At 38.2% G+C, this 279,640-nt stretch overlaps 32 protein-coding genes, 1 long non-coding RNA gene, 6 other non-coding genes and 5 pseudogenes across 65 annotated transcripts; 21 read left to right on the top strand and 23 right to left on the bottom strand.

The window, feature by feature from the left end:
- Positions 1 to 10,352: 10,352 nt before the first annotated feature.
- Positions 10,353 to 10,461, bottom strand: LOC147933270 (small nucleolar RNA R71). The gene has a single exon (XR_015576888.1). It is a non-coding gene; the product is annotated as a small nucleolar RNA R71 (small nucleolar RNA).
- A 32,361-nt stretch (positions 10,462 to 42,822) lies between these two features.
- On the top strand, positions 42,823 to 42,929 carry LOC147933269 (small nucleolar RNA R71). Its single transcript, XR_015576912.1, has one exon. It is a non-coding gene; the product is annotated as a small nucleolar RNA R71 (small nucleolar RNA).
- Positions 42,930 to 50,435: 7,506 nt separating this feature from the next.
- LOC147933268 (small nucleolar RNA R71) lies at positions 50,436 to 50,542 on the bottom strand. The gene has a single exon (XR_015576840.1). It is a non-coding gene; the product is annotated as a small nucleolar RNA R71 (small nucleolar RNA).
- Positions 50,543 to 58,502: 7,960 nt separating this feature from the next.
- On the top strand, positions 58,503 to 58,609 carry LOC147933267 (small nucleolar RNA R71). Its single transcript, XR_015576789.1, has one exon. It is a non-coding gene; the product is annotated as a small nucleolar RNA R71 (small nucleolar RNA).
- An 8,964-nt stretch (positions 58,610 to 67,573) lies between these two features.
- LOC104729965 (kinesin-like protein KIN-14K) lies at positions 67,574 to 82,480 on the bottom strand. Of its 7 annotated transcripts, XR_015575616.1 has the most exons (22): positions 82,246 to 82,478; positions 81,587 to 81,712; positions 81,314 to 81,465; positions 81,104 to 81,202; positions 80,666 to 80,884; positions 80,470 to 80,547; positions 80,303 to 80,380; positions 80,122 to 80,214; positions 79,717 to 80,019; positions 79,549 to 79,630; positions 79,298 to 79,393; positions 78,625 to 78,804; positions 78,439 to 78,545; positions 77,895 to 78,073; positions 77,502 to 77,666; positions 77,163 to 77,416; positions 76,897 to 77,060; positions 76,343 to 76,595; positions 76,138 to 76,228; positions 75,890 to 75,993; positions 75,599 to 75,738; positions 67,574 to 67,847 (listed from the first exon to the last, which is right to left on the bottom strand). XR_015575616.1 is itself a non-coding variant. In XM_087479921.1 (21 exons), exons 2-21 carry the CDS (start codon positions 81,708 to 81,710, stop codon positions 75,680 to 75,682), a joined length of 2,880 nt encoding a protein of 959 aa, XP_087336047.1. In that variant the 5' UTR covers positions 81,711 to 81,712; positions 82,246 to 82,480; the 3' UTR covers positions 75,400 to 75,679. The 7 variants fall into 7 exon arrangements, 4 of the variants coding, with proteins under 4 accessions (XP_087336047.1, XP_087336048.1, XP_087336045.1 ...); XR_015575615.1 differs by having other exon boundaries at positions 76,138 to 76,595; positions 82,217 to 82,463; XR_015575614.1 differs by having other exon boundaries at positions 76,138 to 76,595; positions 82,246 to 82,437.
- A 3,130-nt stretch (positions 82,481 to 85,610) lies between these two features.
- Positions 85,611 to 88,429, top strand: LOC147933266 (uncharacterized). The gene is made up of 4 exons (XM_087477368.1): positions 85,611 to 86,463; positions 86,577 to 86,711; positions 86,795 to 87,377; positions 87,547 to 88,429. Exons 1-4 carry the CDS (start codon positions 85,611 to 85,613, stop codon positions 88,427 to 88,429), a joined length of 2,454 nt encoding a protein of 817 aa, XP_087333494.1.
- Positions 88,430 to 89,359: 930 nt separating this feature from the next.
- On the top strand, positions 89,360 to 89,970 carry LOC147933265 (uncharacterized). The gene is made up of 2 exons (XM_087477367.1): positions 89,360 to 89,680; positions 89,770 to 89,970. Exons 1-2 carry the CDS (start codon positions 89,360 to 89,362, stop codon positions 89,968 to 89,970), a joined length of 522 nt encoding a protein of 173 aa, XP_087333493.1.
- A 1,977-nt stretch (positions 89,971 to 91,947) lies between these two features.
- Positions 91,948 to 96,774, bottom strand: LOC147933264 (uncharacterized). Its single transcript, XM_087477366.1, has 2 exons — positions 94,450 to 96,774; positions 91,948 to 94,089 (listed from the first exon to the last, which is right to left on the bottom strand). Exons 1-2 carry the CDS (start codon positions 96,772 to 96,774, stop codon positions 91,948 to 91,950), a joined length of 4,467 nt encoding a protein of 1,488 aa, XP_087333492.1.
- An 8,257-nt stretch (positions 96,775 to 105,031) lies between these two features.
- LOC104729975 (transcription factor GLABRA 3) lies at positions 105,032 to 109,484 on the top strand. 2 transcript variants are annotated; one of them, XM_087479764.1, is made up of 8 exons: positions 105,032 to 105,551; positions 105,689 to 105,823; positions 106,122 to 106,403; positions 106,950 to 107,046; positions 107,148 to 107,219; positions 107,664 to 108,500; positions 108,596 to 109,030; positions 109,113 to 109,484. In XM_087479764.1, coding segments are annotated over exons 1-8 (1,932 nt in total). In that variant the 5' UTR covers positions 105,032 to 105,549; the 3' UTR covers positions 109,185 to 109,484. The 2 variants fall into 2 exon arrangements, with proteins under 2 accessions (XP_087335890.1, XP_087335891.1); XM_087479765.1 differs by having other exon boundaries at positions 105,303 to 105,551; positions 107,148 to 107,358.
- Positions 109,485 to 109,876: 392 nt separating this feature from the next.
- Positions 109,877 to 112,245, top strand: LOC104729991 (uncharacterized). The gene has a single exon (XM_019236193.2). It carries the CDS (start codon positions 110,431 to 110,433, stop codon positions 112,042 to 112,044), a length of 1,614 nt encoding a protein of 537 aa, XP_019091738.2. The 5' UTR covers positions 109,877 to 110,430; the 3' UTR covers positions 112,045 to 112,245.
- LOC104729983 (BTB/POZ domain with WD40/YVTN repeat-like protein) lies at positions 111,400 to 114,131 on the bottom strand. Its single transcript, XM_010449034.2, has 2 exons — positions 112,179 to 114,131; positions 111,400 to 112,048 (listed from the first exon to the last, which is right to left on the bottom strand). Exon 1 carries the CDS (start codon positions 113,737 to 113,739, stop codon positions 112,345 to 112,347), a length of 1,395 nt encoding a protein of 464 aa, XP_010447336.1. The 5' UTR covers positions 113,740 to 114,131; the 3' UTR covers positions 111,400 to 112,048; positions 112,179 to 112,344.
- A 1,300-nt stretch (positions 114,132 to 115,431) lies between these two features.
- LOC104730001 (ubiquitin-conjugating enzyme E2 4) lies at positions 115,432 to 117,838 on the bottom strand. The gene is made up of 6 exons (XM_010449057.3): positions 117,434 to 117,838; positions 117,247 to 117,326; positions 116,663 to 116,777; positions 116,521 to 116,573; positions 116,286 to 116,414; positions 115,432 to 115,799 (listed from the first exon to the last, which is right to left on the bottom strand). Exons 1-6 carry the CDS (start codon positions 117,475 to 117,477, stop codon positions 115,651 to 115,653), a joined length of 570 nt encoding a protein of 189 aa, XP_010447359.2. The 5' UTR covers positions 117,478 to 117,838; the 3' UTR covers positions 115,432 to 115,650.
- A 558-nt stretch (positions 117,839 to 118,396) lies between these two features.
- On the bottom strand, positions 118,397 to 120,807 carry LOC104730011 (putative E3 ubiquitin-protein ligase RHB1A). Of its 4 annotated transcripts, none has more exons than XM_087478331.1 (5): positions 120,641 to 120,807; positions 119,688 to 119,831; positions 119,078 to 119,507; positions 118,869 to 118,978; positions 118,397 to 118,732 (listed from the first exon to the last, which is right to left on the bottom strand). In XM_087478331.1, the coding sequence occupies exons 2-5, from the start codon at positions 119,754 to 119,756 to the stop codon at positions 118,703 to 118,705; spliced, it is 639 nt and encodes a 212-aa protein (XP_087334457.1). In that variant the 5' UTR covers positions 119,757 to 119,831; positions 120,641 to 120,807; the 3' UTR covers positions 118,397 to 118,702. The 4 variants fall into 4 exon arrangements, with proteins under 4 accessions (XP_087334457.1, XP_087334455.1, XP_087334458.1 ...); XM_087478329.1 differs by having other exon boundaries at positions 119,682 to 119,831; positions 120,641 to 120,765; XM_087478332.1 differs by having other exon boundaries at positions 120,521 to 120,699.
- A 1,642-nt stretch (positions 120,808 to 122,449) lies between these two features.
- LOC104730045 (general transcription and DNA repair factor IIH helicase/translocase subunit XPB1-like) lies at positions 122,450 to 127,179 on the top strand. 2 transcript variants are annotated; one of them, XM_019236210.2, is made up of 18 exons: positions 122,450 to 122,677; positions 122,767 to 122,810; positions 122,940 to 123,015; positions 123,098 to 123,266; positions 123,358 to 123,580; positions 123,687 to 123,743; positions 123,962 to 124,105; positions 124,191 to 124,271; positions 124,359 to 124,446; positions 124,646 to 124,983; positions 125,172 to 125,247; positions 125,350 to 125,543; positions 125,786 to 125,949; positions 126,037 to 126,109; positions 126,200 to 126,313; positions 126,409 to 126,489; positions 126,587 to 126,966; positions 127,106 to 127,179. In XM_019236210.2, the coding sequence occupies exons 1-17, from the start codon at positions 122,668 to 122,670 to the stop codon at positions 126,959 to 126,961; spliced, it is 2,307 nt and encodes a 768-aa protein (XP_019091755.2). In that variant the 5' UTR covers positions 122,450 to 122,667; the 3' UTR covers positions 126,962 to 126,966; positions 127,106 to 127,179. The 2 variants fall into 2 exon arrangements, with proteins under 2 accessions (XP_019091755.2, XP_087334519.1); XM_087478393.1 differs by having other exon boundaries at positions 126,587 to 127,008.
- LOC104730021 (general transcription and DNA repair factor IIH helicase/translocase subunit XPB1-like) lies at positions 127,105 to 132,157 on the top strand. 5 transcript variants are annotated; one of them, XM_087478390.1, is made up of 18 exons: positions 127,105 to 127,238; positions 127,419 to 127,648; positions 127,737 to 127,780; positions 127,892 to 127,964; positions 128,056 to 128,230; positions 128,320 to 128,542; positions 128,616 to 128,672; positions 128,947 to 129,090; positions 129,187 to 129,267; positions 129,364 to 129,451; positions 129,651 to 129,988; positions 130,174 to 130,249; positions 130,336 to 130,529; positions 130,780 to 130,943; positions 131,031 to 131,103; positions 131,191 to 131,304; positions 131,400 to 131,480; positions 131,578 to 132,157. In XM_087478390.1, exons 2-18 carry the CDS (start codon positions 127,639 to 127,641, stop codon positions 131,947 to 131,949), a joined length of 2,307 nt encoding a protein of 768 aa, XP_087334516.1. In that variant the 5' UTR covers positions 127,105 to 127,238; positions 127,419 to 127,638; the 3' UTR covers positions 131,950 to 132,157. The 5 variants fall into 5 exon arrangements, with proteins under 5 accessions (XP_087334516.1, XP_010447387.1, XP_010447402.1 ...); XM_010449085.3 differs by lacking the exon at positions 127,105 to 127,238 and having other exon boundaries at positions 127,350 to 127,648; XM_010449100.3 differs by lacking the exon at positions 127,105 to 127,238 and having other exon boundaries at positions 127,369 to 127,648; positions 128,062 to 128,230.
- A 6,040-nt stretch (positions 132,158 to 138,197) lies between these two features.
- On the bottom strand, positions 138,198 to 139,915 carry LOC104730065 (uncharacterized). Its single transcript, XM_087479741.1, has 4 exons — positions 139,187 to 139,915; positions 138,929 to 139,084; positions 138,710 to 138,823; positions 138,198 to 138,524 (listed from the first exon to the last, which is right to left on the bottom strand). Exons 1-4 carry the CDS (start codon positions 139,727 to 139,729, stop codon positions 138,414 to 138,416), a joined length of 924 nt encoding a protein of 307 aa, XP_087335867.1. The 5' UTR covers positions 139,730 to 139,915; the 3' UTR covers positions 138,198 to 138,413.
- A 1,318-nt stretch (positions 139,916 to 141,233) lies between these two features.
- Positions 141,234 to 143,628, top strand: LOC104730075 (PLAC8 family protein). Its single transcript, XM_010449156.3, has 8 exons — positions 141,234 to 141,504; positions 141,608 to 141,629; positions 142,055 to 142,111; positions 142,211 to 142,292; positions 142,489 to 142,584; positions 142,681 to 142,805; positions 142,932 to 142,950; positions 143,026 to 143,628. Exons 1-8 carry the CDS (start codon positions 141,402 to 141,404, stop codon positions 143,374 to 143,376), a joined length of 855 nt encoding a protein of 284 aa, XP_010447458.1. The 5' UTR covers positions 141,234 to 141,401; the 3' UTR covers positions 143,377 to 143,628.
- Positions 143,629 to 145,542: 1,914 nt separating this feature from the next.
- Positions 145,543 to 146,374, bottom strand: LOC104730087 (RING/U-box superfamily protein). The gene has a single exon (XM_010449176.3). The coding sequence runs from the start codon at positions 146,298 to 146,300 to the stop codon at positions 145,767 to 145,769; it is 534 nt and encodes a 177-aa protein (XP_010447478.1). The 5' UTR covers positions 146,301 to 146,374; the 3' UTR covers positions 145,543 to 145,766.
- A 1,765-nt stretch (positions 146,375 to 148,139) lies between these two features.
- LOC147933263 (uncharacterized) lies at positions 148,140 to 149,798 on the bottom strand. Its single transcript, XM_087477365.1, is given in 2 exon segments — positions 148,140 to 148,222; positions 148,722 to 149,798. Coding segments are annotated over 2 exon segments (228 nt in total). The 5' UTR covers positions 148,867 to 149,798.
- Positions 149,799 to 157,749: 7,951 nt separating this feature from the next.
- Positions 157,750 to 162,085, top strand: LOC104730093 (homeobox protein BEL1 homolog). Its single transcript, XM_010449189.2, has 4 exons — positions 157,750 to 159,239; positions 159,883 to 160,274; positions 161,195 to 161,255; positions 161,333 to 162,085. Exons 1-4 carry the CDS (start codon positions 158,391 to 158,393, stop codon positions 161,882 to 161,884), a joined length of 1,854 nt encoding a protein of 617 aa, XP_010447491.1. The 5' UTR covers positions 157,750 to 158,390; the 3' UTR covers positions 161,885 to 162,085.
- Positions 162,086 to 162,089: 4 nt separating this feature from the next.
- On the top strand, positions 162,090 to 165,072 carry LOC104730099 (uncharacterized). The gene is made up of 2 exons (XM_010449202.3): positions 162,090 to 164,464; positions 164,675 to 165,072. Exons 1-2 carry the CDS (start codon positions 162,208 to 162,210, stop codon positions 164,713 to 164,715), a joined length of 2,298 nt encoding a protein of 765 aa, XP_010447504.1. The 5' UTR covers positions 162,090 to 162,207; the 3' UTR covers positions 164,716 to 165,072.
- A 10,702-nt stretch (positions 165,073 to 175,774) lies between these two features.
- LOC147933262 (uncharacterized) lies at positions 175,775 to 176,191 on the top strand. The gene has a single exon (XM_087477364.1). It carries the CDS (start codon positions 175,775 to 175,777, stop codon positions 176,189 to 176,191), a length of 417 nt encoding a protein of 138 aa, XP_087333490.1.
- A 4,944-nt stretch (positions 176,192 to 181,135) lies between these two features.
- Positions 181,136 to 183,409, bottom strand: LOC147933261 (uncharacterized). Its single transcript, XM_087477363.1, has one exon. The coding sequence runs from the start codon at positions 183,407 to 183,409 to the stop codon at positions 181,136 to 181,138; it is 2,274 nt and encodes a 757-aa protein (XP_087333489.1).
- Positions 183,410 to 185,606: 2,197 nt separating this feature from the next.
- LOC104730108 (UPF0725 protein At3g57210-like) lies at positions 185,607 to 187,491 on the top strand. Of its 2 annotated transcripts, XM_087477925.1 has the most exons (6): positions 185,607 to 185,796; positions 185,896 to 186,122; positions 186,235 to 186,366; positions 186,472 to 186,661; positions 186,759 to 186,868; positions 186,952 to 187,491. In XM_087477925.1, exons 2-6 carry the CDS (start codon positions 186,045 to 186,047, stop codon positions 187,303 to 187,305), a joined length of 864 nt encoding a protein of 287 aa, XP_087334051.1. In that variant the 5' UTR covers positions 185,607 to 185,796; positions 185,896 to 186,044; the 3' UTR covers positions 187,306 to 187,491. The 2 variants fall into 2 exon arrangements, with proteins under 2 accessions (XP_087334051.1, XP_019087705.1); XM_019232160.2 differs by having other exon boundaries at positions 185,724 to 186,122.
- A 1,188-nt stretch (positions 187,492 to 188,679) lies between these two features.
- LOC104730116 (transferring glycosyl group transferase (DUF604)) lies at positions 188,680 to 192,066 on the bottom strand. Of its 2 annotated transcripts, XM_087479763.1 has the most exons (5): positions 191,966 to 192,066; positions 190,357 to 191,520; positions 189,322 to 189,620; positions 188,996 to 189,239; positions 188,680 to 188,886 (listed from the first exon to the last, which is right to left on the bottom strand). In XM_087479763.1, exons 2-5 carry the CDS (start codon positions 191,290 to 191,292, stop codon positions 188,785 to 188,787), a joined length of 1,581 nt encoding a protein of 526 aa, XP_087335889.1. In that variant the 5' UTR covers positions 191,293 to 191,520; positions 191,966 to 192,066; the 3' UTR covers positions 188,680 to 188,784. The 2 variants fall into 2 exon arrangements, with proteins under 2 accessions (XP_087335889.1, XP_087335888.1); XM_087479762.1 differs by lacking the exon at positions 191,966 to 192,066 and having other exon boundaries at positions 190,357 to 191,536.
- Positions 192,067 to 193,384: 1,318 nt separating this feature from the next.
- Positions 193,385 to 195,313, top strand: LOC104730133 (Nuclear transport factor 2 (NTF2) family protein). Its single transcript, XM_010449240.2, has 6 exons — positions 193,385 to 194,047; positions 194,154 to 194,268; positions 194,396 to 194,477; positions 194,637 to 194,688; positions 194,805 to 194,859; positions 194,966 to 195,313. The coding sequence occupies exons 1-6, from the start codon at positions 193,697 to 193,699 to the stop codon at positions 195,142 to 195,144; spliced, it is 834 nt and encodes a 277-aa protein (XP_010447542.1). The 5' UTR covers positions 193,385 to 193,696; the 3' UTR covers positions 195,145 to 195,313.
- Positions 195,314 to 196,291: 978 nt separating this feature from the next.
- On the top strand, positions 196,292 to 199,041 carry GLA1 (Folylpolyglutamate synthetase family protein). Of its 3 annotated transcripts, none has more exons than XM_010449252.2 (9): positions 196,292 to 196,666; positions 197,005 to 197,102; positions 197,195 to 197,339; positions 197,424 to 197,486; positions 197,590 to 197,751; positions 197,846 to 198,040; positions 198,137 to 198,236; positions 198,334 to 198,468; positions 198,539 to 199,041. In XM_010449252.2, the coding sequence occupies exons 1-9, from the start codon at positions 196,382 to 196,384 to the stop codon at positions 198,946 to 198,948; spliced, it is 1,593 nt and encodes a 530-aa protein (XP_010447554.1). In that variant the 5' UTR covers positions 196,292 to 196,381; the 3' UTR covers positions 198,949 to 199,041. The 3 variants fall into 3 exon arrangements, with proteins under 3 accessions (XP_010447554.1, XP_087335886.1, XP_087335887.1); XM_087479760.1 differs by having other exon boundaries at positions 196,318 to 196,666; positions 196,996 to 197,102; XM_087479761.1 differs by lacking the exon at positions 196,292 to 196,666 and adding an exon at positions 196,796 to 196,905.
- Positions 199,042 to 199,250: 209 nt separating this feature from the next.
- On the top strand, positions 199,251 to 199,356 carry LOC147933260 (small nucleolar RNA Z279/snoR105/snoR108). Its single transcript, XR_015576957.1, has one exon. It is a non-coding gene; the product is annotated as a small nucleolar RNA Z279/snoR105/snoR108 (small nucleolar RNA).
- A 707-nt stretch (positions 199,357 to 200,063) lies between these two features.
- Positions 200,064 to 200,136, bottom strand: TRNAV-UAC (transfer RNA valine (anticodon UAC)). Its single transcript has one exon. It is a non-coding gene; the product is annotated as a tRNA-Val (tRNA).
- Positions 200,137 to 202,616: 2,480 nt separating this feature from the next.
- On the bottom strand, positions 202,617 to 204,116 carry LOC104730151 (small ribosomal subunit protein eS10y). Its single transcript, XM_010449263.3, has 5 exons — positions 203,970 to 204,116; positions 203,820 to 203,868; positions 203,405 to 203,687; positions 203,144 to 203,267; positions 202,617 to 202,886 (listed from the first exon to the last, which is right to left on the bottom strand). Exons 1-5 carry the CDS (start codon positions 203,970 to 203,972, stop codon positions 202,794 to 202,796), a joined length of 552 nt encoding a protein of 183 aa, XP_010447565.1. The 5' UTR covers positions 203,973 to 204,116; the 3' UTR covers positions 202,617 to 202,793.
- Positions 204,117 to 204,296: 180 nt separating this feature from the next.
- LOC104730158 (disease resistance protein RML1A-like) lies at positions 204,297 to 209,857 on the bottom strand. Of its 7 annotated transcripts, none has more exons than XM_087479753.1 (8): positions 209,770 to 209,857; positions 209,329 to 209,675; positions 208,893 to 209,276; positions 208,578 to 208,636; positions 207,490 to 207,983; positions 206,304 to 207,405; positions 205,917 to 206,204; positions 204,297 to 205,833 (listed from the first exon to the last, which is right to left on the bottom strand). In XM_087479753.1, the coding sequence occupies exons 5-8, from the start codon at positions 207,957 to 207,959 to the stop codon at positions 204,439 to 204,441; spliced, it is 3,255 nt and encodes a 1,084-aa protein (XP_087335879.1). In that variant the 5' UTR covers positions 207,960 to 207,983; positions 208,578 to 208,636; positions 208,893 to 209,276; positions 209,329 to 209,675; positions 209,770 to 209,857; the 3' UTR covers positions 204,297 to 204,438. The 7 variants fall into 7 exon arrangements, with proteins under 7 accessions (XP_087335879.1, XP_087335880.1, XP_087335882.1 ...); XM_087479754.1 differs by having other exon boundaries at positions 207,490 to 207,932; XM_087479756.1 differs by having other exon boundaries at positions 207,490 to 207,927.
- A 1,381-nt stretch (positions 209,858 to 211,238) lies between these two features.
- Positions 211,239 to 212,800, bottom strand: LOC104754365 (putative FBD-associated F-box protein At1g05080 pseudogene; annotated as a pseudogene).
- Positions 212,801 to 217,412: 4,612 nt separating this feature from the next.
- LOC104754375 (putative CCR4-associated factor 1 homolog 8 pseudogene) lies at positions 217,413 to 218,363 on the bottom strand (annotated as a pseudogene).
- A 702-nt stretch (positions 218,364 to 219,065) lies between these two features.
- LOC104730174 (disease resistance protein RML1A-like) lies at positions 219,066 to 223,693 on the bottom strand (annotated as a pseudogene). The gene is made up of 5 exons (XR_015575408.1): positions 223,085 to 223,693; positions 220,375 to 222,959; positions 220,032 to 220,217; positions 219,799 to 219,863; positions 219,066 to 219,328 (listed from the first exon to the last, which is right to left on the bottom strand). The product of XR_015575408.1 is annotated as a disease resistance protein RML1A-like (transcript).
- Positions 223,694 to 224,287: 594 nt separating this feature from the next.
- On the bottom strand, positions 224,288 to 225,092 carry LOC147933259 (uncharacterized). The gene is made up of 2 exons (XM_087477362.1): positions 224,870 to 225,092; positions 224,288 to 224,757 (listed from the first exon to the last, which is right to left on the bottom strand). The coding sequence occupies exons 1-2, from the start codon at positions 225,057 to 225,059 to the stop codon at positions 224,288 to 224,290; spliced, it is 660 nt and encodes a 219-aa protein (XP_087333488.1). The 5' UTR covers positions 225,060 to 225,092.
- Positions 225,093 to 225,421: 329 nt separating this feature from the next.
- Positions 225,422 to 225,850, top strand: LOC147933258 (uncharacterized protein At2g29880 pseudogene; annotated as a pseudogene).
- Positions 225,851 to 226,668: 818 nt separating this feature from the next.
- LOC104730185 (disease resistance protein RML1A-like) lies at positions 226,669 to 230,426 on the bottom strand. The gene is made up of 4 exons (XM_010449320.2): positions 229,914 to 230,426; positions 228,697 to 229,813; positions 228,225 to 228,521; positions 226,669 to 228,100 (listed from the first exon to the last, which is right to left on the bottom strand). The coding sequence occupies exons 1-4, from the start codon at positions 230,384 to 230,386 to the stop codon at positions 226,757 to 226,759; spliced, it is 3,231 nt and encodes a 1,076-aa protein (XP_010447622.1). The 5' UTR covers positions 230,387 to 230,426; the 3' UTR covers positions 226,669 to 226,756.
- Positions 230,427 to 232,963: 2,537 nt separating this feature from the next.
- LOC147933257 (uncharacterized) lies at positions 232,964 to 235,141 on the top strand. The gene is made up of 2 exons (XM_087479930.1): positions 232,964 to 234,534; positions 234,748 to 235,141. The coding sequence occupies exons 1-2, from the start codon at positions 233,003 to 233,005 to the stop codon at positions 234,989 to 234,991; spliced, it is 1,776 nt and encodes a 591-aa protein (XP_087336056.1). The 5' UTR covers positions 232,964 to 233,002; the 3' UTR covers positions 234,992 to 235,141.
- An 822-nt stretch (positions 235,142 to 235,963) lies between these two features.
- LOC104754407 (uncharacterized) lies at positions 235,964 to 236,621 on the top strand (annotated as a pseudogene).
- A 5,509-nt stretch (positions 236,622 to 242,130) lies between these two features.
- LOC104754427 (uncharacterized) lies at positions 242,131 to 242,857 on the bottom strand. The gene is made up of 3 exons (XR_015573840.1): positions 242,820 to 242,857; positions 242,630 to 242,711; positions 242,131 to 242,356 (listed from the first exon to the last, which is right to left on the bottom strand). It is a non-coding gene; the product is annotated as an uncharacterized LOC104754427 (long non-coding RNA).
- Positions 242,858 to 249,819: 6,962 nt separating this feature from the next.
- LOC104730193 (DET1- and DDB1-associated protein 1) lies at positions 249,820 to 251,421 on the bottom strand. Its single transcript, XM_010449330.2, has 4 exons — positions 251,215 to 251,421; positions 250,661 to 250,721; positions 250,329 to 250,390; positions 249,820 to 250,095 (listed from the first exon to the last, which is right to left on the bottom strand). The coding sequence occupies exons 1-4, from the start codon at positions 251,401 to 251,403 to the stop codon at positions 249,994 to 249,996; spliced, it is 414 nt and encodes a 137-aa protein (XP_010447632.2). The 5' UTR covers positions 251,404 to 251,421; the 3' UTR covers positions 249,820 to 249,993.
- Positions 251,422 to 253,478: 2,057 nt separating this feature from the next.
- On the top strand, positions 253,479 to 254,745 carry LOC104730202 (putative WRKY transcription factor 24). The gene is made up of 2 exons (XM_010449340.3): positions 253,479 to 253,868; positions 254,382 to 254,745. The coding sequence occupies exons 1-2, from the start codon at positions 253,516 to 253,518 to the stop codon at positions 254,566 to 254,568; spliced, it is 540 nt and encodes a 179-aa protein (XP_010447642.2). The 5' UTR covers positions 253,479 to 253,515; the 3' UTR covers positions 254,569 to 254,745.
- Positions 254,746 to 255,189: 444 nt separating this feature from the next.
- LOC104730217 (E4 SUMO-protein ligase PIAL2-like) lies at positions 255,190 to 259,951 on the bottom strand. The gene is given in 18 exon segments (XM_087479752.1): positions 255,190 to 255,441; positions 255,444 to 255,912; positions 255,987 to 256,658; positions 256,749 to 256,865; positions 256,998 to 257,049; positions 257,129 to 257,180; positions 257,328 to 257,429; positions 257,517 to 257,601; positions 257,698 to 257,746; positions 257,833 to 257,900; positions 258,132 to 258,203; positions 258,295 to 258,346; positions 258,529 to 258,611; positions 258,698 to 258,763; positions 258,951 to 259,016; positions 259,103 to 259,175; positions 259,290 to 259,511; positions 259,628 to 259,951. Coding segments are annotated over 17 exon segments (2,313 nt in total). The 5' UTR covers positions 259,478 to 259,511; positions 259,628 to 259,951; the 3' UTR covers positions 255,190 to 255,394.
- A 15,507-nt stretch (positions 259,952 to 275,458) lies between these two features.
- Positions 275,459 to 276,007, top strand: LOC147933256 (uncharacterized). The gene has a single exon (XM_087477361.1). The coding sequence runs from the start codon at positions 275,459 to 275,461 to the stop codon at positions 276,005 to 276,007; it is 549 nt and encodes a 182-aa protein (XP_087333487.1).
- Positions 276,008 to 279,640: the final 3,633 nt, after the last annotated feature.

Genomic DNA, 279,640 nt, shown 5'->3' with positions numbered 1-279,640 from the left:
TCTGTGTTATGTTGATCCTATCGGACAGATAACCCACACGTTTACAATTCATCTTGTAGGATTCGTCCGAACCAAACACGCATCACTGATTGGCCACGAGAGCACCCGCCACCGACCAACATTACCGTACGCCGGAAGAACTTGTGACAACCGAGGCACATCTCTCCGACCGTCATTGGTACCATTTCTCCAATCAGCCCATATGGAGGCCGCCGTCCGACCAGTATCTAGACGCCGTCCGTATAAACACCACCGTCCGTACAAACTTCACCGTCCGTACGACCGCCGTCCGTACCATGGCCGATCAACAACAAACAGGAGAACCCCTTCCTCCACCTGAAATCAGGAGCCGTATTAGCTGAGATACGCACGTAAATGGCCCAACTTGGGGACCGGCTTCAAAGGATCGAGACGGGACAGCGCCAACAAGCAGTTCATGCACCACAAGTTCCAAACCGGCAAAACGCCATGACCCCGATCCAGGAGGAACGTCCGACGAGGACGACCAACGGTACAGAAGAAGGCGTCGCTACTACGAGTATGATCAAGTCGACGATCGACCTTACCAACTGGTGGAGCTGGGGAATAAGATCACCACTCCGACGTTCGCTGGCAAGGTGGATCCGGAAGCATACCTGGATTGGGAAGGGAGGGTGGACCACATCTTCGCCTGTTACAACTATCCGGAGGCTAAGAAGGTCGCCTTCGCCGCAGCTCCATTCACGGACCATGCTCTTACATGGTGGGACCAGAGTGAAGCTGACCAAAGCAGAAACGGAGAACGAGCCTTACCACACTGGAAGGCCATGAAGAATGATATGAGGCGTCGCTATGTGCCACCATTGTAGCACCGAGACCTTCAGCGAAGGTTCCGCAAGCTCTCGCAAGGAACCAAAAGCGGTGAGGAATACTATGAGGAGTTCGAACAACTCCGCAACCGGTTGGAGATCGACGACACCAATGAAGGCATGATGGCACAGTTATTTTGACGCCCTTCAAGATCGAATAGCAAGGAAATTGGAGTGTATGATGTATAATTTGTTCGATGAGCTCCTACATCTCGCTATGCAAGTCGAGCAACAAATCAAGAAGAAGATCAACAGCACCAACCGTGCTTGCACACAAGGAACGCCAAGTTGGTCGCCTAACTCGTCGCCAACGGCCGGTAGAAAACGCGCAGGATAAGTCCAAGGCCATTGCTGTTGATTCGCGGTTGAAGTCAAGGGAGCTGGCCAGGGACGCAATCCATGAATCAAGGCCGCAACAAACCGAAGGGAGAAGCCGAGATATCGTGTGTTACAAGTGTGAAGGTCGAGGTCACTATACCCGCGTACCATAACCATTACCACGTCCAGAGAAATTGAGTCCGTGAATGGTGATGAACAAGATGTGCCGGACGACGCCTTGGAGATCAAAGAAGCCATGGCTGAGCCAGACGAGGGATAACTGCTCATGATCCGACGCGTTCTCAACACTAGTCAAGCACTGGACGAAACGTATCAGAGAGACAACATATTTCATACGAGTTGCACTGTAAGTGAGAAGGTTTGTGGATTGATCATCGATGGTGGATGTTGCACTAATGTTGCAAGTTCTTACATGGTTAAGAAATTGTCTCTTAGCATCACAAGCCACCCAAAACCTTATAAGCTCAAATGGTTGAATGACAAAACCGTGATTCAAGTTAATGAACAAGTCACGGTTCCGTTTAGTGTGGGTCCTTATAAAGACCAAGTCTTGTGTGACGTGGTGCCAATGCAAGCTAGCCATCTCCTTTTGGGGCGTCCATGGTAGTTTGACGAAAGGACCTCTTACTGCGGCCACACCAACCAATATTCTTTTGTGCATGATAATAAGCGTATTTGTTTGAAACCTTTGAGTGATGCGCAAGTTAGTGAAATGCAAACGAAATTGTGTAAGGATCCGATCGCTAAAATGAACTTTTTGATCAACGCTAGTGTTGTTCGGAGATCACTTAGTGACTCCACTTGTCAAGTGTTATTGATGGTGTTTAAAGATGTTGTGAGTGCAGAACGCGAACAAAACGCCGTACCGGCCGTGATCAAGTCACTCCTACGGTGCTATCAGGATGTCTTTCCGGAAGAACTTCCGCACGGCCTCTACCACCATTGCGAGGCATTGAGCACCAGATCGATCTCTTACCCGGCACACAACTACCTAACCGACCCGCATACCGCGTGAATTCCAAAGAGGCTAAGGAGCTCGAGCGTCAAGTTGCCGATCTAATGAAGCAAGGTTACGTGCGAGAGAGCCTCAGTCCGTGTGTGGTGCCGGTCCTGTTGGTCCCAAAGAAGGATGGGACGTGGCGCATGTGCGTAGATTGCCGAGCAGTGAACAACATCACCATCAAGTACCGCCATCCGATCCCACGCCTAGACGACATGCTTGATGAACTTAGCGGTTCCACCATCTTCTCCAAGATAGACCTTAAAAGTGGCTATCATCAAGTGAGGATGAAAGAAGAAGATGAGTGGAAAACCGCGTTCAAAACCAAGCAAGGTTTGTACGAATGGTTGGTAATGCCATTCGGTTTGTCTAATGCTCCCTCCACCTTTATGAGATTGATTAATCATGTTCGTAAGGCTTACATTAATAAATTTTTGGTGGTGTACTTTGATGATATTCTTGTTTATAGAAAAAGTCTTGAAGAGCATTTAGATCATTTGTCCTTAGTCTTGAACACTCTTAGGGATAACAAGCTTTTTGCTAATTTGAAGAAGTGTGTGCTCGGAGCTACTGAACTTGTGTTTCTAGGCTTTGTTGTGAGTGCGCAGGGGCTTAAAGTGGATAATGACAAGATCAAGGCCATCGAAGAGTGGCCAACCCCGACCAACATCAGTCAAGTTCGAAGCTTCCACGGCCTGGCCAGTTTCTATAGGCGGTTCGTACGAGACTTTAGTTCGGTAGCAGCGCCGCTCACCGTTACCATCAAAAAGAATGTCAAGTTCAAGTGGGGACCCGCACAAGAGGCAGCGTTTCGCGATCTTAAGAAGCAGCTGACACAAGCACCACTACTGGCCCTTCCCGATTTCAACAAAATGTTCGAATTGGAGTACGATGCGTTCGGAGTAGGCATCGGTGCAGTTCTGACGCAAGGAGGCAAGCCTATTGCATATTTCAGTGAGAAGCTCAGCGGACCGACGCTCAATTATCCGACCTATAACAATGAGTTAGACGCCTTAGTTCGTGCCATGGAAACTTGGCAACAGTATCTCCTGGCCAAGGAGTGCGTCATTCACACCGATCAAGAGACATTGAAGCACTTGCAAGGGAAAACCAACCTAAAGAAGAGGCATGCCAAGTGGTTGGAGTTTATTGAAAGTTTCCCTTATGTTATCAAGTATAAGAAGGGAAAAGAAAACGTGGTCGCCGACACCCTTTCCCGACGCCACACGCTGATCACCACCATGGACGCGTGGATTCTCGGGTTTGAAATCATCAAGGACATCTACGCCACCGATCCTGAATATGCGGAGTGTTATCGAGAGTACGGCAAGGGCAATTACACCAAGTTCTATGTGCATGACGGGTTTCTGTTCAAAGGAAGGCGGCTATGCATCCCAAGTGGATCTATGAGGGAGTTACTAATGAGAGAGGCACACGGAGGAGGGCTTACAGGACACGTTTGCGTGGCCAAGACAATAACTATTCTAAAGGATCATTTATATGGCCTAAGATGAAGCGTATGGTGGAATCGTTTTGTGGCCGTTGCATCCCGTGCAGGGCGGCCAAATAAACTACACGTCCTTATGGCCTCTACACGCCACTACCGATCGCTTCAAGTCCATGGGTTGACCAATCAATGGATTTTGTCCTTGGTCTTCCTCCATGCGGCAAGAAGGACGCTATTTTTGTCATAGTGGACCAATTCTCCAAGATGGTCACTTCATACCGTGCAACAAGACCAACGATGCCACCAATATCGCCGATATGTTCTTCCGCGAAGTAGTAAGGCTGCACAGCCTGCCCCGCATGATCGTGTCCGACCGAGAGCCCAAGTTCCTCGAACATTTCTGGAGAACCTTGTGGAGGAAGCTAGGCACCCGCAGACAGACGGCCAAAAAGAGGTCGTCAACCACACCCTTGGAGCATTACTACGGACCACTATAAGCGGTAACAGGAAACACTGGGTTGAGTGCCTGCCCGTGGTGGAGTTCGCGTACAATCTGGCTGTTCACCGCACTACTAAGAAGTCGCCGTCCAAAGTTGCATAAGGTTTCAAACCTCTTACCCCCATGGACGTGCTACCTTTACCACTTGGCGACGTAGTGAACCAAGACGGAGAAAGCAAAGCCGAGCTCGTGAAGAAGATTCATGCGGACGTCAAAGCCAGCATCAAGAAGCAAACCGAACATTATGTGCGGATTGTAACGCCCCCGAACCGCTCTATGACCACGGAGGCCATCGGACGGTGCCGAGACGCTACTTGTTGTGGGAATCGCACCCTGGTGGTCTGGTCGAGGGACGGAAGCTGAAGCTTCCCAACCAGTCCTCCTGGACGCGACTTCGCCCACGACCGAGGTTCGCTTAGGCTTTGCAACCCTTGCGTCCCACAGCACGTGTTGTGTTGGCCCGGACAAGGCCGAGTATCATTTGCAACTTGCCATGTTTCCTGAAAACCGAATATATTACTTTAACAAAATATTACATTGTAAATAAATCATTAAAGCAATATATAAAGATAGTCGGAAAGTTTTATATAACCGTTTATGAAAATATAGGGTTTTACAAGAACACGAGAAAAACCCTATCCGGTACCCTAACAATCGCTCCAGCTCTAGACTCACTTAGGCTTCCCTGCAAGATCAAAATATTATCATGAGTAATCTAAGATTACTCAGTGAGTCTGGGCACCCCTTTATCCTAAACAGGAATCTACTTTCCCCATCCCGACTACCCCGGTGAGAAAGAAAACAACTTAGCAAGTTATCAAAGCAACGCAAGAAAAGCTATAGCGGAAGCAAACGAACAATAAACACACAAGAGAGGTTAGATCACTACGACCTAATTCGAACGATCTAAACTTACTACTCTCTGAGAAAGACGACCTTAGACTCTTACCTCCTGCACGATTTACTAAGACGTCGAGAATAAGACAAGGGATACTTGATTACTCAAGACTCTTAGACAACACACAACATGCAAAGACGACTAGACATAAACAAAGGACACTTGAATACTCTAGACTCTTTACACCTAGGGCCCTTCGATAATCTGTTCCGTTCCAAACCATCCCCTATGCCGAGACCACAAAGGTCACCAGCAATGAGCCCGCAACTTAGCTACATCGTCATGTAGCGGTCAAGCTAGTAGCTAGCTAGCCGTGACAGTGTCCCCGCGTGAGTGGTCGTCGGGAACTCACGCGTGACCTACACTTTCGGAAACAGAAATATCGACACACTAACCTAGCCAAGACTCGAGAAACAAATTCAAGAGGCTAAGCTACAACCAAACACACCACCACAAAAATCAAGCGATGATAAATCAAGCTCGTTAGCATGAAATCACGCAAGAAAATTAACATGGAATAATCAACAAGAAGCAAGAAAATAAATCAAGCAACTTAAGATTATTCTACATGCATGCAAACAATATAAGCAACTTAAGCAAGTTAATGCAACAAGTTCGACTATGCATGCAACCGTTTATGATTTAACCATTTAAATCTCTAACTCCCACTTTACATGCAACCTATTCGATTTAATCATTTAAATTCTTAAGGTTCATTTAAGCATGTCTTAACCTTGATTAAAAATGTGCAATATATTGCAAAATACTTAATCATTTGATCATGCATGAAACCGGTTTTTCAACAAGAATAAATTCAAGTAAAACTAGGTTCGATCATGCATGCGACTAAACCCAAATTTTATGCAAGTCCAAAATTGCTTAAGATGCAACCAAATTCACTCGCGATCTTGCATGGTGATTCCTAGCTCAAATTCGATGTAATCTTTAACATGAATCTAGCGTGAATCCTATCAAATTTATGCATGCAACAATTTAACTGATTCTACCAAGAATCTAGTCTACATGCAATACACAATTACCGCAGAACTCACTTTGACGTGATCGGTGATGTTTGGACTTCACGGCACCGCGGATCAGACAATTCCTTCGCGCTTGACAGCTTCTCGATCAGTTTCACCGCAAATCCTCGACTCCCTCGACAATCTCTGTCGACACGAACAGCACCTCGCTTTGATCTTCTTCTCGACGATCTCCCTCAACTCTCTCGACAACCTTTGTCGACAAACTCTCTCTCTCTCGACACTCTCTCTCTAGATTTAGAGAGAGAAGCAAGCTTTTTCGTTTGAGTGGAATGAGAGAAATGAGAGAAATTTCCCAAATGAAGCCACTAAGCCCATATTTATAGGCTCGACTTCTCTCCTTCTTCCCTTAGTGGAATTTGACAAATGGCGAAAATTTGGCTGCATGTGGCGCATGCATTACACTGCCCAATCTCCTTGCGCCATTCTTCTTAAACCACCAAATACCTTGCATGTAAGCTGATTGGTCAATTCCTTGGGAAAACATGTTTTCCGCGTTTTCTCGACCAGCTCCGTCCTCCTCGTCCGACGCTTTCGACAATCCTCGGATTTCTCGATATCGCTCGGACGCGACTATCGGCACTCTCGACAGTTCTCGACCATCGTCGATAATCCTTCGACCAGTTCTGAACAATTCTCTCAATGTTTCGGATGCTATCGGCTCTTTCGACCAATATCCGGACAATGTTCTCGATGCCTCGGACATCGTCGGTTCTCTCGGCGTTTCTCGGACATTGTCGATTCCTTCGACTCTCTCGATGGATTTCCTCGACCAATTTTCTCGACACTCGACAGATTGTCTCGACCATTTTTCTCGACTATCTCGACAGATTTTCTCGGGCACTCCTTGGATGTCTCAGTATTTTTTCCCGGTACTTACCCGACTTTCCGCGGATGCTATTTCCGCATAGACTGATAATTTTCGGCCAGCCTTAAGGTCTCGATCGCACCTCCAGTCACTTCAGTATTGGCTCGGCCATTCTCCGACTCATGAATTTTTCCTCGGACTTATTGTGGTCGTTCTTCTTTGTTTTACTTCCGCTTCTTCCTTAAGTCTTTTCCGGGCCATTTCCTCGAATTTTTATTTTGGGATTTCTACCCTTAGTGAGGGTCACTACACGGATGGCCAACAAAGGACGCAAGACCATGGTTACAAGGAGGGCGACTTGGTGTGGCTACATTTGCGTCCAGAATGGTTCCCATTGAAGAGAAAAGACAAGCTAAGCTTGCGTGGAGATGGCCCATTCCGAGTGCTCGAGAGGATCAACGACAATGCCTACCGCCTCGAGCTACCAGGTGAGTATTTGACATTGACATCGTTCAACGTTTCTGACTTGGCCCCGTTTGATGCAGGTACCGAGGAAGATGTTTTGAAGGCAAAAACTTTTCAAGAGGGAGGGAATGATGGAACTTGGGACAATAGCCCGGACTAAGACGCGTACCAAGACAGAACCAGACAGGAAGACGCGGACGCGGCCACGACCGAATCAAGATGGCCATCGACCCTTGCACCAAATCTAATGCCCGGAGCGACCACAAGGAGCCGAACAGCAGCCAGGGCCGCCAAAAAGAAGTGTCTCCTGTTTGTCCAAGCATTTGTCTGAGAACAAGAAGAGTTCGAGCATGGAGCCATTCAAGCTGCCGGACGGCCGACCGAGGTTCTTTTCTTGGTCTTCACCATTACGCAAGGGTGAAGACCTCCAAGTCATTAAGGGGAATAGTACTCTTTTTCCTAACTTGGGTTTACCAAGAAGGTTTTAACGAGGCTACAAACCTTAGTGCATGGTCACGGCCGTGGACCACTCCTGATCACATGGCCATCCTATCTTTGTTTTCTATTCTTATGACCGTTGTTTTTAAAACTTGTTTGGGACGCTGCGTTTTTATTTTGGCCACGTGTTTAGGGTTTAGGGATCTCCCTTGTAATGGCTAGCCTATTTAAAGGACCTAGACCCAAAAATGTAAAGGCAGACTATCAATAATAATCAAAGTTGTTCTTTTTATCTCTCTCATTTTCAGCGATTGAAAGAAAATCCTAGAAGCTTCTCAAACTGGGTTCGAAACCTTATAGCTTGGCCGTATCACAAGGAGATCCATCCCTTGCGTGTCGCTACATCGATCCACCTTTGACCTTCATCTATCAAGAGTCTAATGAGTCGAGCATCTCCTCGTGAACCTCTTCCGCCTCTATCCTCATCGTACCAGGAGCCTAGCGAGTCGAGTATCTCTTCGCAAACCTCTCTCCACCGTTCCGTTCGTTTGTTGGAGCCGTTCAAGCCCGATTCCTTCAGTTTGCGTCCCGTCCGTACGTTCGTGGGTCACAGCCGTTGTACCGGGTCACATCAAGGTAGGTTAAAGGGGTTTCCATATGTAAACCCCCTTTCTTCTTCTCGCCCTAGCACGCCGCATACACTCACAACCAGAGCGAGAGCTTCTGAGAGAGAGAGAGAGAGAGAGAGAGAGAGAGAGAGAGAGAGAGAGAGAGAGAGAGAGAGAGAGAGAGAGAGAGAGAGAGAGAGAGAGAGAGAGAGAGAGAGAGAGAGAGAGAGAGAGAGAGCGATTCAAACATTTTTTATACTTTGTTAGGATTTGATTTTTACTTCTTTTTGCTACTCTTCCTGTTTCGATTATGTATTCTATACCTTTCATCTTATTTTCAATTTAATACAACTTTCATTTGTTTGTGTTTTTATGCTTGTTACCATGAGATCTGACTAGTGAATCAAAGTTTCTAAGGGTGGGATAGACAAACATATGTTCTTGATCGGTTAGGATGTCTTAGCTTGAATGTTTATTTTATAAAAATTCCTTTCAAGATTGGTGTCCTTAATGCTATTTTCAGACCGAGAGGTTGAGATTAGATCTAGTGTGTTTTGCCATCGAGAGATGTTGTTGAAATAGTTGAATCAATCAATGCTGGAGATTTACTCACTTAGCCTAAGAGATTAGATGTGTAAAGAGTTTATTGACAATAATGAATCGGATTTTAATGTCTGTTTAGTCATGTTTCTCCAACGAGAGTTGGGTAGGGGAGTGATTAAGGTTGATTGTTTCTATCACGAGAGTGTTTTAGCAAGGTTTAGAGATTCATTGACTAGGGAATATTTGCTTGAGGCATGTAAGACATCCCAATTTGATCAGGAGCACTTATGAGCCGATTACCCCATCCTTAGGAGCTTTCACATCTTGATTGTTTAACTTTTTACCTATAACTCGACCCCTTACCCGAACTGGTACTCGATCACCAGCCTCGTGTCTAACTTCGAGCTGTTCATCCTTGTGTTCTTGATTTCTTCTGTCATTCGATTAGCCACTCGATCCTGTACCCGAATGCTTGCATCGAGTGCTTAGGTCGTGTGGTTCTTGTTCTTTTATTTACTTTTGCTTACTTTAGGTTGTTAGAAAAACCCCCACTATTGCTTGGCTTGACTTGCATTGTTCTGATCATATCTTATCTGCTAGCATAACAACCATTTGGATTGATAACCCTTTGTACTACAACTGCATAGGGAATTGATACCGTGGGTTAAAATCCTATTATCAATTTGCCGCCGTTGCCATTTGGTTGAATTTTGTTTGTTACATTTAAGATTTCAGCACTTGTTAGATCAAGTTCTTTTTATATCCATCGGTTCGGAACTGACTTTTTTACTTTGGTTGTTTTGCATTTAAGGTACAACCCGAGTACCCACCCGACCCATCACTCGATCACCTGGATCGAGTTGGCCTTTGTGTACGCACTCGGTTAACTGATTGTGCATCCAAACACGATCCAAGGGTAGCCAGCACCTGAGTCCATTCATCAACAACATTGATAGACCAAGGTTACTCCGACAGCAACAAGTACAGCAACCTCAACCAACAACAATTGAGGGGGTCATGAATAATCAGAATGGTCCACCAGCTCCTCAAGAGAGGACCAACATAGGAGCTGGAGATGCTTCATCTACTCATACTCAAAGACATGGCATTATGCCACCTGCTGTTCAAAATAACAATTTTGAGATCAAGAGTAGTCTCATCTAGATTATTCAGAGTAACAAGTTTCATGGACTGCCAATGGAGGACCCATTGGATCATCTAGATGAGTTTTATTGGCTCTGTAGCCTCACCAAAATAAATGGAGTTAATGAAGATGAATTCAAACTCCGGTGTTTCCCATTTTCTTTGGGTGATAAAGCACACGTTTGGGAGAAATCTCTTCACAAGGAGTCTATCACCTCATGGGAAGCATGCAAAAAAGCGTTCCTCGCCAAATTCTTCTCCAACTCCAGAACTACAAGGCTGCGGAACGACATCTCCAGCTTTGTTTAGAAAAGCAATGAGACGTTCAGTGAAGCCTAGGAATGATTCAAGGGATACACCAGCCGATATGGATTCAGCAATGCTTCTTTGCTAAGCACACTTTACCGCGGTGTACTCCCTAACATAAGGATGTTGCTGGATACCACTAGTAATGGAAATTTTCTCAACAAGGATGTTGATGAAGATTGGGACCTGGTGGAGAATTTGGCCCAATCTGATGGGCACTACAATGAGGAGTATGATCGCACAATACAATCTTCTGGAGAGGACGATGCCAAGTACAAGCGAGACATGAAAGCCCTCAATGACAAATTGGACAAACTCCTCAATCAGCAATAACATGTCCATTCAATCTCTGAAGAAGACCAGTTTCAGCAACAAGATTAGGAGAATGCCCAACTAGAGGATGTGAACTACATCAACAATCAAGGGGGTTACAATAAAGGATACAACAACTACAAACCAAACCCAAATCTCTCCTACCGTAACCCTAATGTTGCTAATCCTCAAGATCAAATCTACCCATCCGTAGTCCAAGGAAACCAGGGCCCGCAAAAGCCTTTTGTCCAATACAATCAAGGCTATACTCCTAAGCAGTAGTACCCCAACAATTACCACCAACCAATTGCACCACATGGCTTCCCACCATAGAAAGGATCAAATAACCAATCTCAAGAGGCTAACCTACGTGGCTTAATTCAGCAGATGATATAGAGTCAGACATCGACACGATGGCCAACGCTAAACGATTCGCAGAGATGAGCAACAAGATCGACTCTGGGTACAATGACCTCAATGCTAAGTATAATTCTCTCAATACTAAGTTGAGATACCTAGACGGCCAAAACATAGCCCAAACAACTCAGAAGCTAGGTCAGCTTCCCGGTAAAGCTGTTCAGAACCCAAAGGACTATGCTACTGCCCAGGCAATCTTTCTTGAAAATGTTGATGATTACCTCACTGAGGACAGTGATGTTTAAGATAGAGAGGATATGGATCACAGTGGGATGTATGAGCACCAATATTACTTATCCGAGTATGAACCTGATCCTTCACTCAAGGAGACCGATGACGTACCCGACGATGGTGATCGGATGATCCATCGGGTAGACGTTCAGATGATAGATCAATCTCAACTTCTTGCAGCTGAGGAAGGGGAATTAGAGGAAAGATTCATAGCAGCTCTTGATATCCAATTAGAGGCGCTTGCAGAGCGTATGTCAAACCGAAAAGCCCCCCTCCTAAGCTCTTGCCACCACACGCTCTTCGAGATGAAATCATCAAAGAGACAGCTCAACTGGAGATGGAAATAAAGGAAGCTGTTAAAGAAATTAGGAATGTGATCCTGAGGAGTGGAGTGTGTTTAGATCCTGAACTGAGGATCAATGAGAAACTGGAGGATTCCGGCTCTTTCACTCTGCCATATTCAGTAGGCCTTCGGATCTTCACCAATTGTTTATGCGATTTGGGAGCTTCAGTCAATATCATGTCACTTTCAGTTGCCAACAAGATGGATTTCAGCAGTTTTAAACCAAGCAGCCTGTATTTGGTCTTAGCTGATAGGACAATTAGGCATCCCCATGGTATACTAGAAAACTTGCCTTTTAGGATCAGAAGAGTGGAGATTCCTACCGATTTCATGATCCTCGACATGGATAAGGAACCAGAAGATCCACTAATCCTAGGAAGACCATTGTTGGCAACAGTAGGTGCAGTGATTGATGTGAAAAGAGGACATAACATCATTGAGCATGGAGAGCACGTCAAAATGAAATTTGACATCAAGAATGGAATAAAGAGGCCAACCATCGATGTTTAGGTTTTCTCCACCCAAACGATGCCTAGGGAAATCAGGCATCGCCAAGAAGTTCATACTGCCTTTGATGTGGAACCAGGACAAGAACCGAAAAATCCCTTGAATCAGTCTACTACAGTGGAGAGGATACCAAAACCTCTCCCTCCCAAAAACAATGCTTGAAGAGAATGAAAAGTCAAGCTTAGTGACTTAAAACAAGCTCACTTGGGAGGAAGTCCTAAAGGTATCTTTCAATCTCTTTTCATTTAATTTTGTTTTATTTATTTCGTTTTGTTTAATTTGGATTTTACAATTTATGTTTCTATAAGTTTTCATTTATAAAAAAAAAAAGGGAAAAAGAAGAAATCAGAAATATTGGGGAACCCGAGACCGTAACCGAATACACACCCGACGCGCCTGATCGTGTTTCTACTCGGGTGGCGAGTGAAGTCCGAATTCTCCAAAACCCTAACCCACTCTCGACGAAACCCTAGTGGCAGCCTCTTCTATTTAAGGGGGCAAAACCTTTTTTCTCTCAACACCACAAACCGATAAGTAATCCCTAAACCCTAAGAACTCTTTAGCTTCCATCTTTCTATTTTCTCTCAAAAAGCTAAGTGTTCTTAGATTTTCGGGAAGTAACCCTATTAATCTCGACTTAGTCTCTGTTTTTCCTTTCAAGGATTTACCTATGGCTCCGAAAATCAAAACATATCAAAAGAAGGACACCAGATCAACCTCCGCCGCTGCCAGAACCGGCGGAGACGACATTAATTGATGTGACCGATGGTTGTGCTTGCGGAACGGTCAAGAGGAGGGCTCTCGGACAGATGTAGACAATGCTTTCCTCGGACAAGGCTTGTGGCTTCGGATCTAGGGACAAATCAAACGAGGGAAACAGAGTTTGAAGGTAAACAAACGAGCCGATTGAGAGATCGGTCGTTTGGCCACGATCAGGTCGAACGGATGCGGTACGGATGGAACAGATGTGGAACGACTAAGAGTGGTTGCGTTAAGATGCGATGGTGATTGCGAGTTGAAATGAAACGATGAAAGAGAAGGTGGTACGAGTGAAAACAAGAGAGGTTTGGCTCTCCTTTCGATACGGCCAAGCTAACGATGTCAAACCCGGTTTGGTGTCGTTAGGGTTCTTCCTTAGAACAATCCCGGATTAAACTAGAGAAAGGGTTGAGACAAGATCAAAGAATCTCTCTTTGAGAAAAGTTTTATTTTCATTCAAGTCTAAGGAACTACAAAGAGCTAAGAGAGGTTTAAATAGCTAGGTTAAGGAAGGGGCTTAAGGACACACGGACTCATCTTGGTCCGCACATCATCCTTTGACGTGTTCTCTTTGCAAATAGAACACGTCGCCTCCTTAAACCAACAAACTTAGCCACAAACACTCTAACATTCACAAAGGAATATTCCAAAGTTCAAATCAAAATGCAACGCGTATGAAAGAAAAGAACCGCCTTTGGCCTAGACGCGGGAAACGACTTAGCCTGGAGCGTTTTGCACTAAGCTCCTTGCCTCGTTAAAACCTCCTCCGGTAAACCCAGTGGGACAAACCCAGAGTGAGGAAAAAGAATACAATTCCTCGCTATAGTGACTTTTTTTGCCTTCACTCTTGGGTAAGAGTGAAGGCCATGCGAACTGAACCTTCAAGCTCTTCGTTGGCCGGGTGTTGTTAAACGAACGATTGAACGAAGAGGTTGATCCGTTGATTGGCCGCCTTGGTGGAGCTCCTTGACCTCGTCGTGGCTCCTGGGAGAACTACTGGTGCCTTGGCCGCGTTCGAAGTAGACGTCTTGGCCACGTCTGGTGCGTCTTGGTCAGGCGTCTCGGTCGCGTCCGATGCATCTCGGTCATCTCGATTGGACTCCGGTCCTATGATCACATCATCTCCTCCTCCTTGAAAAGGTTTGGTCCCTAAAACATCTTCGTCCTCACCTACATCAAACGGAACAAGGTCAGCAACATTGAAAGACGTTGATATGGTATACTCACCTGGAAGCTCAAGTCGGTAGGCATTGTCGTTGATCTTTTCAACGACCCGGAATGGTCCATATCCTTGGGGGCTGAGCTTGTCACACCCAGTCGCTAGGCTTGAACAACATTTGTTTACGTCCTCGGTTTAAGAAGCGCGCGTACTGCTCGTTCCTTCTCTCGATGTTGGCTCGAACCTCCTCGTGCAGCTTCTTGACTAGCTCTGCTCTCGCGGCTCCGTCTTTGTTCTCGATCTCTTCCAGCGGTAGAGGAAGAAGATCCAAAGGTGTAAGCGGCTTGAACCCATATGCAACTTCAAATGGAGACTTCTTCGTCGAGGAGTGGATGGTCTGGTTATAGGCAAACTCAATGATGGGGATGCATTCGAGCCAGGAACTTTTATTACTCGCGATCGCCGTTCTAAGCATAGCTCCTATTGAACGGTTTACGACCTCCGTTTGGCCATCAGTTTGCGGGTGAGCGGCGGTGGAGTAGAGAAGCTTGGTGCCGAGTTTCCCCAAGATGGTTCGCCAGAAGTCACCGAGGAATTTTGGGTCTCGGTCAGATATAATAGTGCGCGGCACGCCATGAAGCTTGATCACTTGACTGAAGAAGAGATTGGCTAGTTGCACGGCGTCATTGTTCTTGTTGCAAGGCACAAAGTGCGCCATCTTCGAGAACCTGTCCACCACAACCATAATGCTATCCTTATATGCTAAGAAGAGAGGTAGGCCTAGGATGAAATCCATAGACAAGTTGATCCAAGGCACTGTAGACACTGATAGAGGCATGTAGAGGCCATGAAGATGCGTTGTCGACTTTGAGGCTCGACAAACTATTCAACGGCCGCAGTGCTTCTCGACCATGCTATGCATCTTAGGCCAGTAGAAATGCTCTTGGAGCACGGCTAGCGTCTTGGTGATATCGAAATGACCAGACAAGCCTCCACTGTGTGCTTCTCGGACTAACAACTCGCGTATGGATCCGATGGGGATGCAAAGACGCCGGCCTCGGAACAAGAAACCTTCGTGTAAGTAGAACTCGGTGTAAATTCCTTTCCCATGGTTCTTGAAACAATCACCAAACTCCAAATCATCAGCGTACGCATCCTTGATGCTTTCAAACTCCAACACTCGAGCGTCCATTGTAGTGATCAGAGCGTGCCTCCTTGACAAAGCTTCGGCTACAACATTCTCCATGCCCTTCTTGTACTTGATGACGTATGGAAATGATTCGATGAACTCCAACCACTTCGCGTGTCTTCTCTTGAGATTGGTTTGGCCGCGAAGGTGCTTCAACGTTTCGTGATCAGTGTGAATCACGAACTCTCGCGCCAACAAGTAGTGCTGCCAAACCTCCATTGCGCGGACGAGGGCGTATAGTTCTTTATCATACATCGGGTAGTTGATCGCAACACCACTAAGTTTCTCACTTAAGTATACCACGGGCTTTCCTCCCTGAGTAAGAACTGCACTGATCCCTACTCCCAAAGCATCGCATTCGACCTCAAACGTCTTGTTGAAGTCGGGTAAGGTGAGCAAAGGGGCTTGCGTGAGGCGTCGCTTGAGCTCGGTGAACGCTCAATCTTGATCCTCTCCCCACTTAAACTCTTGATTCTTCTTGATAACGGCGGTGAGGGGCGCGGCGATCGTACTGAAGTCCTTCACGAACCTCCGGTAGAAGCTTGCGAGGCCATGGAATGATCGGACGTGAGAGATGTTTGTAGGCGTAGGCCACTCCTCTATGGCGCATATCTTCTCTCCATCAACCTTAAGGCCCTGTGAACTAACAACAAAACCTAGAAACACTAATTCATCAGCAGCAAAGACGCACTTTTTCAAGTTGGCGTACAATTGCTCTTCGCGGAGAGTAAACAAGACAGATTCTAGATGCCTACCATGATCAGACAAACTAGAACTATACACGAGGATGTCATCAAAGTAAACCACCACAAACTTATTAATGAAAGCCCTTAAAACATGATTCATGAGACGCATAAATGTGGAAGGGGCGTTAGAATGACCGAATGGCATTACCAACCATTCGTACAAATCCTGTTTTGTTTTGAAGGCTTTCTTCCATTCATCGCCCTCCTTCATGTTAACTTGGTGATAACCACTCTTCAAGTCGATCTTTGAGAAGACACTTGAGCCACTTAGTTCGTCAAGCATATCATCAAGCCTCGGGATGGGATGTCGGTACTTGATGGTGATGTTGTTGACAGCTCGACAGTCAACACACATGCGCCACAAACCGTCCTTCTTGGGCACGAGCAAGACAGGGACAGCGCACGGGCTCAAACTCTCTCGAACATATTCTTGAGCCATAAGATCGGACACTTGGTGCTCGAGCTCCTTCACTTCTTTGGGGTTGACTCGATATGCTGGCCGGTTTGGAAGTTGGGCTCCGGGAACAAGATCGATTTGGTGTTCAATGCCTCTGATTGGTGGTAGACCTTCGGGAAGCTCTTTGGGAAACACGTCCTTGAAACGCCTAAGAACTTCGCGTATCACCTCCGGTAAGGCGTCTATCGATCCTTCGAGGCCTGAAAGCAATAAATCTCGAAAAACCATCAATAACACTTGGTTAGAGTCCTTAAGGAACTTCCTAACATCACCATATTGAACTAAAAAGTTCTTTTTATCGTCCGAGTCTTTTGACAACTTAGTTTGCATTTCGTGCACTTTATTGGGGTTCAATGGTTTCAAACAAATGCGTTTGTTGTCATGGACGAAATAGTATTGGTTTGTATGGCCGAAATGCGTGGTTCGCTTATCAAACTGCCATGGTCGCCCCAATAAGAGGTGGCTAGCTTGCATATGCACCACGTCGCATAGGACTTGGTCCTTATACGGACCGACACTAAACGAGACTGTGACCTGTTCCTTTACATGGATCACAGTCTTGTCATTCAACCATTTTAAATGATAAGGACAAGGATGGTTTGTGGTAGGGAGGGAAAATTTCTTGACTAGACTGGAGCTTGCCACGTTAGTGCAATATCCGCCGGCTATTATCAACCCACAAACCTTTCCACTTACAGTGCATCGGGTGTGGAAGATATTGTCGCGCTGGCTTGCGTCGTCGGCGGTCGCCACACTTGTGTTGAGGATGCGGCAAATCATCAGAAGCTCCCCGACGTCGGGCTCAGCTACAGCTTTTTCAAGTTCACCCTCGACTTGATCTTTCACTTCGGCCTCTTCTCCGTCGGACTCGAGCTCTCTTGACTCAGTGATGATCATCATGCGTGCATTCGGACACTCTCGAGCGTAGTGGCCTCTCCCTTGACATTTGAAACACACAATGTCGCGGCTCCGAACGTCGGTGGTGTTGCGTCTCAGATCTTGTCGCTCATTGGTGGCCGGCTACCTTGGTTTGAACCTTGTATCGACGCCGGTCGCCTTAGGCTTCTCTTGGGGCCGATTCGATGTTGACGCGTTAGGAGACCAACTTGGAACCCCTTGGGCTCTAGTGCGACTCGTAGAGGCGTTCTTCTTCTTGATCTGACTTTCAATTTGAACCGACAGATGCAACAACTCCTCGAAGCCTTGATAAGGCCGGCGTTCGACCTTGCGCGCGATCCTGTCTTGTAATCCATCCAAGAACTGAGCCATGAGTGACTCTTCCAAGTCTTCGACTTGAAGTCGATTACGCAAATGCTCGAACTCCTCGAAATATTCTTCCACGGTTCGCGCGCCTTGCGTGAGCCTCCGGAACTTCTTCTGGAGCTTGCGGTGGTAGTACAGAGGCACGTAACGCCTTCGCATCTCCACCTTCAAGACCTCCCAAACGGTGATGGGTCGGTCACGGTTGCGACGCTGCTCGGCTTCAAGACGATCCCACCAGGTGAGAGCGTAGTCGGTGAATTGAGCCACGGCGTACTGGACTTTGCGCAACTACGGATAGGCGTGACACGAGTATAAGTGCTCCATGCGGCTCTCCCATTCAAGGTAGGCTTCCGGGTCGGATTTACCTGCGAACGTCGGCGCTATCATCTTATGAACTGGTTCGTGGTGCCTTAGGGCTTCGTCGTACGGATCATCGTGTTGATGTTGTTGTCTAGGCCTCGGTTCATAGTCTTCATCGGACTGGTTGCTCGCCGGTTCTCATCGTGGTCGCCTTGTGGGCAAAGGATCTTCACTGGGAGGGTTTAACAGTTTGATACATGTTTAACGCTCTGCGAGCTGTTCTATGCCGGTGCGTAACGCTGCGAGGGTGACTCCTATTTCAGGTGGTGCTGGAGGTGGTTCGTTGGCCATCGTACGGATCGTCTATTGTGACGTGGAGCTTATCTATGCGGCTTGCTTGAATTTGAACCTCGACAAAACGAAAACGAATATTCATGAGTATCGCAAGTTCAAAGGACCACAAGAAAGATCTTTATTTTGTCACCAAATGATTGAAGACAGCTCACACAATTTAAACCTATGACTAACAAAAGCAAAAGTAAAAATGCTACATGAAAAGACTTGCTTTATGACCAAAAACAAAAACACGAAAGCTAAGCAAATTTCTAGCTTTATCGATCTAAAAGTATCTATGCAAGAACAAGGATGTACACTATGACGAACAAGATGAACAAAATGAACGCTAAACACCCTAGACAAATGCTTAACAACACAACACATGCACAAAATTTAACCAAATGACTAATCGGAACATGCGAAATGAAAATAAGCATACTAGACTACCAAGCAGGCAAAAGATTGAAACTTTAAGCAAAAGGAAAGAGTTTTGGAGAGATACAACCTCGTAGGAGCTTTTGAAGCTCTGATACCAAACTGATATGACCGATAGTCGCGCTTGCGGAACGGTCAAGAGGAGGGCTCTCGGACAGATCGATGTAGACGATGCTTTCCTCGGACAAGGCTTGTGGCTTCGGATCTAGGGACGAATCAAACAAGGGAAACAGAGTTTGAAAGTAAACAAACGAGCCGATTGAGAGATCAGTCGTTTGGCCACGATCAGGTCGAACGGATGCGGTACGGATGGAACGGATGCGGAACGGCTAAGAGTTGTTGCGGTAAGATGCGATGGTAATTGCGAGTTGAAATGAAACGATGAAAGAGGAGGTGGAACGAGTGACGACACGAGAGGTTTGGCTCTCCTCTCGATACGGCCAAGCTAACGACGTCAAAGCCGGTTTGGTGTCGTTAGGGTTCTTCCTTAGAAAAATCCCAGATTGAACTAGAGAAAGGGTTGAGACAAGATCAAAGAATCTCTCTTTGAGAAAAGTTTTATTTTCATTCAAGTCTAAGGAACTACAAAGAGCTAAGAGAGATTTAAATAGCTAGATTAAGGAAGGGGCTTAAGGACACGCGGACTCATCTTGGTCTGCACATCGTCCTTTGACGTGTTCTCTTTGCAAATAGAACACGTCACCTCCTTTATCCAACAAACTTAGCCACAAACGCTCTAACGTTCACAAAGGAATATTCCAAAATTCAAATCAAAACGCAATAAGAAAGAAAAGAACCGCCTTTGGCCTTGACGCGGGAAACGACTTAGCCTTGACCGTTTTGCACTAAGCTCCTTACCTCGTTAAAACCTCCTCCGGTAAACCCAGTGGGACAAACCTCGAGTGAGGAAAAAGAGTACAATTCCTCGCTATAGTAACTTTGGTTGCCTTCACTCTTGGGTAAGAGTGAAGGCCATGCGAACTGAACCTGCAAGCTCTTCGTTGGCCGGGTGTTGTTAAATGAACGATTGAACGAAGAGGTTGATCCGTTGTTTGGCCGCCTTGGTGGAGCTCCTTGACCTCGTCGTGGCTCCTGGGAGAACTACTGGTGCCTTGGCCGCATTCGAAGTATACGTCTTGGCCGCATCCGATACGTCTTGGTCAGGCGTCTCGGTCGCGTCCGATGCGTCTCGGTCGTCTCGATCGGACTCCGGTCCTATGATAACATCATCAATGCTTGCAATTCCCACGGAGGAGGAGACGTTTCACATTCCCAACCGCTGAGTGGACGTTTCCAAACCCCTACCCGAATCTCAACCCAATCCATCACCCGAGGAGGTACTCGAGCACCCGATCATGTAGACACCCGTGTTCTCTCACCATGCCCGGTGGCAAGTGTTGTACGCAGATCTCCACGACGTAGGGACTTATCTACGTCCAAAAGAACCATTACTAATCCGATGGAAGTCGATTCATATGCCGATGGAGGACCGGAGGAGAACCAAACCTCCTACTCGAGAAGCAGAGCTGCGGTTGTGAGGGGGAAGAGACCAGCTTCCGAAAAGGCTGAGAAAGTGGCCGAGAGAGCGGTGGAAGAAGAAGACCAAGATACCGATCGTGAGAGCCCTGAAAATGAAGAGGAGCAGAGAGAACGCACCCGGATGGCGTCTAGGAGGCTGAAGCAAAGAGAAGTGGAAACTCCGGCCAAACTCTTCAAGGTCTTCCGCAAGATGAGCTTTGTTGGGACCCGCTACCCCCACTGTGAGACGATGAAACAGTTGGGGATCGCGAGAGATGTCGAGTTCCTCTTTGACATGTGCCACCTGGGCCAGATGATGCGGGCCAACCTAGAAGTATACAAAGCGGAGACGGTCCACTTCCTTGCCACGCTGCGGTTACACTATTTTGAAGACCACCCGACGCTTCTACACGATGGAGGGATCGGGTTCATCACCTTCTCTGTGCGCAACAAGGAGTACCGGCTTACTTTCAAGGAGATGGAGGAGTTGTATGGTTTCAAGGTTGGCCATGGAGAAAACATGTAGGTAAACAAGGAAGAGATGAAGTCCCTATGGCTGAAAATAGGAGATAAGCTTTCCTGCAAATCCACAAGCTCCAAATCTGCTCAAATTAGGAGCCCTGTCCTGAGGTATTTTCAAAAGTCCCTAGCTTGCACTTTATTCATTAGGAAGGAAACATGGAATGTGAATGATCATGAGCTCCAGCTGTTTGACATAGCCTTGTGTGGAATCCTGGATAATGCTAGGGATGGTAGACCACTAGTAGGGGCTATAGCGGACACCAACATGGTCTTTGTTTTGCTTGATCAGTTCTTGTATTTGAAATTCTGTGTGACACACCGGTTTCAGGGACATAAGGAGAGGTTTAAAATAATTTATTTGGCCACCTATGTCACCAAAGTGCACTTATCTTTTCGGTCAAGGGTCCTGAGAGAACACTAGAGTTAAACGTGCTTGAGTTGGAGTAGTCTTAGGATGGGTGACCTTCTGGGAAGTGACTATCGGAACTGTGTGAGTGAGGATAAAACATAGGGAAAGATCATGTGGTGATTTGTAGGGACCGTAACAAGTCTTTAAAGCCTCCCAGACGTAGCAAACCGGCAGTCGGATATAGATGGGCTCATGGGCCTAGTGAGAGGACGTAAGGCCCATTAAGGAAGGTGGGCCCATGGACTGGGATTAGACATGAGGCCCACTAAAAGGTGGCAGTCGGGGCATTACAAGTAGTATCAGAGCCGAACCCAGACGAGTGTGGAGTCGAGTGGGCTCACACCATCGGGGTGACGGTCTTGGTGCGCAACGAGGACGTTCCGATCTGTTAGTGGGGGTGAATTGTGACACCCCGGCTTCAGGGACATGCGGAGAGGTTTAAAAAATTGATTTGGCCACCTATGTCACCAAAGTGCACTTATCTTTTCGGTCAAGGGTCCTGAGAGAACTGTAGAGTTAAGCGTGCTTGAACTGGAGTATTCTCAAGATGGGTGACCTTCCGGGAAGTGAGGACAAAACACAGGGAAAGATCATGTGGTGATTTGTAGGGACGGTAACAAGTCTTTAAAGCCTCCCAGACGTAGCAAACCGGCCGTCAGATATAGATGGGCTCACGGGCCTAGTGAGAGGATGTGAGGTCCATTAAGGAAGGTGGGCCCATGGACTGGGATTGGACATGGGGCCCAATAAGAGGTGGCCTTTGGGGCGTTACATCTTGGGCCATGAAAACCGAGAGGTGTGAAGGATCTGGTGAAATCTCCATAGGAGGTTTAGTCACGCCAATTTTGGTAGCTTGCGACGTGCCCCTGAAGGGAGTGGTACATGAGCCGATATGACTAGATATTGACTACCTCACATTGGCGAGACTTTTAGCTTATGAGAAGCCAAATGAAAGGTTTCTCTTCAAATTCGTTCATCCAGCAGTCGGAGCTACTCAGATGATTCTGCCCAACGTCGTGTTCACAAAAATCTGGCTAGGGGCAAACATAGATTTCATGCCTCCATTAGAGGAGCTGTAAAACCCTGAGGGGGAATCTGAAGCTGAAGTGAGAGAACCAAGCAGGCAAGGACAGGGAGATGATTCAGAGGAATATGTTTGCTCCCAGAAGCAGCCAGTAGGAGTGAGAGAAGCACACAAGAGGATCGGGTGGTGGAAGAGGATGAACAAGTTCCTAGCAAGGAAAGTAATGGGAGGTCAGATCAGGGAGCTACAAGACAAGGCAAGCTGTACCTCAGCTCCCACTTCAGCATATGCACCCACATGGGTGGGGAGGAGCGGACCATTAGGAGGGATCCGAGGTTTGGCACCTGCAGAGCTTCATACGGCATCATCATACGAGCCACAAGCAGAGGAGGGTGCAACCAGGCCTGATAGATCACGGAGGAGTCACTCAGATGCCTATCCGACACCTTACCCGACGGCATACACGATGCCCTATCCGATGCCTCCATCAAGCAGCCATTTGAGTGACCACTCAGGTCCTTTCCCTTAGCCCTACCAGATGCCATATCAGATGCCAGACCCAATGCATCCTACGAGCAGCTACACGGGTGAACATTCTGGACCTTTCCCACCATACCCATCGTACTACCCGATGCCCTACCCGGTGAGCTATGCAATGCCTTACCCGATCAACCCCTCGGATGCTGGTCCGAGCAGGTCGTCCGTGCACATAACCGAGCTTTCTGATGAGCAAACCCCGGCACATGCTGAAGCCGGAGACGATCCTGGGTACACTTTGGCGAGCATGGAGGCTGCCATAACCTCCTTCTTCACCAACCCATGAGGTACCACCTTCATCCACACCATTGTTTATACTTTATACCATTGCATTGTGTTTTATTTTCTTTGTGTGATTGTCATATTTCTTTTTCAGACTTTCATTTACACAAGGGACTGTGCAATTTAAGTTTAGGGGAGGGTTTGAGAATGTATTTAACATTGTGCTTTATTTTCTTATTTCAAATTTTTGCATACTAGTTTTATTCATTTGAGTCTGCATCTATTTGCATAAAAACTCCAAAAAAATTTGAAAATTAAAAAAAAAAAAAAAGGGTGTTCATATAGTTGCATTTACATATTAGGATTGAGTCTAGATTGCTTCATATAGGATTGTTGCATATGCATTTTAGGGGACAATAATTAAAACCACCTTGTTTAAAGTCTAACCTTAGGATTGAAGTTATAGCCCTTAATCACAGTTCATTGTTGCTAGATCAATCTTTGGAAAAAAAAAACGAAAAATCTTTGTTTGAAACCATGTGTCTTTTGAAAGCTTCTTCCACTTGTTTGAAACTTGCTTGAACATTGTATCATCTCTATATTATTGGACTTAACCTGAACTTAAATTATCTAGCTTATGGAACTTGAATGCTTGCTCATGGTAACTCTAAATCTCAGGTTAACACTCTATTTTTTGCCAATCTTTTCGCTTAACCCGAAATTGTTTTCCCTACCCTTGAACCCAAACTTTTTCTTTCAAACCTTGTTGTGAATTGTTGAGTGAGGCCTTTTCATGTTTTGTGGTGCTATAGGTTGTGAAACTTTGAGAGTATTGAGAACGAAAAAGAACTGGCTCTTGTTTTAGCTAAGTTAAGAATCATTTGGACTAGCTAATAGAATCGGTTTTGAAAGATAGGTGGTTAGCATGTTTATTTGGGGTTGGGTTGATGAATAAAATAGAAACTAAAGCTTTAACACTCTAAGTAAAAAAAAGAGAGAAATATCTTGTTATAGTCTCCTAGAAAAAAAAAAAAAAAAGAGAAAATAAAACAATTAGGAGTATAGCAAAGAAAGAAAAAATTTTGTAAAAGAGAGCTAGATGTTTAAAGTTAAAACCTTAGGGATTGTAAAAAAGGGAGTTAAAATCAAGGTTGTGGGCAGTTTTACTCTAGTGTGTTTGATAAAAAAAAAGTGAATGAGAAAAAGGTAGATCATCAAAAGTTAAGCTTTGTATATCTCAATTGTTCTCAATCTTAGATAGTTTTCACAACTTTCTAGCATTCCTTCTTTTGAGAGTAAGCCACCCAAAAATATTGTTTGAAACCCACCTACCAAAAAGCCTTACCCTTGAAACCAATTGAGCTTGATTCACTTTCTATTTGCAAAAATTCGCCAAACACTTAAATGAATTTAAAAGAGATGTTCTTTGGAATCACAAGTCTTTACTGATAGTTGGAGGATGAACTAGATCGATGCATGGCGATGAGCATAGAAAGATATATGTAAGTATGTTGATTGATCGTAGCACCGTTAAACTATCTATAAGGACAATAGCTTGAATCCTTCGCTTGGTACTATGAGGTTATGAGTCCCCATTTTCAAACCTCATCATCTTACTTCCTTGCTAGAGGACTAGCAAGAGATAAGTTTGGGGGTGTGATAACTCTCCAATTTACATGTTTTAAATAGCTTTTTTGTCCATATTTTGCATTATATATACCTTAACCTTAGCATTTTTAGGTCCTTAACCGTATGAATTTGCATTTAGGCCATTTAGGGTGCTGCATTGTTGCCTTTCTACATTTTGGATGAAAACAGGTGCTTTGGAGCCTAAAATGGGAAAGAATGAGGTAAAACCCAAACATGTACCCGAAGGAGTGGTCTTGCGAGAAGAACTGTCTGAACCTCAACCCGATCGAAGAGGATCTGAGCGCATGAAGAACAACCTGAAGCCCTACCCGAGGAACTGCCCGATTTGAACCTCGTGCACCGTCTCGAGCAGACCTTCGGGCAGAACTGAGCAGCTAGGTTAAAGGGGTTTCCATATATAAACCCCCTTTCTTCTTCTTGCCCTAGCACGCCGCATACACTCACAACCAGATAGCGAGAGCTTCTGAGAGAGAGAGAGAGAGAGAGAGCGATTCAAACATTTTTTCTAATATGTTAGGATTCAATTTTTACTTCTTTTTGCTACTCTTCCAGTTTCGATTCTGTATTCTATACCTTTCATCTTATTTTCAATTCAATGCAACTTTCATTTGTTTGTGTTTTTATGCTTGTTACCATGAGATCTGAGTAGTGAATCAAAGTTTCTAAAGATGGGATAGGCAAACATGTGTTCTTGATCGGTTAGGATGTCTTGGCTTGAATGTTTATTTTATAAAAATTTATTTCTAGATTGGTGTTCTTAATGTTATTTTCAGACCAAGAGGTTGAGATTAGATCTAGGGTGTGTTACCATCGAGAGATGTTGTTGAAATCCTTGAATCAATCAATGCTAGAGATTTACTCACTTAGACTAAGAGATTAGATGTGTAAGGAGTTTATTGACAATAATGAATCGGATTTTAATGCCTGCTTAGTCATGTTTCTCCAACGAGAGTTGGGTAGGGGGTGATTAAGGTTGATTGTTTCTATCACGAGAGTGTTTTAGCAAGGTTTAGAGATTCATTGTCTATGGAATATTTGCTTGAGGCATGCAAGACATCCCAATTTAATCAGGAGCACTTATGAGTCAATTACCCCATCCTTAGGAGCTTTCGCATCTTGATTGTTTAACTTTTTACCTATAACTCGACCCCTTACCTGAACTGGTACTCGATCACCAGCCTTGTGTATACCTTCGAGCTGTTCATCCTTGTGTTCTTGATTTCTTCTGTCATCCGATTACCCACTCGATCTTGTACCGGAATGCTTGCATAGGGGCTTAGGTCGTGTGGTTCTTGTTCTTTTATTTACTTTTGCTTACTTTAGGTTGTTAGAAAAACCCCCACTATTTCTTGGCTTGACTTTCATTGTTCTGATCATATCTTATCTGCTAGCATAACAACCATTTGGATTGATAACCCTTTGTACTACAACTACATAGGGAATTGATAAGCTGGGTAAAAATCCTGTTATCAAGGTTCTAAGACCCCATCTTCACACCTCTCTTCCATACTTTTTTCTTGGTTGTTTGTTCGAGGGTAAGCAAAATAAGTTTGGGGGAGTTGATATGTATATATTTTGTCTCTCCTTAGCATGCATTTATCATGCATTTAGCTAGGATAATTCATTGTTTTGCATCATTATCTAGTCTCTTTTATACACTTCGCATGTTTTGGTAGTTCTTGCATCATCTTTGCATACATCTTTCATATTAGAGTATTTAAGGTGTTTAGGAGATGTCCAGACTGTTGGAACCGAATGGAGCCTGAGACATGCACCCGACTCAAGCGGTCAACAAAGGAATCAAACCGTTGGACTCAAGCTACGCAACCTCAGGATTCACGTCATGCGACTCGACCGACGCTCCCGGGAGAGACGTCATGCGACTTCAGGGCTCGCGTCATGCGACTCCAGACATGCGACTCCAGGATTCATGTCATGCGACTCCAGACATGCGAATCCAGGATTCACGTCATGAGACTCCAGACATGCGACTTGACCGATGCTTCCGGGAGCGATGACATTCCCACTCGACCCATCACACCTGGAATGGATGTCATCCCACTCGATCCACCACGCTTGGAATGGATGTCATCTCTGTTAGTTTAAGCGAAAGTAAAGATATGAAAGTGAAAAGATATGAAAGAGGAGAGTTTAGTCGACAAAGAGAATAGAGAGAAACTTAGATTCCATTAGTGTGTGTATTACAATGTCAGCTAGAGCATTTAAATAGTGAAAGAAAACTAGGGCTACACCCTTAACACAATACAGAGAATTGATCCCAATGTAGATAGCGCCATATCCTTGGTTTCCTTAAGTGAAACCAACACGTGATCTTGTTTGATTTCTCTTCTAACGACTATGAAGAGATTCTCCATCCTTCTCATGGGCCATATGTGGTCAGGCCTCATCTCTACTTCATGCAACAAAAGTAGAACTCGGCCTTATTCCACATGTGTACGGACGACCGTACGGACACCACCTTGTTCATGATCGATCATGGTCAATACTCCCCCTCAAGCTTAGCCGAATGAAATGGCTAAGCTTGGAACCCGTGAAGCATCACCTCATTAAAAACCTTCACATAAAAAACCTCATGGGACAAAACTATGTTAAGGGAAAAAGAGTGTGATACCCACGAATTAGGTGAGCCTATCTTGGACGCGTGGGATCCGCGAGCCCAAGTTTGCCATAGATGTATTCACAGACTTGAGGACTCGCAGCCTTGGTGAAGATGTCTGCCAACTGATCTTTACTCGGAGTGTGACACGGTAAGATTACCCCTTCTTCAATCTTCTCTCGAACCTTATGGCAATCTACTTCAATTTGTTTGATCCGTTTGTGGAAAACTGAGTTTGTGGCAATGTTTATTGCTGCGTTGTTGTCACAGTGCATGGTGATCGGTTGATCAGACTCAAACCCAAGGTCTTTAAGGAGTGCTTTGAGCCACGTAAGTTCATTGGGTAGCTTCTTCATGGCCCTTTACTCGGACTCGGCGCCTGAGCATGAGACAACTTTCTGCTTCTTTGACTTCCAAGTCACTAGATTACCACCAACAAATGTACAATACCCAGTCGGTGACCTCATATCCATTGTATCACCAGCACAGTCCGCGTCACAGTACCCTACCATTTCAGTGTTGTTGTTCTTTCCCATCCAAATTCCTTGGCCAGGACTCCCCTTGAGGTAACAAAGGATCAGTTCCACTGTGTTCCAGTCAAACTTGGTTGGAGCTTTCATATGTTGACTGACTTGATTGACCGCGTAGCACAGATCAGGCCTTGTGATTGTGAGATAGATTAATTTACCAAAAGTCTACGATATCTCCCCACATCCTCATACGGCTCAGCCAGCTTGTTAACCGGAGCATTAGGCATTTTCTTCATCTCCCCCTTTCGCTTGACCTGGTAGCCTTCTTTGAGTGGAGTGGACACCGGTTTAGCTCCAAGTTTACCTGTCTCATTTAAAATATCAAGTGTATCCTTTCGTTGGGAGAGAAACAAACCCTCCGGAGATTTCAATCCCAAGAAAGCTACCCTGACTGCTTGAACCTTCTTGCGAAAGATTGGCCTTGAACTTGGCTGGTTTGAGATGGGGATGAAGAATCCAACATTTGTCCTTGATATGGCCCCTCTTCTTGCAATGGTCGCATATCACCACTTTCTTGTCCTCATGCTTGTAGACACCCTTGTTGGCTGTGGCTAAGTCTTCCTTGCCACTAAAAAGGCCAAGTGAACCTTGTTTCTTTTGAACTTGTGAACACACATCCTCAAGTGTAGGTAACTTGTTGCTTCGAAGAATGTGTTTTCATTAAACGCCGGATTCATAGTGAGAAGGAGACCAAAGACCTTGTCTTGTTCTTTTCTCTCATTAAGGATGGCTGGATCGATTGTACTCGGTCAGAGCATCTCAAGTTCGGCCCATAGAGACCTAAACTTCCCAAAATGCTTCGTGAACTCCAAGTCTTCTTGGTGGAGACCGTTAATTGCCTTATTGACTTCAAACACTGGGTCAAGGTTGTCATGTTCCCATAGACATTCGCAAGCGTCTCCCATAACTCCTTGGCCATCTTGCAGTATGAGTAGGCTTCAAGGATTGGTGCGTCCAGCGAGTTTTGGAGAATGGCATGCACGGTCTGATCTTCTTGGAACCACTTAACTTCCTTCTCGAGATCAGCCTCCTTGTCTTCTTTCTTTTCTTCTTTACCGTCCTCTTTGATAGCTTTCTTGGGGAGTTGGTCCGTCTCAACGTGGATCCATAGTCCCCGGCCACTAAGTGCAGTCTTTGTGGTTCTTTTCCACAACAAGTAATTTGCTCCTTTGAGCACCACTGGAGTAACAATCGGTTTGCCGTTGTCCATGGTTTAAAGATTTGAAAATAAGAGAGTATAGTAGCGAGTAGATAATGAGTAGAATAACAAGAATAAAGCAAAAGTAGAAGTAAGAGTAGGTTTAGAGAATTATAGATCGAAAAACATGCTCTGTGATAACAGGATTTTCACCCAGGGTATCAATTCCCTATGCAGTTGTAGTACAAAGGGTTATCAATCCAAATGGTTGTTATGCTAGCAGATAAGATATGATCATAACAATGCAAGTCAAGCCAAACAATAATAAGGGTTTTATCTAACAACCTAGAAGAAATAAAAAGACAATAAAACAAGAACCACTCAACCTAAGTACTCGATGCAAGCATTCGAGTACATGATCAGGTGGGATGATCGGATCAAGTGGACAAGTATGAACAACTCGAAGGTGTACACAAAGCTGGTGATTGAGTACCAGTTTGGGTAAGGGGTCGAGTTATAGATAAAAGTTAAACAATCAAGATAAGAAAGCTCCTAAGGATGGGGTAATTGACTCATAAGTGTTCCTGACCAATTTGGAATGTCCTACATGCCTCAAGCAAATATTCCCTAGACAATGAATCTCTAAAATCATGTTAAAACACTCTCGTGGTAGAAACAATCAACCTTGGTCACTCCCCTACCCAACTCTCGTTGGAGAAACATGACCAAGCAGGCATTACAAACCGATTCATTATTGTCAATAAACTCCTTACACATCTAATATCTTAGGCTAAGTGAGTAAATCTCTAGCATTGATTGATTCAAGCATTTCAACAACATCTCTCGATGGCAAAACACCCTAGATCTAATCTCAACCTCTTGGTCTGAAAATAGCATTAAGAACACCAATCTAGAAAGGAATTTATATAAAATAAACAATCAGACTAAGATATCCTAACCGATCAAGAACACATATTTGTCTATCCCATCCCTAGAAACTTTATTTCACTACTCAGATCTCATTGTAGAAAGCATAAAAACGTAAATGAAAGAAAATTGCATTGTATTGAAAATGGGATAAGAGTAGTAGAGTACAGAATTGAAAACTAAAAAGAATAGCCAAAAGAAATAAAAACGACTCCTAACAAAGTGGAAAAAGTGTTTTAATCGCTCAGTCTCTCTCTCAGAAGCTCTCGCTCTCTGTTATGAGTGTTTGCGGCGTGCTTGGGCGAGAGGAAGAAGAGGGGGGTTTATATATGGAAACCCTTTTAACCTAGCAGCCTAGTCCTGCCCAAGGGTCTGCTCGAGGATATGGTCAGGTAGTTCCTCAGGTAGGTCTTCGGGTTGTTCTTCCTGCTCTTAGATCCTCCTTGATCGGGTTGAGGTTCGGACTGTTCTTCTTGCTTAATAGCTCCTTCGGGTACATGATCGGATTTGACCTTGTTTTCCTCCAATTTAGGCTCTAAAGCACCTGTTTTCATCCAAAATTCACAAATGCAAGAATGCAGCACCCTAAATGGCCTAAATGCAAATTTCTACAGTTAATGACCTAAAAATGCTAAGGTTAGGGTATATATATTGCAAAATATGGACAAAAAAAGGTGTCTAAAACATGTAAATTAGAGAGTTATCACACTCCCAAACTTAAATCTTGCTAGTCCTCAAGCAAGGAAGTAGGAGGATGAGGTATAAAATTGGGGACTCATAACCTTTTTGTGCCAAGCGAAGGATTCAAACTATAGTCCTTAAAGATAGTTTAACGGTGCTAAGATCAATCAACATACTTACAAATATTTTTCTATGCTTATCACCATGCATCAATCTAGTTCATCCTCAAACTATCAGTAAAGACTTTCAATTCCAAAGAACATCTCTTTAACATTCATTAAAGTGTTTGGCGAGTTCTTGCAAATGGAAAGTGAATCAAGCTCAATCGGTTTCAATAGTAAGGATTTTTTGGTAGGTGGGTTTCAAACAATATCTTTGGGTGGCTTACTCTCAAAAGAAGGAATGCTAGATAGTTGTGAAAACTATCTAAGATTGAGAACAATTAGGGCATAGAAAGCTTAACTCTTAATAATCTACCCTTTTCTCATTCACTTTTTTTATGTCCAACACCTTAGAATAAAACTGTCTACAACCTTGATTTTAACTTCTTTTTTTTTTACAATCCCTAAGATTCTAATTTTGAATAGCTAGCTCTCTTTTACAACAAAAAAAAAATTATTTCTTTGCTACACTCCCATTTTTTTGTTTTCTTTTTTTTTTTCTTTTCTAGGAGGCTATAGCAAGACTATTTTTTTTTTACTTAGAGCTAAATAAACTGAATCTTAGGGACTTTCTTCTTTGGTTTCTATTTTATTCCTCAATCCAACCCCAAATAATCATGCCAACCACCTATCTTTTAAAACCGATTCTATTAGCTAGTCCAAATGATTCTAAACTTAGCTAAAACAAGAGCCAGTTCTTTGTCGTTCTCAATACTCTCAAGGTTTCACAACCTATAGCACAATGAAAAGGTTTTACTCAACAATTCACAACAAGGCTTGAAAGAAAGGTTTGGGTTCAAGGGTAAGGAAAAAAATTCGGGTTAAACGAAAAGATTGGAAAAATTGGAGTGTTAACCCAAGTTTAGAGTTACCATGAGCAAGCATTCAAATTCCATAAGCAAGATAGTTAAAGTTCAGGTTAAGTCCAATAATATAGAGATGATGCAATGTTCAAGCAAGTTTCACACAAGTGGAGGAAGCTTTCAAAAGACACAAGGTTTTAAACAAAGATTTTTCATTTTTTTCCAAAGATTGATCTAGCAACAATGAACTGTGATTAAGGGTTATAGCTTCAATCCTAAGGTTTGACTTTAAACAATAATCATTGTCCCCTAAAATGCATATGCAACAATCCTATATGAAGCAATCCAGACTCAATCCTAATATGTAAATGCAACTACATGAACACTCTTTTATTTTATTTTATTTTTAAAACAAAAATTTCAAAATTTTTTTTTTTTTTAATGCAAATAGATGCAGATTCCAATGAACAAAACTAGTATGCAAAAATTTGAAATAAGAAAATAAAAATGTTAAATACATTTTCAAATCCTCCCCCAAACTTAAATTACAGTCCTCTTTGTAAAGAAAAGTCTGAAAAAAAAGTCTGAGAATCACACAAAATGAAACAAAATAATATGCAATGGTATAATATAAACAATGGTTTGGATGAAAAATGGTACCTCATGGGTTGGTGAAGAAGGAGGTTGTGGTACCCTCCATGCTCGCCAACGTGGACCCAGGATCGTCACCGGCTTCAGCAGTCGCCGGGATTCGCTCATCAGAGAGCTCGGTTATGTGCACGGACGACTTGCTTGGACCAGCATCCGAGGGGTTGATTGGGTAAGGCATCGCATAGCTCATCGGGTAGGGCATGTCCGGAATGGTCACCTGTGTAGCTGCTTGCAGGGTGCATCGAGTAGGGCATCAGATATGGCATCTGATAGGTCTGAGAGAGAGGACCCGAGTGGTCTCCCGGATGTGTGCTCGATGGAGGCATCGGGTATGACATCGTGTACCCCGTCGTGTGAGGCGTCGGATAGGCATTTGAGTGGCTTCTCCGCGATCGATCGGGTATGGTGACACCCTCCTCAGCTTGGGGCTCGTAGGATGACGCCCTGTGAGGCTCTAGAGGTACCAATCCTTGGATTCCTCTTAGTGGTCCGCTCCTCCCCATCCATGTGGATGCATAAGCTGAAGTTGGAGCGCACAGCTTGCCTTGTCTTGCAACTCCCTGATCTGTCCTCCCATCACCTTCACTGTGCCGGTAAGGTCCTTCATTTTCCTAGCTAGGAACTTGTTCATCCTCTTCAACCATCTGATCCTCTTGTGAGCTTCTCTCACCCCAATTGGTTGCTTTTGAGAGCAAACATACTCCTCAAAATCATAGACCTCCGAGTTGTCTCCCTGTCCTTGCCCTGTTGGCTCTCTCTCTTCAGCTTCGGATTCTCCTCCAGGGTTGTACAGCTCCTCCAATGGTGGCATGAAGTCTATGTTCTCCCCTAGTCAGATCTTTGTGCACACGACGTTGGGCAGGATCATTTGATTAGCCCCGACTGCTGGATGAACAAACTTGAAAAGCAACCTATCATTTGGCTTCTCATAAGCCAAGAATCTCGCCAATGTGAGGTAGTCGATGTCTAACCATCTCGGCTCATGTACTACTCCTTTCAGGGGCACATCGTAAGCTACCAAAATCGGTGTGACTAAACCTCCTATGGCGATCTCTCCATCTCCTTCCTGCCTCTCGGATTTCATTGCCCAATATTTCAAATACAAGAACTGATCAAGCAGCACAAAAACCAAGCTAGTGTCCGCAACATCCCCTACTAGCGGTCTACCATCCCTAGCATTATCCAAGATTCCACACAAGGTTATGTCTAGCAGTTGGAGCTCATGATCATTCACATGCCCAGTTTCCTTCATAGCAAATATAGTGCAAGCTAGGGATTTGAGAAAATACCTCAAAACAGGGTTCCTTATTTGAGCAGATTTGGAGCTTATGGACTTGTAGGGAAACTTATCTCCTATTGTCTGCCATAGGGATTTCATCTCCTCCTTGCTCACTTCCATGTTTTCTCCACTACTAGCCTTGAAACCATACAACTCCTCCATCTCCTTGAAGGTGAGTCGGTATTCCTTGTTTCGCACAGAGAAGGTGATGAACCCGATCCCCCCATCGGGTAGCAGGGTTGGGTGATCTTCAAAATAGTGTAACCGCAGCGTGGAAAGGAAGTGAACAGTTTCCTCCTTGTAGGCTTCGAGGCTGGCTCGCATCATCTGGCCCAGGTGGCACATGTCAAAGAGAAACTTGACATCTCTAGAGATTCCCAACTGCTTCATTGTCTCGCGGTGGGGGTAGCAGGTCCCAACGAAGCTCATCTTGCGGAGGACCTTGAAGAGCTTGGCCGGAGTCTCCACCTCTCTTTGCTTCAGCCGCCTCGATGCCATCTGGGTGCGTTCTCTCTGCTCCTCTTCGTGGTCATGACTCTCACTCTCCGTGTCTCAATCTTCTTCTTCCGCTGCCCTCTCAGCTACTTCCTCAGCCTTTTCAGAAGCTGGTCTCTTCCCTCTTGCAACTGCGGCTCTACTCCTCAACCGTGAAGTTTGGTTCTCCTCCGGTTTTCCTCCATTGGGTCAGTGACGGTTCGCTCGGACGTAGACAGGTCCCTACGTCAAGAAGATCTACGGACAGCATTCGCCATCAGGATTGGTGAGCGAACTTGAGGGTCTACACGATCTGATGCTCGAGCACCTCCTCGGGTGACGAATCGGGTTGAGCATCGGGTTGGGGATTGGAAACGTCCACTCAGCAGTTGGGAATGTGAAGCGTCTCCTCCTCCCTTGGAATTGCGAGCATCCACGCCGTCACCTCCGGTTCTAGCAGCGGTGGAGGTTGATCTAGTCTCCTTATTTTGGTAAGTCTTCATCTTGGGAGCCATTGGTAAGTCCTTGAAAAGAAAGAAAAGCTAAACTCGAGATCAATAGGGTTAGTTCCTGAAAATCTTAGAGCACTCGAGTTTGAGAGAAAGGAAAAATAAGAAGATGGAAGTTAAAGAGTTTTGACGACTTATCGATTTTGTCTTGGGGAAAAGGGTTTGGTCCTCTTAAATAGAAGGGGCTGCCGCTAGGGTTTCACCGAGAGTGGGCTAGGGTTCTGTGGTATTCGGACTCCACTCACCACCCGAGTGGGAACACAATCAGGCGTGTCGGGTACAGATACGTGTATAGCCTCGGGTTTCCCCAAGATTTCCTTTTTTTTCCCTTTTTTTTTGAAAATTAAAACTTATAGAAACATAAAAAATTATTGTAAAAAAAATCCAAATTAAACAAGACAAAATAAATAAAATGAAATGAAAAGAAAATAAGAGATACTTTTGGGACTTCCTCCCAAGTGAGCTTGTTTTAAGTCACTGACCTTGACTCTTCATGCTTTTCAAGCATGGTTTTTGGGAGGGAGAAGTTTTGGGATCCTCTCCACTGAAACAGACTGATTCAACCGATTTTTCTGGTCTTATTCTAGTTCCACAGCAAATGTAATATTAGCTTGATGCTTGATCTGGGTGGAGAAAACTTGAACATCAATGGTTGGCTTTTTAATTCCTTTCTTGATGCCAAATTTCATTTTGAAGTGCTCTCCATACTCAATGCTGATCTGTCCCTTTTTTACATCAATCACTACTCCTACTGTTGCCAAGAATGGTCTTCCTAGGATCAGTGGATCTTCTGGTTCTTATCCATATCAAGAATCATGAAATTTGTAGGAACTTCCACTCTTCCAATCCTGAGAGGCAAGTTTTCCAGGATACTAATGGGGTGTTTGATTGTTCTATCAGCTAGAACCAAATACAGACTACTTGGTTTAAAACTGCTGAAACCCATCTTGTTGGCAACTAAAAGTGGCAAGATGCTGACCGAAACTCCCAAATCGCACAAGCAGTTGTTGAAAATCCAAAGGCCTATTGAACATGGCAATGTAAAAGAGCCGGGATCCTCCAATTTCTCATCAATTCGCAGTTCAGGATCTAAACACACTCCACTCCTCAGAATTGCTTTCCCAATCTCTTTGACAGCTTCCTTTACCTCAATTTCCAGCTGAGCTGTCTCCTTGATAATTTCCTCTTAAAGTGCGTGTGGTGGCAAGAGCTTAGGAGGTGGGGCTTTTCGTTTGGTCATACACTCTGCAAGCGCCTCTAATTGGATGTCAAGAGCTGCTCTAAATCTTTCCTCTAATTCCCCTTCCTCAGCTGCAGGCAGTTGAGGTTGTTCTGTCATCTGAACATCTACCTGATGGATCATCCAATCACCATCATCGGGTAAGTCATCGGGTTCAGCCTCGAGTGGTGCGTTGGATTGCGATTCTCAAACCGGTGCTTGGTCATCAGCTCGATCACACTCCTCGGGTGAAGGATCGGGTTCATACTCGGATATGTAGTACTAGTGCTCATACATCCCATAGTGATCCATATTCTCCCCATCTTAAACATTGTTGTCCTCAGTGAGGTAGTCATCAACATCTTCTAGAAAGATGGCCTGGGCAGTAGCATAATCTTTTGGGTTCTGAACAGCTTTACCTGGAAGCTGGTTGAGTTTTGGAGGTCGTTGGATGTTGTGTTGGCCTTCTAGGTATCTCCACTTAGTTAATCAAAGGTCAATTAAAACCCAAAGTACACTCAACCACGATCTAGTGGTGTCGTCGTAGCACTTTAGGGTCAAATCCACAGAGACCAAGCAATTGCACTATGAAATTATCAAGATCAAATATAGCTAAGACAAAATAGGAAATTTGAGTAACAAGTAACTATCAAAACGGAAAGTAAATATATGTTTTAAATCAAAAGAGAAAACATTGGGTGCAGGGAATCATTAGGGATTATGATCACGAATTTAGATGGTTAGATAGGGATGCATTAAACACAATTCTTGAACTCAAATCACGTTTGTAAAGCTATCCTACTTTCGCAACGATAACTATCTAAGCAATGAATTTACTAAATCCTAAACTTTCGTTTGAATCCAGAAAATCAAGCAAGCATTAATAGCTTCTGGTTTGATTTGTTCACAGGTTGCCTCAACTTCAACTTTCGCTGGCTAAGGTCCACCTTGCTCACCTATGTTCTTTTCAAGCAACTCAACAACACTTTTGGTGCCCCGATGAATTAAACCTAAGATCTTAATCTAGGTGATCAATCTAGCTTAAGCATTAAGAACAACAATAGATGAAGAACAATAAGATCAATCCCTAATCTAACAAACCTAGCATCAATTAATCACAGAAACCCTTCTGAAACCATAAACCCAATTGAGAAACTACTCAGACATGGAGAAGCAGAAACAGCAAATCAATAATGAAGAAAACATAATTGAATTGCAAAAGAATAGAAAATAGGATTTAGAAATCTTCTCCAAAGTGTCAAGAAGGATTAGAGATCTTCTCCCAAAGCTCTCAATACAAAATAGTCTCAGAAAATAAAGCTTATGTCTCTGGAGGCCGTGCCTCTAACTTAAATATCAAAATAAAACCCTAAAAGTCGGTTTAAAACGAAAAAGGAAAAAATTGCTTCGGTTACGGGACTGGTTGATCCCGAATGTGGATCAGCCGATCTTGGATGCTTTTCTGCGTTTGCTCCATCTACTTGCTAGTCCGATCAGTCTTCACAAAATTGACTTCAGATGCTTGTTTTCATCCCCAAAACACTCAGTTTCCTTCCAAAGTAGCCTAGAACCTGTACAAACTCACAAAAGACTAAAAGGACTCTAAAAGCACACTTGGACCTAATATAATACTCAAAACAAGTGTAAAAACTATAGTTAAAACCCTATAAAATGTAGACACATCAATTCCCCTGGACTTGAATCTTTGCTTGTCCTCAAGCAAGAATAGACAAAAACTAAGGATCAGAGAAAAGGTTAGAAAGTGCAAATTCACAAATGCTTGGGAACCTCTTCTTTACACTCTTCATCACATCAAATTAAGAACTACTTTTTGTACTCTGCCCATGATTAGGATCAACACTCCCTACTCTGAACTCCACAACTTTAAAGAACCTTCAGCATCCCCATTGTTGTCTCTCTAAATCAGATTAGTGAAAATGTATGGTCTCGCCGAGGGAATATCAATCACTGAACTTATTGACTCCTTCAACCTTTTAATGCCCAAGATTTCCTTCATATGCTTCATTTCCTCTCTCTTTTCTCACTTCCAAAGGATTGATTTCTCCCTAATTTTCTACGGTATCATTTTTTTTTATCAGTCCTTTGCTCTTTTCCTTTTGGGACAGGTTACCATGAATTCCAAAGGATGCACGGGTTTACGCACAACCCTCGGTTCACTTCTTTATTACCTATATCCTCTTCTTCTTCTTTCTTTCTTCTTTACTTTTTTTTTATTTAGTAATGAAGGGAAGAGAGAGGGGAAGCATACTTTGCAAGGAGATGCATGTCTTGTAAGGCTTAAGGGAGGAGTCTTGTCTGATGTATACCAAGTCCCAAGGCAAGAAGTTAAATCCGGTTAATTCCTTTCAAAGCTAGAGACAACGTCAGATCAGCTTAATGTTCTTGATATGCTCAAATTAACCCTAGAGCTACTCTCTCAAATTAAGAGATCAATGCAGTACTTAGGGGTCAAATTCTACAAGGACTCAAGACTACACAATAAATTATAGAGTTTTATAATTAAGCTAAACAGATTAATTTGAATTGAAATAACAATGCAAAATATTAAATAAAAGCTGTTGTAAATTCAGAAGATCAAAAAGCTAGGTCTAGGGAATTTCTTAGGAAATTATGAATATTAAAATCAATCAATAAATTAGGATTCAAGCAATTAAGAACAGATCTCGAACTCTAAACACTTTTGTAAATTAAATCAGTTCTCACTGCAAATAATACCTAAATTTAAAACCAGAAAATCCAAATCTCTTTGTAAAATTCTAGGTTAGAAATCAGCAATAAAATCGGGTTTAGATTGTTCACAAAATTATTAAATCAAATCTCTTTGCAAGAAATAATTTTGCTCATCAAAAGGTTTAATCAGGAAAACAATTATATTCTCATATCAATTTATTTTACTAAAATATTAATTCTAGGTGATCAATCAAGAATTAATATGAAGAACAACCTATGATGAAGATCTAGAAAGATAAAGAATCCTAAATAAACAGATCTAATAATTCATAAAATCCCTGTGAAAAACCCTAAACCTAACAATCAAACTACTCAGACATATTCAATGAAACACAAATCATCATTCTGAATAATAAGCAATAGATATTAAAAGAGTAAGAAGGGAGTTTAGAAATTCTTCTCTCAAAGAGTTCCGATCTCTCTCCAATAGCTCTCAAAAATCTCTCAGGGTTGCAGGAAAAATAAAACTTGATAGAATACAACGTAAGGGTTTTCAAAACCTAAAAATACTATTTATATGTCCTAAAACACGCTAGGGACTTGTATTGCAAATATGGAAAACTTTGGGCAACTTTGTAAAACTTCCAAAACTTGGCTCTCTCGTCGGTTTAGACTTGGTGTCGACCGATGCTAAACAGTGTTGATCGATGCTCCCTTTCTGTTCTGACTCCAAATTCGTTTCTTCTGAAGTGATGCTCCAAAATGATCCAAATTGCTCCATTTTGCTCCATTTTGCTCCTTTCATGCCAAAATCCTAGAAACCCTGTAAAGACTCAAAAACATCCTAGAATACACATCAAAAAACTCTAAAAGACTCCTTATATCATCGTTAAAAACCACAAAAACCATGATATATCAACTCCCCCAGACTTAGCCTTTGCTTGCCCTCAAGCAAAACATAAACTTAGACCTATGAAAGAGGTTTGAAAACTGGGAACTCACTCAACTGCATGATGATTCTTATTCGCACTCTTCATTTACCTGACTCAAGAACTTACTACTTATACTTAACCATGATAAGCATCAACATTCCTTACTGAAATCCCACAATCCTCCGAAATCTCTGAAATCTCCATTGTCATCTCATTACTCAATATTAAAGCACAAATAAGGTGAATTCTTACCTTGGGTGTATTGATCAGTGGCATATGGACTCTCTTCAGGCCAAGACATTCTTCTTAAATCTCCTTTCCTCTCCCTTTTCTCACTTCCAAAGGGCTGATTACTCCCAAATTGTTTTTTTTTTTATAATCAAAGGTGTAAGCGAATACCGGGATCATTGGTAATTTACCTATCCCTCGCTTCCAAGCTTTGTGTGATCATTTGACTCAAGAGTAGAATAATGAGGTCATAGGTAATTTACCTACCTCTCTAAACTGATCAAAATCATCTCATCTTTTATTCTCTCTTTTTTTTTTTTGAATAAAGCACTAAAGGGAAGAGAGAGGGGAGACATACTTTGAAAAATTGCACTGTCCGGTATGGCCCGAAGAAGAAGTCTAGTCCACTGATTTCCAACCCCAAAGTAAGAGATTAAGTCCGATTAAAATCCTAATAAAAGTTGAGACAACGTTAGATCAATCAGATATCCATTTAATAAGGGCTTTCAGGATTGTTGATAAGGCTCATAGTCTTTCTAAGCTTCAGTTCTGAGATCAAGCATAAACAAATAATCATTAGAGATTAGCCAAATAAGAGAAATCATTAATCAAGATCATAATTCCCAAAGACAAAAAGAAAAAAATTTGAAAAATTTGACTCAAACTTTATGGTTTTGACTAACACAACTGAAACTCAAAAACAAAAACATAGTTAGTAGATAACCTCCCCCAGACTTAAACAACACTGTGCCCAGTGTTATCAAGCCTAATATTGGGAAAAGAAAAATAAAATAAAAATGAATGAGTATTGAAAGTATGAACAAAAATTGGATTTACTCATCTGTGATGGTGGTGTCGACCGACACCAGTAGTGGCATCGATCGACACTCTTTGCGTCTGCAGAGAGTCTGCCCAGAAATCCATAGTTAGTTGCTGTTAAATTTGTGTCCCTCTCAAACCTTGGATGTTAGCACTGCTAATAATCACTCAAACACAAGATTAAACGCAACATGATAGATAGAAGTTCATAATTCAGCACTAATTCAAACTGACTCAAAGCAAGAATAAAAATGACTCAAGATGGAAAAGAAAAACCTATGAGTGGGTTGCCTCCCACTAAGCGCTTGTTTTCAGTCATTAGCTTGACTGTAATGAAGCTCAGGCAACTGGTGGATCAGAACGTGGCAGTGAATGCCTCTGAGAGGAATGTCTCATCATCCAAGGTGGTGTGTAAGCAGTAGATGAATGAGGTCTGCCAAGGATGTGAGGAACAGGACCAGGGCGGGAAAGTGGGATGGGTTTGCTTCTTTTATGTCCTGCAAAATCATCAACAGAAGAAACAAGTGCTCTACGATAATCTCGTGGCTTGGTTAACTGTAAAACAGTCTTTGTACCTTTGAAGTTCTTGTTAGTGATTTGAGGAGGATTAGGTGCAGAAAAGGTGTACCTTTGTCTTACCTGAGGACTCTGGAGTGTGGAGTGGAAGATTTTCTGTTTAGGAACATGTTTCTGACTTGGAGCATCAGTCTTGGAGCTGTTCTGTCTCGGTCGTGGAGGGGTGTCGACCGATGCTAATGGTGTGTCGATCGACACTGAGCCTGTCGCTCGTGATGCAGCAACTTCCTCAGCAGAAAAAGTTTGTCCATCAATGGTAGGAGCTCTCCTCAGCTTATCCATCTCAAAATTCATACTCAAACCATCCACATTCAGTGCTATGTGTCCCTTCTTCACATCAATGATGGCACCCGCTGTAGCCAAGAAAGATCTTCCTAAGATGAGAGGATCTTTAGGCTCTATATCATACTTCAGCACCACAAAGTCAGTGGGAATCATGAAGTTGCCAACCTTAATTGGAATATCCTCTAAAACACTTTCAGGAATTCTTCGGGATCGATCAGCTAGGATTAGAGAAATCTGAGTTGGCTTGAATTCTGCCATCCCAAGTCTCACAGCAACAGAATGTGGCATCAAGTTGATACTAGAGCCAAGATCACAAAGTGAGTGAGCAAATCTTCCTGTAGAGATGGGGCAATCAAGTACAAAGCTTCCAAGATCTGGTAACTTCTTAGCAGTCTTACATTGAATGATTGCACACTTCCTTAGAGACAACCACCTCCTGCTTCTTTTCCTTCTTCCTCTATGGAGGCTGGTTTAACAGAATCGCACTGACATCCTTAGTAAGCAGTGCTCCTTCCTCAAGGCTCAAACCATTTGATACCATTCTCTTGACATAGCGCCTAAGGGGTGGTTACTGCATCAATCAAAGGCATCTCAATCATCACCTTGTCCATCATTGTCTTGCATCTAGCTTCCTCCATCTCCTGCTTGGACTTTTTTGGCTTGGGAAAAGGAACCTTAGGTTTGTAAACCCTCTCAACTGTTGGAACCTGAGCTTTTGCAGTTTCGGGTTCTGTCTGGGATGAGTGTCGACCGACACCCAGGTGGTGTCAATCGACACCATCATCTGAAACCGAGAGATTTGTTGATTTCTCTTCTTTTTCTGCATAAGCAATTTCACCATCATCTTCATCTCTCACTGATATGGCATTGCAAGCATGCTTGGGGTTTGACTCAGTTCTCGCAGGAAGATACCCCTCTTGTCGTTTAACAGACCCAGCAGTCTGAATAACTTGATTCTCTAGTTTCTTGACATGAATTTTCAATGCTTCTATCTTCCTATTCAGCTCAGTGTAGACATTGTCAATCTTTCCATTGAATGTCACTGTCAATTGCTCCTGTCCTTACAAAATCTGCTCAAGCATGGCTTCCATTCTACGCTCTGAAGAATTCTTAGGAGGTGGAGACGGATAAGATGAATTCCCATAGGTTCTTGTATAGCCATTGTTCTGTTGCTACTTCTGGTCACCATTGTAAGGTATGTTGCCTTGCTGATTACCGAATCTCTGTCCCTGATACCTAGCTCCATACACATAGTTGACATTCTCCTCTGTATTCTCTGGCTCTGGCTCAAATGTCTCAACTTCAGCAGCAAATTGGACTGACTTCTTACCCATAAGAAGATTGTGTACTGAATCCAGCTTAGCATTAATAGAAGCAAGCTGGTTTGTATCAAACTCTCCATGCAGTCTCTTTCTTTCAGCATCAGCTCTTTTAGTGCTATTGCTAGAAGCCAAATTCTCAATCAAAACTTCAGCATCTTCTGGAAATCTTGTCTTGAAGTTCCCATGACTTGCAGCATCCAAAGCTAACTGATACTTCTAGTCACACCCTCTAAAGAAGATACTCAACAGCTGTACCCTTGAAAAACCATGGTGTGGACAGTCCCTCTGATAAGCTTTGAATCTCACCTAAGCTGCCTTGAAAGCTTCATCATGTCCTTGCTTGAATGAAGAGATCTTGACTCTCAGCTCATCTGACATTGCATCATCATAGAAATGGTTGAGGAAAGCCACCTTGATATCATGCCAATTTGTCAAAGATCCAGCTGGCAACTGCTTCAACCACTGAGATGCCTCTCCTGCAGGTGAGTATGGGAAGAGCTTGCAGAATATGAAATCCTCAGTCACTCCATTAGCCTTGATACTAGTCACAAGATCTTCAAAGTGCTCAATGTGGTCCAAAGGCTTCTCATGGGGTAGGTTTGAGAAAGGTCTCTGTCCAACCAGTTGAAAGTACGCAGGTTTCAACTCAAAATCATTCCTCCGAAATGGGGGAGGAACAATAGCAGACCGGTTCTCATACACAAGATCAGCCTGGTTGTAGTCAGCAATGGTCCTGATCAAGTCCCGGTTTTGATCCTGTCTTCGAACTGGGTTCTGGACGTGGTTGGCAGCTCCACATACGTCTGCTGCAGGTGGGTGTCGATTGACATCCTCTGGTTGGTGTCGATCGACAGCAAGATTTGGCTCATCAACGACAGCAGCTTGCTGGTTCACAACAGCCTGCTCTTTGACAACAGGTTCAGCAATCACGTTGCCTTCTGCATCAAGCTTTTGGCCATGCTCATTGCGCAAGTGGCCCTCTTGATCCCTCAAAACACCATCCTCATCTCGCATCAAAATGACTGGGTTAACCATCTTTAAGGATTTGGTTGCTCTTCTGTTCTCACGCTCAAGTTTTCCCAACTCTTGGTTTGAAAGATTCACAGTAGGATCAGACTTGTTGCTCCTTGTGTGAGGTCTAGGAGGCATGCACCTGAAACACCAAAGAGAAGAAAAACCAAAACGTGTAAGTAGAAAATAAAAAGAAAAATTTAGACGAAATTAAAAACTCAAACCTAATGGTAGATCAAAGAGTCCCCGACAACGGCGCCAAAATTTGATATGCTCAAATTAACCCTAGAGCTACTCTCTCAAATTAAGAGATCAATGTAGTACTTAGGGGTCGAATTCCACAAAGACTCAAGACTACACAATAAATTATAAAGTTTTATAAAGCTAAACAAATTAATTTGAATTGAAATAACAATGCAAATTATTAAATAAAAGCTGTTGTAAGTTCAGAAGATCAAAAAGCTTGGTCTAGGGAATTCTTAGGAAATTATGAATATTAAATCAATCAATAAATTAGGATTCAAGCATTTAAGAACAGATCTTGAACTCTAAACACTTTTGTAAATTAAATCATTTCTCACTGCAAATAATACCTAAATTTAAAACCAGAAAATCCAAATCTCTTTGTAAAATTCTAGGTTAGAAATCAGCAATAAAATAATGTTTAGATTGTTCACAAAATTATTAAATCAAATCTCTTTGCAAGAAATAATTTTGCTCATCAAAAGGTTTAATCAGGAAAATAATTGTATTCTCATATCAATTTATTTTCCTAAAGTATTAATTCTAGGTGATCAATCAAGAATTAATATGAAGAACAGCCTATGATGAAGATCTAGAAAGAGAAAGAATCCTAAATAAACAGATCTAATAATTCATAAAATCCCTGTGAAAAACCCTAAACCTAACAATCAAACTACTCAGACATATATATTCAATGAAACACAAATCATCATTCTGAATAATAAGCAATAGATATTAAAAGAGTAAGAAGGGAGTTTAGAAATTCTTCTCTCAAAGAGTTCAGATCTCTCTCCAATAGCTCTCAAAAATCTTTCAGGGTTGCAGGAAAAATAAAACTTGATAGAATACAACTTAAGGGTTTTCAAAACCTAAAAATACTATTTATATGTCCTAAAACACGTCGGGGACTTGTATTGCAAATATGGAAAACTTCGGGCAACTTTGTAAAACTTCCAAAAGTTGGCTCTCTCTTCGGTTTAGACTTGGTGTCGACCGATGCTAAACAGTGTCGATCGATGCTCCCTTTCTGTTCTGACTCCAAGTTCGTTCCTTCTGAATTGATGCTCCAAAATGATCTAAATTGCTCCATTTTGCTCCTTTCATGCCAAAATCCTAGAAAACCTGTAAAGACTCAAAAACATCCTAGAATACACATCTAAAGACTCTAAAAGACTCCTTATATCATGGTTAAAAACCACAAAAACCATGATATATCAGTTCTCTTTGGTGAGGGTCTTTTGGGGCTTGTTGAGTCTGCTCATGTTCGTTCTGAGCTTCATTCTAACATCAAAAGTACTAAAGCAATCATAAGAGTGTTAGTTCAAGGCAAAAGATTCCTAGACTTACTTCACACCGTCCCGGTGTGAAAGAAAATCCAAGAAAAGAACGAATCCCACAAAGAAAATAAGAAAAAAAAAATGAAAAAGAAAAAGTAAGGACAAGAAACAAAAACCTGTGATCTCGCATCTGGTGTTGGAGTGGTGTTGGCAAGGGTGTGGACCGATCGGTCTCAGGGTGGTATCGACCGATCTGCAATATTATTGAACTTAGAGACACCCGCAGAAAACCACCAGGATTGGTCGATCTTTAAGGAGGATCAATCAATCCGAAGCTCCTGAAACAAAAAATTTCGCATCTTCTGCGTTTGGAACCTGTTCCTGAAAACACTTAACATCGGACATGATTTCACCGTAATAAATCCTAAAAACAAAATCAAAATCCTAAGACAAATAGAAATAAAAGGGTAAGCCAGCACAAACCCCATGGGTTACCTCCCATAAGCGCTTGTTTAAGGTCTATAGCTTGACCGCTCAACACAAAATGTTAATCATGAGTGTCAAATGGCTGAGCCAATGGACCTTTAGTCCTTCTCTTGTTAATGCAATAAATAATATGTGTCAAGTAACACATAATTATCCACGGCAAAACGATAAAATACACGTCAAGGAAGTTTACTACAAATGTAGCATATACTTTGAAAGATTCCTTGATGGTTGGATGCTCATGAGAATCAAATGCATTTTATGGAAAAATAAAGTCAATTTCAGGTTCAAATGAGGTTTTCACAAAATAATTAACTTCATCACCATTAATTTCATAAAACACAATATCCTCATTCATATAATCAACCTCAGGGTCCTTTGTTTCATGCAAAATTGTATCAATATCAAGAACACACCCTAGGTAAGATTCTTCAAGAAGAGAGCTCGATACATCAGGCATTGAAAACTCAAACTCGAGATCATGAACATTCAAAGCACAATGATATTCAATATCAAAAACATATTTCATGATAATCCCTAGCAAGTTTTCTGCTCTTAACATGTCTAGACGTTGAGACTCACATATCAAATCATAGCATTCATCAATGAGCAATGGAGTATCCACACTAGAAGTATCTTCAATGCATGGCATGTGAATATCCTCAAAATCATGAATTTCAAGGGTGGAAACGCATGTACCTTCTATTTGGCTTGGTGCAACCCAATATATTACCTTTTCGCAAGCAGGAGCTTCCCTAATTTCTGTGAAAGTGGGCTCCCTCCCTTCAAGTACTGCTCGATGTGAGATGAGATTCAACCGGATCATTGCTGCTAAGTTCCTCCTTGTCGTTGTTGGATGCTCCATGTAAAACTTATCCAACTTACCTTTTTGATCCGGTGTAAGAACACTCTCATCAAACGGTGGCTCCACATAAGGCTCATCTAGAATGTCTTCATCAAATGTGATCTCCTCTTCCTGTAGCCAATCATTGTAATCCATGGCCCCAAAAATATTTTTCATTTTTTTTTAATCTACAAAAAGAGGAAATAATAATAATTAGTAAAAACAAAAAGAAATCTTAGACTATACTCAATTTTAAAATCTCAAAGGCAATGTTTTGTCCCCGGCAACGGTCCCAAATTGATCAACAGGTCAATTAAAACCCAAAGTACACTCAACCACGATCTAGTAGTGTCGTCGTAGCACTTTAGGGTCGAATCCACAGAGACCAAGCAATTGCACTATGAAATTATCAATATCAAATATAGCTAAGACAAAAGAGGAAATTTGAGTAACAAGTAACTATCACAACGGAAAGTAAATATGTGTTTTAAATCAAAAGTTAAAACATTGGGTGCAGGGAATCATTAGGGATTATGATCACGAATTTAGATGGTTAGATAGGGATGCATTAAACACAATTCTTGAACCCAAATCACGTTTGTAAAGCTATCCTACTTTCGCAGCGATAACTATCTAAGCAATGAATTTACTAAATCCTAAACTTTCATTTGAATCCAGCAAATCAAGCAAGCATTAATAGGTTCTGGTTTGATCTGTTCACAGGATGCCTCAACTTCAACTTTCGTTGGCTAAGGTCCACCTGGCTCACCTATGTACTTTTCAAGCAATTCAACAACACTTTTGGTGCCCCGATGAATTAAACCTAAGATCTTAATCTAGGTGATCAATCTAGCTTCAGCATAAGAACAATAATAGATGAAGAACAATAAGATCAATCCCTAATCTAACAAACCTAGCATCAATTAATCACAGAAACCCTTCTGAAACCCTAAACCCAATTGAGAAACTACTCAGACATGGAGACGCAGAAACAGCAAATCAATAATGAAGAAAACATAATTGAGTTGCAAAAGAATAGAAATTGGGATTTAGAAATCTTCTCCAAAGTGTCAAGAAGGATTAGAGATCTTCTCCCAAAGCTCTCAATACAAAATAGTCTCAGAAAATAAAGCTTATGTCTCTGGAGGCCGTGCCTCAAACTTAAATATCAAAATAAAACCCTAAAAGTTGGTTTAAAACAAAAAAGGAAAAACTTGCTTCAGGTACGGGACTGGTCGATCCCGAATGTGGATCAGCCGATCTCGGATGCTTTTCTGCGTTTGCTCCATCTATTTGCTAGTCCGATCAGTTTTCAAAAAATTGACTTCAGATGCTTGTTTTCATCCCCAAAACACTCAGTTTCCTTCCAAAATAGCCTAGAACCTGTACAAACTCACAAAAGACTAAAAAGACTCTAAAAGCACACTTGGACCTAATAAAATACTCAAAACATGTGTAAAAACTATAGTTAAAACCCTATAAAATGCAGACGCATCATTAGTGTTGGGAGAATCATACATGGCAGTCAGGTCATTGTACCCAGAATCGATCTTGTTGCTCATCTCCGCAAATCGTTTTGCATTGTCCATTGCAGCCGATGCTTGACTTTGTATCATCTGCTTAATTAGGCCGCGTAGGTCAGCTTCGTGAGATTGGTTCTATGGTCCTTGTTGTGGTGGGAATCCAGGTGGTGCAACTGGTTGGTGGTAATTGCCAGGATACTGCTGCTCAGGAGCATAGCCTTGATTGTATTGCACAAAAGGTTTTTGCTTGCCTTGGTTGCCTTGGACCGCGGACGGGTAGATTTGGTCTTGAGGATTTGTAACATTCGGGTTACGGTATCACAGATTCGGGTTCGGTTTGTAGTTGTTGTAATGATAACACTCTAATTTACATGTTTTTAGCATCCTTTTTTGTCCATATTTTGCATTGTTCATACCTCTAACTTAGCATTTTTAGACCATTTACTGTAGGAATCAAGTTTTAGAGCATTTAGGGTGTTGCATTTCTGCATTTGCATATATTGGATGAAAACAGGTGCTAAAGAGCCAAAAATGGGGAAAAACAAGGACAACTCGAGCATTTACCCGAAGGAGCCATCGAGCTACAAGAACAAGTCCGAACCCCAACACGATCGAAGAGGATCCAAGAGCGCGAAGAGCAACCCGAAGATCCACCCGAGGAGTTACCCGACTCAAGCCTCGTGTTCCCCATCGAGTAGACCATCAGGCAAGTCTGGGAAGCTATGTCAAATGGGTTTCCATATATAAACCCCCTCTTTCCTTAGCTCGCAAACGAGCACGCCGCAGACCCTCAAACCAGAGAGCGAGAGCTTCTGTGAGAGAACTGAGCGACTCAACATATTTTTCTTGTTTTTGTACTTTTATTTTGTAGTTTTTCATAGGTCTTTCATCCCTACTCTTTTCTACTCTACTCTATCTTTTTAATAATGTCATTTTTTTTTATTTCTATGGCTTTATCATTCGTTTCTATGTCCGAGTAGTGTAGCAAAGTTTCTAGGGACGGGATAGATGATTAGGTGTTCTTGATCGGTTAGGATGCCTTAGTTGATTGTTATGATAGATAAATTTCCTTCTAGGTTGATGTTCTTAATGCGATTAACAGACCGACAGGTTGAGACTAGATCTAGGGCGTTTACAATGCTACAGGCTGAAAGGAGTAGATAAAATGCATGATTAGGTCAATGCTAGAGGTATACTTAACTTTGAGTGACAAAATCAGATAAGTCTAATGCCTGCTTGTTCATATTGCTAGTGCGACAGTATGGTAGTATGTTCAGGGTTGATTGTTACTAGTGCGACAGTGTGGTGACAAGGTTTTAGAGGTTCATTGTCTAGGAAATAATTGCTTGAGGCATGTAAGGCATCCGCATCGGTCTAGAACACTTAGGAAATTTCGTATTTCATTCCTTGCAGTTTCCTTACTTACTCGACCACTTACCCGATCAGGTACACGATAACCTGCATCGAGTAATACCTCGAGCTGTTCATAGTTCATTTTCATACTCGATCACCCCACTCGATCCTGTACTCGATTGCTTGCATCGAGTGCTTAGGTCGTGTGGTTTACTTGTTTATAATCTTTTACTCTGTTTATATTAGGACTGTTAGAACCAAACCCCCCTATTGCTTGGCTTGACTTGCTTGATTCTGATTGCATCCTATCTGCTAGCATAACAACCATTTGGATTGATAACCCTTTGTACTACAATGCATAGGGAATTGATACCCTTGGTGAAAACTAGTCTATCAATTTGGCGCCGTTGCCATTTGGTTGTTTTATTTTGCTATGTTTAGGATTTCAGGATTTGCTAGATCAAGTTCGTTTATTTATATTTGTTTCGGATACTGACTTGTTTGCTTTCGCCTTTGTTTGTTTTGACTTTCAGGTACAACCCGAGCACCCACCCGACCAGTCACTCGATCACCTGGATCGAGTTGATCCTCGAGTACACACTCGGATACTTGCTTGTGCATGCAAACACGATCCAGAGGTAGCCAGAACCTGTGTCCTTTCATCGACAACATCAACAGACCTTGGCTACTCAGACAACAACAAGTTCAACCGGAACTAGCAACCATTGAGGAGACGATGAATAATCAGAACGGTCCACCAGCTCCTCAAGCAAGGACCAACATAAGAGCAGGAGATACTCCGACTACTCACACTCAGAGGAATGGCATTGTGCCACCAGCTGTGCAGAACAACAATTTTGAGATCAAGAGTAGTCTCATCCAGATGATACAGAGCAACAAGTTTCATGGACTACCAATGGAGGACCCATTGGATCATCTGGATGAATTTGATAGGCTCCGTAGCCTAACAAAGATAAATAGAGTCAGTGAAGATGGATTCAAGCTCAGGCTTTTCCCATTCTCTTTGGGAGATAAAGCACACATCTGGGAGAAATTGCTCCCTAAGGAATCCATCACCACTTGGGAAGCGTGTAAGAAGGCATTCCTGGCCAAATTCTTCTCAAACTCCAGAACTGCAAGGCTGCGGAATGAAATTTTCAGCTTTGTACAGAAGAACAACGAAACGTTCAATGAAGCTTGGGAACGTTTCAAGGGGTACACAACTCGATGTCCACATCACGGTTTCAGTAATGCTTCATTTCTGAGCACACTATACCGAGGCGTGGTACCCAAGATACGGATGTTGCTGGACACCGTAAGCAATGGTAACTTCCTCAACAAGGATGTTGATGAAGGTTGGGACCTAGTTGAGAACTTGGCAATCTGATGGCAACTACAATGAGGAATATGATCGCTCTGTGCGATCTTTTAAAGAGGAAGATGCCAAGTACAAGAGGGACATGAAAGCCCTCAATGACAAGCTCGACCAACTCCTCAACCAGCAGAAGCATGTCCATGCTATATCAGAGGAAGAGCAGTTTCAACAACAAATGGGGAGACTATGCAGCTAGAGGATGTTAACTACATCAACAACCAAGGAGGTTACAACAGAGGGTACAACAACTTCAAGCCCAATCCGAATATGTCTTATCGGAACCCGAATGTTGCGAATCCTCAAGATCAAACCTACCCATCTGCAGTTCAAGGGAACCAGACCCAACAGAAGCCTTTTGTCCAGTACAACCAAGGCTATGCGCCTAAACAACAATTCCAAGGGACCTACAACCAACCACCAGGGTTCCAACAACACCAAGGTCCACCGAACCAGTCGCAAGAAGCTGAGTTACGTGGTCTTATTCAGCAACAGGCTACTGCTTCTATGGACATCACGAAACGATTCGTAGAAATGAGCAACAAGATCGACTCAGGATACAGTGACCTCAATGCCAAGTATGAATCACTCAACACAAAGGTTCGATACCTGGAAGGCCACCACAACAACCAACCCGCACCAAAGATCAATCAACTTCTGGGTAAAGCTGTTCAAAATCCCAAGGATTATGCGACTGCTCAAGCCATTTTCCTGGATGATGATTATGAGGACTACCTCATTGGGGACAGTGATGGTCAAGATGGGGAGGATGTGGACGACTCAATGAAGAATGAGGGCAAATACTATATATCCGAGTATGAACCCGAGCCTTCACCCGAAGAGACCGATCGAGTTGATGATTGAGCACTGGTTCGAGAATCACAAACTGACGAACAACCCAAAGTAGAACCCGATGACGTACACGATGGTGTTGATCGGATGATGCATCGAGTAGATGTTGAGAAAGGAGATCAGCCTCAACCACCTGCACTGATAGGAGGGGAGTTGGAGGAAAAGTTCAATGTTGCACTTGACATCCAGTTGGAGGCGCTTGCAGAGCGAATGGCTAAGCGAAAAGTTCCACCACTTAAGCTTTTGCCCCCACATGAGCTTCAGCAGGAAGCTGCAAAGGAAGCAGCTAGATTGGAGGATGAGCTTAAGGAGGCTATTAAGGAGATCGGATTTGAAATTCTGAGAAGTGGAATTTGTTTAGATCCTGAGGTATGAATTGAGGAAAAACTTGAAGATCCTGGCTCTTTCACATTGCCGTGTTCAATAGGATTTCGGATTTTCAAGAGCTGTTTGTGTGATCTTGGAGCTTCAGTCAGTATCATGCCGCTTTCAGTTGCTAACAAGCTGGGATTCACCGACTTCAAACAAAGTAAGCAGTATCTGGTTCTAGCTGATAGAACGGTAAGGCATCCGATTGGCATTTTGGAAAATCTGCCTCTAAGGATTGGGAGACTGGAAGTGCCTACCGACTTCATGATCCTGGATATGGATAAGGAACCGGATGATCCACTGATTCTAGGAAAGCCATTCTTGACAACAGTTGGTGCAGTAATCGAAGTGAAACGAGGCAAGATCAGGATAGAACATGGTGAGCACTTCAAGATGGAGTTTGATGTGAAGAAAGGGGTTAAGAGACCAACTATAGATGGTCAAGCTTTCTCCACCAGGACCAAACAAAGAAAGATGCTACATCTTGAAGAAGTCAACACCACATTTGCAATGAAACCTGGACAAAACCTGGTAAATCTTCTGGACCAGCCTACTGTAGTGGAGAGGAACCCAGAACCTCTTCCACATGGATCCCATGCTTAAGGAGCATGAAGAGTCAAGCTTAGTGACTTTAAACAAGCTCACTTGGGAGGAAGTCCCAAAGGTATCTTTTAATTTTAGTCTATTTGCTTTATTTACTTTTATTTAATTTTTCTATTTTTGCAAGTTTATTTCCAAAAAAAAAAAAAAAAAAAAAATTGGAAAATTAGGAAGAGGGAATTGGTAAACCCGAGGGTCAACCCGACACCGTACTCGACGCGCCTGGTCGTATCTCTGCTCGGGTAGCGAGTGGAGTCCGAATTCCGCAAGGAAGCCCACTCTCGGTGAAGCCCACCAACCAAAACCCTAGCCTATTTAAGGAGGTCGAACCCTTCTCCCTCTTCATCACCGATAAGTCTCCCTCATTCTCTTAAGCTTTTCAATTTCCATAAGTTTCTATTCTTCCCTCTCGATTCTAAGCTCATTCGATTTTCTTTGGAGACTAACCCTATTAATCCTAAGAACTAGCTTTACTTTTTCTTCTCAAGAAATCGACATGGAGCCAACTGCTAGAACCTACCAAAGGAAGGGAAGAAGATCCACCTCCGCCACTGCTACAACCGGAGGAGACGCCGCCGAAGTTCAACAACCCCAAGGAAGAGGAAATGTTCCACATTCCCGACCGTTAGGTGGACTTTTAGCCTCCCCAACCCGATGCACAACTCGATCCACCACCCGACCAGATGCTCGAGTAACCGATCAAGTAAGCCCCCGAGTTCGCACACCGAGTCCAATGGCGAGTGCTGTCCGCCGTTCTCCTCGACGTAGGGACCTGTCTACGTCCGAAAAGACTCTTACCGACCCTATGGAGGTCGATTCTGATGCTGGAAGAGAAGAACAAGGTGAGATCCAAACCTCTCGATCAAGGAGTAGAGCCACAATAGCAAGGGAGAAGAGACCGGCTTCGGAGAAGGCTGAGAAGGTGGTTGAGAGAGCAGTGGTGGAAGAAGATCAACACGCTGAGGAGGAGGAAAGAGAAAGAGAAGAGGAGCATCAAGAGAGGATCCGCCAAGCCTCGCGGAGGCTAAAGCAAAAGGAAGTCAACACTCCGGCGAGATTGTTCAAAGTCTTCCGGAAGATGAGCTTCGTTTGTACCCGATACCCTCACCGTGAGACAATGAAGCAATTGGGCATCGCTAGAGATGTTGAATTTCTGTTCGATATGTGCCACCTGGGCAATATGATGCGATCCCATTTGGAAGCTTATGAAGAGGAGACGGTCCACTTCCTTTCAACCCTAAAGCTGCACTATTTCGAGGACCACCCAACCCTACTACCCGATGGGGGGATCGGGTTCATCACCTTCTCCGTTTGGAACACGGAATACCGGCTGACTTTCAAGGAGATGGAGACGTTGTATGGCTTCAAGGCTGGTAGTGGGGAAGGTATGGAGGTCAGTAAGAAGGAGATGAGGTCCCTATGGCTGACAATAGGAGACAGGCATCCCTATAAGTCCACGAGCTCCAAATCTGCTCAAATAAGGAGCCCTGTTTTGAGGTATTTTCACAAGTCCCTCGCATGCACTCTTTTTGCTAGAAAAGTGACTGGGAATGTGAACGACCATGAGCTTCAGTTATTGGATGTTGCATTGTGTGACGTTTTGGATAGTGCTAGGGATGGAACACCGCTAGTAGGATACATAGCCGATACTAGTATGTTGTTCGTGCTACTCGATCAATTCCTGTACTTGAAATCGTGGGCTGTGAAAAGGAGAGAAGGAGGCGGAGAGATCTCTATTGGAGGACTAGTTACACCAATCTTAGTGGCGTGCGATGTGCCCTTGAAGGGGATTGTTCACGAACCAAGGTGGCTGGATACGGACTACCTCGTGCTGGCGAGATTCTTGGCCTATGAAAGGCCTAATGACATGACATTGTTCAAGTTTGTCCACCCAACTGCCGGAGCTGCTCAAATGGTTTTACCCAATGTCGTATACACCAAGGTTCGGTTAGGACAAAACATTAACTTTGCACCGCCGTTGGAAGAGCTGTACAACCCGGAAGAGGAATCCGAGGCTGAGAAGAGAGAAGAAACCGGGCAGCGACAAGGAGATAGCTCGGAAGAGTTTGATTTTGAGGAGTATACATGCTCTCAAAAGCAACCGGTTGGAGTGAGGGAAGCTCAAAAAAGGATCGGGTGGTTAAAAAAGATGAACAAGTTCTTGGTGAAGAAGGTGAATGATCTTGCCGGTTCAGTGAAGGTAATGGGAGGTCAGATCAAGGAGTTGCAAGACAAGGCAAGTTGTGCCTCAGCTCCTACCTCGGCACAAGCACCTACATGGATGGGGAGAAGCGGACCGCTAGGAGGAACTCGAGGACTGCCACCTCTTGAACCTCAAAGAGCATCATCATACGAGCCCCAACCGGAGGAGGACATCACCAGACCAGAAGCATCGAGGAAAAGCCATTCTGACGCCTACCCGACATCTAATCCGATGGGGTACACGATGCACTATCCGATGAACCCATCGAGCACCCAATCGGGTGATTATGCTGGACTTTTTCCTCCACCATACCAGATGCCATTTACGATGTCGTATACGATGCACCCTGCGAGTGGATACACTGGTGATCATTCTGGGCCTCTTCCGCCATTCCCGTCCTACAACCCGATGCCCTACCCGATAAGCTACGCGATCCCACCCTCAATCAACACCTCGGATGCTGGTCCGAGTAAGTCGTCCGTGCACATTATTGAGCTCTCTGACAAGCAAACACCGGCACCTGCTGAAGCCGGAGACGACCCTGGCTATACGTTGGCAAGTATGGAGGCTGCTGCAACCTCCTTTCTTCACCAACCCATGAGGTACCACATTCATCCAAATTTTGTAAATAACATTGCATTTAGTTGTATTCATTTTGTGTGATTCTTGGATTCTTTTCCAACTTTTATTTACACAGGGACTGTGTAATTTAAGTTTGGGGGAGGGTCCTAGAATGTATTTAACATTGTGTTTTATTTTCTTATTTTTATTATTTCAAATTTTTGCACGCTAGTTTTATTCATTTGAGTCTGCATCTATGTGGATTAAAAAACCCAAAAAAATTTGAAATTTCTATAAAAAAAAATAATAATAATAATAATAATAAAAAAAGAGTGTTCATGTAGTTGCATTTGCATATTAGGATTGAGTCTAGTTTGTTTCATATAGGATTGTTGCATATGCATCTTAGGGGACAATGATTAAAACCACCTTGTTTAAAAATCAAACCTTAGGATTGAAGCTATAGCCCTTAGTCACAGTTCATTGTTGCTAGATCAATCTTTGGAAAAAAATGAAAAATCTTTGCTTAGACCCTTTGTGTCGATTGAATGCTTCCTCCACTTGCTTGAACATTAGAACATCTCTATATTATTGGATTTAATTTGAACTTTAATTTTCTTGCTTATGGAACTTGAATACTTGCTCATGGTAACTCTAAAACTCGGGTTAGCACTCCACATTTTACCAATCTTTTCGTTAAACCCGATTCATTTGTCCTACCCATGAACCCAAACCTTTTTTTCAAACCTTGATGTGAATTGTTGAGTGAGGCCTTTTTCATTGTGCTATAGATTGTGAAACCTTGAGAGTATTGAGAACGACAAAGAACTGCCTCTTGATTTAGCTAAGTTAGATTTGAACTAGCTAATAGATTCGGTTTTGAAGGATAGGTGGTTATAATGTTTATTTGGGGATGGGTTGTGGAATAACAAAAAAAAAAGTCCCTAAGGTTAGAATTAATTAGCTCTAAGTCTCTAAGTAAAAAAAAAAAAAAAAGTTTTTGCTATAGTCTCCTAGAAAGAAAGAAAAAATAATATATGTATATTAGGAGTTTAGCAAAGAAAGAAAAAAAAAAAAAAAAGAGAGAAAAAAAAAGGAGAGATTAAGAGCTAGAAATTTAAAGTCTAAAAGTTTAAAACTTAGGGAGTAAAAAAAAAAAAAAAAAAAGGATTAAAATCAAGGGTGTGGGTAGTTAAATTCTAGGAGGTTTAAATAATATATATATATATATATTATGAATGAATGAGAAAAGGGTAGATCATCAAGAGTTAAGCTTTGTATGCCCAAATTGTTCTCAGTCTTAAATAGTTTTCACGACTGTCTAGCATTCCACTTTTTGAGAGAAACCACCTAAAGAATTTTCTTGAAACCATCTTATCAAAAAGCCTTACCCTTGAAACCGATTGAGCTTGATTCACCTTCCATTTGCAAGAATTCGCCAAACACTTAATTGATTGTGAAAGAGATGTTCCTTATCTTTAGTTGGAGGTTGAGCTAGATCGATGCATGGAAATAAGCATAGAAAAATATTTGTAAGTATGTTGATTGATCTTAGCACCATTAAACTATCTTTAAGGACTATAGCTTGCATCCGTCGGTTAGCATCTTAAGGTTATGAGTCCCCACTTTCAAACCGCACCTTCTTACATACTTGCTAGAGGACTAGCAAGATTTAAGTTTGGGGGTCTGATAACACTCTAATTTACATGTTTTTAGCATCCTTTTTTGTCTATATTTTGCATTGTTCATACCTCTAACTTAGCATTTTTAGACCATTTACTGTAGGAATCAAGTTTTAGAGCATTTAGGGTGTTGCATTTCTGCATTTGCATATATTGGATGAAAACAGGTGCTAAAGAGCCAAAAATGGGGAAAAACAAGGACAACTCGAGCATGTACCCGAAGGAGCCATCGAGCTACAAGAACAAGTCCGAACCCCAACACGATCGAAGAGGATCCAAGAGCGCGAAGAGCAACCCGAAGATCCACCCGAGGAGTTACCCGACTCAAGCCTCGTGTACCCCATCGAGTAGACCATCGGGCAGGTCTGGGAAGCTAGGTCAAATGGGTTTCCATATATAAACCCCCTCTTTCCCTAGCTCGCAAACGAGCACGCCGCAGACCCTCAAACCAGAGAGCGAGAGCTTCTATGAGAGAACTGAGCGACTCAACATATTTTTCTTGTTTTTGTACTTTTATTTTGTAGTTTTTCATAGATCTTGCATCCCTACTCTTTTCTACTCTACTCTATCTTTTTAATAATGTCATTTTTGTTTATTTCTATGGCTTTATCATTCGTTTCTATGTCCGAGTAGTGTAGCAAAGTTTCTAGGGATGGGATAGATGATTAGGTGTTCTTGATCAGTTAGGATGCCTTAGTTGATTGTTATGATAGATAAATTTCCTTCTAGGTTGATGTTCTTAATACGGTCAACAGACCGATAGGTTGAGACTAGATCTAGGGCGTTTACAATGCTACAGGCCGAAAGGAGTAGATAAAATGCTTGATTAGGTCAATGCTAGAGGTATACTTAACTTTGAGTGACAAAATCAGATAAGTCTAAGTATACTGACAAAAAAGAATTGTTCTTAATGCCTGCTTGGTCATATTGCTAGTGCGACAGTGTGGTAGTATGTTCAGGGTTGATTGTTACTAGTGCGACAGTGTGGTGACAAGTTTTTAGAGGTTCATTGTCTAGGAAATAATTGCTTGAGGCATGTAAGGCATCCGCATCGGTCTAGAACACTTAGGATTCGATTACCCCCATCCTTAGGAACTTTCGTATTTCATTCCTTGCATTTTCCTTACTTACTCAACCACTTACCCGATCAGGTACACGATAACCTGCATCGAGTAATACCTCGAGCTGTTCATAGTTCATTCGCATACTCGATCACCCCACTCGATCCTGTACTTGATTGCTTGCATCGAGTGCTTAGGTCGTGTGGTTTACTTGTTTATATTCTTTTACTCTGTTTATATTAGGACTGTTAGATAAAACCCTTATTATTGTTTGGCTTGACTTGCTCTGTTCTGATTGCATCCTATCTGCTAGCATAACAACCATTTGGATTGATAACCCTTTGTACTACAACTGCATAGGGAATTGATACCTTTGGTGAAAACTAGATCCCAACCTTCATCAACATCCTTGTTGAGAAAATTACCATTACTAGCGGTGTCTAGCAACATCCTTATCTTAGGGACTACACCTCGGTAAAGTGTACTTAGCAACGAAGCATTGTTGAATCCATGATGAGGGCATCTGCTTTTGTATCCCTTGAAACGTTCCCAAGCTTCACTGAACGTCTCATTGCTTTTCTGAACAAAGCCGGAGATGTCATTTCGCAGTCTTGCTGTTCTGGAGTTAGAGAAGAATTTGGCGAGGAACGCATTTTTGCAAGCTTCTCAAGTGGTGATGGACTCCTTGGGGAGTGATTTCTCCCAGATGTATGCTTTGTCACCCAAAGAAAATGGGAAAAGCCGGAGCTTGAATCCATCTTCACTAAATCCATTGATCTTGGTTAGGCTACAGAGCCTATCAAACTCATCTAGATGATTTAATGGGTCCTCCATTGGCAATCCATGAAACTTGTTGCTCTGTATTATCTGGATGAGACTACTCTTGATCTCAAAGTTGTTGTTTTGAACAGCAGGCACAATGACATGTCTTTGAGTGTGAGAATATGGAGCATCTCCTGCTCCTATGTTGGTCCTCTCTTGAGGAGCTGGAAGACCATTCTGATTATTCATGACCTCCTCAATTGTTGTTGGTTGCGGTTGTTGGACTTGTTGTTGACTGTCGATGTTGTCGATGAAAGGACTCAAGTGTTGGCTACCCTTGGATCGTGTTTGCATGCACAATCAGTGAACCGAGTGAGTACACGAAGGTCTACCCGATCAAGGTGATCAAGTGACGGGTCGGGTGGATACTCGGGTTGTACCTAAAATGCAAAACAAACGAACACGAAAGTAAACAAGTCAGTTCCAAACCAAAGTATAGAAAAGAACTTGATCTAGAAAGTGCTGAAATCTTAAACGTAGCAAACAGAATTCAACCAAATGGCAACGGCGCCAAATTGATAACAGGATTTTCACCCAGGGTATCAATTCCCTATGCAGTTGTAGTACAAAGGGTTATCAATCCAAATGGTTGTTATGCTAGCAGATAAGATATGATCAGAACAGAGCAAGTCAAGCCAAACAATAATAAGGGTTTTATCTAACAACCTAGAAGAAATAAAAAGACAATAAAACAAGAACCACTCGACCTAAGTACTCGATGCAAGCATTCGAGTACAGGATCGGGTGGGGTGATCGGATCAAGTGGACAAGTATGAACAGCTCAAAGGTGTACACGAAGCTGGTGATCGAGTACCAGTGCGGGTAAGGGGTCGAGTTATAGATAAAAGTTAAACAATCAAGATAAGAAAGCTCCTAATGATGGGATAATTGACACATAAGTGTTCCTGACCAATTTGGAATTTCCTACATGCCTCAAGCAAATATTCCCTAGACAATGAATCTCTAAAATCTTGTTATAACACTCTCGTGATAGAAACAATCAACCTTGGTCACTCCCCTACCCAACTCTCGTTGGAGAAACATGACCAACCAGGCATTACAAACCGATTCATTATTTTCAATAAACTCCTTACACATCTAATCTCTTAGGCTAAGTGAGTAAATCACTAGCATTGATTTATTCAAGCATTTCAACAACATCTCTCGATGGCAAAACACCCTAGATCTAATCTCAACCTCTCGGTCTGAAAATAGCATTAAGAACACCAATCTAGAAAAGAATTTATATAAAATAAACAATCAAGCTAAGACATCCTAACCGATCAAGAACACATATTTTTCTATCACATCCCTAGAACTTTATTTCACTACCCAAATCTCATTGTAGAAAGCAAAAAACGCAAATGAAAGAAAACTGCATTGTATCGAAAATAGGATAAGAGTAGTAGAGTACAGAATCGAAAACTAAAAAGAATAGCCAAAAGAAATAAAAACGAATCCTAACAAAGTGGAAAAAGTGTTTGAATCGCTCAGTCTCTCTCTCAGAAGCTTTCGCTCTCTGTTATGAGTGTCTGCGGCGTGCTTGGGCGAGAGGAAGAAAAGGGGGGTTTATATATGGAAACCCTTTTAACCTAACTGCCTAGTCCTGCCCGAGGGTCTGCTCGAGGCGGTGCTCAAGGATATGGTCGGGTAGTTCCTCGGTTAGGTCTTCGGGTTGTTCTTCCTGCTCTTAGATCCTCCTTGATCGGGTTGAGGTTCGGACTGTTCTTCTTGCTCAATAGCTCTTTTGGGTACATGCTCGGATTTGACCTTGTTTTCCCCATTTTAGGCTCTAAAGCACATGTTTTCATCCAAAATGCACAAATGCAAGTATGCAGCACCCTAAATGGTCTAAATGCAAATTCCTACAGTTAGTGACCTAAAAATGCTAAGGTTAGGGTATATATAATGCAAAATATGGACAAAAAGGGTGTCTAAAACATGTAAATTAGAGAGTTATCACTCTGATACCATGTTAGTTTAAGCGGAAGTAAAGATATAAAAGTGAAAAGATATGAAAGAGGAGAGTTTAGACGACAAAGAGAATAGTGAGAAACTTAGATTCCATTAGTGTGTGTAATAAAATGTCGGCTAGAGCCTTTAAATAGTGAAAGAAAACTAGGACTACACCCTTAACACAATACAACATGTCGATAGAGACATAAGGAAAGAGAGAGGATTGATCCCAATGTAGATAGCGACATATCCTTGGTTTCATTAAGTGAAACCAACACGTGATCTCGTTTGATTTCTCTTCTAACGGCTATGAAGAGATTCTCGATCCTTCTCTTAGGCCATATGTGGTCAGGCCTCATCTCGACTTCATTCAACAATAGTAGAACTCGGACTTATTCCACATGTGTACGGACAACCGTACGGACACCACCTTGTTCATGATCGATCACGGTCAATAATCCCCACTCGACCGACCACGCTAGACATGCGACTAGAAGGACCTGTCTCGCACTCTTCATAAGATTCCCGAACCGCCTTTCCATCTTGTCGTTTTATGTTTTAGGGCTTTCCATGTTTTGCTATAAATAATCTTTTAAGTCTTTACCCAAGACATATCGGTTTTTACCTTAAGGTTTATCTGTAGCCACCTTAAACTTTTTCTGATTTTGTAATCCAGATATCTTTGAATTTATTGAGTTTTTGCATTTGATTTCTTCTACAAAGTTGTCCATCTCATTTTTGTCTATCTGATTATGCTTGATTTAATGTTTTCTGGGTTTGTATTTTTGGTGATGATGATTTCTGGATCTGAGTAGTGTTAGAGTTCATGAGGATGGGATAGATTAGGTGGAGAATCTTAGTATATATGGCATTTAAGCTTATATTCGTATGTTTCCCTTCTGGACGAGAGTTAGAAATTCTAGTTTCTCTCTAATCAATTGGAACTAGGTCTTAGACATTTCCACACCCAAAAGGTGTTTGATGAAATGTATGACCAACTAGTGCAAGAGACTTACATTCCTAGCCTAAGAGATTAGTTGTCTAGGGTGTTTGTTGACGTGAATGAACTGGTTTGTCATGCCTGCTTGACCATGTTTCTCTAGTGAGAGTTAGGTTTGGAAGTGGTTGAGTCTAAGTAGCTTATGCCAAGAGATTGGATTAGCTAAGTTGTGATGTTCATTGTCTATGGATAGTTTGTTTGTGGCATGTTAAACACTATGTAGACTAGGAGACTCCGCCGACATCAATTACTCTCATCCTTAGGACTTCTATCTTTCTGTTCTTATTGTCCAGTTCATGCTTAGACTTGTTTCTGCTTTTACTTATTCATGTTCACTTCTTGTCATGCATGTTCGTTTCTAGTTTTTTAGTTTATTTCCGTTTTGTATTTTGATCATTTTAGGATTTTTAGACATAAACACTCTCCTTGAATTGGCTTGACTTGTAATTGCTTGATTGTATCTTGAGTGACTAGCATCATCCCATTTGGATTGACACCTTAAGTACTACAACTACATAAGGTTAATTGAATCTGCTATGATAGACATACAAAAATCCTAGTATCAACGGTAGCAAGTCTTTAAAACTTCCCGGACGTAGCAAACCGGTCGTTGGATATGGATGGGCTCACGGGCCTAGTGAGAAGACGTAAAGCCCATTAATGAAGGTGGGCCATGGACTAGGATTGGACATGGAGCCACTGAGAGGTGGAGGTTGTTAGAGTGGACCCCTAACTAACGTCACCAGAACAGATTAGGAAGGAAGGAGGAGAGAAGAAGAGATTAGGTTAAGGAAAGAGAGAGAGAAGAGTAAGGAGGCAGAGGATAAAGTTTTGATATTATTTCTTTTGATAACCATAACCCTAAATGGGATACAAGGTTTAATACTCGAGCATATTAATTGTTTAATAAAAACGACATCGCTTTGGTAAAAGACACAACAAAGCTTTCTACTAGTTTATTCTCGAACCCTCTGCTTCACTCCGAGTTTCTTCCATACTTAGCCACTTTTCTCATGAGCCTTCTTCTGCCACTTGCTTGCTCTTCTTCCTTTTGATCTCAGTTTCTTCCTCATGAACGCCACTGGTACTCTCAGCCTATCAATACTCCCCTGTAATAAACTGACCTTGTCCTCAAGGTCAAAATCCGGAAATTGCTGCATCAAATTCGACAGAGGCTCCCAAGTGGCCTCCAACTGTGGCAGTCCCTTCCATTGGACCAAGACCTCAGTTGTTATACCATCTGCAGTTCTGCGGATATCTAGCAGTGTTTCAGGTTCAGTGTTCCACTCCAAGTTGTGAGTGAGTATCGGTGGTAATGCTTGAGGTGTGAATGAATCAGGCACCGCGAACTTGAGCTGTGAGATGTGGAATACCGGGTGAATATTGCTATGAGCTGGAAGGTCAAGCTTGTAAGCTACTCTTCCCACACGCTGAATGATCTTATAGGGGCTGAAGTAACGTTGGTTGAGCTTCGCGTTTTTCCTTTCTACCAGCGAATTCTGTCGATAAGGTCGCAGTTTCAGATAAACCCAGTCATTCACAGCAAATTCAACATGGCGACGATGCTTGTTGGCCTCCTTCTGCAGTCGCATCTGAGCAATCTCCATGTTCTCACGCAACTCCACCAACAAGCTGTCCCTGTCTTTCAACAATTCTTCCACATTGGCGTTAGCAGTGGGAATGTCACCATACCTGAGAATGGCTGGAGGATTTCGTCCATAGACTGCGAAGAACGGTGTAGTCTGGGTGGTGGAATGGTACGATGTATTGTACCAGTGTTCTGCCCAAGGTATCCACTGAGCCCAGGTAGATGGTCATCTACTAGAGAAACATCTGAGGTAGGTCTCCAAACAGCGATTTACAACCTCTGTTTGCCCATCTGTTTGAGGGTGATAAGCAGTGCTATGTTTGAGAGTAGTGCCCTGGAGTTTGAACAGTTCTGACCAAAATTTGCTGAGGAAGACCCTGTCCCTATCAGACACCATGCTCTCTGGAAATCCATGGAGCTTCACCACCTCCCGAATGAAAGCTTCAGCCACAGTTTTAGCAGTAAAGGGATGCTTCAGTCCAATAAAATGGCTGTATTGCTTAGTCGATCCACCACCACCAGTATGGCATTGAATCCTTTCGAGTTTGGCAACCCTTCCACAAAATCAAGGCTGATATCTGCCCAAATTTGCTTCGGAATGGGTAGAGGTGCCAGTAATCCCGCCGGAGACAGTGTTGAGTACTTGTTTTCTTTGCAAACCTGACACTTGGTGATGTATTGAACCACATCTTTTCTCATCCCCTTCCATGTAACTTCCATTGCCAGCCTTTTGAATGTCTTAAGAGCACCCTCATGCCCACCAACTACTCCTACATGAAACTGCTCCAAGAGCTTTGGAATGAAGGGAGATCCACTGGGTAAAACCAAATTTCCTTCCTTATACAACTTCCCTTTATGCAACTGATATTGATCATGTTTCTGTCCATTCTCTAGAGCCATGAGTACAGGACCCAGTTCTGCATCTGCTTTAATCTGGTTCTTTAACTCGTCCATGTCAATGTTGAGAGGTGCGACCAGTGTAAGTTGTAACAACTCTTCCACTTGTGGTTTTCTGGAGAGAGCATCGGCTACCTTATTCTCACTACCCGGCTTGTACTCAATCCGATAATTTAACCCAATAAGCTTGGATGCCCAACGTTGTTGAACCGTGGATACTGACTTTTGCTCCAACAAGTGTTTCAAGCTTCTCTGATCTGTACGGATTACGAACTCAGGTCCAATGAGGTAATGCTTCCATTTAGTGACTGCTTGGACGATTGCCAGCAATTCTCTTTCATAAACTGAATTGGTGCGACCAGTTGGTGAGAATGCGTGACTCAGGAAGGCTATTGGTCTCTGGTTCTGGGATAAAACTGCTCCTACTCCCATACCGGAAGCATCTGTCTCCACCACAAACTCCTGCGTAAAATCAGGTAATGCCAGAACGGGAAGGCTCGTGACTTCTTTTTTCAATGCCTGAAACACCACTGAGGCCTCATTTGACCACCCGAAGCCGTCTTTCTTCAGTAATGTTGTTAAAGGTCTGGCTATGATACCGTAGTTCTTCACAAACCGCCTGTAATACCCGATGAGTCCTAGGAATCAACGCAGCTCTGTAACTGTTTTGGGTTTAGGCCAAATCAACATTGCTATCACCTTCTCTGGATCGGCTGCAACTCCCTCTGCGGATATGATGTGACCCAAATAAGACACCTCCAGGTTGCCAAAAGAGCATTTCTTTGCATTCGCATAGAACTTGTGTTCCTCCATCAGACTCAAGACAATCTCCAAATGTTTCACATGATCCTCGACAGTGGAACTGTAAACAAGAATATCGTCGAAGAAGACTAAGACAAACCTGCGGAGGTAAGGCCTGAATAAGTCGTTCATGACGCTTTGAAAGGTGGAAGGAGCGTTAGTCAGGCCGAAGGGCATAACCAGGAACTCGTAATGTCCTTGGTGTGTGCGGAAGGCCGTCTTCTCCACATCCTCATTCTTCATTCTGATTTGATGATAACTAGATTTGAGGTCCAGCTTAGAGAATATTGTTGCTACTTGCAGCTCATCTAACAACTCCTCTATGACTAGTATAGGATAACGATCCGGTATTGTTACCCTGTTCAGGGCTCTGTAGTCCACACAAAATCTCCATCCCCCATCTTTCTTCTTAACCAGTAGTACCGGACTCGAGAAAGGGCTGATACTTGGTCTGATGATCTCTGCTTGCAACATCTCCTCCACTAGTTTTTCAATCTCATATTTCTGTGCGAAGGAGTATCTGTATGGTCTCAGGTTGATTGGAGATGTTCCTTCCTTGAGAATAATAGCATGCTCCCGGTTTCTAGTTGGTGGGAACTGATTAGGCATTGCAAACACCGCCCCATAACGATCAAGCACGCGTTGCACAATGTCCATCTTGTCTATCTGTTTATGCGGAGCATCCTGATTCTCAAACAGGGTGGTTAACTCCAGCAAGTACCCCATTCCCTTCTTCTTCAAGATTCTTTCCATAGAATGTAAGGACACCTGCGTTTTACTCAGAGCAGGATCTCCCTTGATGGTGACCCACTGAATCCCTATCTTCCAACTCAAGGTGCGGTTTAGCCAGTTTATTCTTGTGTCTCCTAAGGTTACCAACCACGCATACCCCAAAATCACGTCTGTTGTTCCCAAATCAAACACCCTGAACTCCTGAACAATATCTATACCTTGTATTTCGAGTAAGTGCCCCTCACACTTTCCACGTCCTTTGAGTATACGTCCTCCAGCCACACAAACTCCAAAACCTTTACTTCCCAAGAGTGGCAACCCGAGCTCTTTCACCAGACTCTCAGAAATAAAGTTGCTTGTGGCTCCTGAATCAATGAGAACCTCGACTGCTCTTCCACCAATCTTTCCCATTACCCTCATAGATTGTTCATCAGTAAAGCCTGACATGGTTCCCATGGTAACCACTTCCTGAATCTCCTCAGGTTCTTCTACGATCTCCTCAACCTCATAGAACTCATGTTCATCTTCTTCTTCCACAGCCAAGCACTTTAGTTTCTGCTGCTGACATCGGTGACCAGGAACTCATTTATCTCCACACATGCGGCAAGGATTAGTGTTTCTAGACTCAGCTCCCCCAAAACCTTTCTTCGTCTCCTTATTGTATTCGGACACTTTCTTGGTGTCACGAGATTGAGAGTAACCCTGGTTTGTATGACCACCAGAGAAGTTCCGCTGAGCTATTCTAGCTTGATAGCTAGCTTTCTCGTTTTCTTGCGACTCTACCAACTTCGCACTATCCACCAGTTCTGTCATATCCATAGGACGAAGCAACACAACCTGATTACGGATACTGCATTTCAAGCCCTTGAGGAAGGCGGACTCAAAAACATCATCTGAAACATGTGGTAGTTCCACTGCCAACTCTTCAAACTGTTCGCGGTACTCCGCAACACTACCCTGCTGCGTGATGGCGAGCAGGTGATCCATGGTCGACTGGCCTCTACCTGGACCAAATCTACTCTTGAATCTGTCGCAAAAGTCCTTCCACGTCCTTATACGCAACCTACCATGTACCCATCTCCACCAAGTGATGGCACAACCCGTTAAATGGTCAACCACCTGATCAATCCACTCCGACTCAGACGTGTTGTTACGCTCAAAGCATTTTTCCAAACGAAACAGCCAATCATCTGGATTTGTTCCTTCGTAATACGGTAGTTCTAAAAGGCGGCTACTTTTAGATGAATACCTGGAGTACGATCCTTGTTGAACCGGAGGTGGTGTGTTGTAACGGAGCTCCGTTGGACGCAGCTGAGACTCACGCGGCGGTAAGGGTAAGATCCCCATGCGCTGGACACTAGCCGAAGCCACCGCTGGTGAAATGGTGATTTGAGGCTGTGACACCGTGATCTGAGGCTGTTCCTCCATGGCTGGACTCGAAGGGCCAGGCATCTGCGATTCAGAGATGACCCCGTAGGTTTGGTTTCGAAGAATCTTCTCCACCATCATCTTGAGGTATTCAAGAACTTTGTCATGCTCTGTGAGACGTTCCTCGACTGAACGCGGTTGAACCGATATTGAATCTGAGGCGGCGGAATCGATCTCCGAGTCAGCAACTTGTTTCTATGCAGCCATCGAGTTTGTTTCTTAGCTCAAACAATGAAGGCACCAAATTTTAGAGTGGACCCCTAACTAATGTCACCAGAACAGATTAGGAAGGAAGGAGGAGAGAAGAAGAGATTAGGTTAAGGAAAGAGAGAGAGAAGAGTAAGGAGGCAGATGATAAAGTTTTGATATTATTTCTTTTGATAACCATAACCCTAAATGGGATACAAGGTTTAATACTCGAGCATATTAATTGTTTAATAAAAACGACATCGCTTTGGTAAAAGACACAACAAAGCTTTCTACTAGTTTATTCTCGAACCCTCTGCTTCACTCCGAGTTTCTTCCATACTTAGCCACTTTTCTCTTGAGCCTTCTTCTGCCACTGTCTTGCTCTTCTTCCTTTTGATCTCAGTTTCTTCCTCATGAACGCCACTGGTACTTTCAGCCTATCAGAGGTCGGGGCGTTGCAGTAAAAAATTGTGTTATTGAGAATTTTATTTTTAAAAAATATTTCCATAAGATTGTAAATAAAAAAGGTAAAATATTGTGGTTAACATTCTAGATTATATTTTATTACACATATATTTCATCCAAATTTTAATATTTATCTAAATGACAAATGATTAGATTGAGGTCCTGATTGGTAACTACTGTTACTTGTGGCTGTAGATGTTTTGGCTTTAACGACTTTAACTGTATAGAGTTTTTTTTTTTTTTTTTCAACCAAACATTAATAAAATTAAAAGATGACCCCAAGATTAGTTGTCCAAATAGGAGGATAAGAGTTTACAAAAAAACGATTCAGAAAGTAAAGATCTTGAAGACCGCGCAAGACAATCTGCTCTTGCATTGTCGTCGCGAGGAATCTTGACTAAGGAGAAGGATGGGTAAAAGGACCGTAGCTGCAAGAAATCCTCCAGAAGATTTGAAAAAGCGGGCCAATCGTCCGGCGACTGCACCATCGCAACGAGCTCTGCACAATCCGTCTCGAAGGCCTGACAAACGACTCCAGCTGCCAGTAAGGACTCCATTGCCCAGGTCAGTGCTTGTAATTCTGTGTGTAGGGGAGAAAGACCTCGTCTGAGACTCCGAGCTCCCAAAAGAAGCGTGGAATCTTCACCATTACAACACCACCAACCCAGACCCTGAAAAGGATTTGATCCTTTCCATGAACCATCAACCTGACAACGGATAGAAGAATCCTTGACCTCCACAACGGGTGGATAGAGGAGATTACTCCCTGAATAAGATTTGGCTTCCTTCCACAATAATTTATCAGTTGCCGCTTGATCTAATATCTCAACAGGCTCTATCTCAATACCCTGAAAAACCTTTTTATTCCTGTCTTTCCATAGGGACCATAAAATCCATGGGAGAGTCGAACTGATATCAGAAGCCCCGGATTGAGAAGATGCCCTCCAGTATATGAAATCTAAATTCGCATAGATAGAGGCAAATGGAAAACCTCTCGGTTCCATCAACACCGGGACAAAATCCCAAATACGTCGCGACCGGGGGCAAACAAACAGTGCATGGTTTATAGTCTCCATCTTCGACTCACACCGCTTACACAACACATCACAACAGACTCCCCGATACACAAGCCGTTCTAACACAGGAAGAGTACCCGAGGCAATTTGCCAGGAAAAATGTTGAATCTTTGGGGGTAAATCTAATTTCCAGGATTGAGCCCGCAAAGAACTGCACGATGGCCCATACTCCACTTCCGCTATTAATTCCCGGGCCAATCGATAACCAGACTTAACCGAGTACTTCCCTGACTTGGTATAGTGCCATAATAATCTATCCGGTTGAGACGTTTTACGGATTGGCAAACTCCGAATCAGTGGTATATCCACCGGATCAAAAAACTCCTCAATAATAGGTAAATGCCAATCCTTTGTAACTGGATTAATTAGAGGATTAACCATTAAACTCGGGAGCAAGAACCTCCCCCTACCATTCGTAGATCTTGGACGAATATCCGGTAACCATGGATCTCGCCACACCGATATGGAACAACCAGAACCTACAGCCCATCGCGCTCCCTGTTCCACCAATCCCTTAGTTGAATAAATACTTCGCCATGCAAAAGAGGGATTATTCGGTTTCTTTGCCATAAGAGGGTGTTTGTTTCTGAAATACCGTCCTCTCATCACTCGAGCCATTAAAGAAAACGGATGATGAATCAAACGCCAAAACTGTTTAGCTAACATAGCATCATTAAATTGTTCCAGAGCTCGGAAACCCAAGCCCCCTTCACATTTATCTTTGCATAATTTATCCCATGCAACCCAGTGCAAACCGCGAGCCTTATCATTAGATTTCCACCAAAAAGTGGAAATAGCACTCGTTAATTTAGATGTCAACTCCTGTGGTAATTTATAACATGACATAACATGTGTTGGAAGTGCCAAAGCCACCGATTTAATCATAATTTCCTTACCACCTTTCGATAAGTGTTTTGCAGACCAACCATTTACGCGATCATCCAAACGATCCTTGACATAGCTAAAAACCTTAGTTTTTGAGCCTTGCAGGTTTTCAGGAATACCCAAATAAGAGCCCATACCACCCTCCTTAGAAATACCAATAACGGATTTCAACTGAGATCGTATATCCAACGGGACCTTCTTACAAAACATGATAGAAGACTTTTCTAGATTAACTTCTTGCCCTGAGGCTTTACCATAATTACCTATTATATCCATTACCATCCTACATTCAGTCGCCTCTGCCTTACAAAAGAACAAACTATCATCAGCAAACAGTAAATGCGAAACCGTAGGACTGCTACGGGCTATGGATATACCCGTTAATTTCTATTCCCGTTCAGCCTTTTTAATATTTGCTATCAAAACCTCTGTACAAAATATGAATAAATATGGTGACAGAGGATCCCCTTGACGTAAACCTCTCTGAGGTCTAATAAAACCCCGAGGTTGGCCATTCAAAAGAACTTGGTACGACACTGACAAAACACACCACATGATCCATGAAATCCATTTTCTATCAAATCCTAAACGAACCATAACCGCCTCCAAAAAATCCCACTCAACCCGATCATATGCCTTACTCATATCCGTTTTGAAGGCCAGAAACTCCGAATTACACCGACGATTAGTATTAAGCCCATGAAACATCCCCTGAGCTAAAAAATATTATCTGTAATTAAACGACCAGAAACAAAGGCTGACTGTGTTTCTGAAACCAAGGCGGGTAAAAAACGCTTCAGCCGAAAACAGAGAACCTTAGAAATAATTTTGTAACTCACACTGCAAAGGCTGATCGGTCTAAACTCCGCCATCAGCTGCGGTCGATCAACTTTAGGAATGAGACATATATTAGTCTCATTAAGAAGCGGATCAAAACTACCAGTTCGAAAAAATTCTTTAATCAGAACCACCAAATCCCCCTTAAGAGAGGTCCAGAACCGTTGAAAAAACAGAGCCGTCATCCCATCTGGGTCTGGTGTTTTTCTGGATGCATGGCAAACAAAGCTTTTTGGACTTCCGCTTCCAATATATCCCGAGTCAAAGCAGAATTCATGCTCTCCGTAATAATCGGAGTAACTGCTTGTAGCATCTCTGAAATGCTCCTACTATCCGATTTCTTAAAAAGTTCCTCAAAATATGTTGTAGCAATATTCTCCATACCGGAACTTGACTCATCCCAAACGTTGTCGGCATCAAACAATCCAATAATCCTGTTACGCACACGTCTTTGTTTGATAGAAGCATGAAAATAGGATGTATTTTTGTCTCCCACCCTTAACCAGAATTTCCTACTTTTTTGTTGCCAATAAATCTCCTCATCACAATACGCCTCCTTTAATTTCCTCTCTATGTCCCTAATTTCCGTCTGTGAAATCGAATCATCCATTTTCGCCTCTTGTAGCGCCCCCTGCAGGGAGGTAATGAGCGATGGACCAGACCTGACATTATTTTTCCACCACCAGGAGATCGAATTCCTACAATTCCTTATCTTGTCGACAAACCCCGGAATCCGAAAATTCCTCGTCCGATTCCACCCTGACTCGACCGCACCCACTAATCCTTCCTTACCCAACCAGCGTTTATCAAATCTAAACTGCCTTTGCCGTCTCCGAATCGTCGTTAAGCAAGTAGCTAAGATGGGACAGTGATCCGAACCGATCATCTCCAAATAATCCACCTTAGAATTAGGAAAAAAACCATGCCAATCCTCATTACCCAAAGCTCGATCCAGACAACATCTAACTACTTGATTATTACAACGATTCCCTCTCCATGATAATTGTTCTCCATAACATGGGAATTCGAGCATCCCGCAATGCCGAAGCATTGAAATAAAAGGTGTAAAAGAAGATGCTGGTCTCAAGGCACCACCCTGCTTCTCATGATTTCCAGTTAACTCATTAAAATCTCCAATTATGAACCATGGATCAATTTGAAAGGATCCAATATCCATTAGTTTATCCCAAACTTTTTCTCGATGTTGAGGGACTGGATCCCCATAAACAAAAGACAAAAAAATCGATTGTTGCCCAATCACGGCTTGTGTGTCTATAATACGGTCATTATCAAAAAGAATAGATAAATTTAACTCATCTTTGAATAATAAAGCCAAACCACCACTTGCCCCTCTGGGTTCAACAGTAAACAATTTATTATAACCAAACTTATTCTGAAATTTTTGTAAATAAAAAAAAACATTTCTTTGTTTCAGATAAAAATAAAATGTCTGGACGATGCTTCCTCCACAACTCCCCCAAATACTTCTCTGTCAGGTCTGCCCCAATACCCTGACAGTTCCAACTCATGATTTTCACGCTTGAGCCGGCGGTTTCGGGAGAGCCGTCATCCCCTTATTGACCGGTTGAGTACCACCAGTTGATTTGCCATCCGTGGCTTTGGATCCGTGTTTCCCCACCCCTCTCTGTTTTTGACCATCACCTGCAGGTTTAGATAATACTTTAGCAAGCAAACGTTTGCCAGGCGATGCCAAAGATACAACAGATTTCCTAACTACTTTCTTATATCGAGAGTGTGATAACTTCAACCTCTCATCTGCCTTAAGCCCTATAGCAATATTACACATCGCAGTGCTTACATCACACACATCCAATCCACTAGAAAGAGAGGATGAATTAATACCTTGCTGATCCTCCTCGGTTGTAGCATTATCACCCGAGCCCATACCCGCCAAGAGTTTAGTGCTCTGTCCATTCGCAACCTCATCCGGTTCTGGAAGATTACCCTCCGGGAATTCGCCCTCCTCTAGGAGATCATCATTATCCTCATCAAATTTGGACCCTGCCAAAGCCTTTCCATTCCCGTGTTGAGGGGAGCTCTCTATCTCTGTATCCAGAAGGGAATTATCGAGTCATGTAGCCACAGTACCTTCCCCATCAACCTCTTGAATCTGTTTATTCTTCTGCCCGTGACCATTCCCATGACCGTGCTTAGCCTTGTATAAAGGCTTAGGCCAGAACGTCCCTGCTCCCTTGGGGTTAAGAGGAAAAGACGAAGCTTGTCCCATATGCTCACTAGAGGCAAACTGAACCCCACGCTTACCGCCAATAAGCCCCATCGCATTCGAACCATGCGAGCGCTTCTGTTCCCAGACTGAACCTCGCTGCTTAACCTGCTGGTAAGAACCGGAATTACCAACCCCAGATGCATCAAAAGATTGAAAATCTAAAGCTCGCTTCACATGCTTACGAGGCTTCTCCCATCCACCATCATTGTGAAACCCTTGCTTCACCAAACTCTGCTGTCTCGACCCTCCTCGGTTGTCCACTTGATTGACAAAAGCCTGATCTCCAGCAACCTTCAGGAGATCCAGACAGACTTTCTCCTCGTGGGTAAGCCTGTAGCAGTTGTCACAGTATCCCACAAACTTCTCGTAATCAAGAGAAACCACCACTTCCTCACCAAAATCAAATGGCACGACCAACTTGAAGATGAAGGGATTGAAACCATTGACCGTTACACAAATGCTACCAGTCTCTTCATCAACTTCACGGATAAACCAATTTTCTTACCAATAGCCTCCAGAGTAGCAACCTCCCAAAGGTGCATCGGTATGCCAGTAACTTTCACCCAGAAGTTGATGGCAGACGGGTAAGTTGAGGAAATAATAGGCTCCCACTTCACCAAGGAGATCATCCAAGTGTCAAAATGGTAAGGACCATTTTGAAGCACTCCTTGAAGATCAGCCTCCTCTGTGAATTTAAACTGGAACGTACCCTGACCCAGGTCAGCTCCCACCACCTTATCTTCGAGTTTCCATATTTTAGGCAGAGTAGAGATCAAAGAATCCATCCTCTGAATCGAAGGATTCATCAGCCTCCCAATAAGTATGAGAGAGAACTGTTGGATCCTCTGGGCCATCACTGAATTGGATATTGTCACCATCTCAGTACGCATCATCGGAGCTTTCCCTTTGAGGAACGATGATTGAGCCAGAGCGAACCACACACCACACAACAACCAAAAACTGTGGACAAAAGTACATTGCCGTTCACAAAAGAAAGACCCAAACTGAATGAAAAGGATGGCAAGCGTAGAGAATAAAAAGAAACCAAGGCTCCACATAAATACCCTGATAGCTATTTTACACTCTCGATACCGCAGAGAAGATATGCCAATCAACCAGATACCAAAAATACACACACAGATCGCAAACCCATCAATACGAGATCGTAGAATCCATACGATATCGAAATAGAATCTCCCATAGCGAGACAACCCTTGATTCCTGACCTTAATCCAATCGATCAGAATCCCAAATTTAAGTACTATCGGATCCCGAACAATACCCAAGATTATTCCCCCAATCTCAGCCAAGATCCCATAAGGGAATCAGCAGATCAAACCAAATCAAACCATCAAGACTAGATAATTCCAGAATCTCACTCTTAATATCGGGATCTAATATCAAAAGTGAGACCCCTTGGAAGATCAAGATCAGACTTCCGGTTTGACCCCGACTACACTCGACCACCGGAGCACGTAAGAGACCCTCTCTCCGTCTCCCAACCTCGCCGAAACGCAACATTCAAAATTCAAATCTCGTCGCCATCGCCATCGCCCTCTTTTAGATATTTTATTTTATTTGAGATTTTTTTTTTTTATTATGTTGCCACAACAAAACTGTATAGAGTTTTGTTGTAGAAACTTTAACTGTTAAAACTTTAACACTAATTGTTATTTTTATTCTATGTTTTTCATAAATATAAATTGTACTAAGAATAAATTTATGTGGCAACATAACGAATTTTTTTTAAATAAAAATTTTTTAAAATGCAAAAACTCATAAAAATGAATAGATAAATATTTTCAACAAATAAAAAATATAAAAATATTACATAATTGATTACGGGTTATAATGGCTGTTGATGTAAAAATAATTATGAAAATAGATTTCAAAATAACAAAAATAAAAAAATCTATTTTTAATGAATCAAAATGTAGTTGTGATAAGTTATACATAGATTGAAAAGAATATTTCAATTATCATGAAAAATAAGAAAGAGAAAAAAATAACAATAGTTTTATTATTATTTATTTTTTACAGTAAAAAAAATCTCACATTTATGACTTTAAAATTTTGTACGTATAAACTATAAAAGTGGACAGTTAAACTTTAAAGGTTGTTAAAACTAATAAAGCAACAATAGTATGATTGGTAAAATTTTGTCTTTTAAGATTTTAAAGTATCTCCCAATGCATAAGTATGCAAATCTTACAAATAAAAAGTTAGAACACAAAATGTATTTTTAAAAAGTTAGAACACAAAATGTATTTTTAAAATATTAATATAGATTTAACTGCATATGCACGTAAAACATACTTAACTAGTGACCATTAATTGCATTAGTTGTAATATCACTGGAATCTAAATAGTAAGTATATTTCAATGATTTGCCTAATTTACTATATACTCTTCATATAGTAATCTAGTCAATCTATAAAAACTGCTCTAACAAAAGAAAACACCAAAGCTTCTAGGAAGTAGTAGTAAGTACACATAATTAATGGGAAATCTGATCCAGATTAGTAACATTATAGAGACAATGAAAATAATATTTTTGATACTAACATATGTAACACATTTGTGTCCCCGTGAAGGTTGTTAGATTCTTCTTGTAAGAGCACCAAAGACATAATCACAAGCATTTTTCATTGATAATTTTCAAACCAGATTTACTTACTTTCGATTTTCTGATAAACAAAACAAGGTTACGTGGTGTGTATAAGAAAACGAAGCTTGAGGGCGTCGAAAAAAATATTCTTCATCTCTTTCTGTTAAGAGGTTTCACTGAGGATGAGCCGGTGATCGGTCTTTTAGAACCTGAGATCAAAAGAGAACACCTTATGATCCTGTAAGCATTATATCTTTTAATAGTAAACAAAATTTGATATAATCTTTGTTTGTTCTACAAAATAGATCCAAGAAGCTTTGGTTTAAGGACAAATGTATTCAGAGTTGATAGTGAGAGTACTTGTTAAGGCCTTGGACGAGGAGGTGGAAATCGACAAACGAGAAGGTCTGGTTTGGTCTGGTTTTGGTGTATGCTTCAGAGGCTTTGATGGTCCAACATTAGCTCTGCAATTAGTATACAAACAATGAACATTAAGCATAATTTAGCTCAATATATTTTGTTGACAAACAAAAAAAAAAGCACACTTTAGCTCTTATTTTAAAATAGGTTATAATTAAAAGTGAAGTAATTATATGAACTATACTCACTTGTCATCTTGTTCAAGCATTTTAGGAGGATCTGAGGTTTCAGGGAAGAGAGTCAACTCCATCGCACCGCTACCAATTGAGCCATCAGTTTCTGTTCCCATTGAAAGACAACTATCAGAGATATCACTCAACCTTTCCTCATTATCTGAATCTTCAAGGCCTAAGAGTTCAATATCCTCAAATATATTATTGTCTTTAGCCCCACCAGAAAACTTAGACGATGACCGTGATTCATTTCCATGTCGACGTTCATCTGCTGAATCTGAAGTTGTTCTTCCAAGCAAACCAGATCCTTGTCTTTTTCTTGGAGAATTTGTTAAAGCTCCTCCTAAAGAATGTCTTCTAGGAGGAGAGCCAATTTTTAGTTTGCTTAGTCCACGGTTTGGGATACTATTTATACTCTGAAACTTCTGAAGTTCTTCGTCTTTCTTGGCAATCATATCTTTTAAGTTCGATACCTACATGCAACGTAAAGATTCAAAGATTATCAAATTAGAAATGCATTCTCTTTTTAATTTTTTTCTTTTCTTTTTGATAAAGAGAAATACATCTCCATTCTCAATAAAACATCGACATGACGAAATTACTGAGTTGTGGAATTTAATTTCTTAGAGAGAACTGTAAGTGGACGACGTATCTACTTCACATTAAGGTGAAACCACTACAAATTTGTTTATTTTATTTGCTTCACTTTTTAAAAAATCTGTTTCTTGAGGGTAGGAATTGATGTTTATGCCCCCCACATGAATATTAATGTACCTGTTCCATGAGTTGTCTAACATCTCGTCCCTCCTTATAGCTTCTAGCTGCACCTAACTCAACACCAGAAACTCTTTCTGCGAATTTCAAAGTACTTACGGTCTCAGCATATGAATCTTGATCAGGATTAATCTGCACAAACATAAGAGTTTTCGCTTGTCCTCCTAAAAAATCAAAGCAAAGGAGTAATGAAGCAAGCAAACACCAATGTCAAATAATAATAAAAGCAAAGGAGTAATGAAGCAAGCATATTATATATATAGTACCTAAAGAATTCTGGAGGACTTGTGTTAGTTTGCTGTTTCTATAAGGTACATGAGGATTCTTATGTGCTAGAGAGAATATAACATCTCCAAGAGCAGACAATGATTTATTTATATGTTGAGCTTCTTTGAGTCTCTCTCCCGTTACTTCCGAGCGACCAACTCTCTCACTTCCGGCAAGATCAACCAGATGCAAACTACCACGCAAGATAGATTCGGTTTTGATATCAACACCACGTACATGAACAGAAAGAACACTGCAAGAAAAGAATAGGACAAAAACCAATGTGTTAGCTTAATTAAATCTAGACACATGTTAAATCACGAAAAGTTTGTTCATACCTGTGAGATCTACTGCTCTTTTCATTAAGGGTTGTGGCACCAATAGCTCTATTCCTCAACCCAATATTCATCAATTCAAGAACATCTTCAGTTGAATTTACAGAATGCATGCTTGCATCAGGAACTGCAAGGCCATTTGGTAAAGCAGTATTCCAAATCCCAAGTGTGTTGGCAAGTTAAGGAAAGTTTACGTTTGTAAACATAAGAAAATGATATCACCAAAATATCAAATATTATATATTAGCATAAAGGCCGCCGGTTCGAGTGGCACTTGGGAGAAAACCATTAAAATGTTCTAGTCTCGGGCATGAAAGGATGTAGGAGTCTAGGTCAGATGCTTTTGGTTACTCAAAAATATTAAATAATATATAATAATAGATTAGAAAAGGATATCTTTTATTAGGACTATCCTCAGAAAGTAAGTCACGAACTTGCTCATTGTAAATCTCAACCATTTGAACACCAACTTCATATATCACTGATTCTTGTCTACTTTGAGTTAAGTGGAACAAGTCATTCAGAGCTCGATAGTTAACACCCCAATCTTCTTCTGAAGATATGCTTGGTCCACTCTGTGTAAACAAAGTAGAAATACTAATGTCTAGCAAGTAGCATCACATATTAGCTAGGAAGCCAACATCTAAAATAAGATGTGGCCTAAAGTAGTATATAATAGATATGAGTCAGTTAATTCACTAATTTTAGCAATCTGATCGCTACAAGAAAGCTGGTCGAATTTCCACCCGTTTTCTCACAAACGAAGTATTGACCGAGAAAGTCTCGACCAATTACGATAAAAAATTTAAATGATCAAGAATTGGTCGAAACTTTTAAGACCAATAGACTTGGTTGATAAATGGTCAAAATTGGAAATTCATGAAACTAATTAACATACAAACATAAACGTATAAAGACCGAAACTAGGCATGTTGCTTACCATTGTATAAGTCTTTCCGGATCCTGTCTGACCGTAAGCAAATATACACACATTGTAGCCATCAAGAATGGATCGAATCAACGGTCGAGTATCTAAGAAAACTTCTTCTGCGGATAGAGAGATTCAGACAAGTCGTAAGTAAACTATATTTTATCATATATGAAAAAAAAATGGAAGAGATTAAACCTTGAGTTGATGCAGGGCCGAAGACTTTGTTGAAATTAAATAACCGATGTGTATCTTTGCCTTGCTTCAAGGGATTTGCAACCACCAGTTCACCGTTCTCACCTGTGTACTCTATTGACGTTTGTTTCTTGTTTTGCCCTTGAAGGAATGGTCTTATCCGGCAATACACTCTAATATTTCCTTTAAACAAGTAACAGAAAAAAAACAAAAGTTTTAGCTAGATGGTCTTAACTGGTTATTCCATTTTTGGGATGTTATTTTTTGGTTTGTTGGTTTGCAAAAATATATGAAATTAATTTCTGTCAAAATGACATCAAAAAGATGTGTGAATGTTTTAATTGACTATTTTTCCCCTTGTTAATGATCAAATTAATTTACTAATCAAATAATTAAAATATACTTTTCAATGAAATAATCATCAGTTATATTTTTCAAAAAACTAAAGTTTTAATTGCAAGCACTTGAGCTTTATGATATCTACATTTTAAAATAATATTTTCAAAATAAATAAATTTAAAAACAAACAACTGGATCTTCTAGGTATAGCTTAGTATAACAAAAAATTTCCATAGTTATATAGTTTTAACGCAATGAAATTATAACTTTATGATTCAAAATACTAAAATCGTTTTGATAGTTAGGCGCCAAAACACGACGATTTCACAATTCATACCTTTTAATTCTTGGACTTCATTGTAAAGTCTCCGATTCTCTTCAATGACTATCTGGTAATTTTTTGCTGCATGAGCCACTCCTCTTAGCTGTATACCTAATTAAGAGGTAAATTCAAATTACAAAATCGAAAACAATTAAGCCAAATTTAGTTGGTCGAATATATAGAAAAAGCACTAAAGAAAACATTAAAAAAACATAAACATAAGAATTTAGTTCTTTAATAATGGATTACACAACGATCAATCTTACCATAGTAATTTAGATACTGGAAGTAGTTCTCTCCTGTCTTTAGGACTTCACGTTTCAAAGAGATAGAAGTAGCTTTCAGTTCCTGCAGAGCTCACACAACTCGATGATAGGTAAAGATTTTATCAAGAGCCTATCATGTTTACAAAACTATCAATAAAGTCAATTAACCTGCAAAGCCTCTGTTTGGTGGTTTATAAAGCTCTTATATGTTTGCTCTTTCTTCTCCCATCTTTTAGTTTTTGTTTCACATAACTCCTCAAGTTCTTTTGCTTCTACTACACGTAACTCCGAATCCTTTAATTGTTTCTCCAACTCAACTCTAGCTTTTTGAGCATTTAATTTTAGTTCCAAAAATTGTTTCTCCTGTGTCTCTTTCACAATTTCAAGTTCTTGCTTCAACTTAGAAAGTTCAGCGTCACTACGCTCTTTTTCCTTTTTCAGCTTCAGGACATCTTGATCCTCTGACATTAGCTACGTACAGAGCACAAATAACATAGTAAAAAACTTCGAAAATTTTGACAAAAATGGCAGCAAGATGAAAAGATATTTGCAACAGAAATTGATAATTAGTACCTCATTTCCATCTGCCGTTCCAGATGCCAAAGTTTCTAATACCTTTATTCTTGATCTATACTTTTCCTCACGGACCCTGAAGAGTATATTTTGCTGCACCAAAACATATATTTCAATTTGTGTCAATAAGTATGATAATGTATAAACGGCAACCAAAAAAAACGTGAATTAATAATCGTACGTTCTTTAAATTTTCAGCTTGATTTGAGATCCGTTGTTCCACAACTTGCACGATGCCTCTCAAGATAGATACAAAAGCCTGAAGAACAAAGAATGCAAACATAAATGAAGACTGAGAAAAAATAATTTTCTTGAACTATAACATTATTTGCAACATCCTTTCCTTACATGCGACACATTCATCTTCTGCGGGCTCTCATCAAGAAGCTTATCGAGCATATCAAACAACGACCGAGTAGAAGTATTCTACCAAGAGAAAGGAAAACGTATTACGAATTTAAAGTCGGAAGGTTTATGGAAATGAAAATTGAATCATCAAAGTTGAAACGAGATATTAACTAAATATGATGTTATAACATTTTACTTGTAGACTATTTGATTTTAGCAAGTCCAAAATTTGAGAATGAGGTATATTGATCTCAGATGCTTCCTTAAACAGTGATCCATCATTAAAGTTACTATCAACTCCCTTTGAATGGTCCTCAGGCAAACTCCATCTTCTTCTTGCACAAAGTGTATTCTTATCATCAGAGAAACTAGCTTTAAGCGCCTTAAGAGACTGTAAAACTGGAATCATATCCCCCTGCATCAATATCCAAATTTCTGATTTAAAAAACTAAAGTACACAAAATTTACCAAAAACAGAGAAAATATTTTCAATTTATTAAGCGCCTTAGTGTTTGTTAATCAATTTATTAAATCAAATGTGGCAATCAAAAACCACTTTAGCAATTTATTCCTTTTGATGCATTGAATTTTCAAGCAGAAAAAAAAACAAATTATATAAATAAATAGAACAAACCTGTTCTAAGTCTAAAACCTCAAATCTGGGCAATGCCATTTCATCCATAGCTGCCAAAAACCGCTCAATATTTACAGAACCAGGCTCAAAGCTACCTCCCTGGCAGGATCAGTCCAAAGAGAGTAAAAACAAATCACAGAACCAGATGATTGACAAATAGAAAAAAAAAAAAAAAAAAAAGGAAAAAAATATGTACTCAAAATCAAGTACCATTCGCATTGAACCGGGACTAAGCTGATTTAAGAGATTGCACAAGACAGTACCATCCATCAAACATGCTCTCAATTCTTCCTCTGAAGCCTCCCATGGTAAATTTAAATAAGGAAGTGTCTCATTCAACCACTCTACTAAACTTTGATGACCTAGAAGCCAAATTAAAACTAATGGTTAAGAACAAAGAGATGAATATTTTAAAACTTCCATCGTCATATGCATGCAAAGTAGAGGACAAAACATCAAAAAAGACAGTAAAAGAACATTTGCCTTGCTTAGTTTGATCTAAACTTTGACGACTTTCTGATCCATTAAATGACAGAATGCTACTTGATCCATCTGATCGTCCATAAACACTAATCATCCCGGATCCTTCTTCGATTCGATTTTTCATTTCTGTACATGTAAAAGCAAGTGCATCACTTCTTGAGCATTACCAAACCTTTCTACGAAATTTTTTTAAAATATAGCTGCTACATGATGGAAAAACATACAAAACTGAGCTGTAATAAGCTAGCTATTCTGATTCAAACACAAAATTTGTAAATTTTGCTGGGAAATCCAAACGCTAGATATATAATGTTTCCTATGTTTTATAAATATATGGGGTTGTAGAGTATTTTTTTCTTACTCATACTAAAAGCATTCAAATGACCAAAAGTTTTTCAGAACTAAATGATAGCTATTTTATATAGGTTTGCTTGAAAATATATAGCAAACTTGCCTAGATACAAACATCATCAATTTAGAAAGAAAACAAAACGGAAAACATTAAAAGAAATTTGTGAAAACGGAAGCAATAATTTTTCTGAAGGAAATATAATTTACAGGCAAAAATACAATAAATGCTGAACAAATCAACAAAAAAATATCAGGCTCAAATTCACAAAAATAGGATACCAAAATTTCATAGAGGCGTGATGAGAAACCTTGAGAGAGACTTCTTGAAATGCCAACGATATTGTTGAATGGTCTCGAAGAAATTCAACAGAGAAATTTTGACGGCTGTTCTTTTGCCGGAAAATAATTCAAAATTTCCAGTTTTTGTTTCTGTTTTTTTTTCGGTAATCAAGAAAAATACAAGAAATTAGAAATGAAAAAGGCTAATTGCGGAAACGTTTAAGATCCTTTTAGTTTCCTTTTTTTTATATTTAGAAAAAACGCACAAAAATTACTGGAAACTAAAAATAAATAGAAATTATATTTTACGTCTGAGTTTGCTTTAAGCAAACATGTTTCCGGTGTGGCCCTAGTAGTCCTAAAAAGACATTCCTGCTTTGTGTTTGTGACTTTGTGGCATTTTGATTGAAGTTAAAATTTAAAACTACGGTGGGTTTGATTGGTGATAGTTTTTGAAAGCTTTACAAATATACAGTTTTAATATTTACCAATCACAAAATCTTTATCAAAAGCTTTACTAAAAATTTTATCCTCAGCTTTTTTTGTACAGCTTTCACTATTTCCTAAAAGCTTACAGCTTTGCACTATTCCCTAAAAGCTTACAGCTTCAGCTTACAGTTTTTTTGTACAGCTTTCTATACGTTACCAATCGGACCTGGTATTACTATTGATTATTGAAAGGCGAAAAAAAAACGTGAAAACAAAAAGAGAGAGAGAATTCTCAAGGAGAGTAATGAGCCCAAATATGATTAATCGGTAAACAAAATTTACACGTTTACGAGCTAAAGGCCCATGTGGCATTGAGTTTCTTTTTCTTTTTGACAACCAAAGTAACTTAGATTCATTTTTCTTAAATTTGAAAGTTTTTTCAATTAGAGTTTCCGTTCATAATTCATAATGTTGTTGTTGCCACAAACGAGCAAAAGAGAAAGAAAAAAAAAAAAAAAAAAAAGATTACTACTAAGTTCATTTGTAAACGAATTATGGCACTTAATACACAACAAAAATGAATATTTGTTATAGGATACACTGTTCTACGTACCCATAGTCATTGATTCTAGTAGTTGAGAGCCTATGTAACTCAATAATGAAGGCTATAAGTCTTAGGCTAAAAACACAGTGACGAAAACAAAAAAAATTATGTACCCTTTTCTAGTTTTTGGCCTGAAGATACATACATATCCAACACTTTTTTTTTTTGGTTTAAGAAAGTTGAACAAAAATTTGTTCTGAGCGACACTGAGTGAAGAATAAACAATCATTAGTTTTCAAACAAAACTAATTTATGTCAAAAGAACTGCAAGTATTATCATTGTAATTCACAACCAACAGCTTGAAGTTTTTCTTACGTTAATTGTTCCTTAGACTGTATAACTAAAGAATATTTCGTAATTATTCCTCAGTTAGACTGTATAACTTTTTCTGTAAGCAGAAATAGAATACTACTATTTACATATTCCCTTCAGAAACTGTTAGTATAACTATAGACACTGATCTCATTTAATATTTGATGTAAATTCAGAGATTGTTAGCTGTTTTTTCAGTGAATCTGTTAGTATTTATGAAATCTTAAGTCTTTATTTTTTTCAAGTTTTCATATTTTTGTTTATAAAAATTCATGCGTGGCGCCACGCAGACCATCCACAGATCGTGGGAAAGAGTGGTGGAGTAAAATAGTTCTATAGATATATAAATATGATTATATATTAAATGTTGAAAAAGTGAAAGAATGTGCTTTCGCATTAATTACGCAATATAATAACAATACTAATAGTATTAGTAATAAGAAGAAGACATAACTCAGAATTCTTTTATTACCAAGCACGTGGCTTATTGCTGTAACGCAAGTCAATTTGTCAAAACGAAAAAAAAATTAGAGTTTTCTTCATCGTCATCTTTTTGTTTTTTATGAACAAAGTCTTCATCTTCATCTAAATTCTAAAAACTAAACTGATGGTTTTAAATGGAACATAATCCCTCAAATTAAAGAAGATAAATTACTCATAACTACAACTTAAAGCAATGAGGGCTCGAGTTTGAGGAATGGTCTTGGATAGGCTTTTCTTCGTCACAACAACGATGAGGATTTGAATTTTTTAGACTTGAAGCAATCACGTAGATGTTCGAGTTTCACTGTTTGAAACTAACATTTTTAATTTTAGGTCCTTCGTTGCTTGTTTTCGTTTAAACTTTTATTGTGGTGTTTTCTGTTGTTTTGTAATTTTTTTAGTTATATTTTTCAGTTTTTCTATCTTCTTTATTTATTTGTAATCGTTATCACAAATCTAAAGATAATATTAATACTTTGAGGGATTATGAAATAATACACTCAAACTCGATATGAAATAAACAAGAAAAATAACTTGAAAAGTTGTACCATGGTTTGAATTTAATTGTAATAAGTAAATTAAACTCAAAGGGGAATCACAGACTCCTAGCCACCTAACTTAAACATGTGTGTATTGTATATATAGACACAATATGATCTACGCGTAAGAGTGTTTGAGTACGTGTTGAACTAGTATAGCTACTAGCTCGAGGATGATATAATAGAAAGGGTGAAACAAAGGACTTTTATTAAGATAGTCAAAGATCGTCGAATTACAATATAACCGTTATAAGCCGGGTGGCTAATTACAGAGAATTGTGCTTCTCAAAATGACTAACTGAACTATAGCTTAGAATCGGATTTACTCCTGACTCTTGCCCGATGTTACTTGCCCTTCTCTGCAAGCTGATCCCCTGGTATTTATAGCTGATGGGACGTTTCACCTCTCTGCCTCGGGATCGATGTGGGATTGTCCTCAAGTAAAGTCGGCGATCGTTCTTATCCGGGCCGTCATTTATTGGGCTGTCCGTCTTAATTGGGCCTTCTAGGAGCTTGATCGGCCCGACAAGTAGGATTTAGCCGGTTTGCCTTCTTGGGTTTTTGGGTTGACTGTTTCGATAATGGGCCTGCAGGAAAGCCTGTTAAGGCTGGGTGAAACCCATATCCAACAATTGTCCCCCCCTTAGTTCATTGTGGTCAGCCTTGAGCCAATGAGCTTGTTCGGGAAATATTAAGTCTGGCTCGTTATCGGAACGTTGGCCCAATCTTTTATACTCTGTCGTGGAGAGGGAAATTGAAACGTCGTTTCCTAGGGTTGCATCGTTTCGCACCCATTGTTACTTTAAGGGTTTCTTTTCCCGCAGCTTATAAAAGGAGACTTCTTGGGGTGCCCTCTTCAGTTCTTCTCCAGCCGCAAAAACCGAGGTAACCCTTCTCTCTCTTTTGTTGGAACCTTTCTCTTTTTCTTTTTTTTTTATCTTCTTCCCTAGTTATCTTTTAGATTTTTAGTGTAGCTTATACTTTCTCCCGATCGGGTTTGTTGTTGTAATTGTCGATTCGAATTCAATGTCGGGTTCTTGTGAGGAGTTTTTGAACGAGCGTTCGCCTACGGGTTCCTCTGAGGCCGGTCCGTCGATGCAGGCTGCCGATTCGTCCGATTCCGGAGTTTCAGCATATTCATCTAGGCTTCGCAGGCGAAGTAGAAAAGTAGAATCGTCGGGCCACTCTCCGACACTCGAAGTTGATCTGGGATTCCTTGCCCCTTCTGGAACTCCAGTCAAACCTGAGGCAGGCAATTCTAGTCCTGACAGATTTGGCTATCCCGATTCGCCTTGCTCCCGTGGCGTAGCCAGATCTGGCCACTCGTCGAATAACGTGTCTCTCGAGGATGAGATCGAGATTGGCGAAGGGACTGACTACCCGGATGCGCCTTTTGATTCGGGAAGGTCACTTTGTGATGCCGACTCTCTCTGCGCGATGATTGACTTCTGTAATTCCCCCCTGCGCGTTTCTGTTGTATGTCCGACTTCTGAAGAGCGTGTATTTAAGTGCCCTGATGGGTTTATCAGTTTATATGAACCGTTTTTTACTAAGGGCGGTCTCCGCTTTCCGATTCCAGCCTTCATGATGGAGTATTGTTGGCGTCGTCAGATTGCTATTACGCAGCTTACCGTCCACACTATTCGCAACATGATTGGTCTTAAGCACCTTGCTGACCAATGCGGGGTCAAATTGACCGCCTTCTTTGTTGAGGATATGATGCGTTTTACTAGGCAGAAGGGTTTTAACGGCATTTGGTATGCTAGTGCCACGCCGGGATATAAGCTGATGGACCATCCGCCGTCAAAAACTCATAATTGGCTGAACAGATACTTCTATGCTAAAGTTGATGATGCCTTGGTAGAGGATGTGTCAATAGGTTATAAGACTGAGTGGAATTTGTCCCATGGTAGTTTCTTGGGTGATCCTTTATCCTTTTCCTTTTGCTCCCGTTTTGGATTGCTAACTGTCTTTATTTTTGATGATCCTCAGATTTGGTTGATAAGTCTGCTGATCCGCCAACTCCTGATTTCTTTGAGGTTCGTGATCTTCTAAGGAGGCAAACGGTGCTTGACTGGAGGACTATTCCGCAGCTAGACCTAACTAGGGGCAGGAAACCATCGAAAGGTATTGCTTTGTTGTGCTTGCCGATTTTGGTTCGACCAGTTTGCCATTTATATTTTATTGAGGATCCTGGTTTACGATGACAGGAGGTGTGAGTCAAGCAGGGATGGTGAAACTGGGTGTTCCCAAATACTCCGGCAAGCCGGTCTCGAAGAAGAAGAACGCTGCAGAAGAGAAGGAACTGCAGTTGGCGCTGAAGAAGAGTCTGGCCGATCAATCATCTATTCAGGGTTCTCGCGTTGGGGGTACCTCGGGTGGTCGATCTTCAGATGGTAACAAGGCATCGCGAGAAAAGGGGAAAAACAGTGAGGCTGCTCGGCGGGATAAGGATATCGTTCCTATCGATCTCACGGTTGAAAAGGATCGCTCTTCCTCGAAAAATTTGCCTGACCCGACGGGGGATTCTGGTAAGCGCAAAGAGGCTCCGGCTGGTTCTGATGCGGTCGTTGCGTTTAAAAAGCCTAGGACCTCCTCGCTAGACCCAAAGGATAAAGGCGTCCAGCCTTCCTATTTTCATAACTTCCGCTATGCGAAGGACACTCCTTTCCTTTCTGACAAACAGGAATGTGGTGCTCTCATTCGTGAGGTCTCCAAAGTGCCGGGTGATCGCTCTGAGGGAGACTTGAAGGAGGATGATGCATTCGACGAATGGGCTCGGCATCATTCCAGGTTCATCCTCTCTTCTCAATATATATATATATTATTATTATTATTATTTTATTATTATTATTATTATTATTATTTTTTTTTTTTTTTTTTTTTTTTTTTTTTAACTTTATTTGGTTTTGCCTCAGTCGGCAAGCTCGGTGTATTCGATGGTTTGTCGCTACGAGCGCAGGCTGAAGGCTGCCGAACGTGAGACTGCTTTTGCCGAGGCTGGACTAAAGGATTGCCAGAACCAGGTCGGCAAGTATCGATCTGAATCGACTAAGGCTTGGCGGGAGTTTGATCGTCTGAAGGAGGAGAATCGCCAACTGCAGGGGTCCTTGGAACGTTCTTGTGCCGACATCACTCGCCTGGAAACTTCCGTCAGACGGGCTGCTGAAGATTATGATCATCAACTGAAGGCTGCGGTCGAGAAGAGAGCCGAGGAAATTCGTCGCGAGGTGAGGGATTTCTACCGCGAACGGTCGGACCAAAATCGTCAGCATATCTGGGACGTGAGGCGGGCTTTTAACCCAATGATGATGAAGGCTCAGGCGAATGGTATCCTAAAGCAGGTTGAGGACCTTGTGGCTGATGGTTGTCCAGTTCCTACGAAGGTGGTCCAATTTGCCACTGACGGCTCGGCATTTTGGGATAATGTTGTGGATGGCATTGAGATCACCCCGCTTGTCAACGATGGGTACGTGGTGACTCCGACCGCTGAGCGTGTTGCGGCTAATCCTCGGCGTATTCCTGGCTATGATGAGATCGTCGATTTTGACGAGTATGGTTCGAACATGCCGTCTGCTACTGCCGAGGTTGCGGAACCCGATCTGCCCGACACTGAAGAACAGGCTCCCAATGCTGAGACACAGGTGGTGAGACAGGAAACGCCGGAACTGGACATTGTGACTGGCCTCGCTTTGGCGGATGCTGCTGTGGCTCCGATTTCCGAAGGGATTGAAGGTCGTAGCGTTCAAATTGCTGGGCTTGTCAGTGATGCAGGCGTGAGGGATCCACTAGCCCCTGCTCCAGTCATCGCCTCTGAAGGCGAGGGCGAAATTGTGCCGGAATAAGCCCTGCGAGGCTTTGGAACTATGCCGTTTGTGGCTCTTATCGTTTAAGACTTATTTATATTTTGCATCTCCGTTTTTTTTTTAGTATGACTTGAATACTTTGGGGGTGGTGTATTAATTCCCCCTCCCTTTTGTTTGTGAATGATGGTAATGATTCTAAGTTTGCGACGTTCTGTCCTTGCGGTTTATTACGTGTTTTTTTTTTACGAGCTGGGGCGAGACTTTAGGCAAAGTTAGGATTTGCCATAGTCCCCCCCCTTTTTGACGAGCTGGGGCGAGACTTAGGCAAAGTTAGGATTTGCCATAGTCCCCCCCTTTTTGACGAGCTGAGGCGAGACTTAGGCAAAGTTAGGATTTGCCATAGTCCCCCCCCTTTTTGACGAGCTGGGGCGAGACTTAGGCAAAGTTAGGATTTGCCATAGTCCCCCCCTTTTTGACGAGCTGAGGCGAGACTTAGGCAAAGTTAGGATTTGCCATAGTCCCCCCTTTTTGACGAGCTGGGGCGAGACTTAGGCAGAGTTAGGATTTGCCATAGTCCCCCCCTTTTTTGACGACCTGGGGAGTTAATGCGCTAAGTGGCTGCAACTCTTGGACCCTTCGGCTTCGCTGTATTAATTGCTTGGTTTAAATGGTGAATTGCTTTTCCAAGGCGTTTCTCATCATTACCGCATGCGGATGTTGCGTGTGGCGCGATTTTTATTGCGAGGCGACGGTTGGCTGGGGAGGGAGGTGCATTAAATGCGGTAAAGTGGACGGTTTTCTAGTTAACCATCGTGTCGCTTCACTTCTGTCCTGTCTTTGCTATATATAAAGGGAGGCGTGGGTGGGCGAAAGTGGGTCACGCAACGTTCTCTTCGTCTTTTCTTTATTTCAGTTTGCTGACAATCTTTCCTTGCTTCATACTCTCCTTCCACCTTCTCTGCTTCGATCATGAGTAGCTCCGATGACTCGGGGGAATGGGTTCCGGTGAATCGCAGTGAACGGATTGTTTTCGGTCGTCCTCGAACTGGCCGTTCTCCGTCGCCAGTTCGTGTCGATCCGGCTCAGCCTAGTGATGGGCCGGGTCGATTTGTTGAAGCTGGTCCTCATGATCTGTTCTTTCCGTGGAGAAGCCCATCCGTTGCTGCGGCGTCACCACCGTTTCGGCCACTGCCGCGGAACTTCGTGCCGGGTGTTGCTGAGATTCCTGTGGAGTTCCTTCAGTCCTTGAGTCATGACGAAAGGCGTTTGGCGGTTGGCTGGTTTAGGACGGTTAGTTCGTCATGTTGCGCTTTCTATTATCTAATTTCGACCTTCTAACTACTTTGCTTTTTTTTTTTTTTCTTTCTTGTTACTGGTAGATCGAGATTCAGCACCGGGCCTACCGTCGCCGGCATGAGTTTCTGGTCAAGCAGATTATGGACCTCGAGATGGGGATGCGGAAATTGGAGGCTGGGCCAGAGGATTGGGAGCGATTTGGGTTCGGGAAGTTTCGTGTGATGCCTTTCTGGCTCCGTGATCGAGTTCGTGCCTACAGCCGTAGAGTCCGTGAGAGTCGCTGAGGGTGCTCGGCGTATTATATGTCTTTACCGGTTGATGAACCGTTCCCCCTTTTTTTTTTTTTTTGGTACCCGTGTGTTGGGTTACGTATTATTCTCGGAACTTTTGTATTACGGTTGGTGTTATTTTTTTTGTTGAACGCTTTACCCGCTTGGCGGGTTTTATTTTCGGGTGTTTATGTTATGTTTGGGTTATTCTCGACAGTGAGACGTCTCTCATCTTATTGTGTCGAGCCGAAAGTCTTTGTTCGGAACCGTTTTTTTTTTGTGTCTGCTTTTGCAGGATGTGACTGTCAGATTTTGGGAGCGAGAAGCGTTGGATTCGCGTATTAAAGCTCGGCTTATTCCCTACCTTGGAACCGAAGAGGTTGCGCGCTGGTGGCGGCTTATTTTGCTTATCGGCCTTGGTTTATTTGCGAGCAATGGTTGGAGCTCGGCTTACGATCTGCACCTCGCGTGGAGTGCCATTTTTTATTATTTTGTTTAATCGTCACGACTGGCCAAATTGCCGACCCTGTTTGGGTGTGTATTTTTTTGTTTTCTTTGTTGCTTGTATGATATTTGTCGAATTTTGCAAGACAATATGCTTAATAAAAAGGAACGCGGGGATTTTCACAGAAAATTGCATTCATAAGTTGTGGCTGCGCCTTTTCAGGTTGCCTACGTACCCTTTTTTTTTTTTTTTTTTTTAAAAGGATCAAGCCGATCGTAGTTCAAGTTACACAGATACTGAATACTCCTAGATGGAAATAGAAATATAATATGCGTAATACACAAATTTCTTAATAGAAGTAGCGCTTAAGGTTGCCGGCGTTCCAGGATCGCGGAATAGCTTCGCCGGACATGGTAACTAGTTCGTAAACTCCCGGGCGAACAATTTTGGATACTTGGTACGGCCCTTCCCATTTTGCGCCGAGCTTACCAGCGTTGAGCTCGGCGGTGTTTTCGAACACCTTGCGTAGAACGAGGTCTCCCTCGCTGAAGGATCGCAGGTTGACCTTTTTGTTATAATGACGAGCTGCCGCCTGCTGGTAATTCTGAATTCGGAGCAAGGCGCGATCTCGTAGTTCTTCGATCTCGTCGAGGCTGTCATAGAGCATTTCGTCGTTTAGCTCGGTGTTCTTGACTAACATGGTCTGGCGCAAACTGCCGACGCTTACTTCGGCTGGCGCCATTGCTTCCAGGCCATAAGCTAGCGAGAATGGTGTTTGTCCTGATGCTCTTCGCGGAGTTGTTCGGTGGGACCATAGCACGCCGTCTAGCTCGTCGGCCCAGAGGCCTTTCTTTTCTTCGAGCCACTTTTTTAAGCCACTTAAGATAGTCTTATTGGTCACCTCAGCCTGACCGTTGCCTTGAGGGTACCTCGGGGTTGATTTACTGAGCCGGATACGCCAACTTGCGCAGAAATCATCGAATTTTTTGGATATAAACTGCGATCCGTTATCTGTTACGATTTCGTAGGGTAATCCGTGTCGGCATATTATATTTTTCCAGACAAAGTTTTGGACCTCATTCGCTTGGATTTTCTTATAGGAATCAGCCTCAACCCACTTGGTGAAGTAGTCAGTCAATATAAGAAGGAACTTTTTGCCGTGTGACACGGGTAGTGGTCCGACGATATCCATTGCCCATTTCATAAACGGATACGGCGCTGTTGTTGTTGAGAGTAATTCTGCCGGGGCGTGTATATCGGATGCATGTCTCTGACATTTTTCACACTTCACGGAGAACTGCTCGCAGTCACTGACCATAGTCGGCCAGTATATTCCATGTTTCCTGATTTTTAGTGCTAAGGCGTGCCCACCGGAGTGGTTTCCTCCGGCTCCTTCGTGTGTTTCCTGCATTACTCGCTGGGCTTCTTCTGTCGAGATGCAATGTAGTAAATTCCGGCCGCGCTGCAACGGTAAAGGCGTCCCTCGACTATAACGTACTGTGCCGCCTTCTTTTTAAGGCGTCGGGACTGCCATTTATCTGCCGGGATTACTCCTTCACTGATGTACTGAAGTATTTCTTGGTGCCAGCCCGCGGGTTCGGCGGCGAGCTTGGCCTCATGGTTAGGTTGTGCCTCATCGTCAAGGTCGGCATGTTCCGCCGGGTCGGCAGATATGATGTTAACTTGAGCCCAGAGTCGATGCTACTTACTGAGATACTCTCGACTGGGATTACCCGACGTAGGTCCGGGTCTGAGGTTGATGCTAAGACGGCCAGGGCGTCTGCGGGTGCGTTGGCGCTTCGAGGTATCTTGTCGATCATGAAATGGTCGAAACCCTTTGCTAGCTCCTTTACTATCTTTAAATATGCGTCCATGCGGCCGCATTTGGTACCGTACTCTCCATTGTATTGGTTTGCGACGAGCTGGGAATCGCAGTAGGCATGAAGCCTTTTTACGCCGATCCCTGCTGCAAGCCGCATTCCGGCAAGTAAAGCTTCATACTCTGACTCATTGTTTGTTGCGTTGAAGTTGAGACGGAACGACTGCTCAACAACCTCTCCGGTTGGGGATGTTAAGCGAATCCCAATTCCTGAACCATGCTGCGATGAGGCGCCGTCGAGGTACAAATACCAGTTCTCTTCGCTTGAGCTAGGAGAGGTGAAATGTTGGGGCAGCTCGACAATGAAATCTGCCAATACTTGAGACTTCATGCAAGTTCGGCCCAGATATTCGATATCGTACTCACTTAATTCGACTGCCCACTTCGCCATGCGACCTGATTGTCCCGGGCTATGCAGAATTTGCCGCAGAGGTTGGTTCGTCAGGACCGCGATTGTATGTGATTGGAAATAGGGTCTGAGCTTGCGAGCTGAAGTTACCACGGCGTATGCTATTTTTTCCAGGTTCGGATAACGCAACTCAGCCCCGTCGAGGGTCTTGCTGACGTAGAAGATTGGCTTTTGTTCGCCTCGGTCGTCTCTGACTAATACTCCGCTAACTGCCGATCCCGAAACGGCGATATATAGGTAAAGCTTTTCTCCTTCCTCAGGCTTTGAAAGTATGGGAGGGGTGGTTAAATAAGTTTTTAACTCGACGAACGCCTGCTCGCATTCGGCGGTCCATTCGTACGCTTTGTTCGTCGATCGCAGCAATTGGTAGAACGGCAAGCTTTTATCGGTTGACCGTGAAATGAATCGGTTTAAAGCTGCTATCCTGCCGGTCAGGCGTTGGACTTCGCGCTTGTTTCGCGGCGAGGGCATGTCGAGTATGGCTTTTATTTGCTTCGGGTTTGCCTCTATTCCCCTTTTCGTGACGATATACCCTAGAAATTCTCCTGACGTCACACCGAATGAGCATTTTGTCGGGTTGAGTTTCATGTTATACTTATTCAGGGTTTGAAAACACTTTCGCAGGTGCTCGACGTGATCGTTTGCGTTTGCGGATTTGACTAACATGTCGTCGATGTACACCTCCATAGTTATTCCTAATTGGTCTGCAAACATCTTATTGACAAGACGTTGATAGGTGGCTCCCACGTTTTTCAAACCGAACGGCATTACTTTGTAGCAGAACGTGCCTTGATCTGTGATAAAGGCGGTTTTTTCGCGGTCGTCGGTGTGCATCAAGATTTGGTTATATCCTGAGAAGGCATCCATGAAGGAGAGCAATGCGTTGCCCGCCGTGGCCTCGACGAGCCTCTCTATATGTGGTAGCGGGTAGCTATCCTTGGGGCAGGCTTTATTGAGATCCGTGAAGTCGATGCAGACTCTGTTCTTCCCATTTTTCTTTTTAACCACCACCGGGTTTGCTAGCCACTCAGGATACTTAACCTCCATGATTGACCCAGCATCTAACAATTGTTTGACCTCGTCATTTACCGCTTTAGACCGTTCGGGTCCGAGTTTCCGCCGCTTCTGCTTGACGGGTTTATAAGTGGGATCGACGTTAAGTTCATGACTTGTGACGTCCATGCTGATTCCAACCATATCGTCAAAAGACCAGGCAAAGGTGGAAGCGTTGTCCTTCAAAAATTGGACCAGTTCGATTCTTATTGCCGGGTCGAGATCAGCACCGATCCCAACGCACCGCTTTGGGTCACTCTCGTCGATATTGACCTCGTCGAGCAGGTGGTGACTCGGAATTTCCTCGGGGCTAGGTGCTGGCGGCGCGCCCAGCGCTTGCTGTGATTGCTATAAATCAGCGGCCTTCCGTAACTTGCATTCGATCACGAAACAGTTCCTAGCGTCTGATTGATTACCCTTGATTGTGAATATCTGGCCGGACAGGGGAAACTTCACACACTGATGATAAGTGGATGGGACGGCCTGCATGTCGTGAATCCAGGGGGATCCAAGAATGATGTTATAAACAGCCGGCTTGTCGACCACAACAAACTTGTGCCACGAGGGTATGCCGGATACGTAAATTGGCAACTTGATTGTGCCGGACGTCATCATGTAATTTCCGTCGAACCCGGTGAGTGGCCTGATCGATGGTTTGATTTCTCTATTATTGACCTATATTTTGTCGAGGACATCCCGGAAGATTACGTTGACGGAGCTTCCCGTGTCGATCATAATCCTTGTTACTTCGCTTTCTCCAACGTGTAATTCGATGACGAGAGGGTCGTTGTGCGGGAAGTTGACTCCAGCCAAGTCGTTTGCTGTGAACGTGATCGGAGGTACAAAGGGTGGGACTTTAACTGGCCAGACCGCAGCTATGCCGGCCTTTACATAGTCGCGGATTGACCGCACGGAATCTCTACATGCTGTCAATCCTCCCATTATCATGTCAACACGGCGACGGGGCGGCCATTGGGTCGCTGTTGGGTCGGCGTAGAGGGTGTAAGTGCCGAACTCCGTTGGGAATTTGACACATTGATGGTAGATGGAAACCACAGCTTTCATTTTATGGAGCCAAGGCGTCCCAAGGATGGCATTATACGCGCTTGGACGGTCGACGACTGCGAAGTCAAAGAGGTGAACCGTACTACCGACCCTCATTGGGAGCATGACCGTTCCTAAAGAGGTAAGAGAGCATCCATCGAAACCAGTCAAGGTTTGTACTTCGGGCATGGTCAAGTGCAGGTCGACTTTTATCTGCGGGAGTGCTCTCCGGAAGATGACGTTAACGGAGCTTCCTGTATCGACCAACACATCCGGGACTAAGCAATCGCCGATGTTTATTTCAACAACGACAGGTCCAGTGGGCGAAGTCCGATGCTCGGCAGTGTCCTCTTCTCCGAACATGATCGGAGAGTACGATCGGCATATAGGTGTTCTGCCGGGCAACCAATCGCGTTCGGCTCTCTCGACGTCGTGGACGGGATATAAGGCGCGAGGCCAGTTAGGGTCGTACGGTAGACTTCCTCTTATGACATTAATTCTACGGCGGGCTGGAGGTGGTGGCGCGTCAGCCGGTTGGTTTTCTTGTCCTCCCACCTGGTTGCCAGCTGCGGGCTGGTTATTCGGCGCTGGTCCATTGTTGAAATGGTTATTTGGACCTCGTCCTTGATGTCCATGGCGTCCTCGACCTCGGCCTCGCGGGGCATTACTCTTGTACTGGCGTAATTCCACTTTGACCTCGCCGTTGAGGTATTTGCCCAGCAACGCGTTTTGTAAGTGTCTGCAAGACTGCGTAGAGTGTCCGGTGTATTCATGTAACTCGCAATACAAGTTATGGTCAGGCTCTTCTCTTGCCCCTTTTGGTGGGGTCGTCGGTACTATAGCTGACGAACTGACTGCGGGAGTTGGCGGGGCGTCATTGACGAGGTACGTTGCGCCGCGCTTCTTACTGTCCGCGAGGTACTCTTTGTCGAGGTGTTGGCGAGGTTCGTGGTATACCTCTTTTGCTTTGCCGGTTGGCACTTGAATTCCGGTAGAAGCACGTTTTTTGTCGTAGATGACTTTTTCTTCTTCCAGTTCAATGTGGACTCCCGCTCGATGGAGGGCATCTTGGAAAGTTGGGAATCTGTTCAACTTGAGATCCTTTCGGAACGTTGATTCGTACCATAGGGCCTTGTGAAGGGCTGCAAGCGAAACGCTATGGGGTGCTTTTACCTGTGTGGCAATCTTTTTGAACCTATCCAAGAATGTTCGCAACGGCTCATGTTCCCCTTGCTCGATATTGTGGAGATCGGCGATTGTCGCGGTGGGGACGGCTAATATCGAGTATTGTTTCAAGAAGGTTAGCGAGAGTGTACGGAAGCTGTCGATTGAGTCAGGCGGCAAAGAGGAGAACCAGCCGAGGGCGTCGCCGCTCAGGTTTTCGATGAACAGCTGACACTTTCCAGCGTCTAGCTCTTCCGGGGAAAACTCGCAATGATGGATTGCGATCTCGAAGGATGTCAAATGGTGAGTTGGGTCCGAATCTCCCTTATACGGAGGTAGGTGCTTTATTTTGCAATCGGGGCGAACGACGACCCGACGGATTCGCGCAGTAAATGGAGTTTTTTGGGACTGCTCCAACATATGGTCTACATCAGGTGCCGCGCTGGTTGCTTGGTGGAACTTGCTTGTGACATCCTTCATTTGACTTTTGAGTTCGGCCAATTCCCCGCTCTGGTTCTGGTCGGCGCTATTGGGATCGGCTCTATTGGTGCCGTCTGGATGTTCGGCATTTTCTTGTAGTTTTGCACAGACGCTAGAGAGAGTGGCGAATCGTTCCTCTGTCTTTCTGTCTTGGGCGTCGATTTTTTCCAGGATGCTTCGCATTAGTGCTCCTATGTCGAGGGCGCTGGTGCCTTCTCCGATCGAGCCGTTCGGCGTTGTCGGGGGCCGGGTCGGCGGTATTGGAAGCTCCTCTTGGGCCTGCTGGATGCGGTCCGGCGTGTCCGCCACATAGCCGTCGCTGCCTGTCGTTTCTCTTTCTGCCATTGCTCGTAATGTGCTTCGTCGATGTTGGACTTTCTTCAAAAGCTTTCCTTGTTTGTTTCCCTGGATGCGCACCAAATGTTGAACTAGTATAGCTACTAGCTCGAGGATGATATAATAGAAAGGGTGAAACAAAGGACTTTTATTAAGATAGTCAAAGATCGTCGAATTACAATATAACCGTTATAAGCCGGGTGGCTAATTACAGAGAATTGTGCTTCTCAAAATGACTAACTGAACTATAGCTTAGAATCGGATTTACTCCTGACTCTTGCCCGATGTTACTTGCCCTTCTCTGCAAGCTGATCCCCTGGTATTTATAGCTGATGGGACGTTTCACCTCTCTGCCTCGGGATCGATGTGGGATTGTCCTCAAGTAAAGTCGGCGATCGTTCTTATCCGGGCCGTCATTTATTGGGCTGTCCGTCTTAATTGGGCCTTCTAGGAGCTTGATCGGCCCGACAAGTAGGATTTAGCCGGTTTGCCTTCTTGGGTTTTTGGGTTGACTGTTTCGATAATGGGCATGCAGGAAAGCCTGTTAAGGCTGGGTGAAACCCATATCCAACAGTACGTATATGTATGAGGGACAAAGTCAATTGAATGAGACAATGACATGCATTATCTCCAATCCATGCACACACACACATATATTATATATACGTGAGAAATACGCATATAGGCGAGGAGACAAGTATATTTTGCTTTTCAACTAAAAGAGACAATTCATTTAGATTTTGTAAAATACAAGTAATCTAAAATACCATGACGTCGAAAGAATATATGTCCACCCACTAGTTATACCTGAACATATGTACGTACTGAAAAAAAAAAAATTGGTCGAGAAACTAATCCAAAAACTTAACGTAGAAATGATGAATTGGTTTCATTTTCTAATATAACAACCAAATCATCTAATCATCCCCATGATCCTAAACGGCTAAACAAAATCGAAAAGAGAAAATACCCAAAAAAAACAGAAGTAAACCGATTGAAAATTTGAAATATGTATTAAAGAGCCAAAATCCAAAATATAATAGCTAGTTTAAAAGAAAAGAAAAATACAAAATGAAAACTTAGTCAATATAAATTTCTCAAATTTCATAAATTAGCACATTGGAAACTAAATAATTTCAAATTTCATAAATACTTTAATTCGTTAGGATTGAGTATCTTAAATGAATTACGTGTTAAAGAAAATCTAATCTTGGTATAAGGACATTATGTTTTTGAATCTATTTTGTAGACTTACTTTATACATTGAATGTACATTTTTATAGTTATAAGTTGTAACTAGTGCTATTTGATGATCCAAATAATTGAGATTGGCTCGACCTGACACAGTTATTAATGCTAATTAAATTAGTGGACCATGAAAACTGTGGACTGTTCCATTCAATATTTTACTTTGCGAGTCTCTGTGAGTATAAGTTTATATATATTTAATATGTTCATCTCTCGATATTACTTCATTTTATATTTCTATATCGTATTACTAATTCTATGCTGATTGGGATGATAGCAATAGAAAACATGAAATTTGACTAATGCATATGCATGTCATTGAGTTAAAAGAAATTGAGGTATATAATTTTTCTGTTATCTAACCTGCCGTTCTCACATAACAAAAACAAAAACAAAACTGATTAGTTATTAGCTTAACATTGTTTACTACAATATCTTTTTTATCAAAATAGAAGATATTTAAGACTCTTAATTAAATACGAATTAAAAAAAAAACTAAAACTTAATTTATTATTTACTTAAACACAATTGACCTGTGTGACTTTAACCAAGCGTTACTAGCGAAACAGTTTTGGCGAGTGCTCAATAACCTTAAATCCTTGATTGCGCGTTTCTATAAAAATTGTTACTTTCAAACTAAATCAACTATAGAGTGTGGTATTGGATCAAAACCTTGATATGCATGGAAGAGTATCCTACATAGTCGTGATTTTCATAAGAAATGACTGCTTAAGGTGGTGGGTAACGGGCGTGATATCTTGGTATGGCAGGATAAGTGGATTCATGAGATCCATCCTCGAGCACCTTATAGATTTCAAACATTTTGTGATGTGAAGCTGAAAGTGGTTGATCTGAGAGATCCAGTTGGTGGTCAGAATGCGGCTAAAGTGAAGGAGTTGTTCCCTCTGGAGGATGTGAGGGCTATTTTAGCAATGAAGTTAGATGAGGACCAAGCAGACTGTTTCATTTGGCCATATTCGTTACCAAGAGCATATTCAGTTAAGAGTGGTTACTGGCTTGTGATTTCTCTTCCCACAGCACATGTGACGATGATGGTGGTGTTAAAGAAAACAAATGAGCTTAAAGCTAAAGTATGGAGATTAAATTTGGTGCCAAAAATTAAAACGTTTTTGTGGAGGATGTTGTCAGGAGCTTTGGCGATCTTAAATTGTTTGTCTTCACGAGGTCTAAGTGTGGATTCACAGTGTCAGATTTGTGGTTGTCAGGTTGAGACAATTGGGCACACACTGTTTGCTTTTCATGTAGCTCACCAAGCTTTTGCGTTGGCTAACATCCCTCCACCATTGGACAGTTTCCCTGAGAATGATATATAGAAGAATTGGGAGCATCTTTACAGAGTTATCCATGATCATTTGCTCCCTGAAGAGACAAGGTTGGCTATTCCTTGGGTGTTGTGGGCAGTGTGGAAATACATAAACAGACAAGATTGGCTATTCCTTGGGTGTTGTGGGCAGTGTGGAAATACATAAACAATTTTAATTTCCAAGACAAACAAGGTGATGTGAGGGAGATGGTTATGAAAGCACAACAAGATGCCCTGCTCTGGCGAGAGGCATAGCAGACCCTTGACAACATGGACTCAGCTTGGTGTAAGATGAATCCAAAGCTGGAGAAGAGATGGTGTAAACCATTGCCGGGAAGCTTAAAGTGTAATGTCGCTCTTTCTTGGATTAATAGTTCTTCTATGTTTGGAGGTGCATGGTTGGTCAGAGATGCGCAGGGGCAGGTGGTGTACCATGCTAGAGAAGGTTTTTGTCAAACAGATTCGGCTGTGAGAGCGGGTTTACAATGTCTTATGTGTACGTTGGAAGCGTTACAAAACATGCACATTGAGAGAATGGTAGTCGCTATTGATAGTCCTATGGTGGTGGAGGCTATTAATTGACCCCATGATTGTGGAACGACCCAACCCATTTTTTTGATATAATATTAAACTAATGATCACATACTCACTAACAACCTAACCACATTCAAACCAAACAGTGGAAATAACCAAACATTAAACCAATAAATGAAATAACCAAAACGAATAAATCAATAACATTTATCCAACAATACCAATAACATAAACCAAGTCATAAAACAATGAACCAGTAACCTAAACAACCATTTTAGACCACTACATTCCATTCTAGCAACCTAACAACAGCAAAGAACAAAACAACTAAGCCTCTAGAACATCATTCTCTTCATTGTCTTGATTCCACGATCACACTTTGTCTTTATCTGCACCACAAACACAAATTGAGATGCATGAGTATTGTCATAAACACTCAGTGAAGAAATCCTCTCATCTACTAGGCTATACCCACAAGCAATTGAGAATCTCCAACCAGCAAACAACAAATAACAAATAACTAATCAAACCAAGGAAAGCAAGTGTCAGCCGCCTACTGAAGGGTTTGTGTCAACCGACACCCTCCTGGTTTAGATCGACACGGCCACCTGGCTAAGATTGCATCGACCGAAACACGCCTTGTGTCGATAGATGTAGGAGCCTTGCATCAACCGACACACTTCTTGTATCGATTGATGCATGCTCGACATTTTCCGAAATTCCTAATTGTATTGATCGACACCTCCACATGGTATCAATCGATGCTCATAGGTTTCTCGCATCGTCCTCGCACTTACATCGATCGACACACCTCTTGCATCGATCGACGCAACTGCCGTGCATCGTTTTCCTCGAAGCTCCAAATCAGATCTCCGTTTCTAAATGCACCAAACTCGATCCAAAGCCACAAAGGAGTCTCACAAAGCCTCAAGTGCCACGAAAATACTCAAACAACTAAGGAATCAACTCGATCCGATGCCACAAAGGAGTCACACAAAGCCTCAAGTGCCACGAAAATACTCAAACAACCAAGGAATCAACCACACAACACATAAACACGAAAATCGGAGAATCTCAAACTTAGATAAGTCATGGTTTAAGTCATGGTTTATGTTTATGTTTGTGTTTATGTTTGTGTTTATTGATTGTGTTTATGTTTATGTTTATGTTTATAACAATCACTTGATAAGTCATGGTGGTTTATGTTTGTGTTTATGTTTTTATCTTGCTGTTTTGGTTTTAGTGTATGTTTTTTGTACTACGAAACTATGACCATTTTGGTTTATCAGACGACAAAAAAAAAACACACAATTTAATCAGTGACAAATAATATGCAATATACTAATGATCACAATCAATATGTAATTTTAATATATTGTTATTTATATTTTTTCATTAGTTATACCAAAATGATTAGCATGCATGTTATTACACTATTCAAAACAAATAGACTCAAACGAGAAGTATTAGTTCAATTTTGTTTTTATATATGCATGTGGTGTTATACAACAAAGTGATTGTCATTTTTTTCTGTCAAGTACTTATTTGATTCAAATACTTCAAAGGGAAACAAATTTACGTAGCACGAAATTAGCCAAAAATCTGCCTAAACCAGAAAAGTTAATCAGAACGTTAAGTTGTTCAACTGACCGCTGGATTTTTGCTTTGAATTGTGACATCATTCGGAATCTGCATGACAATAAAATTGGAGCGGAAGTATAGACCAGTACTATAAATTGTTATCTATAAAAAATTTAGAAAAAAAAATAAGTGGGGGAGGATCGATCTTCCCAACATGATTGTTTGAAATAAGAAAAACAAAACAATGCAGAGAGAAGATACATATACGAAGATTATATTGTATAAACTTATATGTAATATTTAAATAGGTGCAAATGGTAGATAAACGTAGGTATCTAAATTTTAGTTTAATACTGGATCGTCTAAGTATAATAATGCTTAAAAAGCAGGATAAAAACAAAAGAGGACAGGGGCTTAATAATACAATTAAGGTCTAATGTTCATTATGATTCTCATGGAGATGCAACAAGTATTAATGACAATTTAGGGAAATGACAAGTTTTTTTTATATAGTTGAAGGCTTAATTAACATATTCAGTGACAATAATGACTCTTGGTTTCTTCTTTATTAATTGTCTCATCAAACCAATAAGTATAAAAATGGTAATCAAGTATAATTTTTTGAATTCCCATCCAAATTCATGTGATTCTCTACCTCCTAATATCCGCTATGATATTTAAATCAAATCATAAAAAAAAAACTTATATTTACATTGTTTGACTTCCATTAACAAAGATTACTTCGACCAAATGAAATAATCAGTCATTTTTTTCTTGATTTGGTTTGGATAACTTCTATTATTTTGTTGATTGGTCCAATGACCTTGGACTCACATTCTGAAAGATTATAATTATATTAAGTCAATAATCCGGTGAAAAAAACTAATTAATGAGGTGGAACCACTAATCCATTATTTATATGTGCTTCCCTGTTAACTCAATTTAATTAGTATATCCAAATTAAAATGCCATTTTCAGCTATGCATATCAGCATATACCATTCACTTATATGATTAACATGTGTATTAATTAGGTTTATAATTTGATACAATCATGAGGATATAGAGATGTTACCAAATAGTAAATTCTTAAAATTTGTTAAACGCTATTCGGATGTTCTAGAAGAACCTAATTTATATGAATGATAAGAGATTGATATATATATATATATATACGTGATCTTTTTGTAGTATTATTTTTAGTACTTCTTCAAATTTAAGTATATATATATGCTTGTTTGTTATTTTTTTGCTCCTTTCACTAATTTATTATTATAAAGAAATGAAATGACATAAAAGTATTTTGCATATAAAAATCATCAATTAACATAGAAAAAAACAAATTATTTCGTTGTTCAACTTTGTGATTGCTTTTGGTTAGAAAATCGAAACGTCAAATATGGGTGGCCGCCTTTCAGACGTTTAGATGCCTAGAGGAGTAGTAGTAGACAATGCCACTTTATAAAACAATGTTGAATACTAAACATATAAGAGAGGATAGAGACCAGTTAATAGTAAATCAGTGTCATGCTTCCATTGTCAGATACCATAGCATTCAATCTCATCTTCTCGTATATGCCCAAAATTTATGATTTTAGTGGCCAGGTTTTTAACATTATTTCACTGTGCCGTCAATGTCATAATAATGTATATACTACTTAATTTCCCAAATCACAACTGTTATAGTAGCAAATAAATTAGAATGAGTCTTAAATTTATATATTGTCGTGTACATATTCACAAATTGTAAAACAATAAGCGATAATTTTGTATGCCCTAAAGCAATATTAATAAGCAGTCCACGGTAGTCCTGGGCGTTCGGGTATTCGGTTCGGTTCCGGATATATGCATTCGGTTCCGGGTAGTTCGGATATAGAGGTTTAGGATCCATTCGATTAATTTACTATTTCGGTTCGGGTTCGGTTCCACTTCGGTTATTTTCGGTTCGGTTTCGGATATCCAAAACAGTGTAATATATTTTAAAAAAATATTATTTAAATAAAACTTGATTATAATTTAACAAATATATCTAAAGACTTCCAAATATTTGGTTTATTTAAAATATTTTGGTATTTTGGTCAAAATAGTAAATATATATGATATTGGTGTGGTTTTTTGGTTTAATTTTATTACGTTATATATTTTAACATGTATTAATATGTCAAAACTTCAACTTGGTGCAGTGGCCACTTTGCACGGTCAAGTTTGCAGGGGACTCAAATTCAATTCTTGACTAAAACTTAATTTTTATATGAGTTCGGTTTGATTCGGATAACCGAATGGATATCGGTTCGGTTCGGTTGATAACCGATATCCATGGGTAATTGAAACACTATCCAATCGGTTATTATCTACTAACCATACTAGTCGACGGTCTTAAAAATTGTTACATATATTAATATATATTAATGGATAATATATTTATTGTCGAAACTAGTGTAATATGAAGTTATCATATATATGATATGCCGTAAACTACTGTTCTAAAAAAATATTTTGATTTTGTAGGGAACCAAACGTGTATTTTTTTTAATGTTTTTAACGTCAACGTCTCTCTCTTTTCTAGATGTCAGAAAAAGAAACTATTGGTCCATTTAGCAGGGGTTTATTAACTTTTTAAAAAATGTAGTTGCATAAATATTTAAAATTTGGTTTTAATATTAAAGAAATTCAAATATTATTATAAGTATATGACTATAGGGACTCGGGAGAATCAAAGTAGAAAATAACATTGTATAAAAAAAGAAAAAAGAAAAACAAATGTTAACAGATTTTAACGATGTGATTGCAAAAATTAAGATTGTCTCTGTCTGTATCGGGGGAATTCCTCGAGGCAAAACATTAATTTCGTGTCTTTCTTTGTGTTTCCCAATTTTAGTTAAGACTGTTCTTATAGTATATTTTAAGTTTTTTTCTTTCTTCCTAATACTTTTTATTTTATTTTTTACTACTAATTATCGATTGCTTTGACACCTAGTAAAAAGCAGTTGATTTGACAATTGTGTTTGTGTTATTTGCTAATCATATGCTCTGATTTAAGACATGACGATGATACTTGCTCTCGTTTTGTGTACTTTTAGAAAAATTATAACACGATGTTACTCACCGACAATAACAAACTTTATGCATTGAGTAATTGAGACACACACAAAAAAAAAAGGAATACAACATTTTGATCACTCAAATAGTAGAAAACCCAGTTGTGGTTTGCTATTTATTAGTACTATATTCAACACTTTATGAAATTATAGTCACCACACTAAACTAACCAGCAGGCCGTATAATCTTGTCATTTTGAAGTAAATTACATTGAGATGGTATGCTCATGCTAACAAGCCCATTCTTGTCAACATTGGTTTAAAGATTATAAAGTCAAAGAAACAATTTATTTTTGAGAAAAGCTGGGTGAAAAACTTCCGGAGGGACTCGAAACATGTTTCGATTGATGAGAGAGTATGTCTCCTGCCGAAAACTTATTTGTATGTCTCCTGCCGAAAAATGCTTATTTGGTAGATTGTTGAGATGTTTGGGCAGGGTACTAGCTAGGTATATATATGTCTATCAGTTCTATTCGAAATCTAGGAATGACCCCAACAATTATCATTTTACTTTATTTTCTATAACAAAAAAAATATCTGTTTTTCCCAAAAGATGAACTAATCTAACAACTTGAAGCTAAAAAGAGGAACAATCAATCAACTCCAAGATCGATACTTACCGTTTTGGTTATTTCCTTCTATTTTGTTCCTTTTTCTCATTAATCATTAATATTTTTTATTTTGTCATAAATGTCTGTGTTTTGTTCTGTACACACCTAAGATGATATAAGCAAAAGTAAAAATGGATTCGGAGTCTCGTAGACAGTTCTTCTAGTCTTTCGAGTTCAATCTCAAACAACAACAAAAGTAATATTCAAAACAATATTAAAAAAAAAAAAAAAAAAAAAAAAAAAGTATGGAGTGACCAAAGAAAAAGAAAAAACCTCAAACATTTCTCTGTACGTTTGTTGTCTTTTGCCGGCGAAAACGGAAACTGTTTCATGTAAATGACAAACACAATAAAATCCAATTCGTTTCCTCTTTGATACTTCAAAAAAAAATGTAAAGATCAGTTTCTTTTCTTTCTCTGTTAGGCTATCAATTTAATAAAGTATCTTATTCATTTCTAAATCAAGACAAAAAAGAAAGTCTGATTTTCTTTATTTTATCTTTTTGTGTGTGGTTTCATGGGGATCTAGGGATGAAGAAACAATGGCTACTGGACAAAACAGAACAAGTGTGCCAGAGAATCTGAAGAAACATCTCGCAGTTTCAGTTCGAAGCATTCAATGGAGTTATGGTATCTTTTGGTCTGTCTCTCCTTCTCAGTCTGGGTAAGTTTCATAATCATATTCCTCCAAAACTATAAGTTGGAGATTTTTTAACATATATTGATGAAAAATATTTTTTAAAAATCAGATAAAACTTATGGGTTTAATTCAAAACTGGTTTTTTTTTATTATAAAGATTTCTAGGTCTCTTGAAAATTTTGTTCTTTTTGTCTCTTTTTGAAGTTCTTGATTAGTTCAAGAAAATGTTCTGTTTTATCAAAACCCCCAAAAAAGAAAAAGTTTTGTTTTATTTTCCTGATTCGATTTTTTTGTTGTGGTTTGTTTTGTTTTGATTCAAAAGAGTATTAGAATGGGGAGATGGATATTACAATGGAGATATCAAAACGAGGAAGACGATTCAAGCCTCGGAGATCAAAGCTGATCAGCTTGGTTTAAGGAGGAGCGAGCAGCTTAGCGAGCTTTACGAGTCTCTCTCCGTAGCTGAATCTTCTTCCTCCGGCGCCGCCACTGGATCTCAGGTCACTAGAAGAGCTTCCGCCGCCGCTCTCTCGCCGGAAGATCTCGCCGACACCGAGTGGTACTTCTTGGTTTGTATGTCTTTCGTCTTCAACATCGGTGAAGGGTAAACACGTCTTTTCCCCTAAATCAGCATATATTGACATTTATTATATGTCGTGTTCGGATTTGATCTTCGCCAGTTTTTAAACAAAATGACAAAACACACTTTTAATACTCGTAGGTCCAGGTATTTCGACTTTTATGGTTCAGTTTAGGTTTGTTGGAGGATTTCAGGTTTTTGCAGGAAAAAAAAAAAGTATGAGCTAGAACCACTATTTTAGTTTCTGTTTGGTTTTGGATTAAGAGAAAAACAAGAAGTTAAAACATGATTAATTTTAAAGAACAATAATTATACTGTATGTGTTTACGTATGTTTAACTCTAGTCTAAACAAATTTTGATTTATTTGGTTTAATTCCAGTAAGTTACTGTTTGGTTTGAGTTTAGTCTAAAAAGTTTGTTACTGTCCGGATTCATATAAATTCGTATAATTTTGGTTATTCTGTACACACCTATCTATTAAACATTATGAAAATGTTAGGATAGAAAATACGGATCAAGCATAGAACTGATTTACGTCTTTTTAAATTAATCTGTTGTTGTTGTTGAAGAATGCCCGGAAGGACGTTTGCGAACGGTGAACCGATATGGTTGTGCAACGCTCATATGGCGGATAGTAAAGTCTTTAGCCGCTCCCTTCTGGCAAAAGTAAGTGGCCCTAGCTAGTATTATTATTAATGTACTTGCTACTTAACTTTTCTGATTGAAAACGCTAAACTAGTACCCTTTTTTTTTTCTTTTGTCTTTAGAGTGCTTCGGTTAAGACAGTGGTTTGCTTCCCCTTTCTTGGAGGAGTCGTTGAGATCGGTACCACAGAACATGTAAGCCAATATTTATGTTTTTTTTCTCGAATGTTTGAAATAATTACAAAATTACCACAAAGTATTTTAATATATCGAATAGTAACACATAATAAAGCTTAACATTTTGGGAGTCTCGTACCGGTATAAGATTTCCACGGTGTGATTACGATGTGTCATACAAATCGTTGAATTTTTTTTTTTTTTTTACGTTAAGTCTTAAGTCTTTGTTTTTATCCTACTTTATATGGTTTATGAAGTGGAGAAAACTTACTCAAAATCAGTCTATCTTTTTTAAAAAAAAAATAATCATATGGTTTAGCAACTAAAACCGAATAAATTAAAGATCAACTGGTTCATCCATTTTTTTTTAAATGAATTAAATTATATTCAAACAAATTTATTCAACTTAATATTTTCAATTTATTTAGTTTTAAGCAAACATTTGGTGTGTTTCACTTGTAGATTACAGAAGACATGAACGTAATACAATGCGTGAAGACATCGTTCCTCGAAGCCCCTGATCCTTACGCTACTATATTACCAACAAGATCCGATTATCACATCGACAACGTTCTCGTTCAGCAACATATTCTAGGCGACGAGATTTACGCGCCTATGTTCGGCACGGATCCTTTCCCGACGGCTTCTCCGAGCAGAACTACCAACGGTTTCGAACCGGAATATGAACAAGTAGCAGAAGATCATGATTCGTTCATGACCGAAAGAATCACCGGAGGAGCTTCTCAGGTGCAAAGCTGGCAGCTCATGGACGACGAGCTTAGCAACTGCGTTCACCAGTCGCTTAATTCTAGCGATTGCGTCTCTCAAACGTTTGTTGAAGGTGCGGCTGGACGGATTTCTTACGGTGCAAGAAAGAGTAGGGTTCAAAGACTAGGGCAAATCCAAGAGCAGCAGAGAAATGTAAAGACTTTGTCATTTGATCCCAAAAACGACGACGTTCATTACCAGAGTGTGATCTCAACGATTTTTAAGACCAACCATCAGTTAATTCTCGGACCGCAGTTTCGAAACTGTGATAAGCAGTCAAGCTTCACGAGGTGGAAGAAATCGTCTTCATCATCATCAGGAACCGCCACGGTCGCAGCACCATCACAAGGAATGCTAAAGAAGATTATTTTCGAGGTTCCACGAGTGCACCAGAAAGAGAAGTTATTGTTGGACTCACCAGATGCGAGAGGTGATGAAACCGCGAACCACGCAGTTTTGGAGAAGAAACGGCGCGAGAAACTTAACGAACGGTTCGTGATCTTGAGATCAATCATTCCTTCAGTCAACAAGGTATATATATACATCTATCTGATTCTTCAAAATTTCAAAAATGCATGTATATATATAGCGAGGAAACTAATCTTAAGGTCTAACATTTTCGATAGATCGACAAAGTATCGATTCTTGACGAGACGATAGAGTATCTTCAAGAACTCGAGAGACGGGTTCAAGAACTGGAATCTTGCAAAGAATCAACCGATACAGATACGCGTGGGACGATGACGATGAAGAGGAAGAAACCATGCGATGCAGGAGAAAGAACATCAGCTAATTGCACAAACAATGAAACCGGAAATGGGAAGAAGGTTTCGGTTAACAATGTTGGTGAAGCCGAGCCAGCAGACACTGGTTTTACTGGTTTGACTGATAACTTGAGGATCGGTTCGTTTGGTAATGAGGTGGTCATTGAGCTTAGATGTGCTTGGAGAGAAGGTGTATTGCTTGAGATAATGGATGTGATAAGTGATCTCAACTTGGATTCTCATTCGGTTCAATCCTCGACCGGAGACGGTTTACTCTGCTTAACCGTCAACTGCAAGGTATACACTCTAACCTGATTTTTTATCAACCGGTATTTGGTTAACCTGAATACACATATCATTGAAATGTTTTGGTTTTCAGCACAAGGGGTCAAAAATAGCGACACCGGGAATGATCAAAGAGGCTCTTCAAAGGGTTGCATGGATTTGTTGAAGACTACTTGGTTTGAATTAGGAAAGGCTCCCCGGTTTGGTTTTCTAGTCTTTCGATTAATCTAACCGGGTTTTAGGAATTCGTGTAAAAAGACCTTAATTATTTTGTGATGTCGCTTAACGTAGGTGAAGAAGAGGAAAAACAAAACCAAAAACTACGAGTGTTTTCTTTTTGAGGGTAGATTATTTTAATTTAGCGATGAATTAAAAATTAGTAGTAGCTAGTTTAGTTAATTTTTAAAGCTATTTTTGTAGTTAATCACATTTTGAATATTCTTATGGTATTTTTTTTTTCTAAGCACAAGATTATAATGTGACGCTGCGGAAAAAAAACATAAATGTGAATGAAATTAGTGGTCAAAAGATTCTACGTATCTTTTAACAATTTAAGGAAAAACAGGTAAAAGTTTATGATAAGAAAACCCAGATTAATTTCCCTAACTGGCTCATACTATTTTATTAAATAAAATTGAAAATCAACAAAACTAAATGCTGTATCTTACTTTTACAAATTTAAAAGCGTTGACCAAATTACTTTCTAGTTTTACCTATCTAATAAGGTTTTTTTTTTTAAAATGTTTTAACTTTAAATCCTAAACCTCGAATCTTACTGTTCCAACTTCGACGATGAATCCTAAATTACTAAGAAAAGTGATAAAAATGATTACTAAGAAAAAAAATCCAAACTGGAATGTTAAGATATTATTATTTAAGAAGTTAGAACCAAAATTAATTGACTACAATAATATTTTCATTGAAAAAATATATCCCAAAGCAAATATATACATACCTCTTACGGAAAATATTTTTTCAGACAAAAACATAACTTCTTTCCTTTTGAACTGCAAAACCGAAAACATAAATTCAAAGATTTTACATGTCTGTGTAGTGTGCATACAAAGTGAGAGATCAGGAAAAGAGAGAGACGGTGAAGCAGCTTCTGGCCTGAAAATTTCTTCTCTCCGGTAAGTAACTTGCATTTACATGTTTATTCTTAGATTGTCCTACTTCTTTTGTGCCCGACCCTATAGAAGAGTCTTTAACACAATTTAAGGTTAAGGTCCATTTTGAAACATTAACCCTTGTATCCCTTTTCGTTTTAATCAGGTCTCTAAATTTTGGCATATGAATCTGTAGTCCTTTTAGATCCATTACAACAGACTTTGTGTTGTTTTATAATTATCCCTGTTTTTTTTTTAACTTGCAGCTGTCTGAACAAGTTTGAAAGAAAGTTGCAATCTCTAAGAATGGGAGATGAGCCAAGATTTAGTGAGAAATGGGATTTCAGAAGGAAAGAAAACGACTTTGAAGATTCTTCAAGTGATGAACCAGATTCAAACTCGACCCAGGATCCTATTATTCATAATCCAAATGTTCTTCTTGATTCGAGTCAGATCGATAATGGACCAAAAACAGTGACTAGAGAAGAACCTGTGAAAGCACGGAAGAGGAGAAGCAAGAAAGATGAGAGTAAACCTGAGAAACCTAAGCAAGTACGAAGACGGAAACCGAAAACTGTTTCTGCAGAGGAGAATAAGAAGAAAGAAGAAACGGGAACTGTTCCTGCAGAGGAGAATAAGAAGAAAGAAGAAATAGGGACGGGGATGGATGGTGTGGGAATGTTTATGGAGACATTGCTTGATGACCTTACGGCTTCTAGAGAACGTTTAATGGATTGGGTGAAGACTGAATTGTATGGAGCATCGGATGAAAATATTGCATCTCGGCCGCCTTTGAAGAAGCGAGGGGTTGCTGCCGTAGCAGCGCAGAGACCAGTGAAGAAGAGGATGACGAAGAAGAAGAAGGACGAGGAGGAGAAGATGAAGAAGAAGGAAGAGGAAGAGAAGATGAAGAAGAAAGAAGAAGAGGAGAAGGAGAATGAAAAGCAGAGAAAACCAAGCGAGCGCAGTCAAGAGATGAACACACCTGAAGAGAAAAATTCAGAGATTGCTCTTAACGGTCGTGATCTTTATTGTATTCCTAGACCATTGGATGGATTTTTAGAGGGCGGTCAAGGGATGTACACACCTACAGAGAAAACTCCAGAGATTGCACAAAACGGTGGAGATTATGGTTCTAATGCTCGACTGTTGGATAGGTTTCTTAAGGGCGGTCAAGGTGGTTTAGGAAGAAACTACTTTCAGCAACTACAAGAAGATGAAGAAGCGCTTGTCACGCAAACAGAGATGGAGAATTCGAAAAACGAGACCGTGAAGAGTCAGAAGAGCATTGTTTTGGCCATTCAAGCTCCAAATCTGAGTAAGAAACAAAAGAAGACAAGTGAAGCTAAAACCAACAAGAACAGATCATCAGTGGTGGAGAGAACAGGACAAGAAACGCAGACAGATCATAACTTTGGGACACGCTTTGCGTCACAACTGTCTTCATCATCATCGTTGCAGAGTTTTCCGGTATCTTCTTCCTTGTTTCCAAAACTTTCTTCACAATCGTTGCTGCCAAGTTTTCCAGTCCCTTCTTCATTGTTTCCTTTTTCAAGCCAAGGGATCACTACACTAGCAAGCAACACCAACTTTGAACTGAGACACCCAGTAGCTCAGGCTCCTGATCTCTCTGAATTTCAGACAGGAGTACAAGGATTTGAGAATTCTATGTTTCACAACAATGGCTACTTTTCTGGTTTTCCAGCAGCTTTCCAGCCTCATTTGCTAGCCGGCGGTTACAATTTTCCACAACAACTGAATTCTGCGACTTCTTCACAGCAGAGAGAAGATAACAATATGTTCGGAGGTCTGAGGATGGCAGGTGGAGCCATAAGATATTCTGGTAACAGAGTTCCCGAAGCCGAAGTTGGAAACTGTATTAACGGCTTCTCTGAATACAGAACTAGCTCTGGTAGATAAATGCCTGTTCCAGAGACAACAGCAACAATGAATAATCTATTTGCTCCTTGATTAGATCGAAATATTTGAGCAGAAAAAAGTAGATTGAAAAATTGGATTGTCTTCAAATAAAATAAAAATGTTTTTGTCCTCACATAGATGTGTCTTCTGTAACAAACCGTTTGAACTCGAAAGGTGTTTCCACAATTTCATTCTTTCCCAAGCATGATCATTTGCTTCTCTCTCCAGGTAATTTTATAAGCACCTGTTCAATTCTAACCAACTAGTGATCATCTCAAACCAGAGCTTGGTACTTGCTCATTATATCGATATTCCACGACTAGGACTTTGCCAAACTTCAATCGACTGGTGATCCTTTCGGGTAACAAACATTCTACTTCCTCCAAACGCCAATCCGGTAATCTTGTTTTCTCCTGAATCCGCTAATTTCCCAAATGAATTTTTCCTAAAAACCCTCCCTTCCGGTACATCCCGGCTTGCATTCCCTACCAAACCCGTGATCACTTCAGACCAAAGCTCGATCCCACTTCCTTTACTACAAAACACATGATTGCCATAGCTCTCAAGCTTACACCCAAGTCCTTCTCTTCTTTCATTCAAGCTTCTCTTTCTCTCTTCCCCAAGACAAACCCATGGATCCTTAGCTCCTAAACTCCTCAAATCAGCGTAGAAAACTTCCCCTGAAGCCACACCGACCTTGAAAACCGCAGAGAGATTATCGGAGACAGTAACATCAGAGAAACAATCATGTGCCTCCTTAATCTCCCAAACCATATTCCTTGACCTAACATCCCAAAACCTTATGTGGCCATTGACACCAGATGGACTAGTATGAGAACCAGAAACCATCAACAAGTTACAACTCTCAACCCATCTCAACTTAGTCGATGGAATTGCAGAATCAATGCCAGCACCATAAATCTCACAATGATCAATCTCAGAGACAGGCAACAAAGTAGAGAGATCATACACCATAATCGAATTCGAGTTCCTTCTGCTAGATTCAAAGCTAGTAAACAAAAACTCAGTGGAAGAACCTATGGCTTGAACCGTAGAGCTAGACCTAGTCACGTTTTCCCAATTAAGAGTCGTACGGACGAATCCGCCGTTTTCGAGATCGATGATTTGCAAACCTGGGAAATCGGTGGCTCCGGCGGCTAAAACTCCCGGAGATATCTCAAGAAGAGAATCAACCGCGGAGAAGTTAGTCAACACAGTCGATTTTTGCCTCAACGACCAATCGAAGGAAGTGATTTTGCTACCGTGCGCCACGTGGAGACCTCCGCCGTTAACCGACGGCGAGATCGAAGACGGAGAATCTCGACCGTTCAATTGAAGAATCCTAGATCTACGGAGATCAAACGGCTCGAACTGCGACGGATTCGAGAGTGAATCGATTAAGAAAGACTCGATACCGTAGTATCTAGATTCGTGGATGAGATCTCGAACATCGAAGGAGCGTGATGATGATGATGATCTCGCAGGTAAGTTTCCAGTACGGAGGATGTAGAGAAGAACGGAGAACAAATCGGGATCTCGATCGACGAAACGAGGAGTTGAGTCAGTGACGACGAGTCGAGATAGAAGAGAATCGGTGCCGGCTAAGGTTAACGTTTGTTTCGTCGTTTGGAAGATTCGGCCTCCGACGTTGATGGATACAACGTTCGATTCATGAGCGATCGTCGAAAAATTCATCAGAGCAGCAAATCACAACACCTTCTTCGCTTGTTTTTTTTTTTTTTTTGGCAGAGTAAACAGAGAAGAGTTTAATTTGTACACCAAAACAACAATTAAAACATATATATAAAACCATAAATAAACCAAGTTTATATATGTAGTTAAAAAAATTATGAAGATCTAATCTTAATAAGTCTACATAATATATAGTAAATCTAACATGTATCTAAAATATGTGTTTATCTATCTCCTAAAAGAAAAAGGAGATAGACTAATTTAAATGAGAATTGATGATAGACTAATTTTCATTATGGTTTCTAAACTCCAAACTTATTGATCTCTCTCTCTCTCTCTCTCTCTCTCTCTCTCTCTGTGGTTGAAAAGTAAATATTAATTAGGACGATGGTATCTTCGTTCTGGTCCTGGAAGGAAACGCTTCTAATGTTTTTTCCAATACTCTTCGGCATACTCGCCCTCCTCATAAGTATCATCTGGCAAATTTGCATCAAGTTATTCAAGTGTATTCAACCTCCTACGGAACCAGCTCTTGAGACTCACCAAAATCCTCCACTGTCTCAGCCTCAACAAGACATTGAGACCGGACATCTAAGGCCGCCTCAGTCTCAACAACAAGACATCAAAACCGGATATACGAGTTGGATCAAGGAAGTAAAGTTTAAAGATATCATCAAAGAAGATGGATTTGGTGATAAGATTTGTTGTTCAATTTGTCTTGAAGAGTTTGAAGATGGCCATGCGATTGTTCGCATAAACAAGTGTAGACATGTTTTTCATCGTTTTTGTATTGTTTCTTGGCTGAAGCAGAACCGAAGCTGCCCGAATTGTCGATGTTTTTGACTAGGGCTGGGTTTTATTTTTTTTTAAATATGATTTGATCCCATTATAGTTCGATTTATTTCATAACTGTGTTAGTTTCCGAATTTAATAGTAGCAAACTATACGAAAACACTTAGTTTTGATTTATTTTGGATGCTTTTAAATCTTATGGAAGATCTTCTTTTAAGTGGTTACGCTAGCACAGTTTTGCTAGAAAACTAACTGCGGATGAGATCATCACAAAGAGCCCTTGGAGCTCCTTCATACGTAATACGTTGACTTTGAAGAGCACCTGAAACATGATACTGATGAAATTTAAGTGCATAACTAGAGAATTCAAGACTAATTCCAAAATATGGTACTAAATATTGCATGCTTTGAAGAATTTTAATTACAATTGGAAAAATATATAACTTCGAGTGACAAATACAAGATCCAATTAAACATGGTTCTAATACATCATTTAATTTAATTAATTTCTTTAGAATTTTATTAACATAAAACGATTTTGGTATATTTATCTTCCTACCTAGGGTAAAGGTTATCATCTTTGAGAATTAAAAACAAAGCCATATAGTAAGACTTGTTCGACATCTTGCAAAGAGAAATTTAGTAAATGTTTCTTTTGGTTTGAAGGAGCCAAAATGTGACACATGGACCACATATCACATAATGTTGCAAAAATGTGACTCACGAACCATTTAACAATCTAGATCAAAATATAAAGGTAGGTACAGTATAATATATTACCATTGATATGGATTTGTATCATGCCTATCTATGTAAAATCTAAACTTTGTTTCAAATAGTAGTAGTAATTAGTAAACGATGTTAGAGAAAAGAAAATAGAATAAAAGCCTACATAAAAATAAATTATCGAATCAATAACCGGTCTAAACCGGAAAACCCCACTTATTTGAAATTGAAAAGACTAACAATTCGGTCGGTCTAATAATGTACACAAACGTCCGGTCCGATAAATTAAACAGGTCCAACAAAGCACAAAGGGAGAAATAGATTTCACAGTTCTCAGTTATAAGCATAAATCATTCATGATCATATACATAGAACAAGCTCCCTACCAAAGCCGATTCAGGGATCTGGTTTGCCTGCAATAGCAACATCATCATCATCATCATCTTCATCTTCGTCATCTGAGCCGAAGTCCTCTTCACTTAGTTCTTCATCGCTAGACTTATCTTCTGAACCTTCCCCTGGCTTTGCATACTTCTCACAGTATTCTGAAACCGCAATACCCAACAAAGATGAGCAAAATAACCCATCAAAATTTCCTTAAAATTGTCCCCAAAATACCTCAACCACAACATAATCAAGAACTTGTAAAACGCCTAAACATATACAATGATATCATTATTCACCTCATTACTTAAATGCTCCTAAACTTTGAAATGATCAGAAACTTTATCTTATCATGAAATTGTAATGAGTAAATCATCGTATAATCACTTGCACATCGTTAACAATTCATATAAATCAAACAAAAGCTATAATTCATGAGAACAAATAAGCACGAATGAATGAGAGGAACATTCATCGTTAAGAATGGTAATCTCAAGCACGCACACATTAAGAACAGGTTCAAGATACTAACAATTCTCAGTATCCTAAAATCTTTATACCTCACATCACGCAAATGAAAAAAACAACTTCAAGAAACTAACAGATATTTCATATCTCTTAACACACCAGAATCTGATTAGACCTACCTTTAACTCGCTGTTCATAAGCAGGACGATCACGCATCATCAATGCAGCAGCTTCTCCGTTCAATGGATCTGATGGGTTTGGATATAACAGAAGCTGGGGAAGAAATGTCTCAAACACATTCACAAGGTCTGAATCAAAAAAAAAGAAACCCAAAAACATAAGGTTAAATCAAAACTTCAAAACAACAACAATCATTTTTATTTCAAAATCAACCACATTTGAAATGGCACTTACCGAACATAGGACTCCAAGTTTGGTTAATCACATCTAAACAAACAGAACCCGACCTGCGATAACAAAACACACCAAAGATAAAAAAGATACAGAGGACAGATACTAAAGGTTCCAATAAATAATGCAAAACATTAAAACTCACAGTTCATCAACATTGGGGTGATAAATTTTAGTGATGAAACCAACAGATGGAGATTTGTAAGGATAAGCATCTGGAAGCTCAACTCTTATCTTCCACACACCTCCTTGATAGAGACCTATCATATCAACAAACACATAAAACCCACAAATAAGAACAGAACAAAAAAGCATTTCTTTACAACTTAACACCAGAAGCATCCCAAGCGCCTAACTAATCCCGGAGGCCGGAGGTGAGTAAAGTAATTATAGCAAAAGCAAGTAACCAACACACAGTGTGTTAACACAGTAGAATCAAACCAGGGCAGAAGCAAGTTTTCAAACCTTAGATCCGAATCCACCATGCGACCAACACACGAATTTTACAGAAAAAATGAACAAAATCTAAAAAAGAAACCATGAATAATTGCAAAAACCCTATATCAATCATTTCATAAGTGTAATCATCAGAATCAGAAAATCAAAAAACAGTAAAGTTAACACACACAGAAGTGTGTCTGATTAAGAAGACTAAGACAATCAAACGAAACTTCAATAAAAACAAAAACATAGTTGTGTTTTGTGTTTTGTCAAAATTGTAAATCTTACTGTCTTTGGGACCATTGAATTCAACATAGAACTCTTGCATGCCATCGTTGATCGTCTCCACTTTATAATCGCTCATCATCCTGTTAAACAAGATCAAATCAATCCAAAGCCCAAAATCATCAATAAGAAACCGACATTAGAAAAAAAAAAAATCAAAATTACAAAAAAAAAAAAAAAGAGTGATTACAGTTTCATCATATCCATTTCTCTGCGTTTGCTTGGTGAAGACATTTTTTTTCTTTCCTCTGAGTTTTCTGGGTTTTTTATTTTATTTCTTCTTCCGGATTCGAGTGGAGATGATGAAGAAGAAGAAAAATGTGTGAGAGAAAAAGGAAAGATTTTTGTTTTATTTCTTTATTAAATTCTCTTTTTTTCTTTCTTCTTTCGATGATGGAGAGAGTGAATCGAAGAGACCGTATCTCTTCAATATATATATATATATATACAGTATATGAATCTTACCTCAGTAAATTTTGTTATCTTTTTTTGCTTTTTTTAATTACTTTCTCCCTAAGTTTTTCTTTTTAATTACTTTCTCCCAAAGTTAGATTTCACATTTTGTTTCTATAGAAAAAAATCACTTCACTTTTATAAAAATGTATGGATTTTAAATAATAATAAAAAATTCAATTATTCATAGTCTAACAGTATTAAATTACATTTAAAGCGGTGACACAATTGAACGTAAAGTAGACGCTTTTACGCCACGTTGAACTTGTTGGTGTTGTTCGACCAAAAAAATGGTTTGGGTGGACATGTCCGATCACATTTAGAATAGACTATAATAACTACTCAACTATTTTAGCTCTGACAATGTTATTTATTAGTACAACATAATGTTGTCAAACAAATCAAATAGACTAATAGTGCGTCTACACGTAATGGTATCATTTACTAGATAAAGTCTCCTTGATTTTGACTTACTGATGTAATTAAAGAGATGTACCACACGTATTCAACAAGTGAGACTAGTGAACATACAAACTTTCGAAAACATAAAATGAAATAAAAAGAGAATGAACAACAGAACAAGGCACTAAACTAAAATCCGAACCCTAAATATGCATAATAATAAACTCAATTTCAGTTTGATTAATATTTTTCTCAAACCCAAGAAAAAAATGAATCAAACCCAAATTGAAAACCCAGCTTTAAACAAAGAACAGAACATCTAGCAGATTTTTTTTTTTTTCTTTTTCATTTCTGTCTTTTTTTTTTTGTATTCACATAAGTGAATCTAAAACACAAACTCTAATTCTTAGGTCTCTCCTTTCGTAGACGACTTGAAACGTCTGTACAAACATATGTATAATCAACATCACTGATATGTTTTTGTAAATTCAACTATTAGTGTATTCTTACCAAACGTTTTTTTTTTTCCTTCTTTTAAGTTTTCTTCTCCTTTTCACCAGTTTCTTTGTTCCGGTACCTTCTAAGCTCCGGTACTTGCGTGTTGCTAGTCGAGAGGAGAGTCAAATATCATTTCCTGCAGACCAAAACGGATCCTCTCAGACAAATCCCCCGGATGTATAACAAATATGTAAACAAGTAGAATTGGGAGTACTCATTATGGTTTACTAGAGAATAGAGTTTTCCGGAATACACCAAAGAAAATAATGTACCGTATTGCAGACAGGGCAAGTTTCACTTCTCTCCATCCATTCTAGAATGCATGCAAGGTGAAAATGGTGATCACATTTGGCTAGAAGTTTTGGGTTCTGGATATCATATTCTGAATCAAAAACGAAGACAAGATTATAATATGAAAACCATTCGCAGTCATATAAGGTACGTTGTCTTTCAGATGTGGGAAAATCAAAAAAGTTCTTACCTTCCAAACATATGGGACAGTCCTCCTCTTCCTCTATTGGAACAAAGACGGCTTTTGATAGCTTGGGGTCTATATCTTCAGCAGATTCAAGATCAATCTCTGTTTGGATTTTGCTATCCATTTCTTTATGTGAGCAAGTAGTTGGAATCCCGAGGGTAATACCATCGACTGTTTCTTGAGCAGGCTCGGTATTAGCAGGTTCCACTGAAACCTCTCTTATATCAACACAAGCAGCCTGTTCACCATTTGCTGGTGTATGAGGAATTCCAATAGCCACATCGAAAGGGATAGGCGCTGGCGGTGGTATATAAGCATCAGGAGATGATGTCTCTAAGTTTGTGTCTACTACTACAACACCAGTAGAGATTGCAGAGGAAGTCCTGTTATGAGCAGAAGATAAAGGCACACGCTCTTCTGTTGCCCTCGGGTACTGCAAATACAAGTCATAAAAAGAAATTCAATCTTACAGTGGAAAACTCAATCCCCATATGCATCTCTAAGCTATATGAATCCGAGACAGAACAAGATTGATTGATTTGCAGAACAACACACACACACAAAAAAAAGAAGTAGCAAATGAATAAGGAAGTGGGAGAAGCATCACACTAACGTAGTAGTACGGAGGTCCAAGATCTACATCAGCTCTTCGTGAAGAAGAGCAACAACAGCAACCTCCCATCTCTTCTTCTTTTTTTTCTTTTCTGTTTTTTCTATCAGAAACTACAAAAACCGAAGACTCTCCATCTATGCTAACCTACAAGAAATGTGAAGCAACAAGAAACAGAATTACATTTTCGAATTCCATAAAAGAGTAACAGTGAGTATCCATCACATATATGCAAGAAACTGAAACAAGTTTTTATCGTTTTCGATATCAGTTTAAGCTGTCTATATACACAAGCAAAGCCTGATCAGTGACAATAACTAAATGAGAGCAGAACACTTGAATCACTCCAAAATACAGCTACTCAACAAGTCCAAATCTACTCTTAATAATCAAAGATAGAAAAACACCAAAAAGAACCTCTTCGCAAAACCAATTGAAAATCGAAACAACAGAGTTTGTTATAAAGCCTAAGGAGCATCTCTAAAATCAGGGAGAAAGCCAAAATTCACAATCTCTTTTAGCACATCTTTACACACAACTAGAGTGAATTCTAAATACTAACATGACCCAAAGCTACAAAAAAAAAAAACAATTCTACTCGGAATTCAACTCCAACACAAACAAGAAACCCAAAACAAAACAAAAAAAAACCCAAAAGCTTCATAGAGAGAGAGAGAGAGAGCAAGCTAATCCGTAAAACCCTAAACCGAAACTCCATAAACATGAGAATTCTCAGAATCTAGCATAAACACAGCGGGAAAAAAAATAGTAAAAACCCATAAAAATTAACAAAAATAGAATAAAAAATCAAGCTCATAGTAAAAGCAAAAAAAAACCTAAAGAACAACGATCACTAAGAAAGATCAAAACACCCAAACAAGAATCGCGATCATCTTCTCGAGATTGAATACAGAGAAGCGGAATTGAAAATCTCAAAATCAAAAAGAGAATTTTACTTTTTCTTTTCTCGGGAGAAGCTCTTTTGTTTTGTCTTCGTCCTCTCTCTTTCTTTCTCTCTCTGCTTCTGTGCTTTTGCGGTGCTGTTTATCGTGCGCTCTATCAAAAACGACTTTACTAAGAAAAATACAAGACTCTTCACACTGACAATATAATATATAAATGATAACTTACCTAATTTAATTATTAATATTACTATATACTAATTTTTCCATAACAAAAACGGTAATATTCCTCTTCACCCCACGGTAAAATATTACCAATCAAATATTTGATCTTGCTATAAAAATACTTTATTTACATTATTACATAATAGTCAAGACAAACATTTTTTAGTAGAATAAATATACCAATTTTTATTACTAGGCAAAAATTCTAACAAACCAAAATTATTGCAGCAAACCGAAATTTTAGACAATTCATATATATATTTTAGTTTGTTGTTTATTCTATTCTTGACATAACAATGGCAAACAATAGACCATAGTTTTTGAACAATACTTGGGTTCACTCCTAGGGATGAACCTCTTCATTCACCCCCTAACAAAATAAGGCAATAAAATCTGTATACATTATTATAAAATGAAAAAACTTAAATCGCACTTTAATAAACCCAAACCGACATATATAAAATCTAAACCCTAACCATCTCATTTGTGAACCCAAACCGATATATAATTTCGTTCTACTTATAAAATCTAAACCCTAATCATCTCATTTGTGAACCCAAACCGACATATAATTTCGTTTTAATTGTGAAATCTAAACCCTAACATCTCATTTGTGAACCCAAACCGACATATTATTTTGTTCTACTTGTAAAATCTAAACCCTAACTATCTTATTTGTGAACCCAAACCGACATATAATTTCATTCTAATTGTAAAATCTAAACCCTAACCACCTCATTTGTAAACCCAAACCGACATATAATTTCGTTTTAATTGTAAAATCTAAACCCTAACCACTTCATTTGTAAACCCAAACCGACATAATTTTATTTTAAGTTTAAAAATCTAAACCAAGCCAATATTTAACTTTCCTTAATTAAAAGTATACAGAATTTGTTTTCTTAATTTGGTTTGCTTTTTAATTTAATTTAAATTTAATTTTAAAATAAAATATTAGATAGAAGATTCTGATTGGCTGAGAGAAGAGGGGGTGAATGGATAGGTTCACCCCCTAGGGGTGAACCTAAGTATTTTTCATAGTTTTTTGTATCTCATAGAATTGGTTATTCTTTAGAATAATCTATTTTTTAGTTTACTAATGAATCATTTTGCAAAAAATGATGGTTTTTTGTAATAATTTTTTTCCCAAAAAAAATTGTTGTAATCGTTTTAAAAAAAAAATATATTTGTTATAAATATGTCTTTATAGTTTATACTACTTAAATTCTTCTAGTGTTGGACATCTAAGATTTTTTAAAATAAATTTTTTATTTGAAAGTTCTTCATATATAAGGGTTTTGCGAAATGCATGGTTAGTGTGATAGATATATAACAATTAAAGAAAATTTAGCAAACCACTTTTTTCAGACCAAAAACCCCGAACCAAATCCAGACATTCAGACCTGTTTATTACCATGTTTTACCTGATTATTAACATGATTATTATTAATTTATTTTTATTTTATTTTATTTTGACATTAAACATGATTATTTGTAAATTAAGTATTTGACTTTAGTAGATACTCTACTTTTTTTTATTAACGTTAAATAAGAAAGCCCATATAAAAGAGGCCTATTAAAGCCCACATATGATACGTTATTGCAGCCTTTATATATGAATCGAGTTCGTATATTCCTGCTCTATCAATTTTCTTCCTCCGCATCATCAAAAACGAGTAACGGACTCGCCATAACAAAAATATCGCCGGAGACGCAGCTCCATTCGCCAATTATCTTACACCGGGATTTTTTCACGGCGCTGTTTGTCTTCCCTCCGTCGCGTACAATTGTAACCTTCTGAGGAAATCACGATCTGATAACAATCTTGGGAGAGCAACAAAAAGAAGAAGATCAATATGGGGAATGGTAACAGTCTCGATCTTAGGGATTTTTTTTTGTTTTGGCTTAGTAAATCGAATTATGCGGTCAGTCATTTGGGATTTTTGATGTTTCAGGTGAAAGAGGTAGACCTAACAAGAAGATGAAGTACGCTGGGAAGGTTCGTGTTGAATATTTTCATCATCAATGCTTGTTAGTGTGTGTAATTGTCGTCTTCAGATGTATTGGTTTATTATGATTTAAGGCGTTTCAATGGAAGTATAATGTGATATTAGTGTTAAATTCTCAGGATGATCAGAAGATGAAGAACATCCAAAACGCTGAAGATTACTATGATGATGACCCTAATGAGGGTTCTCGTGATGGTAAAATTGATTACTCTCTAGCATAGTTAGATAGGTAAATTTTGGAACAATATTGAATAGAGTATTATAATGGGGTTTGAAGGTGAAGGAGAGGAGAAGAAGAGGGATTTTACAGATTTGGAGTTGAAGCCAGATCATGGGAACAGGCCTTTGTGGGCTTGTGCTGATGGAAGGATATTTTTGGAGACGTTTTCTCCTCTCTATAAACAAGCTTATGATTTCCTTATCGCCATTGCTGAACCTGTTTGCAGGTCCTCATCTTACATGTTTGTTTTAGAGATTTCGATTTTGTTTTTGATTATATCAATGTATACAAGTTATGATTTTGGATCTGATTTTCAGGCCAGAGTCAATGCACGAGTATAATTTAACCCCACACTCGTTGTATGCTGCTGTTTCCGTTGGTCTTGAGACAGAAACTATCATCTCTGTTTTGAATAAACTGTCTAAGACTAAGCTACCCAAGGAGATGATTGATTTCATCCATGCTTCTACTGCTAATTATGGTAAAGTGAAGCTGGTTTTGAAGAAGAACCGTTATTTTATTGAATCCCCATTCCCAGAGGTAAGTTATCCAGACTTATCCTCTTTCTTTCTATAGTTTTGTGTATTGGATTTTTGTTTAGTTTTTCTGTTGGTTTTGCTCACTCTTTAAAGATAAACAATCTCAGGTGTTGAAAAGGCTTCTCAGCGATGATACTATAAATCGAGCTAGATTTTCTTCTGAGGTACGATAGATATACATACCATGATTTTATTCCCGTAGGTTCTCTTGGTTTCGTCTTCAAATTATAAGTTCTCTTGAACTATGTTTCTGTTGGTAGATAAACTCATTATCCTTCTCCTTAAGCTTATTGATTCATGGAATGTGGAGTTCATTTTTCTTATACCTATATGACTTCTCCTCAGTATGTCGAACCAACTTGATTTAACTTTTTTATGCTAGCCATATTATGACGGTGATGGATTTACGATTGGAAAAACAAGCGGTGAACTTGAGGCTGGACCCGGAGAGCTGTTGAATGAAGCAGAATTGGCAGCAGCAGCAGAAGAGAAAGAAACTCACTCGTTTGAGATAGACCCTTCACAGGTGATGAGTTGTGTTGATGAGTTGGTAGTGTTGTATGATCTTTACTTAACTTGTGATGTCATGTTCTTTTGCTCTTGGTGTGTAGGTGGAGAATGTGAAGCAGCGTTGCTTGCCAAATGCCTTGAATTACCCTATGTTAGAGGAATATGACTTCAGGAACGACAATGTGAGTAACATATATTACACTAAGGCCAATTTTTACTTACCAGCGCTGCAGGTCTGTGATTGTTAATAACTTGCTGGTGTCCCTCAGGTTAATCCTGATCTTGACATGGAACTGAAGCCCCATGCACAACCGAGGCCATACCAGGAAAAAAGTTTGAGCAAAATGTTTGGGAATGGTATAACTGTCCACATATTTTTTCTTAGTAATTCAGTTATATGGCGACTGTTTAATTGATATAGAACGTCTCTTAGATATTTAGATTTGTACTTTCGTACAGTGTTCTGATCTAGCTTCATTTTGGAACTCCTAATAGATAAGTATCTTTGTAATTTCTCCTGAAAAATTGTGACTGATCTAGAATCTTGATTCTGAAGGACGAGCAAGATCTGGGATTATTGTGTTGCCTTGTGGTGCTGGTAAATCTCTAGTTGGGGTTTCTGCAGCGGCTCGTATAAAGAAGAGTTGTCTTTGTTTGGCGACGAATGCTGTCTCGGTGGATCAATGGGCATTCCAGTTCAAGTTGTGGTCTACTATAAGAGATGACCAGATATGTCGTTTCACTTCTGATAGTAAAGAACGATTCCGTGGAAATGCTGGTGTTGTTGTGACAACCTATAATATGATTGCCTTTGGTGGTAAACGATCTGAGGAAGCAGAGAAGATTATAGAAGAAATGAGAAACAGAGAGTGGGGGTTGCTGCTCATGGACGAGGTAATCAAAAAGTTCTTAATTTGACGTGTCTTTAAAGTGAAGTTAGTGTTTGCTAGTAGTTTCTTTGCGGAATAGTCATATGTGGTTCATCGAGAAGGTGTATCCAGTGTTGAGCCCGTGAATGTTCTCTATAAACAATTAGTTTCCATTCAATGCTTAACTTTTCAAGATTTATGTTTTCTTTATAGGTGCATGTGGTTCCGGCCCATATGTTTAGGAAAGTTATCAGCATCACAAAATCTCACTGCAAGCTAGGACTTACAGGTAACTGAAAAGTTCATTTTACTGGAAAGTTATCAGCATCACAAAATGTGTTGTACTTCAGTTGCAGAAGCTAAGTCTCTTTTTTTGGTCTTTTTTGTTCAGCCACCCTTGTGAGAGAAGACGAAAAGATTACAGACTTGAACTTCCTTATTGGCCCGAAACTATATGAAGCCAATTGGCTAGATTTAGTTAAAGGAGGCTTTATTGCTAATGTTCAGTGTGCTGAAGTATGGTGTCCTATGACCAAAGAGTTTTTTGCAGAATATCTGAAGAAAGAGAACTCCAAGAAAAAACAGGTTCATTAATATCTTCGCATTGTTCTCCATTTTCCTCGGCGATTTACTGGAAAAAGAAATCTTAGATAGTTTGCTATCTGATTGTATGTTTGTTTCATCTAACACTAGAGTCCATAAATTTTTAGTCACCTTTAAATATGGTAAACATCAATATTAATAGTGCAAATGCTCTAATAGATCACCCTGTAATTGTCTATGGAAACCTCTTGACATTTACATATCTTGTCTTCTGGTATCTGCAGGCGCTTTATGTCATGAACCCTAACAAGTTCAGAGCCTGCGAGTTTCTGATTCGATTCCATGAACAACAACGTAAAGATAAAATCATTGTCTTTGCAGACAATCTTTTTGCACTTACAGAGTATGCAATGAAACTCCGGAAACCGATGATTTATGGTGCAACCAGGTTCGTTAAAGAACACCTCTTTGAGAGCACATTTGTTTATGTTTCATTCAACTTACAATCTGATAATTCTCTTTGTTCAATATGTAGCCATATTGAACGAACCAAAATTCTCGAGGCTTTTAAAACCAGTAAAGACGTGAACACAGTCTTCCTATCAAAGGTATGAACATTGTTTCCTTCATTGTAGAAATTTGTCCATTCCATGTTCGTTAGGGAACCTAATTTCGGTTTGTTTTCTTTAACCACACAGGTTGGTGATAACTCTATAGATATCCCTGAAGCTAATGTGATTATTCAGATATCGTCACATGCTGGTTCTAGACGTCAAGAGGCTCAACGTTTGGGTCGTATCCTTAGAGCTAAGGTGTGATTATCTGTATATACTCATTACATTGGCTCTCTCGTAGATCCTCTTGTTGGCTGGATCCAACAAGTTTTATTTCTCGGTGATCAAAACAGGGAAAACTTGAAGATAGAATGGCCGGTGGAAAAGAAGAGTATAATGCATTTTTTTACTCGCTTGTTTCGACGGATACACAGGTAAATCACTAGTTTGGGTGAAGTAGAGAATGAAACCTATGTGTCTCTAGTGAATAGCTAGCTGATTTAAGGATTGTTAATATGTTTGGAATTGCAGGAAATGTATTATTCAACGAAAAGACAGCAGTTCTTGATCGACCAAGGTTATAGCTTCAAGGTAATAACAAGCCTACCACCTCCGGACGCTGGTTCAAGCTTGAGCTACCACAGTCAAGAGGAACAGTTGTCTCTTCTCGGAAAGGTGTTGAATGCTGGAGACGATTTGATTGGTCTAGAGCAACTCGAAGAAGACACAGACGGAATGGCTCTGCAAAAGGCGAGACGAACCATGGGGTCGATGAGTGCAATGTCCGGTTCAAAGGGAATGGTCTACATGGAATATAACTCAGGCCGTCACAAATCTGGTCAACAAATCAAGAAACCTAAAGACCCAACCAAACGACACACTATCTTCAAAAAACGTTACGCGTGAAAAGAGTAAGCTTTTCGAGAGTTTATTCTGCCCATTTTTTTTCGGCGGTATGTTTCGATTTTTAACTTTTTTTTGCTCTGCAGAGCTTTACTTTGTAGTTAATACATATCTTACCTAACTTGGGTTATTTTTGTTTTTTAACAGCTGATTTCACTAAGAAGTTGTAATGTGGTCGACTGGTACAAGAAAATGGGGAGCATAATGAAAGTTTACAAACAGATGATGATATGGAAAATTTTCCTAGCATATTGCAGTTTCGAATAAATTTTTTCAATATGTAAGATTTTTTTAAGAGGCTAAAAAAAAGAGGGGGATTGGGCTCAAATTGAGAATATTTAAGCCCATATAAATAGGCCTATTAAAGCCCATATTTGACCCGTTATTATTTGTAGCCTTTTATAATATATGAAGTCCGGGTTTTGCATCTCCTGCTTAAGATTTTCTCTTCCTTCTTCAGATAATAAAACCAGTAAACCGACTCCGCCATACCCGAACCCGATACCGGATCCGAATCAAAATCCGCCGGAGACGCAGCTCCCTTGGCCAAAATAGCTTTCACGGCGCCGGTTGTCTTCTGAGAAATCGCGAATTGATAACTTCATTTGGCAAATACAAGACATAATCTCTAAAATCGATCCTTCTAGAGGAGCAAAAAGAAGAAGAAGAAGAAGATCAATATGGGAAATGGTATTAAGCTCGATCTTACTGCTTTTATGCTTAGTTTATCAAATTATCCGGCTAATAATGGGGAAATATTTGATGTTCACTGTTTCAGGTGAAAGAGGAAGACCGAACAAGAAGATGAAGTATGGTGGGAAGGTTTGTGTTGAGTTTTTTTCTACAAATGAATGTTTCTATTTTAGTATAGGGCTCTTCAATGGTAAGTTAGTGTAATTTCTATTGTAAAAAAAAAAAAAAAAAAAATCTCAGGATGATCAAAAGATGAAGAACATCCAAAACGCGGAAGATTACTATGACGAAGCTGATGAAGATTCTCGTGATGGTGAGTTGACTGACTACTACTCTCGCTGTATTGGTGGCACTCATTTACATTTTGGAACTTAATTTGGATGGAAATTGTAATGGATTTGAAGGTGAAGGTGAAGGAGAGGAGAAGAGGAGGGATTTTACTAAACTGGAGTTGAAGCCAGATCATGGGAACAGGCCTTTGTGGGCTTGTGCTGATGGAAGGATTTTCTTGGAAACGTTTTCACCTCTCTATAAGCAAGCTTATGATTTTCTTATCGCCATTGCTGAACCTGTTTGCAGGTTCTCATCATTACATATTTGTTTTAGAGATTTCGATATTGTCTTGATTATATCAATGTACAAGTTATGATTTTGGATTTGATTTTCAGGCCAGAGTCAATGCACGAGTATAATTTAACTCCACACTCGTTGTATGCTGCTGTTTCCGTTGGTCTTGAGACAGAAACTATCATCTCTGTTTTGAATAAGCTGTCTAAGACTAAGCTACCCAAGGAGATGATTGATTTCATCCATGCTTCTACTGCTAATTATGGCAAAGTGAAGCTGGTTTTGAAGAAGAACCGTTATTTTATTGAATCCCCATTCCCTGAGGTAAGTTCACCAGACTTATCCTCTTTCCTCTAGTTTTGTGTATTGGATATTTGTTAAAGACAAACAATCTCAGGTGTTGAAAAGGCTTCTCAGTGATGATACTATAAACCGAGCTAGATTTTCGTCTGAGGTATGTTGAACTCCTCAATGTAGTGCATTATGTTTGCTGTTCGTGGTGTCAAGATTTTATCTTTGATGGAAATACATACCATGATCTGTTGTGCTCAACGGTTCTTGGTTCCGTTTTTAAATTTTAAGTTATCTTGAACTATGTTTCAGTTGGTCGATAAACTCATTATCCTTCTTCTGAAGCTTCTTGATTCATTGAATGTGGAATTCATTTTTCTTATACCATTGTATTCTCCACAGTATGTCGAACCAACTAAGATTAACTTTTTTGGTAGCCATATTATGGCGGTGATGGATTCACGATCGGCAAAACAAGTGGTGAACTTGAGGCAGGACCTGGGGAGCTGTTGAATGAAGCAGAATTGGCAGCAGCAGCAGAAGAGAAAGAAACTCACTCATTTGAGATAGACCCTTCACAGGTAAGTTTCTCCTGATGCTGCTGACAAATATTTGTGTTTACGAGTTTGATCTTTACTTAACTCACGGTGTCAAGTTCTTTTGCCCTTGGTATTTAGGTGGAGAATGTGAAGCAGCGTTGCTTACCAAATGCTTTAAATTACCCTATGTTAGAGGAATATGACTTCAGGAACGACAATGTGAGGAAAAAATATGACACTCCAGGTCAATAATTGCTTACAAGATGATTTGCACTGCATGTTTGTGATTGTTAATAACTTGATGGTCTCTGTTAGGTTAATCCTGATCTTGACATGGAACTGAAACCCCATGCACAACCAAGGCCATACCAGGAAAAAAGTTTGAGCAAAATGTTTGGGAATGGTATAACTGCCTACATCAACAATTTTTTTTCTTAGTAATGCGGTTATACGGTACTGCTAAATTGATATTGAACTTAGATAGATAGATTTGTACTTTCGTACAGTATTCTGATCTAGACATCATTGTGAACTCCTAACAGATAATTATCTTTGTAATTCTTGAGATATATTGTGACTGATCTAGAATCTTGATTCTGCAGGACGAGCAAGATCTGGAATTATAGTGTTGCCTTGTGGTGCTGGTAAATCTCTAGTTGGTGTTTCTGCAGCGGCTCGTATAAAGAAGAGTTGTCTTTGTTTGGCAACGAATGCTGTCTCAGTGGATCAATGGGCCTTCCAATTCAAGTTGTGGTCTACTATAAGAGATGACCAAATATGCCGTTTCACTTCTGATAGTAAAGAACGATTCCGTGGAAATGCTGGTGTTGTTGTGACAACCTATAATATGGTTGCCTTTGGTGGTAAACGATCTGAGGAATCAGAGAAGATTATAGAAGAAATGAGAAACAGAGAGTGGGGGTTGCTGCTCATGGACGAGGTAATCAAATAGTTCTTGATGTGATGTGCGTTTTTTAATTAAAGTTAGTGTTTGCTGGTAGTTACTTTGCGGAAAATTCATGTGATTCATCAATGTGTATCCAGTGTTAAGATGAGCCTCTGAATACAAACGAAAAATTTCCATTCAATGCGTGACTATTTCAAGATTTATGTTTTTTTTTATAGGTGCATGTGGTTCCGGCCCATATGTTTAGAAAAGTTATCAGCATCACAAAATCTCACTGCAAGCTAGGACTTACTGGTAATTAAACGGTTCATTTTGACATACCATTCTATTTGTTTACCTCAGTTGCAGAAGCTAAGTCTCGTTTTTGGTTTCTTGTTTAGCCACCCTTGTGAGAGAAGACGAAAGGATTACAGATTTGAACTTCCTCATTGGTCCGAAACTATATGAAGCCAATTGGCTAGATTTAGTTAAAGGAGGCTTTATTGCTAATGTTCAGTGTGCTGAAGTATGGTGTCCTATGACCAAAGAGTTTTTTGCAGAATATCTGAAGAAAGAGAACTCCAAGAAAAAACAGGTTCATGAATATGAACCCTTTTTGCATTGTTCTCTGTTTTCCTCAGCAATTTTCTGGAAAGAAAATATGAGATTGTTAGATATCTGATCTTTATGTTTGGTTCTTCTGATGTACTAGAAACTTGAAATATATTAAGCATCAATATTTGGAAAATGCTTAATAGAATCACCTGGGAATTGTCGACTATAGAAGCTAGTAAACCTCGACAGTTGTTCTGACATGTACATATTTTGTCTTTTGGTATCTACAGGCACTTTATGTCATGAACCCTAACAAGTTCAGAGCCTGTGAGTTTCTGATTCGTTTCCATGAACAACAACGTGGGGATAAAATCATCGTCTTTGCAGACAATCTTTTTGCGCTTACAGAGTATGCAATGAAACTCCGGAAACCCATGATTTATGGTGCAACCAGGTTTGTTAAAGAAGTTATATTGGAAACACAAATTTGCGTTTTCACTTAACTTCCAATCTGAGATAAATCTCTCTACACAATGTGTAGCCATATCGAACGAACCAAAATTCTCGAGGCCTTTAAAACTAGTAAAGATGTGAACACAGTCTTCCTGTCAAAGGTAATATCATGTTTCCTTCATTATAGAAAATTGTCCGTTCCATGTTCGTCAGGGAACTTAATTTGGGTTTGGTTTCTTTGATTGCAGGTTGGTGATAACTCTATAGATATCCCTGAAGCTAATGTGATTATTCAGATATCGTCACATGCTGGTTCTAGACGTCAAGAGGCTCAACGTTTGGGTCGTATCCTTAGAGCTAAGGTGTGATTATCTGTATATACTCATTACATTGGCTCTCTCGTAGATCCTCTTGTTGGCTGGATCCAACAAGTTTTATTTCTCGGTGATCAAAACAGGGAAAACTTGAAGATAGAATGGCCGGTGGAAAAGAAGAGTATAATGCATTTTTTTACTCGCTTGTTTCGACGGATACACAGGTAAATCACTAGTTTGGGTGAAGTAGAGAATGAAACCTATGTGTCTCTAGTGAATAGCTAGCTGGTTTAAGGATTGTGAATATGTTTGAAATTGCAGGAAATGTATTATTCAACGAAAAGACAGCAGTTCTTGATCGACCAGGGTTATAGCTTCAAGGTAATAACAAGCCTTCCACCTCCTGACGCTGGTTCAAGCTTGAGCTACCACAGTCAAGAAGAACAGTTGTCTCTTCTCGGAAAGGTGCTGAATGCTGGAGACGATTTGATTGGTCTAGAGCAACTCGAAGAAGACACAGACGGAATGGCTCTTCAGAAGGCGAGACGAACGATGGGATCGATGAGTGCAATGTCCGGTGCAAAGGGAATGGTCTACATGGAATACAACTCCCGTAACAAATCGGGTCAGCAATTCAAGAAACCTAAAGACCCAACCAAACGACACAATCTCTTCAAAAAACGTTTCGTGTGAGTGAGACAAGAGAGCTTTGGAGAGTTTGTTCTGCTCATTTACGGCTGTATGTTGTGATTTGTAACTGTTTGTTTGTGCTCTGCAGAGGTTTACTTTGTAAGTTAATGCATATCTTACGTAAGAATGATTATAACTTACGGCTTCTTAAATCTACTATACAGTCATCGTTGTGCTTATTTTCACCAACTATATGGATTTATATTTCTTATCTGAGTTTTATGAATTTATCAATGAATCATCTTGAAAAAAATAATAACAAATTTGTTTGAAAATAAGACTTCAGAAAACATCTTTTAGGCTGACAAGTCTTTGTCTTGCCTGTAGAGTAGCCCTTTTTTTTTTTGTTTATTGAAAACAATAACGAAGAAACAAATAAACACATTCTGAAATATGAGGCTAGTCTGCAATCGTGGAGGAAGTTGGTAGGATACCCCGACAGCAAATATGTATAAAGATAATTTGATTAATGAAACAAAATGAATATTAAGTGCACACAAAAAGAAAAAAAAAATTTGAATGAACATTAAGGTTCGTCCCACGTAAGAGGAATATTACTTGTTAATAATTCATACTCCTATGTGTATTTTCTTTTAAATTCCTCTGTATTTTACTACTATTTTATAATGTATACACCTTTTGTGTTATTCTTTAACAAAGGTCTGTGTAGGTAGCAGCATATTGACCACTTTTTCAACGACATTTATTAAATTTGTCAGGCTTTGCCAAGCTTCACGATCACAAAACTTCAAATGCCAACTCCTCATTGGTTGCAAAGAAAAATAATAATTTTGGTGTGTATCCCTATCATGCTAAGAACATTTTCTATCTTATAAATCGTAAATATAAATTAATACCTTATCAAAGAATATAAATTAATAAATCTAAATGTAAGGATTTCTCTGGTATATAAAATAAAGTCGATGTAATTATCAAATTTGTTTGTTTGTGTCTCTCTCTTTTATATCTCGTCAAGTGGAGCATAACAAAGAGAATAAGTAAACTATTTTCCGTAAAGAAGGACCATATTTGAGCTCAAATCATCATCACTTCCTTTAAGATCACAATTCACAGAAAGTTATATTTTGACACATCACACTTCCTTTTTTGTCAACAACAAAAAAAAAAAAAAACAAACAAACAAACTAATCCAGAGTGCTACATTTTTTTCTTTTTGTCAACCAGAATGCTACATTTTAAAGAGCGAGTATTAGTAAATTAGTTTGTACGTAGAACGTTCACCGGGAAACTATTGATCGTTAAATTCAACAATTTGCAATACCTTGTGTAGTCTTGTCATCTTGTGCTCGAATATTAGAACCGACGAGGAAGAGTATAATTTTTTATATTTAGGCTAATAATTGTCAGAGTAATCACATCTATCTAATCTGTTATGAAATGCAATTGATCAAGCTGTTGTTATTTAAAGAAAAAAAATTATGAATACTAAAATTACCTGTAGATGGAAAACAACACTCTAGTACGTACAACAATTAGATAGAAGAATTTTAATGAAAATATAATGCGGTTGGTCAAAAAGATAAAACTTTGGAATCATGCTTTGGTTAGTTGATTATATATTATCATTACCCAATACAGAAAAGTATTATTATTTCCCCCATTAACTATATATGGTACACGAAGAAGAATCTATATATTAGATTCCCTTACCAATTTAAAGTAAGGTTTATTATTTTCCTTCCTATTATTATGTTTTGTTAACTCAGCTTGATAATAATATGTATGTATATGAGTCTTTAACCTCACCCGAAAAACAAAACTTCAAAACAAAAGTCATAAGATCAAGATTTATCACTACACTGCAAACATACCACATGTACATTCTTAAACATATGTACATGAAATATAAGATAAGAGAGAAAACGAACCAAAAAAAATCTGATACGTTTTGAAATTTATATGAATTGAAATACTCATCAACTGATAATCTAACACACAAATCATGTCATATCCTAGAAAGAAGAATTTCTCAGATCTTTTTTATTTTATTTTTTGAACTCGAACTTGATCTTTCTAATAGGCTTGAGCTTTCTTGAGATTATGTCCATGTTACAACCTCACTAGTATGTTTTTTAGTATATGGTGGGATCCCTTCTAAACTATTACAAACCTTTTATCATTATGTGTTTTCCATAAACATGAAGAAACACGCGTAAATGAACTATGCTCCACGTCTCGATCTATGTATCCTCATCATGTTGTTAATAAGAAAACAAATTTTGTGTAAACTGATGGCTTTATGTGAATTCATGGCTCTCTACTGATTAATGATTGATATCAAACCTATGATATTTAAGACACCATCAGCCAAAGAAAGAGGCAATGCTTATGATCCAAAAATTAATGGGACCAAATATTAATAACTCAATTGGTAAAGAAACCTATGATATTTAAGACACCATCAGCCAAAGAAAGAGGCAATGCTTATGATCCAAAAATTAATGGGACCAAATATTAATAACTCAATTGGTAAAGATTCTCAAACAAAGTCTACAAATTGCCGGTTCAAGTAACGTTCAAAAAAATACTATATAAAATATTTTGATATTTGACATGCGAATATATACGTTGTTAAGCTCAGAATCTCTTTATTAAAAAAAAAAAAGGGAGCATTTACATTATTTGAAAATATTTACTAATTGTAATAAAAGTTTGTCAGATTTAAGATTGAGAATTGTATATAAATGACACGAATGCCATAATGTAATGGATTTATGTATCTATAAATGTTACAATATTCGAAGACTATTTATTAATGCTCATACTTCATCTTTTTTTTACTTATTTGTCTATATATTGCTTTTCTTGATGAGATTGATTGTACAGGTGTAGTTTCCTCTTATCATGGCATCTCAAATATTCTTGTAAGCTATAAAAAATTATAGCCTTTGTTTTATTTTGTTTCCTCGATTTTCCACAACATGATTTGTAGAAATATATCTGACTGGAATTATCGAGAAAACTGCCTTTTAGAAGCATCAAGTAAGTAAGTCTTTTATTTTATAGCTTACGGGGGAAAAAATAGAAATGAAGATGAGAATTTTATCAAGACTTCCATGTACAATATCAAACATTTTGGTCAATGTCATTTTTCCCATTTATTTTTCTCGTTTGTCACAATTCCATAATTGAAATACCATTATATCTTTCTTTTTTTTAACACAAAATTAAAAATTTAACACAATTTTTTTTTCCATAAAACAAATCTCTCTCTCGCCTCATTCTAATGCTTTACTTTTCTGTTTTTCCATCTTCATTCTCTCTCAATTTTTCATCTTCTTCTATCTCAGTGTTTCTTAGTCACAAACAGATCTACCGAAACCTCCATCTGATCCGTTTGCCTTTACCATGGCAGGTGAAACCGCTAAACCTAATTCCAGAATTTTTATACCCGATCGCAGGCAGACAAAATTGCAGGTCTGCAACTTCGGTGGATCAGATCTAGCCGGCCAAGTTTTTGTCAATCCCTATTATGTCCTTCGTTCTCTTTAGTAGACTATATATATTTGGTAATGTGTTTTGTGTCTTTTGCTAACAATAAAATTTGTCCACACTTAAGTCTGCAAATCTGATGTTCGGTGGACCAGATCATAACGACCAAGTTTTTGTCTACCACTATCAAACTTGTCTACACTGCAGATCTCCAGATCCGGTGGACCAGATCCAACCGACCAGGTTTTTGTTTACCACTATAATGTCCTTCTATCTTTTCAGTGGACCATATCCGTTTGGTCATGTGTTTTGTTTCCATTGCTAACAAAAAAACTTGTCCACACTGCAGGTCTGCAGATACGGTGGACCACATCTAGTAGCCAAGATTTTTTGTCCATGACCATTATGTTCTTTGTCTCTTGAGTGGGCCATAGCCAAAGTTTAGTATGAAGATTCATGTCCACTACTAACTGGAAAACAATGTCCACACTACATATCTGCAATTCCGGGAGACCAGATACAACAACCAAGGTTTTTGTCCACCACATTGTTGCAGAATGATGAACAACATGTTTACAAACAATTAATGTCAATCTTGATTTATTTTCAAAACCTTAATTGTAAATGTTAATAATCAATAATTTAATGAACGAGTATTTTCGTCTTTTTCATACATGGCACAAAATTGAAAATAGCAGTTTTGAAAATGAAAATTAGAAAGTGGCATTTTCCACAATTTTTGTTTGAAAAATTGCATTTCTAATCAAATTCCCAATGAAGATCCCCTTAAGCTAGTGCTAAATTATATATTCGGGGAAAAAAAAACTATTGAGCTAGTGCTAAATTTTTAACCAACCAAACAAGACTAGTGTAGATTAATTCCAAATTTTACAATTAACATATGAATATACAATGTGGTAACTTAACGTGTACTTCAATTAAATTCAATTTTATATCGATTAATCGAGCCAAACCACTGGTTTTTTTATAAAGAAACAACTTGATTTAATTTAACTCAAACACTAAAAAAGATAGTACAGTATATTGATTATTACTAAGCTAGTGAGTGACATATAGGGGGAACATGCCACCCAATACTTGGATCTTTTTGAAACTTGAAGCTACTTTGTGTGCTAAGTCATGATTAGTAGTAATATTTATCTATTGTATAATTGTTGTGTTTCAATAATTTATTATTATGGGCTAATAATTATGTCCATAGGATTTGAAATCACTTCACAATTAATATTTAAAATTAGATTATGAATGAATGAATCCTCCTTGGAAGTGCTATTTTCCAGTCCCTTTTTTTCCCTCCACGATGGAAAAAGAACAATTTAAAATACAAGAAAAAAAAAACATGTGAGCTTCTCCGTTTCTTCTTTTGTTTTCTTTCTCTTTTCCGATATATTAGAGAGTTCTATTCAGTCAAATTGCCAATTATGTTAAAGGTGCATTTCCTGAAGTGTTCTTAATGATAAGAGTTACATTACCTTTTAGCTCTATTTATATATACAAATGGAATGTATATTTAATAAACAAAATAATATATTAGTACTGTATATTTTAATAGATTTTAAGTAATATTTTGTAATAAAAATATGAAATTATTTTAGAGATGAAGACATTTTTAAAAAGTGGTATCGAAAAAATAGTATATTTAAAATTCCCTGATTTAATGAATTTATTATAGGCGAGAACAGAAATACTGCATTTTAACGTTTGGTAAAACATTATGCAGAATTTCTCGATTGATAGCATAATCACATAAAACGTCACTATGTATTATGTGTGTTAGCATTCAGAATCTGAATTGTGATTGGAGATAAGGATATAATAGCTTTTTTATTTTGTTTTGGACATCAAAGTTTACTGGGTTTTTTCTCCATTTGCACCGAGGTGAAAGTCGAATTATATTCGAGCACATAAAGTATACCAACATATGTGACTGAATCACCTAGCTGTACAGCTCCTCAACGTAGTGGATTAATTTTTAAATCTTGATTATGAAAAACATAGTTTTATGTGTAGTTTTTGACGGTAGACCTCATATTTGTGGTATTTTAGGGTTTCCGAAAAACTATGCATGCAAAATAACAATGAGTTTTTTTTCTTTGCTTTCGCATCATTCATGCACGTAATCACTACGTACTAATCGTAATCGGTAATCATTTCTCATAAGCCATACTCGTTTAGTCGTTTATATATCATTTTGTTATAATTCTTACATTATAGGGACTTTATTCAAACTGCATCTGCATAAACTAATACAGTATATTTTTTGCTTAAAACGTCAAACCAAAAAAAGACACATACATATGGTTTTTTATTCTATTAATGGTCGATCGAAATAATGTATATATTATTAATGACAAAATAAATCAGTTAGGGTTTGTGAGCAAACTTTTTTCTCCACAAGAAATTTGATGTCGATTTGTATATTCAGTGGGTCATTTGACTTTAGGTAAATGTTATAATTCCTTAAGCTTTTCGTGCACTAACATGACCAAAGAAGATCTTGATCCTCTATGGTTGGAATAATTAAAAAAATACTATTATAGTTTCATGATAAAAGAGCATCAAAAATCGAATTTTCAGTCCACTAATCAAACTTATTATAAAAATTGACATCATATAAAAGAATCTTCTATCCGGGTCAAGGATTTTTGCATAAGCTGACATTAAATTATTAAATTCGAACACTCGCACGAAACAGGTAAGGCCGTAAGAACAACTGACAAGTCATTTTCAATACAGAAAAAAATAACAAAAAACTGAACTCGACTGAACTATATCAGTTTTTTGTGCACTAACAATACAATGTAATTTATTAGTATATGTTACATTTTTCTAAAATATATATCTGTTTTATTGTTGTTTTCTTTGATGCAATAATATACAATACAATTAAAATGATCAACTGAACTCGAGTTATGTATCAGAAATTTTCCATTCAGATGAGTCTTTCAAAGAAAGTGAAAAAAATATTGAACCCTTCGTCTTATAAGAGTCTTTCACCAGAAAAAGGTAGAAGAAGCTGAGTATTGCAAAAGAGGCTGTTGCACCATAAAGCTGCTCATAGTCATAGAAGCTTCCTGATCTTTCTCATGCAGCCCATCCAATTTCTGCCACCATTATTTCAATACATAAGAGATCAAATTTTTATTGATCATAACATACTTTGACAACTATACTATACTATACTATACTATACTATAATGTTTTTCTTTGCAATTAATTTTATTTATGATGAAAAAAAATATTTATGATATACACAAAAACTAGTTTTATGAATATGATATATATATACCCAAAGGTCGGAGTCATCGTCTTCAATGTTGGGGATTTCTACAACTTCGTCATTGCGTGCGAATCTACCACGTATTCGAGGTCTACTGTCCGCCAATGTTTTCCGGCATGCATACTATTTTTTGTTTCCATCCAAAACACGAAAAAAAAAGGTTGTAACCAAAAAATATGAATACAAAGCCATCAATTTTTTTAAAAAATGTAATGATAATATTGTTACCTTAATAGTTTTGGTAAAGTTTCTCTGGTTTCGTTTAGCTCTATACTTTGATATTTTCTCTTTACGTTCTTCTGCACTATAACGCCCTACCTTGAAGTTATTATGTTCCTCGGATACGGTCGAGTTCTCCGACGATCTCTGCATTTCGAAATTGTTCTGAAAACCAAAATAAAAAAAAAAAAAAAAATCAAATCTTTTAGTATAATTACATACAGTGCAACGTAAAAGAAAAAAAAAACAGAGCAACAAAACAGAGACCTGTAAATCTCCTGTGCTGTAGACTCGTCGCATCTGACCGGAAAAGAAGGGATTTTCCGGCGAGCTTAAGGTATTGTAATGAAGATTTGAAGAATCCATTACCGGAATATTAAACGGAAGCTGATTTGGTTTCCCATCGACCGAGTTGCTGCTAAAGCTTCTCTGCATATATCTCCCTGCATTCTCTATTGCACTGTAGCTTCGTGCCATTGACGACGTCTGATCGAAGAAGTTCTCTGTTTTGACGGCATCGGAGATTTGGAAATCTGAGAAGCTTGGATACATTCCGGTGGGAATTTGCTGAGAGAGAGTTAAAGTTCCGAGAAGATCACTTGGAGGAGATGAAGAGAGGATGTTTTGTGGGGTGAAATGGTCAAAAATGCTGAGAGATTCGTCAACAGAGTAGAGTTCGCTATTACAGAACAGATCTGTAGTTGTTGTTGTTGTGTCTGAAGAAAACATTTCTGGACTTGAGTTTCGGAATATTGAAGAGGAAGATGAAGATGAACCATCAAAGATATAAAGATCTGAAGAAGCAGCCATTTTTATTTTTGTAGTGGTGAACAAGTAAGTAAAAATACTCTGTTTATGTTCTGTTTCTTGATGTGTTTTTGGTTTACCAAAAATGGCAAGTAAAAATTCGAAATTTTTTCACAAAAGATGTGTTTTTTTTTAGGTTCTTTGGTTTCTCTGTTTCAGAACCAAGACATGACAGGTGAAGTTTCTTTTGTCTGGTGGGCGATGTTGTTGTATTTATAACGGTAGAAAATATGAGTTTTATTAATACATCCTTATATGTTTTTGATTTTTACGGATTGGCATATAAGGTTTTGTATTATTACATTTTGAACCCAAAAAGCTAACGTCCAAATAGTTTTATTTTTTAGAATCTACTTGGTCTCTCTGTCTTTTTGATGTATGATGTGTGCAAAAGCTCCTTTTGGTTGTTGTTATATTACTATTCAATTCTTACGTTTTAGAATCCAATTCGGCTATTTGCATTGCTGTTGAAAATGTACTTTTACATTATATAAATATTCTAAAGTGTAGTTGAAAATATTCGAGAGAATTTTTTGTTATGATCAACATTTTGTTTATTTGCAGCTAATTTGTTTTGTAGTAAGTAATCCTATACATGGACCCTTTGCCTTATTCGAGAGAATTGAAGAAGTTCTGAAGTTCTGAAGTTGTGTATTGCAAATGAGACTGTTGCACCACAAAGATGCTAACAAAATCACTTCTCATTAATGGTCACAAAGATATTCTCACCATCGTCGCAAATGAGAATTTCATGGTAACATGGATCATAATATAATACATGGTATGGAGGTGGTGCATTAGCAAATATAGAAGTCAAGAAAAGCTGAAATGTGTTTAAGCCTGACCCTTCAAAGGTCTAAAAGGATTCTTGTTTAGTTTTGCATCAGGAATTTTCAAATTCGAAACTACACTACAAAATCTGGTCCAATTAGGAATACACGTCTTCTAGTATGGATTCGGAACACCAATATTCCTTTATATGATGTTTTGGGCACACCATCATACACAATGGAAAATGACTTCCTCTGATGCTAACAGAAATTCAATCATCTATAATATACCATCCACTTCTACTAAAATATCAAATTATGCTGCCGTCATCATGCGTTCAAACTCTGGTTGGTCTTAGCATGAGCATAATATTATACGACCTAGCATGAGGAGGACTAGATGCATCCTAGCTTAAATGCCGGAAGAGCCTAGCTTCATGAGACTAGATGCAGCCTCAAAGTGTAAAATAAGTCAGACAACCCCTTTGAGTAAGTATTATATGGGATATCCATCGAGTGCATCTTTAAATACTGTTAAAGAACATTTGAAAAGGGTTAAATTGTCAAATGATTAATTCTAAATTTTCGGCATTTCCATTGGGTCAAAGAGTTTTCCATTCAACCAATAAAAACTCGAGAAGAGCGAAATTTAAGTCTAGACATTAAATTTTAAAGTCTTTCATTTCATAAAAAGAAAAAGTGAAAAGGAGTAAAAATTAAGTTTGTAAAGAGTTTCGTTTGTTACCAAATCAAGCAAAGAAAAAAAAAAATTGAATGTTAAGCGCGTGTAACGCTTACTTGATATTGTTATCATTTTCTAATTTTTTGGTGGAATTTTCATTAGTAAGAAAATTTGTTTTGTGGGTATTTTGTGATTTTTGTTCGTGTGTAAAATTATCAAAATCATGGGGAGGTCGCAGGATAAGCTTGATAAGATGCAACTCCGGCAAAATTACCGGAATTTATGGCACTCCGATCTAATGAGCACCGTCACGGCCGATACTCCATGTAATTTATCTCTCGCTATATTTGAATGTTTATCTTTATTTGGTTAGAGAATTGATCAAAATAATTCACGCTTTTTTTTCTTTTCTTAATATGGTTTCTGCAGATTGTTGCTTCTCGTGTTTATGGTAAGTGTATCATTACTCTCAATTTCATTAATAAACTCTTGATTGTGGCTCTGTTGAATATAGAACTAGAAATAGAGTTTTTTTCACAAAAATCTGATCATAATCTTGAGTTTTTTTTTTGTTTTCTTTAATATATAAGTGTATAAATACTAATCAACGTTGTTAATAGGAACGGATTTGTATATGCTAGTTGAAACCTCTAATATATACATAATTTAAAAATCAGTGAATTCTACAAAGATTTCGAACTCTAACACAGATTTTCAAATGTGATAGGTTTCAACTTCTGTGATAGGTTTTATAATAAGCTTCTTGATCTTATTAAATGATCCGATTGTTACTCCTTGTAGTAGATGAGTACCTTTGGTGATGGATACACAAATGTGTTCTGTCACTGAATAATTGTATGTCTGTTCGTGTTGCAGTGGACCTTGCGTTTCATACTTACTTCGGAAAAGAGCACTTTATAATGACATGTCAAGGTATTGATTTCTACCATCTTTAGAGACATGAACAATGAGTTTTGTTTCTTCTACTTCTCTTACATAATGGTATTGCGTTTTTATTATGTTTTTGTGAAGGTACACTTGTTGTGGTGGTTACATGCCTTGTAGTGGTAAGTGTGGAGAACGCAAATGCCCTCAGTTTTGTCTTGCCACTGAGGTAATCCATCACCTGTTCCCTCTCCCTGGATAATGTTAGCTGCGCTTTCATTGACAAAATAAAGCCCCTTAATGTTCATGTTGATGAACAAAATGAGAAAACTTGTGATAGAATCTTTAGTTTTCTTGGATTAGAATCTTTCACCTGAAATCTTGATTTGTTTTGGTTAAGATTTCACTCTTTTAATGATCTTCAGGTGTGTCTCTGTTTTGGAAACTCTGTGGCATCTACTCGTTTTATGCTTCAAGATGAATTCAACATCCATACAACAAAATGCGACAACTGCATAATTGTACTCCCTAGTTTTCCCTCTTTGTTTTCACTTTCCGGATAATATACATCTTTGTGTGTGTTAATGTTGTTCCCATCGCCTTTCGTTGTTTTGCAGGGGTTTATGTTCTGTCTCAACCAAATCGCTTGCATTTTCTCTCTTGTCGCTTGCATTGTTGGAAGTGATGAACTCTCTGAAGCTTCTCAGCTTCTTTCTTGCTTGGCGGATATGGTCTATTGCACGTATGTATATTGTATAATCCTTTCCTCTGTTTCCACATGTCGCTGAAACGGTTTGGCTACATCACAAAAGACTTATGCCAAATGTTTATTATTGCTGATTGTGTACTCTGGTCTTGATTTTTGCAGGGTTTGTGCGTGTATGCAGGTACACTAATAGAGTTTTTTCACATTTATTTTATTTTTAGTATGCCAAAAACCAATCTCTTTTGTTTGCTTGTAGACACAACACAAGATTGAGATGGACAAACGAGATGGTTTGATTAGTTCTCAACCAATGTCAGTGCCACCGGCTCAGCAAATGTCTCGCATTGATCAACCAGTCCCTCCCTATGCCGGTTACCCTCCAGCCACTGGTTATCCCCAGCATTATTATCCACAGCCTGGCCATGGTTACCCTCCTGCTCCAGGCTATCCACCTCCTGGACCGGGCTATACACCTCCTGGACCGGGCTATCCACCTCCTGGTCATGGTTACCCTCCTGCTCCAGGCTATCCACCTCCTGGACCAGGCTATCCACCAGCACCGGGTTATCCGCCAGCACCGGGATATCCCTCAAAGCAGGAACCATAACCGATATCTCAATCATCTAATGGAGTTGTAACATGATCTAGACCGGTCTGCAGGAAGTTTACATTGTTGAGTTATCAATTTATCATCATCCTTGGTATGTTGTGATTACTTTGCAAGTATAATATCCGGTTTGTTGTCTCATCGATTTTCGATTTTTCTCTTATCAGATAAACCGCTAACTCTATAAACCCATATACTATGTTAGATGTGGACTTGGTGATTTAGTGTATGATATCCATGTTTAAATTTATACGTTCCGGTAATGATTCTCTGTTTTCAAAGATTTGTTGGTCTACCAAACCGGTTTAGGTATTACCGATTGACAACTTGTGTAAACAAGGGTACGTTCCACCGTGGATCCATTGGAGGAGGTGAGCTTTTGATTATGAGATTTAAATAGTATATGATAAATCGTGACACTAAAATTATAGCTATTAGTGCTAATTATTCGAGCATCCTTTTTCTTGCCTTTAGCCTTTCTAGTCAAAGAGGGTCAATCCCACCATCTATTCGCTCACTTTGCCTTTAAATGACTCAAAGTTGCAAAGTAATCGTCAATGTTAAATCAGTATTCTTATTAGACTTTCTCTAAATAGTAACGTGTCTACTTAACTAAAACTCTCGTTGAATATATATATATAAATAATTATACTCTCGTAAAATAAATTCATGTTTTGTTGTATTAAACCGACCTACAGATTTTAAAAATTAGTATGAGTCTTGTAGATTTTTTTCTGATATTTCAAGAAATTCTTATTATATTATCAACAAAATATTAACTAGTGTTACTCGGTAATCTCTAAGAAAAAGAAGTCATTACAATACTTAGCATTACAAGTTACAGTTAAGTAACATTTTTTTTTTCGTTCACATAATTTATCGTTTGGTTTCACCATTCTTCTCCTTCTTGCAATTATATAGTTCTACTATATATTCTAGTCTATAAATATTATTAGTATCATATATCAATAGAAGCAAGCAATTATCACTTCTTGAAAAAGGTCTTTGTTACTTTGATGGTGTAATAGTAACGGAAAGCTTAAAATGATTAGGAGCGTGTGGGGCTTTTCCCTAATTGGGGTTTGATTGAAAAACTAAGGACCCAAAGCTGCGCAGACAATCCTACGAACGCCACTTGGCAACAGCTGAGCATATTCCACTTAAGGAAAAGCCTTCTTTGCTTAACGTCTGGAGCTCTCTGTGTGGACTCTCTCCATTTCTAATTCGTTGAGACTAGTGTGTAGGCTTACAAAAATATAGACTAGTGTGTCTGGAGCTCTCTGGAGTAGTATATAAAAATATCTTATAAATTATATCTAATCATACCTAATTTGCATCATGAAAGGATCAGAAAACTACGGTACACCATGAGTTTGTCTTTTCAAAATATTTCAACGCTAAAATAAAATAAAAACAACGTTCCTTAATCTTAAGTCTTAACAACGAAGTCCTAGAGAACGAATAAGATGGTTGGATTATGGGCAGAGCTGAGAGAATCAGTACAATGGTTTAATGTGTTTGTTGTTTGTGAACTGAGAATAGAGGATTCTCTAGTAGTCATCATCAAGATGTGTTCGGCGAATGCTTCGTGGCAGCATGAATGTCCCGTCTGTATGAAATAAATCATATATAACCATGTATGTAGCTTTTGTTCAAAAAAAAAAAAAAACATGTATGTAGCCCATGTTTTCACGGTATATCTGTATCCACATTTTGTAACCATGTACGAGTAATTTAAATGGTCACAGGCGAAGAGACCTCAACGCAAAGAAAGTTCTCTTGTGCACTTGGTCATTATATATGTAAGTTTCTCAAAAGAAAAAACCTGGTCACTATATATTTTTAAAGAAAAGAACACTGAAGAATTTTAATATGATTAAGACTTTAAACGTAATTTCTGTTTAAAATAGTTAAAATGGGTCGTGGCAATGATTTTAAGGCTTTCCAAATACTCTGGTGCAGTACTGAACATGATCTTTATCACAATAAAACTGTAAGAACCATTTTTGAATTAAGAGTACCAAAATCCCTTATTAATAAATATCAGGTCGAGAAGGCTCCAAAGAAAGGTCAGACTAAAAGTATCACTATTTTGTCAACTTGTGATAAATTATCATTTCCTCCCTCCAGAGTTGGAGTTAAAATATAAAATAAAAAGTCTATAAATAGTAAAAACTAAGCTTTTCATTTCCTTGTTTTTTTTTTTTCTTTTCCTCAGTGGATAATACATATTTCCTTCTTCTAATTTACTTAGCACCACCTATAATTTATATTTACATACATATCAACCACTCAATTAAGCCAACTAAAGATTTTAAATCAAGAAAGACAAAAAAAACACAAAAGATTCCCATTAATTTGTAGAAAAAATAAAATAAAATAAAAAGATTCTAAGTTGATTCTGCGAGAAGTTCAGATTCAGACCAAACACGTTGGTTAAAAGCAACTTGTAACTCATCAGGAATAAACGCCGTTCTACAAAGCGGACACGTCATCTGATTATAACCCATCATCCAACGGTCCAAACAGCTCCGATGAAATATGTGTTGGCAGTTCGTCAGCCGTCGGATCTCGTCTTCGTTTTCGAACTCGTGGATACACACGGCGCAGCAGTCTGATCCGGATCCGAATCCGGGTCGGTTTAGCTCCGAGAATCTGATAACCGGTAAGATTTCCCCGGCTAGCCTCGCCGCCACTGGGAAAAAATACGAGCTTTCTTGGTGATGATGCACCGCCGCCGTGGAAATATACGGTGGTTCCGGCCAAGATGTTGACGATGAAACCGGGTCGGATTCGAGGAAGTCGGGTAGACCCAATATCCGGAAACCTGTGTCTATGAGTGTTCGGATTAAGCCTAAGAGGGAGAGTAAGTGAAGGAAGATTCTTGGTAGGAGGAGCTCAGTGTAGCCCACCGGATAACCCATGGCTTCGCCGCTAGAGAGAGAAAGCTAAAGAGATAGAGAGAGAGATAGAGAGCGTTTAGAAAACAAAGGTAGAGAAGAGTGGGATATATATACACGTGGGTCAGTGATATATGTTTTTTTTTTTTTTAATTATGTTTTTCATAACACACACTTACATCCCTTATATATTAATAGAGAAACATTTTGGCAAAAAAACTAAGGTGTCAGTCTTACAGAGCTCAGGAGTTTCTTTCTTTTATTTGTCCTCAGCTTTTAAAAATATTTATATATATTTACCATTGTATTTTTCCAAAAATACAATTAACACCCAAAATTAAATATTTATATTATTTTTCTAACTTAATTATATCCTCTAATTATATTTTTCATAAAATCTTTAAAATGAATTTTAAGAACTCTTTGTTCATATGATATAATAATATAAGATTGATATTATAATCTCACGGGTTAAATTTTAATTATTATATAATTTTTTTTTTCTAGATATATACTACACAATCAAATTTTAAATATTTCAATTACCCATAAATATATTAATAGAGGAACATTTTGGCAAAAAAAACTGAGGTGTCAGCATTACAAAGCTCATGACACTCTTTCCTTTATTTGTCATCAGCTTTTAAAAATATTTACATTTATTTACCATTGTATTTTTCCAAAAATACAATTAACACCCAAAATTAAATTTTTATATTATCTTTCTAACTTAATTATATCCTCTAATTATATTTTCATAAAATCTTTAAAATGAATTTTAAGAACCCTTTGTTCATATGATATAATAATATAAGATTGATATTATAATAATTCTCACGGGTTAAATTTTAATTATTATACAATTTTTTTATAGATATATACTACACAATCGAATTTTAAATATTTCAATTACCCATAAACATAATAGATTTTGTAAATAAAAATTACAGTAAAAACATTAAATAATAATTTTATACCGCACTATGTGCGGGTTGTTACCTAGTAATTCATTAGTAACTACTACTACTACTAATTATAGGTTTTCATTATTACATAAATACAAATAATGCAAATGTCGTCGTGTATCACTTGGTCGCTTGAGTTTCATTATCTTCACAGCAAAATTATTTTCAGGTACCAATCTTAATATGTTTATAGCTAACTTTTTTTAACTCAAATTGTTAGAGTTTGGCAGACCAGTTAAAGAACTTAACTTTCTTTCTTTTTTGCCTAAAGAAGTATTTATCTTTGTTTATATGCCAAACTAATCAGACTCGTTACAAAATCAAACTAACAAAAAACATTTGGAGGAAAAAGGAAAGATAATGATAATAAAAGGCATAAAAATACAGGAAATTGTACAGAAGAAAACATGAAGGTGGGGACAAAATGGATTTGAATGGTTTTATTGACAAAAGAAAAAGAGAGATTTAAATGGCTTCAGATGGTTCCACGAATCAAAGTTACAGTAGCATAAATTTTGGAATATTATTATAAGAAAACATAACCAAAAAAAAAAAGATGGAGCCGACAACGGTTTTGTTCTTAGGCTTCATTTTAGTGCAATTTCAACATCATATTTTGCCTTTGTCCCTCGTATTTTATACAATTACAATACCAACTTATATGTGCGTATATTGGATTTACACATGTCTAAATAAATTAGCGACTATACAAGAGTTTGGATTATGAATGTGTGGTATTCATATTTTCCTTAATATAGAAAATTAAAGTTTTTACACACTATTGATGTATCTATGTGCAGCCGCACACGACCTAGAAATGTGACGTGAAGACAGATGGTTCGGTTCATCTCAATTCCAATTCTACGTCTAATCGTCTATTGATTTGACTATTTTTTTTTCAATAGGGGAAATAAAGGTGGTCATTTGGAAACGATAATACAACGACAACATCATCAGTCATCACAATAGACAACAGTGTCACTAAAGAGTAAAAACAACTAGATTAAAAATAATATGGAAAATAGTACTTTTTACTTTAATAAATGTAAATTAACTTTTTTGTTTTGTTTTGTTAACTAGATGCAAATACAGTATAAGTTTTGTTCTTAAGTTAGATGATTAAAAAATGAAAATTTACTACTCCGTATCTATTAGAATCATTTATTGATAGAACAATAATGTTATTTCAAATTCAATTCATTACTTCCTCCTTTTTATATTACTTTTTGTTCTAAGCAATTTCACGCACATTAAAAATATAATTAAATTTTCTGTTTTACTTCTCATTAATATTTTATTTCATTTGATATAAGTAATTAATAAGAGTAAAATTAAAAATTTGATTCATAAAATTATATTATAAATACAAAACAACAAGTAATATGAAACAAAAAATTAACTTCAACTACAAGTAAACGGGAGGGAGTATTTTTTTTTTTAAAAAAAACAACAACTTGTTTTAATTATTATTTAATGAGACCATAATATTAAAGAGCTAGTAAAGAGAGAAAGGGAGTGGTAGTCAAGTCATATGGGGACCTGAATAAAATGTCTGAAAGTGCCAAGGCAGCACAGACCCACACTCTCTCCATCTTCTCTTCCTCCAACATTTCACATTCCCACATTTACACTCGCTTGTATCTATATGCACATTTATTTACATCTATATCATATCATATAAGTATGTAATCAAATAATCAATACATATAAAAGTATGAGCTTAATAGCGAATGCTGTAATCAGATGCTATTAACCCAGTTTTTCCTTTTCTGTTTAAAAAAACCCCTAGAAAGCTCTCCCTTTTCTCTAAAAAACTAAAACCACCGCTGCCTTGTTTTACCGGCTCCGGTGGCTTTCGTAGCACCGGAGTTGGATTTCTCTCTTTATTTAGTTGTCTTTATCATTCTCGGCGCATCCATATCTAGTTTTTTTCCAACGGCCTCAAATCTGGTTTTTCAGATCTAAATTTTTTAAAACCTAAAATCTCCTCAACTTTGGTTCTGCTTCTTGGCTTTTGTCTCTTCCGTCAAGTTCAGCTTCAGATCTGGCCGTCTTCAGAGCAGAGGCAGTCCCAACCGATCTTTCACCGCCTCAGATGAAGAACATTCACCATCGCAGATCTAGATCTCCTTCCCTTTTCAAGAGTCTTTCACCATGAAGGATTTCTAGGCTTTGTTTGTGTCTCACCGCCTCTGGTAGCCCATCGTCGGAGCAACATAAGGAGCCGCACGGTACTCTCATCCGGTTTTATTCTGTTGGTTAAGGAGGTTCTTGTATTCTAACCCGTTTGTGTGGTTTTCTTGTCTCAGATTTGGTTTTAATTTTTCAAAGATTTAGGTTTTAATTTTCTTTTTTTGGATCTCTGGAATCTGTTCCGGAAAATAATAAATCGATGTTGTGTATTTTATCAGTCTGGGTTTTTTCCCCTTAGTTTGGTTTTAGCCTCCGGGAGTGTTCTTTTACTCGCCGGCTTTAGACTCCGGAAGAATTGATTTCCTTACCGGCCCTTGTATTTTTCCTTGAAGTTTATCAATGAATCATTCAGACGAAAAAAAAAAAAAAAGCGAATGCTGTAATCAGTAAGCTCCTACAGTAACTAGACTAGTGAGGGGTGGATAGGACAAAAAAAAGTATACGTAGTTACGTACCCCCAAACACATCTGAGAAAAAAAAATATATATATATACCATAAAAAATATATATAGATTATGACTAGAATATATAGATTTTTCATCTAATAGAATATTAGGAGTGAATTAGTTAAATATGACCATAAATCTTTTTATAATCAGGATAATAGCCATCTATTTGAATATATTTTTTTATTTTAAAGATCTTTTTGAATATTTTAGATATTCTTCAACTTTTTTGTAATTTCTCTTTCTCTTTAATTCATGTGTTTATTTTGAGTTATGTGTTTATTATGTTTATAAACAATAAAGACTGAAGCAGCAAGCGTTTACGTAAAATCGAGTAATCAGCTTCAGCTACGAAGCAATCGATGATTGTACCATAAAAATACAACAACATCATTTTAAATCTTTATACATATCAAGAAGTTCGGCAGTTTTTATACATCAACGAATCATTAGGTTTTGTTTGAATAATACATCTGATCGGGTCGGGGGAAAATATGTGTTTATTTTTTTTTCTGTTTTTTGTTGTTGTAAATGAATATATATATGATGCACTTATATCAGTGGAAATTAAATTCATTCATGGTTTATTATATTCTCCCTTCTATCGAAAAGCATGCTCATATAACTAGGATTTAATAGAATTATTCCTATATGCTGATTAGCGTAAGCAGATTAAGGCTAAACACAAAACATGTAAGGTGTGTAATTAAATTTTACGTATTTCAATCCATCCAGAGACAATATTAATGAGACATAATGACAGAGAGTCATAGATAAATCCTCACTCATATAATTAAGTAGATAGTACATAAAACGAAAAACAAAAATTAGATGATATACAAACAAAGAGATCGCATGCCAATGTCTATAATGTATGTCACAATAACTGGCAGATTTTGGTAATATTAGAGACATTAACAGGAAGAACAGCTCAATCCAACTAAGGCTTCATAGTAAAGAAAGACTCGTTTGTAAAGTTTGAATAATGGTGCCAATTATACACCATCCGTATTTGCACACACACTAACACGTATTCAAAATATACTAATTTAATTTGGTGAATTGTATAATTTGTAAGTATGTGCGTAATAAAATACGAAATTGTATTGTACAAACCAATAGTATATAAACATCTCCACATGTAGAATCGTCTTTTTACATAACAGAATGTATTCGATATTCGCATAGCAACAAACTGATTTAAATGACGAAAAGCGTCCCGAATTGTCTGGAAATTTTTTTGGAAATTATAGTGTGTGAAATAAGTCGAGAACTCTTTTGTTTAAAAGATTCGCAGTATAGACATTAAAAAATGATTATAGTAATAACTCAAATATGTATTTGCTTGATCAAATAGTAAGAAGACAGCCAGGATTTATAAAGTTGCCCTACTCTTTTTTTCTTTGTTCGAAATATTATTTTTAATTATACATATGTAGTAAATTTTCCCCTATTTTATAACAAAATAAGTTTTTACCCGCGGTATACCGCGGGACTAAATTATAAATTATTATATTTTAAATAATAATTTTTAATTTATTTAGTTTTCAAATTTCCAATTAATTAACTTTTATCTAATTAGTTTATAGTTTTGTTTAGAATGTTTTTTCTTCTTCTTATGTTTTATACAGTTTATAACCTAATTACATTAAATTTATTATTAGATAGAATATAAAATTTTAAAACGCTTAATATGTTTTCTATAATTAAGCAAAGATATATGCCTATATTGTATGTTAGTGTATATTTTTATGTGTATACAATTTTTTTTTCTTTTGAATATTAAGAATGTGTTGTAGTATGTGTAATATTTTGTAGTTCATATACTAAACAATTTATAAGTTAATTTTCCAAACTATGACTACAAATCTGTAGTATATGAAATAAACTAATAAGTTTGGTGTTAGTTCTATAGTCCAAACCCGTCAATGCTAGGCGGATCAGGAAACATATTCAAAGATTTTTAATCCTCAAAAACTCATCATGTAAAACCCATGAAAGTAAAATATAGTATATGAGGTCAAAAGTCACTTTTTATCAAATCAGTTTTTCAAATTTTTAAAGAATAATACCTTTTCACTCACCTCCTTATAAAATAAAAAAATAAAATCTGTATACATTTACAGTTATGTTTGTTACCTTTTAAAACACTTAATTTTTATTAAAAAATCGAATATAAGTAGAATTAATTTGTTTATTAAATTAATTATTTAATACCAATAGCATATCTGTAAATAAGTGCCAACTTCAGGATTTATTTTATAAATGTCTCCAAATATATATATATATATATATATATATATATATATATATATTTTTTTTTGAATACACCTTTTATTTCCCTTTTCATATTACCAGTATAAGTTTACAGAATTAATTGCGACAAAAGAAGTGGGGAAAAAAACAATAATAATAATCAATGAAAAAAATAAATATTAATAATTGAAAATTTGAGGCGTCGAAAAAAATGATTTACAACTGGTGGATTTCGGGAAGATTCCAATTGTGGTTTTTCACTAATTTTATTCTACTTTTGTTATTTTTTGTTCGATTTCGTTTTCTCGGTTGTAATTTTTCCTAACCGGAACACCTTCAGGAATAATGGAAAATATTGTCATTATGCCATCTTAAAATGAAATAAATGGGCCTTTGCCAACTCTATTGGGCTTACACTACAAAAGCTATTTTCGGCCTTATATTGGTGAGTAATGTCATGGTTCGTCGATATTGGTTGGTTCAAGTGATTCATCAAACAAAAAAAGTTGGGATGCTGCCGGATGAATGAGCTTGGGTTCAACCGACAACCGGATAGTGCTTTCTTTATAGACTATGACCACACAACCACATTGAAAGCAAACCAAGAAAGGTAAAAAAGTCAAGCTAAGATTTAGCCGTTTCGATTCTAAACCGGAGAGGCAAAAACAAACTCAAGAAAAGATCTGTTGCAAGACTTTAGAATTTTTTATATATAAATGTTTCCATTCCAAAGTTTTTCCTTTTTCCAAGCTGAAAATATTGTATCAGAAGAAAACGACGGTTTGTTTGATGGTGAAGATGACGTCATTACAATAAGTTCACTAACTTTTGCAACAGACTAATTATATGAGTTTTTTTTTTGGTGCACAAAAAAATAATGTGGCTTTGTATATTAGAATTTGTTCATTATGTTTTGTACTTTCGGTTTAGATTTGTAGAATTGTTGATAAAATAAGATAATTTTTTTTACTAAAGCAACAATAAAAGAAGTTCTTAAATTCAATAAACTATTAAGTAGGAGCTACCACGAGATTTGTTTTCCATGCAAAATAATCAATTGCGTGATCGTGGAATAGTTTTATGTTGGAAAAAGTCTTTGACGGTGACAAAAACTTATTAAATATGTACAAGCATTAAGCAACAATAACTTAGCAGTTAAATAAATTAGCCATATCAAAAAACAACTGAAAATTAGCCAATATTACAACTGTTGCATCAGGTTATAGATCATAGGAGCTAGTTTTATATGAGAAACAGAAACATTAAAATCACATTTACTGGGAGTGTAACAATTTTTGAAACGCCGTATCATATGTTCAAACACAGCATATTGCAAGTAATGTTGTTATGCATGTCGATTATAACTTGTCACATTTTGTCACATCTTTTCTTGGGTCATAATTTGTTATTCTACTTGAACTATTCGATCAAATTTTTTCAACCATTAATATCTAGGAAAAATAATCTCATACTTGATCATTTTGGTCACCGATTCAATGATTATTTAAATAATTTATTACAACTTTGATTTAGTTAAAATAACTTAAAATTAAGTTATGCTTTTAAAAAGATGTAAAGAAAAACAAGGGTAACCTCAACTAAAAAATATATAAATCACTAAACTGGAGTTAAAACATTGCAAATATAACAACAACGCGTACCTCGATAAAGTTCACCCTCATGATATATATTTTTGGTGAAATAGCTTAACTTCGAACATGAACTCGGTTTCATTTTTGCTTTTTCTTTCAGAAATTAGTTAAGCATTCAAACTATATACATATTAACTTCATAAAACATTCAATCCCCCTATTTAATAGATAGTTATGGGAATATATATTTCGAAGTATTCACATTGAGGGACCAAAAAAGAAGAGAACTGGTCCCCGAAGCAATAATTAGGAAACAACTTTGGTTAAGGGGCAAACATATATACCACTCTCTGTTCCATTCAATCATATATAGATAAAATAAATAAAAATAAAAATGTGGATATGTAGAGTTGGACCACACTATGAACAAGTCTGCAAGAATGTATAAAGAAGGGAGAGAGTGTGAGATCATGAGTACTGTGAAGCAGTTTTCAAGTTTCAAGAACACTTACTAAACCCTAAAGCTCAAAACTGTGTACTGTCTCAGACATTTATCAGACCTCTCAGATTTTTCCCTTTTTCCCACACTTATGATCACATTGGTTTTCTTCTTCTTGTATTCTCTCTTTATCGGTTATGATTTGATTTGTTTTCTTTTATGTATCTCCTTAAAAACTTAACATGGGTGATGCTCCTTTTATATGTTAGAAAGTATTTGTTGATAATAAATGTTTTAATCCATAGCAATGAAACTATACCCTACTACTAAAAAGTTGTTTATAATCGTAGATTTACAATATTTCTACTCTTTCACACAAATACTAAGACATTTTATTCGCTTTCAAATCTTACAGATATGAATCATTTTATCGCTCTGTCCATCTTTAAATAAAAAGGTCTGAAGTGATGACGTCAAGCATCAGTGGAGGGTATTTACGGAATAACAAAAAGAGGAAGAAAAAAAAAAAAGGATTGTTTGTGGAATTTTTGGCATGAAACGGCGGAAAGAGCTTCCGTTTCGGGTTGGACCACTTGCCCCCTTTTTAAAACATGTTTTATAAGCCCACTCTCATAATTCATAGCGCGTGTTTGTCATCCATGTCTGTCTAACCCCAATTTTAATATTGTAAGTTAGTTTTCATAGTGTTTAGTTATATACTATCTTCTGTAATTTGCACACAGTTATACAGGAAAATTGAAATAATAATTATTAGAAAAAGGGAAATACATATAAATTGTAACGTTAAGTAGTTTTAATGTAACAGCTCCATAGAGTGATAGAGGATATATCTTGTTTTTAGAAAAATTAATGAGTTGAATTCTTAGAAATGGGCGCGTGGGAGATGATATATCTTGTTTTTTACTTGGACAGGAGGACATATCTAGTTTCATTTAAATGTGTAAGAATTAGAGAAAATAAAAAGAAAAATGGTCCCAAAAAAAGAGGAAAATCAATTAAATGCAATTTTTTGGTGGAATGAATTTAATTAAAGAAGACAGAAATTAGAAAGGAAGAAGAGAAAATGGAGGACCACTTAATCACACCTCTCATGCACAATCCCTTACTTTGGGAACAATTCTTATAAAACATTTATAATTATATCCCAAATTCTGAAACTATATGTATTAGTTTGTTGTTATTAATGTAAAAATCCCTCAAATTTTTCGAGTATATTCTTATCCTCTACTTCCTTGATAGTTTATAATTAACACATGCGACGTATTTACTATAAATTTAATGTAAATGATTCATTTAGAAAGTTGGTAAATATTAGAGTTACACGTTGGATTTTTCGACTTTTTTTGGCATGAACTTGACGTATATGTTATACTTTAATTAAGATACTCAATGTGAATATTCTACTACACAAGTAATATCAAAATTTTGTGGCATTGTTGGTTATAAGTTATATTCAAAATTGTCATTTATAAGAAACCTCACTGGTTTATCCATCCAATGAAAAGAAGTAAGCTTTTTGGGTGATTCTATTAAACATTGTGTTGTTAAATAACTACAAACACAGTGTCGTCTTTGTCTCTTCCATATTCTTTTTTTATGTCCTCTTTTACAAATTGGCTTGATGTTTAACTAATCAAAAGCTATCCTACTTAGAAAGCTATTCAATTAAATAAGTAATTAACTTCTTAATATATATTATTATTGTACTTCAGTTAACTAACAAGTACATAAACGTTATTTTTCTCTAATGTGGCGTTTGAAATTACTTTTTGATTGAACGACCGAGCTCGCATAATCGCATTTGCATGTAAAGAATGTTGTATGTCTTTTCTTTTTGGATTGCCAATGCCAAGATGTCTTATATCTAAATTAGAAAGAAATGAAAAGTGTCAAATTTATTTTATCATATAATATTTTTACAATAATTATTAATGGACATTTAAATGTAAATAAATTGATTTTTTTTTTTTTTTTGTCAACGATGTTTAATGAAACTTTGAATATTGTTCTTTCTTCTACGTGGTTAGAAGAAATCAAACGTATATTTTGTACTCTCTGGATTAGTTAATAGTTAGTGATCGACTAACAACATACTATTAAATGAAAACACAACCGTTTGTTTAATTAATATGCTATCGTCAAACTAATACAGTAATATTACTCTTCCACGTACTGTGCAAATCAAATGGTTTTGGTTTACTCACTAATTTACATAAAGGACTATAATCGCGTTATTCTGCTATAAGTTATATACTACTATAACTTTTATTAACATTGTTTATTTATTTAAAGTTTTAACATGGATTGGTTAATAGTTATTGTTAAACAGTAGAGAAGTGACACTGAGACATATCTGAGAAAAGCCTGAACTCAACTCCTACTTCTGGTTTGATTTCTTGGGATTCGCTCCTTTCATTTATTTACCTCTCCATCTGTACAGAAACATATATCTATATATATAATATGTATTGGTATGTTATTTCCTAAGGTTATTTCTCTAGCTATAATAAGAAAGATGAAATAGGTTTTTTTTTTTTTTTTTTTCGGTAAACAGATGAACTAATTTGTTATCTTAATATTTATATTAGTATAATTTAATTATACTTCTCAAGCGAACTTTTTTTTGTTTGCTGAGAATTTATCTAATTATGGGGAAATTCTTCTGGCGAAATGAATCATGGTGCTATTCATTTTTATTTAGTTAACTTTTCTTAAAAACAATCTGTAGCAAAATAGCGGAGGCATACGTATACGTACGTGTATTATATATTATAATTATAATATAGAAAGGGATACCGTTTGTACAAAATAGAATAGTAGTTATATTTGTACATTCACGTGACTGGCTAAATCATTTATAGAATTAATATTATTTTCATTTAAAAAATCATCGTTCAATGTTCTAATGTTTGTTTGATTGACGTTTATGCCTCATAAAAATTGTTTAAAAACTAGTTTACAAACATATTTCAAGGAATATCTCGTTGTTGCTTACTTGCTTACATAACTAAGCAAAGGGTAACTAACAACAAAATTAATAATATCATAATATATCCTATACATCAATATACTGATATAGTGATATATTCATACCCATATTACACGTATATATTTTCTAATCATTCTTTTCCGAACCACAGGACCCAATATGTACGTATACATGTCACGTATATCCTTTTTTGAATTTTCTTGTAATATAATTTTTCAAATTAGTAGGTTCATAATAATTGAAGGAAGAAAAATAATGAATAGAGGGAGACACCTGTATAGTATTTTCTTGGTCAGACTTAATATTACGAACGTCAAAGAAGAAGAAAATAAAAACCATTAATAAGACTTATGTTTCAATTATATATTTATACACAATTACAAAACAATTAACCAAACTTAATGTATAATAATTGACAAGCTTTTTGTGACACAAAAAAAAAAAAGAAATTGGAAAGCATTTATATGCGGAAAAAAACAGAAAAATAATATTATTAAGTTTTTTTTTTTTTTTGAAAAGAAAAAGCATTTTGACCCACTTGTGATATATAGATATATATATAGAGAGAGAGAGAGATTAAAACATTGATGGCTAGCTATAGAGTCTATGGGGGAGGGTCATGATCACCTATCTTCTGATCTCTGAAGAGATACCCATCTGATATTTTCTCTTCCTAGGTTTTTTTTAATTTTTTTACCAATTTATAATTTTTTTTTGCCTGTAGTACAATTTACAGACCCATACTAAAAGAAAAATTAAATTTTGTCAAAGTACAAAACAAAGAGAGAGGTGAAGCCACACAATCTCTTTTCTTCTCTCTCTCTGTTATATCTCTTCTGTTTAATTCTTTTATTCTTTCTTCTTCTTCTTCGTCTATCTTCTCCTAATCCCTCTTTCTCTCTCCATCTTCACCTAAAGAATAAGAAGAAAAATAATTCACTCTTTATTATGCAAAACTTTCTTGTAGGGTTTTAGGAGAGCTATCTCTATTATATTTGTCTTGGTTCTGAAACAAAGTTTTTGTTTCTTTGTCTCTTTTTTACTCATGATTTGGCGGCTTTGGGTATGAAAAGATTTGCCTTTCTGTTTTGTTTATTGGTTCTTTTTAACTTTCTTGGATATGGGTTCTTGTAGATCTTAATGAAACTCTTGTTTGTGTCCCAAAAAGAGTTTTTTTTTTTCTTCTCTTCTTTTTTGGGTCTATTCTTGAGACATGGCAAGAGATCAGTTCTATGGTCATAACCATCATCATCACCAAGAGCAACAACATCAAATGATTAATCAGATCCAAGGGTTTGATGAGACAAACCAAAACCCAACCGATCATCATCATTATGGTCATCAGATCTTTGGCTCAAACTCCAACATGGGGATGATGATAGACTTCTCCAAGCAACAGCAGATTAGGATGACTAGTGGTCCGGATCATCACCATCATCACCATCATGATCAGACAAGTGGTGGTACTGATCAGAATCAGCTTCTAGAAGATTCTTCATCTACTATGAGACTATGCAATGTTAATAATGATTTCCCAAGTGAAGTAAATGATGAGAGACCACCACAAAGACCAAGCCAAGGTCTCTCCCTTTCTCTCTCCTCTTCAAATCCTACAAGCATCAGTCTCCAACCCTTCGAACTCAGAACGCAACAACAACAACAAGGGTATTCTGGTAAATCAACACATCATCAGAATCTTCAACACAGCCAGATGATGATGATGATGATGAATAGTCACCACCAAAACAACAACCATCAGCATCATAATCATCAACATCAGTTTCAGATTGGGAGTTCCAAGTACTTGAGTCCAGCTCAAGAGCTACTGAGTGAGTTTTGCAGTCTTGGAGTTAAGGAAAGTGATGAAGAAGTGATGATGATGAAGCATAAGAAGAAGCAAAAGGGTAAACAACAAGAAGAGTGGGACACAAGTCACAACAATAATGATCAACATGACCAATCTGCAACTACTTCTTCGAAGAAACATGTTCCACCACTTCACTCTCTTGAGTTCATGGAACTTCAGAAAAGAAAAGCCAAGTTACTCTCCTTGCTTGAAGAGGTACTTATTTACAAGAAATCCGTATTCTATTATCAAAACATTTCATGGTCGTTTCTTTTAAAAAATCTAATCCCTTTTTATTTGGTGTCAACTTATTCCTAAATATGTAAAATAGCCACAAATCTTATATCAAAGCATTTCATGGGTTTGTTAAAAAATCTTAAAACTTTGTTTTCTTCTTCATTTGATCTCAACTTATTCCTAAATATGTAAAATACCCAAAAATCTTGTATCTTTTCGATTTTTAATTAAGGTCCATATATTTATTTCTTAAAGATACAAATTTCTTTAAAATATAAGATAAAAAGATTCCTTTTTGTCTTCATTCTTACATGTATTCTCTTCGAAAACATGTTCCATCGTATCATTTACGAAAAGATCAACTCTTTTAATTCCTTTACTCATTAATTATTTCTTTTTTATATAGAACCAAAATAACAATATATTATCTTCGCTTTGATCTAATTTGGAGACTCTAGTGGTCCTCCATATTAATAGCAACCGGTTTCATCATCATAAGCCATAACGAGTTGTTTCTTTTCCATGAATTACTACTCATTATGTAAAATTTACATTTATACGATGTGATTGAAATCTTCGTGAATGGTGTGGGGTAACGTTTTTTTATTTAATTTGGCCACAGCTTAAAAGAAGATATGGACATTACCGAGAGCAAATGAGAGTTGCGGCTGCATCGTTTGAAGCTGCGGTTGGTGTTGGAGCGGCCGAGGTATACACGGCGTTAGCCTCGAGGGCAATGTCAAGACACTTCCGGTGTTTAAAAGACGGTCTGGTAGGACAAGTTCAAGCGACGAGTCAAGCCTTGGGAGAAAGAGAAGAGGATAACCGTGCGGTCTCGATCGCTGCACGCGGCGAAACACCACGGCTGAGGTTGCTCGATCAAGCTTTGCGGCAACAGAAGTCTTATCGCCAAATGACTCTCGTCGACGCTCATCCTTGGCGTCCACAACGCGGCTTGCCTGAACGCGCCGTCACAACGTTGAGAGCTTGGCTCTTTGAACACTTTCTTCACCCGTGAGTTACTTAAATACACAATTAACCTCTTATAATATCTTTTACGCATCATTTATAACTAAAAATCGACGAAAGAAGCAAATTTTATATGAAGATAGGAGCCACGTTTTATAATGATCAATCCTATAATTTACTAATTATGTGTCTTTTTAGTGACACATAATTGAGTGTAGAACCACAAGAGTATACTTCTATATATTAAAATTTTATTTTGTTTTATAAATAAAGCATTTAAAATAGCATATATAGTTATAGTTTTTTTACATGAATATTTGCGAACAAGTTAAAGTGCTATACATTTTATATAGAGGGGATTGAGATTGACTTGACAAGCATAGGATACATACAATCTTCCTTAATCTGTTAATTGCATAAAGTTTTTTTTGTTTACCTTTTTCTTGCACTTGCATCATTGGTGTGAAAGTGAGTGTACTAACATATACATATACATGTATACCAAGATATGTTATAAATAAATTAAATAAAATCAAAATTTAACTGGTGGATGAAAGACAGAAATAGAGAAAGGTACAAAGTGGATTGAGAGAGAGAATCAATGTTCTTTACCTAACACTAACAAAAGAGAGAAACTATGAATAACTCCTTGCTTTTTATTTTCCTCCATGTTTTTATTTTGTTTTTTTCCTCACTTTTTTTTATTTTTCCATTTATAATTTTTATTTTCGAAAATTATATATTATCATCATATGTAAGACTTGTCTCCATCAATTCCCAAACACTGCTCAAACAATGAAACATCTTGTTAGTTTTCACCAAACCCTTTACCTTTGCTTCCATTTCTTTGCATCATTCTTCAATCATTTATATTCTTTTTTTCTTTAATTACATATATCATTTATTTTACAAGAAATGCTATTTACTTCCATAAAGTAAAAAAATTTCTTGTTTTTTATTTTCAGATATCCGAGCGATGTTGATAAGCACATATTGGCCCGACAAACTGGTTTATCAAGAAGTCAGGTAAACAAATAACTTCACCAATTCTTTGATACATTCCAAAGTTATTTACTAAAGTTATAATAAACCAAAATTGTTAGGTATCAAATTGGTTCATTAATGCAAGAGTTAGGCTATGGAAACCAATGATTGAAGAGATGTACTGTGAAGAAACAAGAGGTGAACAAATAATGGAGATTACTACAAATCCGATGATGATCGACACTAAACCGGACCCGAACCAGATAATTCGTGTCGAACCGGAATCTTTATCTTCGATAGTGACAAACCCTACATCCAAAACCGGTCTGAAAGCACACAGCTCAAACCAGCACGCAACGACGCCGTATGGGTCAAACTTTGACTTTTCCTTGTACGGTAACCAGGCCGTGACATACGCTGGTGAAGGAGGACCACGTGGTGACGTATCGTTGACGCTAGGGTTGCAGCAACGTAATGACGGTAACGGTGGCGTGAGTCTAGCGCTGTCTCCTGTGACGGCTCAAGGTGGCCAGCTTTACTACGGTAGTAGAGACCACATTGATCAAGAAGGACCGGTTCAATACTCAGCGTCGATGTTAGATGACGATCAAGTTCAGAATTTGCCTTATAGGAATTTGATGGGAGCTCAGTTACTTCATGATATTGTCTGAATTATAAAAAAAAAAAAAAAAGATTTAGGACCAACGAAAGTCTCTCTCGAAACATATTTTTCAAAAACCGATTCGGTTATGTAACGGTTTAGTTAGATAAAGAAACCAAATTAGATATTTTTATATATATTACCGTTGTCTGATTGGATTATGGATTGGTGGACACGGATGTATTAATATATGAGTTAGTTGGTTCGTCAATATCACTCTTGTAGGATATTTTTATTTGTTTTCTAAAAAATATGTATTATCAAAAAAAAAAAAAAAAAAAAAAAACGTCTCTTTCCATGGCGATTACGAAGGCGATTGGTTTCAAGTTTTGAATGATCGATTCTGACGGATTTGGGGGGCGAGGAGTGGATCTCCTTCGATCTCTGCTAGTTAATGATGATAGGAATCAGATCGGAAGTCTGATTTTTTCTGGGCAAAGTTTGATTCTGTTGGTTGCAGATTTTGGGATTCTTGGGATTTTCATTGGGTTCCCTGATTTTTATGATTCGGCCGGGTCGATTTCGTATACCCATATAAGGGGGTTTGGAAATGTCGAGATTGTGGTCTTGATGGTGGTATCCGATGGGGATTTCTGGAAGATACCGACACTTACATTCAGGGGTTCGGAGGTTCTGCATTTAAGTCTCAATATCTTTGTTTGGTGTGGTTGGAGTTGGAGTGGATTCTCTTCTCTGGATTTGGGCAGGATTTGTTCTTTATTGCTAGGTTCGGGTTTTAATAAGAGAAATCTTGTCTTCCGTGGTGTTAGTTTCGCGATTTCGACGGATCCGGAGTGTGAGGGAATTCTGTCCTTCGATTACAACGGGTTTGTGTATTGGTTTTTGTGGTTTACTTCCGGGGATTTATATCTGATTCGGTTGGGGATTATGCTTGAGATTTCCTTAGTCTGGTTTGGAAGGTGGATTTCGTTGATATTTCCTCATGATAATTTCCAGGATTCTTCGGTGGCTTTGATGGTACGATTGGGGATGATCTGGATAGTAATTGGAGTATATATGATACGATTTGTTCTGATCTTGGGCGAAGGGGTTGGTGTTGAGGTATATAAACGAAGGCTTGCGGTTTGTTTATGCATCATCCCTCTCTGTTTTTGTTGTTCGCTCCTTCTTGCTTTTGTTTTCATCTTCATTTTTTTCTGGGTTTTTCTTGCGGGTGGCTCTTGTTCCCTCTCTTTTGTGCGAGTTATGGCTCAATTGGTTTTCAGCAAGAAGAATGCAACTTTGGTTCGTACTGTCACTGTGTCCATCTCCAATTCGGTCTTGGCTCAGAGAATTCAGCAGTTCTCGATGACCCTTATTGGCAGGCTTATGAATCCGGTGTGTCAGAATATGGAGTCCTTGATAGCTAATTTTCCAAAAATCTGGAAGTTAGAAGAGAGGGTGGTTGGTGCTGACTTGGGTCAGGGTGTTTTTCAATTTAATTTTGAGGAAGAAGAAGATATTTTGCCAGTTTTGCAGAATGGTCCATACCATTTTGATGGCTGGATGGTCTCACTGGTTAGATGGGAGCCAGTCATCTCCTCCTCCTACCCTTCAGCTATCAACTTCTGGGTTAAAGTGCCAGGGATTCCAATGCATTTGTGGGAGGTGGCTACTCTTGAAGCTATTGGTAAGAAGCTTGGGAGGATTCAAGAGGTTGATGAGGAAACAGGTAGTCTATGTGTGTCAGTCAATGGGTTTAATCCACTGATCTTCAGGATGGTGGTGCCTTTTGCAACTGGGGATGAGATTGTGGTTTCATTGGAGTATGAGAAATTGAATGGGGTTTGTGAACATTGTTCCCGGATCACCCATGACTCCAAGGTTTGTCCAGAGGTTAAGGTGGCTTCTGTCCAAGGTGCGGATTTGCAGAGGGATAGTCGAGGTAGTCAAAGGCAATTTCAAGTTGTGAAGCAAGAACAGCATCAGAATGCTGGGGGTTGGGAAAAGCCTAGAAAGCATGCTAAGAGGGCCCTGGATTTTCAGTCTACGGATTCTAGTGAATATGGATATTTCCCTCAGCAACGTTTTGGTGGTCAGAGTTCTAACGGTAACGGTTCTCACCGATCTCGTCAACAAGAGCGGCTACAGGGTCAGGCTTGGGGTCAGAAGAGGAGCTTTGGAGAGGTTACTGCTCGTGATGAAGGTTACCGTCGCGGTACACAATCAGGGAATGGGGAAGGTTCGGGTAAGGCCCCTGGTTTTGTTTTAAACCGAAAGAGTGCTGGCCCGGCTTGGCCTAAACCTCTCTTTAAGGTCAAACAGGCGGCTGTTGTGGAGCATGGTTCGTTGCGGATTGATAATAATGTGGGCGATTCCAGCCCTAGTGATCCATCAGCGGTCAAGGAGGTTGAGGGAAATGCTGTTAAGGGTGATGAGGGGGCTTCTTTAGCTATGGATTTTGAGGTCGACAATGATGACTTGCTTGAGGATGGTGAATTTGACGATATGGGTAAGTCTGATCATATCGTTGTCCAGGAGGGGACTGTTTCTCCAAATCAGGGTGTGGGGGGTCTTACGGATCAAGGGTCTGAGGCTCAAGTGGATCAAGTAACTGATTCCCAGGGTGATTATGACTGTAAGCCACAAGGTAATTCCTCTCCTCATGTATCGGTTGAGTTAGCCGTGGGGATTGTTAATAATGCTATGGCAGCATTTACTTTAGATGCGACAGGTGGTCACAAAAGGAAGAATTTTAATCCTTATGTTAGGAAGAGTGTTAGCGGTTCTAGGATACCTTCTTTGGCTTTAGCTTCTCCTGGGAAACGATTACTAGCTAAGGCTTTGTCTAAACCTGCAGGTGAAGGGAATAAACAGAAGCTGGTGGGGGAAACTGGGTAATAATACAATGGGCGCTAAACCTTCGGATGGGGGGCGTTAAGGAAAGAAAGGGATGGGGGCTCTCCCGAAACCGCCGGCTAGAACGTGAAGATTCTGAGTTGGAACTGTCAGGGCATAGGGGTGGATCTGACAGAAGGATATTTGGGAGATTTGTGGAAGCAGCATCGGCCAGACATCTTATTTTTATCAGAAACTAAAAAGTGTTTTTCTTATTTACAAAAATTTCAAAAAAAGTTTGGTTATAATAATTTGTATACTGTTGATCCCCATGGTTCTAGTGGTGGGTTAGCTTTATTTTTCATGGATGAAATAAAACTTTCTATTTTATATGATAGTAATCGGATTATTGATGTTCAAGCTTCATTTGGTCAACAATTGGTTTATTTGTCTTTTGTTTATGGGGATCCAATCCCGCAAAATCGGACAAAGGTATGGGAGAAGTTAATGGATATTGGTTCTCTCCGGATAGATCCTTGGTTTTTGATTGGAGACTTTAATGAACTGGTTGGGAATCACGAGAAAAGGGGTGAGGCTCTACGACCTGCTTCCTCTTTTGTGCCCTTTCAAACAATGATTCGGCACTGTGGCATGCTTGAATTCCCGTGTTATGGAGAGCAATTATCCTGGCGAGGTAATCGTCGTAACAATCAGGTGGTTCGGTGTCGCTTAGACCGTGCTTTAGGTAATGAAGACTGGCATAGTTTTTTCCCAAATTCGAGGGTGGATTATTTGGAGATGATTGGGTCTGATCATTGTCCTATTTTGGCTACTTGTCTCAAGACAGCCTCTCGCCGGTATAGGCAGTTTCGCTTTGATAAACGCTGGTTGGGGAAGGACGGACTTCTAGGTGCGGTAGAGTCCGGGTGGGCGCGCACAAATAATTTTCGGGTTCCGGCTTTTGTGGATAAAATTAGGAATTGTCGAAATTCGATTTCGTGGTGGCGGAAAAATAACGTGATTTCTGGCCCGTCCCTTATCTCTTCACTGAAGGCTGCCTTACAGGAGGCAAAGATGGATGACTTGATTTCACAGGATGAGATTCGGGACATTGAGAGAAAATTAAAAGAGGCTTATCGGGATGAGGAGTTGTACTGGCAACAGAAGAGTCGGAAATTCTGGTTGCGGGTGGGCGATAAAAATACAAAATATTTCCATGCTTCGACTAAGCAGCGGAGGGTTCGGAATAGGATTGTGGGGTTATTTGGTCCGGATAACGTTTGGGATGAGTCGCCATTGGGAATGGAGACTATAGCCTCCAAATATTTTGAGGATTTGTTTAAACGGTCTGACGTAACTGGATTATCGGAAATTCTTCAGGAGATTTCACCTATTATTACAGATAATATGAACCGAAGTCTAACAAGGGAAATTACGGAAGCGGAGGTTCGGAAAGCCTTATTTGCTATGCATCCAGAGAAATCTCCAGGCCCTGACGGTATGACGGCTTTATTTTTTCAACGGTTCTGGCCTTCTTTAAACGGAGATTTGGTGGCTCTGGTCAAAAACTTTTTTAGGACGGGTGGTTTTGATCCTCGCCTTAATGAGACTAATATTTGTCTCATCCCTAAGGTGGATCGACCACAACGAATGACGGAATTTCGGCCTATCAGTCTGTGTAATATGAGCTATAAGATTATTTCAAAAGTTTTATGTTTTCGGCTAAAGCGGTTTTTTACCGTCTCTGGTTTCTGAAACACAATCGGCATTTGTGTCGGGCCGGTTGATTACGGATAATATCCTAGTGGCTCAGGAAATGTTCCACGGGTTAAATACTAATCCACGCTGTAAGTCGGAGTTTCTGGCTTTCAAAACGGATATGAGTAAAGCGTATGACCGGATCAAATGGGATTTTTTGGAAGCGGTGATGGTTAAATTAGGTTTTGATAGGCGGTGGATTACATGGATTATGTGGTGTGTTTCTTCGGTTTCGTATCAAGTTCTCCTTAATGGTCAACCTCGGGGATCTATTTTACCAAAGCGGGGTTTACGTCAGGGTGATCCTCTTTCCCCCTATTTGTTTATTCTTTGTACAGAGGTTTTGATAGCGAATATTAAAAAGGCTGAACGGGAGAAGAAACTTACGGGAATTTCAATTGCTCGGGATTGTCCCTCGATTTCACATCTTTTGTTTGCGGATGATAGCCTGTTCTTTTGTAAGGCAGAGGAATCTGAATGTAAAGTGGTCATGGATATTATAGGTAATTATGGGAAAGCCTCGGGCCAGGAGGTCAATTTAGAGAAATCGTCCATTATGTTCGGTAAGAAAGTTTCGTCTGATGTAAGGACTCAGATTAAAAAGGTTATTGGTATTTCTAGAGAGGGTGGAATGGGTTCCTATTTGGGTATTCCTGAAAATCTACAGGGTTCGAAGACTGAAGTTTTCAGTTATGTTAATGATCGCTTAGATGAGCGAGTTAATGGCTGGTCGACGAAGATACTATCAAAAGGGGGTAAAGAGATTATGATCAAATCAGTTGCGTTAGCTCTTCCGACTCATGTCATGTCATGCTATAAATTAACTCAGGAGTTAACGTCCAGACTTACGAGTGCTATTTCAAGATTTTGGTGGAAGTCTAATGATAAAGCCAGCGGTCTACATTGGGTAGCTTGGGATAAGCTCTGTGAGGATAAATGCGATGGGGGCTTGGGATTCCGTGCTCTGGAAGAATTTAATGATGCAATGTTGGCTAAGCAGTATTGGAGGCTGATTCATTACCCGAATTCTCTAATGGCTCGGGTGATGCGCGGTCGATATTTCAGGAGAAAACATCCTTTATTGGCGACTAAACCCTATTCCCCATCCTTTGCATGGAGGAGCATTTTTTCGACAAAAGGTTTAGTAGAAAGAGGGGCGAGGTGGCTCGTCGGGTCCGGAAATAATATTTCGGTTTGGAGAGACCCATGGATCCCGGATCATCAGCCAAGACCGGCGAATGGCATGGGGAGAGTTCTCCATCCTAACCTGATGGTCAATCACCTAATTAATCCCCTTACTTTGGATTGGCACTTGCCTACTCTGGAGGAGTTTTTGGATCCAGCGGACATTCAGCTTGTACGGAGTTTAGCGGTCAGTAAGTCATTGATTTCGGATAAATTGATTTGGCATTATACTAAATCCGGCAAGTATTCAGTGAAATCTGGTTATAGGTTAGCACGGGAATCACATAAGGAAGTAGTTTACGGGCCGACATGCACAGTTCTACGGGCACAAGCTTGGAAGCTTGATGTTCCCTCAAAGGTCCAACATTTTTTCTGGCAGGTGGCGTCCGGGTCCCTTCCTGTAAAAGAACGGCTCGCTCACCGGGGTGTCCGATGCGTCGATACGTGTCCGCGGTGCGGTTTAGCGGTGGAGACTATCAACCACGCTCTCTTTGAGTGTGTTCGTTCGCGTTTGGTGTGGGAGTTATCTCCGGTCCAGTTGTCTTTGACTGGTTTTCCTTTTGGATCCGTGTATTCGAATTTAGATTTTCTTTATTCTAAGACCTTCTCAAATCCTGGGGGTCCTAGCATTGGATATAGGTTGCCTTGGATATTGTGGACAATTTGGAAAGATAGGAATAATAAGGTGTTTCAAGGAATGGAAGCAGAGCCTCTTGATATTTTAAATCAGGCGTTAAATGATAAACTTTATTGGGAGGAGGCCAAGTCTGGCTCTGAGAATTATGTGGCTCCCCAGTCTTCTCTGGAGGATAGGAATCCTTCGATTCGTTGCCAGGTTGATGGTTCCTGGAAAGGTTCGGATTCTTTGGAAGGGTTGGGTTGGTGGTATGGTACTAATGATGATAGGACGATTCTTATGGGAGCTCGCAGTTTGCGTCATAGTCCCTCCCCCTTCATTCGGAGTTTGAAGCCTTGATTTGGGCTATGGAGTCTCTTCGGGCGGTGGGGATAGATTGTTCCAACTTTGAGTCTGATAGCTCCGAGCTGGTGGCGATGGTGCAGGTTCCTGACGATTGGCCAGCCTTCTCGCATTTGTTGGAAGACTTCCAAGCGCTAAGATCATCTTTCTCCTCCTTCACCCTGACTAAAATACCGAGGACGTCTAACGTGCGAGCTGATTGTTTGGCGCGCTCTTCTAGATCTCTAGTTTCTGAACTTTCTTTTGTAAACTCTTCCCCTCCAAGTTGGGCAACCAATTCTGGAGTCACCTTTTAATTTATTTAAATGTTTGGTTGAAAAAAAAAAATATATATGTATTATCGAGAGGGTGTTTTCTCAATTTTAATACATTTTTTTTTGTTATATAAAATATTAGCAAGTGTCTTTTCAAAAACGTATATTCAATGCTTTCAAACTATTTTGGAAATATTTATTTTGTAATTTTCAGAAACGTATATTCAATGCTTTCAAAAATCTAAGATTGTTATAGCTTTATGCTCAAGTTACACATATTAAATTTTTGATCTGTTCTCATTTAAATTTATATAGATTTTTTTTTTTAAATTAGATATTTAAGTTCAATAAAATTGGAAGAATCTTCAATCTTCATAAATCATAATCTTATATGTATATATACTACATGCTACAAATATGATATGTGTGTATGTTTATATATTTATCGCATAAACATATATTGGATGGAATGAAATTTTTGTTTTGGTTTAAAGAATGAGCTCAGCGGCTCTTTAGGTAAGAATCATTTCTCTCTATATTTCTTTGAGTCATTTGGTTACATCACTAGTCTTTATATAGACTTTACAATATTAGGGTTTTCCTCATGAGACAGCTCATTCATCACATGAGTCTAGACAATCAAATCTGTTCTTCAATTGTATTGGCTCCATACAGTCAATTGTTCTCTTTGCTTTGTTGACTCTGTTTTCGTCTGTTTGTGCAGGTGGAGCAGACCGTTGGAGGCTTGAAGAAGCTTGAATAGTTGTAAGCTTTTCAATCTTGCATTGGACTAAGAGAGGCTTGTTGGGCTTAACGGTAATGGGCTTGTTTGAGGTAGAGCCCATTACCGTTTTGATCACATCAACCGTGAGACACTCTCTTCGATCTCTTCGTCTTCCTTCTTTACTTTCGTGTTTGCTCGATCCCACTTCTGACCAGATTTATTTTCGATCTTGACAGAAGAAGCTAGAGCTGAGTTCTTGACTGAAGGAACCGGAGCTGTTGAGTTCTTACTGATACTCCCCCGCAAACTCTGTGTGGGAGGAAGGACCACACCGAGTTTGTACCGGAGGTTACTGAAAGGTCGGAACGGAAGCGACTTCGTGAAGATGTCGGTGATTTGCTGATGACCAGGTATATGTTTTACCAGAATCGTTCCTAGAGCAACTTTCTCTCTTACATAATGATAGTGGTTCAGAAAATGCTTACTTTTCTTGTGAAACGCAGGATTCGCCGTGAGATCAACAGCAGAGAGATTGTCACAGTACAGTTCTGGGGCCTGATACTGAGGAATCACAAGCTCCTTAAGAATATTGCAGATCCAAGAAATCTCAGCTGCTGCATCGGACATCGCCCTGTACTCTGCTTCCGTGGAGCTTCGAGCAACAGAGTTCTGCTTCTAAGATGCCCACGAGATCAAGTTTGTACCAAGGTAAGAGCAATACCCGCCTGTTGATCTACTTGTTTCCACACAACCTCCATGATCGCTATCACTGTACACTCTGAGAGTACTGCTTGTGTTCTTATTGAAATTGAGTCCCATTGTGATTGTGCCTTTGATGTAGCGAAGGATTCGCTTGAGAAGATGGAAATCTGCAAAAGTTGGAGCATGCATTTTCTGACAAACGAAATTTACCGCAAACTGGATGTCGGGCCTTGTAAGAGTCAGGTATTGTAATTTTCCAGCTAGACTTCGAAAATAGGTGGGGTTTGGAAACGGTTCCTTGTTCTTAGCTCTCGTGTTTTCTAGTTGTTCAGGCAAAGGTGTTGCAATAGAAGAGCACTCGCTCATGGCTGCAACAACTAACAGGTCTTCTGCATACTTCTGCTGGGAGAGGAAGAGACCTGAAGGATGGAAGTGAGCCTGAATTCCAAGAAAATAGTGCATTTGGCCCAGATCTTTCATGCGGAACTGGGTGTTGAGAGAGTCTAAGAAGGCTGTCATAGCTGCGGAGCTGTTTCCTGTGATAAGCATGTCATCCACGTAGAGCAGAAGCACAATGACTGCTCCATCTCGCTTGTAGACGAAGAGTGATGGATCCGGTATGCTACAGGTAAACCCGAACTCCAATAGAAACGTGCTAAATTTATCATACCAAGCTCGCGGGGCTTGTTTTAACCCATAGAGAGATTTTCTCAGTCGACACACATGATTTGGTTTTTCAGGATCTACAAATCCATCTGGTTGTTTCATGTACACTGTCTCTGTGAGATTACCATGAAGGAAGGCGTGTTCAACATCCATTTGTTTTATATCCCAACCCATTTTGGTGGCCATATCCAAGACTGCTCTGACAGTTGCTGTGCGGACTACAGGACTATATGTCTCCAGGTAATCAATTCCTTCTTCTTGATTGAAACCCTGAGCAACCAATCGAGCCTTGAGTTTCTGTAATGATCCATCTGCATTTCTTTTAGTTCTGAACACCCATTTGCTTCCTAACACATTCATGTCTGATGTAGGAGGTGTCAAGTCCCAAGTGTGTGCTGCTTTACAGTTTCCCATTTCAATGCCCATCGCTCCTTTCCAGCCTGGATGTTTAAGAGCTTCAGTTACTGTTTTTGGTTCTGGATGGGATACTTTATGAGACAATAAAGTATATCTTGGATTCGGCTTTCGTATCCCGTCTTTTAATCTTGTTGTCATTCTGTGAGTCGGTTGAACTTGACTGACAGATTCTGCTTGTGATGATGTTGCAGGAACCTGTGGAGACTGAATAGAGGACATAGAAGAGGCCGAGGATTCACCAGGTTCTTGAGTTGGTGTGCTTGACCTTGAAGAAAATTCTGAGGCAGAAGTGTCTGAATCTGAGGTTAGTGAATTTTGTATTTCCTGGATACTTGAGACAGATGTATGATTTTGAACTGATGTAGTAGCTGATGTGTTAGTTTCAGATGCAGTCGCAGGTGTTGGAGATGAAGTTGAAGTATGAATTGGATTCACTGGAGGAGTGTGAACCACTGATGAACTGGAACTGGCAAGGTCTTGCAAAGGAGTATCCGTCCTGACAGGAGAAGGAGAACAGCTATTGCCAATAAAAGCATGATCAAAGCCTGTCGTACACTCAGTTCTATCCTCCTCTCCTTCAGTGGACACAACCTGAGACCTTGTGTTTGGTAATGGTGGAAAATCCTGCAGTGAGAACAGTGGTTTGTTCTTCTCTTGATCATCTCTAGTTGCAACTGATTCTCTTACCTGATTTGTGTTTTGATCTTGTTTTGGATAGCTTTTGTACCAAGCAGTCATGAGAGGGGTGCATCGTTGAGCATTCCCAACAGAGAAAGTAGAGAAGGGGAAGACTGCTTCATCAAAGATGACATGCCTGCTTATATAGACACGTCCAGTGGAAGGTAAGAGACACCGATATCCTTTATATTTCTCATTATAACCCAAGAACACACATTTTAGAGAGCGTGGATCAAATTTTGTTGCAGCATAATCACGAAGTGTTGGATAGCAGGCACAACCAAACACTCTGGGAGCTGTGTAGTTGGGAGTTCGACCTGTCAAAGCTTCATAGGGACTGAGATTCTTATCCAAGTTCGTGGTTGGTAAGATGTTGATCAAGAAATTTGCTGTATAAAACGCTTCAACCAAATACTTTTGAGGTATCCTTCCTTCAAACATCATAGATAGACCCAACTCAACGATATGTCTATGCTTTCGTTCTGCTAACCCATTTTGTTGTGGTGTGTGTGGACAGGAGATGAGCTGTTGAATCCCACTTTTCTGCAGATGAGCCGTAAACTGTTTACTGACAAACTCACCACCACCATCACACTGAAAGGTACCAATCTTCTTCTGATAAAAATTTTCTACAAGCGCTTGAAAACCATATAATATTCGTAGAAAATCATACTTGAGCTTGAGAGGGTAGAACCAGCAAAATCTTGTATAGTTGTCAATAAAGATCATATAGTATTTGAAACCTTGAACTGACATTATTGGTGAAGGACCCCATAGATCACAATGAATTCTTTCCAGGGGTCGAGTAGCTACAAAAGTTGAAGTAGAAAAAGGTAGTTTAGCACTTTTTCCAAGCTGACAAGCTTCACAGATCTTGGTGGTGCTCTTATTATTGATTACTATGGCTTTTATTGCAGATAGCTGCTGCAGAACTTGCGTATGAGGATGCCCCAATTGTTTATGCCAAACATCTTCGGAAGCCATTTGTTGTCTTGACGAGAAGTTGACTTGGAGTGAAGCTCTTCCACGTAAGTTTCCCAGTGTATATAGCTCATTACTATGTCTGCCCTTTGTTAACAACCCCCTTGTTGCCTTATCATAGATACGCACATCATCACAGTCAAATTGAAAGCCACAAGGATAATCGGTAGTAAGCTTTGACACAGATAACAAAGATTTAGCAATACCTGGACAAACACGAACATCATTAAGAGGTAAGTTACCAGAGGTTGAGGGAAGACTCGCTGAACCGGTATGGGTAATTGGTAGAAAGCTTCCATCCCCCATCATTACTGCCTCATTCCCTTCATACGCTTGTGACTGATGCAGGTGATGTGGAGAGTTGGTCACGTGAGAGGTTGCACCAGTATCTGACACCCATTCACTTCCATTTTGATCAGTAACATCGGTAATCCAAAGAGCAGCTAGAGCTTGAGGGACATTATCAAACTGATAGCTGTTATCGAATCGGTGCCAGCACTTAGAGGCAGGATGACCTGGTTTACCACATATTTGGCAAATCACCTTGGTAAGTCCACCACCTTCTTGTGAAATCTGCTGATGAAACCCACGACCTTTTATTGTAAAATTGCTTCTACCCCGCGATTATTTCCACCACGAGAACTACCTCTTCCTCTGTTACTGTTATTGTAGTAACCAGAAGAAGTCGGACCAAAAGTGTTAAACGCCATGTGTGGGGAGACTTCTGTGCTGTTGTTGTAGTTTGCAAGACGATCAGAGTAGCTGGTGAGCCTCAAAATCACAGCATCCAAGGTCAGAGAGGGTTGAGTGTCCATAGATCCTTCTACAGAAGTTTTGATAGGCTCATATTCTCTACCTAACCCCTTGAGAGTAGCAAAGATCTTCATTTGTTCGCTAACAGGACTACCTATAGAGGCAAGTTGTTCACAAACCCTTTTTATCTCCCTAAGATAATCTTCCATGGACATATCTAACTTTTCCACTGTCTGAAGCTTGTGTTGCAGTTCGAAAAGTCTAGAAGCAGATACCTTGTTGAAGTGTTGAGCCAGAACTGACCAGAGATCTTGAGCAGTAGTGGTGTGAACAAAATCACGGAGGATATCTTCGGAGAGATATCCAAGCAGCCAAGCTCTAACAGCTTGGTCTGCTATATGCCACGACAAGAAGTCAGGATTTGGGACATAACCCACTTGGCCATCGATTGCAGGAACTGGTATGGACGCTAGTGGTTGAGCAAAGGCACCATTGACAAAGCCGAGAAGGTTTTGACCCCTGTTCCAAAAATCGGTCAAATCGGCCGATTAATCGGCGTGGAATCGCTAGGCAGTATAGAGCCGCAGCGATTACACCCAAATCGGGAGAAAAATCGGAATTTTTTTTTTTTTTTGATTTTGACTATTTTCTACTTAGATATGATGTTAAATCTGAAGATCTACGATTTCTATATCATATCCAATTGAATATAAGATGAATTGGGTAGAAACTAAGCTAAAAAAAAAAATTGCGGCCATAGATTAGGGTTTGACAGTCGCTGGATCGGGTGGAGAAGACGATCGGGCGAAATTACCGTTTTGCCCTTCGTAATAAAAAGGACAAAAAATGGACTAAATCGACACTGAACGGAGTCGAACTCGCGACCTTAGTTATTTTCAGAGAGTGTTAAACCGATTGAGCTGTCAAACATTTTCAAAATATTATGGCAAACAATATATATAACCCTAAACGTTAAATATTTTATTATTTATTATATATAATAATTAAAAACCGTAAAACTAGTCCCCGATTAATCCCCGATTTAAATCCGATTTTCCGATTAATCGCTAGGCCCTCAGTCACCGCCCTACTAGCGCCTAGCGATTTTTAAAACAGGGGTTTTGACTAGAGAGAAAAGACTCAAACTGAGATTTCCAAAGGAGATAGTTCTTCTGGGTCAGTTGCACGGTGACACAATTTGAGATGTGAAGAGGAGGAGGAGAATAAAGTTGAATCATGTGATCCATGGCTCTGATACCATAAAGAATGAGCTCAGCGACTCTTTAGGTAAGAATCATTTCTCTCTATATTTCCTTGAGTCATTAGGTTACATCACTAGTCTTTATATAGACTTTACAATATTAGGGTTTTTCCCATGAGACAGCTCATTCATCACATGAGTCTAGACAATCAAATCTGTTCTTCAATTGTATTGGCTCCGTACAGTCAATTGTTCTCTTTGCTTTGCTGACTCTGTTTTCGTCTGTTTGTGCAAGTGGAGCAGACCGTTGGAGGCTTGAAGAAGCTTGAATAGTTGTAGGCTTTTCAATCTTGCATTGGACTAAGAGAGGCTTGTTGGGCTTAACGGTAATGGGTTTGTTTGAGGTAGAGCCCATTACCGTTTTGATCACATGAACCCGTGAGACACTCTCTTCGATCTCTTCGTCTTCCTTCTTTACTTTCGTGTTTGCTCGATCCCACTTCTGACCAGGTTTATTTTTGATCTTGACAGAAGATGCTGGAGCTGAGTTCTTGACTGAAGGAACCAGAGCTGTTGAGTTCTTGCTGATATGGTTAACATACATTGTACTACGAGATATATCTAAACCGAATCTTGTTCTTTGGAGAGGGAAGGGGAATATTTACACAGACTCTTTCTCTACCAAAGATACTTGGAACCATATCCGGTCTATCTCAAATAAGGTCGATTGGTATTCAGGAGCATGGTTCCCTCATGCTACACCTAAATACTCCTTCTGCACTTGGTTGGCACTGCAAAACAGACTTCCCACTGCAGACCTAATGATGCGCTGGAACATAGTCTCTGCACCAACCTGCGTTTTGTGCAACCTGCCCCTTGAGACGCGAGACCATATGTTCTTCGGGTGTAGTTACTCCTCTGAGGTCTGGACTGCTCTCGCTAAGCTTCTGCTACAATGCCAATTCTCCACAACCTGGCAAGTGGTCGTTCTTCATGCCACAAAGCCCCTGGCCAATCTTGTTCAAACATTTCTGCTTCGGTACTGTTTCCAACTGTCTGTTCACTCATTATGGAGGGAAAGAAATGCGAGGAAACATGGTCAGCCACCAACTTCTGCAACTACTCTGATAGCCTGGCTCAACAAACAAGTTCGGAATAAGCTTCTAATCATACAGCGAGAGGGTGATCGAAGATATGACACAGGCCTCCCGGTTTGGTTTGCTTCACGAGCTTCTCAGTAATACTATGCTGTTTAATTTCAATCATTTTTTCTAACTTTTTGCATCTAATGTAACAAAACGATATTTTTTTTTGAATTAATTTAATATTATATTCAAAAAAGAAAAACATACACTTGTACTGATTTGAAAATGATACAATGATTACGTTAAACACAAATCACTTGACCATCATATATATATACACAGAGGAAATGTATGGTCTTTGTGTTATTAATAACAAAACTTAATAAATTTAGGTCGACGACAAACATAATAAAAAAAGAACAAACTGACTAACTTACTGGACCATCTTGGTCAATAACGTTCACATGTACACTCCGTATAATTATTTGATTATATGTACTGATATGCTCAAATTAAACCCTAGAGCTACTCTCTCAAATTAAGAGATCAATGCAGTACTTAGGGGTCGAATTCCACAGAGACTCAAGACTACACAATAAATTATAGAGTTTTTCAATTATGCTAAACAGATTAAATTAAATTAAAATAAAAGCAATGCAAAATATTAAATTAAAGACTGTTGTAAATTCAATGGATCAAAAAGCTAGGCCTAGGGAATTTCTCAGGAAATTATGAAATATTAAATCAATCAATAAATTAGGATTCAAGCAATTAAGAACAGATCTAGAACTCCAAAAACTTTTGTAAAATAAATCAGTTCTCACTGCAAATATTATCTAAATTTAAAACCAGAAAATCCAAATCTCTTTGTAAAATTCTAGGTTAAAAATCAGCAATAAAATCAGGTTTAGATTGTTCACAAAATTATTAAATCAAATCTCTTTACAAGAAATAATTTTGCTCATCAAAAGGTTTTATCAGGAAAATCAATTATATTCTCATATCAATTTATTTTCCTAGGGTATTAATTCTAGATGGCCAATCAAGGATTAATATGAAGAACAACCTAAGATGAAGATCTAGATAGATAATGAATCCTAAATAAACAGATCTAATAATTCATAAAATCCCTGTAAAAAACCCTAAACCTAACAAGCAAACTACTCAGACATAATCATTGAAGAACAAGACATGATTCTGAATAATAAGCAATTGAAATTAAAAAGAGTAATAAGGAGTTCAAGAAATTCTTCTCTCAAAGCAGATCTCTCTCCAATAGCTCTCAAAAATCTCTCAGGGTTGCAGGAAAAATAAAACTTGATAGAATAAAACTTGAGGGTTTGGAAAACCTAAAAACACTATTTATATGTCCTAAAACACGTCAGGGACTTATGTTGCAAATATGGAAAACTTTTGGGCAGATTTGTAAATTTTCCAAAACTTGGGTCTTGAGTCGGCAGAGATGAGTGTCGATCGATGCCTCCTATCTTGGTGTCGGTCGATGCTCCTGCTTTCATCCGAGACCAAATTGATTCTTCAAGATTTATGCTCCAAAACATCCAAATTGCTCCATTTTGCTCCTTCCATGCTAAAAACCTGTAAAGACTCAAAAACAATCTAGAAAACAAATCAAAAGACTCTAAAAGACTTCTTATATCATGGTTAAAAACCACAAAAACCATGATATATCATGTACAATATTGCATTTAGAAAAGAGATGTATATGTCTTTCTCTTGTATACATTTTCTTTTACTAAGATTGTAGATACTTTTTGCTAAAATCAACACTAATTTCCTGTTACAGATACATGAATTCAAGAAGTTTTAAGAGTGATTGAGCTAATAATGCGACAACACATAAAGATACAAATAAATTCGTTTATCCTTATAGTATTAGTATCTGTAACAGGAAATTAGTGTTGAAGTCGATGCTCTATCACTTGTGGCGCGAGAGGAATGCTCGGCGACATGGCGAACCCCCCTCCCCACAAGCAAGAATCATCAAACTCATCGACAAAAACATCCGCAATAGACTCAGCTCAATCATGGATCACCGCTATGATGAAGGTTTACAACTTTGGTTCTCCACACGAGCTTATGCTCAGTCCCCTATCCTCACCTAAGCTTAAATTCTTTAGCTTTTCTTTTGGACTCTTCTAAACCAAAGAAGCATTTATTGTAACAACGATTTTTTGGGTTGAATATAATTTTACATTCATTCAAAAAAAAAAAAAATTAGTGTTGAAGTCAACAAAAAAAACTATCTACAATCTTAGCAACATAAAATATATACAAGAGAAAGACATGTACATCTATTTTCTAAATGCAATAGAAAAATACTTAGGTTCATTCCTAAAGGTGAATTTTTTTATTCACCTTCTCTTTTTCGACTAGTCAGAATCTTCTATTTAATATTTTATTTTAAAAATAAATCAAAATTAAATTAAAAAACAAAACAAATTAAGAGAACAAATTCAGTATACTTTTAATTAAAGAAAGTTAAATATGAGTTTGGTTTAGTTTTACAATTAAACGAGATTATATATCAGTTTGAGTTTACGAATGATAATTAGGGATAAAATTTTACAATCATAATGAAATTATGTGTCAGTTTGGATTTACAAATAAGGTGATTAAGATTTAGATTTTATAATTAGAACAAAATTATATATCGGTTTGGGTTTACAAATGAGGTAGTTAGGCTTTAGATTTGACAATTAGAATGAAATTATATGTCAGTTTGGATTTACAAATGAGGTGGTTAGAGTTTAGATTTTACAATTAAAACGAAATTATATGTCAGTTTGAGTTTACAAATGAATTGGTTAAGATTTATATTTTATAATTAAAAGAAAGTATATGTCGTTTGGTTTATATATTGTTTAAGAACATTTATTGTCCAATTTAATCTGCATATCAAAAAATATTTTGATCTAGATTGTTTATTAGATTATACTTTTATTGTTCAATTTAAACTGCATTTCAGAACACTATTTGAATTATTGAATTTTATACTTTAATTGTTAACTATATTTTGGTCCATGTGTCACATTTTAAATAATTCAAATAGCAAAAAAAATTGAACACTATTTGATTATGGAAAAGATCTAGTATTGTATACTCTAATGGATCTAGGACTGTATACTCTTATGGATCTAGGATTGTATATTCGTATAGACAATAATTTTTTAGAATCTTAATCTCATTTTATTCTTATGGATTTAGGATTGTATAATCTTACTTTTGTGTGAGTCATGCTTGTTGTTTTTGTCGATTTGCTTGTTCATTTTTTTCACATCAGTCAGCAATATTAGTCATGACTACGGTTACAATTATGGATCCAGGATTGTATACTCTTAATGGAAAATACTTTCTTAGCATCTTAATCTGATCTGCAGTATCACTCATGTATTCTTTTAGGCAATGTTTTCTTAGGACCTTAGTCTGATTTGCAATACCACTCTTGTAAGATATGGTGTTATGTAGATGTTATTTGGTGTATATATTTCGTACAATATTTCATTTTTTTTTATCATTATAATGTAAATATTTTTCTAGTTTGTGTGTTTTTTCATTATATTAAGTTTTGTTAACATGTATTCTTTAGTGAAATCACATGGAATCACAATGTTTTCAATTAGTAACTTAAAAAGATGTATTTGTCTATTAAATTAATTTTATAATTTTAGCATCTTCAAATTAATTTTATAATTCTAGATGTTTCATCCAGTAAATATACGGCCGCTAGTTTTCCCGTCTTCCAGAAGATAAACAGCTGACATTTCGAATCATGGATACCCAACTGCTCTTGTGGATTCGTTGATAGTAGAAGACTGAACATTTCTTCACCCAAACATTTCTTTGCAGTTTCATGGCAAATAACATCGTAGACGTTTCAAATGCATACGCAAGGCAAGTGACAGTCCATCTACTATTTCAGACCTACAATGGGAAACCATCGTAAGTCCACCAGGCTTTGTCCCTTGTAGCACCTAATCATTGTTGTCCAAGTCTGATTCGACGTAAGTTTCAAAGACATTTCCTACATCAAAGTCCAACATAGAGGAGTCACTATCTTCTTCGTTAGAGGAGTCATCAGTACTTTCTTCGAAATCGCTTCAATAACATGTATCCCAACCAAATGTGAAATGAACAGTTGAACACGTTTCTGTTTCTTCTTCTTCTTATCCAGTCTTTCTCCAGTCTGGATTTCCTTAGAAGAAGAAGCCATGGCCAATTTGTTGGAAACTACTGGCACTTGTTGTGAGTGGTGGTTGTTTATATGTGATGCACTAACAACAAACAATGGTTTAGCTTTGTAATTCCAATCTGGAGACATTTCCATATCACCAAACCAGCTGCCATGATTCATCTTTGTAAAAACGAAGATGCAGCCAATATTGAAAAGAACCTCTTTTCTTATTAAGAATCACTTAAACAATCTTACAAGATATGTTTAATCAGATTTACACACAGTCAACACGACTTGTCACTGACCAATTCTTAATCTAACCAAAACTTGTTAAGAACCCTAAAAGCTTTTTCGCTTGGCTCCTACTTTTTCTATGCGGCTCAAGAAAAACCTTAAGCCTCAATACAAATATATATAGATAGCTAACATATCACGTCGGCTAACCTACTCTCCTAATTAAGATAACCCCAAATCTTCTTTTTATTTGATCCGATGATATCTTGCTAAACAATAAAGGAAACTCCAATATTCCAAATTTCCAAATATAATTTGCTACATCATTCTAACTCCACGTTCGTTACTTTATGCGCACAGCTTCTCCCAGTGTCTTACAGACTAGCCTTGTTCCACCAAATGTCTTCATGCTTTCATTCTCCCCCTTTTTATCTGAATGTGTCAACTCAAGCTTCATGCTTTCAATCTCCCCCATTTTATTTGAATGTGACAACTCAAGCTCCAGATGTGAATACTACCAGAATCTTCCAAAAACATCCCCTTAGCCAGATTCAGCTACAACATCACCATCATCACAAAAATCATCATCTCATCATACTCCCCCAGCATGAGTGCACATTCATATAAAAACAAAGATGAAGACATATAAACTGGAAGACACAACAAGCTTCCTATCATGCCTTGTACCAAAAATAATCCTCAAGAGCTGTTATAATATCCTTAGGCTCAACTTTTGAAACACAACAATGTTGCAACACTTCTTGAAAATTCATCTGATCATGATGAAAGGTTTGCTCAACAACTGCAACTGCAGCAGAGTGATTCGTATGACTTTGAAACTGTTTAGATATAGCTAAGACTCCTGACAATTCATCATTCCAATCAGCACTACTGGATCTGATTGATTCAGTTGTGACTTTTTCTTGAACAGGTTGTTCTGCAACATGCTTCTGTAGAACCTGAGATTCAACCCCAACATCGTCTTCAGTGACTATCTTCGAGAGATTACAGCATAAGTTGATTTCCTCAGACTCTCTGCAACCTTGATCATATTTTTTTTCATCATTCTCGAAATCTTTATTGTACAGATCCTTTTTAGCAACCCAGACTTTGCAAAAGTGAAATGGATCCATAAAACATTTCCTAGCCATCCAAAGCTCCTTGATCTTATTCTTAAACTTATAACAGAACCTACGAACATGACCCGCATTGCCACAGTGAAAACACACAATATTACTTCTCCTTTGCTTGGAATCTGTCCAGTTTTGTCGAGGATTTCCAGACCTGACTCGTGGTTCTCTGTTACTTGCAGGTACTACAGCCTTCCTCTGTAGTTCAACTTTGTTCAGAACAGTCGACTCCACAGCATGAGTTACGTTGCTTTTCACAAAGCTTATAGACTTATCACGTGACAAAAGTTCAACATCCTGTTGTTCTTTATAGCCCAGACCACGATGTTGAGATCCAACAATTCCCATTGATAAGATCTCATCTAACTTCTTCCCACCATTGTTCAACATCCTGATTTTTTTATGATTCTCGTTCAGCTCCCTTTCAAGACTTGTTGATCTTTCCTTCTCCAAACCATAGAGTTCTTGAAGATTTCTCAGTTTTCTCTCAAGCAACTCCTTTTCAGCAGGTAGTAGTTCCTTGCAAGTTGTAACTTCAGACTTGCATTCTTCTTCTAGCATATTGACCTTGGCTTCCAACTGCAATTTTTCTTTGACAAGTAGCAACTTTTCATTACACAGCTGAACCCAGTTGTCATAGAGTACACAATAGCTCTCTTTTGTAATTGAATCTTCCTCATCATCATCTGAGCTCTCAGCAGGTACCTCATCACTCTTAGCACTAAAGGCAAACAAATTCAACATTCCTTCTTTTTCATCACTATCAGAATCTGAATCGCTGAAGCTAATAAATGACTTATTCTTATCTTTTTGTAAATTTGGACATTCTGTCTTCAAATGTCCAAAACCTTTACACTCAAAGCATTTCATCTCCTTCCTTTTTGTCAAAGGACATTCAGGTTTATAGTGACCGAACCCACTACACTCATGACATTGAACTTCTTTTCTGTGATCAGCCTTCTCCTTTTCAGTCCTATTGAAGCGATTTCCAGATCTTTCTCCGTCGTTTCTGTTCCAGCGGGAAGACTCTCTTCCTTGACCTTTCTCAACTCGCTCTAGAGCTTTCCCAAAGTTCCTTGCCATCAACGACATGCTATCTTTAATTTCTTTCAGCTGGTCGTTTGTGTCATCTACCTTAAATGCAATCCCTTTGTCATGAATTCTCTGTTCTTCAGCAACCTCCATCTCTTCTGACTTCAACATACCAATCAGATCTTCAAATTTCAAAGTATCAGTGTTTCCAGAGACTCTCATGACAGCTTTGTGTGCTGCATACTTAGATGGCAGACACCTAATTAATTTTTTAACCAACTTGGTATTCTTGTATGTTTTACCAAGATTCTTAGCTTCATTGGCAATAGAACTCATTTTTGCACTGAATTGAGAGATTGTCTCTTCTGGATCCATCCTTAGAACTTCAAATTGAGAAGCAAGCTGATCCAATCTTGTTCTTTTAACACTCGAATTCCCTTCATGAGACTTCTGCAGAATATCCCAAGCTTCTTTAGCTGACTCACAACCTTGAACAAGCTTAAAGTCGTCATCATCAATAGCACCGAAAATAGCATTAAGAGCTCTAGCATTATACTTAGACAAATTCTTCTCATCCACTGTCCAGCGAGCCTTAGGCTTAGTAATCTTATCACCAGCTTCGGTTTTTTCATATGGAGGTTCCCAGCCTTCTTCAACAGCTGTCCAAGCATCCTCTCCTAGATTGCGAATTAACTGAACCATTCGTACCTTCCAACGACCATAGCCTTGGTCATCCAAGACCACAGCCTTTTGAAGCATCATCAACTCATTACCTGACTGCATCATTATCCCAAGATCTCAACCTGTAGCGAGTATAGAGCTCTCGTCGGTTGACCGCTCTGATACCAATTGTAAAAACGAAGATGCAGCCAATATTGAAAAGAACCTCTTTTCTATTAAGAATCACTTAAACAATCTTACAAGATATGTTTAATCAGATTTACACACAGTCAACACGACTTGTCACTGACCAATTCTTAATCTAACCAAAACTTGTTAAGAACCCTAAAAGCTTTTTCGCTTGGCTCCTACTTTTTCTATGCGGCTCAAGAAAAACCTTAAGCCTCAATACAAATATATATAGATAGCTAACATATCACGTCGGCTAACCTACTCTCCTAATTAAGATAACCCCAAATCTTCTTTTTATTTGATCCGATGATATCTTGCTAAACAATAAAGGAAACTCCAATATTCCAAATTTCCAAATATAATTTGCTACATCATTCTAACTCCACGTTCGTTACTTTATGCGCACAGCTTCTCCCAGTGTCTTACAGACTAGCCTTGTTCCACCAAATGTCTTCATGCTTTCAATCTTAACTTTACTACCGACAAGTGAAACTATTTTGACCTCACTGGAATTTTCATTTGATCTTTTAATATTGCTCCATCTATGACTTTCCAGCACGTTGTCAGATTCTGTACAACCAAAAGCAGAGGCCAGAAGCCTATCTGCCTGACTGATGAAGGGAAAGTTCGTTAGCAGCTCAGTGAGACGAAGTGCATAGATACTGGGAGAGCTATTTGCACTGCCAAGCCCATCTCCAAATGGAAATGCCAGAGTTATCACCCAATCCTCGACCTCACTTCTCCTTTCAACATGGTGCTCATGTTTCACCAGACACTTTTGCGGCCACATATAGTAACTTGTTGGAAATTTCTCATTTGATTAAACCCTTCAAAAGAAGAAAAGCTTCATAAGAAGAAGAAGGCGAAGAAGTGAGGAAGAAGCAACTAGCAAGGATCAAAGAAGAAGATGAAGTTGTCGTGAAGAAGGGTCAACAAGAAAGAAGAGAATAAGTTAACAAGGAAGAAGAAGTTGGGCTTTGAGGTTTTTGTCTATTGGGCCATCAGATTGTTAAAAGGCCCAATAAGAGGAGATATAGTGTGTCGTTCATCTTTGTTTAGCTAGTCCAAAGTAGAGTTGCAAGTGGTTGTGCTAGTGTGCAAGCAAGTGTTTTAGAGTTCCAAGAATAATAGGGTGGTTGTAGCTTTGTTGAGTGTCCTAGAGTCATGAGTGTCTTTAGGAGCATGCTTGTGTGTGTAAGTGTGTATGAAGTAGTATAAGAGTATATATGTGTGTGTTGTGTAATGAAATCTAAGTTAATGCAATGTAGACAATTAAAGTTTCTCTCTTCTCTCTTAGTAAAGAATCGTTAGTGTGAAGAGAAACAAACACAAGAAAGATAGAGAAAGAGTATCTCTATGCTTTTGTTAAAACAGAGAATAGAAACATAGCATAAGAGAGTAGAAACAGAGCATAGGAGAGTGTGAGAGAGCAAACTGACCTCAAAGAGTGAAGAGGTCCCAAAAGTTCAACTCTGCATTCTTTTTGCCCATCCTGCAACAATGATTTGATGTTCTATCAGTGTGATATAGCTGGAATAATCATATATTCAAAGAGGACGTTACAATATCATTGAGAGTATATATAATGCAGTTTCAGTGTGAGATGAGAAGGTGTAAGAAATATAGATTTTACCTTGCATTGATTAACATTGCGCATCATTCTTCTATGCGGGCACCTTCAACATCTCAATTTTCCAGGGTGATAAAGCGGCTCCTGCCCTTGTCAAAGTAGGTCAAGGCAGCTAACAAATGGTCCCATCTCTCTATCTTGTTTAGATGCAATATGGTGGCTAAAAATACTTTGTAGTATATGGTTCTACTATAGTCCACAGCCGACTGAATCAGACAGACAGAGCAAACAAGATTGATGTCTGAAGTTAGGAATACAGAGTAAAGGAAGGAGAAAAAAGAAAAAAAAAAAAAAACCGACTAGTTTCTTGGGTTAAAAGACTTACAGCTCGCATTAGATCAAGAATGTACATATTCGATGATCAGAAGTTCAGAACCAACATCAATAAAGCAAACAAATTTAAGGGCTTTAGACTTTAGTGAGATTCATAATTTGGTTGTGAATTATTCGAAAGTGAAGAATCTTTACTTGAGTTTTACGTATGTGAGGAGAGAGAGGTTAGATTCTTTGATTTTGGTAATGGCTATGAACACTCCTTTTTTTTACCTCTGAAACAATGCCTTGAAGACCTCCTTCCAAGCAAACTCTAATGGCATCTTCGAGTGAGTTTACAATAGGCGACAGGGTGAAATCCCTAACAATCCCTAACAGCCAAGCTCATTGATCGTGTGTAGTCCGGCAAAGATTAAAAGTATCTGTCATTTGGCTAAACAAAAACACTTATCTCAATCTCATCATACTCTAAAAAAATGTTTTTTTTTTTTTTTTTTGGGTTGAATAAATTTAACAGAAGCCCATAAAAGGAGTCGGCCTGATGGACAAGGGGGACATATAATCGCGTGGTGCAAACCTAAATCAACCGGAAGCATCAGCTGCTCGCTTCTAGGGTTCCTCTCTTTTTTTTGCCCAAACCACATAAGATTTAGGAGGGAGACGACGATGTCGCTGCGGATTGAAAGCAACGACGCCATGGATAGTGATTCTCGTCAGAGACCGAAACGATTGAAGAAATGCGACGTAAGTCTTTCAACTTCTTATATACTTTTTTGTAAGAGATTTGCTTTTCGATCCGTTATATATCGATAGATTAAGGTTTTAATTAAGAGATGGTTCATTGAATGGTTCTTAGGGGTTCGGTACAGTGGTCCTTGGTTATGGCCGTGAACTGTTGAGAGAAGTCTGTGATGATCGGTGGTCACCTTGTTGTGGATTAGTACGCCTTTATGCCAGGATGGGCCTTCATCGTTACAATTTGCTCAAGGTTCTCTTTTTTTTTCTCTTAATTCCTTCTTTCTTTGTCTTGGTTTTGTCATCTTAATTTGTACCACATTCAATTTTTCTTACTTTTTTTGTTTGATCATCACAGGGAACAAACTTACAGTTCAGGCATGTCAAGAAATACCAAAGGACCACGGGTTCTACTGCTTGTTCTAATTACTACATTACTTTGGTTGCTAAGGATCCAGCTACCAGAAAACTTTTATATTTTCATACTAAAATTGATGAAGAATGTTATTGCAAGTTTATTTTGACGTGCGATATTGCTAGACCTCGAGGTAAAATGTTCATTCATTTTTTTTATGCAACAAGTTGTTATAACAACCAAGTAACTCATCATAAGCACTAACTGATATGTCTTAAATCTTGTATTAGGGACAAACAACACCGATGATGATGCGTTGATAGCTGAATTCTACCTCATAGGTAGCGTGCCTAAGTGCCCCCCAGAGGATCTTTTCCAAAATAGTAACCGGTTTTACGTGGTAAGATCACGTTAAACTTTGTCTGTGCTTTTAGCTCATGATCTAGAACCAAGCAGTGATTGATGTTTTTTTGCTTTTTGCAGGTGAAGGGATCGGAGCTGCAACAAAATGACTGGATTCGTCTATATCTGGAACTTGCAGTTGCCACAACTCATACGAACAAGGGTAGAAATCATGATCTGTCCAACTTGAAGATTCTGAAAGTGGCCATAGAAGCTACTGAAGACTTGGATCCACCTAATGAGGGATCACTCAACGCCTTGAATGCACTTGTCTACATAAGGTACGAGGACTCTTGTGAGTCTCGGGTTGGTAAGGATGTCGATCGCATTGCTATTGTTAAAAGAAGCTACAGTCATGGAAGCTTTGTTCTCGAGGGTCAGAATATGGCTTTCAAATCCGAGGTGGCGCATGGCTTACAAAATCTGCGGATTTGACTTTTGGCTCTCTCTCTCGTCTGCACTAGAGAATCCATTTGAAAATATGGATCAGATGATAATAAACTATTAATGGTCGAATAATTTGTTTATATTATGTAACGATCTTTCGTAATTAATATATCTATGTCTGTAAGATTTAACTTTTGGTAGAACGGAATGAGAATCAATATGTTTGAAAACTAATATTAAGTTTGCGAGTGTTAAAACACAATTAATGTCTTTTTTTTTGGGTTTTGGTCAAGCATTATGTTTTTAGTATGGATTTTTCATGGTTTCAAAACACATACACAGTATATGGTTTCCCCTTCTTGTTTGCAGGGATTCTAATTCACTCCAAGGGAGAGTTTGAGTGACAAAATTAAGGCAATGGTAATAAGATTTTCCAAAACAACTTCTAGTAATTGGATTGGCTGCAACATTATTTATAGTCAACCATCAGTGGATTGGCTGCATTATAGAAAAAGACTTCATCGGCTGACAATGTATATAAAAACAACTTCTAGCAATGGGATTGACACCAATGCAGTGAGCAAACTTCGGCTATGCATAAGGCCTATCTCAATAGCGACAATAACCACAAGAGATTAGAGGGAATACATGTACATACCCACAGATTAAACACACAGAAATGATATCATTGTGGAAAATAAGGATACCAACTGTGAGATTTCTCTTGTTTGAGAAAAAGAGGTCTGTGATTCCAATATGTATAATTATCATTAGTCTTTAGAATAATTTAGTGCTTTCTCCTGTGATTAGGTGTTGAAGAAAGCTTCAAGGCCTTTATGCTGCAAGCTGGGTGCGAGATATAGGTCTAAATGATTACAAGAAGAAAGTGGACGCTGAACCTAAAAAAAACAAGCAAAGGACACAGAGAATGAGCCCTCTGTTTTGGAAGATCTTGGTAAGAACTGCAAGAGGTGTCATGGAGGAGACTCTAAGGTCTTTATCATCATGGGTGTGGCTGACTCTCCTCAACGAGATCTACAATCACTCCATCAATTCCCATCACATATTGCATGTACACTGCCTCTCCCATATTGATTACAGAACCGATCATCTTTGTTTCAGGTGACGGACTGAAATGCACAGCCACAATGTCCTCAATGGTCCACCGAGGCACCACCTCAATGAAATCGACGCCATGGTCCTTCTTCGACGATGTCCTTTGGTTTCCCTTCTTCCCTTTTTTAACATGTTTTCTTGCAATTGCTTAGCCTCTTAGCAATGGCATTGGCACCAATGTAGCGAGCAAACTTCAAAAAACAACTCACTGACATTTTTGTTGAGCTGATTCTTTTGGTTTTGTTTGTTTGTGTTTCTGGATGATATAAGAACATTTAAAAATGAACAAATCACACTTTACGGTAATTTTTGTAAATTTTCCATCACTTTTTAATATAGGTAAAATTAACTAATCTGTAGTATAATTGAATGAGAACAAAATTTAAAGGTTTTTAAACATGAATATTCTTATTACACAACTTCAACCACTTCACCTTCTTTGCAAACTGCAACACTAATCTCCAAAGTATTATTCTTCTTTGATTTCACCCTGCAACAATTTCTTCTAGGAGACTGCAGCCAAACAAAAATAATCATATATCAGTAATATATTATTATTTCAAGAATTAATATTAAAAAAAACATGACTATATAACATATATTTAAACATTGTTCAACTTACTCTGTCCCAAAGATGAGGGTCCGGTTTCTTGTAAACAATGATCGTCTTAATGTCGCCAGGATTAGCCATCTTCCACCGACACTCAGGATGAGCCACGCGGTGGATTTCATAACGGCTCACCGTCATATTTGTCACCGGATGAACTCTGGTTGATGTCATATAATACACAAACGGTTTCTGGCACGGATGACGACTCACTGGTCGAGTATTAAAAGCGTATGCTGTGTAATCCGCCCGTCGATACCTATCGGAGATATATAGGTTGTAAAACAAAATGACCATATATACTTACGTAATTTTCTATTCTTTTTGATGATATACATTACCAATTTAAGAAGGTTCTCGACGGCATTTCGATCTCTCGAGCTGAAAATATTCCGCGGAAAATCTGAACTGCGAATCCCCAAGAGACGGAAACAGTCCATTTGCGTCGTTTGTCGTAACATATCGACTGTTGCATAAGTCCAGCAGAGTCTAGCTTTGCCGGGGCTTGTAGATGCTTCAAGGCGTCGACACGTGTCATGTTTGGGAAGATCGGTTCCACCACGTCGAGGTGATGAACCGTAACCAATGGAGCCACCGGGTGAGCCGCTAGTAAACCAAAGAGATTGCCATACACGTCGTACTGTGAAACACACACAAAAAGAAGACATAATCAATTAATGCCGAACGGAAGACCCGATGTTAAAAAACTACTCTATACCGACCGGTTATTTGGTAGGTAACCGACGATCGGTTCTGTAATCAATGAAACATATCACCAACAAACAAGGAAATTGTCACGTGCGACACACGCGCCGTTAATGGCGTGACAGCTCTCTTAAAGAAACGACCTGACACCGTGACGACGTGTACCTTACTCCGGCAACAATATATAACGTACGGCCAAATTGTGGTCCAGTGACGTGGCATTTTATCATAATTGAGTTTTTTAAAGCCCATCGATTTTTTTTAACCAAAATCGTGTAAAACTTTGTTTGTTAATGAAAAAAAGTCCAAACAGAAAACGTTTTAATTTAATAATCTCGATTACCCATTTAATGCTCTCATTAACTACGTACACATTTATTAAAGAAAACATTTACTATCCATATTAAAATCCAATGATCAAAATAAAATCTAGCTGTAGTTAAAACCTACTTTGCCAATTTAACCAACTGAAACAAAACACGAGTATATTAACTAGATTCGTATTAATCTGACCAAAATATTTATTAATATTGTGTTTGGTTTAAAAAAAAAAATCTGGAGATGTTTTACAGTTAATTAACCAACTTTAGTTAAACTAGATTCATATGAATCTTATGAGAATATTTACTGCTATTATTAATATAATTAAAATAAAAGTGATAATGACTGACCTGGTGAAAACCGAGTTCTTTAGTGAGTGGAACACCGAGTTCGGCCATGCAAGCTTGCATCCGATCATCGGAACCGTACAATGCCGGATACCTTTTGATACACCGATCTTGCATTTTGCTCAGCGCCACCGCTAACGGATAACTTATAGCGAATCCTCCGCCGCCGTAAGCCATACCGTAAGAGAAGTAAATGTTCTGAAGATGACTCTCCGATAAGCTTCCAATGTAGTACATCTGAGTGTGGTCGTACTTCCTCAAAACTCTGATCAGATTCTCGGCGACGAAGACTGTGTCGTCGTCTCCCATAACGAACCATCTCACGTCTTTGAGTCCTAGCTTGAGCGTCTCCGTGACGATTCTCGAGATTCTAATCGCCGATCTGTGTCCTTGTTTGTTCTTGTACGGAAATTTCGAAGTATCGCCGGAGATTCTCACCGGCGGGAGGCTGTTTTCGTCGTCTTCTTCTTCCTTAACCGGTTTCTCTAACCAGACGTAACCGCGCATTTGGTTCGGTTTGTACCAGATCTTGATGTACTCTTTCCTCTGTTTCCATAGCCTCGCCGACGCGGCGATTCCGAAAACAACGTGCTGGAGTCCGGTTTTCGGCGGAGGAGGTGGTGGTGGAAGCGGCGAAGGTGGCGGAGGAGAAGATGCGTAAGGTTCAATTACGGCCGTTTGATTTGAGTGGAAGAGAATCAACGGCTGAGATGAGTTCACGATGTCGTTGAGTCGACGAACAACGGCGGAGAATGGCTCCACGTGACAGGCACGTGAGTTGGAGATGAGCTTGAGTGTGTAGACGACGTAAGTGGCGGAGACGAGGAGGAGGAGCGTCACCATTAGCTTGGAAACGGGTCGGGTCGGTGAACCGGATCCGGATAAAGTCCGTTCCCACATCAGCTTCTCCGACGGATCTTTATGGTTATTCAACTTCATCTCAAGAACCAAATTAAAAAAACGAAAACTCAATCAAAATTGTGGAATGAGAAAATAATTTGATAATAAATATTTTGATGGAAACAAAATTTATGAAGAAAGTGAGATTGAAGAGAAAAAGAAGAACATGCAGTGGCTCTGTTTCTGATTTATGTAAAAGAGAAAACAAAAAAGGTCTTATCGTGAAAGAGACTCATTTTTACTTAGTTTATATATGGATTTAATTCTCTGGTGCCCCTATACCAGAAATTCTTTTCTGCATCACCTCCACTTATTCTCACTATCCCTTCTTTAATGAAATGACGAAACTACCCTCTAACAATTTTGAAAAGAAAATTGAACGTACAACTACATCCAGTTGTACCAGATATCCCTTAGTTGTACCTCCAGTTGTACCCATCGCATCTTAGTTGTACCCGTCGCACCCTAGTTGTACCAGTTGCACCCTAGTTGTACTCCGCATAGTAGGATTCGAACTCTGGGCGCGCGGGTGCGCATGGAACTCGCAACCACTGAGCTATTGTGTTTTTCGTTGAACATTTACCGATTTAATTATATTTAACCTTTAACAACCTTCATTAAGGGTAATATTGTCTTTTTACCATTGAGAGGTTTTTGAGAAATTGTTTTGATGAATAGGGGTATGAGAGATTAGTGTCCGTTTATATATTACTAATTTAAAATACACTTTTAATACAGTCGTCAAAAAAGAAAACAATATACTTTTCATTATTATCTAAAAGCAACTAAAAAATATAAAATCTAATCTAAATCGTGATAAATATATTTTGTTTTCATATATAAAAGTTAGATACTGATCAACAGCTAATTGTTACTATCAGATTGATCTTGCAATCATATTAGCAAAAAACAAAAGTTATATGTTATTATTAGATTTTAGTTCTGTTAAGCTATAAAATATACCATCGAGTTTGAACCCTTTTTTTTTGTTTTTTGTGTGTGTGGTAATTTACTGTGTATTTACACCCAAACCTCCGACAAAACTATACACACTCAATCAAATTTGCCTAAGTCTAAAAATAATATTTTCTCTGTTTTACTGTGATAACGATTGTAGTTTTTTACATGGACACGTGTATGGATCATAGTGGAAAATATGTGTCGGTAGTAGTAGCAAAACTTTGGGGATGGTGGGGGGGGGGAGCTAGTATTATTTTATTTATTATAGGGGTTGATTTAGAAATAAACTAGAAATGTTGGGGGGAATTTATGAATTATAGGGGTCATGGGTGGTGGTGTTGTTGTTGCAGGCTACGAGGCAAATTTATCACATCCATCCTAAATTCTTAAGGACATCTCTGAGTTCATCAGAGAGTTTTAAATTTGTTGCTTGTTTTTACCTTAATTTTAGCTACTTTTGTGGAAACCACATTCTTTATGATCAAATGGGTTCTGTTATTACATTTTCCCCTAAATGAAGACCTAAAAATATCTTTTAAAATTAAATACCGGTGTTTCAACTTAAATTTGATGAATGTGGTGGTTAAGTAGTATTTGGTTAGATTACAATGCATGTACCGACGCTTTTAGAGTCAAGTGATTTAGATATAAGATGTTTTGTTATGGTTGTACTGTTCCAATCCTTTGTATTAATAAGACTATTGAAATGTGCCCTTACAATAATGTTTTGGGGCATCAGGGCATGACATGTCCAACAAAGTGACTTGAATATTTTGCCGACAATGACACACGACGTCAGGAGAGCACAGAGTACACTTTATAATGGTGAAAATGGTAGGCCGTTTATCAATGTTGAATTCTTCGGTTAGAGACCGAGTTTAATTACTTTATACATATGGTCTAAAATTTTGCCTTTTGAAGCTGTGATCTTGGCCTGAGACTGATCTTGAACTTGCTTTGATTTAGTTAGTGATCTTTCTTTACCATGAATCACCTTCCTTAGAAATCTCCTCAGATATGTATTTGGACTCGAGTGGAGATAAATTGGTGTTAATAAAGAAACAGTAAAGATACATGTTAGGAAGCTTGGTGTGAGGAATAAGAAGAATATAGACGATAGAATAATAATTTGTGATCATATAAGTCTATGTAAGTTATAAGTATACAATTTGAACCAGCTGATGCAATAACAAGCCGAGAAGTTTTGGAGTAGATGCTTAAATCTCTTGATACGCTAATATATCTTATTATTATAGTAAGGGATATGCTAAGAGTTATTGCTACATAAAGTACGTAACTAAGAACATTAAAAGGTTAGAACAAGAAGTAAAGAACTTCACAAGAAACCTACTTTAACAAATCATATATGAATCGTATGCAAACACCAATCTTCACATTCTCTTACCATAATTAAATATCTCCACCAAAAAATTACAAAATTGTTTATTTGTCGCATGCTAATTAAGCGATTCATATTACAACAATGGCCTCCATGGTTAATGTTATGAGTCCAATAGTTACGAGAAATCTCATCACCAAATTCAAAACTCCACGGCTCAAACCAGATCTACCTTCTATACAACATTCCGGCCGGTTCAATGCAATCAAGGATGATCCAAGAAAGATGATAAATAAGTATGCTTCAAGGAGAAATACCGTGGTTTCATGTTTAGATCAAACTAATCCTAAGTCGAATCAAATCTCTGGGTATGATGCTGTTATGAAATTTTATTCCTCTATAAACGAAAAGAATCAAGATCAATTAAGAAGTTGCATCTCCAACGATTGTTTTATCGATGATTTTTCCTTCTCTAAGCCTTTTCAAGGGAAAAATGTAAGAATATTTCTATGACAACTATCGGCGAATTTTTAAATCTATGCAATGTGTATATTTTACATTTCAAGATTTGGTTTTGTGAATGAACAATATATGTTTGCAGGAAGCTATGAAGTTCTTTGAAGAACTTGTGAAGAGTATGGGACAAAACGTAAAGTTTTGTGTTGAAAACGTGTGTGAAGGAGATGGACATAGTGCTGCTGTTAATTGGCATCTTGGTACGTGATTAGTACATCACTTAATGCATATTGCCTTAAGTATTACGTTATTAATTAACTATCTTAGTTAGATTTTAATACTTTCATTAATTCGTCTTCTTTTCATCTTTTGCTTATTGTTATGAAGAATGGAAAGGACGAAAAATACCCTTTACAAGAGGATGTAGCTTTTATGAATTTACCGACGAAGGAGGAAGATTGGTTATAAGGTATATCTCAATATATATCAAAATGATTTTTTTTTTTTTTTTGACAATCATATCATCAAAATGATTTTTTTTAGCTATATCTCAATTTTTATTTATTTAAAATCTATACTAATAAACAAATAATCTTGTAATGATTTTAACAACAAAAAACAAATTCAGAAACGCGAAGATTTTGATTGAATCGCCAATTAAACCGGGAGGAATCACACTGGTAAAATAGTTTTCTCACTTTTTACAATAAAAATATGGATGAGAGTTATTATTTTGTATACTTTATAATATTCAAACCCTTTATTAGTTTGTTACTTATATTTTTTTTTGGTTCAGAGCCTGTTAAAGAACATCACGTTCTTGTTCGACGAATTCCCAAAAGGAGCTGAGTGTAAGTTTTCATTATATTGTATATAAAAAAAAAAAGTCACATTTAACTCAAAATTGGTAGTTGTAAGGTTTTGTTAAAATCTTATTCTAATTTTTCAACATTTCAGTGTTTTTGGAGAAACCTTATGCTTTAATCCAATCAGCAATAAGAATTTATGCAATTTTCTTGGCGCCACTCATAAACCATGTAATGGCAAGCTACCTGAAGCTATTAAGCAACATGGCCGAGTTCTTCTTATTGGTCGTCAAAATCATCATCAAAATTCGAAACCTCTTCTCCAAGTAGAACAAACAACAGCATCACATGTTTTTATTCTTGATTAATCATCATTTTCCTAGATTTGATTATACATTTCACCAACCATTAATTATATCATTATTTGTATTTTAAAACAACAAAAACTAACAATCTTGAAGGGTTGCAATTTAGACATGCTAAAATGAGTTTTACTTTACGGAATCTGGCCACAAAGTCACAAACCTGAGGTTAAATTCTGATTATAAAGCAAGAAAATCCCAACGTTTTTGTAACTACTTTATAATTATGTAACTAGTTATGGCATATAATCCGAACCGAACAAACCAATCCGAATCGATAAAAAAAAAACTCAATTTAGATCGGTTTCGGTTTTTCTGTTAAAACCGATCAGCTTTTATATTGATTGTGATTCGGATTTCGGTAAAACTAAAATCCAATCGATTATCCGTTAAACCGAATAAACAGTTAATCTATACATTTGGGTTTGGACACTGATATTATTTTTGGGCCTCTGTTAGGAGCCCATTAGCTATAAACGGACCTCTTATAAAAACTTTAAATTTGAATCACTAGAAAAGGCCTCAAACTTTAGACCTTATGGTTAAGGGCAACACACTCTAGCCATCTAATCTATTCCAACTTTCTGGTTTTACTTTCTGAATGGTATATATAAGGAATTCGGTTTAAATTTGGATTCTAAAAAAGCATAAGAACCGATCCGAATCCAAACGAATCCGAACTGATCCGATCTGTAAAACAATCAGATTCTGTACATCTCAATCCAAAAAATTAGAAATCCAAAAAATCCGATGTAATTCGAACCAAAATTCCGAACGTCCAGGCCTGATGTAACTGATTACATTTAAGTCTTTTATACTTGTTGTAGATCATAAGGGCATGTCCATTGTACATATCTGATGCATGCAGGATCTGAAGAATGAAAAAACAAAAAATAAGAAAAAGGTGGAGAGATAAGAAATCTGTCTCTGCCAAAAAACTATTAAGACATTGGATCTACAGCTGTCAATGTTTTATTGGTTGAGTAAAAAAAATTAATTAAATTAAACTATTATTATTTAAATCTTTTGACCCATTTAAATGTCAGTATAACCGATATAATTGCTCTAAGCCCAAATTATAAACAAGCCCATTAAGAAAGAAAGAATAAAAATGAAGAAGTGAAGAGTCTTTGAGTTTTTCAATTGTAAAGATGTAAGAACAAATAATTGCAGAAAAAGAGAGAGAGAGACTTTTGATTGTAAAGATGAGAGCAATGTGGAGTCACTTGAGTGCCATTTCCAACTGCAAGCTTTCTCCGAGGATCAGGACACTATCCTCAGCAAACTTTACTTCAATTCGAAATATGTCAACCATCTCTTCTACCGAAGACCCCGAGCTCAGTGATTTTTTGGCGTTTTTAGAATCTCTCAAGAACTATGAGAAAGCAGGTGTACCAAAAGGAGCTGGAACTGATTCTGGTGATGGGTTTGATCTCGGTCGAATGAAACGTCTCATGATTCGCCTCCGTAACCCTCATTCCAATTACAAGGTTCGTGCTTTTGCAATTTTCAACCATTTCTCTTATTGATCTCTAAGTTATAAAGGTCTCATCTTTAGATTTGGCATGTTTCTATTTTTTTTGTACCCTGATTCTCCTCTGGATTGATAACACTTGTAATTGTGTTGGAAGTTGTTTATTTAAAGGTCTCATCTTGAGATTTGAGTAGTAACTAGAGATTGATGGATTGATGAAGACACTTGTAATTGTTGGAAGTTGTTGATTTAAAGGTCTCATCTTTTAAATTTGGATTGTGTTTTTTTTTTGTGTTATGCATATTTTGGTTTGATGTTTCAAGGTGAGATTAACAATGAGGGCAGTGATTATAGGTAGTTCATGTGGCTGGAACAAAGGGTAAAGGGTCAACGTCTGCGTTTCTCTCCAATATCTTACGTGCTGGAGGGTATTCAGTTGGTTGTTATTCTAGGTAAAGTATTGCGTTTGGATGAAGGTTCTGTTAGATCTTGAGTTTGAATCTTTTGTGATTTCACATTCATGAGCTTTTGTTTTTGATTGCAGTCCACATATTATGAGTATCAAAGAACGTATTTCCTGTAATGGAGATCCTGTCTCTGCTTCCACTCTTAATGATCATTTCTATTCAATCAAACCGGTTCTTGATCAGTCTATTCAAGAGGAAAATGGTTCTTTGAGTCATTTTGAGGTTACCAATTCAAAGCTTCTTGTAGATTTTTTTTTACTTCACATGGTATTGCTTAAGTGTAATTAATATGTATCTCTTTTGCAGATTCTCACTGGGATAGCCTTTTCATTATTTGAGAAAGTAAATGTTGACATTGCAGTTATAGAGGTTAGCGATTTTGCTCATTTTTATTACATTAGATAATCTAATGAGACTTGCTTTTGCTCTCTTGTAGACTACTTAACTGTTTTATTTGTTTGTGTATCATCAGGCTGGGCTAGGAGGAGCTCGAGATGCTACAAACTTCATCGAAAGTTCAAATCTTGCTGCCTCAGTCATAACAACGATAGGTGAAGAGCACATGGATGCCCTCGGAGGTTCCTTGGAAAGTATAGCTGAGGCAAAATCTGGAATTATTAAACACGGTCGTCCAGTTAGGTGGTTTTGATGTATTTGCTTGTCTTTTAACCATTGGATTACAAGCACATTGATAGATCGAGTTTTATGTGTTCTTATAAAACGTGTAGGTGGTTTTAGGTGGGCCATTTCTTCCTCATATCGAAGGCATTCTTCGTTCTAAAGCAGCATCAATGTCGTCATCTGTTATTCTGGCATCTGATATTGGATCTAGTTCTTCAATAAAAGGTATCGTCAACAGAAATGGGATCGGGCTTTGTGAGTCCTGTGACATCGTAATACAACACGAGAAAGATGACAAACCTGTAAGTTTGAGAAACCTTTTATTTCTTTATTAAAAGCAAGAAGTTCCCCCCTTGTGATTCTTAATATATCAAGAAAGTATACATATAATAATGCAGATTGTTGAGCTTAGTGATGTAAATCTACGGATGCTTGGACATCACCAGCTCCAAAATGCTATTACTGCCACATGTGCGTCTCTTTGTCTTCGCGAGCAAGGTATGAAGCACTTTGAATTTCTCTATCTTGTTCATATAAAGCAACGAAAAAATTAAAAAGTTGACAGATTTTGTTACTTTCTGGATGGAATAATCAGGATGGTTGAGAGTGACAGATGAAGCAATTAGGATTGGTTTAGAGAATACTCGTTTACTTGGGAGAAGTCAGTTTTTGACACCAAAAGAAGCAGAGACTTTACAGTTACCTGGAGCAACAGTGCTTCTTGATGGAGGTTGGTAATAGCTTATAGTGTCTCTGTTTTGAATCGGTTTACTGTATCAAACTTTGTTCTGTTTTTTCAGCTCACACCAAAGAATCTGCGCGAGCTCTAAAGGAGATGATAAAGAGGGACTTTGCAGAAAAGAGATTGGTGTTTGTGGTTGCAATGGCCAGCGACAAAGATCATGTGTCGTTTGCAAAAGAACTTCTCTCCGGTCTAAAGCCAGAAGCAGTGGTTCTTACAGAAGCTGACATTGGTGGAGGTAAGGTTAGATCAACAGCGTGTGCGGTTTTGAAGGAATCATGGATAAAAGCTGCTGATGAATTGGGATTAAAGTCTTTGGAAACTTCAGAAAACAAAACTGTGTTTGGTTCCTTAAAGCTTGCCTATAAGATTCTCAGCGATGACACAAGCAGTAGTGACTCAGGAATGGTTATAGTCACGGGTTCACTTCACATTGTATCTTCAGTCTTAGCTTCTCTTCAACATTAAATTAGCTGCTTTCTTCTTTGATATGTTATGCTTATGATTATCTTTGTAAAAACTCAGTTTGTGTAATATAAACGAAAGTAAAAACCAAATAAACCTTTTTGGATCTTCATGAATCATGAACTACTTAGTCTTTGGAACCCTCCAAGCGAGACAGAGACTATTCAAAGAAGCACATAGGTGATGGTGAGATTAAATGTTTTGTCCCACATCGCTTGGGTGGAGGGGTGAGAAGGTCGTGGGCCTATTATAAAAGGAGAAGAGGTGGTGAGGTGAAAAAGTATGATCCTTCAGGCAAGTTAAAGGGGAAATGAGGAATGGGTTTAATCTCGCTTTAAATGCGTGATGAGCGTACCGCTCAAAGCCTGTTACGACTAATTGGGCGCTCCAATTTTATACCAATCTGATCCCTCTCTCTTGTTCAATCTTTTTTTTTTCCAAATTTTTTTTTAACGTTTTTATTAAAATTATATATATTTTTTTAAAATTATATTTTTAATATAAATAAAACTAATTATAATGTAAATAAAACTAATTATTATGGTAATGTAAGAATAAACTATATTTTTGTAAAAGCTTGATAAATAAATTTTTAGCCCACGTGCTATTGGCCTAGTTTTCATAAAATTTAAGGAATTTTTAAATTAAACATTCTGAAATATCTAGAATTATTATTATATTTGGATGGGAGTAGTTTTGTAGTTTTGTCTTTCATAGGTAGGCTTGAGTTTTGGTCAACTGTGAAGTCTCTATGCCCATCGAAACCAAACACAGTTTGATTAAGTTGTACGAGGAAACCGATGAGTAAATTAAGAGATAAAAGTGGACCGAAGAGACTTTCCTCCAAGTTCAAAGCTAAATCATTCATTGTTCTTGAAATCGATTCTACTTCAAATTGGTGCTCAAGAGGGAGGTGGTGACACTGATACGATACTTTAAAGACGTCAACACTGTGTTACATTGTAAACTCTTTTGAAAGTGAGGATTATACATGAGCAGAACATTGATAGGAGTGGTTGTGTTTTTGCAAATGTTTCAAAATGCTAAAGATCTTCTTCCTGTAAACTCTGAGCAGAAAAACTAGCTTCTTAAAAAAATTAATTATAAGAAGTGTAAAATGGTGCTGCCCAGGATCGAACTGGAGACCTTTTGCGTGTAAGGCAAACGTGATAACCACTACACCACAGCACCTGATGATAATTTGTACGGCTCCTCCTTACATATCGTTCTGCTTCCACAAGCCATTGATAATACACATATTATAGTTATAATTTATAAACATGAGGAGCAACAACTTGTCTCCTTTCCCTTACTCCTCATCCGCAAATAACGCCTTAGCTTGCAATATGATTGTCTATCAAACTTTGTTGAGCTTTATTTTTAAAGACATGTCATATTGTGTGGATTCTGAAGCCCACGATTGGCCCAGCTTCGTTTAGGGATTTTGTATCTTCAGTTGATATATACTTTTTCTTAACCGCAAGAAAACAGAGGAACAGGAAACTAGGGTTTCTGAATGGTGAGAAGAAAAAAAAACCACTCATGGCGACGATGATCTCCAATCTTCCAAAGGATATGATAGAGGAGATTATTTCTAGGGTTCCCCAAAGATTTAGGAAAGCAGTGAGATTAACTTGCAAAAGTTGGACAACTCTTGATGTCACTCCAAACTGGTATATACCTTTTTTGGACCGTGGGGTTTCTGTTAAGGGAAACACTTACTGGCCAGCTAAAAAAAAGAGCTCCTCAAGATTGCCCCGTCACATGATTTGTTTTGATTTTACAAGAGAAAGATTTGGACCGCTTTTACCTTTGCCACTTGGCGCTAGGGATCGTGGATATACATATGTGATATTATCTTGTGTTAAAGAAGAGAAGCTTGCAGCTTTATTGCGATACCACAATTCATATGAATATGAATATGAGTTTGAGATATGGATTACGACTAAGATTGAGGCCAACATGGTGTCGTGGAGTAAGTTCTTGAGAATGGTGGATATGCGTAATAAGATATGTTTTCCAGTTACGTTCTTCATCGACGAGGTGAAGAAAGTAAGTGCCGGCTTAACTAGGAGGACGGGCAGTACGACCACCCCGGGTACATAAATTAAAGGGCCATATACCTATAAGAAAAGGAGCAAAAAAAAATTGTAAATTAAAAATGTACAAAAAAAAACTTTGTAAGCTAGAAAGGGGCACAAAAAAAAATTTGTAAGCTAAAAGATACAAAAAAAAAAACTTTGTAAGCTAAAAAGGGGTACAAAAAAAAATTTGTAAGTTAAAGAGGCACACAAAAAAAACTTTGTAAGCTAGGAAGAGACATAAAAAAAAGATTTATAAGCTAGAAAGGGGCACAAAAAAAATAATTATATGAACCAAAGAGACCTAAAAAAAATCAGTAAGTTTTTCTATAGGTTAAGGGGTATTTTTTTTAGTTTGCCCAGGGACATATAATATGTTTAAGCCCGCACTTAGAAAGTTTTTGCTTTTTTGATCATGGAGACTATCCCAAGACATTTATAGTTACCACTATTAGAGAGGCTAAATTCTTGAGAAAATTAGATCTAGCAATACCAGAAAGAAACTACTGTCGGACACCTTTGTGCTATTATGTCCCAAGTTCGGTCCAAATCAAGAAACCTGCACGAGGCAAGGAGGATAGAACAAATTGGTTTAGACAACCGTCGATTTGCTGAAAACAGGTCGAGACTTACCGCAAATGAAAGGCTAGTCTAGAATCAATATTTATAAGTAGGAGGAGAAGGCGAAACATTGAGAGGGGTCAAGTTTTGAAACGCTTCGAGACACTCGTAGAAGAATATCTTACTTAATAAAGAACAACATATAATGTTGTTCATGCTGTTGGGTTTTGTATTTTACTTTCTCCTGTCTTTAATTTTTGTACAATAATGTTTTGGGTTATGAATGAATGAACATGCAGGTAACCAAAACAACCCAAGTGTTTAGGGTTACTCCACACAGCTTACACTAGGTGTGCTATTATAGTTCAATAACAGCAGCTTTATCCATCAAACCTTTGTCACATAACCTGCAAATGACTTCCTGATCAGTTGTTGAACTCTTGACAAACAAGTTCATGTTATATGCTTCTTCAAATAAACCGTAAGCACAAACAACCTCGTCTACCTCTAAGCTCTAATGCTTATCTCATATGCGTGGCTGTTTCCAATTCGTCTCCATCTCTTTGCATAGAGAGTCTTAGGTCGACAAGATCCCGCCGGACTTAACCAATGTCTTCATTAAGATAATGTATATATGTAACTACTTTTAACACTTGCTTTTCCCAACCTCTCCCAGCTTCCAAAATGGACTTGAGGAACCATTAACACTAATGATGCTGTTGGGTTTCTCTTTTACTTTGATTCGTGCAAATAAAAAAAGATTGGTCCAAACATTTTGATGTAACAGGAGAGAAAAAGACAGACTATTAAGACAACTGCTCCTCGAGGAATTACAAGACAGTAGTTGATGTTTCGGTTATGGTCTTGTCTTGTGTTGAAGCTCGTCACTTGCTTGGGTCTCTGAGATATGTATTACTAATTGTATCTATAAACCGTTATAACCCATGTATGTAGACAGGTCGCTTTGTATATAAGCTCCGGAAAAAAAAATTAGGAGAATTTAAAAGGGATGGCAGGGAATATAAAAGATTCATGACACGATCCAATATTTCTTCATAAAATTCTAACGTAAAAAACAATCATATTGTGAAAATGGTTTTAAGAAAGAAACAAAGTTCTCAAAGACACATTCGTTCTCAAATCAAAGGTACTATGTAACCTTTAAATAAGACCAAAAAGAAACAAGAAAGGATCATAAATTCCCTTTCAAGGAAGATCAGATCCAGCAGCTGGACCAGCACCACCACCAAAACCACCGGCTCCACGACCAAACCCTTGCCTAGCTCCACCAGAAGGTGCCTGTACAACAACCCCAACACATTTAATTACACACCCAACACAAATGCTCAACAACATTTTGTAATGATACTAATGTAATGTGTAACAGTTAAAGCCTACAAATCAAGTTTCCTAATGTAATGTGTAATGAAATGTGACTACACACAAGTTTCCTCAAAATCAAGCATGATACTAATGTAATGTGCAACAGCTAAAAGGGTTTAATATCAAAGAACCAACAGTTCACAGAGAATGACAAGAAAAGAGAGTTTTTGTACCCTGAAGGCTGGCTGGTAATCAGCAGGAGCTCCACTCTTGTCACCATACTCTCCACCTGATCTAGGACCTCCGCGGTATCCCTCTCTGTCACCAGACCTCCTCTCTCCATCACGAGGTGGGCCACTGTAAAAAGACAAATCAAAACCGTCACATATTAAACACTATACAAGTAACCATTAGACTCTTCACCACATTCAGTTGAAGAAGACATTACAACAACAACAACAAGATTGAAACAACAGAAGATTAAAGTTGATTACCGGGGACGGTCACCATGTGGGCCTCCCATAGGTCGACCAAGAGGCTTCTGTTGCTTCTTCAAAGTAGCAGGAACAATCTCAGATGGGAGATTGAGGTAAGTCCTGAGAAAGTCAATGCCTTCATTTGTGAGGAACCAGTAGTAATGCATCCAGGCAAAGGTCTCACGAACATATTCCTTAGATTTGAAACTCTGCATCAACTTGATAACTTGCAGATTCGGAACACTCTCAATCAAAGGATGTTGTGGCAAATTGAAATCCTTTTTAGCAAACAAAACACCCTCTGCACAAAACACAACCATTTCTAAGTACACTTTTCTTGAATCAATCAACCAATTAATGCTATTGTCTTTCTATGCATAAACCCATTTACTAAGAAGACTACTAGATTCATAAGCTCAAATCAAGTTCGTACCTTTGAAGAGGTACTTGGAGATCTCACGACGATTCTTCTCTGATATGATCTGCAAATACGAGAAACAAGGGTCAGTTTGAATCTATACTCAACATTTGGAATCAGTATTGGATTAACGTAAGGAGTGATTCAGAGACTAGAGATGCCTACCATGATTGCGATGAGATTGAAAGAGGAGGAGGCGGCAGAGAAGGTGACTGCGTTTGTATGTGTTTTGCTTTCACTTCTTCTCCTCACGCGAAACCCTAATTTTCGACTGAAGCCGCCACTTTTATATCATGTTTGTTTTAAGGGTTTGATTATGTATCCCAAATTGGGTTGACATTAAAAAATTTAATAATGGGCCAACGTAGCCCAATTTATTTTAGACCCAATCTAACAGAACTTCGTCTTAATACGGTACCGTTTAGCTTACATCAAGGTCTTCTTCATGTTAAGCAGTAGGACATTTTATATTTTTGAGTAATTCGTGAGAAATTTTCATCAAGTAGCCATAAAGATACTTTAAAAAGAGGTCATATAACACAATATACACATACGATATCATACCTTTTTGGTTCAAGATAATGAACTGGAGATAATAAGTATTTGGACAACACTAAGTTCTTGCAGGAAAAAACTATGGGAAAACAAGATATAGCAAAAGCAAAGCTATACCTAATGCAAACACCTTCTTCATCATCTTTGAATCATAATGGTGGTTCTTGTTTTCTTCTTTGTTGTCATCATTTTCTTCTCTTGACCAAAGCTTCTTAAACCAACTCCAAAAACATGTATATTTACATTGAGCAGCTTCAGGTTCATAGTACTCATTTCTATCCGTATGGTCGTCGGTGATGCCTTCAGTTTCAAAGTAATCCACTTCGCTACCACTGTTACTCTCTGTTTCCTCACCCAAGATCTGTACACCGCACTCAATAATCTTGGCGTTGTCCATGCAGCTGAACTCAAACACAATCTCGTTCGCAGTCACATCCACGTTAGGTGATTCTCGAACCAAGTTAGCACCACATATAAACAGATGCTCTGTTATGAAATGAGAAACATTCATTGAATCCCAATTAAGTTCCATGATGGTAACACCTCCTGCTGTTATTAGACGACAAGTTATATCAAGATATGAGTACTTGATTGGTGAAAGCAGAAGACAAGCCTTAAATCTTGAGGATGCAAAGAAAGTTCCATCAGGATCCATAACCATAGGGATGATTATGGTATTTCCTCTAGTTTTGTGAGTGAACTCCGCCGGAACTTCTTTACCTGGTAAACATACATATTCGTAAACACGTTGTTGTATGAGTACTCTTCTTGATTCTTCATCAAGATTCAAACAGTTTTGGAACATGAGTTCCCTGATTGGATATTGGAATGAGAAACAATTGTGGAACATGAAGTCCTTCATTGGATCACTGAAATAGAAACAGACTCTCTCGAGTGATCCACAATCCGTCGCATCTATGTACTTGAGCGAAGACGGAAGACCCTGCAATGTTACGAGTTTTCTGCACTTGAAGACGAAAAGACTCTCTAGTCGAGAGAGACTTGTGATGCAATCTGGAATCTTCTCTATATCGCTGTTGCTTAGGTCTAGATGTGTTACACTTTCTGGGACATGTGTTAGTCTCTTGAGGTTTCTGCTACCTATACGAAACCACTCAAGACGAGGCAAACGTTCAACAATTGATGGATGAACTTCCAACTTCGTGTTTCCAACATCGAGATCCTTGATGTTCGTAGAAATATCCGGGTAGCTTCTCAACAGTGAGCAATCGCTCATGTCGACTTCTTCAAGAGATGCTAAGTTGATGTTGGTTGGAACAACTTGTAGCTTTACACACCCCATCATCATCAACTTTTTTAACTTGTGTAGATTCTTAATAGAAGAAGGAAGCTCCACCAAACTTGTGCAAGACGTAAGTGTCAATGTCTTGAGACTAGTAGCCTTTGAAAGATCTGGAATCTCTATCAAATTTTTGGAATATCCCAAATCTATCTCCTTAAGATTTGTAAGCGGCTGCATTGTCAAACACAACAAATGAGAAATATCTGATTTAGCTTAAATCGTTAGAAACATTTCTAAGAATATCAAGTACCAACCTGGATACCTCTCCAGAGCTTCTCGAGCTTACTATATGCCATATGGAATTCAACGAGGCATTCTGGTCGAAATGTTTGAGGAAGAAGTGTTCCTGGGTATGAATCCCAATGTAGTAGCCTTAAACGTGGTAAATATTCCATGTTTTCTGACATCTGCAATGTACTAAAATGGCTCCCATAGATTTTTAAGAACCGGAGATTACGCATTCCTTCAAAGGCTCGCCCACTTATAAAGAACTCATCGATCTTTGACATATCAAGTGATATACCTACGATAGATCCAGTACCCTAACAAACAATTCAAAACAAAACTGGTGAAACTGCTATGAAAAAAACAAAGATTTATTATGCAAGCTCTCTAGAGAATGTATATATGTAAGAACTTACAGTTTCGTTTGCCAATACATTACGAATATCTTCAGCCTCGATTAAAAACTGACGTTTCCCAGGTTGATCAGACTGTTCATAAACAACTTGTCTCCCCAATTGTTGCAGTAAACGATGCATCGTGATCCACCCATTGGTTGATACATACACGAGAGATTTATCTGCAAGGGTCTTCAACCCATTTCTGACATCTAGGTCACTGTCAGCTAGCATGGTTGTCACATGAACAATGGCTTCATTGTTAAAGAAAAATGCAATGTGGAGAAACAAAGATTGATCTTTCTTCAATAATTTGTCATATCCCATTCTTAACACATTCTCAAGTTTTCTATCAAGGCTAGTTTCTAGCTTAGATAATTGACATTCCCACTCGTCCCTGCTCTCTCCACGCAAAGATGAGCCCACAACACGAAGGCCTAATGGAAGATTACCGCAAATATTTGTAATTTTCTTTGCAAGCTCTTCAAAACCATCCCATGGAGAACTTTGCTTAAAAGCATATAGAGATAAAATCTCCAGAGCTTCTTCCTCGGATGGATAATCCACGAGGTAGATATCAGTCACCCAATGTGCCTTCAATATCTTTCTATCTTCTGTGGTAATGACAATCCGACTTCCTAAACCAAACCAAGATGGTTCTTTAGCCAAGGCATCTAGTTGTTCAAGATCATCTACATCATCAAGAACTATAAATACTTTTTGGTCTTGTAGCCATTCCTTTATTGCGCCTAAATGATGTACCTTCATATCCCTTTGGTTCAAAATCTTGGATAAAAGTTGGCTTTGTAAACACAACTTTGAAACATAATCATCCGTACCATCGTTCCCATAACTTCCCTTGAGGTTCTCCATAAAACATTTAAGTTGAAAATTAGCAGAGAGTTGGTTGAATAAAGCTCGAGCAATGGTTGTCTTACCAATTCCCGCAGGACCAATGATTCCAATCATCTTTACTTCATCGCACTCTAGGCGTAAACAAGAGTTCACTTTCCTCAAGTGAGTTTCCATTCCCACCATTCCGTCAAAATCCTTCGATGGTGTAACATTCAGTTTGATTGAAACATCAGTAGCAATCTTCTCAATCATCTCAGCTTCATCATCCCTACCAAACAAAAAACGAGTCTAAATTTACAGAGACACAACCATTGAAGCATTGCATAATAAAGATAAAAGATAAAATACATACCAATTTAGAGAGTGTTCTCCGGCAATGTTAGCTACATAAGTCAGAGCTCTCATCCACCTCTGTTTCTCCTCCTCTGTTTTTCTTTCACAAGTTTTCTCAAAACCTCTTCCGAAATCTCCGCTCTGTTTCTGAACATCTGATGGATCAACTTTGTAAAAAACAGTCATCAATGTCTGCCCCTGACCTTCTTTGCATTTCAAGATTTCAACCAGTTCATCTAAACACCAACTTGAAGAAGCATACTTCTTCGATAGCACAACGATCGAGACTCTTGATTCTCTAATGGCTTGTACGAGTTCATGTCTGATGGTGTGGCCTCTCTCAATGCCTTGATCCTTAAATGTCGTGATCCCTTTGCTTGCAAAGTGTTTATGCAAATGACTGAGGAATGATCTACGAACATCTGGGCCGTGGAAGCTCAGAAAGACATGGTACCTTCTGATCTGAGTCAAAGAAGAAGAAGACGCCATGAGAGAAAGCTTTGAATAAGCTGTCTGTGGAGGAGAAAAATGGCTATATATAATGAACAAAATACGTAAAAGACCAAGGAAACAAGAAACTTAGAAGTCATTTGAATGCTTGTTTCTCATGCTCATAAAATTACAAGCTTGTTTCCTCATAATTTATTATTATAAGTCTTGCAAATGGTGGTTTTTTTTAATAACAAGCTTGCAAAAGTTCTTTTAAAACTAAGTAAACGATAGTTTTTTTTAACTTTACTATAAACTACCAGCTTGTTTCCTCATAGCAACAATAAATATCTTACAAATGCTGTTCTTTTTTATAATAGTTACCGTACAAGTCCATTGACTTGGGTCTTTTCTAAAATATTATTTAGTGTTAGATAGTAATGTATCCATTGACCACAGTCCACAATGGCAGATGAATTCTCTTCTTGTGTGGTTTCTTGGAAAAGCCTACTACAATGGGATTTATAGAATCAGTTGATTTGGTCTTTAAATTCAATATAACCAAATAATATTACTATAGTTTGATGACTTGGTCGTCTATCACAATTGCATCAAAAGTATTCTTATAAGCCCACATAACTATATCCTAACAGTCAAAGAGAGGTAGGTACTACTAACCTTGATGATTGTTGTTACATTTAAACCAATTCTTGTACAATTGCTCTCCTTGGTTTATCCTGTTTCACAATTAACAATAGAATGTTTTCAGTGATTCACAGATGCTGCTTGCATTCAGGGACTGGAGGTACTATCAAAAATCGGGAAATCCAAAATCCTTTTAGATGAAGAGCAGCTCAAATAGATATTTCTTGAGATTTGACAATGGCCGAATAGCATATACACAACGAACCAGAAACTTGTGTTGAAATATAACTAGAAACGTCCTTTGCAGTAACACATATTAGAATGATACTTAAAAATGATAACACTAACCTGGATTCCACCCCAGAGCTTGCTGTATCGCATCTTTGTTATAATGAAAACTCGAAAATAAAGGAAGGAAGGTCCACCAAACTCTTGCAACCACATGGAAGCAATGCCTCTAGACTCAAGTTCAATTCCAAATCCAAAATGACTTACTTCTTCACTGTAACCTCAACTAGATTATGGTCTCATGAGAATCCACGAAAAGTCCCTTTTTTCCAAGGTCCACGAAACCTGTATGCTCACCTCTTTCGACAAATTCAATTTTAAAGAACCAAACAGCTCCATTCCTGTGCTGGTTGGTTACTGCTGCCTATAGTTTCAGAGTAACTCCTTTTGCTGCTAACTACCCTCAGTCAAGATTAGTACACCACACCCAATAATCATGTCTTCCTAGTTCATTCTCCCAGCCCCAGAAGCTGAATTTAAATAAAATGTCGCTTACAATCCTCTATATTATCACTACTGATGCTTAGGTATCTATCTCTTTACATCCACTTCAAAGGCATCTCTTTTACCAAAAACCCTCTAATTGCTCTAAAGATCATCTAACATCATCAAGAATTATAATAAGTACTAGAGAGTACCTAAAAGCTCTAGCAAGATCAACATCATAGAGATACCAATTCCCGCAGGACACCCAAATACTCCAATTTTTTTTGTCAAGTGAGCTTCGAATTTAACGTGAAGAAAGCAAAACGCGTAATTTAACGATAAGAGTGAATTTTCAAAGGAATTTGAATACCCAATTCGTCCAATCCAAGACCCCGTAAAAGTGTGTTCCTTTATAGTCTTCCACGACAACAAAATCGGTAACTTGATCTCATTTTTTTTTTTTTTTTTTTAATTTAAATTCGCTATTTCACGGTGATGAAGAAGCTGAGACATAAACTCAAGAGCTGAAGCATGAGAGAATCCATAAGAATGAGAAGAACGAAGACGAATTTGGAATTGCATGAACAAGAATACGAACCAGGAGAACCAGAACATTATTCGAATTAGGTGAAACCGGTTATGTGTAAACCGGTTATGTGTAAACCGTGTAATTTGGTTCAGGTTATCTCAAACATAAACCGGAACCCTCTTCTTATGTAAGAGGAATCTATTTAACAGCTTCACATCTCAACTTCGTCTTCTAATACTCTTTAACAGTTTATTCAATTCGATTTGTGTAAAAATTCAATTCTCGAGACTAAAAGTATTGGCCAAACATGTAATTAATACAGTAATTTGTGTTTTTTTCGAAGCGTCGCCGCCCAAAATAAATAATTAAAGGTGGAACGTTTGCTCTTCCCACTCTTCTTCACGTGGTTTCCCTATTTAAATACAGAGACTCACTCTCTTCTGTCTCAAAGCGTTGCCAAGTTTTGATTATTTTTGGTCACTACTTATCAATGGTTAATCATGATGATACCAGCAGCAGCGACGAAGAACACAGCGAACAAGAGCTCAAAACGCCAGAGATCATAATATCTGACGACTCAGATACGAAAACAGAAACAAATTGTGCTTCCGAGGAGAGTATCGAATATACTAAAAATGTGAGTGTCACTCATGTTCATACTGATCTTCTCTTCTTTTATGCAAACGTCTGATATTTTTCTTACTTATATACGTAAAGTAACGATGTTAATTAGCGTCTTTAATTTTTGATAGGAGGAGGATGAGGAGACGAGTCACAATGATATGGAGGTTGATAAGGAGAAGACTGATGAGGAGGAGGATGATGATTTGCGTGTTCTGAAGGACGCACTTGAGGCCGCGGTGACACTATCGTTTCTAGGTTTAAGTCAATATCAAAAGAATTTGATGTTTCAAAACTTGAAGAACCTTGGAGTTGAGACAAGAAAAGAGCTAACTGATGGATGGAAAGAGTTGAGTGCTGAGGTGCTTCGCTTGACCGCCAAGACACAAACTTTCTTTGCAAAGTTTACAAACGCTGGTGTTTGATATATCTACTACTTATTTAACAAGAAATTTTAATTTCTTGTTTTTGGAATCATTTGAATTAATGTTTGATGTTATTCCTACTAATGTTTCTACTTTCTTGTTGTGTGTTGTTGTTAAGGCATCTTTTGAACTATGAACTAGCGTATGTGAGGCTTGTGGCTTCTTTTTTTTTTTTTTTAAAGTTTTATGGAAGAGAACTTTTCTAATTAAGTTTCATAAGTCTTTATGTGGTGGTGGTTCCTGCTATTAGGCTACTAGCTACTCTCAGTTTCACATTGAAAGAGAAGTTGAAAATGTTATTACTGAGTTACAAAGGGTTCTGAACAGATGTCCTGACAGCGAAAGACTTGACTGAGCCGATTAAAGCCGTGCAAAATTACTCGATCTCCTTGAATCCTCCAGTTTTCACAAAATTGCTGATTTAACAATATAAAGCTGAGCTGATGTTAAAATCCTAGACATAGATTTTAACTCCTTTGTTATCTTCTTTTTTTTCCATTTCCATGTTGGTTTCAAGGAGATTTCAACTCTCTTCAAACACTTGGAGTTTGCAAGGATGTATCTTAATACTTGTTTCTCTTCTCTTGTTCCTCTATATTCTTTCCACTCAAAGATCTCGAGTTTCGTTGACAAGCATAGAGGTACATCATCCGGTTGCTTGAACGAAATTGGAAAATCTTCACTCCCGAGAAGTTCCTGGGAAGCAAACAACAATTAACATGCATGTTCTTTTACTGCCCTTTTGTTAAATGCATGTGCAGGCACAAACCTGGTCGATGAGAAGAACTTCTACTTCAGGAGAATTTTGAAGCAAAGACATTGATGGCTCAAACCAATCTGAATTATCAGGACATATTGTACAATCTGTAAGTTGTGAGAAGTTGATGGCGTGACACCACGCAACCTGCAATATGAACACAACACGTACATAAGTAAGTTGTATAATCTGGTGGCAATTAATGTGATCATATATAACAATAAATATAAAAATAAAGGGAGGTTAAAATTAAAAGTACCGTTACAACGCATAGACATATCTCGAGATATCTGACCGAGGAAAGATATTTCATAAATTTGTCATCAGGATATTTGTAATAGTATATAACTGCTTTATCAAGCCTAGGCGGCTTGTTCTCAATCGAGCATGAGTTTGTCGAATAATCTCCGATGGTGAATTCCTCTAAATTTTCTGAATCTATGACCAAAGATCCTTCAATATCCTCTACTTTTGGTTTCCAGTTGAAATACTTAAAGATCTCTAAAGATGGCACTTTTACACTAAACTTTGTCACGTTGTCTTGGTTATGTCGCACCACATACAAATATATAAGAATAGGACAACTCGATAAGAGCCTAACAACAGAATCCTCATCTTTGTATACCACAGAGACAAGCTCAAGACATTTGAGGGATGGGAGGCATACCGGAGATGAAACGTCTACATAAACCTTATTGGAAAGACGGAGAGCCACAAGCGTATCACATGTATAAAGGCTTTTAGGCAAGCTAGTTGGTTCGGTGGACCACATGAGATCGAACCCTAGTTTACGAACCCTGCGATCAACCGCACTTGCAATCCACTTTCCCACGTTAGCATCAATAGGACAATGTCGACCGAGTTCTATATCTAAACGTTCTAATCTAGGTGCCTTGTGGAGTCGTAATGACTCGTTTAGAAACCACCAAACAGACCGTGGTCGCTTACTTTTTCGAAATAAACGGCCAAGTAAACGGCCGAGAGATTTTGTTTTGTGGTGGGTAACCACATCTTTGATCTCTGTGTACTCAAGTAGTGGCACCATCGTCCATATAGTTCGCCATCGTTTTGATAAAATCATGGTGGCCACTGCATCCTTTGTTGGAACCAATGACAAAATCCTCACAAGCAAATCGTCTGGCAATGCACTGATCCTATCTTCAACTCCATATCTCGAACAGCTCATGATTCTTTGCTTCACAAACTGTTCGGCACTGTCAATTGAGTTTCTTATCATCTTTTTCTCAATGAGAACTACACCAATATACTAGAGTGTTTTTTTTTTGTAATTCATTTCTTCTCTCTTTTACATATTAGACGGTTCGTATGATCCTTTTATGATTCTCTCTTTCTCTGTTTCATTGTATTTACCTTTTTTAAAGTTAAATAAAATATGTTTGATTATTGTGCTTCCATTTTTCCATTTACACAATATTTTGTTGCCGATGTTAATATCTTCCATTATACATTTTACCGATATTACAAAAGACCCTCCTTTATTTAACAACTTCACATCTCGACTTAACAGTTTCAATTCGATTGAGACTATTTTACAAAAATATTAGCCGAACATGTCTTAAATATTTATCCATTCTTTTTAAAAAAAATACTAGATTTGAAAATGTTGTTGTCGACATTATTTATGGATTTTGAAGCGTCGCCGCCCAAAAAAATAAAAAAAATGGACATTAAAGGAGGTAGAGAGCTCATTTTTGGAATACAACGTTTGCTCTTCAAGTGGTTTGTTTAAGTACAGACTCGCACTCTTCTCTCTCACTATCGGCACGGCAGTTTTAGCTTTTCTACTCTCAAACGTTGCCAAGTTTGATTCTTTTTGGTCACTTATCAATGGTTAATCATGAGAGAAGTGATGACACCAGCAGCGACGACTCCTACCCGTGTAGCTACGAATTCCGACCCAGAGACAAACGTAGGCGTGAAGACGAGATCATAATATCTGACTCAGAGACAAACTGTGCTTCCGAGGAGAGTATCGAACATACTAAAAATGTGAGTGTGAGTGTCATGTTCCTTCTCTTTTCACTTTTCTTCTATTCGTTTATGCAAACGTCTGATATTTCTTTTACTTATATACGTAACGAGATGTTAATAAGCGTCTTTGTTATTTTAATAGGAGGATGAGGAGGTGAGTCACAATGATATGGAGGTTGATTTGTGTGTTCTGAAGGACGCACTTGAGGTGGCGGTGACATCGTTTCAAGGTTTGAGTCAACATCAAAAGAATTTGATGTTTCAAAACTTGAAGAACCTTGGACCTGAGACAAGAAAATAGCTAACTGATGGATGGAAGGAGTTGAGTGCTGAGGTGCTTCGCTTGACCGCGAAGACACAAACTTTCTTGGCAAAGTTTGCAAACGCTGGAGTTTGATATATCTACTACTTACTTAACAAGAAATAAAAATTTCTTGTTTTTGGAATCATTTGAATGTTTTATGTTATTCCTACTAAATGTTTCTACTTTCTTGTTGTGTGTTGTTGTTAAGGCAACTTTTTTTTTTTTTTTTTTTTTTAAGTTTTATGGAAGTGAACTTTTCTAATTAAGTTTCATAAAAGTCTTTATGTGGTGGGTGCTACTAGGCTACTAGCTACTCTCAGTTTCACAGTAAAAGAGAAGTTGAAAATGTTATTACTAAGGTACAAGGGTTCTGAACAGATATCCTGACAGCGAAAGACTTGACAGATCAGATTAAAGCCGTGGAAAAAAATACTTTTCTTCACAAAATTGTGGATTAACATTCACAGTTGCTTGCATTTAGGCACTCGAGGGACCATTTACCCGTTCTGGTTCTTGACCTATATATGAAATTGTATATATGAGTTTGGGCTCGGAACTTTGCATATGTCAAAAGAGAGAATATTGGATTGTTTCATCATGGGTCGACCCTTAATGAAAAGCTTTAACAATCAACCCAAAAGAGGGTCTTGATCTGACTTTATCTTAGGAGCTTCGGTCACTGTTTACTAACACCAGGAGGAACAAACAAGGATCATAACAACAAACACTCGCTACCAAACTAGTTTACAAACGATGAGACTAAATGCTAATCTTTACTTTTACGACCTCTCTCTCGAATCATGATCTTGAGGGTAGACACTTTGGACTCTTCCTTGACTGTGTCACGAAACCAGTACTTACTGGTGAGACATATAGACAGACATGACTTTAGTATGTATAGATATGTACTAAAGAAACATCTAAGAGACAGGTTCTACACCACAGATGATTAGTAATGAAAAGAAGGTGGTTGAGAGTAATCACTAGATTGAGTGGTTGTGGTGACTTCACCATAGATGGCCTTAAGGGTGGACAGAGGTTAATGTCGTGAGGTTTCTGCTACCTATACCAAGCCACCCACAACGAGACCAACGTCCAACAATTGACAGAGGAACGTCTATTGATCCTTGTGTTTGTTACATTGAGAGTCTCAATGTTACTCGAGATATCTGGAAAACTTCTCAACCGCGAACAACAGGCCATGTCAACTTTCTCAAGAGATGCCAAGTTGATGTTGGTGGGAATAACTTGTAGCTTAGATCACCATGACGCATCCAGCCTCTCCAGTTTGTGTAGATTCATAATAGAAGAGGGATGCTCCACCAAACTTGTGCAAGACGTAATTTTTAATGTCTCAAGATTAGAAGCATTCGAAAGATTTGGGATTTCTATCATATATGTGGAATGTCCCAAATCTATCTCCTTGAGATTTGCGAGGGGCTGCATAGTCATACACAACAAATGAGATATATATGAAATCATTAGAAACACATTTAAGAATATTAAATACCAACCTTGATCCCTCCCCACAGCTTCTTGAGATTGCTTGATGACATGTTGAGTTCAACAAGACGTTCCGGGCCTAACGGAAGATAACCGCAAAGCGTTGTTACTCTATATGCAAGCTCTTCGAAACCATAACATGGCCAACTGTGCTTGAAAGCAGATAGGCAATAAGATCTGAACAGGTAGATATCGGTAATGCCATGTGCCTTCAAAATCTTTTTATCTTCTGTGGTAACGATAATCCGACTTCTAGAACCAAACCAAGAAGGTTCTTTTAGCCAATGCCACTAGCTTCTCTAAATCATCTACATCATCAAGAATAATAACTACTTTTTGATCTTGTAGCCGTTCTTTTATTGCTCCTAAATGATTTACCCTCATTCTTGGTTGGTTCAAAAGCTTGGACAGAAGTTGGTTTTGCAACTGCAACTTGCAATCAACACCCATTATACACTTAAAAAATTCCCTTGAGGTTCCCCAGAAAGCATTTAAATCCAAAATCCGTAGAGAGTTGATTATAAAGAGCTCTAGCAATGGTGGACTTACCAATCCCTGCAGGACCCCAAATTCCAATCATCTTCACTGCATCACTTTCCAAGCATAACAAAGAGTCCAGTTTAGTCAAGTGAGCTTCCATCCCCTCAAAATCCCCTGAGGATGGCGGCTTCATCTTTCCTAACAAAAATGGGAAACAAAAAAAGGATTTTATATATGAAAAAACAAACTTTAGAGAATGTTGTTCATTTGAGACCAAAAGAAACAAGGACAAACCAGTTTAGAGAGTGTTCCCCCCCGGCTATGGTTGCCACATAATTAAGCCAAAGCTTTGCTCCATCTCATCTTCACTTCCTCAGTTTTCCCTTGATATGTTTTCATGAAAGCGCTTCCAAAGCTTTGCTCCATCTCATCAGTCTTTTTCCCTTTTAAGGAATGAATACATAGTAGCAACGAGCAACCCCAAAACCCGCGGCTCAACTGGTTTATACAGCCTCACCGTAGCTTTCTTTGCCTTAGGCTTTTGGCTGTTTCAGTCTTTTTCCCTTTTAAGGAATGAATACATAGTAGCAACGAGCAACCCCAAAACCCGTGGCTCAACTGGTTTATACAGCCTCACCTTAGCTTTATTTGCCTTAGGCTTTTGGTTCTTTCAATCCTCCACTTTGGTTTTTCTCTAACCTTAGCTTATTAGGCTTCTCGAATCATCAACCTCAGACTCTTTTCCGACTTCTTCTTCTTCTTCTTTCAGCTGAAGAATCACATGCATTCTAAACATCAACAAGTGATGCTTCCTCTGCATCTTTGAACTTCACCTAGACTTTGTCAAACAAGGACATAAAACTCCTTCACTACTCCATCTTCATTGCTATTTTTCAGAAGATCTCCCTATTTTAAGGTACAGTTGTGAATAAGTTTTTGAAGGTTTGATGGTGTTCTCTCATGTCACCACCTTCTCTTTTTCCTTCTTTTCTTCTCTGACTTAGTCTCGGCTTTGCTCTTTTTTTTCCTTCAGCCTTGCACTTTTCTTTCTGCACTGTGCAGGCTCTTCTCTTCATCACCACTTCACGTGGCTTTGGTTGTTCCATCCGGACTGAGATCCCCGTTGTAGGATCTGAAGCCGGTTGCAGAGCCTGCAACATCCTTCTTCTTCTTCTTATATATGCTTACCAGTGATCCGGTTGCAGAGAAACTTCTTGTCTTGTTTAATGCTTCACTACCATCTTAATTCTTACACAAATTAAACTTGTCTTGAGATAATTATAAAAAATTTAAGCTCTCAAAGAGACTTCATCAATAGGGAAAACAGTCACTGCAGATTCTGAGAAATTTGTCAAGAAAGAAAGACAAAAGTGTGGAACTAAACAATAGAAAAAAACTCATCTTTTCATCAAAATCAAATCGGATACAAACAGTTACATTAATCTGAGACAATACTAACAGGAAGAGATGTGTTGTTGACTAACACTACTAAACACATCAAAGTTAAGGTAAGGACTAATTAAGCAGTGTTTTCCTTGAGATTTTAATACATACATAAGCTAGGCGCATAGCCAAAATCACCAAAAGGAGGAAACCCAGGAACAAACATCGGAGTTAGTAGCGGAAACGGTGGTGGAGGAGGCGGCGGTGGTGGTGGTAGTGGACCGTAGCATCTGGTCATCATCTCAAGGTGGTTCTGTTGTTGTCTGTGCTTTAGACGATCAGAGATGATTCTATAGCCGAGTCCATAAACAAAGCCTTCGGCCTCTTGCACATCGGGGAAGATCTTAGTCATCTTAACGAAAACCCTAGCGGTTAATTCGCTATCTGAACCGGCGTGGTGAGCAGTACCAACACGGTCAAGTCCCAACGCATCCGCTAAATGCTCTAGCCCTAAACGGCAACCAAGCCCTTCGTATCTACCGGCGATAGCTTTAAGGTCAAAAACAGAGCCGAGGGTTCTAGCTACGGCTTTCGCAAACATCGCAGCAGTCACGGGTAAAGACTCTCCTCTGGTGAAACACTTCAACATATATGCGATATCATACGACCCGTGAAACGTCACCCAAGTGATGTTCCTCGTCCTCTTCAGAATCCAAGAGAGATCATTGAAGAAACCGTCGATTTCAATTCCTTGTGCCCTAATCTTCTTCAGATCTAGACCGTTGCGTTTTAGGAACTCGATGGACTTGTTGTTTCTCGCGTCTTCAGCATCTCCGAAATCAGAGAAATTGATCTCCCAAGTTCCACCGACTCTTCCGTTGCTGTCGAACAGAGTCAGACCTAACTGGATCAGTTTCGTTTTGTTTACGCTGAAACTCATGTCTATGTATCGTTGATCGTCCGAAGCTTGTTGTGGTGTATCTCTTAAACTACCTGGAAACTCAGTATCAAACGCTATAAATCGATAGTTTCTTAAACAATTTCTGATCGAATTCATCTCTTCATTACGATTCCACATCCAAATCTCACGGCAATTTTTCATCATACTCATCGTCATCTCTGTTTTTTTTTTGTTGGTATAGTAGGAGCGTGTGAAAAAAACAAAAATAAGAGAACAACGATACATATAGTTTTAGTATTTTTGGAGAAAAGGAAAATTTCCTTTTTCCAATATTATTGATTTTATTATTCCCCTTTATATGACCGTTTGAATTTTTTTTTTCTGATAATTACATGAATACCAATATTTCTTTTACAAAAACAGATAGGGAGGTTCGATTTTTTTTTTTTTTTTTTTTTGGTTAGTTACAATTAGAGAATTTATTTTCCATTATGGAATTTTGGACATCTTTATTTATTTTTGTTTTGGTTATTAAAAGATATAAAAGTGAATTAAACCATTTTCTCAATATATGTCATCACTTTGAGTGTCACAAGACATAAAACTCAACATAATAAAAACTATACAAACTCAACATAATAAAACCTTTTATGTATTTTTGTTTAGGAACATCTCATTTTGTTTAGCTGTAACAATCTTATGTCTTGTTGTTGTTGTTGTTGTTATATCTTAATTCAACCAATCTTGTCTATTATTTTCGAAATATACACATTGTCTTAGTTCTTTCTTGCTAAAAACTGTGATGCCTAATGAAGTTTTCATACATGTTTACTTTATTTATATGGGATTTTGCATAACGCATGACAAGTATCTAACATCCTCTGTTTTCAACTCTGTTTCAGTACTGATTCATAGTGATCAACTTATGTTTATTAATCTTTTAATAGTAACAATAACATATACAACTTATGCTGACTAGTAGTGTTTGCAAGCTTCACACTCATATTAGAAGTGACTCTTTATACTGCTATTATGCCAGATGATTCGTTCCCTTCCATTATGTCTGCAGCAGCTGCCCACTCCCGTTGACCTCTATCTCCTGATGGTTACTTGGAAGCTTCGGTTGACTCGTTTGTGTTGACTTGTAAAGGGCACTGAGATACATATGGTTTCAGCTGTATAATCCAAATAGATATTCATTAGCAGAGCAGCCTAGTCACACAACAACAAGCTTAATGTAATTAAGTAAGCATTCCCACCTATTTCAGGTACTTAACATTTATCAGGATCAATACCCCTAACGAGCTTCCACCAATACGACTTGTAAGAAGTTTTCTATGAGGATATCACTAATGTTTTGGTACTCGTGTTCAATTACGATGAAAGCAACATACTCTCGGCTACTTATTTTTCAGGAGAGCTAAATGCATTAAGTAAGCAAGACATTATAGGTTTCCTAACACAAAAACTTACAACAAACAACAAGATTTATCAGGATCACAAACCTAGGGAGCTTCGACCAATAAGACTTGTAAGAAGATTTCTCACTAATGTTTGGTTCTCACATTCAGTCAAGATGCAATCAACATAATGGAAAAATCACAGACAGAAGGAACAAAAGAGTTTAGAGGGTGAAATGACAAACCTTAAACCCGGTGAGGTCAGGGACTACGTAATTCGGCAATTTATCTTGCTGCACAACGTATCCTCCTGTAAAAACCCACGTCACAAAACTTAGAGAAAGATAAAACGAAGTCTAGAAAACAAATGCAAAAAAAAAACCCAAAAGAGATGATATGTAACAAAACTTTACCACAGAAGAAACGATTAAGAAAGATACAAGCACTCTAAGATAATGAACCAAAAGAAACTACAAACCCTTTTAGAGAATGTTCCCCTTCTATGCTTGCAACAACAGTCAAAGCTTTACTCCATCTCAGCTTCTCCTCCTCCGTCTTACTTTCACAAGTTTTCTTTTAAGAGTTTCTGTATAATTATTCTCCTTGTTTTTTTCTCCAGAGTCACAAAACTGTGGAAATGCATGGAACGTTGCTTATGTACTCTCTGTAGTGAAAAATTGAAAATAGTATCATTCCATAATATGATCGGTATTTTATTTAGTAGGAAAATTGTGACTACTACAGAATATTTAAAGAAAGAGGTTACTTTATATGAGATCAAACTATCATGAAGATGGCGAGGAAGCTAAGGAATGACTTACCTCTTTTCAGGGGGTTTGGTCTAACCACTGATCCTCAGACTGGTTTGGCCTCATGAGATTACATGAGAAGTTTGTAGGTCGTATTTATCTTTGTCTTCTTCTTCCTCAGACCAACTTTCCTAAACCAACTCTAGTGACCTGTATGTTTACTGTTTTTGATCTTCTCAACTAGTAAGACCTTCACAGCTTCAAAGTAGTCCAGTTTGTTGCTGCTACTTTCAGTTTCAAAGTAATCCACTTTGTTGCTACTACTCTCAGCTACAAAGTAGTCCACTTTTCTACGGCTACTTTCAGTTTCAAAGTAATCTCTTTGCTGCTACTACTCTCAGCTTCAAAGTAGTCCTCTTTGCTGCTGCTACTTTCAGCTACAAAGTAATCCTCTTTGCTGCTACTACTCTCAGATTCAAAATAGTCCTCTTTGCTGCTGCTACTTTCAGCTTCAAAGTAATCCTCTTTGCTGCTACTACTCTCAGATTCAAAATAGTCCTCTTTGCTGCTGCCACTTTCAGCTTCAAAGTAATCCTCTTTGCTGCTACTACTCTCAGATTCAAAATAGTCCTCTTTGCTGCTGCCACTTTCAGCTTCAAAGTAATCCTCTTTACTGCTACTACTCTCAGCTTCAAAATAGTCTTTGCTGCTGCTTCTCTTAGTTATAAAGTAGTCCACTTTTGTAGCTGTGTAGTCCACTTCGCTTCTGCTATTCTCAGTTACAAAGTAGTCCACATCACTGTTGCCAACAGTTTCAAGGTTTTCCATTTCGCTGCTGCTACTCTCACCAATGAAATAGTCCACTTCACTGCTGCTACTATCAGTTTCAAAGTAGTCCAAGATCTGTACACCACACTCAATAATATTTTCATCTTGTCCCACCCAGCAGAACTCAAATAGACTTTCGCTTGTAGTGACTTCCGCTTCACACTCAATTATCTCGTCGAAGTGCTCTGTGCAGCTGAAGTCCATATATATAATTTCTCTCGTAGTCCCATCTGCTTCAAGGAATCTGGGTTTTATAAACAATCTCCCAAAAAATATTAACAGATGTACAGACAAACTATTTGACTTATATCGCAGACCTCGATTGGTGGAAGCAGGAGGCAAACCTTAAATCTTGGGAAAGTCCCCTCACCACCCAAACTCGTAGGGATAGTTATGCAGTTTCCTGTAGCTTTGTGAGTGAACTCTGCCGGGATCTCACTACCGGGTATGCATACATAATTACTACACCATAATTGTATGATTACTCTTCTTGATACTTCATCCATTTTCAAACAGTTTCGGAAGTTGAGTATTGCTGCATACTCATGTGAAGAGAAACTTACACTCTTGAGCGATACATAATTAGTTACAACGAGGGTAAGATAATTCGCAAGAGAAACTCACCGATATTGGACATATCTAATGATATACCTATGACAGATCCCCTGTCAAATATCACAAACAAAAGTAGGCAATTTTCTAGGGAATGTATATATGTCCGAACTTACTGTTTCATTTCTTAGTACATCACGAATCTCTTAGGCCTCAATTAAAAACTGACGTTTCCCGGTTCGCCAGACTGTTGAGAAACTATTTGCTAACCGAATTGTTGTAGTAGAGAGTGCATCACTATCCAGCCATCAATATGCACAAGAGATTTCACAGCTAAACTCTTCAACGTATTTTCGACATCCAAGTTACTGTCAGCGAGCATAATTGTCACGTAATCAACACTTTTGTAGTTGAAGAAGCATGCAATGTGAAGAAATAGAGATTGATCTTTCACAGACAATCTGTCATATCCCACCCTTAATGTGTCCTCAATTTTTCTATCAAGACTAGTTTCGATCCTAGATAACTGAAGTTCCCACTCGTGCTTGCTCTCCCCACGCAAAGATGAACCCACAACACAAAGGCCTAAGGGAAGATAACCGCAAAGCATTGCTACTTTAAATGCAACATCTTCAAAACCATCTCGTATAGAACTTTTTCCGAAAGCAGAGAGACATAAAATCTCAAGAGCTTCATTCATGGATGGAAAATCCACATGGTAGATATCATGAATCTTGTGTGCCTTCAAAATCTTCTTATCCTCTGTGGTAATGATGATCCGACTTCCCTGACCGAACCAATTAGTTTCTTTAGCCAAAACCTCTAATTGCTCTAGATCATCTACATCATCAAGAATAATGAGTACTCTTTGATCTTGAAGCCATTCTTTTATTGCGCCTAAATGATGTATCTTCATATCCTTTTGGCTCAAAATCTCAGATAGAAGTTGGTTTTGCAACCGCAACTTGCAATCATGGTCATCAACACCCATTATACTCTTAAAACCTCCCTTGAGGTTCCCCAGAAAGCATTTAAATCTAAAACTACTAGAGAGTTGGTTATATAGAGCTCCAGCAATGGTGGACTTACCAATTCCCGCAGGACCCCAAATGCCAATCATCTTGACTTCATCACTTTCCAGGCATAACAAAAAGTTCAGTTTTGTCAAGTGAGCTTCCATCCCAACAAACCTATCAAAATCCCTTGACAGTAGTGTAAAATTCAGTTTGGACGAAACATCCGTGGCTATCTTTTCAACCATTGCCGCTTCATCATCCCTAACCAAAAGGAACAAAATTTTACATTATAGAAACTTCACCATTGAAACATTGATGAAGAAGACAGATTAAAAAAAAAAAAAAATACATTTTCGTATTACATTGAGCAAAAAGAAACAACAAACCAGTTAGAGAGTGTTCCCCAGCAATGGTTGCAACATATGCCAAAGCTTCGATCCATCTCTGCTTCACCTCCTCAGCTTTCCATTGACAAGTCTTGTCGAAAGTGCTCCCGAAGTCTCCGCTCTGTTTCCGTACATCAGAAGGATCAACGTCATAGAAGATGGTCATCACAATCTGCCCTTGAGCTTCCTTACATCTCAAGATCTCAACCAATTCATCTAAACACCAGCTAGAAGAAGCGTACTTCTTGGAGAGCACAACGATCGAGACTCGAGATTCTCCAATCGCTTGCACGAGCTCAGGTCCGATCGTGTGGCCTCTCTCGATGCCTTGATCCTTGAAGGTCGTTATACCTTTGCTTGCAAATTGATTGTGTAAATGACTGAGAAACCCTCTATGGACGTCTGGGCCGTGAAAACTCGGAAAGACATGGTATCTCTTGATGCGAGACGAAGAAGAAGCCATGAGAGAGATTGAAGAAGAAGAAGGTTTTGGATAAGTTATGAAGAAACAAAATCCCTTCTTTTATATAATGTTAGCAAAACACGTAAAAGGGGAAGAGAAATTGTCAAAGGAATTTGTATGAAACTGTAAGGAAAAATACAAAAACATGACTCCCCAAAGTCGTCGAGAACCCCATGGAACGAGGTAGAGGACCACTGCCGAAATTGATTTTGCACAGTTGAAATTAAAATCAATTGAACCATAGCCGTTGAGGACCACTGGGCACTGGCCATATTGTCGGCGAAGAAACATTTGAAAATCAGATTTAGCTCTCAGAGATGACAACAGTCAAGTCCCCAGAGACGACGAGTGGAAGAAGAAGAAGAACCAAACCACTAGGCTAGCAGACAAGTTGGGTTATAGTCATAAATGGGCCGAGCTTGACCCATAAATAACAGTCTATTTTTTCTTTTTTTAACTCGGGTTTGGTCTTATTTAGTAGGTATGGAATTTTTTTTGTTTAGATAGGTTCGGTATGGAAACGTTTGACTAAGGGGGGTTATTGGATCCTTGATTTTAATGGATTTAGAAATCCTTATAAGATTTGGAAATCTACATGGAATCCATGGATTTTAAAATCAAATAATATGGATTTGAAAATCAAACAATGTGGATTTGAAAGTCAAAGAAAGTGGATTTGAAAATCCTAGAGAATAGAATTCAAAAGTTATAAAAGAAATAGAACTTATAAAAATAATTTCTCATGTAGCATTCTCAAGTGAATCAGTCCACATGTTTGATGCTATTGTCTCTCTCCACTCATTGGCATATTCTCTTTGTTGTTCTTGGGTTGTAAGTACTTCAGCATTATCATCGTCATTAATTTCTTCGACAACTTCTTCTGCATTCTCGATTTCTTCTGGAAAAATATCCGTTCGACAAAACTTTCGCAGAAAATTATGTAAACCAACACATGCAAGTACAAGCTCTGTTTGTGTCTTATAAGGAAAAGGAGGTGCATACTTAAAGATTGCAAATCGAGATTTGAAAATACCAAATATTCTTTCAACCACGTTCCTTAGGGATGCATGACGATGGTTAAACAATTCTTTTGCATTTGCTGGTTGTGAATTTTGCCCAGAAAATTCTTGTAGATGATATCTGACACCACGATAAGGAGCTAAAAAGTTTCGACGATTTGGAAATCCACAATCTACTACATAAAACTTTCCTGAAGTACAATAATAATATACAGTCACTTGTCATGTTGAGAAAACATATTTACAATAGAAACACTTGTCATGTTGAGAAAACATATTTACAATAGAAAGACATGTACATACCTTCTGGAACTTGTAGTCGATTAGTGTTCCTTGTCAAAGCATCATTTAATACTTTTGAGTCATGAGCTGAACCTTCCCATCCACTAAGCACATACATGAATTCAAGATCAAAATTACAAGCAGCCAACACATTTTGCGATATATCACCTTTTCTGTTACGATAAGAAGGCGCTTTTTTTGTTGGTACCATTGCAAGGATATGTGTACCATCAATAGCTCCAACACAATCCTAAATAAATAAAAAATTCCAAAATGAAATATTTTGGAATTATGCTAAATTATTTGTAATTATGTAATTATGCTAAATATTTGTAATTATGCTAAATGTTTAGATATTTGTAATTATGCTAAATTATTTTTCTTTTATTTTAGGGGCATCCGAATTTCAAAAAATTCCAAAATGAAACGTTTGAAGAATTTGATTATCTCAAAATCATATTTGAGGACAACGTAGCAACCGGTGGGAATGCTATTGGATTAGGTGATGGTACAGATGCTGAAACAAGTGGAACTGCAGGAAAAAAGCAAACAAGTTCTACTGAAAATTTTTCTATGGATGTCGAGGAAGACCATGAAACACCTTCGTCTTTTGTATGCAGCAATGCAAGGGGCCCTCTAGACAAACTACCTTTAAGAAAGAAGCATAGAAGCAATACTAACAATGTAAGTGAACCATCAAGTCAATCTGAAGGTTCAACAGATGTCCATGCTGAGATGAACTCATTGACAACAGTAACTCATAAAATCTTCGATCTAATACAAGAAAGAGAAACAAGACAACAAAGAGAAGCTGAACAAAGAGAGGTCGAGAAGAAAAGAAATAATGTATGGGAAGCTATCAAAGAAGTTCCTAATTTGGAAGAAAACGTTCGTTACGATGCAGTCAAAGTGATTCACCAATTAGGAATAAAAGAAGTCTTTGTTAGCATGTCCACTGATGAGCGTTATGGTTGGATTAAGCGTAACGTGATGGAGTGCTAATTATTATTAGGGGATCACCCTTTCTGTTTTCTCTTTATAAGTTGAATTATTTTTATTAAGTGCTTCATGATTTTTGTCTTCTACTATAATTATTAGGTGCTTCATAATAATTTACATGTCCGATATTTATCATGATTATCATGATTATCATGTTACGTACGTTATGTTCGTGCATGAACACGTTTGTTTTGCTGTGTTTTTAAGAATTATCTTTAAGTGCATGAACACTGTTTTGTTCGTAGCTTTTATTATTATTACGTATTGTAATTTTTTTTTTTTCCAAATCCACCCAAATAACTAGGTGGAGACCAAGGATTTCATTCTCTATATTTATAACTAAAATATATTTTCAAATCCATCCAAATCCAATATGAAATCAAATCCATACTCAAATCTTTAATAATGAATAAGGGGTGATTTTAATTAGGATTTAGAATTCATAGATCCAATAACACAGAATTTTAATAAAGATTTTAAAATGAATGATTGAATAACACATGATTTAACTTGGATTTCTAAATCCATTAAAATCAAGGATCCAATAACCCCCCAAAATTAAAATAACCAGAATTGACTTCACTTGGTCAATAACTGGGAAAATTACTTAAAGCACAAAGCAGACAGAGCGTCGTCCACTCCACATCTCCTAAGATTGTCCCCAAAGCGACGAAGCAACAATAACAAGGCTTTTTCTTTTTTTTTCCCTCTTTTAAACCAAACGGTGTTATCTAACTATTTTGGAAGGGATTCAATCACGCAGAAGTCAGAACCTAGTGTAATGACAAAATTGTGATACGTTTTGTTCATTACAATACTGATTTATCTTAAAAACTCTTTTATTTTCTGTTTTCACTTTGCAATTTCATTACAATCTTCCTGTTTAGCATAATTAAATAACTGATAAATCTATTGTTTGAGTCTATAATCCTTCTGGATTAGTTCCTGATCTCTTAATAGCTCTATGCTAAATTTGAGCATATCTGATAACTTTGAACTTTCAGCTTCATAGTCTTCATCTCCATATGTGTGGTGGTTGTTGCCTTCAGTGTCGTAGTAGTCCACTTCGCTGCTGCTACTCTCAGTTTCAAAGTCCGATTCGCTTCTGCTACTCTCAGTTTCAAAGTTATCTGCTTCGCTGCTGCTGCTGCTACTATCCTCAGCTTCCTCCGTCTTGATCTGTACACCACACTCGATAATATTGCCATCGAAGGAACAGTTGAACTTAAAAAGAATCTCACTTATAGTGACATCCTCTTGATGCCATCTGTTTCGTTGTCCATGATACAATTTACCATGGAATATAAACAGATGTTCCGACCGAGGAGGGCACGCTGAAGACCATGCCAAGTCACAGATTTTGATTGCAACACCTCTTTTGCTCATTCGAGTACAACTTATACTATGATATCGGTGTCCCACTGGCAAAATTCGAAAGCAAGCCTTTAATCTTGAGGAAGCAGAGAAAGTACCTGGAGCCACTGGGACTGTTATGGACCTTCCTGCAGCTTTGTGACAGAACTCTGCTGGGATTTCTTTACCTGGTAAGCATATATACTCGTAAACTGATTGTTGCATGATTACTCTTCTTGATTCTTCATCCAGTTTCAAGCAGTTGTAGAATGTGAGTATCATGAATGGGTTATGGAAAGAGAAGCATACTCTCTTGAGTGATACACAGTCGTTTGCATTCAAGGTTTCGAGCGAGGGAGGAAGAGCTTGAATTGTCACGAGTTTCTTGCAGTTTACGACGATAAGACCTATTAGATGCGGGAGATTTATGACGCAATCTGGAATCATCTTTATATCACTGTTACTAAGATCTAGCGAAGTTATACTTAGCGGGGCATGTGTTAATCTCTTGAGGCTGCTGCTGCCAATCTTAAGGCACTCAAGACGAGACCAACATCCAGCAACTGATGGAGGGACATCTTTTATCTTTGTTTTTCCGACACGGAGAGTCTTAATGTTACTGGAAATATCTGGAAATCTACTCAATTTCGAGCAATAACTCATGTCAACTTTCTCAAGAGATGCTAGGTTGATGTTGGTGGGAATAACACGTAGCTTGGAGCATCCCCTCATATTCAACTTACTCAGTTTGTGTAGACTAGAAATAGAGGAGGGAAGCTCCACCAAACTTGCGCACTTCGTAAGTTTCAACGTCTCGAGATTAGTAGCATTTGAAAGATTTGGGATTTCTTTCAATCTACTAGAAAAGCTCAGATTTATGCTCTTCAGATTAGGAAGGGGCTGCATGTTAAACACAACAAATGAGAAATATCTTTATTTAGGTAGAATCATTCGAAGCACAAGATATATCTTATCAAGCACGACAAGAAAACAAGAAAAAAGATTTATCTTATCAAATACCAACCTGGATTCCTCCCCACAGCTTCTCGAAGTAACTGTGTTCCATATGAAGTTGGACGAGACGTTCCGGCTGAAATCTTGGAGGAAGATTTTTTCTCGGGTAATGATCCCAATGTAGTAACCTAAGACGAGGTAAATACTCCATATCTTGTGGTATTTGCAAAGTACCTTTGCCACCAAACAAACTCCTATATATTCTTAGGAAACGGAGATTACGCATTCCTTCAAAAGGCCCCTTACTCACAGAAACCTCTCCGATATTGGATGTATCATATGATATACCTATGACAGATCCAGTACCCTACCAAATATTGCCAAAGACAACTGATGAAATTGTTATCACTAGAAACAGGGAATATATATATATATATATATAGCAAATATTGCCAAAGACAACTGATGAAATTGTTATCACTAGAAATAGGGAACATCTAGCAATTGTTATCACTAGAAATAGGGAATAAACTTAAACTTACCGTTTCCGTTGTCAGTACATCATGAATCTCTTCGGCCTCGATTAAAAATTGACGTTTCCCGGCTTCATCAAACTGTTCAAGAACTATCTGTCTACCCAATTGTTGTAGTAGATGGTGGTGCATCACTATCCGTCCATTAGTAGATATATGCACGAGAGATTTATCTTCTAGGGTCTTTAAACCATTTCCAACATCCAAGTTACGGTCAGAAAGCATAGATATCACATAACCAACGACTTCATTGTTGAAGAAGCATGCAATGTGAAGGAATAGAGATTGATCTTTCTTCGACAATCTATTATAGCCCACTTTTAATACGTCCTCAATTTTTCCATCAAGGCTAGTTTCGGTCCTAGATAATTGAAGTTCCCACTCGTGCTTGCTCTCCCCACGCAAAGATGAACCCACGACACAAAGGCCTAATGGAAGGTAGTCGCAAAGATTTGCTACTTTATATACAAGCTCTTCAAAACCTCTTGGTATAGAAGTTTGTTTGAAAGCAGAGAGACATAAGATCTCAACAGCTTCTTTCACGGATGGATAATCCACATGGTAGATATCTTGAATTCCGTGAGCCTTCAGAATCTTCTTATCTTCAGTGGTAACGATGATCCGACTTCCAGAACCAAACCAAGAAGGTTTGTCAGCCAAAACCTCTAACTGCTCTAGATCATCTACATCGTCAAGAATGATGAGCACTCTTTGATCTTGTAGCCGATCTCTTATTGCACCTAAATGATCTGTCTTTATATCCATTTGGTTCAAAATCTTAGACAGAAGGAGCTGTTGTAGAGACTTCTTGGATTCAAGGCCATCGACACCCACTATGCTCTTAAGACTTCCCTTGAGGTTCCCCATAAAACATTTAAGTTGAAAACCACCAGAGAGTTGGTTATATAAAGCTCTAGCAATGGTTGTCTTACCAATCCCTGCAGGACCCCAAATTCCAATAATGTTCTTCGGCTTCGGATCATAACAACCAGGCCATAACAAAGAGTTCAGTTTTTTCAAGTGAGCTTCAAGTCCCACCATCCCGTCAAAATCCCTGGACGGTGTGATATTCATTTTGTTTGAAACATCTGAAGCAATCTTTCGGATCATCTCTGCTTCATTAGCCCTTACAAAAGTAAAACAATATGGCGTTTATATGGTGGGTCTAAATTTCAAAAAAAACTGAAGCATTGCTTGAGAAAGAAGATAAAGCAGTGAAGACATACCAATTAAGAGAGTGCTCCCCTTCTATGTTTGCGACATCGGTCAAAGCTTTGCTCCAACTCTGCTTCACCTCTTCAGTTTTCCCTTGACAAGTCTTTTCGAAAGCGCTCCCGAAGTCTCCCCTCTGTTTCCGTACATCTGACGGATCAACTTGGTAAAAAATAGTCATCACATTCTGCCCAAAAGCTTCTTTACACTTCAAGATTTCAACGAGTTCATCTAAACACCAGCTGGACGAAGCATACTTCTCCGAGAGCAACACAATCGAGACTCGTGATTGTCTAATCGCTAGTACGAGCTCAGGTCTAATCGTCTGACCTCTCTCGATCTCCTGGTCCTTGAACGTCGTGATACCTTTGCTTGCAAAGTGATTTTGTAAATGACTGAGAAATCCTTTACGGACATCTGGACCGTGGAAACTCGGAAAGACTTGGTATCTCCTGATGCGAGTTGTGAACGAAGAAGAAGAAGCCATGAGAAGCTACTACAATGGAGAGAATATTTCTGTGTATTTCTTAGACGCCGCTCTTTGCAAGTCTTTTTATTGACTACAGAGGAGGTCTTCTTCGAAAGTCTAATTACAATCAATTTAAAAATCACAAACGTATTAATTAAACTTGACAAATATACATTTTCCATGGTTTTGAATAAAGTATCACAATGTTTAATTTGTTTATTTATTTAAGCAAAACGCGTAATGAGAAAAGAAATTTCGAAGAAATTTGAATGTAACTTTTGTTATACTCAAAAGATTATATACTTCTGATTTAAATACAAAAGAAAGCATGCTTCCAAGAAAGTATGTTGTGGCTTCCATACGGATAAACCGGTTTTTGTGCCGTTGCTCACGGCTCACATCGCTGGTGGAATGCAAGTCCGAGTTAATCGAAGAGGTCCTTCTCGTTGAGATACCATATGAGATTTACATTTCTTTTAACATCAGTATAACAAAGTTAAATTTAAATAAAAGATTTAAGAAAAAAAAGAGTAAGATTTAAGATTAAAACAATTTAAAGATATAAAATGTTTCAACACTTTTTCAAGTAAAAATGAAATCAAATATCTATTATAGACTTTATAAAAATAATATGTTTTAATAGATGAAAACATGAGAATTTGTTACTAATGCCCTTTCTTTGATACCCCTTTTTAATAATACCCCCTTTCATGATCATTTTTAATTTTACCCTTCCATTATTTTTAAAAGACATTTTTGCCCTTGTTTTATAATTATACCTTCACCGTCGACCTACTTCGTCTTCGTCTTCTTCGTCTCTTCTTCTCTCCTTCTCCGGTCGGATCTCTCCTCCGCCGTTATCATTGTTTCTCCCATCGTCTTCGTCTTCGTCTCTTCTTCTACCATCGTATTGAGCAATTGAATTTTTAGGTCTTATAAAGCAAATCTCTCCTCCGCCGTTATAAATTGAATCTTTTTAGGTCTTAATCACTTGCTCTTTTAGATCTGTTCGTGATAATAAAGTCTTTTTCTCCCATCGTGTAAGCTTGTTTCTGTATTTTTGTTTTGATTTCAATTTCAATTTTGTGTTAGCTATTAGATAGTTGTTTCGATTTCAAATTAGATGTCAGAATTTTTTTAGGTCTTAACACTTGCTCTTTTAGATCTGTTCGTGATAATAATGTCCTTTATTAGATCTTTGGACATCTACTGTTATTCTTTGATATAGTTGTTCGGATCTCTCTTCTTTTAATGTAGTTTTATTGGTTTGTTTTTTCAGGATTTGTTTCGGTGTACAAATGATTGAATTGTATTCAGTATGTGGTTTGTGGAAGTTGAACAACAACATTCATTGGGAATTTGAGATGGATAATGAAAGGGGAGCTTCTTTGATTAACATTGATGAGAATACTAGATTTAGTGAGTTGGTAAAAGTTCTATTAGAAGATTTTGACATTGATATTCAGGCACAATGTTTAAAGCTTAGTTATTCATTGCCTGCTAAGTCTTCTACTATAGGTAGTATTCCTATCTTTATTAGAAATGATAGGCAGCTTGAAGCTTTTAAACTCAAATATGCACAAAGTGGAGGAGTTCTTCATCTATGTGTTACTGTTGAGGATTTTTGTGAGATTGTAGAGCAGGTATTTTTAGTAAACTCATTCTCTTGTTCTTTCTAATATTGTTTTAGAAAAGTAACTGATTTGAGGAATGTTTCTTTATCAGGGTCAACCTAGCTCTACTCCTTTTATTGAGAGTGTTACTGCTGTTACTCAGGTAACTTTCTACTTTAGAATTTTTAAATTATTTATTGCTTACAAAACCTTATAAAAATCTTTGAAAACACTTGTAAAACGTTTTAAATACTTTACAAATCCTTTCAGGATCAAACAAGCTCAAATTTGTTAGTTGGGAATGCTATTGATGTTTATACTCATACTCAGGTAATTTACTGCCTTTTCAACCCGTTTTAAAAACCTTTGAAAATAGTTGTAAACCTTATTAAATCCTCTGAAATTACTTGTAAAATCTTTTAAAAAACCATTGATTTGTACTTTCAGGGTCAACCAATACCAAATCCATATGTCGAGAGTGATCCTCCTGCTGCTTCTTCAAGTCAACATACTGGCACTTCTGTTGATTTTACTGCTACTCATTCTCAGGTAACTTACATTTAAACACTTTAAAAAACCTTTTGAAAACGGTTGTAAACCTTATTAAATCCTTTGAAATAACTTGTAAAACCTTTTAAATAACTTGTAAAACCTTTTAAAAAACCATTGATTTGTACTTTCAGGGTCAACCAATACCAAATCCATATGTCGAGGGTGTTCCTCGTTTTTATTGTTCTCCTGTTGCTTCTTCAAGTCAATATTCTGGCAATTCTGATGATTTTACTTCTACTCATACTCAGGTAACTTACATTTAAACACTTTAAAAACCCTTTTGAAAACGGTTGAAAACCTTATTAAATCCTTTGAAATAACTTGTAAAACCTTTTAAATAACTTGTAAAACCTTTTAAATAACTTGTAAAACCTTTTAAATAACTTGTAAAACCTTTTAAATAACCATTGATTTGTACTTTCAGGATCAACCAATACCAAATCCATATGTCGAGGGTGTTACTCGTAACATGACAACCTCTGTTGGGTATCCATCTGGTTCTTCACACTCAACTGGTCTAATCGATGTTGATTCACTGTTTTGTGGAAAGTTATTCAAAGATAAAACAGAAATGAGAAGTCAGATGCGGATGTATGCAGTCAAGCATAGTTTTGAATTTCATACTTTTAAGTCAGACAACAAGAGGTATGTTCTTAAATGTATTGATGAAAAATGTAGTTGGAGGCTACGTGCAACTAAGGCTAAAGCATCAGATAGCTTTGTTGTTAGAAAGTATATTAGTCAGCACAGCTGTGACTCTGCTTTAAGGAATGTTAGTCATCGCCAAGCATCTGCAAGGACTTTGGCTGGTTTGGTTAGTAACCATTTTGCAGGAGGAAAGCTTCCTCTCATACCCAAACAGCTCATGGAAATTTTTAGGAATGACCATGGAGTTGGTGTCTCGTACTCAAAAGCATGGAGAGCTCAAGAACATGCATCAGAACTTGCTAGGGGTATACCTGCTGATAGTTATGAGGTTTTACCGAGTTGGTTTCACATGATAGAAAAGAAGAATCCAGGTACTATCACTTACATCAAAGCTGATTCTGATAATAAGTTTAGATATGGTTTTCTGGCTTTTGGTGCATCAATTAGAGGTTTTAAGCTGATGAGAAAAGTTATTTCTATTGATGGCGCCCATTTGAAATCAAAATATAAAGGGACTTTGCTTGCTGCATCAGCTCAGGATGGTAATTTTCAGTTGTATCCTATTGCTTTTGCTGTTGTTGATTCTGAGAATGATGCATCATGGGATTGGTTTTTGCGGTGTTTGAAGACTATTATTCCTGATGAAGAGGATCTAGTTTTTGTGTCTGATCGGGCTTCTTCAATTGCAACTGCGCTATCAGTAAATTATGTACATGCTCATCACGGGATCTGCACTTTCCACTTGCAAAAGAACCTGGAAACACGATTTAGAGCTTCGGCTTCTCTTCTTCCAGTTGTTAATGATGCTTCAAGAGCTTACACTCAGTATGATTTTGATTATTTGTTCACTCAAATTTCCAATGGTGATCCGGATCTTGGAGAATATCTTTGGCAAGCTGATATTAGGAAATGGTCACGTGCATATTCTCCTTCAAACCGGTACAACATTATGACATCTAATTGTGCCGAGTCCATTAACTCCAGGTTAAAAGAGACTCGTGAGTATCCAATTGTCTGCCTGTTTGATACAATCAGGTCTATTTTGACTAGGTGGTTTAATGAACGACGTGAGGAGAGCTGTCGACATCCATATGCTGTTACTACAAAAGTTGGGAATAAGATGAATGAATCTTATAATAATACTACCCGCTGGCTTGAAGTTAGTCAAGTAAATGAAAATATCTTCGAGGTTAAAGCAGCTTTAAAGACATATATGGTGAATTTGGACACAAGGAAATGCACATGTTGTATGTTTGATATTGACAAATTCCCTTGTGCACATGGAATTGCTGCTGTCAAACATGTCAATCTCAATGAAAACATGTTTGTTGATGATTATCATTCCACTGAAAGGTTATAACTCTCTTTTTTAATAAGGTCTTTAAAAGGTTGCTAAAGTAACGGATCCGACAGATTTTTACAATGTTTTAAAAGGTTTTAAAAGGTTTTACAAGTTATTTAAAAGGTTTATAAACAGTTTAAAAAAGGTTTTACAAGGTTTTACAAGGTTTTTCAAAGGTTTATCAAAGTTATATTATTCTTATCTTCCTCTTTTTTATTTTACAGATGGCGTTTAGCATATTCAGAGAGCATTCACCCAGTAGGTGATATGGAGTATTGGGAGATTCCAGAGAGTGTTAGTACTTCTATTCGGCCACCTTCTACTCGTATACCTAGTGGCAGGCGAAAGAAAAAGAGAATAGCTAGTTCATGGGAGTATGGAAAGGCTAAGACAAATTCAAAACAATACAAATGCAGTAGGTGCGGTCAGTGTGGACACAACAAATCTAGTTGTGTTGCAGCTATCTAACTCTCTCTCTCTCTCTTTAATTCAACTTGAATTTGTTCTTTTTAATAAAATATTTTCAGTCTGTGGTGTTGTAAACTCCATTTTCTCAGAATTTGTTTTCAGATTTTACAGTTTTAAATCATTATAAACAACTTGTAATGCCTTTTAAAATAGCAAGTCGTACTGTTTTAAAATCATTTACAAACAACTTGTAAAATCTTTTAAAACATGTTAAAAACCATATATACTATTGTAAAACCCTACACCCATTAAAAAACATATATATATACCTTTAAACAACTTGTAAAATCTTTTAAAACAACTTGTAAAACCTTTTAAAACATGTTGAAAACTATATATACTCTTGTAAAACCCTACAACGATTAAAAACCATATATATAAACTCTGGTAAAAAGCAAGTCGCCACACTCTCTCTCATCCCCTTCCCCTTCCCCTTCCCCTTCCCCTTCCTCTTACTCTTCTTCATCTCTCTCTCTCTTCTCTCTCACTGCAAAAACCCTAAATTTCTTCTGATTTCACCATCTTCAGTCTCCTTCACTGCTTCGTAATCAAACACCAAGCAAAACCCTCCAACGATTTTAGATGATTTGAAGAGATAGAGAAGATTTCAAATTTTGATTTCGAATCGCTTAAGTTTTTTTTGTGGAAGAAGATTGAAGGGGTAATATGCGAAGAGTCACTTGGAAACAGCGAAGGGGTAAGTTTTGAAGGGGTAAGATTTTAATGGATAAGATTTCGAAGGGTTAATTTATTGAAGGGGTATTAAGCGAAGCGTCGCTTTGGTTCGGTTTTAATTAAGCGTTGAATGGGTACTTTTTGTAAACCAAAGCGACGCTTCGCCTATTATATATACTTTTTGTCTCACGATAACTCCTCAATCATCTCTCAGATTCGAAAAATCAAACCTTTGTCTCCTAAATCATCTCCCAGATTCGAAAAATATATTTACATTCTTCCTTCAATCCGTCAGTAATGGCCCATGTTTCTCCTTCAAGCCTTGTAAGGACTGATATGAGATGTCTGAACAGGGATCTTTCGCCAAACATCACCGCAGGTAAACACATACATCTTCAGAGTAGATTTGTTTTACTGTGTAAGGATAAAAGAGATTGAGTGTTTGCCTTTTTTTTAGTAACTGTTGATGATGACATTTTCCGATGGGAGGCTACTCTAATCGGACCGGTGAATACTCCTTATGAAGGGGGAGTGTTTAAACTTAGGATTACATTTCCACCTGATTATCCAAGAAGTCCCCCCAAGGTATCTATTTTTGATTACATTCCTTTTTATTTTAGCAAGCATGATTATTAGGACTCCTTTTTTTGCAGCAACTCAATAGTTTTTTAAATAAAATTTCTTGATTATGCAGGTTGTTTTCATCACAAGAATTTGCCACCCAAATGTAGCAGATAGGGGAGGCATTCACCTAAAAGTTTTGAGGACCGACTGTTGGACCCCCATGTCCATTGTTAAGCTTTTCAAGCAATTAGTGGAGAAGTTGATTGAACCAGAGGTCAATGATGAGGGACAGACCATTGAATATCTTGCCAACCTCTACAAATCTGATAGGAGAAGGTTTGAAGCCATGGCTAGAGAGATGACCAATCAATATGCTGGGAGAGGAAACTGAGATAGTTCATATCTATTTTTTTTAAGAACTCTTGAACAATTTATTTTGTTTTTGTTCTTTTTAATTAAATATTTCAGTCTCTGCTCTTGTAAACTCTATTTTAATAAATATTTTATTCAGAGGTTACTGTTTTAATATTAGAAACAACTTGTAAAGCTTTTAAAAAAGAAAACCAAATTGATATATATCATTATAAACCATTTGTAAAACCTTTTAAAATTTCTAAAAACAAGATATAATCTTAAAGGTTTAAAAAAATTAAAAGGTTTTAAAACCATCTAAAAAGGTTTAAAAAAGTTTTTAACACTTTTAAACCTCTCTTAAAACCTTTTAAAACCTTTTAAAGCATAAAATAATATTAACCCGTTTTAGAAAATATAACCTTTTAAAAGATTTAAAAGGTTTTTAAAACCTTTTAAAACCTATAAACAGTTTAACACCATTTATAGCATTAACACCATTTATAGTATTTCAATATACTTGCAAACTAAACATTGAAATACTATTTCTATTCATTCTTCTTGATGTGATCACGTTGATATACCGGCAATAATTTTTAAATGGTTTTTAAAAGAGTTTCAATGGTTTTAAATGGTTTTTTAAAAGGTTTTAAAAGGTTTTTTAAAAGGTTTTAAAAGGTTTTTTAAAAGGTTTTAAAAGGTTTTCAAAAACTTCTAAAACCTCTTTTAAAAGGTTACACAATATTTAAAACTCGTTTTAAAAGGTTTTAAAACCCTCTAAAAAGGTTTTTCATCTTTTAAAGCTCTCTTAAAACCTTTTAAACCCTTAAAACTTAAAAGAATATTAACCCGTTTTAGAAGATTTAACCTTTTAAAAAACAGTTTTTTAAGCAATAACCTCGTATATTAGGCAAGTTTGAACAAACTACTCATGTTTAACTAAACTGTTTATAGGATTAACACCATTTAAAAAGTTTTACAAGCGAAAAAAATAACATAACATTAAAAAGACAATTTTTAAAAATCTACTTGCAAACTAAACATTGAAATACTTTGCCATTATTCTTCTTGATGCGACCAGCAAGATGCCAAATTCCTTAACCTACGTATTTGTCCTTGTACTCCTGCAAAAGAAAACAAAAATATAAGTTAATATTAAATAACTGTAAAATGTGCATAAAATCTAACAAAAGTCGAGGTTCACTGACCTTTAATTTTGTAAACATTCTGGTACCAAGGTATCTCATTTGTGGAGTAACATCTTTAGGAATTTTGTCAGGATGAAGAAGTAATATTGCCTTCCTTGTTACTTTTTTTACATCTTCTTTAGTAATCAAATCCATGGCATAGACTTTTTCCCACTTATTCCCTTGCCAAAGATACTACAATGTAGAACATCCAAATTTTATTAATGTTTAACACCTATGATAACAAGTATATGAATTTTTCAAACTTACGTTATCAATTGACGAAAGCATAGTTCTGATGTCGTTGCTCTGCGTCCAAGAAGTTATAACTTCCTCGATTTGTTTTATTTCTTCGTAACTTAAATTGTTCTCCTGCGTAGTAGGTGTTTGCACTAATACAAACAAAAGAAACAAAATATTATATGTCATTTTTCAACAGGGAAAATCATTTATAATAAAGACTTCAGCAACTTACAACTGCCCATTTCCTGGCTGGTGTGATATTGTTGTTGGCTTGGGTCTTCTTGTTGAGTGGGAGCTTCTTGTTGGCTTGGGTCTTCTTGTTGAGTGGGAGCTTCTTGTTGGCTTGGGTCTTCTTGTTGAGTGGGAGCTTCTTCTTGGCTTGGGTCTTCTTGTTGAGTGGGAGCTTCTTCTTGGCTTGGGCCTTCATCAGTATCTGAAATATTAATACACTCTTCGTCATCCGATATAATAGTGTACGCTTCTTCTTGGCTTGAGTATACATTATCAGCACTGTTAGGCTTCTCATCCTGCATAAATAATGATACTTTTTTTTAACCATATGTAAATTATTTTCAAATATGTTTTTACAAGGTATTTAAAATTTGTCGATCATATTCGAGTAACACATACCTTATCATTATTCATATCCTCTTCTTGTGGATCGTTTTCATTAGTATCCTGGGTTTTTTCTTCAGGAATAACACTTGGGTCCCCTCTCAAGTCAGTTTGTTTCTCATGTTGATTATCTTCTTTAGATACCTAGAAATGTTGTAAATTTTGTTTAATACTATTTAAAACACTAGCAAAACCTTTGAAAACGTTTATATGATTTTGTTAAAAGCTCTTTAAAATACTTTTTAAAATGATTTTAAAAGGAATTAAGTTTTTATTTCACTTACAAATTCACTTTGAGAAGCTGGTACTTCCTCTTCTTCAAAATCGGGGGCAGAGGCTCGTACTTCCTCTTCTTGAAATGAAGTGGCAGAGGCTTGTACTTCCTCTTCTTGGAAAGCAGTTGCAGAGGCTGGTACTTCCTCTTCTTGGAAAGCAGTTGCAGAGGCTGGTACTTCCTCTTCTTCAAATGCAGTTGTAGAGGCTGGTACTTCCTCTTCTTGAAATGCAGTTGCCGAGGCTGGTACTTCTTCTTCTTGAAATGCCCTTGATTCCCACTGTGGTGTTGAAGCAGCAGTAGTGATCCCCACATGATTCTCCAGTCTCACTAATCTTTTGTGAGTAAGTTGACATGTTTTTAAAATCATGTCAATTTTCTCACTAAAAGATATTCTTTTTTTTTTGTTAGTTTGATTCAAGAATGGCCCTGCAGCTTCTCTCACACGCTTTTTTTGATTTTTTTCTCCTTTTTCATCTTGAATAAATCCTTGAATCCATTCCTCCTTAGTCATCCTATAGCCTTTGATTACAAGTTTAACAACTTCGTCGAAATCCTTGTCTTCATCATTCGGTGGCATAACCAAATGGCTATATTCATCGGGATCACCGACAATTGTTTTCACTTCAAACTGCAAAGATAAATTGATTCATATTATATCTCAAAAATCTTATACAAATATTTAAAACCTTTTAAAACTCTTTTATAACTCTAGAAATCCCTTGCAAATCCGTTGTAAAGTCTTGTAAACCAGTTTAAAACACATTGTAAATCTAAATTACATTACTAACATTTTTTTTAAAAGGTTTTAACATGTGTTTTAAAACTGTTGGAAAACAAAAAAAAAAATAGTTCTAGAGAAGTAATGGTACCTTGCAAGACTCGAAAACAAATTTTATATCATTGAATCTTGGGGAAGATGTCTTTTGCCATTGCAAGATCAGTGGGAGATGTTGATTTTGGCTTGAAATGCTTTCCCTAACACCAAAATGTTCCCCTAGCTGTCGAACTGAAGATAACAACCAGATTTGGATTGCAAATGGAAAGCCAGCCATTCCATACTGTTTTTTTGCCAACGTTCCCACAGTCATTTGTTTCACATCTCTCACTAATGATTCGTAAGCAATTTCACCCCAAGGATACTTACAGAAATTCTCAAAACTACTGGCTCTCAGCAAATTCTTTAAGGGAATTTGAACTATTGGATTTTGAGCTATCAATATCCCCTCCACTAGTATCAAAGCACCTAATCTAATTCTTTCCTCAGATTTCATGTTTTTCCCTTTAACTTTCAAAGTATGAAGAAGACGTTTGCAGGTCATTTTATCATTCACCCACAAATCTTTTTTCGATGTAACAGTACCTGATGGAACAGTGCCTACGGGAAGGCCTGTTGTAATGACGAATTCCCTTAGCGAAAATCGCATAGGTTGATCATCAAATGCAAACCAGAGCTCGTTTTTCGCAGACAAAATCCTCCTCTGTAGTAAGTGGTGGACCAGTTGACTCGAGAACTTGATATTTTCCCGATTAACAAATTCTATAATTGGACCCAAGAAAGACTTCTCTAACTGCTGGAACTCTTTTCTTTTTAATGCATTCTTTACAGTCGCCAAAACAGCTTGCTCTGAAGAATATTTAGTAACTCTTTCTAATGTATCTCCCTCTGTGCCTGGCGTGATTAATCTTTTTGGAAAGCACAGTTTCTTCGCGGAATCTTCATAATTACTCATATCGCAACACCTGTCAACATTGTTTACAGAGAACATATTCAAGGCATGCACCCAATATCCCTTATTGAAATAGAAATTGAAGTCAAAATTAAATTCCAAACCAAACTTACAAAAGGGAGAAGAAGAGACGACGAATTCGAATAGAGTACTGAGAGGAAAAACGAGGAAGAAGAAGAGTCCGTAATTCGACAAAGAGAAATTGCAATTTGAAGTCCTCGCGTACCCAATCAGCCGACTTCTACTTTCAATCCGACGATTTCGTGTCTGCAATCCGACGAAATCGAGAACCCAATTTAGGCAAATACAGATTTGAGTGAATTTCGCGACTTTTTGAAAGAGAAACCCTAGTTTTTAGGGACAATTGATACACGGGGGGGGGAGTGGAGGTTATATTTTACTATTTGGGCCTAGGCCTAGGGCTTTCACCCTTATTATACAAAAACATTGTAAAATCATTTAAAATATAGTATTAAAACCATTTAAAAGTTTTTACAAGCGTTTTAAAAGGTTAAAAGGGGTTTTTTGGTTATTTCAATGATTTTAAAGGATTTACAAGTGTTTTAAAACGTATTTTAAAAGGATTAAAAGGGATTTTTTGGGTATTTCAATGATTTTAAAGGATTTACAAGTGTTTTAAAACGTATTTTAAAAGGATTAAAAGGGATTTTTTTGGGTATTTCAATAAATTTTATAGGATTTACAAGAGTTTTAAAATGTTTTTAAAAGGATTCGGAAATGATAAACAACGTTTTAAACTTCATTGTAAATACCTAATCTTAAACGAAGTATATATATAAAAGGAGTAACTTAACATATTTTTAGAATAGTGTCACAGTAAAAAAAAACTAAAATATTGTTCTTGATGCAATAATCTAAAGCACCATTCCTGCGATCACGTTCATATACCAGCAAGATGCAAACTTCCATTATCCTAGTCATTTTGTAATTCTGCAAATATAATATAACTGATGTTAGAACCATTTAAAATACATTGCAATACAAAAGTTGTTAACCCATCTAAAACCAGTTTAAATAACCATGTAAAAACATACACTGACCTGCAAAGATATCAACCGCCATTTTCTTCCTTAAATCACCAATTGACTCATTTTTAAGATTGCCATGTGTTGTTATGCTCAAAGCCAAACATTCGATTGTCTTCAGCATGAAGACACCACTATCTTCAATCTTATCAACCTATCAAGAAAAAACAAAGTGAAGAGTCCAAAGTATTTACAGAGACCATATCAAAAAACTAGAAAACAAGCTCAACAGTATTTACCTGAGGTATGCAATTTATAATACTGATTCTGAACGGAGATTTCTCTGTATCATTTTTCATCCCAAACTTCTTCTGGGCAATATAAGGCATTGCAACAGCATATGCACCCACTTGTTTGTCTTTAATTTTGTTGGTGTAGAAATGCTTGCCTAAGTCGTAGATAATCATCTCCTTCTTCTCCAAATTGATCATCAATGGCATCCAAAGCCTTTCCTTAACCAACATTGGCGCCAGTATTTTGTTTGTAGGTGCTTCCTTGAAGAGTTGACTGAATCCTTCTTCAGGGAACTCATACTCATCTTTGTTGTCAACGAATATTGAGTAATATTCATCAATCTCTCTCAAAAAAGAAGTTTCAGCCAACGTCAATGATTTGCTTTTATAGAAGTGCGGATGACTTTCTTCTCTTCTGCTTAACAACTTCACAACTGTATCAACATGCTAAACAACAACAAAAAACAGATTAGAACAAGTCTTGTTGTCAAATAACTCATATAAATAAGTTCATACCCGGTCACACATCATCTTGTAAACCAATTTAAACACATTGTAAATCTTTGAAAACGCTTAAAAGACATATTTTAATTCCTTTTAAAACCTTTTAAACCTCTTGTAAACACTTTTAAAAACTCTTTAAAACCTTTTTAAAACCTTTTTAAAACCCCATGAAACGTTAACAACACATTTGTAAAACCTTAAGCTTTGTAATCATACCATTGTTGTTAACGACTTCCCTGGCGTCTCTAGTGTTGTGAACCACTTGGCATCAACTTTTTTACCCAGAATTGTTAGTTGCCTACATCCAAAAATAAACAGAATAATCATGAATACTTACAAAACCATGAATACATCTGTTAAAAGACTAATTGAACTTTTACTTTTGTTGCTAGAAACTAAAACTTACTTTGCTTTCCTTGAATTCTTCCAGTCACTAAATACATCCAACCGGGTCTTATCAACTTTGGAAAAAGGATAAAGTATTGGGTCCTTCTTCTTCTCGGCCGTGTAAGGCGGCTGAGTGTGAATAGAAGGAATTGTATTTCGTTCACTTTTTCTTTGCACACCACCAACATCATCAGATTTAATCTTCTTTTTCTGTGGCTTTACAAAACAAAAAAATTTCGCACTTTATATCGATACACTGGAGAACATTTTAAATATCTCATAGAAATAAATAATTAAGTTAGATACATACCCCTTCTCTAGCTTGAATATCAGCATCTGGGTTGTCACTTGGTTTACGCTTCTTCCTCTGTAGTGCCTCAAGAAAATCACAATTTTTTGTAAAACATTTAATAAAATGTAAAACATTATACAACTAGTTACTAACCTCTTTTCTGTTCATATCATCATCATCACCATCATTGCTTTGCTTACACTTTCTCTGCAGTTCATCATTTCTTGGTTTACTTGATGAAATCTTTTAAAATACTCATAACAACTATATAAAAAATTAATGATTTACATGTTTTCTCTCTCTCAAAACTCTCTTCTTACTGCTTGCTCCCTTCTCTTTATCAATGCTTTTATCTTTTCCACTATCCTCATCTTCTTCAGAAAGAAGATCAAATTTTGGTGTAGAAGGGCGTGGAGAAGGAGATTTATCCTTCAAAGATGATAACAATTGTGGTTTACAACAGGCTTTTAAAAGGATATTTGAGAACTTATAAAAATATTAGATATATGTACCTTTGGTGTTTCTTCAAAGTAATTACCATCATCACCACCAGTTTTTTGAGTGTTTTCATCATCTGCAGCGTAGCTCCCATCTTGTGTGTTTGATGGACGGACAGAATCTGCAGACTGGCTTTCTACGAAATCTTCTCTAGCAATATCTCCATCAACATTTTGTTTGCCAGCCTGCAACAAAAAAAAAGAACATATAACAACATCATTTTTAAGGTTTTACATTCTGTTTCAAAAGGGTTTTAAAAGGTTTAAGTCACTATGGTTTCCCTTTAATCAGCGTTATGCTGTAAATCCGTTAAAAACACTTTTTAAACAGAAAAACTTTTAAAATAGATACTGACCTCTTCATTTATAACCTCTTCATTTCTATTCTGTCCATCTTCATCTTCGTGAGACTGCAAAGGGAAAAGAAAAAAAAGGACCTCAGTTTAAAGAGTTTAGTGTCGAATATATGCGAAAAGGTGCGATCTTGTAATCTTACTCCTTTATCCTTATCTTTCCCTGATGTGGTTTTGACAGCTTCTTCAATGGCTTCTAGTCTTTTGTTGAAGTCATCTAACATAAAGAGGATTATGTCAAGTTTTTCTGAATCTGACAAATTTTTCTCCATTTTCTCTTGTTTCTCAAAGTCTGGCAATTTTTCCCCCATTTTGTCACCCAACTCTCCCAAAGCACAGTAAATATCAACTAATCTTGTAGACCATTCTTCTTTCTTCAACCTATAGCCTTTCATAACCAAGCCAATAACTTCTTCAAAATCATTGTCATCTTTATCAACCAAATGCTTATATTCTTCTGGATCTCCAATTATTGTTTTGACTTCAACCTACAAAAATAATCAAAATCCATCAAAACAAAACTCATCAAATATAGATAACCAATGAATAATCAAAACTACACTTTTAATAGAATTCAAAACTTACACAAGTTGCTGTCTTAATAGTTTCAACAACATCATCAAACCTTGCAAAACGACTTGATTGCCAGTTGAGAATCAGTGGATAGAATGTTCTGGAAAAATTACATCTTCTCGCAAATTTATCACCAAAAATTGGAACAGCACTCAAGGCCCATATATATAATGCCATGGGAAATCCCTTGACACTATACTGACCTTTGAACCAAGTATTTTTATCGAATTTCTGAATGCATGTGGCGAGAATGTTATACGCTTCCTTGCCCCATGGTTGGGCTGTATACATCTCGAAATCCGATGCATGCTTCAGCCTAGACAGAGGTATCTTCTCTGTTGAATTTGGTGTCATCAAAATACCTTCTGTTAATACAACTGCAGCGAGGCATTCCTTTTCCTTGTCATCCAAAGGTTCTTCACCCTCTTCTGGTTCATTAAATAGTCGATATTGAAGTTGAGTTAAAGTGTAATCTCCTCTCACCGCCCAAGAATATGGATCACTAATTGGATCTTTGCCGTTATTCCTTGGTTCTCTATGAATAGGTTCGCATTGAATCCCTATGTTTAATAAAACAATGATGTTAGTTTGTTCAAACTTTGCCTAATATAAACTATTCTAAAACCCTTTTAAATCCCTTTTAAAAGAGTTTTAAAAGGATTTAAAAACTTCTAAAACAGGAAAAACCCTTTTACAATAGTTTTAAAAGGTTATAAACCCTTTTAAAAGGTTTTAAAGGGGTTTTAAAAGGTTTTAAAAGGGTTTTAAAAGGTTTTAAAAGGGTTTTAAAAGGGTTTTAAAAGGTTTTTAAAACCATTGCAAACACTTTATAATTACCTGTTGTAAGGAAGAACTCTCTCATGGAAAACCGAAGAGGTTGCATGTCGACTGTAAACCATAAGTTTCTCCCTCTTGTCTTCAGCCTTCTCAGCATCAAGTAGTAGAATATTTTCCCAGAAAATACAATGTCTCTGGCTGAAAGATTGATGATGTGCCCAAGGAAGGAAGATTGAAGCTTCGTGAAAGATGTTTTTCCTAATGTATGTTTAACTTTGGCAACTAGGCTTAAGTCCGAATGTTGACATATGTTTGCTCCAACAATTGGTTCTAAACCCATACCATATGTTGGTTCTGGTAGTGCAAGGGGTTCAAAATCACTTGATGCCATCTGTTAACAAAAAACACTTAATTAGACTTTTCAACGGATTTACAAGAGTTTTAAAAGGGTTTTTAAAAATCAACATCACACGTTATCGATCTGACGTCATCTTATCAACACACTTTATCGACATAATTCAACTACGACCGATCTAAAAATTGATATCAAATGGTTTAACAGGGACTTTCAAAAAGTGTTTTACAAGAGATAACAAAAATCCAAATTTACAAGACTTTACTAATTTCAAATCCATATCAAACACAAATATCGATCTGAATGCATCAGATCTGAATCTGGATCGATATCAAAGAAACTGAAGAGGCTTTTAAAAACTGTTTTAAAAGAACATAAATCCAAATTTAAAAGAGTTTACATATTCCAAATCGATATCAAAGAAATTTAAAAGCCCTAAATTTAAAAAAGCGATAGTACAAATTGATAAACCCAGAAAGAAAAAAAGAAAGAATGAACCTGCCTGCGTTAGAACCAGAATCAATGTCGGGAATTACGTATACGAGAGATGAAAGCGCAGAATCGCCGCGAAGAAGGATCGAGAATCACCGCGAAGAAGGATCGTGAATCGCCGCGCAGAATCGCCGATGAACGAAGGAGAGAGAATCGTCGGTTGAAGAAGGAGAGAAGCACGGCGAAGTAGAGAAAATTAGGTTTCCTTCATTAAGGGTAAAAAAGTCTTTTTCACCAAAAAAAGGGGTACCCTTAAAAATGGACCCTTCCCAAGGGCATTTTTAAAAAGTGGAAGGGAAAAAGGGGCATTTTTGCTTTTCCCCCAGAAAACATACAATACTTAATAATAATACACTGTATGTTTTACTTTTTTAAAACTATTTTTTTTGTTATTGTCAGTCTAAGTAAAACTCGAGATTAAAAATTAAAGATATATAAAATGTTTTCATATTTTTTAAAGTGTAAATATATCTCATATATATATATATATATATATATATATATATATATATATATATATTATGATAGGTTAATTCATAAAGTAGATGTTTAATATTTGAAAAACACACAATACTCAATAATAATATATGTTATATTTATTATTTTTCGTTGTTTTATCAAACTAATTTGAAGACATTAAAATGTTTTTATAGTTCAAAAAAAAATATAATTTGATAGAATAATTTAAAACTAAAGAAGAGTTTCTAATCCTACGATAAAACAAACATGATTCAATATTTATATTAACATTTTTGAAGTACATTTTGTGTTATGCCCTTTAAGTTTTGCTTATTTAATTTTTTTTTTATAACATTAACCCCTAAACAGTTTCCAAAAATAATATTGCACAGAAACTCATTTCCTAAAACATCTTAAATCGGAACAATTTTGTACGTTTATTCGCATAAAATCTAGACAACATCTATACATTTTGATTTTTCCAAAAACTACTCTACCCATTAAAATTTTATTCCCATAAAATATTCAAAACTATCTTTAGAGAAGATATAATCTCTCAAATTTAAAGGATATAATCAATTTTCCATAACAAAAAATTTACAATCCCCATAATTATTTTGACATTAATAAAGTTTCTAAAAATGACAACCTAAATTTCGAATTAGTAGAAAACCAATATTCCCAAATATTTAACTTTAACAAGAACAAGAAGAAATACATTTAATTCAGTATATATACATTTTTGAAGTACATTTTTGGGTTCTACCCTTCACTTTTGCTTATTTAAAATTTATTTACAAAATTTATCTCTACATATTTGCAAAAAAAAACTATAATCAATTTATGTGAAATCGACAAAATGAGTTAGTTTCCTAAAATATATCTCACAAAATCGACAAAATAAATAACCAAATACCATAAATTCAGAACTTTAGGAATATATTAAACACAACATGTCATAAAAATCACATAATCAATTATCCGTATTTTTAATTGCCTTATATTTTTGGAAACATATTAATTAACATTACAGAGTAATTAATTATTTCTATATCATATGATTTCAACTTTGAATTGCAATTGGAAATTTATAGATAATATATTCTCACGAAGATTTCATATACTTTCTCACCAAATTTTTCTCTACTCACTATAAATATTTGTAATCTATATCATTATTCTCAATGCTTTAGTTTTTTTGGGGTTTTTTTCAAAACGGATAAATATTTGCAAAACAAAGGTTTATGTGAATTTCTTTTTTTCGTGTATTTTTTTGTTTGTGGTTTGTTGTAATTGTCTTTTTTTTTTCCTTCTTTGGCTTGATTTTCTTTAGTACCCAAGAGAGATCACAAGACAAAATATCAAATTAATGATGTTTTGTCATGTTCTCTTTTGTGCGTATGAGTTTAGACCAAAGCTGGTGTAAGATCATGTTACAAACGACTTATATAAAAAACATTAGTCTTTCTGATTGAAACTGGGAAAAATAATATTTTTTACCCACGGTTTAAAAGAAATCATAAGTCTTTTTAACTGAGATCGAGAGAAAACACAAAACTTTTACCCAATACTTTTAAAAAATCATTCTTCTGACTGAGATCGGAAAAATCTTATAAACTCGGCCAAATCGGAGCTTAATCGCTGAGATGTTGATGACCGATGGGATTAAGGGACTGATGGAATTAAGAATAAAAAAAAAAAGAATAAAAAAAAACTGCAGAAAATTAGAAGAGGAGGTGGAGAAGAAGTAAAGGAGGGAGAAAATCTTTGATTATAAGAATGAAAGCTTTTAAAGAATGAAAGCTTTTAAAAATCGTAAGTGACGATGGTGTTTCTAACGTGGGTTTGGTGATAATTTATATATGGAACGTTAGTTTTATTTTATTAAAGCAGACTATTTGACATTTTCAATTAGAACTGAAACAATATACAACTTCAGAATATATATTTTTTTTCAAAAGGGTAATTTTCATCATTTTAAATATATTTCACTAATCTAATTGTGATTGTTTAAAATAAACATATTTTAAGAACTTATTTTAAATATCTATTATATCTAACCAAATTATTTTATTTCGAGCCAAATCATCTATTTTATTTTATTGATTAGTGAAAAATCCAAAAAACGTGATTCAATAGTACAGGCTAGGTTTAAAATTATTGTCGTATGAGTTCTAAATTTATTAACTTGCATATTCTACTCACGTTATATATGTATTTACATAAAAAAAAATTTACTTCCAACATATCTCTATATTGTTCTACATAAAAAAAACACAATTATACGATGTACCATGGGTCAAAACCTAAATAATATTTTAATATATATATTAAAAATCAATAAAACTTAATCATTTTATTTAAAAAACATAAAATTATATATAAAAAATTAAAATCGTCTCAGTAAATCAAATAAATATTGATAACTAGAAAAATCTAAAAATTAATAAAACAATAACAAAATAACAAACAAATATAACATAAATTTTAAATTTTAAATTTTATAAATTATATTCCTGCAGTATACCGCGGGTCAAATCCTAATATATGGTAAAACCAAACCAACAAAACTCATATACCAAATAACATTGACAACGTTACAGTGTGTATGTGGTTATAATATCCAACAAAATTTTAATATTGTATTTAATATTTATAAGTTACAGTTAACGTATATACGGAAAGACCATAACTTAGCCCATCGATAATGTCTTTAAAATGTATATACGGAAACAAACAAACAAACATAATGCACACACAGATCTATATTTTTAAAGTACGTTTTGTGTTCTACTCTTTAAGTTATATTTATTTACAAAGTTAAAATTTTAAATATAGCAATTCAAAATCGAATACTCAATTAATATCTCTATAAAATCGCTAAACCAATTTGATTCCTAAAACAGAAAAGAAAATGCAAAGGAAAGTTTTGACGACTCATTAAAGTGTGTTTTCTTATAGTCTTCATTTTCACAATTGGTGAATTTGTATTTCTTTTTTTTGTGTAAAGAAGAAGAAGAAGACAAACGCACGGATCAGGAAGATTTAAATTAGGGTTCTCGATCCTATCCAATCCAATTCAATTGTAAATTTGGTTTGGAAAGTAAAACGAGTTGTTAATTCGTTGTCCAAACCGAATTCGATTACTTTGTGAAAAGATAGTGTTTAGGGTCAATGTTATTGCCATTCGGGTCAGATTAAGACTTTTGTTCGGTTCCGAGTAAAACAAAAAGTTCAGTACGATCTGATTTTGAAGTAAAATATAAAAGAAACATTAATGTTATGTACATTCCCTTTCGTGAACTGCTCTTATCTTTTTTTTTTCTCTACATTGAAAAAAAAACACTAATAAGAACTCATACATTGTTTATAGGCTTTGAACCAGGTTAGGGTTTTTATAATCCCTGCGTAGATGATGAAGAAGACGCAGCAAAGCGGAAATGCTTGTTCCCGTGCTCTGCTGCCAGATGGTCTGAAGCCGGTCTCTTTGGTCTCAACTGCAAATGACAAATTTTACAAGAACAAAAAAGTTAAAGAGATATAGGAGAAAACAGCCAAAATCAACAGTTTGGTCATCTGAAGAAGTTTAAGATTTGTTCTATATTGTCTTTTGTATATTCTCTGAAGAAATTATGTGTTATGAACTGTATATATGAGGGAAACAACGGTGATATGAATAAAAGAATCAAGAAGAACTATGAGGAATAAGAGTTGAGTTTTCTTATGATACCTTTTCTTCAGCTCGTTGATAGAAGCTGCGTATGAGTATGTTTTTCACTTCTGTAGTTATCACTATACACAAAACAAACAAGATACAACATTGGTAAAAGCGAAGATGTGATCCATGAAAAAACTCGAGACTGTTGAAATATGATCAACACCCATTTTATTTGCCTTAAGAAGTGATTCATGGTAAACAGAGTAACTAGATCGCTCTATCAAAGCAAGTTCAAAGATCAGTCAGTCTCTAGCCAAGATCACAACTTCAAAAAGCCCAGACGCTATAACATGTAACAAAATTCGAAAATTTCTAGCCTAAGAAAACGAGATTTTTGGTTTCACCTTGATCTGGTGGTGGAAGTGTGCGGTTGTGAGTAGGACGATAGGTGGTAGGTATCATCCTCTGCAAGAAAAATATGAACAAAAACTCATATCTTTGATAATAACAGATCAAAAATCTAACCTTTAACTCAAACAAAACCAAAAAAAAATTGAAAACTTGCATACTAATTTACAGTTGATATGAGATAACTAAATCCAATGTAAACAGAAATTATGATTCTAGGATCAACCAGTCCTGTCAAAAATGGCTACTTATTTCATGGTTTCGAACAATATTGATGAAAAATTGAAACTTTTGGATCAGATCAAGTAAACCAGATACCCAATTCGAATTTACTCTTTGAACAATTTGAATATCAAAATTTGGATCAACAAAGAACACATTTTTTTTTAACAATACGACCAAGTAAAACGAACTCAGATCCGTGAAATTAAAAATTCTGAATAGTTCTCAGACAAAACAGAGATCATAAAACATCTTTAAAAAAATCATCCCAAGAGTCGAAGAAACGGGGAAGACAAAATAGAAGATGGATTGGGGGGAAAGAACTAACAGAGGGATTAGAAGGATCGGAGGGACGATGTTGACTGAAATTGTGAGGATCAAAGGAAGGCAAATCCCCCAGAATCGACGCCATTGGAATCGTGGCCTGATGATGATGTTTCCTTCTCTTCAAAGTTCGGAGACAATAAAAGAGAGATAGGTATAGGGGAGAGAAACCGAAAGAAGAAAAATGGGCCATTGGGCCTAACTCTAGAAGAACCCAGCTAGTGAAATTAAACGTTTCTCAACCCAAATAGTATAGATTTTCCATTTTTTAGAGTATTTCTATGCTTTGCCCAAAAAAAAATAGAGTATTCATATTAAAGAAATTATGGTGCATAAAGAGGTTTAGATTAAAAAAGAAATGAGTTATATCAACAAAGTTCACTTACTGTTTGTGTAAAAAAAAGTTTTGATTTTTTTTTATATATAGTTAAACATATATGAATTAGAGCAGTCTCAAAATAAATAATCTAGTGAAAAAATAATTTTCAAATTTTTGCGACGTAAAGACAAAACAAAACGTGATCTCATACGGATTTTATATGGTCAAATGTAAATCAACAAGTTTTTCAAATTTTTAGAACAAATATTTTTTTTCGTACACAAATAAAACCTACAATATATGAATCTGTTGGCAGTGACCATCGGAACGTTATGTTTTTTTTATCAATAAATGAATTCAGTTTTGTAAATTTTTATTTATTTATCCTGTTTTGTATATTATTCTCCAAAGTTTTTTTCTTAGACAAGCCAAACTGAAGTTTCTTATGTGAAATCTCAGTCCACCTTCATTCCTGGAAATGCTAGACCACCAAATTTCCCAATTTATAACCTTCCATCTTCCTCTAATGACTACCAAAAGTGAAAATATTTATCTTTGAATTTTAAAATTTCAGTGGTTTTTACTTCTTTCTTTTGCCTTAGACAAAGATGAGGAAGAGGAACAAAACATGAGGAAGAGAAACAAACGCATGCTCTCTCATCTTCGCATACAAAGTCGTAAGTCGTAACAGTGAGATTTATGTTAATTTACGTATGTACATCACTACATTGTATTATAGGTCAAGAAGGGAAACTTCCACGTACGTGTTTATACTTTATAGAGTACGTAAAAGAGGCTTAACTTTATGTTGAGATCGAGTCAAATAAGATTCTTAACCACTACAACCATAATTAACATGATTAAGTTGAATTAGTCGTTTATCCGTACTTTTGATACACGCCATTTTAATTACGCTACGCTTCAATTGTAAATGACATACGTAACAAAATCAATGATATGCTATAGTTTATGATCGCGGGTCATTTACATATAGTTTATAAACATATATAGTTATATACGTTTGATGTTAATTACCAATCTCACCTTTACCTTTACATATAAATATCTAATTATGTGTTGTTTTTATTCATAGTAAATTTCTGAGACAGAAAATGATGAATCTTGATATAAGATCAGTAGAGTCAAATGGGTAGCCGAAATTTTTTCTTTTATATTGGTTAAAGGAACGAGCCAATGTAACTAGTTTCGAAAATTTTTTATGTAGGACAAAACATTCTACTTAATTACCAAGTTACATGTACATCAGTTTGATTCTAAATTCGATCTGAACATTCTATTAATTATGATATATATGTATGCAATGACTACTACACGTACCTTTAACCATAAGTTCCATAAATTGATAGGATTGAATTTGAATGGGTTACTCGTACGTTCTAGTGATGAGGGTATGATCTACAGTATAAATTATATTAGGATCATCAGTAGCAAAACAAAACAAAAATTACTTTTTAAGAAAGAAAGGTATATAGTAAGTTAGTAGCGCTTACCAAAAATTTGTAAATAGTTGCATCAAGTACAATTTGATGTATATTTTGAACTTTTAATAAACATACATATACCGTATATCCTTAGGACTGTAAACTCTAATTAATTAAGCAAACATATACATTATTAGGTTTGTATATCAAGTAATTAATATTTTATAAGAAATTATCACATGACATGACGACATATATATGTTGTCCCAAGCCAATACAATCTCTCATATTAAAAAGAAGAAGAAGAAAAGAGATAGGAAAAATGAAAGAGATCGATAATAATAAATGTATAATAATTACAAGTAAACTAAATGGAAGTAAAAAGCAGTTGAACAGAAAATTAGGTGAACTTAGTTGGCCTCAATGCCCTTTTACCCTTACTTCTTCTTCTTCTTCTCCTCCTTCGTTTGTCTTCACAACCTATCATTACACATCTATAAAAATATAGTGAGAGATAAAGAGAGAAAGAGACTTATAATTAACAATGGAAAGAGAAGACATTAATCGTATGTTAAACCTAGATGTCGAAAACAACAACACCTTCTCTTCCTTTGTGGACAAAACTCTAACGATGATGCCTCCATTAACATTTTCCGGCGAAGTAGAGCCTTCCTCTTCTTCTTCTTGGTATCCAGAAAGCTTTCACGTGCATGTGCCGCCACCAGCGCCTGAGAATGATCAAATTGGAGAGAAAGGGAAGAATAAAGAGAAAGAGAAGAGATCGAGGAAAGTTCCAAGGATTGCTTTTCATACGAGGAGTGATGATGATGTTCTTGATGATGGTTATCGTTGGCGAAAGTACGGCCAGAAATCTGTCAAGAACAATGCTCATCCCAGGTACTTACACACCATATTGCTTGTATAGTCATCGTATATATTAATTAGTGTATTTAAAGTTGATTTCCATATACAGAATCGACCAAAAACTATCATGGCTAAAGAAAAGATTAGTTAGCTTAACAACCGGCAGGTCTGGCTCGATCGACGATCTTGTTTGTGTTTAACGTTACACGATATATACATATAGAAAATATACTTTTTAGTTGCAAAATTACAATAATTTCTAGCTAGGCTGAAGAAAACAGTTATTAAATCAACCTCTTGCTAAACCTATACTCTTGTTATTTTGGAATTTTATGATGTGATCATATATTAAAAGAAAGGGTTTCTTTGTAACATGATTATTATCCTATAGTTACTATGTAAAATATATAATTTCACAATATATATATAGATATATATATATATATATATGTCACTATATGTGAGACAAATTTTGAAAAAACCTTGTCATATTATATAACATATATTGTCACAATGTCACTATTAATCTTGTTTCAAAAAATGCAGGAGCTATTACAGGTGTACGTACCACACATGCAACGTGAAGAAACAAGTGCAAAGATTGGCAAAAGATCCAAACGTGGTCGTAACGACTTACGAAGGCATTCATAACCATCCCTGTGAGAAGCTCATGGAAACTCTTAATCCTCTCCTCAGGCAACTCCAGTTCCTCTCTAGTTTCTCTAATCTCTGAATATATTAACGTGTTAATTAATGGTGTAATTACTTAAACCTGTTAAGGTGTCAATTGATCACTCCACTGACCCACATTTCCCACGAGACAAGTCACAAGTGTATAGAACAGATTTGAAACGAATGTAACAGTATACGACACTTTCACACATATTGATTCATGCCCTGACTTTGGGAATATGTCTTGAGTTTCAGCTCCCATTAGGCATGCCACTTATTTCTATATTAACATTTCTTAAGAACATATTGAAAACAAATCTTTGTCTTAAGAACATATTGAAAACAAATATTTGTTTTAATAGTTATTTACAAAGAATGTCGTTGTGTTTTAGAAATAATTCATTGAGGATAATATTGAAAAACCTTACCAACGGATCGAATCAAAATTGACATCAAGAACCCGAGAGATCATGATTTCGTATCTTCCTTAATTGTATGAGTCATGACTCGTGAATATGAAAATCCTTTGGTCTGCAAAAAAGCCACATTAATGATCATATTCACGACAATCATCAATATCAAAATGAAACTTAGCCCTATAAACAATTGGAGGATTCGTAATTGTGGATATCTTTTGACATTATATATATATATATATATACACTCGTTAAAAACCCGAGCATATTACAAGCAATTTTATTTAGATAGCAATTTTATTTTGATCGTCATTACAAGTTAAACGCCAGCTAAATACCATAATAAACAAAAAACGACTTGCACACCGGAATCCTAAACTCTGTTCATGCCGTGGGAAAGTGATAAATTACACTAAAGTTTATTATGTTAGTGTTGTGTTCTAACTCCCTAAGTACCAACTTCCCTTCGTTTTACCCTCTCAAGTTCCATGATGATGTCGGTCCTGTTGGCCTCGCGAGCCAGTAGGAGCGGGCACCGGATGGTTTCGGTTTCCTATAACTGCCTCGGTTCTGTAAGCAGCCGTTGAAAAAGGTGACTGAGCTTGAGAGGTTTGAACCAATGGTGTCTGAACCGGCTGTGAACTGGTAAGCCTAGTGGAAGTTTGAGACTGTTGGGTAGGTCGGATGATCATGTGGTCAAGAGCAGTGGAATGAGAACCGGGCACAAGACTGCCTCGCATTCTCGGGCGCCAGTTGGTTGTATCAGGAACGCTCAAGTCTACATCCATTAGGTCACTGGTTCGAGAAACAGATTGAACAGGTGGACCACTTGAGTGCTGTCTTTGAGTGCTTACATGGTTATTACTGGTTGGACCTCTGATACCATAACTATTAGGCTGGCTGAGTACTCTAGGGACATGCTGAGACGGAACAAAAGACGAAACATTCGCTGGCGAATGGCTCGTAGCTGGAATTGGGACCCTCCGGCTCTGCAAAGGAACACATATCATCAACATATGAATACTCAAGAAACGAAACCAGTCTCTCAAACGAAATCACAAACCTGATATGGAGTTGTCATTGAAGACGCTTGATATGGATAAGTCTGGTTCAATCTCGGACTAGAGGTTCTACCAAGATATGTTCCAGTGGGAGTAACAGATGAAGCATGAACCTGAGAGAATTGCGGAGAGGGATTCGGTATGGTGAAGCCAGTGGACGTAGTTGCTGGTCTATCTCTTGGAGATGGTGTCTGTGAGAATGGCACAGGTACCAGCATTGGATCTATGGACATGGGTGTTTGGGACAAGTTTGAGTATTGTTGACCTGTTCCAGTATTCGAAGCTTGATGCTGTTGTGGCGCAGTGTTTTCCAAAGCAGATAATATTACCGGGTCAAGTGCGATCACATCAGATATATCGAATATCGAACCGTAATCATCGTTTGAAGCTTCTTTATTTGTGTTATTATTAGATTGACCCTGAGCATCATACAAACAGGGCTTCCGATCCTCAACCTTGTTGTCACCAAAAACCTCCATTTCGGCATCATCATCATCATCCCCCGTTAGATCAAAAACAACTGGACCAGAGTTTAACAAGCTCATTGGGTCTTCTAGATCATGAATGATCTCACTCACAGGTTCCACTCTCTGGTCAGTTTTCTTTGCAACCTTCCATGAACCATCAGCATCGATGATTACACCAGCAGCATCGTGTCCCACATCTTTTAATATCTAAGGATATGATATGAGACGATTTATCAGACTTAAGCAGCAACGCATAAATGAAGCAGTAATTAAATTACAACGTAAATAGCTACTTGCCTTGGCCATGTTTTGATCTAAACGTATGTCAGGGTAGCAAACAGGTTGATTGCAATGTGGGCAGCGCCAGGATGGATTTCTCATATTTATGTTGACATAGTTTGAGAAATCAAAAGCCTGCAGCAGAAAGTACCACATCAGTAACAAATATTAAGAGAAAAAAAAAAGGTAACATCCACATTGAAACACTGTATGCCGATTTAAAAGAATGGAAAACAGAGAATATTGCATGAAATATGGTTGCAACACCTGAAGATGTTTACACAACTGGCCCTTGACTGGAAGCTTGATCCGCCTGCGACTGTTTTATTGGAGACTAAATCACTGACCAAAAAAACCATAACATAACACAGTAGTACGTCAAAAAGTAGAAGTTGTACCTTATAGGACAATTGAGAGATACTCGTGATGCCCCCTCAATGATGTCTGAATCTATAGACAGGTAAGAAAGTACAGAGAAATTAGTTTGGGAAAATATTTCTTATAGTTATGTGGTTGCAAGTCATGGGAGGATTCAGATTAATAGTACAGGGCATTGGAAAAAATGCTCCACTCTCCTATCTTATGCTCTTGAAATACCTGGACTTGATTCAATGACTTTGGACTGAAGGTAATCTTTAAGAACAGGTTGTTCAGGCGGCATTACCACTCCCGTAAATGCAATTATGATGATGTAACTACCTTTGAACAATGAAGCATCTTAATTAGATAATAATTGGAAAACATGGACAACAGACAGAAAGTATACATATAAAATAGATTAGATACCCTTAAAATTCCCCATCACTTGGAGAAGATTAGTTCCGTACTTCAGCTGTGCAGTAACATTTGTAGGGAGTTGAGGCCCTGAATCCTGGGTAAGAAAAAAAAAGATAACAATAAACAAATAAACATGCACAAAACCAGTTCAGAGAAACAAAAATCCAATTAAAAGTCAAACTGCACACACCATTGCAATATTAACTCTCTTCTCTACCCCCTTTCCATTTAACAGGAAGCTGCAATTTTCATACGAAAGCCTTGAAGGTTAAATTCGATCATATTTCGTGTCAGTAAGGAAAATAGCAAAAAAAAAGTCTCATACCTGACTTCTGGAGGATTTGCAATACAGGCAGACGTGTCTATGTTGTCTGTTTGGGCAACAAATAGCCGCTGAAGAACAAACAAGAATCTGGAGTAAGCGATATGCTAACGAAAAGGCACAGAGAGTGGGCACATCAACAAGATGAAACAGATTCAAAATGTATATGAAGGACTGGTAGATAGAATGCAAGGAATGGTTAAATTCACATGGCAACCTAATTGCACAGATATATCTATTAAAATTAATAAAGAGAAACCCAGAATGACATATCGAATGACTAACAGATGAGGTATACATACAATTTTCTGTTGGAGTGAATGTGGCATATTCTTTGAGATATGGAAATCATGCGCCAACATTGTGTAGCCAGCCTGTCATGCAAGGAAAGCCAAACATAAAAATGAGCACACTTAAGAGGGTAACATATCAGAAATAGATGTTTAGAACAGAGGACAAGCTCACCTTCACTTCAAAAGAAACAAGAACATGCCCAAGCTTCACAAATGGATAGAACCTGGGATCATAAAGAAAGAAATTACAACCTGTATCCAGTGAATACTATTCTACTCAACAAGTTTTCGGTATCTAGCTTGTGATAAATTTTGAAAAAGAAAAATCACGCTCCCTGGTAAATTTGTTAAGAGTAAAATCTATCTGTCAATCAACAAAAAGCCACACGGTGAAAGCAAAACCTACTTCTCCATGATCTGCGTAAATGTACTGCCGGGACTGTTGATGCCAGGGTTAGTGCTTCCAGAACACCCAAAACTAGTCCTTATCTGAATAAGAAGGAAAACATTCATATCATCACAATCCAAATAACCTGCTATCAGATTTTTAAGCCACGATTCGGAAGAATAAAGACCTCATCAGCAAGAGCAAGAAGTTCTTGACTCTCGCTATCCGAAAACCATCCCAGTTGACAAGCATGCTGTGACATTAACAAAAAAAATCAAGCATGACATGTCAATAAAAGTGATAAACCCGAAACATTTCTACCTCAATCATTCTAAACCACAGGAAATCTAAACAAAAAACTGGCATTCAGAGAACAAGAAGCACTAATCCAAACACTACTACAATTCTTTCTTTTTGGTTCTCTCTCTCTCTGGTGTTACCTTGATAGAGATCATGAGCACCATAACAGCCGTCTTAGTGTACACATCAGTTCCATGACGGCACACCTACATCCACATCATATCATCATAATGGCCTTTATATACATTAATGCAGATCTATCTAACACAGTAATCGAGAAAAATAAAAGAACCTGTTTGAGCAACCCGGGAAACTCTTCAACCTTCTTGGGAATATCATTGTTGGCTATAGCAAAATCAATGCCTCTGAAACAGAGAAATCAAAACAATTCATCAACACCCAAAAAGAGTACAAACACACAAATTACGCGCATGTTAATAATGTATAGAGAGAGAGAGAGGAAGTAAAAAAAAAATTACTTGGCGAAAGAGATGCAACAGATCTGAAACTCCTTAGTATCAGTCTTAGGTCCGACTTGAATGTGGTAACGTAAACGTTGAGTCACCGACGCTAATCGGAAGGAATTGACCAGTGACGCTGCCGTCTTCTCCCGGAATCCACTTCCAGTCACCGCCGGACACGTCGCCGCCTTCGCCACCGTAGACATCGAGAGCTTCAATCACAATTTCTTTTTCTTTTTTCTTTTGGAGTTTTGAAATTATAAATCAAAACAAAGAAGAAACAGAATTTGAAGAAGAAGAATAAATAAATTACTCAGCTCAATCGAACATAAATTAACCCTAAAATCCTCTGTTACCTTTTTCTCTTTTTTTTTTGCTTTTTTGATGTTTCCTTGTAACGGACTTTTATTCTCGTTCTGCGTAATTATTTAATGGTCTTTTACTTTTTTTTTTTTTTTTTTTTTAAATGAAATTCATGATATTTTTTCTTTTTGCCCTTATACTTTAAAGGGTTTTTGAAACGTCCCCTAACGTTTTAGAATTAAATTAAAAACCCTTGGTTTGAATTTATAAATTGGTGTAGTTTTTTTTTAGAAAAATGGTTACTAAAAAGTTCTAAAAGTAAATTATCAGATTCGATATATAAAAAATCTGGTCTTTTATTGTTTTGGATCTGACACGATATGATGATTTAAAGTCATTTCGATACTATATATGATAACACAAGTAAAAGATGATGTTTCCATGTTAACCGTTAGATATTTTTGATACTTAAACCATTTAATCATTCATGAGACAAGTTATCAAATATTAAATGCTGCAACACATAAATGTACGCATTTAATTATATGTTCCTTTTTTTATTTACTGTATTCATTTATAATCTTGGTCTTGCCTCCTTGAGATGGACACTTCGTAGTGTCATATGTAGTCCCACAGGACTTGTCCAATTTTAAAATGTGGTAATTTAGGGTAGGTAACATTTTTTTTTAAGTACCATCATAACAAATTTACAAGTAAGAAAAAGTAGCTCAACCTGAAATAAGTTGTTCATTCTCAAATACTCACGTGAATAAACCCCACTATTAGATTAGAGATGGGTTGGCCTAATAAAGCTCCCAAAGTCCCAACAAACTTTAAGCTTCTCCCTATAAATTATGCATTAACTTTATTTCTCCACTAAGTTGTATTAATTAATTGTATTAAAACAAAACAATAAATTAGAATTGTAACTCTCATTTTTCTAAATGCAATTTTTCATCATTTCTCTTCCTATAAATACTCATTATCTTATTCTCTTAGTCTATCACTCTTTCATTCTCTCATCTTCTTCCACTACTCTCAAATCTCTTTTTTGTTTTGTTTTGTTTTGTTTTGTATTTTTTTTTGTTATTGTTGTTGTATGGGTTATAAAAAATCAAATCAAATATCATTATAAAAGCTTAGTTTTAGAGTTTGTATGATATGTATATCTTATATATTTATTTTAATCTTTTAAAATGTTTATCTCCATTTTCTATTTTATATTAACATCTTATAAGTCATTATTTTCATACTTCCTTACAATATTCACCACATAATAAGATCATAAAGTTGAAATGATCCATATGTAATTATCTATTATGTCTCTGGTTATCTCACATATTCATGTATCATTTTTTAATAATTTATAAAGATCAATATAATTATCCATTTATCCATTTATAAAGACTATTTTGTTTTGTGATCCAATTGATAAATCTGCAGATGTCAATATAATATATATTTTTTTTATGATTTGAGGTTTTTGAAAACAAAAAGAACATAATTAAACAATTGTTTTTTTGTGTCTTTTAATCAAGATAAAAAATGATCCAAAAAACAAAACATATTCAACTGGAACTTAAATATAAAAATAAAATATCATTTTAAAAATATCATTTCACTAAATTCTCTAAAGATGAAACCATTAGTATGAAATCGAGAACTATAAGATAAATTGATGAGTGAAAACCAAAAAAATATAAGTTATCCTTAGGATTTTAAAAATTATTGAGATTGAAGAATTCATATAATTTTATAAGAAAACTAATTTAGTGTGTCACTTAAAAAGTAATATTTTTTTATATTGAAGTATTATGTGTAAGTGTTTAGTTTATATCAACAAACAACCAAATCATGTGAATTTTGATTCAGCCACTTGGTATTCCTTTTATTTTAGGTTATAAAAAATTAAAATATTTATTTATAATTAAAGACATGTAACTCCATTTAACTCAAATGTAACTCCTATCCAATAATTGTACATTAATTCATTCCTCCTACTAACTTATTTATCTTTCAAGCGAAAATATTTTTGGTTAAATTTTAACATTTTTTATTTGTTTTGGTTGGGTAAACTTATATTCATATTTTGGTTGGCGAAATTAATATATTTCTCATGCAAAATTATTGTTTATAATATATTTCTCATTTCAAAGTTTAAAGCAATATATCATGTATATAAAAGTAAGCTTTTTGTCTCTCCTTATTGGTTGATTTTCATTTAATGTTTTCTAATTTTTATTTAATTTTTTATTTGCTTTCTAATTGCTTTAAACAATATTTAAGACCCAATAAACACAATACATTTAACTCACACATTAAAATAAAATTATAACTGAAAATAAAATAAATTATGCATTAATCATATTCTACCACTCAATTTTATTCAAACACAATAAATTATTATTGTAACTCCATAGTTCTAAATGTAACTTTCATCATTTCTTATCATATAAATAAGCATTCTCTCAATCTATCATTCTCTCATATTGACATTCTTTTACTATCTCATTTTCACATTCTCTCATTCTCTTCTACAATACCTCAAATCATTTTTCATTTTTTTTGTTATTTTTGATTTCTTATTTTTGTTGTATGGGTTGTAAAAGACAAATGAAATATCATTGTAAATTGTTAATGCTAAATTTTAATTTTAGAGACTACATGATATATATTTTACATTGTTCTTACTTTAAAAGATTTATCTCTTTTATCTAATTTGGATTATTATCTTATAAGTAATCATTCTCTCCTCCTCTCCCACCAATATCAAATGTTGTTATATCTCATATGTGTTGTAAGAGTTTGATTCTATATTTTAATTTAGAAAGTATTATATATATATATATATATATATATTACATTGTTCAATTTTTTAAAGATTCATCTCCATTATCTAATTTGGATTACCATCTTATAGTAAACATTCTCTCCTTCTCTCCTACCAATATCAAATGTTGTTATATCTCATATATGTTGTAACTTGTAAGAGTTTGATTCTATATTTTAATGTAGAAAGTATTATATATATTTAACATTGTTTTCAATTTTTATTTTATTTATATAAAAAAATATTTCTTTTATATTTCTTGCCTTTCTAATCTATTCATATTTATTTTTTAAATTTGCATAGTTAAATTTAAATTCGCATATGTTGGTTTTAACAAAACAATCAACTTTATTTGAGAATTAGATGTTCCTATTAATTTTTGAATGATCAATGTGTAACATATAAGCATTTTGTCTTGCAATCACAAGTTCCATTTCCATTGCTTAACTCCATGGTTAAACTATAATATATGTTGTCCTATTTGTAGGAATAACAACATACTTATTTAATTTATTTAAAAGAGCAGATGATTAATCGAAATAAACATTTATCCAAATTTTATAATTCAATCAGTGAGTGTACTTATTACTTTGAAAAACTTTTACATTGAAGTTCATCAATCATATAAGAAAACTAAAATACTATGTCACTTGAAATTTGGAAGGAAACACTTGGTATTCCTTTTAAAAAAATTCAAAACACATATAAAAATTTATTAATATTTAACTCACTTTAAAGACATTAAAGGTTATTTAACTCAAAAATAACTTCTATCCAATAATTTCATACATTCCTCCCACAAAAAAAAAAAAAAATATATATATATATATATGTTCAAGATTGTATTTAAATATTACATAATTTTTTAGTTAGCTAAATTTATAGTCACATATATACAATATATATACATAAGAATTTATATTACTTATTAACACCATAATTCAACCCATTATTTGCTTAACTCAAAATTGGTTTCAAAGCCAACTAAAGAAAAACAAAAACGATCTTATTGATATTAGACCAAGACATGGGCATACAAACATAATCACTTACACAGAAGATATTTTTAAAAAATAACTTATTATTGTAACATCAACGTATGAAGGGTTTACATAAGCAGTTAATTAGAAAATCTATAATACAATAAATGTATTGGAAACAATATCAGTCAATGATAAGATTGGATCCTCAAAAGCAAGAAACAACATCTTCATAATTCATAAAAATAAACGCCACAATTATACACATCTAAACGAAATGGTATAAACATATAGTGTATAAATAAAAGTGACGGCAAAGCCCGTATATGCCTAACTAAAACGAAATAATACAAAAGAGAAAACGAAAAGACCAAAAAGAAAAACAAGAAAGTGCCAACTACACCACAACCCACGCGTTGCGTGGGGACGCACCTAGTTACTTAAATGTTACTCATTTTAGGTAATATTACCAGAATCTACAAAAAACTTTTTTTATTACTTGAATGTTTCGGGTATTTTCAAAATATCCAGTGTGCCTCTGTTTTATGCTACCGGAAAAATCGTAATTACAAAAATACCATTGCCACGTCAGACGCCACGTCAGAAACCGCTGACGTGTAACCATAACTCAGCCGTAACGCGTTACAGAGTATGTTGCGGCTGAGTTATAGATATGTTGCGGCTGAGTTATCGGAAAAATATTTGATTAAGAGCGGATATTAAAATCTGGCTGAGTTATGCTCATAAGTCAGCCAAGCGTTACGGCTGACTTATTAAATCTGGCAGAGTTATGCGCATAACTCAGCTGTAGTTACAGCTGAGTATTCACCTGATGGTTAAGTTGTCAAAATTTTGGCTGAGTTATCACAACGACACGGCTGAGTTGTCAAAATTTTGGCTGAGTTATCACAACGACACGGCTGAGTTACCATTTTCCGACTGGCTGAGTTATGAAAAATGGCTGACTTATGAGATGTTGTTACAGCTGAGTTATGGTAAAAAAAACTATAACTCAGCCGTCCTAGGCTGACTTATCGACAAGTCAGCCGTTTGACGGCTGACTTATTAGCAAAAGATTAATTACTAGAATGTTATTCAGTTACGGCTGACTTAACAAACAGTACGGCTGAGTTACATATTTTCAGTTGATGAAGCGGCTGAGTTTGGCAGCAATTTTTTTTGCTTTTTAATTACTGTAATGTTTTTCATGTTGTGGCTGAGTTTTAGTTAGGCTGAGTTATGGTATTGTTTGATGGCTGACTTGCCACGTCGGACGCATTATCCATGTCATCATCTTTTTTCTCCGGAAATACGAAACGTCGTTCGACTCTTGTTCTTCAACTGGTTAATAAGTGAACTATTTACCTTCTTATTCACCTTGTTCTTCTACTTCTTCTTCACTTTCTTCTTCACACCTTGTTCTTCTACTTCTTCTCCACCTTGTTCTTCATTATCTTTCATGGATCCAGTTCCGGTACTAGTTGTGTCCGGTAATTGGATAAAGACACAGAGATATGTATTTAACTCCGACGATAGAGGGTGTATAGTTGTGCAGATAGATGGAGGCACAACACACAACAAGCTTGTGAAGCTTGTTCTTGAAGACTACGGATTGGACGCGTTTAGCCATGAGCTAAAGCTGAGCTACATATTCTCGAACAGGGCAATGAAACATATGGCGCATGATACTCCACCAGTTTTTGTCTCCAATGATCGACAGTTGCAATGTTTTTTGCGGTTATGGAAAACCGATCAGCTACGTCTCTGTGTAGAGTTTTCGGCGAAAGAGTCTACAGAAACTAGTGGAGCTAGAGACTCGAAAGCAGAATCTACATACAAAGTGTACGGTGGGGGATTTGAAGGCACTTGTTTTGATTATGGTAAGATCATTGACAAAGAAAACGAAGAAGAAGCTGTCAAAGTAGCATCTGACAAAGAAGAAGACGATGAATTTTCAACCCGATTTGATGTTTTCGACGACTCCGATGGTGAGTCATCTGATGACGAGAAGTTTTCTATATTGGGCGAGCCTCAGAGTAAAGTGGAAGACCCACCTACTCCGCCTCCTTAGAAGAAAGCTCATAAAGATGATAACTTTGCGGGATCGAAGATCAATCCGGAGGCTATTAGGTTGGAGGTGTCAACGCTAAAAATTGCTGTAGGACAACGATACAAGAGCAAAAAGCAGTTCAGGAATCACGTGAAACTTATTTCGGTTAGGGATGGATTTGATTTTAATGTACCAACCTCAAATCCGAAACAAGTGGTTTGTAGGTGTTGGGTTAAAGGATGTCTTTGGAGAGTTCGTGCATCTGTACAAGGGGATGACCCGGATTTTCATGTTCGTGTATACGATTCGAAACACACATGTTCTGTGATGGAACGTTCTACTAGATGCCGCCAATCAACAGCTGATGTACTGGCAGGTCTTTACAGGGACTATCTTGGTGATCTTGGTCCGGATATTAAACCTAAAAGTGTCGGAGTCATTTTCAATAAGCAATTTAGTCTAAAGGTAATTACTATGTTTCGACTGACTTATTGATAATAATGGCTGAGTTATAGGTATGTATAGGCTGAGTTACTTATTGATAACAATAGCTGAGTTATAGGTATGTATAGGCTGAGTTATTTACATTTTACGGCTCATTTATTGATTATTTACGGCTGACTTATTCGAATGTATCGGCTGAGTTATATATATATTATGGCTGATTTATTAATTTGTTGGTGTCAACAGATGGGTTATTGGAAGGCATATCGAACGCTGCTGAATGCAAGGCAGATCGATCAGGGAACTCCTAAGGAAAGTTTTAGCGAGTTGCCTTCTTACATATACAAGTTAAAAAGGGAAAATCCGGGTACAGTCACGCGTCTTCAAATAGGTGATGAAGATAGATTCAAATATGTTTTTATTGCTTTTGGTGCGAGTATTGCTGGGTTTGCTTTCATGCGCAAAGTTGTTGTTGTCTACGGAACGTTTCTCCATGGTAGTTACAAAGGGACGCTTCTAACAGCCCTAGCTCAGGATGGTAACTTTCAAATTTTTCCATTGGCTTTCGCTGTTGTTGACACTTAAAATGATGAGTCTTGGCGTTGGTTCTTTACACAACTCAAAGTTGCCATTCCAGACGAAAAGGATCTTGCGATAATCTCCGACAGACATAAGTCAATAGGGAAAGCGATTGGTCAAGTGTATCCGTTGGATTCGCTTGGAATTTGCACTTACCATTTGTATAAGAACATCTTGGTGAAGTTCAAAGGAAAACATTTGTTCCCTCTGGTGAAAAAAGCAGCAAAGTGTTTTAGGCTAACTGATTTTAATGAGGCTTTCAATGAGATTGAAGCACGTCATCCCGAACTACATGGATACCTCCAACGAGCTGGTGTCTGAATGTGGGCGCGTGTTCATTTCCCGGGTGAAAGGTACAATTTAATGACAAAGAATATTGCAGAATCAATGAACAATGCACTGTCAAATGCTAGAAGTCTTCCCATAGTTCGACTTCTAGAATCGATACGGGATATGATGACCAGATGGTTTTCTGAACGGAGAGAGGATGAAAAATCGCAGCTAACAACGCTCACTCGAGGTGTTGAGAAACTGTTACAGGTAAGTTTACATAAGTCAGTCATCAATGTTGATAACTCAGTCATAACAGTTACAATATCTCAGCCGTTATTATTTCCTTATCTCAGCCATTACCATTATAGTGTTCATAACTCAGCTATTGTTGTTTCAATAACTCAGCCGTAATTGTTTTCATAACTCAGCCTAAAACATTTTTTCTTAATAGGACCGTGTCACCACAGCAAGACTTATGGAGGTACAAATGATTGATGCTGTACACGTACAAGTGAAATATGGATCATCTTTGCATGTTGTAAATTTAGAAATAAAAAGTTGCACATGCCATCGTTTCGACCACGAGAAAATACCATGCATCCATGCAATCACAACTGCAGAGCATATGGATGTGTCTCGTATATCCATGTGCGATCCGAAATTTAGGAGTGTAGATTTGGTTAATGGATGGGCTGGTTCAATCATGCCTCCAGATGAATCATTCCCTGCTCCTGAAGTTGTGGATAATCAGAAGTGCTTGCCTCCGATTGTTGTGAACCAGCCAGGAAGGCCAAAGAAGCGTATGATTAAATCATCTTTGGAAGTTGCCATTGAAAAGAAACGCCCTAGGAAGCAACACGCATGTTCGCGATGTAAGCAAGTTGGGCACAATGCGAAAACTTGTGCTCTATAGTTAGGGAGATTCATTTTATTTTGTGTTATTACTCATCTGTCAAGTATTATAACTTAGTCATAACTCACTATAACTCAGCCATAACTCACTATAACTCAGCCATAATATGAATCGATGAGACATTTCGTCCCGTATCACGATAACTCAGCCGTCATAAAATATAACTCAGCCATATAATCAGTCGTATAAATCAGTCGTTTGTTTTCATATTGTTTCTTTTGATAACTCAGTTATAACTCACTATAACTCAGCCATGACATAAATTGACTATATCTTTCGTTTTCCCGTAAAGCTATAACTCAGCCGTAAAGGTATAACTCAGCCATGACATGAATCGACTATATCTTGTTGGACAAACTTCAAACATAAATTGCTAAAATCGTTTTGATTAGTTTCTATTACACTTCATCCAAACAACAAAAAAATATAGAAAGAATAATAACACCTAAACGGCAGATCTCTGGTCGAGGAGCCCGATCCAAAAGTTTCGCCACCAACCTCTAGCGTTCTGGATGGTCCTGCAATCGCAGGACGGGAGCTGGGCCAGATATGTCAGTCTCCAATGGTTCCTCCACTGCGAGTTCGTTCACCGCAGTTTGCCAGATATCTCGTTCCCGTTGTAAGGCCTCTAGCCTTTTGATTGGCAATCCGGAGCCTCTGAACATCATGTCCTCTATAAAGGCACATGGGCCTTCAAGAAGATGGCGCTCGCGGAAGGCTTGACCAGACGACTCCAGGAAATTGATGTATTGGATTAACCTAGTAAAGCAAGCTCGATAGGCCCAGACATCCGTCACGAACGAGAAGGCGGTTTTCCCCAGGGGTTCGCAATCGCCTTCCGGAAGATCGGGTACATCCATCCGATCGACCAGTTCTTTGCACACCTTGTGCTCATCAAGTAGACGGACCGTTCGCCAGTGTGCCAAGAAGTAACCTTCGACGATAAGGTCTTCCAGGACTTGAATGGTTCCCTCTAAACGGTAAAAACGATGGAGCTGGTCAAGTTTCAGCCGAAGCGCCCGAATATACGCGCCCATCCTCTTTCGCCGAGCTCGGTACTCTCGGAGTTCTAGCTGAAGGGGAGACACCCCAGGGTCGACAGTATTTGAGTTTGGAGCGACCTCACGAGATCGGGACGTCTCTCCTACCTCCTGTGGGATGGGATTTTCCGACTCCTGATTGCCAGATGCGGCGGCTATCCTTTCCCGGGCCTGTCTCAGCCATGTGGATCGAGTAGTTGCTGGCATCCTTCTATTTCTTAAATTTGTGGAAGTTAGAATATTTTATTCCCCCAACCTTCAACCCTATTTATATAGAGTCATGGGAGGTAACCGCCGCTGAGTCCACTAATCAGACTGCAGTGAAATTTCTGTTGTGTCCCAAGAATAACTATAAAAGACCGTGAAACACATTTAATGAAACGGCGTATCACGATAACTCAGCCGTCATAAAATATAACTCAGCCATATAATTAGTCGTATAAAGCAATCGTTTGTTTTCATATTGTATATTTTGTTAACTCAGTCATAACTCACTATAACTCAGCCATGACATGAATCGACTATATCTTTCCTTTTCCCGTAAAGCTATAACTCAGCCGTTAAGCAATATTTTGGCAACTTAACCTAATAATAGACGCGACCTTTCTTTTGATAACTCAGCCATATAGATTGTTCATTTTTATAACTCATCCGTTATTCACTATAACTCAGCCGTCACATGAATCGACGTGACCTTTTGTGTTCCCGTAAAACTATAACTCAGCCTCAAAGTGAGAGTAGATACTAAAATGTGGAAGCATGAAAAGTGGATACATAGAATTTTCATATTGTTTGTTTTCATATCAGTCGTATAAATCAGTCGTTTGTTTTCATATTGTTTCTTTTGATAACTCAGTCATGACATGAATAGACTATATCTTTCGTTTTCCCGTAAAGCTATAACTCAGCCGTTAAGCAAAATTTTGGCAAGTTAACCTAATAATAGACGTGACCTTTCTTTTGATAACTCAGCCATATAGATTGTTCATTTTGATAACTCATCCGTTATTCACTATAACTCAGCCGTCACATGAATCGACGTGACCTTTCGTGTTCCCGTAAAACTATAACTCAGCCTCAAAGTGAGAGTAGATACTAAAATGTGGAAGCATGAAAGGTGGATACATAGAATTAGCCGAAGAAAAAAGGGACGTTTAATACATGAAAAAGATGGGAAACTAGACGAAAAAATGGAAAATAATTATTTTAAAATAAACAGAAATTAGAGTCACGAATTGATAAGATAAAACTAGAAATCACTGCTGGAAACCCTAAAGGATCTCAGAGACTTTGAGGGACAACCACAGAAGGTAACACTTTTTGCACATGATTTCATAGTCTCCATAGCGGAGAGAATGGAAACCATAATCCAAACAACACATCACATCACAAGTGGGTGAAGGGAGTGGCGGGCTGTCAGGATAGCAATGGGAGGCTGAGTATGAGTTTTTCCAGACCCTATCAAAACGAGATAAATCATCCAGAAAATAATTACCGGTTACAATGGCATCCGAAGACATCAGGGGATAATGATTTGCATCAAACAGCTGGAGGTAATGGACGGCCATATCCTCATTCCCTTGACAAATACTTAGTATCCCACATGCTAAGGTGACATAAGCATTGGCCGGTACAATACGACTGAGAATATCAATCCCACGCTGGATATCTCTATCCTCAGCCACAACCCTTAGCCCTTCAAAGTAAATGGCAATGGAGTTGCCGGCCTCAACGCATATGACGAAGAAAGGCTTGTGCCGCCCTTCAATTTGGAGGCCACCATCAGGGGCATTGGATGTGTTGATTTCTGATGAGGGATCAGTACAAAGGCAATAGATAGCAGTTGTCTTTAGAACTTCGTTACTGTATACCGCATTTTTCCCCCTACGACCAGCCCTTAAAATAGAACCAAGTGCGGTCCATCCACCATATTCTGCAACAAGGGAAACGATTTTTATGAAAACGTCGTCGGTGAGATCCGGCATCTTGGGTGCTAGAGCGGATATAGTGTTGCAAAAAATAATTTTATTCTAGTTTGTAGTTGAGAGGTAATAGACTAAAGTAACGGGAATACTTGTATATATACAGAGATGGAATAATAGTATATTATTTGGTTGGACCAGAGTACAAGAAAGTTATTTGGTAGATGAATTTCGTTTTCCCGTAAATATTTGTAGATGATAGGTGTGACAACCCGTCCCGTTGACCCCACTAGCCCACCGCTAGCTTGCCCCCATAGGCCCGAAGCTGGCCCTGCAGGGCATCGATCCTAACCCCTCACTGGGAAAATGGAACTATTCATCCAAATCCACAGTAGGTTATTGGTGTGCCAGGCGTTCCTCGAACCCTGGTCCCCACCCTTTAACAACCTTCCCACAGGACAAGCTGTCACCAATTGACCTGCAGATTAAAGGGTGGGGACCAGGGTTCGAGGAACGCCTGGCGCACCAATAACCTACTGTGGATTTGGATGAATAGTTCCATTTGCCCGGTGAGGGGTTAGGATCGATGCCCTGCAGGGCCAGATTGGGGTCTGTTGGGCCGGCTAGCGGTGGGCTAGTGGGGTCCACGGACGGTCCGTTGGGGCAGCTAGCGGTGGGCTAGTGGGGTCCACGGGACGGGTTGTTACAATAGGTAATAAATAGATAATAATTTTATTGTTAAGCAATATTTTAGCGGGAAACCATGTTGTAATAGACGCATCGACGAGACCTTTACGGATTTATAAATCACTATAACATGAATAAACGAGACCTTTTGTTTTCCTATAAATTCTATAACTCAGCCGTCAAGTCATATATATATTTCAGCTACCTACTTTCAGATTATTCCTAGTGATAACTCAGCCATCACTTACTATAACTCAGCCATAACATGAATATACGAGACCTTTTGTTTTCCCGTAAAACTATAACTCAGCCGTTAAGCAATATTTTGGCGAGAAACCGTAAGTTAACCTAATAATAGACGCGACCTTTCTTTTGATAACTATAACTCAGCCATCACATGAATCCGTAAAACTATAACTCAGCCGTAAAGCAATATTTTGGTGGGAAACCATAAGTTAACCTAATAATCGACGTGAACTTTCATTTTCCTATTGTTTTTCCTTTATGTTCTCTTAATTCATTGTATCGTTTTGGTTTATTCCTAGTGATAACTCAGCCATCACTTACTATAACTCAGCCATCACATGAATATACGAGACCTTTCGTTTTCCCGTAAAACTATAACTCAGCCGTTAAGCAATATTTTGGCGGGAAACCGTAAGTTAACCTAATAATAGACGCGACCTTTCTTTTGATAACTATAACTCAGACATCACATGAATCCGTAAAACAATAACTCAGCCGTAAAGCAATATTTTGGCGGGAAACCATAAGTTAACCTAATAATCGACGTGACCATTCGTTTTCCTATTGTTTTTCCTTTATATTCTCTTAATTCATTGTATCGTTTCGGTTTCTTACTCATTGTATCGTTTCCTTCTTCTCCGCTCACAATATATTGCACCTACAAATCTCCTCTACAACCAATATCAATAAATCCTTCGATCATTGCATATGTAAGTCTCCTCTCCATCCCCTCTCAATCTATTGCATATTTTCTGATCATTGCACCTATCAGTTGGTGACGGTTGTTTTTATTTTGATAGCCGAGCTATGGACAGAGAGGGTTCCAGTAGACGTCAAAAACGTAAGGCAGACGAAGCATTATCGCCAGCAAGAGTCCCAGATTACGAGTGGGAAGAGGAATCACGATTGGCCGTGTCCGAGGCCTTTCCTCAGACAAGAGCCGCGACCGAGGCAGAGTCAAAGCGTCGCTAGACAGAAATTCTGCGTATGATGGATGAGCATATGAAGAAGAAGGAAGAGAAGACCGTCCTCGTGCATCAAGTGGAACTAATCGACGCTCAACTATCCCAACTGAATCAAATCTTGGGTGGAGAACTTGTCGACTTAGCGACAAAGCACAAGAGGTTAGAGGAGATGAGAGAGATTGCGGAGGCCGATGCCGACCAGTGTGTGGTTCCTCCTCCTCTTGATTGGGATTAACTAAAAGCTCATGGTTCCTCCTCCTCTTAATCGGTTTTTAGAAGTGAATTCCATTGTAATGTCATGTCTTCTTCTTTTTGAACTCTGAACTTGTTTTTTTTTTTAATTTCTTTTTGTAATGTTTCATATTAATATAACTCAGCCGGTATTATAATAAATCAGCCACTAAAGATTTATAAATCACTATAACTCAACCGTCACATGAATCGTGGAGACTTTTCATTTTCCCGTAAATATTATAACTCAGCCGTAAAGTCATATATATCAGCCATTTACTTTCATATTGTTTCTTGTGATAACTCAGCCATACTCACTATAACTCAGCCGTAACATGAATTGATGAGACATTTCGAATTCCCGTAAATATGATAACTCAGCCGTCAAATCATATATATCATTCATTTACTCTCAAATTGTTTCTTGTGATAACTCAGCCATAAGTCACTATAACTCAGCCGTTACATGACCTTTCGTTTCCAGTAATGGTTATAACTCAGCCGTAAAGCGATATCTTGGCGGGAAACCATAACTTAACCTAATAATTTTAATCTACAAATTGTTTCTTGTGATAACTCAGCCGTTACATGGCCTTTCGTTTTCCAGTAATGGTTATAACTCAGCCGTAAAGCGATATTTTGGCGGGAAACCATAAGTTAACCTAATAATTTTAATATTCAATTGTTGGCGGGAAACCATAAGTTAACCTAATAATATTAATATTCAATTGTTGATCCGAGTGATTGTTGTACCCACGATTCGCAATCTCGGGATACAGGTGAAGGGCCTGGACCGAGCACGCCAAACAGGCCAAGAGAGAAACACCAGTCGGCCCATCAGGCCCAGAGAGGAGAAGAGAGCTCGGGTAGGCGTCCTATAAGTCTGCTCGCAGCTCGGGTTTGGTCAAAGATTCCTGCATTCAATTGGATTAATTAGGACGCGAAAATCGTGTAAAATTAATTACGCATTGATTTGGTAATTAATTTGTCGGTATAAATATGTAAGGGGGGGAGTCTTTGTAAGGGATCAAAACATTTTTTCTCTGAAGAGTATTATACAGTTTTAGCATTCAAACACTTTCTTTTCAGTTTGGAACTTTTAACGGTGATAAGCTCCTCCACACATAAATCACTTTGGAAGGAGATAATTGATCTTAGTTCTCACTTTTAACGGTGTTGCATAGTCCAAGCCAGTCCAAGTCCACTGTCGAGCTGAGTGAATATGACATCGAGTTCCGGACTCGAACCTGTGCTAAGGCGCAAGTGCTGGCAGATTTCCTAATCGAACTCCCACTAGCCTCTTCGGTCAGTGACAATATTGAGGTCCCATGGACATTGTATGTAGATGGAGCATCTTCAAGATCGGGAGCAGGAATTGGGGTCCGTCTCACTTCTCCTACTGGAGAAATAATCGAGCAGTCATTTCGCTTGGCTTTCAGTGCGTCAAACAACGAAGCCGAATATGAGTCCTTCCTCGCTGGCTTATGCCTCGCAGTAGGGATTGGTGTCCGAAAGCTCTGAGCATTTTGCGATTCTCAGCTGGTCACCAACCAGTTCCTAGGGGAGTACGAGACAAAGGATGGTTGTATGGAGGCTTATTTGTCCACAGCTCGGGAATTAGTAACGAAGTTCGAGGATTTTGAAATCACTAAGATCCCACGAAGTGAAAACTACACTGCGGACGCCTTAGCAGCTCTGGCATCAACTTCGGATCCTACAATGACAAGAATTATCCCCGTCGAAGTCATCGAGTTTCCAAGCATCCGACTAGAGAGCTCGAACGTAGTCACTCAGGCAATGATAAAACAGTTGGCTGCTGAGGAGACAGCTCGCAAGGCAGCTTCGGATTCTTTGCCACAGGAAGACTCAGCTCCCGTCATGCCTACTCCGATGGATATTCATCCTCCTCTGGTCGAGCAAGAAGCAAATCGAACTCTGGAATCATCGAGCTCACCAGTTGACGATCAAGCTGTTATCCCGCACTCCACTTCGAGCAGTACGAAAACTAACAGTTGGGGGGGGCAGGAGACTGGCAAAGCCCGATCTGGGCTTACTTGGAAAAAGGAGAACTCCCAGCCGACAAATGGGCAGCCAGGAAACTCAAAATTGTCAGCGCACGATATTGCATCCACAGCGGAGTACTCCTACGCCAAAGTGTAGCTGGTCCCTATCTAACATGTGTTGCTGGTAAAGAGCCCGCGATGCTAATGCGAGCTGTTCACGACGGTCCAATGGGAATCACTCCGGAGGACGGACTCTGGCCTTCAAAATCAAAAGGCAAGGCTATATATGGCTTATCATGGTCACAGACTGCGAAAACTATTCTCGAACTTGTGAGAAATGTCAAAAGCATGCCCCGTCAATCCATCAACCTAACGAGCTCTTGTCGTCGGTGTCCGCACCTTACCCGTTAATGAGGTGGTCCATGGACATCATTGGCCCTTTACATCGGGGACCAGGAGGAGTTCAGTACGTGCTCGCTCTTACTAACTATTTCTCCAAGTGGGTAGAACCAGCGGCCTACGCGAAAGTAGCGAGTGAAGAAGTAGAGCAGTTCGTGATAAAAAAAACATAAGCTATCGCTACGGCGTCCCTCACGATATTGTCACCGACAATGGTCTGCAGTTCATCTCCTCGCAGTTCGAAGGATTTTGAGCGAAATGGAAGATTCGACTTAAAAAGTCAATTCCTCGTTACCCGCAAGGTAATGGACAAGCCGAGGCAATGAATAAGGTCATACTAGCTAACTTGAAGAAACGGCTCGATTCTTGCAAAGGGCGTTGGCCGGACGAGCTGCAGGGCGTTCTTTGGGCAATCCGAACAACACTCCGCCGGGCCACTAATGAAACACCTTTTTCCCTGATTTACGGAGTTGATGCCGTAGTCCCAGCTGACATAGAGGTTCCTGGAGTCCGTACCTCGCTAAACCCACTCCGAGCTGAGGAGAATGAGAAATTTTTCCAGGATACCCTCGATACAATCAATGAGCGTCGGGATCAGGCTTCAGTTCGGATCCAGAACTATCAGAACGCAGTAGCCCGGTATTATAACTCCAAAATCCGAAGCAGGCCCTTGGCGGTTGGCGACCTAGTCCTTCGAAAGGTCTACGAGAACACCGAGGAGCTCAATGAAGGGAAGCTCGGAATCAACTGGGAAGGACTATACAGAATTACTCGCGAAGTCCGAAATGGAGTCTATCAGCTCGAGGATTCAGAGGGAAAACCAGTCCCGAGGTCCTGGAACTCTTCACATCTTAAACTCTTTTACAGTTAATTTTCTTGTATCGAACTACGTTTAGCTTGATCCCGATAAGGGTACGTAGGCAGCCCACTTCGGGTCCAGTTATCCATATTAATAAAATCAAAAGTTTTCTAAAACTTTTTTATTAATAATGGTTGACTAAAAAAAAAAAAGCCAAAGTCTGACTTCGCATATATCGTTTAAAGCCGAGGTTCAACTTTGCGAATTCTAAACCAAAGTTTTCACTTCGTACTCAGCTTTACTTATCAAATTAAAGTTGAGGTTTAATTTCGCGAACTCTAATCTAAACCGAAGTACTCACTTCGTACTCAGCTTGACTTATCAAATTGAAGTTGAGGTTTAGTTTTGCGAACTCTAATCTAAACCGAAGTGCTCACTTCGTACTCCGCTTTACTTACTATTAGAAGCCGAGGTTTAATTTCACAAACTCTAATCAAAACCGAAGTCTTCACTTCGTACTCATTTTTTTGCTCGTATCATTTTTGCTCATTCTGAGTTAAACAAAAGTTTGTGGGAATTGAGTTCGCATTTAGGATGATACGAAGGAAAAAATTCTTTGTCCGAGAGTATGCGAATACGGAATGGTCACCGCGACCAAAACACTCCAAAATAAGTCCAAAAATAAATACGACAAACAGGGGGCAACTTGTGCCAAAACAACCCCGGGATAAAAAACTATTGAGTAGGGAGAGCGGGATCCGATGCCGCTTTGGAATGGGCCATGCCCATCTCTGCAAGCTCCCCTTCCGACCTGGTGTTCGCCAGAAAGTCGTCCATCCCCTGATTCGACAATTGCCCGAGATTAGTGCCGGACTCGTAGATTGTAACGCTCAAAGGATGTTCGCTGCACAAAAGATCGGGCGTATCTGCCAAAAGGTCTGAAAATACAGAGAGGTCGAGGTCACGGGGAGTTACCTTCGAAACCTTTTCGTCGGCCTCCTCCTCGTCGGCTTTCAGAAGTCCGAGCTCAGTTTCCATGTCTTGGATTTCTCCCCTGGAGATCTCCTCGCTCAGCATTTGGTTAGTCCTGATTTCAGCGGCTCGGATCTTGGCTGGAGCTAGTTTTTCCCTCTCTTCGAAAGTGACCTTCACCTCCTAGATCTTGGCTGGTTACGGAGCTCAATTTCGTGCAACCTGTTCTTTGCCGCCTTCGCGTCCTCCGCCGCCTCGAAGTAAAGGTCCCCCGCCTTCTTCAGTTTGTCTTGGAAGTCCTCATTAGCAACCCCGAGGTCAAGCACCTCTATCTCAGCCTTCTTCATCCGAGCTTGGATCTGTTCAGCCTTCGCCACAGTGCTGGCTTTTTCGGCTTCCAGCCGGGAGTATTCTGCTACCTGTGCCTCCAGGTCGGCGATTCTCTCTTTGAGAAGGTTTACCTCAAAAAGCGAGGGGAAGGCGAACAGTTGATCCTCGAAGGATGCCACCGAAGAGTTAAACTCAATCATCAGCTGGGAAAGCTAGCTTGTTAAAAGCGGCAAAGATGATAAAGTAAAAAAAAAATGATGAAAAAAAGAAAGGACATATACCTCGCCAATTTTGTCCGCGAAGCGGAAGAAGTTCGCACGGTTGACCTCGGACATGTCGGCGAACGTCGGAATCCGAACTCTAGGCCGAGTGTAGCTCCTCATTAGATCAGCTGGGGACGCAGGGGGGCTGAAAGATTTGAGCAAAGTCATTTCACTCGTTGACCATCAGGAATAGCGAAAACATAAAATTAAAGCGCCTCGGGAAACCATTACCTCGGGGGGAAGGACGCTGTTCCTTCAGAGGTAGTCTTCCGGAGGAGCCTCCGGATTCTTTAGAAGGAGGGACTTCCTTAGATCTCCTCTCCAAGGAGAGACCCCCATCTTTCAAGCTAGACTTACTCCGCTCGTCTCCTGATGAGCCAGTCCGAGCTCGGCTCTTCTCAAGAGAAGAGGAGGAAGTCTCGGGTTCCTTTCTCTTTTTAGATGAGTCAACCCGCTGGGAAATGACCTTAGCGGAGGTTTTCTTCTTCGACGGGGGAGAAGCCACGACCTCCCGCGGCTCGTCGCTATAATCGGTGATGATAATCACGGAAGGCACAGACGGGCCTGCCGGAGGCCCGGTAGAATCCGTACGGAGCTCGGAAGGGCCAGCTGGGGATGCGGAAATCCCGCTTACCACAAGAACGGAAGAGCCAGAGGAGTTCTTGACAGGGATGCGAGCCTTGCCTCCGGCAAGGGCCGCTGCCATCTGCTTCTTCGCTTCCTTCTCAGCAGCCCGGCACACCCTTTCTTCTCTGTAGTTCATCTCCGAAGTGCTGATAGGGTCAGAACAAACGAGAGAACGTGCTCTGAGTCTGACTGCGGACTCCCTAATCCTTTCGCACGAAAAGGAATCCCAGGCGATCTGACCCTGGCTGCAGAACCTCGAGAAGAACTCCGCGAACGTAGGGCAAAGCAATCCACGTTCAAAGTGATCTGAGGAAGAAACAATTAAAAGGTGAGGCGAAAGAAAAGTCAAAACGACACTTAAGCTGGACCTAATAAGGAACACCGTTCTACCAATTTTTGAAGTCCACTTCGAAACGTGCGATCCTGTGAGATGCCCAAAAGTGAGCTCGTTAACCGGGAAGAAGAATTAAGACTTTCGCCATTTCTCGTCCTTCTCGGGAAGATCATCGAAGAATTTTAGCCCAGAGAGCGGACTCACATAAAGGGAACCCTTGGTACGACCTGTCTTCACCATGTAGATTTGAAGAAAGTCGGCCAAAGATAGTTTGTAGTCGAACTCCTCTCCCAGAGTCTGAAGACACATCACGGTCCGAACAAAGTTAATTTGGGGAAGTGCGAAGCCCAACTCGAACAAAATCCTTACAATGAGTTCGGGAAGAGGGAACGAAAGACCGCACGCAGAATCCCGGTGGACCCCCTGAATGCGCAATAGTAACCGGTTGGTGGATTCTCCGGGGATTCATGAGCTTCAGGAAATCTTATCTTGATCTCCGGCGGAATCCCGGTGGACCCCCTGATCTCGGCCATATTCTCCGCCAAGAGTATTGATGGCTGATAAGGATCGTAAACACTCGGAATCAGGGGTTTCGCTACTTTCCCCGGTGTAGATTTTGGAGGAAACATGTTTTCCGGGTAGAAGTGGAGAGGATTGAACTAAACGAGAAAAAAGCTGAAGAAACTTCCGGCGAATAACGAAGAACAGAAGAAAAGAGAGAAAGAGTCGCAAAATAAAACAAAAGCAAATTGGAAGTAAAGAGTAGAAGGGAGAGAAGTCGGGTGAGTTTACCTCTTTATACGCGGAACCAGGGAGTAATGATTACCTGGGGAAGCGAAAGGTCTCGGACCGCTTCTCTTCTCTCTTATAGCGTGTACGCCGCCCAGTGGGTCCTGGGGCTTGTTCGGGAAGGCAAATCTCATCATTACCACGATCAAATCATGGGATATGGGGAATATTCAGTTTCCCGAAATTGATCGTTCGGAGATCAAAAGTCCCCCGAACTGCTCAGCTCGGGAGACTTGGGAGCAACTGTTGTACCTACGATTCGCTATCTCGGGATACAGGTAAAGGGCCTGGACCGAGCACGCCAAACGGGCCAAGAGAGAAACACCAGTCGGCCCATCAGGCCCAGAGAGGAGAAGAGAGCTCGGGCAGGCGTCCTATTAGTCAGCTCGC

Source organism: Camelina sativa, chromosome 12 (genome assembly GCF_030686135.1).
Source record: "Camelina sativa cultivar CO46 ecotype springtype chromosome 12, ASM3068613v1".
NCBI lineage: Eukaryota > Viridiplantae > Streptophyta > Magnoliopsida > Brassicales > Brassicaceae > Camelina > Camelina sativa.
The sequence above is the reverse complement of the archived record's forward strand: the minus strand, read 5'-3'. Positions and strand labels throughout refer to the sequence as shown.

Bases quoted from the DNA above. Each gene is read 5' to 3' on its own strand.
- LOC104730193 (XM_010449330.2), bottom strand. From the start codon at position 251,403: ATGGCCCATTTTTCTTCTTTCGGTTTCTCTCCCCTATACCTATCTCTC. The intron at 250,722-251,214 runs GTTAGTTCTTTC...TTTTTCTTGCAG, and splicing joins CCGATCCTTCTAATCCCTCT to AGGATGATACCTACCACCTA. The intron at 250,096-250,328 runs GTATCATAAGAA...TGTCATTTGCAG, and splicing joins ATCAACGAGCTGAAGAAAAG to TTGAGACCAAAGAGACCGGC.
- LOC147933261 (XM_087477363.1), bottom strand. From the start codon at position 183,409: ATGATGCAGTCAGGTAATGAGTTGATGATGCTTCAAAAGGCTGTGGTC.
- LOC104730202 (XM_010449340.3), top strand. From the start codon at position 253,516: ATGGAAAGAGAAGACATTAATCGTATGTTAAACCTAGATGTCGAAAAC. The intron at 253,869-254,381 runs GTACTTACACAC...CAAAAAATGCAG, and splicing joins AAGAACAATGCTCATCCCAG to GAGCTATTACAGGTGTACGT.
- LOC104729983 (XM_010449034.2), bottom strand. From the start codon at position 113,739: ATGAATTTTTCGACGATCGCTCATGAATCGAACGTTGTATCCATCAAC.
- LOC104730116 (XM_087479763.1), bottom strand. From the start codon at position 191,292: ATGAAGTTGAATAACCATAAAGATCCGTCGGAGAAGCTGATGTGGGAA. The intron at 189,621-190,356 runs GTCAGTCATTAT...TGTGTTTCACAG, and splicing joins AAGAACTCGGTTTTCACCAG to TACGACGTGTATGGCAATCT. The intron at 188,887-188,995 runs GTAAGTTGAACA...GTTTGGCTGCAG, and splicing joins ACCCTCATCTTTGGGACAGA to TCTCCTAGAAGAAATTGTTG.
- LOC147933262 (XM_087477364.1), top strand. From the start codon at position 175,775: ATGCGCTGGAACATAGTCTCTGCACCAACCTGCGTTTTGTGCAACCTG.
- LOC147933257 (XM_087479930.1), top strand. From the start codon at position 233,003: ATGACAACCTCTGTTGGGTATCCATCTGGTTCTTCACACTCAACTGGT. The intron at 234,535-234,747 runs GTTATAACTCTC...TTTATTTTACAG, and splicing joins GATTATCATTCCACTGAAAG to ATGGCGTTTAGCATATTCAG.
- LOC104729975 (XM_087479764.1), top strand. The intron at 105,824-106,121 runs GTAAGTTTCATA...TTGATTCAAAAG, and splicing joins GTCTCTCCTTCTCAGTCTGG to AGTATTAGAATGGGGAGATG. The intron at 107,220-107,663 runs GTAAGCCAATAT...TTTCACTTGTAG, and splicing joins AGATCGGTACCACAGAACAT to ATTACAGAAGACATGAACGT.
- LOC104730099 (XM_010449202.3), top strand. From the start codon at position 162,208: ATGATCGATTCTGACGGATTTGGGGGGCGAGGAGTGGATCTCCTTCGA. The intron at 164,465-164,674 runs GTAATTCCTCTC...CTAAACCTGCAG, and splicing joins TTATGACTGTAAGCCACAAG to GTGAAGGGAATAAACAGAAG.
- LOC147933264 (XM_087477366.1), bottom strand. From the start codon at position 96,774: ATGGCAGAAAGAGAAACGACAGGCAGCGACGGCTATGTGGCGGACACG. The intron at 94,090-94,449 runs GTAATCTTCCGG...GCTGATTTATAG, and splicing joins ACACGGGAAGCTCCGTCAAC to CAATCACAGCAAGCGCTGGG.
- LOC104730045 (XM_019236210.2), top strand. The intron at 123,016-123,097 runs GTAAAATTGATT...TGGGGTTTGAAG, and splicing joins TAATGAGGGTTCTCGTGATG to GTGAAGGAGAGGAGAAGAAG. The intron at 123,581-123,686 runs GTAAGTTATCCA...AAACAATCTCAG, and splicing joins TTGAATCCCCATTCCCAGAG to GTGTTGAAAAGGCTTCTCAG.
- LOC147933259 (XM_087477362.1), bottom strand. From the start codon at position 225,059: ATGGTACCAACAAAAAAAGCGCCTTCTTATCGTAACAGAAAAGGTGAT. The intron at 224,758-224,869 runs GTATGTACATGT...ATTGTACTTCAG, and splicing joins TCGACTACAAGTTCCAGAAG to GAAAGTTTTATGTAGTAGAT.
- LOC104729991 (XM_019236193.2), top strand. From the start codon at position 110,431: ATGGGAGATGAGCCAAGATTTAGTGAGAAATGGGATTTCAGAAGGAAA.
- LOC104730108 (XM_087477925.1), top strand. From the start codon at position 186,045: ATGTCGCTGCGGATTGAAAGCAACGACGCCATGGATAGTGATTCTCGT. The intron at 186,123-186,234 runs GTAAGTCTTTCA...AATGGTTCTTAG, and splicing joins AACGATTGAAGAAATGCGAC to GGGTTCGGTACAGTGGTCCT. The intron at 186,367-186,471 runs GTTCTCTTTTTT...TGATCATCACAG, and splicing joins ATCGTTACAATTTGCTCAAG to GGAACAAACTTACAGTTCAG.
- LOC104730093 (XM_010449189.2), top strand. From the start codon at position 158,391: ATGGCAAGAGATCAGTTCTATGGTCATAACCATCATCATCACCAAGAG. The intron at 160,275-161,194 runs GTGAGTTACTTA...TTTTATTTTCAG, and splicing joins TTTGAACACTTTCTTCACCC to ATATCCGAGCGATGTTGATA. The intron at 161,256-161,332 runs GTAAACAAATAA...CAAAATTGTTAG, and splicing joins CTGGTTTATCAAGAAGTCAG to GTATCAAATTGGTTCATTAA.
- LOC104730158 (XM_087479753.1), bottom strand. From the start codon at position 207,959: ATGGCGTCTTCTTCTTCTTTGACTCAGATCAGAAGGTACCATGTCTTT. The intron at 207,406-207,489 runs GTATGTATTTTA...TTTGTTTGGTAG, and splicing joins GGAGAACACTCTCTAAATTG to GGATGATGAAGCTGAGATGA. The intron at 206,205-206,303 runs GTAAGTTCTTAC...ATTGTTTGTTAG, and splicing joins ATGTATTGGCAAACGAAACT to GGTACTGGATCTATCGTAGG.
- LOC104730065 (XM_087479741.1), bottom strand. From the start codon at position 139,729: ATGGCTGCTTCTTCAGATCTTTATATCTTTGATGGTTCATCTTCATCT. The intron at 138,824-138,928 runs GTAACAATATTA...AACAAAAAATAG, and splicing joins ACTTTACCAAAACTATTAAG to TATGCATGCCGGAAAACATT. The intron at 138,525-138,709 runs GTATATATATAT...TAATGGTGGCAG, and splicing joins ACGATGACTCCGACCTTTGG to AAATTGGATGGGCTGCATGA.
- LOC104730151 (XM_010449263.3), bottom strand. The intron at 203,688-203,819 runs GTACGAACTTGA...TGTTTTGTGCAG, and splicing joins CTCCAAGTACCTCTTCAAAG to AGGGTGTTTTGTTTGCTAAA. The intron at 203,268-203,404 runs GTAATCAACTTT...GTCTTTTTACAG, and splicing joins CCACATGGTGACCGTCCCCG to TGGCCCACCTCGTGATGGAG.
- LOC104730011 (XM_087478329.1), bottom strand. From the start codon at position 119,756: ATGGGAGGTTGCTGTTGTTGCTCTTCTTCACGAAGAGCTGATGTAGAT. The intron at 119,508-119,681 runs GTGATGCTTCTC...TTGTATTTGCAG, and splicing joins CTCCGTACTACTACGTTAGT to TACCCGAGGGCAACAGAAGA. The intron at 118,979-119,077 runs GTAAGAACTTTT...TTTTTGATTCAG, and splicing joins CTGTCCCATATGTTTGGAAG to AATATGATATCCAGAACCCA.
- LOC104730133 (XM_010449240.2), top strand. From the start codon at position 193,697: ATGGCCTCCATGGTTAATGTTATGAGTCCAATAGTTACGAGAAATCTC. The intron at 194,478-194,636 runs GTATATCTCAAT...AAACAAATTCAG, and splicing joins GGAGGAAGATTGGTTATAAG to AAACGCGAAGATTTTGATTG. The intron at 194,689-194,804 runs GTAAAATAGTTT...TTTTTGGTTCAG, and splicing joins AACCGGGAGGAATCACACTG to AGCCTGTTAAAGAACATCAC.
- LOC104730075 (XM_010449156.3), top strand. From the start codon at position 141,402: ATGGGGAGGTCGCAGGATAAGCTTGATAAGATGCAACTCCGGCAAAAT. The intron at 142,293-142,488 runs GTAATCCATCAC...AATGATCTTCAG, and splicing joins AGTTTTGTCTTGCCACTGAG to GTGTGTCTCTGTTTTGGAAA. The intron at 142,585-142,680 runs GTACTCCCTAGT...GTTGTTTTGCAG, and splicing joins AATGCGACAACTGCATAATT to GGGTTTATGTTCTGTCTCAA.
- LOC147933256 (XM_087477361.1), top strand. From the start codon at position 275,459: ATGAATAAGGTCATACTAGCTAACTTGAAGAAACGGCTCGATTCTTGC.
- LOC147933266 (XM_087477368.1), top strand. From the start codon at position 85,611: ATGTCGGGTTCTTGTGAGGAGTTTTTGAACGAGCGTTCGCCTACGGGT. The intron at 86,712-86,794 runs GTATTGCTTTGT...TTACGATGACAG, and splicing joins GGGCAGGAAACCATCGAAAG to GAGGTGTGAGTCAAGCAGGG. The intron at 87,378-87,546 runs GTTCATCCTCTC...CTACGAGCGCAG, and splicing joins TGGGCTCGGCATCATTCCAG to GCTGAAGGCTGCCGAACGTG.
- LOC104730185 (XM_010449320.2), bottom strand. From the start codon at position 230,386: ATGGCTTCTTCTTCTTCGTTCACAACTCGCATCAGGAGATACCAAGTC. The intron at 228,522-228,696 runs GTAAGTTTAAGT...AATATTTGGTAG, and splicing joins ATGTACTGACAACGGAAACG to GGTACTGGATCTGTCATAGG. The intron at 228,101-228,224 runs GTTGGTATTTGA...TTTAACATGCAG, and splicing joins AGCTGTGGGGAGGAATCCAG to CCCCTTCCTAATCTGAAGAG.
- LOC104730021 (XM_087478390.1), top strand. The intron at 128,543-128,615 runs GTAAGTTCACCA...AAACAATCTCAG, and splicing joins TTGAATCCCCATTCCCTGAG to GTGTTGAAAAGGCTTCTCAG. The intron at 129,268-129,363 runs GTGAGGAAAAAA...GGTCTCTGTTAG, and splicing joins ATGACTTCAGGAACGACAAT to GTTAATCCTGATCTTGACAT.
- LOC104730001 (XM_010449057.3), bottom strand. From the start codon at position 117,477: ATGTCTTCACCAAGCAAACGCAGAGAAATGGATATGATGAAACT. The intron at 117,327-117,433 runs GTAATCACTCTT...CTTGTTTAACAG, and splicing joins GAAATGGATATGATGAAACT to GATGATGAGCGATTATAAAG. The intron at 116,574-116,662 runs GTGAGTTTTAAT...TTGTTATCGCAG, and splicing joins CACCCCAATGTTGATGAACT to GTCGGGTTCTGTTTGTTTAG.
- LOC104730087 (XM_010449176.3), bottom strand. From the start codon at position 146,300: ATGGGTTATCCGGTGGGCTACACTGAGCTCCTCCTACCAAGAATCTTC.
- GLA1 (XM_010449252.2), top strand. From the start codon at position 196,382: ATGAGAGCAATGTGGAGTCACTTGAGTGCCATTTCCAACTGCAAGCTT. The intron at 198,041-198,136 runs GTAAGTTTGAGA...ATAATAATGCAG, and splicing joins ACGAGAAAGATGACAAACCT to ATTGTTGAGCTTAGTGATGT. The intron at 198,237-198,333 runs GTATGAAGCACT...TGGAATAATCAG, and splicing joins TCTTTGTCTTCGCGAGCAAG to GATGGTTGAGAGTGACAGAT.
- LOC147933265 (XM_087477367.1), top strand. From the start codon at position 89,360: ATGAGTAGCTCCGATGACTCGGGGGAATGGGTTCCGGTGAATCGCAGT. The intron at 89,681-89,769 runs GTTAGTTCGTCA...TGTTACTGGTAG, and splicing joins CGGTTGGCTGGTTTAGGACG to ATCGAGATTCAGCACCGGGC.
- LOC104729965 (XM_087479919.1), bottom strand. From the start codon at position 81,710: ATGAAAAATCGAATCGAAGAAGGATCCGGGATGATTAGTGTTTATGGA. The intron at 77,061-77,162 runs GTACTATATATA...TTGATTTTTTAG, and splicing joins AGTCCTCCAGAATTCTTTAG to GAGGACAAGCGAAAACTCTT. The intron at 76,596-76,896 runs GTACATTAATAT...CGTTGCATGTAG, and splicing joins TTAGACAACTCATGGAACAG to GTATCGAACTTAAAAGATAT.